This window comes from Lathamus discolor, chromosome 11 (assembly GCF_037157495.1).
Source record: "Lathamus discolor isolate bLatDis1 chromosome 11, bLatDis1.hap1, whole genome shotgun sequence".
Taxonomy (NCBI): Eukaryota; Metazoa; Chordata; class Aves; order Psittaciformes; family Psittacidae; genus Lathamus; species Lathamus discolor.
This window is the reverse complement of record NC_088894.1, coordinates 9,057,764-9,320,828: the sequence shown is the minus strand read 5'-3', so window position 1 is coordinate 9,320,828 and position 263,065 is coordinate 9,057,764. Positions and strand designations below refer to the sequence as shown.

The 263,065-nt window shown below is 42.4% G+C and overlaps 1 protein-coding gene and 1 long non-coding RNA gene across 3 annotated transcripts; both read right to left on the bottom strand.

The window, feature by feature from the left end:
* Positions 1-47,538: 47,538 nt before the first annotated feature.
* Positions 47,539-222,612, bottom strand: LOC136020456 (uncharacterized). 2 transcript variants are annotated; one of them, XR_010615337.1, is made up of 5 exons: positions 222,496-222,612; positions 134,300-134,371; positions 69,101-69,139; positions 51,425-51,488; positions 47,539-47,855 (listed from the first exon to the last, which is right to left on the bottom strand). It is a non-coding gene; the product is annotated as an uncharacterized LOC136020456 (long non-coding RNA). The 2 variants fall into 2 exon arrangements; XR_010615336.1 differs by lacking the exons at positions 47,539-47,855; positions 51,425-51,488 and adding an exon at positions 53,749-54,253.
* Positions 222,613-227,643: 5,031 nt separating this feature from the next.
* Positions 227,644-238,063, bottom strand: TFAP2C (transcription factor AP-2 gamma). The gene is made up of 7 exons (XM_065691672.1): positions 237,492-238,063; positions 235,717-236,193; positions 235,421-235,472; positions 233,683-233,905; positions 232,912-233,030; positions 231,347-231,488; positions 227,644-229,496 (listed from the first exon to the last, which is right to left on the bottom strand). Exons 1-7 carry the CDS (start codon positions 237,537-237,539, stop codon positions 229,211-229,213), a joined length of 1,347 nt encoding a protein of 448 aa, XP_065547744.1. The 5' UTR covers positions 237,540-238,063; the 3' UTR covers positions 227,644-229,210.
* Positions 238,064-263,065: the final 25,002 nt, after the last annotated feature.

The following is a 263,065-nucleotide window of genomic DNA, read 5'->3' as shown; positions in this document are numbered from 1 at the left end:
TCCACTCATTTCTGTACACAGTTCAGGTTGCAGATTGTGTGTGTATGATTAATAAAGACAAACATCCGTTTTGTGCTGGCTGCTATTGGCACCGTGGCACTGGGCTGGGCAGCAGCACTGCAAAAAGCAGTTTTGTTCCCATTATCACAGTGTTAGGCTGGGAACGGAGGTTAGGAGAAGGGTTTCCTGCTGGAACTAAGCAGCGAGAATTAAAGTAAGAGGTTGTCCTTTGATGGGGGATCTCTCTGAGGGGAAGGTACAAGTGTTGGAAACACTGAATTGACAAAAACCTCAACTATTTACTTAGGGCTGTTTTGGAGCTGAAGAAATTAGTAGGTGGCACAAATGTGTCCTTCAGACCATAGGAAAAACTTCCTCCTTTGAAAACATCTGAGTTATTTAAAGGCCATGTGCAGAATGTATGCATCCCTCTAAAGTCCATTTTCCAATGTAATTTCATTTTAAGCCCATGCAGTGTGCAGGCATTCAGAAATGCAGGCAAAAAGAGGTTTCATGAACTCCCCCAAGAACTGGCTATGCAAAAATCATAACATTCAAATGGAAACAGGCCAAAAGTATTTTGTGAATAGAGCATTAAGATATTTTCTTCTTGACATGAAAAATCTGTAGCAAAGCCCCACAGCTTGTCAGGAAAAATTGTATATGTGCGGACACACACACAAAAATGCATGAGAGAGTGACATGTAAAGTTTCTGACACACTATGAGACGGGATGGTGGACACTGAGGAATGCTTTGCGAATCCAAGAGTATTTCTCACCCAAGTCCAGCTTTTCTCCGGTATTGTTTTCAGTTACATTTTTTTCTCATTTCAAAACAAAAATACTCTAAGTGTGAAACATCTGAGTTTCAAAAATGGAGAAAACAACTTGAAAAAGAAGCAAAACAAAGTGTTTGGCAAAACCAGAAAGAAAGTGCAAAGGAGTGAGACTGTCACAGAAGCTGACATGGATACAACAGAGGACATGTAAGTGATGAGGCCATCTTGCACGACAGCCCTGTCCGTCCACTGGAAACCTGTGAGCTCCATCAGAACCCATCACCTTCTGGAGAACAGGGATCACCTGGAGGAGCTGTCTGGAGCAGAGAATTAATTTTGTGTGGAATAGAGGCAATGGGATTTAAGTTTTGGATCCCACTCTCATGGCTAGAGTGTTCGAGAGTGGTGACAGCTGAAGAGAATACAACAAATCTAAACCAGGTAACTACTATGGCAATACAGCCTGATTACAAGGAAAACAGGTCAACACTGGATTTCTCCTGAGTACAGGCAGGTAATACAGACTCTTTTCTGGTATTCTGGCAATCAAATGCATGCTCACAAGACCCACATTTCTAGAAAGTTCTTTCTGGGAGAAGTAGATCGTCTCCAGCAGTTTCTCTCTAAAGACCAGTGAAACTGCAATAACATCAAGGTTTGATAAAAGATACACCAGAAACATGAATCACAGGCATGTGCACGAGGGTCCTCCTGAAAATGTAGCTGACAACAAGGGAGAATGGGAAGGACAGCGCTGTGTGTCCTTGGCTCGCCACCAGCAGGACCCACTGCACACGCTAATACTCATTAGAGCGAGCAGAGCCTGCGGACATTACCCCAAGAGCCTTTGCTATTTGAAGGGAATTGAAAATAATTGAAAAGAAGACACTTGTCTGGAAAGTGTTCCTTGCCAGCTTCGCTTCCGATGTGAACGAGGCTCTGGGGAATACGTCACGCACATATGTCTCTGTCTTCCCAAGACCTCTTAACTTTTCAACCCACTGGTTACATCTATTCGCATTCGATAGCAGGGATTGTCAAGCACTGAATGAGGGGTGCTGTTGGTGAAACACCCCGGGATGCTCTGTGCTTGCTGGCCACTATCATCCTCATAGGAGTGCACCCTTAAGAACACTGCAGCCAGGCAGGTGCTGCTCAGAGCACACCTTGCTGGTGGACAAAAGCCCATGAGAGGCAAAGAGCCCTTAGCTCAGGGACTCACAGCCTCTACCCTACACAGAGGCAACATCTACAACTATGGGGTCTCTCTGCACCCCAGCTTTGGTGCTGCTGCAGTTCAGGCTATCCCAGGATTTTCACCAAAGCCACAGTTTCCTTCCTCTCCTGCTTACACAGCTGGTGAAATATCCAGAACCTGCCTTGCACATCCTCCTTGGCTTTTCTCCTCTTTTTCATTTGCATTAAAAACCAAAACAAAACCAAAAAACCCCCAAACAAAACCCTTTTCTGTCTTTCACAGCAAATGAAAACCAAAATAAACAGAGAAGCAACTGCCTGCCTTCCCTCCTCCCTCCCCAAACCCTCCAGGCAGCTTGGAGGTAGAATGCCCTTTCTAATTTCATTGACAGTGCTGTTGATATATAGGGTAATTTTATCTTAACAACCTGTAACAAAGGATAAGACAGTAGTCATCTTACATTCCAGACAGTAGGAGATGTTTACTCATTCTCCCAGCAGACTCTCTCATCATTCATCTAGACTTTATTAGGATGCCAGGAAATGGGAAACCTATAATTTAAGAAATGTATCACACAGGGAAACTTCTTCTGTTTGGTAAATAAAAGGTAGCTGAGGATCTGAGGTTAATTTGCTTTTTAAAAGATGTTCTCACCAGCTTTCTTATTCCTTCCCAAAACTTTATCTTGAGTTAAAAGTTTTACAGAGTATGATACTGAGCAAAAACATCACTGAACACCTCAAGAAGGACCAGGATGTGTCCTACTAAATCCAGGACTGAGCACACACACCTTTGCTCCAGGAGGCTACACAGCCAGTTTGCAGGCTGTGCTGGCAGCAGTGGCTGCAGCACACAGCAGCCTCCTGAGCACGAATGTGTCTATTGTGAGGGATTTTTTTGTCTTTAGAGGTACCACGTTGTCCAGGATCACAACGTGCTCTGAGCAACCTCTTTTCTTGGGGCTGAAAGGAGGGGAAGGGAGAAGAGAGCATGTATTTTGTGGCAAACATTCTTATGGGCTTTTGCTTCTGAAGCATTACACATGAGTGTGTATTCTTGTTTACATCGCTCAACATGAATGCCTGGCTTTGATTTGAGGACAAACTGCCCCATAAACTCATAAATGTCTGAATTTAACCTTCACCTTTCCCCCCTAACCTTCACTTTTGCTTTTCCCTTCATAATGGGTGACATTCTCTCGGCCAAATTTAATAAAATAGGTGCTACTGAGAGTGAGCTTGATTGTGAGCACAGTCTGAGGCAGGGAGGGATGATGTGTAATGCTGGTAAGTGCAGGGGAGAAAATTCCTTCTAACATCAGGTGCTAGGAAAGAATTTTTGCTGCATAAGAGCAAGCTTCTCAGAGGCCAGAAAACTATTAGCAAATGGATAAATCTGGCCACGGCTCTACCCATCAACCACAACTTGGCTTCTCCCCCTGACAAGTTAAACAAACACCCCAAATCATCAAAACCAAGTGCTTTAAGTGCCATTGCTTATGGATCACGGTTCCTGTCGCACCATCAGTCCGTACTGATTGCAGTGTTGTTTCAAGAGTTGATCAGCATGTCCCTAGGCACAGCATGCTCATCCTGAAAGGAAGCAGTCACCAATTTTGGATATCCATCAAAGGAACATTTTTCCTTTAAGTTGTGCTTCAGTCTCTCTACCCTCCAGTTGTCAGCCAGGAGCATGGCTTTCTCTGGCATACTTCTGACAGCTGCCACTGTTGTTGTGTGGGCTGCGTAGACTTCACTCATGCTTAGATTTGGCCATGTGGTTTTGAGGCTTCTCACCCTACAGCAGTCTCCCAAAGAGTGTGGTCTTTGTCATCTTCCAAGTAGCCATTTAAACGAGAGTTGAAGTCAAGGTTATGTGGTACCACAATCCTTTGAAGAGCTTCTTTGCATGCTATGTAAAGCAAACCCAAAAAGACCACTGATGTACTTACTAGTTCAAATTCATCTTTGCTGGGAACCCCACCTAATCCAGCAGAGTCATTAGAGGGGTGAATGTGGTCAGATCTGTGATTATTAAAGGATGGATAAAGATCTCTCACATTTGGACATATCTGATCACAAATGTTAGTTTGGCACAGGAGAAGAGAGGCTATTTTTTTCTCTTTGTATTTACACAAAAGGTCCATTTAGATATGGACTGCACCAATTGCAGCTTGCTGGAGGCAGTAATGGAGGGAGTGTATTTTTTCCCTGACAGGAAGTCTTGTTTTTGAATGCAGTCATCATAGGGTATAAAGAGCAGGAGGCAACTGAGAGGATAAAAGGCGTGACTCTAATGACAGAAAAATCTGTGAGCTCTAACTAATGCAACCTTCAAACTCAAATCGATGTCACCATGGTGACAAAGCCTCAGACTTCGTAAATTTTTTCCTCTTCTCATTTGTGGTGAGCTCTGGTACCCTGTTAAACACAGCCAGAGCCTTATAAAGAATCATTGGATGCATCTGATCAATTAGGAGATTTCCTTATAATAACACTCATTCGATATGGGGAGAAACCACAACTCAACTTGCCTTCCTGCCTCCAAACATTAAAGACGTGAATTTTGGAGTTAAAATTAGTTGCCTATATGAGCCTCACTTTCATAAGTGTGATTTCTAGCACAAGAATTCCAGTTGGGAAGCCTGTGGTAACCATGTTAGGTTAATAAACCCCACGATCCCATTTGTCTCAAAGCTGTGAATCCAAAGTCGGTGACTTAGACATGTGGCTGTAACTAGTGGTTGATTTAATACTGTTCCAGTGATGAACTGGAACTTAGACATGTGGCTGTAACTAGTGGTTGATTTAATACTGTTCCAGTGATGAACTGGAACTTGAGTAAGGTTGCTTGGGTTTGCATAGCCTCAAGCCATTATCCTTTTGAGACAGAGTCAGCTGGTGTACATACATGTCTGTGCACATACACATGAACTTACACCTCAGTTGAAGCACATCCCAGTCCTCCATAGCTATCGCCAGCTCAGGACTGTCTGGGACCAGTGTAAAACCTCCCAGCAGTTCATTTCCCTGCAAGCTGTTTATCCCTCCAAGCAGTCCTCTGGGTAGGAGCCTCCACAGGAGGACCCTGACACTGAAGCCCTACAAGTTCAGAAAGCAGCAGGAAGAAGCACCCTTCGCTCTAGTCTACTTTTTGGGTAACAGACCTTCTCGCCCAAAAGGACCTTTATCTGCACCAGCTTCAGCTGTACAGCTCCAGGAAACCGATGAGCTTCCACACAACTATAGCCAGTTCCCATTGATAACCACCACACACTGCACACTACATAGCTTAACACTTCCAGCCCTTCTCTAAATAGTAGCAGTGGTCACTACATCGTAAAAGAAAGTGCTGCTCACCAAGATTAAACATGTCTGTGTACATGTGTGCTGAAGTTACATCCAGACACTGGAAACTGGGTTTTGTACTAGAGGACAGCTGCCTTTATACCTCTCCCCTCCTCAGAGGGGAGTGCATGGAGCAGACCAGAGCAGAAAGGATTATGTCTGAGCAAAGCAAATCCCTTGCACTGAGCCATGGATCCACTGCAGAGCATCAGATGACTCAAGCAAGTGCTTCCCCATCCTTTCCCTTCCTCCAGAGCAGAGACAGGTGGGAATATCCTCTTCCCACTGCTCATACTGAATTCTAAATAGCCTACCAATGTGCAATAAGCAGGACCTGATGCCACAACAGCACAAATGTTTGTCCCTCTGGCCCTTATCAGTGTGATGCTCCCTCTTGCAGTTCCTCCACTGCTTGGCTGCTCTCCAGCCTGCGAGGTTTAACAACAGGATCATTTCAAACCGCACTGTCACTGCAAACAGCAGTGGATGAAAGCAGCATTTCAATATCTGGCCGGAAAGTTCTCTTTAAATGCATATGATGCCACCCAAACTTGAGATGCACAGCAGGTTCTTCTGTGAAATCTAACCAGGTTAGGGCCTGTGTCAACCAGATATGCCTCGCTCAGCATTTGCCAGCTACAAAAATGTCATGGGCCTGAATATTCTAAGATTTACTGCTGCAGAAACTCTCCAGTGTCACCTTTCTCCCATTTTATAGCTCAGCCATAATCTTAAATTCAGCTGAATACAAAGGGCTGCCTGTAGACAGCTAATCCTAAAGACAGAGCTTTGTGTGAAACTTGGAGGGAAATAAAGAAGGAAAAAGAAAGAAATCACTGAGAGGGATTGGCAGGAAGCACAAATATTTTTGGCTAATTTTTGCTGGTATTCTTCAGCCCTTGTTAAGAGCTGAGCTAGAAAGCTCCTCCTTTGCTCTGGCCCATTCTCACACCATGTACTCCCCAAAGCAGATAACAACAGATACCACAAACTCACACTGGGACAGGAAGTCCTGTGCTTCCCCAGCTGCAGGCACAGGAGGCCGATGGCTGGTGTCAGGATGGTTTTCCTTTCACACATGTAAGGATTATCCAGTGGATCAGTGGTGAAATCCAAGTTTGATAATGCTGCAGTAATGCAAACAATTACACAGCAAAACCAGCCTGTAACCCAAGTCCTAATTGCACTTAAAGACTTCTTGTTGTAGCCAGGGAGGTGCTAGGTTTGGATATACCCTGGTAAGCTCTGCAGTCCCGACTGTCCCAGATATCCTCATGTGCTGGGATCTGCTCCTGCTGAGCCATGATACCTCGGGGCTGGAGCAATGTAAGCCCAAGCTGCTCAGTGTTTTGCAGAGTTTCCAGCTGTGTTGGCCTTAGTTTATATGGGCTGGGATCCAACTCTTTCTCAGGCTGATATAGCCTAAGGTACATCAGGACTTTCCACCAGGGTCAGCTGAGTGACTCTGAGTACTGGGGCACCTTGAAACACATCTGCCATTATCCTTGCTGTGCCTTTGCTAAAGAGATAAAAACTGCCCTCAGGCACTGGTGTATTCCCACAGGTGCTGGGAGACAGGAGATGGGGGATAATTTTAACCTTAAACAATTTTGTAAGCACCTTTGCATTTCACACAGTACCAAAAGCTGTGTGGTCCCTGAATGTGGGGCTATCCTGTGCACATGAAGTCAGCGACCTTTGTTCCCTTGGGAGAAACCCACCTAACAAGGAGTATTTCCATAAGAGAGTGCACTCCATATTCTTCCTGGCTGCACAGAATTGCCTCCCAGCACTGCTGCCCACCTAGGAAATTAAAATGTGAAAGACCACAAAACCAAGCCAAAATAGTTGGAAGCTAAATAAATACATAAATAATAAATGGCACTTTTCTCTCCTATTATATTACTACAGTATGTGTATCTATAAAAAAGAATAGTTTTTCCTCTCAGGTAAGTTAAATAAAAATAAGTGGTAAATTAAATAATAAAAATTGGTGGGTTTTTTTTAGTTTGATTTAGTATTTTTTAGGGGGAATTATGAATGTCACCCATATTATAGATGCTGAGAGGAAAGCAGAATTGCCTTTGAGCTTTCTGGTTTTACCTCATAGTGTGTGTATGAGCTTTACACATAGAATCATAGAATGGTTAGGGTTGGAAAGGACCTTAAGATCATGCAGTTCCACCCCCTTGCCATGGGCAGGGACACCTCACACTAGACCATGTTGCCCAAAACAAAACAGAGACTTTCGAAACAAAAAAGAGACTTTCCAACAGAGCAGGAATCCTACATTTGCTAAGCATCAACACCCTCAGCCTCTGGGATCCTAGGGAAACTTACAGACATGGCTCAGGATGACTCCAGCCTCCTTCTGATGCTTACAACTCAGTTTTGCAATCACTATCCAGGATGGCTTGTGAAACTAAAGACCAGGGATGATCGAGCTTTTATTGGGAGACTTTCTACTTGCTGCAAACTGCAGGATGCTGTTTTACAGTCGGTGCCTCTTTGATATATGACACATGGTGCTGTGTGGCTGCTTACCTGCTAAAACTGTTTTCATTTGTCCTGTTTCTTTCTTGTCTGCATGTGGTCTGTGTCTATGTATACTTTGCTAATCTCTCGTGGCATTTTTTAAGTAGTCAAACTGCTCTTGTCTGTGCTATTTTTGGTACTCTGTGAATTATTGGTACCTTGCAATGAAAAGAATCCAAACTACAAATGAAAAAATACATCCCCTGCTTTTAGTTATAATCAACACTTTCAGCACAGAAAAATTACAAATAGTAATAAACAGAGAGCTCTTTATACATTATACAAGGTCGTTGTACGAAGCACTTCCAATTGACCCGATGAGAGAGTAAATGAGTGCTTTTTTACAATATTTATCTAAATGTATCAAAGTAACAGGCAAATCTGAGATTAAAACCTCTGAGGCAGAATCTGCAAATTGTATGATATTAAGTCAATAATAACAGCAGCATATTTCAACATCCTTCAACACAAAAAAGCTTAGCAGCCTGTGCTGAAGACAAGGAGTTAAGACACAGTACCAGATTCCCAGGAAACATGTACCTTACCCAGGAGTCAGCTGAGCTGCACTCATTTATATCCCATGAGAATCTGCTTCAATTAAAACACTTGGTCAATGTTATATTATATAGAGGAAACAGGAAAAGATGCTAAACGCTGTTTTTGTAATTTATCCATCACACTGTTTCCCCAGCGTGACTTTGCCTGGAGATGGGCAATGCTGCCTGCCTCCCTGGGGCCAGGAGAGAGGGAACAACAGCAGCAGCATGTGTGACTTGAGAAAAATCATGAATTGTTGAGTATGGCTTTAACTTCTAAAGGGAATCAACCTTACCTCCATGCAAGCAGCAACTTATACCATTTTATACACCTTGTAGACATCCCTGTCCAAGTAGGACCTGTCAGGACCGCTGATGAGCTCTACCACCATAGGATGGCTGCTCTGAGCAGCTCACAGCACAGACTGTCTCTGATGTGGACCAGATTACACCTAACTAAGCCCTAATACAGCACCACACTCAACTGTGGGGACTGAAGCTGCTGTGGTTTAGGGAGGAGCAGGGAGGTGGGGAAGGAGGAATGATAAATGGAGAGATTCAACTAGCAAATGCTGAAGCACCTGGATGGGAGTTAGGGCTCCCTCTGGCTGCTGATGAGCCATGTGTACGATGGGAACCAAATTAGGGAGACTGTGGGGACAGAAGGATTTAGTGGTAATTGCGGATATCTCTGGAGAACTTCCTCCTTCCCAATGAAAAAAAGAGAAAAAGAGAAAGAGGAAAAGAGAACTGCCTCTGGTGGAAAAACTGTACTGATGAAGATTTTTATGATATTAACAATGAAGCAAGAAGGGAGCTCACCAAGACCAGGACATGTGGTAGATGCGGATGTCCAGATTAGAGTGCGCACCTTGTGGGAGCAGCAGCTCCAGCCCCTACCTGCGCTAACGCCGGGGTGTGGAGATGCTGGTGGCAGTGGGGAAAGCACTGCAGAAATACCCACAGCAGTGCCAAAAACCCCACAGATCCCTGACTGGAGGCCCCAGCAACACCAAAGGCAGGAGAAGCAAAATGATTTCCTAATCCTGATTTTTCTGCAGCCTTTATTCACAGGAACAGGCTGGTGCCAAGCCCTGGCGCTGCATATCAGGGAAGGACTGGCATGGACATCTACTGTTGGAACAGGGAAAAGTGCTGTGGGTGCTCCCAGTCACCTCATGGCCCCGTGCATAATGTGGTGGCTCAGCAAAGCCTGAGCACTGCACAGCGAGACCCTGTGCCAGGGCTGCAGGGATGGACAGCTTACACCAGCGCCACTGGAAGAGCTCTGCTAAGCCCTGGCCTCAGGAAATACCGATTTCCAGGAATAAAAATCTCTTTTATCTCAAAGGCTGGTCCTTCCCGGTGGTTTAAACTGAGAGGACCACATAATCCTGTTTTTCTGTGGGGATGTTTGTAACCCGGGGACAATGCGTAATTCCACTGCAATCACTTCAAAATTCTTGGAGGAAAATCAAGCGATGCTGTTATTTGTTATTACCAACAGAAAAACTGGTAAGCAGCATCCCAGAGGGCTGAGTAAGAAGGGGAGGGTCACACTACCTCACACAGCTCCCACTCCCGGTCCTCCTTACGTCACCTTGTGTTTCAGAAAGTCAAGCAGGGATAAATGTTTGTATCTCCTGTTGTTGTGACCCAAGTATCTTCCCCAGGGTGCAAGTCTTTACCTCCCTTGAACTTTTCAAACCCAAAATTGCTTCTTCTGAATGCCAGAGCTAGACCTAAATATTAGAGACAGCATGGATGAACGTTTCACTATTGACTATGGAATCATTGTGGATGAAAGTAGTAAAAAGCTGCCTTTTCTGCAACTCACAGGTACAATCTCACTGTCAGTAATATCAACGGATGTTGTTCTGCTTAGGTAAAATCATTTCACCCATTAGGCTTAAGTGGTTTTTCACTGCCTTAACAAATTGAATTGAGCCAAACAGTTCTTACCTCCTGGACCTGTTACTGAAATGGAATGATATCACACCATTCGCAAAGTGAGGTCACAAGAGTTTTGTTATTGTACTTGCTGCTGTCAAAGCATAGCTGCAATAGAAACATTCCCTTCAGGCTCTTTGAGTTCAGCGAGCCTTGTCCTGAGGGATGCTACCTGCCTGTCCCTGTGCCACCCCACACATGGACCCTTTAGCCAGTGCTTGTCACTTGCCACTGAGATCTCCAAGAAGACAGCAGGTAAATCAGCTCCTGTGCCAGAGCCAGGAGCGTTGCTGACCCCTAAAGGAGACCCCCAACACCCTCCTCCTTCCCTGCGAAACTCTGAGAAGAGCAGAAAGCCTGGGGAGCTTTGTCCTCAATCCCCCCCACCCATCCTCAACTATGCTCCGGACACAGCCGTTTAGTTACCCATTCCTCCCGGACTTACTTGGAACCTCCTTGCGGGCTCGGCGATGGGCCTGCTGACCTCTGCCGGCAGAAAACCCCCTGCAACGCCTCATTAGAACGGAATAGCTGAGATAACGATAGCATCAGTCGTAGAATCATGGCACGGTACGAGGGAGATGGCTCAGAAATGGAGCAGGACAAGGGGGGTTTGCTTGGGTACTTGCTTTGTGGGAGCAGGTGGAAAGCCAGGAGCTGCTGGGGAAAACCAGTGAAAACACAAAAATGTCAAGAAGAGGTCTTATAGCAGGAGGGGCGAGAAAGGAGCTTGGCAGAGCTTAGAAATACGAGCAAATCAAGGCACCTCTCTGTTCCTGGTCCCATACTAACCTCTCCCACTGCCGTGCCCACTGCCTCTGCCCCATGACTCAGCCACACACGCTGCTCCCAGCAATACTGCTTAAAAACCAAACACAATCTGGATTCTCTTAAAAAGCGCTCACTGAGCTCCTTAGCTGGCATCAGAGCCAGGTCTGTTTGCACTAGCAGGGCTCAGTAAGTTATCCCACAACCATAAAGCTGCCCCAGGCCGTGGTGTGGAGCAAGGCCACTCATGGGAGACAAGGGACAGGCAGGTGCATGGCTGAGCATGAACAAGCTGTCTAGGGTCAGCCCTGCTCTTGGAAAACCAAACTTAGGAACTCACAAGGTGCAGACACTGACATTGGCCTCTGCAGATCCTCTGCATCAGGCCTGAGCGTATGATTTGATGCACAAGGCCAAAGCACCAGTTTCATAACATACCCACAGTGCCAGGGAAGAACCTGTGTAAGCGCTGCCAGACTGGCAGCTTTTAGCCAAGTGTGCTTGCTACTTTCCTTATGAGAACATTTTCCAGCTGGTCCACTTTGCCAGCCCGAGTTAACTTCTGTGACAGTTCTATACCGCACACAACACTGGAGTGGAAACTGTTACTGTGCTTCTAAACTGGATGGGAGGTGCATATGCAATTATATCACGTAGAAATGGTACATCAAACTTGGCATACAGCAGGTCTCCTGCATTAACAGAGGATAGCCAGAGCCAATTATGGAACCAATAACTTAGCTAGCCATACCATAAATGGTCCTGCTTTAAGTAAAAAAACACCCCATATTTAATCTTCTTTTATACAGATGAGGTATTTCTTCCCCTTTGCCATCCAACTCACAATATCTCGCGTCATTCAGGACATCAATCTGGTTCACAGGTCCTCTCATTTAGGCTGTTCGTCACTCCAGCTACCTTACGTTTTCACTTATACATCTATTTTTTTCTATTCAGAATATGCTGTCAGTGCTCTCCTCCCAGTTGAGAGAGTCACTGAGCCACTCCTGATCTGTGGCTTTGGCCTCTCTGGCATCATCCGCCTTCAAATAGGAGCCCACAAACCTTTCACCTCGTTGAAATGCAGTACCGAGGTAAATATTTGTCTATGCTTACTGTGCAAGATGTTCTAGATGCCAATTTTACTTTCTGATTGCATTGTTTCTGGTAAGAGAGAGAGTAGGAGGGCGAGGAGGGCTTGCTCTGGGGCTTCGCTGCTGTTTCTGGGGCTGCAGCATCTATCACACAGGGCCTGGGGGAAGCCAGTGTGGTCCGAGGAGGCAACGCAGGCACAGCGACAGCACTTTGCAAGGCCACTGCCCACCCAGTGGACATCTCCTTCGAGTCATCTGTATTTAATGCACTTAACAAAGGCTTAAACAACCGAGGTCGTTGTTTCAGAGGCTGTATGCAGTGCGTGCCATGGCACAGGGGAACTGGGCAGTGGAGGGAGGGCTCGGGCCAGCCAGGACTTCCCAGTGGCTGCGTGCAGGGGGAGCTCACGCTGCACTGTTCGCTCTTCCCTCCAGACCCACATGCTCGCTTCTCCGCTCGCTTCCCGGCATTCTGCATGGTTTTGCAATAGAGGTAGCGCGATCTATTGTGTAACAGTGCCCGGCTACTCGCGGAAACTGCAAAAGCTCGAGTAAATACTACGAACAAACACAGATCAGCCCGATCCGGGTACGGGCCAGGCCACCTCAAGCCCTGTGTTGTCAATTACTATTATTTTGGGATGAGCGACATCGAGCCCGAGACCCCTTTTGGTGTGCCCGCAGCAACTGGTGACGCGCAGCACTCAGTGAGGGGGACCTAGTGTGAGGATGTCGGCAGTGCAGCAGGGGCTCTTGCTGCAGCGCTTGGCTGTGACTTTCTCACACAGGCAGGCAGGGATTTCCTGCGAGTTCAGAGTCCATTGCATGATCTGCTTTTATCCTTTGCTCTTAGCTTCACGTTTTAGAATAAAATGAAAGTTCCGTTTCAAAGACAAGTAGCTCAAACCTTCTGTTGAGCACAAAAGAGTGTCTTCGCACTGACATGCCCACATGCCATCTGAGCATGATCATGAAAGGATCCTCTGCTAGGTTTTCTCTTCACCTGTTTTAACAGCAGTGACTGGTTAGCACGTTCTCAGGGAGAAATATGGCTTGCTCACACAGATATAGTTCCTTGGGGTTGGCAGATATAACAGATAAATACTGGACAGGACTCCTACAAGCTACTCCTGCATTAACAGAATAATAGCAGCAATGACCAGTTATCTCTCTCAATACGTTTTCAGATACATCCTGTAGAAGAGTAACTGCTACGGTGCTGATTTAGCATTTCTAAATTATTAACATTCCTATTTTAGCATCACAGAAGCTTAATTGCTGAGCAAGTATAAACAAGGAGTTCCAGTTCCAAAATTCTCTCATACACACAGGATTCTTCTTCATTTTTTTAATTATGTTTTATTGCTTTCATTTTGCAGATGGCAAAAACACAATGGCTCCCATTATGAAGTTATGCACTGTAGTTTACTTCATGGAACATCTTTATGAGATCTCTAGCAGATCTCTGATCTACTGCACGACAACACTTTATAAACCTCTGCTCTGTTTCGAGCATTTGCAGTATCTCACCGCAGCACAATGGGCTAACCTGTATTCAGGTCTGCTGCATCAAAAATGCCTTCACTTGCTCATTTCATGAGATTATCTCAGTTTCCCATCCTGGGCTGATCCAAACCCACCCCACCCAGTCCCAGCACACATGAAGATTATTCGAGGCCTGGAGCAGAAGGAGCTGAAGATGCACAGTGTGAGCTGTACTGACCATGCTCCATGCCTGCAGCACCGCGATACCAGCTTCATGGTGGGGACAAGTGCACAGGAAAGAGTCCTTGCACCCCGTTCTGCCCCACTGAAGCCATATCTCATCTCTCTCAGAAGCTGTTGGTTTCCTGCTGTGCTGAGTAGCAGGAGCTGAAAACAGGATCCTGTTTTCAAACCCAGCACAAGGCAGTTCCCATGGTCCACTGATTTACAGCTCTCCAGAGGTGTAAGCGACATGAAGCCGCATGAGGCAGCTGCTGTGTGTGCAAACCCCAGCTACCCCTGCCACCACTCAGCGTCGTGCTCTGGGTGACGGGGCCAGCCTGGCTGTTTTTCCCTGTAACCACATGCCTGGCAGGACAGAGAGAGGGGTCACATCTCAGCAGCAGCCATAGTGAAGCCTTCTGCACTGCGAAGGACCCTGCGTTGTCCCCACTGCACCCACCTGTGGACCATCTGTTTCTCCCCATCCCCCACAAATAAGGCGAAACCCACCACAAGGATCTTTGCTTTCAAACATGCCCAGTTTTCCCCCCAGTTCGTTCACATCCTTAGCTGAGCTTTTCCCCCACGTTTCCTAAGCTCAGCATAAGTTTGTGACGACAGGCTTCCCCTCTTCCTCTTATCCCAGTATCAGCCCTAATTGCTTCTGCTGCCTCTGCCACCCGTGCTGTACTTCTCCCTGTTTTCACACTATTCCAGTTGCCTGGAATAACCTTCTTATCGAAATGCAACAAGCTGTTTCCAGCTCCTTTACAAACCCTATGAATATCCACCTGTTCCCTAGACAGTAACCATATGCCTCTCTGTATTTTTTCTGGAGTGTGGGAGGCTGCTTTGCACTATTTGGGCAAGATCCAGCTCCTACTGAAATCAAGGAAAAACTTCCTATTGATTCCATAGCCCTTGTACCAAAGCCTCAGCCTGTAAATTTAATGGGATGCTTTCTGCATGTTTCAATTACTGCTGCACATCACACACATTTAGGACTCTACTGAATAGCCAGTAACGATTATCACTTAATTGCAATGATATAACACCAGCCAAAGAGATAAAGCTAGTATTGCCATCTCAGAAGGGCAGCAGAAAATCTCTGCATAAAGCCCCTTTATATGGCAGGATTTAAACACAGCGTGCAAGGAATTGTAGGCACCTAACGATACAGATTTCAGCTGGGGACAAATCCTCCCAAGTCCAGCTCTCCGCGGTGATTTGAGCACAGGAAGTCTCTCTGTATCAGAAGAAATCTGTCAACACTATTTGTGCAGAATCATAAACATAATAAATCTTGCCAACTCCTCTGTGAACTGGCTATTTATTGCACTCATCTCCAAGGCTTTTTGATACCAGAGCTGGAGGCTGCAAACATAAATACTGAAATGATGCATTGCATATGCTGTAGCTTAATTTACTACATTTGATTTGAGGCTTAATTTTGGATGACCCTCAGCTTCTAGCCAATGGGTCTCCCTGTGCAGCCTGAGAGATAACACAGTGATCCAACAAGCCACATGTCAGCCTCTATTCACCCATGTGAGTCAAAATGATGGTGTGTGCATGTGAGTACAGCTGGACTAAGTACTTCCCCACCCTGCACTGGACCAGCATGAAGAGCAACAGCAAAAAACCCAACAAAGAACCACGTCCGGGCAATTCATGTGAGCTGCCTGAGTGAGAAGATGGGCAAAACATGTCCCATCCTCATCATCTGTTATTGGTGGTGGCAGGAGACCTCACAATGTGGGAGTCTGTTTGCAATGCAAGAGCCATGGCGAGGACCTCACTTCAACCCCAGTATCAAGCCTGGCAGCTGCTTTGATGTACTAAGAACTAGATCCAGGTAAAATCTGTTTATTCACTCAAAATGCCATTTCTGCAATATCAAACAAAGAAATCTTTCCAAGGTGAGTGTCCCACAGCCAGGGAAATGATTCCCCTTCCCTGTACATCAGTGCTTAGAGCAGGACGTGAGGCTGGGGAAGATCCAGCCTCAGAGTGCCGGAGGGGATGTTGAAACCCATCTTTTACCATCTCCCCAAATTCAGTGACCACTTAAGGGGGAGGTTTAGGGGAACAGTTCCAACAGGAGCTGTTGGGACTTCTGGAAAAGGCACAAATAATCTTAAGAGAGAGCTCATTTCTAAGGTCCAGGGACTGTGTTTGTTTGTTCATTTGTTTTCAAAACAGCAGAGCAAAGATCGGAACTGAACACAGCTTTTCTGCATGTCTCTTACCTTGAACTTAGGAGTAGACAAGAACACATTGCATCTCCACCTGTGGGTTAGTGATCCCCAGCACTAGCATTGTATTTTTTGCTCCTTTTTTATTTGTACGAGATTCTGCATGAAAAACCTTGTCTCAAACAGTACAATTTCAGCAAGAACAGAAATGCTAACCTAGTTCCAGTGAGAAAATAAATGTACTCACTCTGGTTTTATCTGAAAAATCCTTTTTTCTCCTGCCTTTCCCCACAGTTTCTTATTGCTGCTCATAACCTGAATAAAATGAGTTGCAAAGCCTAGCTGATGTATAGAGAAGCAACCTCTCTGAGTGTGCTTCATGCAATGTACTGTCTCTGCCAGTGTATGCAGTGAGCTTTGGTCAAATGCACCAATTTTTGTAGCATATTCAGAAGTGAGATCCGTGCTGTGGGAGGTCAGGGTTCCTGATGCAGGGTTCCTGGTGCAGCCGTAGCTGCCATTCAAACACAAGACAGTATTACCATATATATTATAATGCCCATGGGAGCTCATAGGAAGGACTTTGTATGAAGTCATTTGCAAAGTACTGTGTCTACTTACATGACACATCCAACTGTAAGTTACACACCAGCTAAGGAAATTGGAGAAGTTGACACAAGTTGAACTTGTCCTTACATCCTGGGGATCCCGAAAAGCAATGGCCTGTTTGATAAACCTGAAAGAAGAACAGATAATTTAATCCGACAGCTTTTTTTGGGAATTGGTCTGCATACTTCTTGAAGTGAATTTAGTTTTCATGTGAAAAGCTGCTCTGCTTTTTGCTACTGCTGCCTGGAATCTTTCTTGCTTGAAATACAGGGAGGTATTTCAGCAAAACAGGAGGAGATTACCTGGGCAGGGCACGGGGCATTCATGCTGCCCAGCTTTTCCAAAAGTCACGCATGAGTCTGGGTGCTCAATCTGACACATCTGAAAGAGGCTGCACGTGCATAAGGTAGAGATAGGATGCACTGGTTCGGATAAGACACAAAGTGACTTGAACTTTCATTGCAACTGAAATCAAATCTGACATCACATTTAAACATTTAGTTAATTTATATGGGGAAAAAAATCTAAAACGGAAGTCCATGTTGCTGTAATCTTTTCCCCTAGGCATGAGGGAGAATCAAAACCTCCAAACCAAGCAGGCAGTGCTGAAGTTTAGCTGTATGATACTCAAACCTCCACCTCTACTAGTCAGGGATCTCTGCACTTGTATGCCTGAAAAGCATAGGCCAGTCAGGAGAAATGCCAGCTGGCCTGTACAGGGTGCACAACTGGCTTGTGCATCTGGGCTGAACAAATAATTATCAACTCGGCTTCTGCAGAGCATCCAAGGGAAATTAACTGCGCTAGAAAAATCAATGAGGCAGATTTGTATGCAGGGCTGAGATTTCCCCCACATCTGTCCTGCACCCCATCCCATTCAGAACATCAGTTCATTCAGTACATCAAGAATTGCCAGACTTTGCCAATTATTCATTTTATATACATATATCTGTATTAACATCCATGTATAAACCTCCCCTCTAGCTGTAATAAAGTGGTTAAGGAGAATGTAAACCATCACAGATACAACACGAGATTCACTATAAAATCTGAAAAAGGATGTATAGTACCTCAATATGTCTTTTATTAGGTTTCTAAAGTGAAAAATGGCATCCCTGTTGTTTCTAAAACAGAAAATAATAAGATATTTATCTTAGGTAATTGGTCCAACTGGTAACTTAAAATAGAGTTTAGTGAAGAATGGTTTACTTGTTTTCTCTGGCAATTTCCAAGTTACAAGAGCCCAGTCTCTATTTTACCTTTTTATAGAGCTATTAATTACTTTTTGATCTATATTAGATCTTCCTGAAAGTTCAAAATATTAGATCTAAACTAATGAGCCTCCCAAAGACTTTCTGTAATCAGCTCAATCCTGCCTGTGGTCACAGCAGAGGACTCGGAGCCAGGAATTCTAAAAGTCTTAATCAGAGCTCTGCCAGTAATTTGCTGAATTACAATTACTTTAAATCTTTCAAGTCGTGCTTACTTTTTGAGTCCCAACAGTATTGAGCAGCCTTATGGAAGACACTAAGGCTGAAACTGAGCCCTGTAGGAACAGGCACAGATTGTGCCACTTGACCTAACTGGGATCAGGATTTCACAGGCAGGATGGGATTGGAGGTGTTCTGCTCTCTGAACAGCACAGGTGTTCTCTGCTAGCTCCTTCAGCAGCACTGAGAGTGCTAGGGTACCAGGATGCTGAGCTGCATCTTCTTATCTCAGAAATGAACAGATTTCACCTTTGTAAAGCCGCTGAATTTATAAAGTACTGGAGGAGTTTGTCATTCCCTAAGACACAAAAAGACCACAAACTATTGACATTTTCACCATTTTTAAACATAAAAATTAATTAAGTACAAAAGGAGAAGGTTTCACAGACTGATTGCCCTTTTGGTCCCAGGTTTTCTCTCTAAACAAAGACTCTCTCGTTCAGTTGCATAAGTCACACCTTGATCCCTCCCCCTTTTAAAACTCTCACCTTTTAAAACTCTCACTAAACTCCTTCCCATTGTTGTTTCCATACTTTCCCCCCCCTACAAATACTCCTGACAGCCAAAGGGCTGTTCCTTGGCTCAGACCACATGAAAAAACATCAGCTCCAAGGAAGATTGTTACACAGAGGAATTGTCTTCCTCTGTCAGAAGACAGATGTGTAAGGACACATTCGCAATCAGGTATATGCCCACAGAGCACAGAAGAGATGCATCCTCCCTCTCCTGGACCAAAGGATATGCACAACATCTAAATCTCATGCCCTGAACTTGGGTTTAGGATTCATTTGGTGCCCCCAGGTAAGATGTTGATGTCACTTTGCCAACAAATCTAAAACTGAGCTCCCCTACAGACCTGTGCGTCACATCAAACCAGCAGATGAACACTTGAGATGGATTACGGATGAATACGCTGACAACTCTGCAGCTTTGTTTTGTACAGTTCTGTCGATTCCCAATGTCTGAGGACTGGTGGCAAAGAGAATGCATTTAACAAGAAGAAGAAGAAGAAGACATTAAACATCAAACAACCCTTTGCTTCTGACAATTAATTGAGAAGAAAACCTCATAATCAGTTGCAGATTTGTCTCTGTGTAGCTAGCGTGACTCCTCTCAATTATCACACTGTAGTCCAGAGCAAGGAGTTTGGTTCTCATTTTTGTGTTATTTCAGGATGGGGAGGCAGCGGACAGAGCTGAAAGGTTAAAGGTGGCAGGAGGAGGTTGCCAAGGGTGTCACCATCTCTGTGTTAGCCATAAATAATAGAAGCCAGTGTGGTCTTTGGTTTATAGACCAGCTTTAAACCCACACTGTATCTGGGGCTGTCAGTGAGGTGCTGGGAATGTGTGTACAGAAAGCTGCGCTGCCACAGGGCAGGTCTGCGCCTTCTCCAGACAGCGCTGGGGCTGTTGGTGGGAGAAGACATCTCCAGAACATTCCAGTAAGAAGAAGCTGCCCTGCTTTGCAGCCCCTAAAAAGTCCCAGTGCCAGTTAGTGTCCTTTGGTCTCTAATAGAAGAAAAAAGCCCTGTGTGAAAAATCGCAGCCATCTATTGACTGTGTTGCAATTGCAAGGTCCTCTCCCATGTCAGTGGGTAACTGCCCCTGCCCCCTGCCAGCCACACATTGCTGCTTTCCTACCCATCTGAGTTTGCAAAGGCTTATTTCCAAGGAAACTTGGATGATTTGGGGTGCTGTGGTTGGGTCAGTCATAACAAGTCTTGGAGGGATGTGCTCTCTGAGAGGGAGGCAGATTGGGGGCATACTCTTCTCCCCTGAGCATAGCCAGAATCACCTGTGGGGTGTTTCACCATTGCCCTCAGTTCAGTTGTGCCTTACACAGCACAACAGAGACACTAAAACCACAAAACGTTGCTGAAGTTCTGGCTTGTTGATTGCCCCATGCTAACAGCAAAACCCTGTTAACATTTCACAGCACTGACCGACCAAGCACAGCCCTACATCGGCCAGCCCTTATTGCTTTAAGACCATACTGTAAAAATGGATAAAACAGATCAGCTGGTCAGAGAAACTTAGACCTAACCTACACTTGCCCCTAGAGTGAAATAAAGGTGTCAGTGTTCCTGACCTTCCTCCCGTGTGAATTTGTTCCTTTATGTTCCAGAATTAATCGTGCTGAAAAAGGGGTCCCTGGTGCACACAGAAATTAATGGCACTGGAAATGATTCAGGAGAGCTCTGGAACTGGGCCGAGGAGCAGTGGGAAGCAGTGGGCTGAGCATTTCCAGGGCAGATTCTGAAGACACTTGGCTGGATCCCAAGTGACAAAGAAAAGGCAGATGTGCCCTGCCCTCCCTGACACCTTGGCACTTCCCTCAGTCTATAGGTTACATTTGCTATCACCTGAAAGCAAAAAAAAAAAAAAGCCTTAAAAGTAAGCATGCAAATGTGCTAATCAGCACATACATAAAAGCTAGTGTTTATATAAATGATACCACTCACTTCAGGCTGAATTTAATCATCAAAGGGGAAAAAGCACATTTTGTTTGGTCTTTTACTAGTCAAAAATGGCTGGTATTTAATAAGCCCTGGAGCCAGATCTCAGTAGGACAGGCTTTTTTATGGGCCAGAGGCACCTACCATACTGTCCCTTTCCACATACAGCCACTGACCTATGTCCAGCTGATTTGAATTTACTTCCTAGATCTGATGCTTCACCGAGTTAGATAAAAAACCCCCAACAAAACAAGGAGAGAAACATGGCATTTCTAGACCACAGTTCTTGGTGTCACTACACATTACTGATAATTTAGGAATGCTACAGAACATCTCAAGTTTAAAGTACTTTCATGGTTCCAATGGAGAGCTAAAACAGATGGGGTTTCAGCATGACCTTTCAACCTACCAGACACTGTTGACCCAGATTATAGTTCAACAAAGCAGCTCCTGGATTCATGTTACATTTTGGGAGAAACAACAGGGTTACAGTGAGAATGGATACGCTGCTCAGAGGCAGCGCTGGTGGCTGGCTCAGAGAGCCATGCAATGGGAACGGCATGGCAGTCCTACTCCCCGTGCAGGTCCCTTTATGCCAAAGTAGATGCTCAATGCTTGGAGAGAGCCTCTGCTATCTGTCTTAAAATGCTGGAAAAGAATCCAGGAATGGGAGGAAAAACAGATGGGAGGTTTCACTGGGAAGTAAAGGTCAAAAATCAATAAAAAGAGAGAAGCACTGCAGTTGAAAACCTGCTTTTCCCAAGTTCAGGCTTCCACATTAGAAAGCCAGAGCTAAAGACTTTCTGGTGATGTTCAGAAGAGGCCAGAGAGGTTTCACCACAGCGGTGGCTGCATTTCAGCAGTAGGTGAAGAGATTTCCATAGCCCACCCCAATCAATGTGCCCACCCAGGCTCCAAAACAGTAAGCCAGGCTTGTCTGTCTGAGCTGAACCAGTTGGGAACTGGAGAGGGACCAAGCACTGTGGTATCCTATTGAAACTGATGAAGTTACTGTCAATGTGCTGTTATTGCAGCCATTACAGTCTAAAAATACTGCTTGTATTTTTTTTTATTTATATACTTTTTAGCAAGCTTGTTGTTTTCAGGAGCTCTGCAAATATAAATAGTTCCATAAGTTCTAAGAGCAAGCTTGTGAAATAGTCTCACTAGAATACAAACCCACTTGAAAATAGTGTTTGTTACATTTCCTTATAAACTTAACAATAGAGTATGCAGACCATTTTGCCAAAACACTGCACTTATTTTACTTACAACGTATCTTACTGTAAGAAAACCTAGGAAAACGCCTCCATAATATCTACTTAGTTTTTCTCAATTCCAGATGGCAGCGAGAAATACGGATTCTCACAAAGCGTTTCCGAAATGCTATCGCCCTGCCAAAAGCCTCTTCAGTCTCTTTGCCCCCCATGATAAAATGTCCATGATCCAAACCTTAATTAGCTCTGCTTGTAACAACAAAATCAGAAAAACAACCCTTATGTCCTCAAAGTGGAGATCAGCTGCATGAGAAGGACCAGGCTCGTCTTAATCCCCAAAAGACTGACATGTGTCCTAATTGTGAAATCTGCACAGCGCTTTTCAAAGCAGTTTTCTGTAACTGCTGCCCACGTCTATTGCCTTTGCCCCATGAGCTGACAGCAGCCAGAGCCACTGGTGGGGGCAGCTCCTTACCCCTCCAGTCCAGCACAAAGCTGTCAGGGCAGAAGTGGGGAATTTCCTAATACATCATCCCAGGAGCACTTGATGCTGTACAGGTAGAAGCCTATCACCTGGTCACTGTTCTGTAACTGAAACAGGATGATGATGTGCTGGTAACTTGCCAAGATTCTGTGTTGCAACATCTTACAGATTATACCGTATGATAAAGGTGCTGTGTTTAATGAGTTTTGTCAACTCGGTTATCGTTCTCACATCGCACAAAGCAAGTTTTGGGCTAGCCTTCGCAGCTATGCAGCCCCTTTCATCCAAAACTTTCAAAGCGATTTGTCTGCATTAATCAAGTTTCAAAGCTGCCTTGTGGAATATCTGTTTAGGCTCCAAAAAAGCATTCGAAATGGCTGTAGTGATCCCAACCAAAGTTCTTTAGCAAAAGCACGTGCAGGTACTATAACTGGATATGGTAGGTGTGGATGGATTTTTCTTCACTGAATTTTGAACCTACATAAACTTTCAACATTCCCAATGTCTCCTATAGAGAATTTTATAGGCTAAATATGCCGTGTGTTAAGAAGAATCTCCTTTTCTTTACTCTGAATCTGCCTTCTGCTCATTTCGATACCCCCTTACTGCTTTCTTGGAAGAGGCATTCCCTGCTGACCTTCTCCATGCCAGCCAGGCTTTGGAGATGTCTTTTTTTCCATCCTTTCTCCTTAAAACAGAAAGACCAGACACACAGTGCTGTTTAAATCCCTGACTGCTGTGTAGGCACCAAACTGCCCCTGAAACCAAAGAACCTAAAAACTGCAGAACTGACTCAAAAGAGTCTGCCATCCAATACCCACAATGCCGTAATGCACTTGTCCCAGATTCCCCTTCCTTCAAACAGATACCTTCACAGAAATAAGATATTATACGGCAAAGCAATAAGCTATTGAGGTTGTGTGATATGAATTAATGAGTTTGATGCTAACTGCTAGATGTGTTGGTGCTCCAGGTTTAAGCTGCCCTGTTACCAAGGGACATGGAAGGATGGGGAGAGGCAGAGATTAGCATTCAAAAATAAAAGAGGCTGATAATTAGATGGCTATGAATATACACAGGTACTCTTTGCTCATCTTCTCACACCACTTATTTTCTGGTTTTAATTACTTTAAAAACTCTCATTTTAAAAGATCATTATTTCTTTAATCAATCGTCTTCTTGCACCCCAGATGCAGGTTTTATGTTACAGCAATGACTGCAAGTCCAAAGGAGACAGATTTTCTGTCCCCACCCATGAAGAACAGTTGATTCACTTAAAACCATGCCAAGGCCATATGCAAATCATCCTAATAGGAGCAGCTGCTGGCCTCACAGCCCAGGGGATAAACACAAGTTGTGTTCATGCTGCTGCCCCAACACACATCCTCAGAATCACTTTCAGGGGGGTGAAATCACAGGCTCTGTGAGCTTGCTGCAGCCGTGGCGGGTAATTGTAAAGGAGGTGTGTGCTGTGGATGCAGCTCAAGCTGCAGGAGTTAAGATGAAGCCTGCATAGGAAAATACTTAGGAAAATGTGTCTGGGCTCTCCTACAGCAAACTGGCATTGTCCTCGGGCAGCTGTGCCAGTCTGCAGCACATTAAGGATTGGCCCATGTTTTCTGTTGAGAAAACAACCTTCCATCTGGATTTCATCCTCTTAAGCCCCATGAGTGCATGTTATTTGTATATATTCTGTAAATGACAGAATGTTTAATACAGTTTCAGAATAAGCATGAAGCTCCAATGACAAATACGAATATATCAGGTAAAAATACGGTTTTCGATGAATTGAACTAATGAGTCCAGGAGCACTACTTGCCTGAAATAAGTAAATATATTGAAGAGGAGTAGGCTGCCTGTCTGTAGGTGATTTTTCACAGAAAGATAACTGACAAAGGAAGGAAAACTTGTTTTGAAGCCGGTCTACATCTGATCAGTGTTTAATCTGAAAAGAAGTATGAGAAAGAGGAGGGAGCATAGAGAAAGTAATTCTGATCTTCAGGGCTAGCTGCAGCCAAGACAACTGCTCAGGTTTGCAGCAGTGGAGCCACACACTCACCTACCCCAGCTGGTAGGTAGTGGTCTGCTCCTACAAGAGCTAGCTGCAGCACTTCTCCACGCTCTTTCCATCGCTGAAATGCTACAAAGGGGCTACAGATTCTGGCCTGAAGTCTCCATATTTGAGGCTGAATAAAACATTCCACTTTGGGTGCAATTTTTAATCCCCTCAAATGCTTGAGAAGAGAACAAACATTCCGTTGTTGGTTTTTTTTCTTTTTCCTCCTTAAAATTCCTGCCTTCGGCTCATTTTAGGAGTGTCTTCTGACCACCACACCAGCCTTCATCCAAGCCTCAGGGCTCTGAAGAGTTTTGCCCTATTTCAGACTTTGCAAGAAATGTTTTGCCAGACCTACATTCAACTTCAGAAGATGCAAACCATTTCTACTTCCAATTCAGTGGCCATCAATCAAAGAAATCCTTTTCCCACCTCAAGAAATTACATTGTTTAAATGGAAGAAAACTGGTTTTAATTAATAATGGAGTATGAAACATACATAATTTACAACAAGGAGCTTGGGGAAAAAAAATACTGCTGCTGTCAAAGTGTTTCAGCAAGATGATTGATGACATCAAAATATCAGTTGCAGCAACTTGGCTTGTTCTAGACTGCAACCAGGAAAAATAAAAAGGCTCCACCTACTCACCAGTGAAAAAAATGCATCTCCTGAGAGAGCTCCTTCAATTTGCAGTCCTTCTGGACTTTATGCAATATTTTGTGGCTTTTCCTAGCACTGTTTTTATGATGTTGTCCATGAGATCTCCATGTGACATCAATACCGGTGGGACAAAAAAAAAATGAAACTAAAAGAACTGGTTGGAGCACAGACATTCTGGAAAATCAAACCAAATGATAAATAAAAAATGCACTGGAAAAATATCATAATGGATCTCAATTAAGATCCTGCTTTTATTATAGCAAAGGCAAATCATTAACAGCTTATGTTCAAACTCCGATCAATATTTCCTTTTCAACCAGTCGAGGAGTGTAGCTAACAAAATACGCTGTGTGGCCATGCACAAGATAATCACCAACTTAACAGGACCTAAGTGCATCAGCATCTTTTAGCTCAATACCAACAAAAGTCCACCAAAAAATAGTCACATAATTCATCGTCTAAACATTAGCTCTTCCCTTAGCATGAATCAGAGGATCCTATAATTGCTCCCAAGCGGCAAAACCACAAGCATGGAAGTAAATGAACTACGATAAGGGTCTCTCATATTAAAGGAATCATAAAAGCCTGAACACAAAGCCTAGCAAGAAGTGCCCTTCTCCACATGGCACAGCTTTGAGCAGGCTGCATTCACCCCCCGGGTGCCGCCTGTGCTCTTCTACGTGCTGGAGTTCAGCCACTTCGTGACAATATTCCAGACATGAAATTAACACTTCTGAAAGCTTTTAGGGATCAAAGGTTGCCCCCTTCGCAAGTTTTTTCATACCGAGGACATGATGAAGTAGTCTGGCTCTAGTTGGGAAAATAGTTCAGATGACACTCAAAGGGGCTGTCATAAGAGGAGGCGGCTGGGAAACAGGGACCAAGGTTGGCATCAGCATCACAGATCGGTCTCCTTTGCCTTGCCCTGGGTACCCAAAAAATTGTTGCAGAATATGCCTCTGCCTTTCATCCTCAGGGTACGTGGTCTGCTAATGCACTTAGCGACCTCATGGATGGAGCTCCAAATGCAGGAGAAACTTTTATTTGTTCTGGAGTTAACTCAGACTGCAAACATTACATGAAATAATGAGAAACTTGTTGACTAGCTCATAGTCCTCCACCAGAAGTGAGCCAGAGAGTCCCGGCTCAGAGGCAATCAGCCTTCCCTGGGTGAACCAAAGGGCAGCATCCTCCCTGGGAGTGACAGAAAGTCAGCCTTTAAGCTGTGCAGACAGACAATGATTTTTTTATAGGTGACACATCCAGAGCTAATGGCAGTTTCTCAGTTCCTGTGACAAAATGGGACTGTTGCTGCCCTGTCTCTGCTGGTGATGGTGAAGATAGCTGTGCTGCCGCTGGCTGCAGCTGCTGGGAGTGTTGCATTTCTGTTCTCTTTGCCATGGGAATTAGGTACTCAGCACAGCATTTGCAAGACCCTAAATGACTTACCATCAAAGTTGTGTTTTCAGTGATTTTCAAGGTGTTTCAAGGACCCTTTTGACATCATGTGCCTAAACTCTTTAGGTGCTATCAAAAATGCTGCTTTCATCGGGGATGGCTGACTAAACAGAAGTCTCAACATCCATGTCATAAATATCTCGAGACAAGTCTGTTGATTCAGTGAAGTGTGTGGTTGGCTCCTATTGTAAATGCATTCACAGAAAACCTCACAGTGTGCTGCTGCTTGGGATTACTTGTGAGCAAAATAAATGACAAACATTTTGGGTTTTTTTTTTTTAAATAACATTTTCATACATTACAACGTGGCTTTTATTTTAATTTTACACCACATCGTTTAGGATGACATGAAGCAACATAATTTGTTAAGACAAGATATATAAAAATAAATAAATAAAAAGGGATTAAAAGGAAAGCCAGCTCTGGAAGTTTGTTGGCTGGAGAAGGCTATAATTTAAACCAGAAATGTCTGGATTAGATTATTCTGACAAGCTAAAAGAAGGCAGAATTTTGCTAAGCATTTACAAAGCAGAAACGAAATGGAGGGAAAGCAATGTCTTCAAACCGAGAGGGTAGCTCTCAAAACCATTTTTTCTGGATTTGAATCCAGATCTGATAATGGCTTGGTAGCTCTGAGCAAGCTATGAACCTTTACAGTTTCAGACTCACTGATGAGCTAGACCATGAACCAGCAGGATAACCATATCCCTCTGCAGGAGACTCAAATCATTAACCATCCAAGGGCAGGGGACGTGATGTTCACATTTAAGATGATCTTTCCACTGAATAAAATCTCAGACATTGACCACTTCTAGGAAATGTGAAAATCTTTAAACCCTACAAATCTCTCCACTGTAACATGCAAACCACAGCAGCGATGGGGCAGATATACTTCATAGGAAACACAAACCAGCATCTCTGAAGCCAGCCAATCAACCAGAAATCAAACTAACTCAAGCGGAGCTTTTAATTCTAGCAAAGTCAAACTTTTCCAACCAAGAGAAAGAGAGATCCAGCTTATCTGACAGCGCAGGGGGCAACTTATTTAAGAGAGTGCCACGTCCCAGCTGCTCAGCTGAAGGCTGCGGTCCAGAGGTTGAACTGGAGACCTCCACCCCACAGCTGAACTGGCTGAGATCTGTTTGGCAGAGTTGTAGGTTGGTGTCCCAACCACTTTTTCCTGAAGTTTTCCCAAATTTCAACATGATGGGTGGAAGTATCACTGGAACAGATATTTTACAGGCAGAATTTCCCACTGGAAACCTTTTTAAAAATGAAATTAATTATAATATGGGGTTTGTGGTGTACTTTGAAGAAAAACAGTGTTATTAAAACAATACTCCTCTAATACAAATAATTACTATAATAAAACTTAAAGGATTATATGATTATATTTATGTTATTGTATTACTTTATGTCTCAAAGGATCCTACACGTATTATAAAAAGTAAGTACTACAGAAGCACAATCATTTCTGGATATTAGCAGGCCTGCTAACCCTTTTGGGCTAGCTGTCAGAGAAAATAAAAATGACTTTCCAGAGCCCTAAAAGTTTAAAAGACCCAGTCTGTCAGAACGACACCCTTACATAGTGACACACTTATATAATCTGTGTTTACAGATAAATGGCAGCAGAATCCTGGCACTACTGGTTTAACTAGCTGTGCATAAATACAATCATGCCAAAAACCAGCCCTGTGCTGTGAACAGTCACAGGTCTAACCTCCCAAGCACCAATTTGCAAGATTCAGTCCTAACTGTCCTCCTAGTCAGGAGGTAGAGTCCCTGGTTGTTTATTCTCGGGCAATACCAAGAAGTCTCACTTGCTGAGATTTTCATGTCATGTGTTTGAAAGTCTTGGTATATTGAACATGAGACTCAGCTGACTGCTTGTTCCCTTTGGCTCAGGCAATGCCTCCTCACTTTACAGCTTGCTCACAGATAGATTTCAATTGGTAATATTCAAAATTTCCAAATGGAAAATAGCTTCTGGTATGTGAATATGGCCAAAACACAGGACAATTTTATTCACACCAGTTGTTGCCATGCAGCGTGAAATTACAGCTCGTATTACCCCATACCATGGCTTGCAGAAATTTGGACCAAAACTTGAAAATATTAATGTGTATGCAAATGCAGTCTTGCACATAAATCAAGCACACACACTTAATCTGTGCTTTGGCTTTATGAAATGATAGATCAAAGCAGAACAAATGAGGAGATGGAACCCAAATTAACACATTAACTGGAACAGAGCACGCTCAGATCCTGGAAACCACTCTCTGTCTGGGTGTCACATATCCAATTACATTCCTCGTAACTCAAATGACAGAATAGACTGAGAGAAGCTAGGATGCCTATTCCTACTCATCACCAGCTACTCATAGTAATTTTTTTTCAGAGTACTAGTAATTATCCTTAAAGGGAGAACAATTAAAATCCCGTGTAATTGGAAGTCTGGTTATGATTACGGATGAGTCAAACTGCTTTGGAAAACGAACACAGAACTGTTTGGAGCTCCATTGGTATTTTATTAATCATGTCATTAAAATGGGTACATAAAGTGGGTGCAGCTATACAGTGGGATTTTCAAAAGCTCTCAGCACTAGCCACACTGCTGCTGGTAAAGCTTGTAGGAATTTTAATCCTTGAGTGTAATAGGAACAGAGTTATGCCAGAACTGAGCATTTTTATAGCATCCAAACCTTATTGTTTGTAAGCAGCCAATTCTCTTGACATTTCTTTAATTCTTTCTGCTGATCCCATAATCCTAACATTATTTTCCCATTGGCAGTCCCAGGATGGGAGATGCTGCAAGGCCTTGAGTCCTGGGGATATGGGACAGAAAAGCTCTTCCCATCTTCCTCCCCTCGTGGATGAGACCCGATAGCAGCCGAGGCTTTGCATCATGGAGGGAGGACTTGGCCTAAGCCTCGATGATGAGCTTGTTGCCGGGGGTAGAGCGCACGAGACTTGGCCTTACAGAGCTTAAGAGTAATGGAGCAATTTGGAGCAGATGGTTAGCATCAGAGAGCTGTTTAAAGAAACAGCGTTAAGAGTAGAGAGCTGAAAAATAACATAACAGGAGATTTATTTGTGGTCTCTTGTTCAGGGCTGTCTAAGAAATACAAGCAGTGGTTGGTACTTTCAGTTCGTCACAGATAACATGGAACCTTGAGCCAAACAGATCTTGACTTTTTTGCTTTGCAAAACCACAGTCCAATCTGATAAGAGTAGGTCTAAGCAAAGCGTGACCCCCTCACACCATTCCTCTGATGTGGCTCCACCAGGCACCAAATCTCCAAATCGGTTTCTTAAGAAAAAGAGGGAATGTACCTCAAAAGGCAAAACTTTAGAGATAAACCCTTTCCAGTATTTTGCTTCTGAATCAATTTGCTAACATCGGAAGATTGGACTGGACCATGCTGGAAATATGGGCAATCATTCGTATAAATCGAAGATAAAGAACAAGCAGTGGGAACACAGACTTAGTAGTCTGCCCGTTTATATGGCCAACTCTAGATGCAAGTTCAACGTGCTTTAGCAAAGCAAACAATGCCAGCAGGCTAGGAAAGATACACTGTTAGCAAGATCTCCTAACAACACAGATAACTTGAAAACTATGACTTTAAAGTAAATTCTGTCGTTTGATTTTTGTGCTACAAAATCTTCATTCTAAGAACCTGCTTAATATGAATTATACGAGTCATACAAATGGTCTTAAAAAGGTATCAAGGGTTCTCAAACTCCAAAGACTACACTGAAAAGCTGTGCTAAACATTGAAAAGATTCACTGAATACGATGCTAAGATCTTAATTTTAATTTTGTAATTAAAAAAAAAATCTACTTATAATCCTCTTGAAAAGTGATCCCCTTGGAATGAATTGCCTTAATGCTTTACATCTGAAGGAAGCAAGGTAAGACAGTATTATACCGCATTTTCTTCTATCTGAGGGAAGCTGGAAATAATCTGGAGAAAAGATTATTTCCAACTTTCCAGCTCTTTTTCTATAATTAACAGGATGTAAGACATAACAAACAGAGGCTGAAGAAAACCACAAACTCTCCATATGGGGCTCAGTTCCTGTTTACTAGTATCCTGTTTACAGCATAGGCTTTGATGGTCAGATAATCAGGCCTCTCATGTTCCCAGAATGACCACACTTATTCTGTACTTATTTAAGGCTGGGAAGACTTTTTAATAAAAAAATATGTCGAGGAAACAAAGCAGAGAGAGATTATAACAATATGCATCACTACGGAAATACCAGACCCATTGTTACAGGATAGAAAATTACCAAATACTCATTTGTGTGAAAATAGAAGGACGATGCGAATTGCCAGTTCAAAGTGAAGCGAGGAACAAAGCCCTTTCCCTCCTGCCCTTGTTCGTGTCTGGGTCATCTAACTCATCAGGTGGAAGAAGGAGAAATACCCATTCCCAGGGCATCCATCCCTATGGTTCTGTTGTTGGCCAAGGGCTCCTCTCGGGGCAGGAGGCAGGCGCTGCTTTTCAACCTGCCCTCTGCAGCTCCAGGATGGGGCTGGGGAAGGAGGACAAGGGGGGTTAGGTGCAGGTTTGGCTGCTGCTTTGCTTGTGCTTTTCCTCTTTAACAGAGCATGTGCTGCTCTAGCACAGACTGGGGATGAACCTGAATGGCACTAGAATAGCAAAAATCAAACCGTTCTTAGACTTGGCAGAACCAATTCCTGCCTTGTGCCCAGCTCTGTTTAGGCTGAAATCTCTCTGCAGCACATTCAGGACCCTCCTGTTTCTGCTATTCCTGTATGTAGTGCTGCCTCCCCGGCAGCAATTGCTTCCTAACTACTAAGAATTTGATAGCAGTTTGTTGTGACAGTGCTGAAAACCCTGAACTGCACAGTGCCAGGGACAAACCTGTGCTGTGCTGCTCAAGGAGGACTCAGTCCTGCTAGGCTGGAGCAGGATCATGTGCCACTCTGGTCTGGGCAGGTGGACTGCATCATATGGCATGGGCCATATACATACCCCCTGTAGTGTTTCCCTTCCTCATGAGGTGTGTGTCTGGCATGAGAACATGCTTGGGTCCAAATGAGACTTATGGAGCGACTCCGAAACTGCCTTGGTACATCAGTCTGATGCACTGCCTCTACAACATGATTCATTTAATCCTCTTAGCAGAGCCTGAGAGACAAGGATTCAAACAAGCAGTTTCTAGGAGTAAGGAGCAATAAGGTAATTCTTATGATTACGAAATAATTAACTAGGGAAGTCAGAGAATAGGTGAACTGCTTATTAAAAAAATATTTTAATGACTAAAAAGTTGCTGTCTTTACCTCTCAGACAGTGGTGCTTTCTACCTTGAAGCTGCATCCAAACAACACCAGTGGAATTTCGCAGCAGCAATGGCAAAATCCCGTAAGCTGCTTTTGGGGTTTTTTTGTAGTCCCAAATAATAAAAACTTGGCAATATCAGCCACTTCTTGTGATAATCTTGTGCCCTCAGGCACAAAGAGTTGGAGAAGTTCCTTTCCAGTTTTTACCTGAACTGGAACCACCGCTCTACGGACGAGTTCTGAATTTGGGCAAACCACAGAAGCTTGGAGTCAGCATAGCAGTTTTGATATCTCTTGCTATGAGGTCATCTTCTGATAAATAGACAAAAAAGTATGTGTTTGTCTTTACAAACAGCTTCTTCCATTTTCTTTGTAATAGACAACTGCTAGAAATGTAATTCCATTTGGCACAAACCAGCTTTTAAATTCTTAACAAAAACATAATGTTGAACACCAATAATTTGTTAATTCTTTGCAACATTGCTGGTCACATACAAAGTGCACAGAATGTACAAAAGTGGGAATTTATTTTTTCTTTAGTTGAGAAGAGAGTTTAGGAAAGGAAAGGTCTGCTGTAGAAGAGCTTCACATTTTCATTTCTTCTTTAGAATGCCTGTCATAAGAGCAGTGATTTGGGGAAATTACACTTAATCAAGATTTTCTCATCAGTTTGTATGTGCTAAGAGAAGTTGCAAGTTTTTAAGTAAATAAAATTAAGAATGACTGCTAGATACTCACTGTGAAAACATATTGTATAACAGCTTTTATCTGCAAAAGGACTGAGGTTTTGTTATAAATAAACCTGCTGAAATTATGCATTACAAATAAATAAAGTTTTGTTTATTTAGATTTTTTGTTCTGGTAATATTTTCATGAGTAGCTTTTCATTTTTCTTTTGAATCTGTTCAGTGTTTGAAACGGTTTACATCCAAAACCACATTGCTACACCAGATTTACTGATGTCATACATTTGCTTTATACATTGAAAGTATACGAGGAGCTCATCAGCAAGTTTGTGGAGTTAAGCTATTCGCATCATTTGAGTCTTTGTCAGATATGGTACATCTCTGTCAGTATATGGTTCTGCCTGTATCAGCTAAAATCATGTAGTTTATAAGCTATCACGCTTCCTGCCTACTAGTAACACTGTTAGGACATTTCCCCAAAGAGCATCACTCATATCTGATGAAAGAAGACGAAAGTCCCTGTGACTCACATAGAAACACCTTAATTGGTGTAGTTTGAAAGGCATGCTAGCCAGGATATGCTTCCTAGGGGACATGTTCTCCTGGGAAAAGGTCAATGACTACAAATTTATTGGAAAAGATGGAAAATGGGTGGAAACTTTTTCAATGCTATTGTTTTGGTATGTAAATTATCTTAGCGCTGCTGAAGAGGGTAAGACTAAAACCTTCAAACATAGTTAATTAATAATCTTAATATGGTTTGCACCATAAATATACCTGGCCTTTAACAGAAGAACAAAGAGGTGTTTGGAGAGGCATCATGGGTGTGGGAGATTTTGATCTTGTTTAGCCTGAGGTTTATCTGAAGAACTCTCCTTGGCCAAGCTCTCCTCTCAATGTCTCCTGATTCATACCAGTGTAAATGAGGAGAGAATCTGGCCCAAAAATGTTATCAGGTTGTAATTATGATGATATTAAAACAGCCTATTTCACTCAGTAATTATACCATATAGATGGAAGTTTAACTCCATCCTTACTCTGAGATGTTCTGCTTTCTAGGTGATACCTGTGGCACATTCATATTCATTCTCAGTTCCTTATGGTGGCACCCAATATTCCTAACAACAAAGATGACTTTAAGTCATGTTATGGACGTCCCATTTGTAGCAGAGCCCCTGCAATAGGGACAAGGTATAACCCAGAAAAGTAATTTTTCAGTAATAGTTAATAAAGCTGGGTTTGAACCCATAACTGAGAGGCAGCAAGTTCCACAATCAAATAGCATTCCGAAGAGCCTTTCAGCCTTCAGGAAAATACTTTAATTCCATGCAATTCCTTCCTAACTGTGAGAAAGTCTCAACAATGTGTTGGTCAAACACTGGCATTGGTTCAGCTCAAGGTTTGTCTGATAAGTGAAATGCTCACAGATATAATTTTACTAACTTCTTGACTCAAGGGTGCTTGCTACCTTGTAGAAGGAGCTCAGTGCCATGTTCATTAGCCAGTTGCTGCTCACAGCGCCTTAATTAGGTGACCGTCATTCATCAGGGTAAAATGACTTACTTGACACTTCTGCAAGATAACAAGAGAACTAACGATAAAGCTGAATTCTGACTCCCTTGTCACAACCAGGCAAAGATCCTTCCTGCACCACAGACACACCACATCTGAAAAACCTGTTGTCATTAGAACAATGCTATGAGCTGTTGTGAAATACAGTTGATTTTGGAGTATTTTATTCTGGGGGCTGGAAGTATGCTAAACATCTCATTTATTTTTAAAGGACAAACGTTTTGACTTTGTTGAGCTGAATTCCATAGAATTCATCTTACAAGTTCAGTCATCTGCCAGCCAAAGGCCATGAGCCTTTCAGCAGAGAGTGAGGATTCATCATTGTTTTGTTATTATTGAACATCCTTTATGCTGATGATAAATCAGTTTAACAACATCTGTTACTGGAAGGCTCCAACAATCATGGTATTGCACAAACACATACACCACCCTCTGCCTCCCTTTCAGCTTAGTGTGTTATCTACAGCCTTGGACAATAAACTCCCCTTACCATGAGCTTCCAGGAAGTACAGAAGTCCTCAGTGTTCTGAGAGACCAAAAGACCAGCTCATCAGATCAGAAAGTCATAATGGAGCCATGATTTTCTCAGTAAAACTGCTCTCTCTCCAAGAAAATCCTTCTCATAGCGCCTTGAGAAGATTTCCTATTCTCTTCAGTTATCAGAGCAATAAATATTAAGTAGACTTGGTCAATACTTTTTAATGTGGTTTCTTTTTATTGTTGGAATATGCTGCTTTGCCCAAACAGATACAGTCAGGAGGGGTGGGTTGGCTTCAGTAGATTTTTTTTCATTTCAATTATTCTCCCAAAAACAATGGTTTTGAAATGGTCAAAGAAGCTTTCTTCGGCATTTTCAGAACTGGGAAAAAAATGTTTTTTGTTTGAAGCAGCTTTTTCAATTTCAAATATAAGTTGACTTACCATGAAAAAAAAATTCTGAACATGAGTGGTTTTCTGGTGTGGTATGGGAAAATATTTGAAATCTTAAAAGTTCTCAAGGTACAATGAGCCTATTTTCTGGTGAATTACAAGACTAGCTGTATACTGTATATACTCAGAGATCAGTTGATAGAACCATGTTTTACAGACTATAACACCAGAATAAAATCTAATCTACTTAACTATGAGAGATACTGAAAGTAATTGAATAAAAGTGAAATCAGTGCCAAAATGTCCACTGAGTTGAAAGGGGTAGGTCTGCACATATCACACCCAGTATATCCTCAGGAGCAGATCTTGCAAAGATCTACTGCCATGAATCTAATCTGATTCTACTCTTACTGTCATTTATGGCTCCTCCATTACAACTTGTCCCAGTCTTTATCTCTGAAAAGGCCAAAGATAAAAGCTCTAATTGTGTTAAATGATTTCCAAAGCATTGGGGTTAGAACTGGAAAATGAGACATTTTGATTGAGAGTGTGGTCAAGAACAAAAAGTAGGAAAAAGAAAAAACAAAAGGCCCACACCTCTCTCCTAAGTGAGTGTGTTTAAAACACAGAATCATAGAATAGGATGGGTTAGGAACTCTGACATCCCAGCCTCTGCTCATCCCCGATATATAAATGGCTCATTCAAGGAGTGCAAATATGCCTTTCTAGTAAAGTACTAACCCTGCTAGAAGATGGTTTACAAAAGTGGTCTGTCTTAAACCCTCTTTCACTCAAATGAGACTTCTCCAACACATGCAATCCTGCTTCATTGGTAGAAACTCTTAAACCATACATAATATCTCCTAGGTAACTGTAGTACTAGATGAGAGCTGTTTTATTAGTTTCCTAATTAAATTTCACAAACTTCATAGTAGTGACAGATTCTTGGTTATCTCTGCCGCAGAAATTCAGATGGGATGCCAGAGGGAAAGGATGGGGCTGTTCGTTTCATTGCATGCCAAGATTCTGTGCTACCGGTTACACTCGACAATCTCTATCTGAAGCAGTTAAGAGCTATAAAGAATTCATTAAAACGCCTGAGATTTATTAGAGGCACCTCAAGCTCATTAAGGATGCTGATGAAATGTGAAACCCTTAAATCCACACACCATCTAAGAAGTGCTCAACTGTAGCCTATTAAATTTTGGAAGACAGGGGAATTAATAGTCTTTTTTAGTTAAAAAAATAATCAATATAATGTTTTTAATTTCCATTATCATTGCTAAAAATGGTAACTTTCAGCTGCATATCCCCTCCCCCTCACCCCTTCCTTTCATGAAGAGCAAAATGACAGCAAAATTTGGGCGCTACAGAGAGAAGAGGGGAGGAAGATAAGAAATATAAGAATCTGATTTAAACTGTGGGAAAAGCAATAAAAACAGAAAGAGAGAATGAGAAGACTCAAATAGCAACTGTTGTGGAAAAACCAACAAACCCAACTTCCCCCTTGAGGTGAAATACTGGAATTACTAGAAGTAGTGAAAATGCCGGTTTTTCCCCTCATCCTCTGCACGGATTTCAACCATTTAAACATTTCCAATTACACTGAAAGCTCAGAGGCTTTGGGCTGAATCTTCTTTCTTTTTCTCCTCCTCCCAACTGATTTTTTTATTTTTCCCCCATGAAAAACAGGGAGTTTTTTGCACTTTCTGCAAAATTATTTTTGTTGCTAGAAAAACATTTACTTCTCAAAATATCAGATATAATTACCTGTCCAAAAGGAAAGAAAGGAAAGGAAGGAAAGGCTAAGAAAATATGGGAAATATGGAAAGACTTTACTTTAGTCTATCTCCAAACCGAAGCAGGCTCAGCTCATCCTTCCTGCACCTTGGTCAGCTCAGTCAATAACGGCAGATCAAGCCTTAAATGGCTTTTCAAAGGAGACAAAAAAAAAAAAAAAAAAAAAAAAAAAAAAAAGCCGTTTTCTTCTAAACCAAGTATGGGCTGAGTTTAGCACAACAATGACCTCCAGTCCAGCTTGGTGTGAGATATTTTCTACTGGGTCTTAAAAATGTAGCTTCACCTTAGATGTTCTTTCCTCTGTGTATAAAGACACAGATGCCAAAGGCACAGGGAGTTTCTGTGGCCAAATGAAGTTAATTTTGTGCACAAGGCACCCCCCCCAGGGAGGGATTATAGCCCAGATAGTAAGAGAGATTCCCTAACGAGTATGCATGTGAGAAAAGGCAGAGGCGCTTTGCAGCCTGTGGGTGACACACACACAGCCAAGCCTGTACGTGCAGCTCTGCTGCGCACCAGCAGGCGACACGAGCAGTCGCTGGAGATGTGAATGCAAATGACATTCACTTCTGTGAATACCAAATGTCTGTCTTTTCTCTATTCTGTATATCTCAGGATGCAAATACACCTGAGAAAATTAAACTTCACAACTAGATGGAGATTGAAATCTGAAGTTCCCACAGATTTAGAGCTGTCCTCATTCAGACCATACTAGAGATACACCCAGGCCATCCTGAAATACACCACGAACTTATGCTGTAATAGGAGACATTTCAACATAAACCTTACCAAACAAGTCAAGAGAATATCAGAATACATTACCTTATTTTCTCAGCTCCCCCTCCTTTTATGTTGAAATACATGCCTATTCCTCTAACTTTATGTAAATTCTACTTTTTTTTCTCATGAAGATTTCATAGTGAATAGCAAACACAACTAATATCTAAACCAGTGTCAGTAGAACAAATTACCTCCCTGGCCAACACCTAACACGTTAAAAGCCAATATAAGAGGTATTACTCCAGACTGTCAGCAACAGCCACAGTAGAGTTGTTTGTGTGATGCACACAGAGATGCTACATCATTGTTTGAGAGAAGGAGCCCCATCCATGTAACCTATAGAGCAAAAGTAGGGCTGACCCAATAAAGATCAACATCAAGACAAACCCAGAAAACATTTGTAGACAAAGATAAATTCATACTATGAAGTGGGAAAAATCTATGTCTGAGATGTCCCTCAGTAAGGCCACTGCAATCACACAGCACCAGTGAGACTGTGCACACACAGAATGATGTGAAGAGACAGTGCCAAATAAAAACAAGTGGGTTTTGGGGTTACCTGAGTTAGATAAAGCAGGAAAGCCTCACTTTGAACTTAAAACCTACCTAAAAATGGGATATAAATACTGAGTGGATTATTGTTTTCAGGTGCTGAGATTTATGTCCTGTCCCTCTCCATGCTTTCAGGGAAACTTAGTTGACCTGCCCTGTTTCCAGGCAATGCAGAGATTCCCTGGTGCCCGTCAGCAATGTTGTTTAAATGAGAGACTGAGCAGGAGCCAATCAATACCCAACATAGTAAATGCTGTGAATCACTCCACAGCTGATACAAACAACCTGCTGTCCAACTGGTATCAGAAACAGTACGTGGCCCCACAATCACATAACACAGAGTCACAGAGGTAGGTTACCCGAAGCTGTGGTACAGTCTGGATCCTGTATTTATTAGTGCAGATGCTAATAAATTCCTTAAAGAAACTGCTCCTGGAGCAAGGATTTAGGTAACAATTCACTGCAAAGGGGCCCTTTCCAACCATTATGCAGAAGTCAGTGACAAAAGTCAACCCAAAGAATACGAATTTTCTAACTCTGTGCTTAAACGGCAGCAGAACCTTGAGTCCTCGCACTGCAGTGTGGGTAGCTCAGATACATAGCAGTTTATGTGTTTTCTCATGCCTTTGTAAGTGTGTATGCCTTTCTTAGAAAGAGTGTGACAGAAAAGGTACTCCTTCATCTCCCCGTGTCTCACTGCTGAAGAAAAACTGTGGCAGTACATTAAAGACTAAGCTGGGTTGCACTGGGGACTCAGCAGCTCTTGAGCAATCAGGAAAACTGTTTGTGGTTTTATGCCTTCAAGTAATATCAGCACCCAAACTTTTATACACTTCTCTAAAAAGCAGAGGAACTTCTAACCTCTGTACTCGCTTCTTTTTGAGGTTCAAGATACTCATCCTCTGGGACCACCTGGGTAAAACTGCCTATGAGTTACAGCTGTGCTTCACTCACAAAAATAGACATCTGCCTTTGTCCTGCTTTTATGTTTAGCAATATTAGTAATTTAGGTGAAGACACTGTTATGCCAGCATGGATTAGTTACACAATCACCTCTTGCAGAGGGTGTGGGAAGCTTATTACATCCCTACAAGACAGAGCAAAAAGATAGAGAGTAGCCTTTTTTAATACAGAAGGCTCCCAAACAGTAGTGAATACAGACAGCTGTGGAGCCCACCAAGCAAGCAGGTGAAAATGTATTAATGTGAACATTTACTGTAACAAGTCTTTTTTTTTTTTGCCCTGGAGACATTTCTGCTCATTCAAAACGTGCAGCTATAAATCAAATTAGATCAAATACAACTGTCTGAAAGGAAGCCACACAACAATCAGTTTTGAATTTTCCCACCCCTCTCCCGTAAAAAGCCAGAACGGTATTACAGAAAGTTAATATGTACATCTAACCCATTATATCTGGCTTGAAACTGTATAAAATGACATCTGATAGCAGCTTGTATAGACAAGCTCTCATTAAATGTAATTACTCAACAAGGTCTATCCTAAATCAGTTAATGATCAGCAACAGACAAAAATTTACTAGTATTCCCTGACTTTGCATATTATGGGAATAGTTTTTCATATTAAAAAGTTCATATAGTTCCTACTTATGCTTTGATTTACTACTTATGAAGTGAATGTGGGATCTGATTACATTAATTGTGCATGTTGTCAGATTGTCACTTTTCTCCTTTTTAATTGCCTCCCGTCTCTTTCATTATCCCCGACAAGCCACATTTTCAGCCCAGCATCCAGTTCTGCATGCCTGGTTTTCCCATATGCAGTGCTACAAGACTGGTTACTCTCAGAGTTTCCACAAACTGCATGATCTCGTCGGGGAGGCTGGGACTCCAGCTGAAGACGTGTGCTCACTGCGAGCATACGCAACTGTTCGTGTTTCCTGCTGCAAAATTAGAAATTGCTGGCACACATAAAGGGCAGCATTTCTGATAATCTGTGCACGATTATCTATGTTACTAAAGACATTATAGATATCTATTGCATTGACTAGTTGATGGAATTAATTCCTCATACGTGGATTTCTCCCGCAGTGCCTCAGCTGTTCTAACTCAAAACAGTATAAAAATCTCAGAACTCTGTACAGTGATTCAATGGGTGGTTTTACATCCTCAGTGGATGCTTACAGCTGCTCTTTCCAAGCTGCAGCACATCTTTTCCCTACTCTGAGGAGCTCTGTGTGTGTTTTACTGTGAGCTTGCTCCTTCAACGGGCAGAGCTGAGCATCAACAGGCACGAGAAGACCTAGGGAAGCGTTTCACCCCCTGGTCTCCTCCCTTCCTCCTAACACCCTGAACTGAACCCCAAACTACACAGAAAGAGTTCCGCCAGTGACTGAATTTCACTCTAACTTACTCAACACGATCTTAGGTTTCTTGAGACCTCCTTAATTTCTACAAAACACTGTAATCTGCCTGGGAGTTAACGAAGGGGTTAATTAGTTAGGTAGTCCCCTTACACCCCCGCTGTATTCATTTGTTTTAGGTGAAGTTACACCTAGTTTTAAACTGCCACTGTAGGAGAGTCCCAACTTGTTTTGCTATCAGTTGGCTTTGATAATTTGCCAAGGAGCTAATCCTGCCTGACATGCAACTCGCAAGATACACCTCACCTGTGCTTTATCAAAGCAGTTAACCTCCGCTTTAAAAGCAGTAACTGTAATCCTGCCAATGGCTGCGGCAGCCGCCTGGAAAACACGTTTTGTAAACGATTCTGCATGTGGTTTTTCTTCCTTCAGGAGTTTTGTCTCTCACATTACAGCTCTTGCTGTGTTTATGGAGTCACCTTCTGTCCTAGAAATTTGCCATGTTGCGATGCAGGCTCCCGGCAGCTGCGGGACTTGGAAGGGAATAGTTCATTGCTAACACAAACACATTTGCTGACAGTGTAATTACTCCCTTCCCCAGATTTTTTCCTTGTTTTCTTAAATGCAGGACACCTACTGTCACAATAGCAATATATCACTAGCCTGTAGCACAGCTTTCTTTCCCCTGTAAAGTGTTAATGAAGTTCCTGTCCTTGTTCCTGCAGTAATTGTAAAAGCATGTTGTATAATATACTAGCCACACTTTATTAAAATACTGGCCACACTTTATTAAAACCTAACAATCTGATCCTGTGCTCCCCGCTAAGGAGAGAGCTAACTCTAATTTCATTTGGAGTTCATTTCATCATGCTCAGATCACACACTTGGTTTTAATTCTTCCAGGGCCTGATCTGAAGACAATGTGCCGAGTTGCAGCATTCAGCTGGTTCATATTTGACTGTGGCCACATTTGCATGACTTTGTCACTTGAGGCCTGATCCTGGAAGGTGCTCAGAGTGCACAGATCTTGCTGTGAGCCCTCTCATTCCCACTGGTGTCTAAGGGGAAACCGAGGCAGCTCCGAGCCTCTCTGGACGGGTGTACCCGGTGCATGCGAGTGGCTTTGGGGTGGGTTGGGGAGGTCCATGTGGACCCGCTCTGAGCTGTCTTGGGACATCAGTGACCCCCAGAGCTTGCAAGGCCCTGGCCACAGCGTGACTCAGCATGGCAGTGATTTGAAGGGGACAATGGACGGGGTGGTGGCAGCTAATTAGTTGGCAATTATTTTTGTTGAATTCTTCTTCCAAGGGACAAGGGAGGGGGGGTGGGACTCGAGTGTCTGCGTTTTTCTTTTCTTCATTTTTAATGATCTCAACATCTGAGTCTTGCATAGGCAGAGGTGGGATGAGGTGATGAAATCCAAGGGCCACTTGGGGTTGGTTTCGCTCCCATTGCAGGTGCCATGGTAGGATAGTGCACCAGCATCAGGAGCAGATGTATGTAGACTATTCATCCAGGGGTCTTGAATGAGGTTGATTCCATCATCGCCATTTTACCTGCAGGGAAACTGAGGCACATGCTGTCCTCTCTGGTGTTACAGACCTGGGGGTGACGGTTCCATAAGCAACCTGGGACTTATTTTGGGTGAGTCTCTATTCAGGGTAACTGCAGATCTAGTGTTCCCGGGATTACTGTTATCCATATAATTTCCTCTCTGTGAAAAGCATAACTTCTTCATTCTCTCTTATGTCTTTTTACCCATAAGCTCATCACAGAGTGTGGAAGCACATGTGTGTCTGTGTACAGAGAATACCTTACTATTTATAAGAAGATGCACCGTACTGTATTATTTCTGAGATGGGATAATGCTAGAGGTAACCAAGCCATCAAACTCTTACACAAGAAGGAGACTCTTGTTTGAAATACCAGTAGAAGAGAGCATGAGTGGAGGCTAAAGATGCAACATGCAGAATGAAATAGCGTGAACAGGAGAAGAAAAGGTCCATACAAAGCATGTGAGGCAGAACCCTTGGCCTCTCATCTGGAGGCACCACCTCTACAAATAATGCACAACATTCTCTTATGTCTTCTCTGATGACAACACTCTTTGATTTTCTGAAGAAAACATTATTGAAAAATATGTGGCTCTTTCTGCGTGTGATTAAACCATTAAAAGAATGGCCACAGTGTACAGAATCACTCAAAATGTCATGGCAGACGAGCACCCAAATACTTCTTTGGCAGAAAGTGATTAGCTCAGCTGGATTTCCTGGTTAAATACAAGGTTAGATAAATACTTGAATAAACTTCTTTCAGCAAGGACGGGATTAAGGAGAATATTTTATTCTTGTGCTGACAAAGTTTTGCTGGTTGCAGACTGATTGTATCTTTTAGATTATTATTTTCCATTTTCGGTGATTCACAAGGAGAGAGATTTCACCAATGTTTGTACTGCTCCAATCATCAGGAAGGGGATTCCAGTTGCCCCAACCCATGTTGGGAGGTGGTGGGTCAGGAGTGGTGTGGTTCAGGTATTCTCTGGCGCTGTTTTGGGGGCATGCCCACCAGGAGATCCATATTGGAGGGATGCCATGCTGTGGAGCAGGAAGCCAAACATCCCACCAATGGTGCTTCATATTGCCCAGGCCATGAGCAACCTCACTATTCTAATGACTTTCTTATTTTAACTCCTATCAGGGTAATGTTGTGGCACACAGCAGATACAAAAGGCTTTGGTGTCCACTGAAGCAGTATCATGCCTTCAGCCAGCAGTGGACTTGAGATGCATCCTGTATTAGTTACAAAGTATGGCTAGCATCTGATTTTAAATTAGGAGTCCTGCCATGGCTAAGAAAAGGCCAAAGGTTTTTTGTTCTTGCTTAGTGGAATGAGAAAGATTCGCCTAACACTTGCATTTTCCTGCACACCCCCTGCAAATATGACTGTAAGTACTTGTGTCAATACTTGTGCAGCAACTGTTTGGGGCCAGAGCTAACCCTGGCTTGTGAGGGAGGAAATGTTAATGTCAAGTAGGAATGAGTTCTAGGACTGTGTTTTGTGCTTAGATGTAAGAGAGAGAGACTGCTATGATTATGGAGAGCCCACAGGAAGTATTCCTTGGATTTGCATCTAGTTCAGCTACTTACCTAGGTGTGAAGAAGGTATAATGTAATTTACCTTTTAGTTTGTCTGGGAAAGTTTGTGTGGTTAATGAGCATTCACAAATGGCCACCACCATAAAAGAGCTCAATGCTACTTATCACCTTTCTCTAATTCCAACAGTCCTGACAGTGTGGGACATGAGACAGCTCCATATTTCTGCTCCTGTTCTTTTAATTAAAAGGTTAGGAATCTACAGTATGACCTTCAAATGAAAAAATACCATGAAATGAGAATGCTGGTAAGGCTGCAGGTCTGTTTAGATCTGTTCATAGAAAATCCTAGACTGGCACATTATCCTGGTTTACAGGACTAAAATTAGGAGGTATTGTAGCTTCAGCATGTAAGGATTTATTCGGTATTCAAGGCAGGGAAATGGCACAGAATGCAGCCTAGAATCTGAGTGTGAAATAAAGCAAAAACACTGCCATAAAAATAGAAGGCGCAATAGTCTTCCACATTGCATCTTTGGAAAAGATTAATTTGCTTGGCTGCTATTGTGAAAGCTCAGATACAGCACATGGCTCCAGCGCCAACTTCTGAACTCCATGGAGCCACAAAAGGGCTGGGTGGTGAATAACTTTGAACAGCAAAACATCAAACCAGCCTCAACTTGAATTGGAGAAACATCCTAAACCAAACCCAAACAATGCTGCTGAGTGAATGATTCAGGGGATTGGTACGACCCTCCGCGTTCTATGTAGAGCAACGGGAAGGCTGATAATAAAGCCCAGTAGAATTACCTCTTTCCAGGCCAGAGCAAAAAGACAAATGGAAAAGGAGACATATTTGTCCCTGGTTAGGCTTTATTAAAATCACCTTCTTTGAAGCAGGTATGCATTGCTCTCCCTATTTCCTGAATGAAAGTCTTGACCAGGATATTTAAGTTTCTGGCACACATTGTTATAATTGATTACTGCGTGGGAGAACTCACTTTGATGGCCTCTGTTCTCATAGTTCCTCAGCAATTTATGCACTGGCAGTGGTGCTGCATGGCTTTTCCTATGCATCAAAGTCATGCCAGCTACTGTGCATCGTCAAGGGGGGACTTAGTATCACAGAACCGTAGAACAGCTGCGGTTGGAAAGGACCTTAAGATCATCTAGCTCCTGCCATAGACAGGAACACCTCATGCTAGACCAGGTTGCTTGGCTTGACAGATGAAAATCCTCCAAAAGATGGAATCCTTGCAAAGCCCCAATTTCTATCTTCCATCCTGCTCTGAGAGTAAATCCACAGCAACTAGTTACACTGATATGATTATGTCGTTTCCATTTTAAATGAGCTGAGTCCCCCACCCTCACCTCCCATCCAGAGTGTATATCTGTATCTGTATTTCCTTTGTTTGGAAAGCAGAACGCATGGACATTCAAAAGTCAAGGTCTGGTGCAGAGTTGGGATCCAGCCATCCATAGCATACCAGTTAGACCAGACAGAAGAGGATCTCACCAGCCTGTGCCTGGCCATGACCGAAGGGTGTCCAGCAATTCTTCTGACCTGCTTTGGGCTGCCTGATAACCAAACTGCTGTGCTTGGTCTGTATCCAGCAGTGAGTTCAAAAAGTTTTTATGCTCCACCTGAGTCCCCTGAATCACTCACAGCCTGACAATGGGAGAACTCATGGAAGGGATGAAATGTCTTCCTTATATAAGATTCAGAAAGGTAAAGAACCTGACTCCTTTGCTTTCTGGGTCCATGCAGTAGCCAGCAGCCTGCAGATCCCAGGTGAAGGTAAATGCCTGGCTGGAAGAGTATTTACTTACATCTGCGCTACTGATATGGAACAACTTTTTTCATAAAGTGCCTTGGGATGTTAGATTAAATGGAATATGTTGTAAGAAAGCACAAATAGCCTTCACAACAGTGCTAATAATAGCAGTACCCGGAGACGCTGCTCCCATAAATAGAGACCAGCATGTGATAACTCCATGCATTTAAATCAGATCACCAGTATATTTTTGCCTTAAGCAAACATGATATAATGAATATTTTATCACTATAGGTGCTTGCAAGCATAGGTCATATGTAAGAGCGTTTAGGAAGACGTGCAGCATTTCCCCACTGTCAGGTACAACACATTGGATTACCAAGTCACCTGGAGGAAGGCAGAGAAAACAATTACCTCCTCCCTGTTTACTTAACTGGAAAAGATCTAATCTAGTCCTCCTGATTGTTACCACATTGTGAAGTTACGAAAGGTAATGAAATGGATCACTTGGGAAGTAACCTTGTACATTAGCCTTTTTTTAATCCCAGGTTAAAGAGAAGTCTGCTCTGGCTGATCACGAGATTCAGACCCAGAAGATCACTACTTACACCCTTGCTATTCTTACTCTTCTCTCCAGCCCTTTTTTCAACCTCTCTGGTCTGCCAGCTCCTTAGTGAAGTGTGGTGGGTACCTATGCTGCTTTAACTTGCAATGGTGCAGTACATACTTTTCTGTGTGAACACTATATAGTTCATTCAGAAACCAAAATTACAAGCTGCTGAACGAGGAAGGAACAGCAAATAGGATTTGATCCAAATGACAGACCTGGAAAGAGCACAGATGAGTGAGAAGAAGGCAGATTTGAATGCACCTTAATATCCCAAATTTTACTGACTATAGAAAAGGAAACAGATTTCGCAAAAAATAGTTGAAAATGGACTCAGATGCTTTTGGGCATTGACAGATCAGTTTGCTCTCCCAGAGTCCTTAATTTCCAGGTAAGCCATCCTGCCATCACACCACAGGGTTTCCCTGGGGGTACCAGTGCTGCAGGTAACATGCCAGTTGAGGAGACATTCTCCTCCTAGAAATTCTGTCAGGGTTTTCCTAGGTCTAGTAATGGCACACTTGGCAGGCAAGTGATGGAAAGAGCTATTTTGGCCTCAAAACTTCTCTAGGTTCTGCACTACTTCACAGTATTGCTATCTTCAGACCTTAAACTCTTCTTACTTTAAGGGTGACTACCACAGCACAATGGAGGAAGAAAGAAATAAGATTTATTTGACCAAGGTCTCAAGTTCTTTTGCATTAAGAAGTCCCAATCCATGTAAATACCATGGGTATTCTGTCTTCCCCACTGCCTTACTTTTCCTCTTTGCATAAAGTTTTTGCTTTCCTCATTTCCACATCTTCGTCTTTCTTTCACTCTTCTCTTTCCTATTCATGTTTCTCTTGGGGCTTTTCTTTCCATTGCCCGTCTGACCCCATTGCACTTCTGTCCTCCAACCCCACAACAACCCAAACTCTCAAAGAAGTCCTTAATCCTCTCCTAATCTGAGGCATACAATAATTAGCTGGAAATAATATTTTAGCTGCCGTGTTAGCACAGTAACAGGGAAATTTCCATCTCTGCTCTGCTGGGAGAGCAGCCACCAGCAGTATGGTCACTTTGGGAAAGGTCCAGATTTATGGATTAGCTGCTGCAATCCAGTGGGTAGATGAAAAACTCTGCTGGGAAGTGGGGAAACAAGAAGAAATCTACCTTCTTGGATGGGTTCAAGGTTCCTTTCTCCTTTTTGAGATCTCACCTCAGAGGAGAGCCTAGAGGTTGCTTTGCTTATTTCACATACTTTACCACTTGAAAGTTACGTGGTAGTGGGGCTCAGAAGTGGGTCAAGGGATCTCAGCTGGGATGGGAGGTGTGTGAGGAGATCACTGCTCCCAGGCACAGGTATTACAGAAGCTGGGTATCCCTGCAGAAACAGCTTGAGTTGAAACCACACCATCTGCACAGCTCAGTGACGCACTTCTTGGTCTTTTAGCTAACAGCAAGTGTGGAAGAGGCCAATTCACTCCATTCAAAACCACTTTCTCAGGAAGGGATGGGGAACTTTCACAGGGACCAAAGCTTTGACATCATTTAAACAGTGCATTTGCTTAAAAACAGAAACACAGTCTTTATGTTTGTATTCCCTTGTTAGAGTCTTTTTCTTAATGCTACATACTGACTCATTAACAAATTAACATGTTTTGATTCCACTGTGAAAGTCTTGAGATAATTATTACAGCTATGGTCCTGGGGCTGAAGAACTGTGGTTCTCAAAAGCTTTTATAGACTACAAATTGGATGCTTTTCATACAGGTTATCTAATTTTAATTACGATTTCCCCTCTGGCAAGTCTTTCTTTGCTTTGAAGTTGTTGGAGTTTTGTCATCCGTGGGGAGTGAGCAGTTTCAGATTATCATCATGTCAGATTTTATGTCCATAGAAACACTTTTTCAACAGCTCTTTTACGTGACACAGGCTTTCATCTATGGGAGTTTTATTGGTCTGAAAAGTAAGACAAGCAACTTAAGCATAAGTGATGTCCTACTTGCAATGTGAAAAAAAATAATCACTCTAAACATATACATTAGCCACTAAAATAAACAGCAATTACTGGCCTCACAGAGGCATTGCAGAATGTAAAAATATGACATTATTTTCAATGAACTATTTTGTTTTTTCAGTTAAGCCTTTGCCCTTTTCGACCAACATTTTTTGTGCCTGAGCCATAAACAGCTGGGAACAAGAGAAGGGGGCAGCAAAGGAGTACTGAAATGAACAGATCATGTCTTAGAAGGAGCTCCAATCCAGGTATAACTTTTGCCCACCAATTTGCATTCTCCAAGCCCTGACAAGACACCCCTGAGCATCAACATTAGTTTTGACCATCAGGCTGGTGCTGGGTGCATTTCACAAGAGTAATTGCATAACACTTAGCGTTCTGCTTTCATCAGGAACAGATATGGTTCCTCCCTCCACTGCATTAGATGCTTGCCGCCCATATATAACATGTAATCTCTTGCACTTTATTGCCAAGATGTTTGTTGATGTTTGTCAAAGCCAAGGAAAAGAAGGATTTAGTGCATAAGCAACTCCTTATGAAGGGCTGATTTGTTTGTGTTTCAAGCCTCAGGCACTATGTCCAAGGGACAAGATATTAAATTCATCAACTGCGTTTGTGTGAGTGATTTTTCTTGTCAGAAATGTTATTGAAGAAGCCATTTGGGTTTGCACAGCCAATAGCAGTGCTGACATTATAAGGTACTGCCTCACAAGTTCGATGGGCTGCTAACATGTTTACTCCTGTAATGCTCTCGCAGCTGAAGCCACAGTGAAACAACCAGCAAATCAAGGATCCTTAAACTCTTCTGAGTATTTAAACCTTTAGCTTGCATAGTTTCAAGGCACAATGAGATAGATACAAGAGCAAATAGCTAACGGAAACAAATGAACGAACACAAAGCTTGAGAGGTTTGCTAATGAACAAGAAAACAGCATGTATGGGGCAGTGGAAGACATATGAAGGTTTCTTCTCTCATCTTTGACATTCTTCAGCTAACAGACTAGAATCAGCCCAGGCAGAATCAAGAAGTGACTATGAGAAAAAAAGTACTGTAGGATCATTGCTTACATGCAAATATCAGTGCTACTGGAATAATTGTCTTCATGGGGATTTCTAATGATACAAGATTATATGAAAATTTCAGATTTTACTTCCCTTTCATTCCCCCCCCCCCCCCAACCCTTTCTTCATATAGGAGATCTTGGATCCTGTTCACAGGAGCTAAACCAAGCATTTTCAATTGAAGATCAGAGGAATTAGCTTGAGTTGATTGAAATCCCTTTTAAATTGCCACAGTCTCTTAACGAAACTCATATTCAGGTTGCAGCTTCTTCAACCATTTAAGGTTTTCAGGAAGAAACCCTGCATTTTTTTTCCCCACATGAACAGGATCTATGTTTTCCTGAAATGCTGCTCCATTGCACCCATTGTTCCCAGCTCTGTCCCTGACGGCTGACAGGGAAACAATGCAGGAGTTACTGCGAAGGAGCCCTGGTTTTGAAGACCAGATGGGGCTGCAGAAGCAGCTCTTTGTCCTTACAGAAGTGTGTGGAGTCTTAAAGGGAGCGGAGGAAAGAAGTCTGGGCTGGCCACAGTGACTCCAAACACATGGACACAGCTGCAGACATTGGTCAGAGGTCTGCTGCTCAAGCAGCAGCAGGAAACAACCAGCTCTAAGAGGAAACCAAATGCCAGCCCAGCTCCTGGGTTTGCCGACTCCCAAGCACTGCCGGCTTCAAGAGGCGCCAGTCAGCAGGGAACTCCCCGTGCGATCTGAGCTTCGGTTTTTATTACCCCAGCTATTAGGCAGCATTTAGCAACATGGATTTTACATCACTGACACATCAGGTCAGCAGATTCCAATTGTTTCACGACATTGCTAAAGCATTGTGAGCACACCGAGCATGTCACATGCACCCATAGACACCAGGCTTATGGTGCACAGCCTCCTGGCTCCGTCCTTTGCCATGAGAACCTCTGTGCTGATGGGTTTGTTGCTTGCAGCAGTGGCTGGGATGGTGGATCCCCAGCCAACTCCCCCTGCAGCAAGGGAACCACCAGAACCTTGGCCAAATACATATTCCTTGCTATGTCTGCTCATTGCTGTGTCAGCCACTGGTGTCCAAAAAAAGGGAAAAAACAGGGTTTTCCTCATAATTCCCCATAAAATGCCCCTGCAGTCAAGCTACCGAGAAATGAATGACCCTTTGGCACTTGGGTTGGCCAAAGTGTTCTCAAAATAACAAGATGTCACATCAATGAAAAAAAGGTTAAAAAGAAAAAGATGGAGGTGTCCTCTTTTGGTCCTTCTCATTTTGACACTATTTAGGTAACTGCTGACATCAAAAGAGCTATTCTGGATTTATTCCTATAGCTCAAATTACAATTGGCTTGTGATTTTTCATGATAAAGGAGGTCATACAGAAGAAAAAAGTCATCATGGCCACCAATGATTCAAGGGATTGCCTAATTTTCAGAAAGGCAAAGTGGAAGAATAAGTCTTGGGGCTGCAAACAGTCACTAGAAAAGCAGGTTGAGTTACTTCGGGCTGAATCTGCCTAAAAAGGTGTCAAATCTGTGAGAATTTGAGGTGGCCAACATGCTGTAATTCTTTGAAATAAATGTTACTTCCCTTTCACCAGCCGGTTCCAGTGTCATAAGAGCTGGTTTCCCTCTAAAAAGTGTCTGGGAGAAGGTCTGACAGTGCCTGATGTGCACTTCCAAAGGGAGATTAGCGCTTTCAAACATCAAAGTAGAGCTCACTGTTAAACTATGCAAGGATATCAAACTTTTCATAACAAGGATTTAAATGATATAGGCTCTTTGCAGGTTTGACCACACTGTCCTCCTTTTAACCCTTTCCTCTGACCAGGCTGTTCCAACCAGGAAGAAATCCATCTGATTTCAAGCTCCAGACAGCTCAAAAACTATTGTCTTTCTCCATCCCTCCCAAGGAAGATCCACAACCCTGTGTGAACACTCCTGGTCTTGTGGCCCCCAAAGGGAGGGCTGTGACAGACCCCCAGCTCTCCATTTCTGCTATTCTGGAGCTAGTCCCATCATTTTGCTTCTCCCTGAGGTAGGGACATGATGGTTTTCTAAGGAACATCCTCAGCCCTCAGCATGAGCTTCCTCACAGAGGCCTCCAACATATTTGCTGGTACTAAACATCCCTCATTATGAACCCCAATTAACCATGCACATGCCATGACCCACAGCTACATCAAAATCACACAGCAGTAAAAAAGTACCATCCTTCAACATCTATATCCAGACCAGTGTCCTCCTTTTTCTGTCCCTTGCACACTTACTGCCACTGAAGTAAAGAGGGGAAAAAATCCTGTAAAGTCAATCTTCACTGCGTTTGTTCATTAAAATATGGTCAGCCTACATGAGAGTTTTGTTTGGAACAAAGAGACTGTTAGAGAATTAGTCACAGCCTGGGAGGCAGGAGAGGGCATTGTTTTATGGAGACAAGAAAGTCTTTGGAGAGCAGATGATTCTAATTTACCTTCTTGACTTTATTCAGCCACTTTCAAATAGATTTTTCTTCATGTGGACTGCAATGTTTACAGCTGTAAAGAGAAGAAAGGTTCACTTTTAACCCTCAGAAAAGAGCAAGGCTAAGAAATAAATCCTAGATAATCCTGCTTCTTCCTTGATTAACAAAGATTTCAGCTCAGGTGACCATCTCCAGGGAGCACCAACGATCATTGCAAACACACTGTGAAGATCCAAGTGGGATGTTCTTGCACTCCTTGTACAATGAAAAAATATCTATTTCAAAATTGAAATTAAATTCTTCTTATTTAAGTATTTAATTGAATTATATTATTAAAAATTACTCAATTTAAAATGCTTATGTATGAAGATATCTCAATTTCCTTCCATTTTATATGCTTATGTTTTGTTCTCAGATACATAATTTTGGGGGAGACCACTTGAATTTTTCTATTTGGCTATTTGAAGGGGTTTGTTGGGGTTTTTTTAACACATCCCAGAAAAGTTTCAGGGTGAGTAAATCAGTTTTTTGATCAGTCCTAGCTAAAAAGCACTTCTGAGACATCTTCAGGATCAAATTTATGTCTTACAATGGAACTCTGAAAGGGGTAGTGGGAAAGAAAAAAGTCACCTAATTTATTCTTTTTCATTTATTAAAACTGTGATATGAAACATTCCTGTATTTACATATGTACATTTTTATTTAGTGTACATTCTCCTTAGTTTCTTTTGTTGGATTTTTTTCATCCTGCCTTGAAAGACAGTAACGACAGAGAAACCCACTGAACGGTGACCTCTCATAATCTCACTTGTTAACAGAGGAAAGCTGAGCAAGCAGAAGGAAAGGTGTTTTATTCTGCGTTTTCAAAGCTTTGTTTTGACAAACTCCTGCATAACCCAGATGCCTGAAGAAACGTTGGAATAAGAGAGATCTTTGCTGAAATGCAACAGTTACAATTAAATTATTCTTTGCTTACCAAAACATTTTATGCAGATCTGTAAGACCTTCCCAGAAATAAATCCCACACCTTTCATTTTCATAAGTTTTAAAATTAATGAATTAAGTAAATCTTTCTACTTTAGAAGTTCAGAGAAGGAAGAAAAGGCAAAAATCAATTTGTGAGGCGTGTTCCCCTTAATACACATGTAAATAGATTTCTCTCTTCCCCACAAAAAATACATCCCTCATGCAAACACTTATTTGGATTAGATCCGTTCTTCATCTATTTCCAATCACAAAAGGGGACTCCTCCCAATAGCGATCAAAGGCATGAACACAGCAACTATAACAATTGCTACCATGGAGAAACCATTTAATGAAAACATGTGAATATATTTTTAGAGTCTCATAATACAACTTCTCAACTGGAAATGAGGGAAAACAGCATCTCATGACCATGGGTTCGATCTAGCCAACCAAAAAATTCTCTGCAGAGCACAATTTGAGAACCATTGTGTCACATTTTAATCCATTAGAAACCAGTTAACCAAATGTAACAAATTAAGGCAAGTCAATTTAAAAGGGCAAAAATATCACTACTTGTTAGTGTATTGCTGATAGACTACTCAGTGATGAGCCAAATAAGCACATAGACAATCACCTTAGTTTCCAGTAATGTCATTCAAATTAGATTTTTCAGGGGATGTTGCAAACCAGTCTGGAATACTGGCTTGTGCTGCTTCTTTTGAAAGGACTGGAGGAACAGATGAATGCAGTTCATGGTATTTTCCTAAAAATTCAGGGAACAGACTGGTCAATCCCCACTTTTTCTGTCATTTGGAAATGAAGAACTACACATTTTTCTGAGTTTCCGCCTTTATACCTGTGATCCACCTCAGCTGTGCTTGAACCCTTCTTAATCAAATCTGACAGAAGGTCAGGTAAACAGCAATTTAAATTCCTTCAGTTTTCTGTGAAAACTGTTGGGCAGGAGCGGAAGAGAGGTCCCTGCAAACACCGGAACTCAACAAGAGGAAAAACTTCATCTGGAGCTTCCCCTTTTTAGATACCAAATTAAATCAACCACGAAAGATGCACCCAGAAAAAAATCCTTGTGAGTTCTGGCGCTCACGCAACATCTTGTGTTTTACTTCAGTTTCACCACAATCACAGCAGCTGGTATTTCTGCCTCAGCTACAGAGCTAATTACCTGGCGCTAGTGCCTTCATTAGGGGCTTCCAGGAGATACAGCCATGGAAGGCCAGAGCAGAGAACTGTTCTGCTGCCTTTGCTGGCTGGAACAGTTTGGCTTTTGGGGGTTTTGATAAAGAGCCTCAAAAATGCACCTTAAAATAATAAAAAAGAAGAAATAGGAAACTATGAACTTGATGCAAAAATCAGCAGTGTCAATATTAACTACACCAGGTTTGCTCCTGCTATGAGCTACCAATGGGACAAATGCTGTGGTTGTTCTCACAAATGAGCTCATTGGGCTCACATAGTGGTAAACTCAGCAACAAGATCTAGCTTGGGAATTATTTGAAACTGGTGTAATTGCTACTTCTGCGGTGTGATCCCGAACCCAAGCGTTTCATACGCACATTCATCCCAAAGAAAACATAACTGGAATTTTTACACTATATCAGCCATTTAAAAATCACAATGCCCTTCATTTAGAAGAATTTTAAATATGTGTATATATATGCATCATTGCAGGCCGCTTTTTGACCAATATTTAACAAGTAGTGGCTTGTCCTTTCCATAGTGTATGCGCTGGGTGACCTCCGATGTGCACATGCCGAGGAAGGCCCTTCTGACATCAAAACATTACTCAAGAAAATTCCTTTCAACAGCAGGTACTTTACTGACCTAGATTAAGTTGCTTGAGATGTCAAAGCCCTGAAAAAAAAAAAAAAAGAAGCTAAAATTGGCCTAAATGACTTCAGGCATAAAATCTGACCAAAGGAATTATGTCAGATGCTATAAACAGAGAGAAAAGTGTGTAGGAAATATGAGGGATCAAAGGGAAAATCAAGATGGTGTTTTTGTTTTCTACCAACTAAACTAGGTGCTCCTACATGTTCTGATGTGGAAGGAAGCAAGGGCTGCTGGCTGCCACACAGCTGACTGCAGAATGCTTTAAGAATGTTTTAAAAAGGAAAACCAAAATTGTGTTGACTGGAACACTCCATGTGACCCCCAAAGCCTCTCAATAACATGAATTACAAATTTACTCTGGCTTTTCAGGGCTTTTTGGAAGGAAGACTTTGGCCGGCAGGCTTTCTGTGCAGAAAGGCATGTGAGCAACTCCCAGGGAGGTGCCAGGATGGGGCTGACCTACCCCACAGCCCATGTGCTGCTAGGATAGGTGCTACCTTCCAAAATTCCCACAGGCGCAGCTCTTGCCTTCATCTGATGGGTAGGATGGGCAGAAGGATGAGTAAAGGGCAAATACTGAAAGAGAAACTGGTTAAATATCTCGTACTTCCAGTCTGAGTTTTGAGTTAAATCATACATTCATAACAATATTGTTTTTTATGGAAAATTTTCCTTACTGAAATCCATGCTGGTTTTTGACCTTAAAAACCTACATCTGACCAAGCACCAAAATAAATGGCCTGACTTTATAGGCGTTGAACAGCTGAAGTACATTAGCCTCTTCAAAGCAAACTGGAAATGCTCTTTGCTGGTTCACAAAAGCCTGTACTTCAGTGGTCAGGTGTCAAATCCAATCCCTTCAGTTATACAGGGAGGGACTTTCCTGTCCTGCAGATTCACATCGAAGCACTTGAGAAAGGTCACATTCACTCTGTCCTCACGTGGTCGGAGGGCTGCAGCAGTGCAGATGGATCTGGGGCCCCAGACCTGTCTCCAGACAGCTTTATTTTGAGACAGCCAGGACAAATGTGAAATAGCATTTGTGCTGGCACCTCTGCTGGGAATTCGGAGTGAAATCAAACAAATTGAAACAGGCCCAGATAACAAATGATATAGCTTTTAGAATATGCAAAAATATATTACTTTCTGATATGTAAAGTTCATTTTTTGGGTGTAATTTGCCAGCAGATCCACTATAGAGCTATGCCTGCAGTTTTCCCAAACGGGCATTTTAACACAGATTTGCCAGTTGAGCTTTTTAATTGGTTATTCATGATGAAAATGTTACACTGAGCTAAGAGTGTCCCACAAGATGGATATTTAGAAACCCAGTTATTTTTGTAATGGACATAAATAATCCACTCGACAGTACTCTGGAAAACTCTCCCAGCTTGGTTAGCTGGCTCTCCAAGTTTTGCCGCCACAGGATACAGAGACTGAACAGGAAAACAATGAAACTGTATATGCCTCAGAATAAAAGAAGCATCGTTCTTTCTAGAACACAAAACTCCAGAAATCTGTAGAAAACAACAGAAAAAAATCTAGCAGCATATAAAATCTAACAGCATGTACATAAACTACCATGTGAAACCAGGGCTCCTTGAGTTGCTCCAGACTGAATCTGAAGCTTGGGTTTCTCCTTTGTCAGTGGAAACCCTTTTGACCATGAGGCTCAGCTGTGAAGTTTCTGGGTAGAAATTAGTAACTATTAAAGCTCTGGTTGGTACGAAGCCTGTAAACACCTGCAGGAGAGGTGGAAGAGCTTTGAACCAGCCCAGTGCTGGCTGAATGCAAGGGCAATGCCAGGAGCACAAAGTAATAATGTGGTTCCCTCCAGCTCTCAGCACTTGCCTCTCAGCTTACTTCACATTGCCACCTTTAGAAAGTTTATTGTACAAAGGACAGAGCATGGGAGAATCTCTGCACTGCATTCTGGCTAACAATATGTGCAGATCTTTATGTGCCCCATTTTTTTCCAAGAAAACTCAAATACGAATGCAAGGAGCATCATACCCTGTTCTACGAATGCATAATCTATGGATGGTGGATTTAAAGTCCCCTGCACAGGTACAGTGATGGCAAAGCAGGGCTAATCGGAGCCAGCCTTTGGATCACCAAAATAACCATTACAGCAGCCACTCACAAACTTCAGCCCCAGGAGCATTAGGATTTCTGCTTTTCAGTTTCCAGTTGCTGAGCTCATTTCTGACTCTTGCACAGTCACAGTGCTGTTCCCATTAAAAAGAAAACAAATGGATTCACTTAAACTGAAACATAAAATCCATCCCTTGACATCGTTGCTTGTGCTGCCCTCTTTGACTGAATTATATCCCAGCCTTCTGACAGTCCTTAAGGAAGTACTTAAAGCCTGAGTCTGTGTAACACCCACTGTGAGGAAGGGGTCACCCAAACTCCTATCTCCTACTGCTCAATTTAGTTAAGAACAAAAAAGCCTGTGCTCATATTCCAACACATGTTTCTGCTTTTAGACCTCTGGGAACTTTCTGCATCATTTTCTTTAAACTGTTCTCAGAGCAAATGTCAGTGCATTCCAAGTCCAGAGAGGTCCTTATCACCATCACGGACCTGCATGATAGGGGAAAAGAGCCTGCAGTGCTGGGAGCGGGTGGCTGTGCAGGGCTGCCCCAGAGCCAGCATGCAGGGCCAGGGTTAATTACATCTGAAGCCTGGCTGGCTTTGTTCCTAGCTCCACTAGCACAATAGCAGTTTTAGAGAAAGGTAATAACTACCCAGGCAATGATGGCAGGACTGTGCCAAGTAGTTGCTCTGAGAAGATGCAAAGGGATGACCTGCAGCCCTGGCACGTGCCAGCAAACCAGCAGAGAAATCTCTCCCCAAGCCTTCGCTACAGGCATCCCACATCCTGCAGCACTGTTTTAGCTGTGCTATAATCACACCTTCATTTGCTGCTTTAGCACACTCAGCATCTAGACAAGACGAGAGCAAGTTTTCCCCTGCATAAATTTCAATACTTAGACGTGTGAATGTGTGTGAAATAGCAATTTATTTAGTTCTAGCCTTACAGAAAATATGACAGAAAAGAAAAAGTTGCTACCTGTTGTTGCTGCAGACCAATATGGCCTCATTTTTAAATAGCAGTTTTCTGTCTCTATGTATCTGCTGTCTGGAAATTGCCTCTGGGATAGGACAGTCTTTTGGTTGTATGTGCTGTCCTGCACTCACAAAACAATGTTTCTAAGTATTATAATAAATAAATCTTCCAGACTAATTAATTTGGAATCTAGATCCTTTCAGGAGCCAGAACATCATTGAGCTGATTTTACGTTGCTGATGAGTGGTACCAATGGGCAAGTTGCTTCAGACACTGCTATAGTCTGTTGCCACTGAAGCAGCCTTGGTATAATTTAGGGCTGCCTAAAGCCTCCATACTCAGTTTCCTTCCACTTCTGCCCCAAGCATGGACACTAGCACTTGTTTAAATGGACATGCAAGCATCAGCAGCAGCTTCTTCTGAAGCAGTAGCCAGTCCTTTTGGTGTCACTGGAATAGCATGAAGACAACATAAACAGGATAGGAAAATACTCTCTAGTATTCTGCATTATAAAGCTTCCATTAAAATTAATGAAAAGGAGATCTAAAAGTTCCAGAAGCAAATTGACACCTTGAAAATTTAAGATACCCAAAGCACAGGAGAAAACATTTTTTTTCAAAGGAGATTTAATGAACCCTGACAGTTATTTGTATGATGTTTGTTATGTGGCATCACTAAGATTTTTCTACTGATGAAGGTTAGATGAAAGTGTTTTGACAGCTTTCACTAGAGGGATGATATTTAATATAGAACAGTTTGCAAAACAGTATCAGGACCTGGGAATACCTTTTTGGTTAGTCATGGTGACCTCCAGCCCTGTGAAGGAAAAAACAAAAACCCAACCAACAACAGAAAACCTAACAAAAAACCCCATCCTGAATTCTGCAGTTTCTGGTTTTAGCAGCTCATCTCACAAACCAAAAATGACCTGAGACTTTTAAATAGCCCTTTTAGGCAAAATGGTGTCCAAGCACTAACTTTCATGGCTTACATGAACTCAGGTCTTGAAACTGAGAAAGCCTAGAAGGGAATCTGAGCAGGCTGGCTTTTCAGAGGAGAACAATTAGCAAAATCCACAAAGCTCTGACATTAGAATAGGCTCGAATCTGAAGTCTACATCCCACCTAGTGTCATCCCTACCCCTGCACAGCAAAGCAATGCAGAGCACAAGCAGTGTCACCTGAACTCCCAGCTACTGAGATTGGGGCTCTCCAAGCTCATTTGTTCTCCTCTCCCGGAGAGCTTCACCCTCCACTCCCAAGATGAAGAAACTCTAATAGTAATTGCATTGGAAGAAAGCAAAGTGAACATTAAAAAAGGATACAGAAGAACTGCACTACTGTTCTCTGGTCAAAACCTCCTGCAGATAAAGTTCTCCACTTATAAAGATTAATACTACAACATTCATGCTGCTTTCTACTAAGTGTGGGATTTTGCCTTCTCACTCAGAGGCAGCTTCTGTGGGTTTCTGAACAGTCTGAGTATTATTTTCCTTCTAGGAAGTCTGTTACTATATAAGAGAAATGCCTAACAACGCAAAAGTTATGGACATACAGCTTCTATTAACCCAAGTGGGAACATTTTGTCATGCAGGGAACACAGGGGTGTGTTTGTGTTTATGTGTGTTTGGAGGAATTCCATAGAACATAGTGGCACTTTCAAAACTGTTCTCTTTTGGATTTTTTCAACCCAAAATATCTACTTCATAAAATCGCTTTATAACAAACTCAAGATCTTTCACCCAAGTATGCAGCTAAACCTTTAAAAGAATTTTACATTTCCCCATGGAAAAAAAAAAAAAAACCCATCATATTTCCTGAAGAAAAATTGTGAAAGAAAGTTCTTAGAAGAATTAATTGTTAGCTGAAAGTACAGATTTCTGCCGACCAGAAACGTTTATGACAACCTGCACATGCTAGCTCAAATCTTCCATACAGCTCATTTTTGGTGCTTTCCAAAATCCAGCTGACATTCCTGGTTTCACCAGAAAAGGGGAAAAGGCTTTCTTTTACTTCTTTTCACCTGAAAAGGAGCAGGCTTTCTCCCACAGGGTGCACAGCCTTTGTGTATGAAAGGTTCCCACCTCAGTTCATGCTACTCCAAACTTTCTGGGGACAGAAGTGGAGCGGGGAGCTGAGCTCCTCATCTGGTCCCGACTGCTGTCAGCGCACTGGCACCCAGCACTGCTCTGCAGCCTTTGTGTGCTCTCCCAGATTTCATTCTTCACACACTCCAGCAACATTAAAGATGACAAGACATATGAAAAACAAAGTAAGAATAACAATAGCAATCAAACTTGTGAAAGATCAGGAGGCGACAGTTTCAGAAATATTAATAACTCTAGGCTTGTTTTATGTTATAGTTCAGCTCTATCTTATAGAATCTGGGAGAAAGGATTTGTTGGAAGAAGTAAAGGACTAACAACATTTAGAAAAAAATATATTTGTCATTGGGAGCTACTCTTCAACTTCAAAGTGTCTTTAGTCTCTTAAAAGGATTTACATTTGAGCTGAAGGGAATTTAGGTAATGGGCAGCTCTGAGAGACGTAGCCTCTAGCACAGTTTTCACATATCACACAGCTAAAGAAACAATTCCTATTGAGTTTCACATGATGATTTATCATCTCTGCAGTACCCAAGCTTCTCACTGGCTCTTTAACGTTCACTACACACTTTGTGAAACTATGTGGAAAATGATATAATTGACAAATGATTCCCCCGGTCCTGCCTGGAGATCACACTATGCATGTAGCCTCTTCCAAACCAAAATACAAATGAAGTAATTCCCAGTTTCCCATGAAGTTGCATCAATGATGTTAGTGACATTTTCCAAACATGGGAGTACAAACATGGGGCACATTGGACCACTGAGATTTTAGGACAGTCTATGTTCCAAGGAATGAGGGAAGGAAACCACCATTTTCCTAAATGGGATGCCTGAGTCAGAGTCCAGGCTTCTACCAACTAAACTACTTAGCATAAGGCTAAGATATTAAAGAGGATCTCAGACTAAAATGTGGAGTCGAACTTCTCCATACATTGGATAAAATCTGTATCATGACGCAGGTCCCCAGCCTCACATCCAGATTCCTCATCTTGGCTTGCAGTATACAAATTTTCAACCAGACTAAGCTCCCCCTAAACACTATAAAACCAAACAGTACTATATACCAAACCCAAGAATCTGCTTCTAGAAACACCCTCTTTAGGGTATTTTACTTCTGAATGGAGCATTTTTACCCAAATAGGGACAGAGGGCCCGAGTTTCATTTCAGACAGCGGCAGATGCTGACCCGTGTGAATTCAGGAATCTTCACTACTTCAAAGACTTCACTCCAGATTTACAATCCTGAATATAAAATTAGAATCATTGTGATTTGTGGCTAATCATTCCGCCTCTGAGTGCTTTTGTGGAATGATGTCGTTCTTCTGCCTCACAGAGTTTACACATCAGATAACAGGTGCTATAAAAATACATTTTAGAAGATTTACTGCTGTAATACACCGTTTTCTGCCAACTCTTCTCACCTGGCAGAACTTTCTTTTCAATCTAAGCAAAAGATTGCCCTGAGAGAAGTCTCTTTCCTTGAAGATGCTCACTGTCTTAGTTAAACATAAACCTGAAGACAGGTGTATAATGTTAGTCTTATCCCAGTCTTACTAGTCACTGGGATTTTCCTGCAGGAGCACAATGGGCTCTTTTAGCACCCATAAACTGCACTGTAGTAATGCCTGTGTGCCTGCTCCTGCCTCATGGCAATTTGGAGTGATTCTTATCTCCCACCCCTACTGTTGCCCACCTTTCGCATGGGAAGATCATAACTTAGTTTGGCTTTCCTTAGTATCTCAAGTGCCCGGGCACAATGGTTTTAAATGGTTTCCAAGCTCAAACGAAGGCTCGTTAATGCAAAGGAAGGTGAGAATAAAATATAAAGTAGACACATTTTTTCCTCATTTTTACTGGTTCCTCGGTCGTCCTGGCTAACTTCAGAGCTTTTCATGGTTCTGAGGAGGGACAGAAGCGTACTTTCCAGGGAATTCCAGATGCGATGAATTCTTAATAACAGAGCCAAACTGCAGCAGAAGTTACCAGCCCCCTGATTTCTCCTGAGGAAATACTAAAGGCAGCTTTTTCCCAGCTACTGTTTTCACTAGCACCCATCATTTCTTTTTTTGTGAGGCACTCTGAACACCACCACCACCCCCGGAGCTTTAATGTGACAGAAATGCTTAAGTGTCTGAATATTGTAGATTAATTCTTGTGGTTTAATACCAGATTAAAAATAAATGTGCTCTTTGTGGTGTGTGTGACAAAGGCTGGTTTGAGCCTTTCTCGACTCTTTTGTTTCTTGTTGCTTGCAGATAGCACTTAAGAAAACACATTCCCAGTGGCCCCATGGACTAAAATATCCTTTTGAAACTGAGGATTCCCCTCCCCCTTTTTACCCTGGGGCACATCTAAGTGATAATGTGAAATACCTGCACAGAAACTGGCATCCTTGCTCTCACTAAAATGCGTATTGCACCTGAGGGCAAAACAGAGGTGTGTGTGTAATGCAGAGCACTTTGGCACGGATTTGAGGTTTCAGACTCTCCACATCATGTGATGATAGCTATTGATTCATGCTAAGGGAAAATTAACTCTCTAAACTCCAGAATGACATCCCTCTGAGCACCATGATGCTAATTCCAGGTTTGGGAACAGAAGCAGATGGAGGGGATGCACAGAGAGTCTCCTGAGCTCATCTCCTGGCCAGCAGCAGACTGGAAAGTGGGAGAGGTCCTCTTTCCAACATCCTTGGAGATAGCGCTTAGCTTTCATCTGGGAGAGCCTAAAATACCATTGAATTTGCATCTGGACCTTGTTCTGTCAGTGTCAGGGTGCAAACAGGCTCAGCGCTCTGCCAGCAGTTAGAGACCAAGGAATGCATCGCCTCTGGGAGGCATTGCTGTGACGGCAAAACTGCTGGTGTGAACGTGGCTATTCTGAGGGGAAATAAACCTGTTTGGCAGGTTTTTCCTAGGCCTGAGCCTTCCACTGCACCAGGAGGGAGGGAGAAAGCCTTGTGCTGGCTGGGCATTCATGCCAGCCCTCACTGCAGAGGCTCCTGACGCAGGTTTGGGTTAGCTCTGATAAAGAATAAACCTGCATGGGATGAAAATTGAGAAAGGACAATAACGGGAGTCATGGGCAAGGTCTACCCTCTAAACCAGAGCTGCTGCTCCAGTTCCCTTACTCAAAATCTGGAAGGGCCTGACGGAAATAATCTTTGGGAGCTATGTAAAACTACCGCAACACAAGAAAGATTTCTGCTGCCTTTTAGCCTCCTTTTTATTTCGACTGCCAAAAACATCCCCCACTGGCTGTGATGAAAATGGAACCAGCAATGAATTCAGAGATGGGGCTGCATGTGTTACGCCCATCCTTTTGCACAGAAATCACTGTCTCTTTTAGGGACACTGATGTGCTAGGATTTCCAAGACTTTCCTGTAGCCATCTGAGCATAATCTGAATAAGAAAGAATTAAATGTCTGTGAAAGATAAGATCTTATTCCAAAGATCAGTGAAGCACAGTTTGTTAACTCCAATGGGTTTTGAATGACCTCTTTGTGGAAAGAGGTCTGAAGCCGGGGATCCCATGAAAATACCAAATCCAACAGGAGAAGGGGGATTTCAGAAGTAGTTGGATTCCCTGAAGCATTTCTTCATTTTCCCCGGTGGCCTAATTCAAAGAGACAGTAAGAGCAGTGCAATATCACGGCAAGTGAAAGACAGGCTTAATTTCACAAACCAGGAAGGGGTTGGGAGCAACATGAGGTAAAAGCTGGCTGAAGTGGGAAACCCATCTAGGGCAATCTGGCAGAAAGGCAGAACCTGAAAACAGATTTAACTTAAAGTTGTTCCTTCTCCTGCTTGCTTTCGCACTCTCTGTTTCCTGCTTAACCCTGACTGCAGAGAGAGAGCAATTTGCAGAATTTCTCTTTCCCTTGATTTCACCCAAAGACTTGGGAAGGCAGATGCCAGTCCTGGATGTCTATGCTAAAACTGGGGGATGTTTTATGGGAACGTTGCCCACAGTGATGCAGCGTTTTCTGTGAACAAAACACTAAGATGCATTTCCTTTTCTTTTACAACACAAGATTGCTTCAAATGCTGCTCAGATATTAGAATCTTCATAACTCAAGTCAGCTGGTCTTTTTTTTTCTTTAAGAAATTAGTTATAATTATGACAATATGCAGTATTGTGTCTCTGTGACTTTCATATCCAACTTCAGTGTTTCTAATGTAGCTCCGGAGTCATTCTTTCTCCCCACCCACCAAGAAGCAAAGGCAAAGATGATTTAGAAATCTTCAGGACTGTTTACATTTGGAATGTTCATGGGAAAACGGCTTTGAAATGAAAATACATTTTAACAAGAATGTTATTGTTTAGTTCTGTTCTGCTAAACATGACTTAAATACACTGAGTTTGTGTCTTTATTTATGGATTTGATTGGCAATTTAGGAAACTGCCATTGGTTATTTGAATAGGGTGTTTATTTAGTGTTACAGTTTTGGGTCAGCTCCCCTCAAAGGAAACTTCAAACATATAGAATGGCAAACTTGACAAATCATGTCAACACTTGGAATTGGACACTGCTTTCCATTAACTCTTAGGTAAACTAAATATATCTGCCAGGGACATTTTTTGTTAAGTGGTTATCAACATCTGTGCTCTACCAAGTAATTCTGATTGCTCTCCTTTCTGTCATTTTCATTAAAAAAAACCCAGTAAAATTAAGCTAGGAAAAAAAAAAAAAAAAACCAAACCAAAAAACAGAAGAAATGCACTCATTTGGAGGGCAGAAGATGCAAGGTCAGGTTTGAAAGGTATTTGCCCATGTAAATCCAACACAGTGAGAACAAGGAGGATAACTCTCTCCTGAATTTGAGTTCAGAGGGATTAAAGGACAGTTTCACCTAGTTTGTTGTAATCAGCCACAATCTGGCGTACACACCATTTACATACTTCTGCAAAATCTGCTGGCTGACTCGATTTAGCTTTCAAAATGTGTCCTTAACCTATCTGCCTGGCCTCACCCTGCTGTTGCATCATCATTGACTCCTCCGCTTGTACTGGAAAAGAAAATGATGGCTGTATTTTGTAGTCAGAGTGTGCCTTATGCCCTGAGAAGGTTCCTGAATGTCTCCCTGGGAACAGGGGGAGGAAAACACTTAATTCCTGAACCCTGAATGTGGGTTACACACCCGTGGTGTGAAAGAGATGCTGAGCTGCTGAGCCCTGCAACAGACATTTTGCACACACCTTGGCAGGATACCCAAGACTCTTGGGCAACCCAGAGTAAAGCAAGACTACTGAGGACTCTAGGGGCTTTCAGGGCTAAGCAGTAGTTGAAATGGAAAGATAATTTTGGTTATATACATATATATACACACCCCTGTACAGTCAAGTCAAGCAAGTCATTCATCTGACCAAGTGCAAATGTTTGTCTTAAGGTGAATAGCTCCCTACCTGCACTGAGTGATTGAGGTAGAGCTTAAAGCCCATCTGAATGTACCAACATCAAATGTATTTTCTAGATTTGGTTCCTGGTTATTGCACCAGCAGGAAAAGGCTGGCTGGTGAGTCTCTCAAAACTGATAGGAAGTATCTACGCTTACTAAGTCAAAGAGAGTCACTCCATTAATATAAATGGGCTCTGAACCAAGTCTTAAGTGATTTAACTGAACAGCACTGATCTTCAGATCAGATATGCTTGTTGAACTCAAAAGTTACAAAGCACTGTATTATACGGTTTATTTGACAATCACAATTCCTCTTCTCTCACACTTAACCTTGGGAGAACTTTTGAGAACTTTGGACATTTTGTTGGAGACCTTACTAACCTAAGTGTCCGACTTCTGGATCACACCATCTCAAAGTTAATCCCAGTTTATCTGGGAATCTCAGCTGGAGGTTTCCCAAGAGCCTCTTTGAAACCTCTGTGGTTTTCCAGCTCCATCTGACTCAGACAATCTTTCAAACTGCCTTTTACAGCATTTAGGTACTTTCCGCATATGGCCTTGAACCTGGAATTGTGTGAGGCTCAGACTCAGTAAAACATAAACTGAACTTTTATGAACCCTATAAACAGAGAACAAAATAAAGCATAAAATCTCTATTGGTTTGCAAATTGGCCTGGTTCTTTTATTTGTTTATTCATTCATTCATTACCCTTGCATTAAAACAACAAAAATGATTTTAAGTTCAGTAACTTCCTGAGAAATACGGAAAACCAAACCACTGGTTTGGTTTTGAACCTGACATTTAATTCTTAACATCCAGGACACACCACTGCAGACGTTATCAATATTGCTTAGTCAAGCCATATTCCTGTATTTTTCAAAAAGCTCTTTTCCACTGCTTTTGGCAGGGTTTCCATAAATGATCAGAATGATAATGCAGGCAAATTCTCTGCTGGAACTCAGTACCATGGACAAAACAATGGATTTTTAGGTTTTCATAGTGGTCTCTAGACACCTGCGGATATCTACTGTATTTGTAAATGGTATGTACATGCTATGACAAGCTCTACATACAGCTTCCACTTTTGCTCACCATTAGTAAGTCTATATGAACAATTGTCCATATGTAAACATTTTAAGCCTTTCTACAATAAAGTCTTTGAAAGTGCAGCAGATACTGTACTTTTCCCCCCTGAAATCTCCCTCTGCCAGCACAGCTGTCATCTCCAGATCTTCAGGTTTCATGAGGTTTGGATCAGGCCTCCCCCAAAGATTTTGCCTTTTTTCTAAACTTTCTACCCCTCACCTTATCATTAACCTTTTAAAGTCTGACCTCTACACACACAGTTTCTTCTGGTAGACAGTTTTCATTCCTTCATGTTGTTTATTTTTGCACAGAAACACATTCTACCATTCTACAGATAATTAACTTTTCCTTCTCTGTCTATACAAAGTGGGATGTAAAACTGCAAGGCAATGGCTCTGCCCTTCCCAAATTTTTTTCCCATAGAAAAACCCAAAAGGGCTCTCAATCCAAACAGCAGTGTGTCATTCACTGTCAGTACAAAGACATCCACATTCAAAATGAATTTGCAGGAAACAGGGCACTTGATATCCTGGCAAACATCCCCTGTTGAAGTTTAGCTGGAAGTTTCCAGCCCTTTCCAAGGATGAAACAGAATTCAAAATATCCAGTGCTTTTCACACGGATGTAAAGACAACCATTATGCAAACATTAAAAAGTCCCGAAAGGAATTGCCGGCAGTACTTAGAGAAGCTGATGATGTGTAGTAACTGTGGAGGCTTTTCCTTGCTCCCCAGTGGCTGGGTGAGCTCCTTACAGCACTGGGGGTTTCAGTGAGGAGTAGGATTGCACCAGAAATCACCTGCTTTATCTCTGGGAAAAGGACTTGGTGTGCCCAAAAGGAGAAAGAAAGCAGTCCCAAGGGTGCTACAGCACGCCTGTGCCTGCGGAGCTGCGTATTGCTCAGTTTTGTAGCCAAGGCCTTAGGGATCCATCTGAAAATCTTCCTTGATATTTAAAACAGCAGCAAACTAACCCTGAAATGTTGGTACAACTAGCTCTAATACATCGGAAACATTTCTCATGGACAGGTTATAAAGAACAGGAACATTTTGCAAACAAACTAATCATAGCACACGCAAAACATGTTTCAGCACAAAAACTGGGGGCACCAAACTCTGTAGCCATGAAATTCCATTTTGATTCAAAATGACATCTCCTAAAGAACGATCACAAGTGACCATAACAAACACAAGACAGTAAAATAAATAATGCTATTTCTAGGAAGGAATTTATAGTCCTGAAGTCATTTAAGAACAGAAAGGAGGTCAGGAAGAAGGATCACATTATAAAATGAAAGCTATTCTGACCTAATGAATAGCAAGGAGACATTTTGGCCACCTCCTAGGGAGCACTGATTATGGCCACTCAGCAACCTCTCTAGGTGGTGGTTAAAACATCTTGTTTCTATTCATTAGTTCAGCGGTGTATTCATTCCACAACAGAGGGAGTTTACAAACCCCTCCCTCCTCCCCTGCTGTACCCCTGGTTTGCAAATATATCGTCCACAAGCAAAAAATATCTGGAATTGCACATCAACATGCCTAAATCCTCATTTCTGCTTTCTTCCCAATTCCCCTTCCGTGATATTCTGTACTTATACGTAACACCCACTCTTCAGAAATTGCAACAAAGCCACTGTGTCTCAGAGGAGTGAGGTTAGAGACTGTTTCCCCAGTTGCAGGAGCAGAAAAGGAATGCGAGTGCAAAGCAGAGACACTCGGTGTGTTGGTGATGTGCCCTGCTTTAGCGCAGCAGTCAGGGCCTATAAGCACATCACTGGCAAGACTAAAGCAGGGTCATTGCGTGCACTTGGGGTGGCTGAGAAGCATTGCAGCCATGCAGGAGAATGATGTATTCCTTGGAAATTTTTATTCTGTGTCTGCTAAAGTCGTTATATGTCCATAGCAGGGAATGAATTGTACACATTCGTGCTAAGTCTTGTGATACAAAGGACATCCTCACCCACTGGTCTGCCCCTTCCAATCTCCTCAATCTCCTAACGCTTCTCACAGATTCATCCAGTGCATCCTAACAGTGCCCCTGCTCCCTTCACTTCTCTTCCAAATAAACCTCCCTGCCTTGATGGCTATAAATCTTTTCATTTCCAGCCCAGAAGTGTCCTGGCTAGCTCCTGCTCAGTAGCTCTTGCACCAAAATTTGTCATTTAGCTTAAATTTTATCTTCCCCAGTCAAACCAAGAGAGAACAACCCCATCTCTGTTGTGCATTCATATTGCTAAGACAAATAGCCCAAGCTCCTCAGGTCCCTCCTGCAAATAAAGGTTCTCACTTCCTATTAATAGCTCTGATCCAGTACAAATTCATCTTCCCTGAATCCAGAACATCAGAAAGGTACACATCGTTCACAGCTGACACAGAGAGGTGGCAGCCTCCACCCCTCCATCACGCACACCCCAGGACCCACCAGCTACAGGATTTCCCTGGGAAGAATGCAGACAGGCGCCAGGCAGCAGGGCTCTGCTGGGAGTTTCCCCAGCCCCTCGCTTGCATCTTTAGAGATGTTAAATGTGGCCTTTGAAAACCTGCCCTGCACAGGGTTATCTCCAGTTTCACAGAGATTCTGGGAACAGCATCGCTGCACCTTATTCTAGTCACACTGGTGAGTGCTGCGCTGTATAACAGCTGCTGTTGTAGATTCAGTGCAAACACAGGCAGATGTAGTATCTGTATGAAAACAAGAGTGTGTTCTAAACAGCACGTGTAACACCTCAAGTTTGTAGCTTAAATGGATGCAAAGAAGCAAGTATGTTATAAAGCCCACGTGCCTGAGACGTATCACCACTGAAAAAATACTGTTCCCTGACTGAAAGCAGAAGATTTCTCTCAAGCCAGCAGGAAGAAAAAAATCAGCCTCTGTGAGACCATTGCGAGCACATTTCCACAAGGTCAAGAGCCATTTCTGTCGGCAGTACCACCTGCCTGTCATGATAAATAATTTTTGTTCTGATTTGTGAAGTTTGCTGCCATGGGAATGAGCCCATTTGCTCCTTAATGTATGTAAGATGTGCAGCATGACACACAATCTGCAACAAACAGACATGGTCCAATAGCTTATACAGCTGTCCTCAATATTTCATTCCCTAGAGATGTCAGTTTTTCGAGTGCAAGGTTACCAACAGTATTGATCTCTGACCATTATGTTACTTTAAGTTCTAAGCACTAAAGAAACATTTGTACTTACACAGAGGGCTTCTCTCCAGCAGTAAGACCACGTCTGTCACTGAAAAGAAAAATGCAATCAATGTTCTTGCTTTTTAAAACAGATGCTCCAAAATCATGCAAATATTGTAAAATCTTGTTATTTCACACATCTGTATGGTCATGCAGATTCTTCAAACCAAGACTGTTTTACTTAATGAGTAATATCTGCCACAATACTTTTGTAAAGAAAATATTTCTAAGTATAAGGCTGTAGATCATGTGTTGGGGGAGCCAGGCGGGTTGTGGATTTGTCTGGGTACACCCAAAAGAGAGCATTATCACAGCCCTGGGGAGGCTGTTCAAGAGGTTTTGGTGAGTCCATAGTGCCAGCTCAGACTGCTCCCCTCATGCTGGTCACTGCTAAAATTGCAGGTAAGCACACCAGTAGGGCTGAATGTCTGTGAAATGTCAACATTAATGTGCAAAATCACCGTGTGAAAAACTATTTAGAAAACCCAGGCAAACAGCAACACACACTGTAAAATGTTGTGGTTTTATACCATTAAAAACACGTGGGCTGGATTAACAAATTATAGTCACTCTTATGGTTGTATAGGTGTTTTGTGAGTGGGTTTTAAGACATATTATCATACTGCTATAAAGAAGAAAAAAGAAATGCCACAGCTGCGCTCTGCCTTACAGCATCAATTCTGCACATGGAAATACGGCTGCTGTCTCGCTGGATAATACTGTGCCTAAAAAGACACCCGCATCAGGAATCCCTGAGACTCACCCAAGATTATGTACAAAGGTCCATCTGCTCCCATCTTAAACAAAGTTACTTACCACGAGGATGTTGGAGAAGGAAGGTTTGGGAAACCTAAGCAGAAATATCCCAAGTATTGCATCTGCTTGTGCAACCTGGTAACATTTTCCAAACGCAAATCCTCTTAACAACAGTCTCAGACAGTTTTTGAGGTTTGGGAACTGTGTTTGCCACTGTTCCCTGAAGATCAGCAACACCATCAAACAGGTGAAGCAATCCTCATTGTACGGGGTGACCAAAATGCATGGCTCAGCATGTTGTTAGTTTTTGGATCTGTGGCTTTCCCTGAAACGGGTTTACACAGGGAGATGTGGTGGTGTCTGACAGTGTGCAACTTGCCTGCCATACCCTGATGTCCCAGCACTGGGGTCTTCCAGGGCAGACAGATAAGCACATGCTGAGTGAGATGCTACAGCAGATGCTGGTTGACACCTGTTAAACTGTTCCCACTCACCGATTCCCTGATTCTCTCCATTCCAAAGACTTCTTAAAATTCTTATTGAAAACTCATTGCTGGCACATGATTTTCACTCTGGGGAAATCTGCATGATTTTATCAAGCCAATAATATTTTTGACACATGCAATAATTTTCTATTTGTGCCAACCTTTGTCCCAGCAACATCCCATAGTGCCTGTGCCTCCCTGCAGGTAGCACAAGCCATCACTCGAGCCATCCCATTTGAACACACCACCACTTGCTCACATTCTCCTCCTCCTTTCCCTCCCCCAGACATTCTTTGACATGATTAGTGGCTAAATCAGATTCTTTAATTGAAAGAAATATAACTGAACTTTCTTCGGTTGGGAATTTGCCAGAGGCCACATCATAAGCAATGTCAAAGAATATTGGAAATGATATAGACCTCTGACATTTGTGTTTAGCGATTCAGCATGCCCCAGGTGGTTTGTTTGGGATCGGAATTTGTCACTGCTGTGAGGAGATAGTCTTTGGTGGTTGGGGCTTAAGGATTGCTACAAAGAGATATAATAAGATATGTTTAAACAAGTCACTGGAATGCAATGCTTTAATCTCCTACAATGTTTTGCACAGCCATGTCCAGAAGGATTTCTTTATGAGAGACATTGAAGCATTGTCTTATTCTCTCTGAGATAGCAGCAATGAAAAAATACCCATTTTCTAGAGCACCTTGCAGCTCAGGTAGGAAATATTGAAATGTAACCAACTTATTTAGTATTCGCATCCTTCCTTTGTCTTTACATCACATCTTCTAAATACATAAACAATTGGCAGTTATTCACTGAACCTTCTGCCACAACTGTACAAAACCCAAATTATTTATGGGATCCCACGAGTGGGCTTCGCGTTGCACTTTTCAGATAAGATTTGCATCTTCTAATGTATTTGTCTTCTCAAAGAATCACTTGTCTGGAATGACACTTCAGAGGTCACCTAATCCATCCCTGTGCCCTGAGGATTCTCATGCACAGTACAGCCTTCTTGTAGCATCCGAACTCTGCAGTGTGTATTTCAAACTGAACTGCTTGAAGTTTAAACCAACCTTGTTTCATTTTCACTTTTACCTCTTTGATGTTTTCAGACTTCCCAGAAATATCCAATTCACATCCTCCAGAGTCTGCAAATAACTCATCTCTGATGCTCCTATGTCCATCCGCATAGAGAATCCCCTGCTGCCCAGAGACCCTGCCTATGGGAGAACCACCACATGCACCCAACACTTCAGGATTTGTAGTCACTGCACATATAAACCATGGCATTCGTTACACTTAGGATTACTGTAAAGCCAAGCACTTAACAAATGTAAAAATATAAAGTTCCTTCCATGTTGCATGAAACTCACTTCACAAATCCGTGCACATTTTGGACAGAAAATGTATTTCCCAATAGTCATGATTTTGAGAGCAACAATTTGCTATTCTTGTGCTTCTGTCTTTTGGGGCTTCTACTGTCAACTTCACAAGAATCATTGTTAATTGTTAAAATTTATTTCCAGCTATGTTTGACTTATTGTTGCATGTTGAATTGATTTATCGAGTTACTGCTTTCCCTTTGCATCTCAGGTTTTTGCTGACAGGCACAATGCTTCCATTTCCCCAAGAGAAATGGAGCTACTCTGAGGATACAAAAAGTCTTTTTCTACACAGCACCTAAGGACCACCAACTTCCAGGTACTGGGGAAACCCTCTGATGCATCTTATTCCCTCTATCGTGATGAAGAGGAATAAATCTTTGAGATAGAGATGTGAATACTCACAGTGGAAAACACCAGGATGCATACCCTCAACCAATGCACACATGCAAAGAAAAATAAATAAGGGGTTAAATATTTCGAAAGTTTTGCTAAAGTATTTGCAGTATTACCTTTTCTATCTGCATATGCATTTGCAAAATGGAGCAACAGGTGAGGCATGTCCTGAGCATGAGGTCAATACCTCCCCTTCCAACAGGCAGGTCTCACTGCCAGCAAGACAGCACTGTTTGTTCACAGCATCCTGGAGTTAGCCACCTCCATGTAAGTCTTCAGCATTTTGTCCCTGGCTGCCCTGAGCATGTGCCTATTTGTAGTTTTGCTGGGGGGTCACCTCCCACAAGTACCCGGTTTTTGTCAATCTTCAGGATTGTCATTGGATAAAGGTTTCAAATTCTAATCATTTGGGGTTGTACCTTGCTACAGCTGGGATTATTCTCTCTTGTGAATGCACTCTGGCTTGATTTGGCATAAACCACTTAAACTGCACTTAATCTGCCCTAAAATCATGATAGCAATCCTTAGAAAGAAGTGTTTTGGGGAGTCTTTTATGACATTTTGGTGGCTTTGTATATATGATATCTGCACTTGTATAAATCTTTTCCTTACCCCAGTCAAACCACTTGTGACTGAAATACAGAACTGAGCTATTACCAGTTTTCTTGCAGGCAACATCCCATAAAGTTTTAAAGACAAATTTAAACAGTTACAGATTTAAACACTGCAGATTACTCATGTAGTTGACACCTTTCACTTTCCATCAAACAAACATTCATTAAAGTACAAACAGTGGCAAAAAAGAGCACATTTTTTTCCCTGCCCTGATCAGACGGAGAGAGGATGGAGTAGATATGGGCTGCTCTAGGAAAACATCTGCAGAGACAAATTTCTTCAAAAGAACAATGAAAGATTATGGGGAGAGGGTAGGAGAGGATGTTGTAAGTCAACACAAAATGAAGAGCAGACCCCAGAAAAAAGGGTCACCCATTTTTCACATGCACTGCACTAGTAGGATTATGCACAGAGGTGGCTTTGACACACAGCTGGTGTGAGAAGCAACGGCAAACGGAGAGGGGCACCATTGTCATCAAGATCCTGGAATAACTGGGGAGTTCATGATACTGGATAAGGCCATAAGGAGAAAGGAATGAAGAACTAAGTTGTCCTGGCTACTTACAAGTCAAAACTTTGGCAGAGGCACACTGTGAATGCTCAGTCCTGGAGCACTGGCATCTGGGGGCTCCACAGAGCAGAAAGCTGGCATAGTCAGGAACAGGGCCCTAGAAACAGTTCATGTCCTGCAGTGCCACGCAGTATCCCAGCCTCCCTCTGTTAGCTTTAGACTCCTTTGTTGTCTTGTCTTATTACCCCTAACTCTAAAAATATCTAAAGATTAACATCTGCAATCGCAAGCAATAAATGCAAATAAAAGCATACAGCAGCCCTGAGCCCTGGCTGGTTTTGACTGCGGTCTTGCCCTTCCAAAGGATGACTACACATGTCGAGATGCCAGTCCCTTAAAACCGCAATGTCCCCAGGACCCCAGACCTCGATCTCTGCCCTTGTCCGCTGTTATACTCCTCACCCAGCAAACACGGCCTTATGGTGTGAGCCTTGCAGCGCCAAGTGCGGAGGACAGCTGGGTGACAAGGATAGCTGTGGACAGGGGCAGTGGCTGTGCCCAAGGGACGTCTCCATTTAAAAGACAAAAATCTACAGCTTATGCTTGAGATCACTACAGTGGCATCTGGTAAAATGCAGAGCCGTGTTGATGCTTGTTGTTTGTTTTGGTTTGAGCCCCCATACCTTGTTTCAATGATTAACAAATGTTGGACATGAATACACCCAGGTGGAAACAGCCAATAATGGCACTGTGTGCCAGTTTACAAAATAACAGCTGGGTTGGATCTCCTGCCAACATTCAGATTATTTTTAAGTAAAGGAAAGCATTTTACAAGTCTTCTTCAGACTGAAATACCCCTGGTACCATATAGAGTTGTTGAAATGCTTGTCCCGACTCTTCTGTTTAAATGGAAAACTGATTGTGGAGTTGGAAGCAGAAGTGAAAGCATGGCAATGAAAACTATCCCAGAGCAGGATGGGGCTGACCACAACCAGATAGCGAGAACATCCTACATCATAGCCGCAGCATCACTGCCACCCCTGCTCTCCTGTCCCAGTAAGGAGCTGGTCACTTGCAAGGACCTCCTGTACGAACTCAAGACATGGCTTTTCTCCTCCAGTGTGGCACCCATCGTAGTAGATTTGGGCTGTGCTTGGATACCTTCAGAGAAAATCCCAGAGGGAGTACTCACAGTGATGCTCCTCTATTTTGTGCAAAAAGGTGGCTCCACCACGGATGAAGAGTCTTTACAGAAGCCTGCGTGGGAAGCAAGTGGATTTGTTCATCCCTTAATGTGACCACAAAGCTGGAATTAGACTTGCAGCAAGCTCGTGAGAAACAAACTCAAGCCCTGCATCCCTGTCAGGCAGCATTTGACCTGTCAGGCAGCATTTGATTAGGAACACCTCAAAAAGGTGGCAAAGCCCCGTCGTGTTTCAGTCTCAGGTGATGCTCGGGGAAGTAGCACTCTGGACATCCTGGCTGGGCCATTGCAGCCTGCTTCCCCTTTCTTTTGCTCTTCATACACAGCATACCTACAACAGAAGTAGGTAGGTTGGGAGCATGTTCATTTTGTACATATTCACCCCATAATACACAGATCATTAACACAGATTTAGGTGCAAGATAAAGCTGGCAAAGAAACTCCTATTGTCTTTCATAGTTGTTCTTCTGTAGTTATTTAACCAATTATTTAGGTACAAATGCTGCTGCAGAGGCCTATAAAAGACTAGATGTTGGAAAACCCTGCTGGAATCATACCTGTTGAGCAGTCAAATGCTGTGAAGAGGAAGAGTCAGACCTGGCATTATCATAAGTAAATACATGAAAGGCCCCAGTAACGCAGCTTTAATTGTGTCTTGCTTCAGCACCAGGGGGAAATGCAGCAGATAAAAGTTAAGCCTCAGCATCACTCACACACACCACATCTGCAAGTTCTGAGCACTGCAAATACTAGAAGCGTATCTCTGCTGCTCTGAATAGACAGTAGAGAAACACCTAGCATTTGTCTTTACTTCTGCCTTGGGAACAGGAGATTTTGTTTGCCACAAGGCTGCATTTTATTTCAAAACCACCTGACAAACAGGATTGCTGCTGCATGCTATCAAAATGGGATGCAAAAGCAAGATCTTCAAAGTACAACTTAAATACCTTTAGTCTTGAAAGAGAATGGGAGGGAAACTAATTTAAGCATTTTGCTACTCATGAAGTGTTTAATTTCTGAAACAGAGTGCTTGGCATTATTATGGCCTATTGGAGGCCACAGCTCTTGGCTCCCTGCATGTCCCTCGAAGGGCACACTCTTCTCAGATTTCTGGTACTAACTTTTTGGAAGATGGCATTTGTTGCTCTGGATGCTTTGTGGAGCTATTGTAGCTGCAGGGGCAAGAGGCATTTTTTCCTTTGTTTGTAATGCTTCCACAATCCTAAATAAGCATTGTCTATAGCACTGTCTGTATTGCCATGTCTTGTTCCCACCCACTTACATGGCATAAGATCCTTCACTTCAGAGTAGTATCTTCAGCAGCCAAGAAACTTTAATCTTCATTTAAAATGAGGACCACAAATCGCAGTCTAAATTCAGACTAATCTCAGCAAGTATATGCTCCAGACCTGCTTTCTGTATAGACAATGGATAGTCTTTGCTAAATTATAGCAATAGGGCCTGATCCTGCAAGGTGCTGAAAGTCACAAAAGGCAGAGGGGGCTGAGGACTCTCAGCGGTCTTGGTACTTTGTGCTGTTCAGTTTCAGCAGAAAGAGAGTAGTAATGGACAAATTTAGCTTTGCCTTTACGAGTTTTATCTTGCCCCCTCCACTCCCTGCCCCTCTAAAAAGGCATCTCACCGGGCTGGCTATTTCTCCAGATCTTGTTTTAATTATTTAAGTTAAGCGAGAACAGTTTTTGTCATTCCTTTTTGTGGAACACTCTGTACTTGGGGGGCCTCAGCTGGATATCCTGGGTTATGCAACCAATGGTTAAAGCTATTGTTTTCAGAAAGAAATTGCATGAAGCTCATTAAATGCACTCTGATCAGGGGAGGCGGGACACATCTTTAAAACTGCATTTGGATCCAATCCTATTGTCCTAGATAGGGCTGCCTTCCCTCGTTCCTGATTTAGTCTTAAAGAAACTATTGTTTAGCCTTAATTAATTTCATATTGGGCTGTATTATCACATTGAAGCTGGCATTTGCTGGGAGATGCCTTCAGATGGAGAAGTGCTTTAAACCAGAAGAGGGCAGCAATTTCCCTGACAAGACTCAAAACGCAGTACTGTGGTTTATTTAAAACAGGTTTGACAAGGTCTGAACAATCCAAAGGGCACTAGACTCAGTGCAGTGCAAGCTAGAAATGGAAAAAGAAAAACATGCATGCAAGAAAAAGGTTTGTCATTCATTACCCAGCTATTCAAACCACAGGTGTATAAATACTTCAGGCTTTATTGGCCTCTTGACTTAGATAGTGTTGAGCATTTGTTATCAGTCTTAGACACTTTATAGCCACTACGACGGACTACAGCCTGCATTCATAAAGGAAGGAACAAGCATGTCACTCGTCTTTCTCTCTAACCCCCATGATTTATGTACATAAGCAGAATTGGTACTGGAAGTTCTTGTTCTTCAACACATCAAAGTGGACCAAAAACTAGCCTTCAGTCAGGAGCCATCCTACAAGCCAAACTAATTCCTGATGCAATTTTACTTCAGTTTTGCCTACTGTGAAACTCATGCAGAAAGGCCTGATGATGACAAAAGATTCTGCCCTTGCTCCTAACCTCTCTGCTTCAGTAATATTTACCTTCTCCATTAACAAGCACTATTAACGGCACAAGCCATTAACTAGCACTATTCTGAACTGATCGTTTAATGTTTTAACATGGAAGCAGGAGCAGAGTATTCCTGAAATTTCCTTGTAACCATACTGCCTTCCCATTGCTAAGTAAGGAAAGATAACCAAATAATCTACACTGTGTGGGACAGGTAATGCACAGCTGGTGACAGCAGACCAGGGCTCATCAAGGGGCAGCCTGAACTGCTGAGTGGTTTTAGAGGAGATCTCCATGGCACCGTGTTGCCTGTTGCTTTTGGCTGTCCAGAACTGGACCAACAGCCCCCAGGCTGGTCCCATCCAGGCTTCTCCATCCCCAGATCCCTCCCCAAAGGCACTGCAGGAAGAAGGACATCCCTCAGCTCCTTCCAAGGACATCTCATTTTCATGAGATGCCTGAAAGGAGGGAAATCAGTGGTAAGTGTGTGATGGCCACAACACACCAAAAAGTTGTAACAGCTACAGGGTGGCTGAGAACGTTTTGTGTGTTTTCTCCCAAATAGTTGGTTTTCTTGATTTTATTTTGTTTGGTTTCTTCATGCCTAGTTTTCTCCTCCAAGGAGCTGTTCAAGGACTTGGTTTACTGCAAAGAGCAGACAAGAAGTCCTGCTTTATCCAAGACAAAATGAAACCAAGCCCGGGGATACTTGAACTAACGCAGAAACATGCTGGAGGGTTCTTTGGAGAAAAGAGGGAATCCTGTCAGCTTTTTCTTGCCATACATTTTCCCTTCCAAAAAGCAAATGAAAGGCAACTGCCATGGCGAAACAGGGTGCGTGCTGCTAATGCCAGAGAGGCCAAAAAATCTTGAGGGTTTTTCACTCAGATGTGAGGCAGTTCCACGTTAGCACACAGGTACTGAGCAGCTTGTTCACTGCTCTGCCTACTTCTGCTTAAATAGATGCAGCAGATCCTTCTCTGGTGTAAACTGATGATGAAATCATTCCCTTGATAGCAGTGTCAATTTTTAATGCATTTTTGTTAAAATACTTTAAAGGTTTGGACACTGATTTTTCTTGTGTGAACAGAAACCAAAAAAGGCTGATAAACCCTAACAGCTCCAGGAAAAAAAATCAAAACAACTGGGTCTTATGGAAAGAGATTAATAACATCTTAAACAGGAATACTCTACCCGTTCTACAGAATGACCCATCCAACCATTTTTAATACGTCTTTATCTTCATTCATGGGGTTTAGCAAATAGTCTGAGAAACTGTCTTGGTATATATGGCATCTCAGTTCTAGCTATTTAGTATTAGTCACTTGCAATATAACTTTAGGCATGCTATTTTCTTATTAGGAACTGAACTGTTAAACAGGAATCCAGAAAAATAAGTTATCTGGAAGAAAGATTTGGGGTATAGAATTTGAACTGTAGGTTTTTCTAATGGCTATAAACACTCCTGTAAGAAATTGAAGATCCTTGTAACCTGCAAATTGTGGAATTACAAACCCATACAAACTGGTTTAGTATGTGAATAGCATTGCTATTCACAATACTGTTCACCACTACTTTCATTTTTAAATGCCACCTCTAATCATCTTTCTCCCATCATAACATTGCCCTGTCACCGCTTCCTTTCCCTTCCTCCAGGCAAACATTGATGTAGGAAATGCAGGAAAGATTTTGTGCTGAGAAACAGTTGGGCAATTTTCGAGGGGTTTTTAATGGCATCTTTTTTCCTCCTGATCCTTTGTTCTGCCTTTGACCTTTGCGATATCCTTCTCCATAGCTTTACTTCAGGGAAGTATTTAAAAAATTGAAGTTTAAAAGAAAAAGCTTCTTAAAGGCATATATATACATACTATGGGCTATCACTGCAGCTGAGGTTCTTGCCTCATAAGTTTCTAATGAAAACAGGTAACCAAATTCCCATGATAAACCCTGAGAACACCTGAAATGTTGCACATTTTAACAGCATGTTAAGAGTCAGCATTTAGTATTACAGGGGAAAAGTAAAGCAACGTAATTACTTCCTTCACACTTTTATCATCTGCAAGAGTAAAAACTAGCTTTCAGACAGATGCCCAACATGAACACTGGCTTCCAGGATGTTGGGGGTTTGCTGATTCTGATAGCAAGCCTGTCTGTGGAAGTCTTCAAAGAAAAGCAAGTTAACATTTCACCTCAGGAACAATAGGGAAAGAGCCATCTCTAGGTGAGGCAGTTGGTTTAATGACTTGTTTCTAAAGTTTGCTTATTTGGAGCTTTTATGATCTCTGTTACAATAACCCAAGTAGCACAAGAATTATGTTTATCAGCCAAAATCAGCTGCAGAGGTAGCAGTAAGGGAGAAATGGAGAAGATGATGTGCTTTGAACAGGTTGTTCACATCTGGTATGAGCCTTCCCAGAGTGCTTCCGTGGAGACTTGCCCTTTCTAGAACCGCTTCTAAAGCCATGTCTGTGGTTGGAGCCTCTCCATAGCCACTTCTAGAACCACTGCCATTAAAAAGATAAAGCAAATAGAGAAGCCAGAGAAGCTCGCATAACAGCATTATGGATTGGGAATAATCTTCAATGTTTTAGCCGTTACATTGGATGAGCAAATTAGTGGTTGCTCAAAAACACCCAACAAACCAAAAACCCCAACCAAACAACAACAACAAAAAAAAAAACCCCAACCATCCCTATCCCGTTTTCTTCTGACCTGGGAGCCAGGCAGCGGGTTCATAAGGATGTACGGACTCTGCGGATGGCACGTCGGGGCTCTGGGGTGAGCCCCGGCCACGGGCAGGACCCGGGGCACCCCGGAGCACCCTGGCCCCGCTCCCCCATCGGCTCCCAGCCTTTGAACGCACCACCACTACCTTGTAATTAACAGCAGCAGTCACTTCGGGTGCTCTTAAACAAATGAGGCCGGGAAGCAGGGGTGATGCCGAGGTGTTTGCCCTTGGGGGGAGAGGCGCGGGAGCTGCCAGGTAGCGGAGAGAGGCGGGCAGCTGCCGGGGAACACGGCCTGAAGCCGTCGCCCTGAGCCGGGCTGTAAAGCGGGACAGACTGAGCGGGAGCTGCCCCGAGCCGAGCGCACCGGCGCAGTGAGTCCCGGGGCCGGAGGGCTCCAGCGCTCGCCGGTCTGGTTTGCAGCCATGGTTCGCCTGCAGCGTTGTAGCCTGGGCGTAGGAGGAAGGACACCTTCCCCAGAGCGCCCGAGTTCAGCCCCTGAGCCCTTTCAGGCTGTTTTGCACCTATCAAATTTACCAGGCTTTTTGGCCGCAAAATCTGTGTGCAGAGACGGGGCTATTTCAGAAACAATGCTCACCAAAACACTGCAGCAATAGGCAGCCAAATAATCTTGATGAATTTTGTAGCTATAAGAAAGAAAAGCAGGAAAAAAAAAACCCAACCCTCCAGCCCCAAGCAGCAAAATCCAGGCTGTGCAGTTGCTGTGGAGCTTTTCTCCTCCCCCTCTCCCTGCCTGAAAAGAAGGAGAGAGAACATACATGGTGACATGAAACACTTCAGAGAAAAGCAAACAAATATTGGCTTCTCTGGAGAATCAGAAACATAATGATACTATAATGCTAGCAGTTTATTTTTCACTGCCTCGGGCTGCTTGGCAGAATGTCACAATAAAATCATCTAGGCATGAGAGATTAACTGATGTCTATTTTGCTATAAGGCTTCGCACTCTTCCCACTGAAGGACTTTTACACCTGCCGAGGAGCGGTGCTTCCCAATTGCCATCGAGCCGTGGCACCAAGAGGGAACCCCACAGCCTTTGATCAAGTTAGAGCACGCGGGTTCCTCAGCCAGCTCCTGGAACACCAGCTGGGCGGCCGAAACCAAGCGCCAAGCCCCAAGCTGAGCTCTAGCTCCAAAGATCTTCATCTACACCACCAGAGCAGCAAACAGAAACTCATGGTGGAGGGGCACACGAGGGCTTAAATCATGCCACAATCTGTGCACAGGCTCGTCGCATCCTTGGGCTGGGGAAAACTGTGTTGTGGTACAAGCCCTGGGCTTGGTTGAAAATTCCCCCTCTGAGCTGGGGTTTCACTTCATGCACTTCAAAGCAATGGAACGTGTCAGTTTGGGCATTGAGAACAGGTGGATCTGCTGTCAGCACAGCCACATGCCTCTACACAGCCCAAAATAACTGCTTAAATATGGTACTTTTCTCCCTAAGTATAAACAGGCAGCAGTGGCATTCCTGATAAATGATTTTTTGCCTCTGAATTGTTTCCTGATAGGCAAGCAAATGTACATTTGGTGTTGGTGAAACGCATTAACACTGGGAAGAACAAGGGAGACAAACAATATGAATAGATCCATCAATCAGGCATCCTGTCCCATCCCCCAGAGCTTTTACTTAACTTTAAAAGCAGTAGCACAGCCTGTGTCTGAAGCTCACTCTTGGCTTATTTCAAGACCAAGCATTGGAATTTTATTAGCCTATACCAAGAACTGTTTCTGTAAACTTTTCCCCAGAAGAACATTGAAACCATTTGCATCATTTTAACTCGCTGGCTGCAGAGCAGCATTTTAAAATCTACACTAAATTAAAAAATAATAATAATAAGGAAGAAGAGGAAAACCCACTACAAAACTGACTCACTGAAATAAGTTAACTTTCCCCCAGGCAAACGAGCACTTGCACCCGTTTCGGTGGCATCACTGCTTTTGCCACATCCCGAGATTTCGGTTTCTAAGATCACTAAAGCACTGGCATCACAGCTCAAAGCCCACAGCTGGAAGAGCCACATACTCAGATATTCACATGGAAATCTGGAAGAAATCATGCTCCCATTTAAACAAGAAAGATACTATTTATACCAGCCATTATTTAACAGCAGAAAAAAACACTTGTACAAAGTGGGAAAAAAACACGTTTCTCAAAGTCCCTGAAACTCATCAGGTCCCACTCGCTTCAGAGGGAAATCACAAGGATCTGTTCTGTTGCAAATGGTGGTCAGGACCTGCAGGAATCAGTGCCACGACTGAGCCAAACATCATCTGAAAAGCACATTAGGAGTAATATTTATGGACCAGAGTTTTCACAGGTTTTAAAATATTTTTGTTCTGGATGGCAGCTTCCGGGTGCTTTAAATACCTGTAACAAACATACTCCTCAACAGCACTCACTGGCACTAATCCCCACCATGCAGGCCCATATAGCCTGTGTCCCAGAGCATGGGAGCTGCTGTGCCACTCCACAGCCCTCCTGCTGCCCACAGCCCCACCTCAAGTAGAGCTGGGGCATCTGGAGTTCATATGACAGCACATCCTCACATAAACTGGGCTTGCACACAGGAATCGGGTTGAGAAGCTGTGATTTTACTCAGATATGAAGCACACTTTTGTCTCAGCCCATCTGACTACCGATGCCTTCTGCTCCTTCAACCCTCTCATGTATTACATACACTTCTTATATCTTGCCTTCTTGCCTGTGGGGCATGAACAGCGCTTTGCTCTTGCTTCACACAGCACCTAACACAGTGGTATAAATAACCAAAATGAATGAATCAGTGCCACAAACAGTCCCTGTCTGCAGGAATCTGCTGAATCAGCAATGCTTCCCAGGGGAGGTGCGTTGTGCAAAGGCTCCAGAAAATGTGGAGTGGCCAAGTGTGAGGATGCCCTTACAGATACTGCCACATAGATGTTTTGAGCTATGTTACTCAAGAGCTGACCTTGGGAAAGCAGTATCTTCCTGCTTCAGTGGATCTCCAGGGCTGTGGGCAATCTGCCTCCAGCCTGCCTTAAGAGCAGGGTCTGTGCCCACTGGGTTAGCCTGGGCAGTTCCCCTTGGATGAACCCAGCAGAGACAGAGATGTCGCTGGCACCAACACCGCAGGCTTTGATTTACCAGCCTGAGGCTGTACCCATTTGCAGTTGGGAGAGGCCTTCAGCTGAGATGTGGAAGGAGGGTTGAATTTACTCCTCTGTCCCCCAGCAAAGAGCTCTGTGTATCCTCTCTGCCACATCTGCCAGAAGTCAGTAAGTGCATGGACAGGACTGGTGTGCATGAGACACAGTAGGAGCTGAGAACCCAACTTGCTGCCTCAGGAAATCTGTGCCATCTCATACCTTCGTTATAGGTCAGCTGGGGGAAAAATAAAAAGTTAAAAGAAATTTACCAGTTCCACTGAAATTGGCTCAAGTTTTCCATAAGTACTTCCTTTCTTGGCTGTTCTTTATTTTATCCTGTGCACTACCAAACCTCTTCTCAAAACCCAGCAGTGATCCTGGGGCTGCCCTTGCAGTAGGTGTGTGCAGAGCCAGGGGAACCAGCCTGTCCCAATGACACAGGGAAGCTGAGGACTGGGCCCTGGAGAGCTCTCATTTCTGCTCTAACACAGGTTGTCCTGGGATACTAACAGCATTTCTAATGTATGCAAAAAAAAAAAAACAACTCCACAGGAGAAAACCAAGAGAAAAGCCCAGACACAGAACAGAGCCCAACGACAAGCTTATTTGTCTCTCTCTGCAATGCAAGCCTTCTTTAGGACAGGATCCCTAAGCCACGGCTTGTAAAAAGCTGTTTGTTTTGTACTGACCTTCTCCTTTTATGTAACATGATAGGCATGCTTCGCGGGTACTGAATGCAGCTAAACATATGTCGTCAGCTGTGCGTTGCTGCCCCTTCTATTAAAATGGATTTTGGTAGCATATGTGGGAATAGGCTTGCCACAGACACTCAAGGGAAATGAAGGAATACAGGGCAATTAGCAAGAGCAATCCCCAGACCTCTCCGCTAAGCCTCCATAGGAAGTACAAAGACTTATCTCATGGGCATGGAAACAATTAAGGTCAACAAGTAATCGTGGAAAAGGAAACTTTAAAAACAAGAACATGGTAAATGACCTAGTAAACACCACTTTTGCCCCCCTCACAGACTTAGGATGCATTTCATCTGGGGTTCATATGCACAATCTAGCCGGCTTTTGCCTCCCCAGCCCCCCTCACATAATGACTTCCCTTTGCAATTTCCTGGAGGAAGTTGCTGGAGTGATCTTTTAGTGATAAAAATAAGCCATAGTGATTCTTAATTTTCAGTCAAAGAATTCTCCTAATCTCCTAATTAAGGACCAAATGGCAGCAGTGTCCCTTAGAAAGCATCAATGGAACAAGCAGCCTTTGCAGAAGAAAGCAGTTGTTCTGGAAGAGAGAAGCATCTTATGGATCATTTGGCCAGATGGATAATATCCCGCATCTGATTCCTTTCCAGAGGTGCTTGCAGCGGTGCATGCAGAAATGTTGCACTTGATAAGAGAGCTCCTTCACAATTATTTTCTTTTTTACAGGTCATTAGAGAGTAGACACTGTTGCATCCTTTCTCACAACTTTAGAAGCAGTAATTGAATACTGACGTGTCAGCCGTAATTGGTAATCCATGCTCTGTCACTCATTTTCTCACTTCCCTCTCTAGCGGGCAGGAAAGAATTTCTGAGGGTTATGATGACACCAATGAGTTCTCCAGGGTTTTGTGTATTTGTTTTCATCAGTTATACTTAACATATGGTATTTGCATGTCCTCTTCATGAACACTTGAAAGCTGACCTGGAACGCAGCACCCAAGTGAGTGCTGCCAGCTTCTAGCTCCTGACTTACATATGTAACAAGCAGCATCATGTCAATCAAAAACACAGTTCTTTGCCCAGTCAATAAAGCTACAATCCAATGTGGGAGCCTCCCCCCGGCATGTACAGAGAAGGGAAAAGGGAGGTTTGGGAAAGCCACCAGTTGTCCCAGAAATGAAGCACGTATAAGTGACACACAAAACCTGTCTGAGTTCAACTACATGTGATGACAAAAGATCTTGTCTTTACGATTAGCCAGACACAGCTTTTTCAGTTCACTGCCTGTATTTGTACACTGGCCAGACCAATAGTGGGGTCTGCGTCTCGTTATATATTTTGTAGCTGAAGACAAAATAACAATTAATAACGAAGTCTGGAACCTGAGTCCCCGTGTGACAACAAGCCATGTTTATTTGCTCCTTTCTTTCTTTCATCATCTTCACAATTTTGTGCAAACCTTAATGCAGCAGTTTGAGCTGTGAGGAAAATGGAGATAAGATCATATTGAACTAGTGTAATCATTTTGCAGTATCAGGTAAAAACCCCTTTAACCCCAGATTTACTGGACTTGACTACTCTTAGTGCATCATCAGACTGAAAGAATGCAGCTAAGAAAAGGTAGGAAACTGGCTTTGTGCAAGTATCTTCTGCTTCTTTGTTTGCCTGCTTACCACATCATAATCTCATCCTAAAAATCCGTCCATTCAATGTCACAAATATATCTGAAGTCCTTGTCACTTGTTTCTACTGCAGGGTATTCACAAGATGCTTTTAGAGAAAGTACTCAAGCAGGAGGTAGCTGGAGGCTAAATCCGGCATACAGTGACTGTAACAAACTATGACATCTGTCACAGCTCCTCTTGGATAAAGCTTTAATGACTGCTCTGACCAGAGAAGACGACATCTGAAGTCAGTAACTGAATAATGCTAATGATACTTCATAAACAGCACAGTTCAAATATAATGATGCATTTCTCTGAAGAAAGACGCTGAGAGGGGTCTGACTGGCAGATATTTACCCCCTGTCCTTTTTTCTATCTATAAACATCCTTGTGAAGTGCTGAAGGCAGGGAGCTCTCTTTTTATGCATCCCAAACTGCAGCAGAGACCAGTGTCTGACAGAGGGAATACATGTGTCAAACATGTCAATACAGATGATACAATTTCATCTATGTATTTTTGGCATCAGTCTGTATCTATTAAATAATGGCACATGGGTATCATCTGGTTGCATGTGCAGTACCGCTTTGACCTCAGCAGCAATAATTCCCATTATTGCAAGTTTTTAAGTTCTCTGGGGCAAGGAATGTGCTTTCCTCTGCACTGGTATCAGTAATCAGTTGCATTTTTGGGATGTTGTGGATTACAGCAAAGGAAATCAGGTGTGCCAGGTGTAGAGCTCCACAGGCAGGTCAGGCCATCGCCGGTGAGCTAACAGCATGAAGAGGCAAGACACACAACAGAAATATCATCCCACACTTGGAGCTGATGTGTAGAGAGGTGACACATTTTGCCCAGGGTCACAGAGAGGGCTGTGTCAGAATGCAGACCCACATCCTCCAAGTCCTAGTCCAGTATCCCTGTTAGAAATTGTTTCTTAACTGCTATACTGAATATACTTGCAGTATTTTCTATGTGGCTTTGACTAATGTTGCTGCATCAGATGTGCCTGCAGCTGTTTAAGGAGCAAATGTTTGAACCACAAATTCAGTTTTTTTGAAGATGTGACTGCTAATAACGGTTCCTATGCTTTCCTAGTAACCATTCCCCATTAGCCACAGCAGAACCTCAGAACTGGCCGATGACTGACAACTGTTACACAGGGCAGTATCCCTGTGTCACTTATTCACAAAACCTGTCATCACTTCTTGTCAGTAATCTTGATCTAGTTATGATTTAATTTATGCCTTGTGTGTCATAAGCCACCACTTAATTTTTTTTCAAAGCAATCAAATGAACTCTTTTGTTGATCAGCCTCGTTTCTTTGACAGATGCTGAAATTAGACTATTTTGAGAGCAGCTCTTACCATTCTGGCAAGTAAGTAACATACCAGCGCCACTGCTAGCAGCTTTCAACTCCAGGACTCTCGATATAATAGGAGCAATACAAAATTCCCTACAGTAAGGAAAAGGAAGTCTGACAGCATACAATTCACGCCAACATTAAGCTAATGACAGGGAATTTGTGACAACACAAGATTGGATTTTGAGCTGTTGCTGAGCGTGCCAAGCTTTGCTTTAATTTAAGTGGATTCCTAATGCGAACTTTGCCCATGTGCTTTGGGCAAGATTCTCACCACACATCGTCTTCCCACAGTGACAGTCACTAATGTGTGCCCTGAAACACAGGTACGGAGCTTGACTCCTCACTATCAGCATCAAGACAAGGGAAGCGTGCTTCCTAAATGAAAAGGTCATTGCAAAATCTAAAGAGGGAATGTAGTATCGAGAAAGCCATTTTGTTGGAAGCTAATACTGGCTCCTCTTCCATCTGCAAGGCAACACTCCCACGAGGTGTATCTCAAGGCCTAGAACGCTTCCAAATTTTCAGCGTTTCACTAAAAAGGGCCACCTGGGGGGTAAAGGCTATTCATGTAACTTAGTTTTACTTGTTAATGACAAGAACTGTATTTTCGGACTGTTCTCCCATTATTCTTGAGTACTACAGCAATATCAGGAGCTTCTAACCCAGCAGGAAAACACACTGTCCAAGGCTTCCAAGGAGTGAAACCCCGATCAGTGAAACAAGACTGAGGGAAAATTTAAAGTAAAAGGAGCAAAGGCAGAGATTTTAAGAAGCCATCTGAGCTGCCCATTATCACACAGGAAAATACCAGCATTGCAGTGCAGTCTTTGGGAATCTCCCCTGGATTGCCACAGTCTTTCAGAGAAGGATCAAATGGCCCCCAGAGGTCCCTTCCAGCCTCAAATGTTCTGTGAGTCTGAGATCATTGGGTGACATTCATGCCAGCTCCCTCCCCTCATCTCTCGCAAGTCCATTCCATCAGGTCCCATGGACTTCTGTATACACAGCTTGTTTAAATGCTGCCTAACCTGATCCACCTCAATCAGGGGAAAGTCTTCCTTGTTCAGGAATTTCCCTGGTCCCAGGACCTGGGATTTCTGAAGGCAGGTCTTGCCAGTAAGCACAGAGCCAAGGAATTCATTGAGTTCCTTGGCATTTTTCATGTTTTTGTCACTAGGTCTCCTTCGCATCCCTCTCCAGATTCAACTCCAGAAGAGCTTTGGCTTTCCTGACTCCATCCCTGCATGCTGGGACAATGTCTTGGTTAGTCCTCCTGGGTCACCTGTTCCTGCTCCCACCTCTCATATGCTTCCAAAACCCAACAGAAGATTGCCATGCTATGAATACAGAAACAAACTGTATTCATTCGTCTGAATAAACTACTCTTGGCTTGGAATGCACCCCTTTGGTTACATGTATTCACAAACTGGTTTGTTTTTCAAATACCTGACCTAGTGCCAAAAGAAGCAACCCATAAAAGACACCATTTAAGGACTGTTCCAATTACATCTGGGAGTGCCATAAAGCCATCACAGCAACAGCTGATCAGATCCCAGATGAAATTCACAGCTACAGAGCCCTCAACAATTGCCCTCACAGAGTTCGTAGCCCCACACACTTCAAGTCAAATGTGGAGGGAACAAATACATCAACTGAGTCATCCTCCTGCCAATAATTTCCTGTAACTTGTGTCATTTGAAAAGCAGCTCCAAATTAAATCTGAGCTGATACCTCAGCACCGATTCTTACAAAACATGAACAACAGAAATTCAGCTCTGAATCTGGATGTGAACAGCCCATTTGGGCAGCCTCCCTGGAACAGGACAAGCACCTCAAGCTTTCAAACGCAGGTGCATCAGCTGTTTTGTACAACATCAGAAAGCCAGAACCCAAGGCATACTATTTTCAAATCACTGTAGGCTCAAAGAGCAGCAAGAGGAAATGGCGCAATTAGTCCTTTTCATATAACACTCAAAACAATGAGAGGTTCCTCTCCACTAGACCCAAGACAGGCAAAATAGTAGGCATATGCCTGGGACAGTACATGAAAGATCAGGCCCTCTGCTAGGTAAGAAGGATGTAAAAGCCATCTTCTTTCTCAGCTGTCATTCTCCCTTGGTATTAGCATTGCCGATCTGTATTCCATTTCAGCATCATTCTGTGCAAACTTATATTAATTTTATAACCACAAGCACAGATTTAGATTTCTGTAATGACTGACCAGTAAATAGCAAAGGCTATGTTGTGAGTTTTAATTTGTTCTAGTAAGACTTAGACAAAAACAAACTAGAACTTTTCTTGTGATTTTACATTCACCAGAATCTTTTGTAAGGGGGGGGGGGGGAAAGCCTAATTTCAAACAGTCATGGTAAACTCGCACAGATTAAAGTGTGCATAAATATTTGTAATCAGAACTTCTCCATGCTGAACATAAACCAATAACAACATGATGATTACACACATAAGCACACACATACGCACACATATATACTGTGACCACATTTATCCCTTTTGCTAAACTACTTCCTTGTAGGGTGAAAGGTCAGACTAATCAGACATAAATTAACTACAGCTGGAAAAAAAAACTTTAGAAAGAAAATGCTTAAAATAATTGCACTGCTTTTTATAACCACATGATTGCTTCTTTCAAAGCTCACCAGTTGGCATGCATGCAAATGCAGCAGAGCTAACAGTTAACGAAAGGGAGAATTAGAGAGGAAGTATTCGCTCAGTTAATCCAAATACATGTATGTACATACATGGAGACAACAAATGTTCCTGGTTTGTTTAGTAAATAATCATGTCTAGATAGCCATGGGATACCTTCACCCATGTTAAAAAGAAAGCAACAGGCTGCTTTTTGTGCAGAAAAAATTAGAGGTTTTAAGTAAAATAATTTCCAGCACCACCCACTTGAACAACAATATTGTCATGGGTTCGTTTTACCACTCCAAATGGCAATGCAAGTTTTTGCCTGTTTGGAAATGTAATGTCGAAGCAACTTCTTGGTTTAATTTAAGCAAGCAAAAGCTGCCAACTGTTTTTGCTTTCCAGCCAAGAAGAATTTATCTTACACATTTATTAAGCCACCATCTAGTTAATTACAATCATTTTGCAAATAGTGTAATAGAATGAAGACAGCCATCGAGCACTGTTAGGCTAAAACTGATAAGAGACACAAATGAGCCAGGCCTCAAAGCGGTGCAAAGTCACTGTCACTCCACTGGTATCAGTGGAAATACCCAAGTTTACATCAGCTAAAGAAACAAACCACCTGCATTTTGCCTGCCAGAGACTCAGTTACAAATATTAAGTGTGTTTTCTCCAGCCAGACCTGCCTCATCCAAACTCCTATCCATCTTCCAAACTGGTGTTCTCCCTTAAAGCAGCTGCTCTTGGTGGTGTCTTACTTCTCCGTGGTTATTTGGGTAGAGAAGGAGAAATAAATCATGGGAAATAGAGCACAGTGGATAGAACCTCATTCATGGAGCACAAGTGTATGAAGAAAAGCTTGATTGACGAACACTTTTATTGTGCTTGGGTAAAACCTCCATGCCCAAAGCTTTGAATCTTAAAATAGTATGGAAGTTGGTGTGTGGTTTTCTGGGGGTTGGTTTGTTTGTTTGGTTGATTTTTTAAGCAGACTGATAAGAAAAAGCTAAGACATTTTTCTCTGGGGGAGGATACCTGATTCTATTGAGCAGATAATACCCTATTTCTCATTCTCCAGGTGACACTGCAATCATACTAAATTGATAAGATCAAGAATTATTCCCTCCATATTCTAATAGAAGAAAATAAGGAGGCCAAATTCTGGTCTTACATGTAACTATAAAGAAAGTTACTCCAAACCTTCAGCGAAGCAAAAACACTGACGGAGCAAACTCTGGCTCTCTGTCAATTTTCTGAAGGCTACTTTACATATAAAAAGTTACACTGGATTAACAAAATTATGTGGTTTTAAAATAGATAATTAAAGCAATACAGCTGTATGTGAAAGTACCCTTGAAATAAACTTAACTTAGTTTATAGGAGTTTAGCTGCACTGGTTAATTTACAACGCAGCTGTAAATTGCAGTGAAAACGGTTGGCAGCAGCAGTCTTCAACATTCTTACTTATATCAGCACAATGGTTTACGTGAGCTTAGTTTAAAAAGAGCCTTAAACCACATCAATATCCATGCTGAGTCAAGCTCTTGCATCCTCCTCTCCCTGTTTTGTTAGTTTTTTTAGCCCAATTGTAAAAACATATAGCATAATTTGGTAAATACAGGTCTATCATAAGAGAACAGCCAAAGCTAGGACATTTGTACACTGGCTGAAATGAAAATATTCTTTCCCTTGTCTGCTCTGACATTCAAACACAAATAAAAGGGGATGTTAATGCAGAATCTTTGCTCCTTGCATCATCTGAATGAGAGAGAAGCTACAGCTCTGCTTTTCTCTGTTTATTTCAGACAAAACCCATTTAATGAATTAAAGGGATTTGGGTCTGTCCAAGGATCCATCAGGGAAGTTAAGTCTTATTTTTATCCCAAAGAGTTATACAACTGTCACTTGCCTTACTTCATTGTATGTTTTTTTTCCTCTGCCCATGACAGAAAACCCCTCATGGGAGCTGACCATACACGTGCATCTCCTTGGGAGAACGGAACCATTGTAGCCATCCTCCCACAGCATTTACCCCACAGACTCTAGGGGTAGAGCACACTGCATATCAGCAAAACACTTAAGCAGGTGCCCAACTTTAATTACCTGCTTACAATCTACATGCCTGAGAGGTTTATGACCCACTTATAATGCCTTCTGTTGTAAATCCTAATCTTTGACTTTTCCAAAAGAAGGGAAACTGGAAGAGCAGAGACAAGCCTTTGCTCTCAGATGGAAATCAACAGCATCAGAAATGGAGAGCAGCTGCTGTGAGACTCAGAAGAGCCAAAGAATCAATTTTCAGCTGTTGCTTGCTGAGAAGCAGCTCTGGGCTGAGGTGCAGCTCATTGCCTGTTGCACTGCCAGGTGCACTGCACTGAGGCATCCTGGCACATGCGCTGCTGCACAGCAGCTTGCTCAGTGGAGGTGGCTCAGTCATGTGTCCTCTATCGTCTTGCCCTGCTCTCCCAAGATGAATATATGGACATAACATGAAAAAGAGCAGAATTCACAGACATGACATGTTATTTTAAATCTTTCTGGGTTTTTTTCCCCTTCCCTTTTCATTCAAGGAAGCGTTCGGATTCCCGAGCTGCTGTTTACACCAATGTTAGAATGCTGCCTATTGTAAATTTCAAATTAGGTCGCAAAGACATTTCAACAACTAGTAAAACTACTGGTTCATCTGAAATTACATTTTCAGGATTCAGAACAAGTTACCTCATCACCATAAATGACCCCATTGTCCAAAACACAATAAGGAATGTCTTAGAAAGAGACAAAGATGACATTATTTTCCTTGGTCTCTATTAATAGAGATTCCCCCAAACAGAAGAATCATTTGAGTGGAGATATATTCGGAGGCAGATAATGAATAGGTCCTTCTAGTTATTCACAAGACTACACTGTTGAGAAAGTTACAGTTATTTAGGTTCTTTTTTATTTTAACTGCACACTCTTGAATGACAGCACATGCAATTTGTTGTTTGCTTTCAGAAAATAAACTTCATTGTACAAAGAATCTCTTTCCATCATTTTTTAATGTGACCAATTATTAGCAAAGTGTTGAGGTATCTCAAATATGAGCAGGATCCCTCATGCAATAAAGAAGAAATTCTATCTGCTAACACCATTAAGTCATCTGAATATTCAGCTGCGTCTGATCTTCACCTCATATGGAAGTAACCTTCCTGCAAAGGGAATTTCTGCAGACAGATTCGGGCAACATCAAGCTAATATCACATCTGCAGCCCTAGGACAGAAAACAAAAGGATTTAAAGCTACTCACAAACTTGAACAAGAAGAGAGCGTTGCTGTCACTGCTGGCAACAGCTACCTGACTGCTGGGTAAACTGAAGGGTAGAGCAGGCAAGGGAAAGCGAGAGGTAAAAGTGCTATGAAAGGCTGTGGAGAGATGGTGCTTGAGAAGGAAACAACATTTTGTAGCAGAGAAGACATAAACACCTCTAGATCTCTGCATCCAACAGGGATTAAGAATATTTTCTTTTTAATTAATTATTTGATATGTCCTGTAGTGGGAGGTTTTGGAAAGCAAGGCATCTAAAATGTGTGTGTTCTCTGCACCTACTGAGAAGATGCTGTACTGGCAAAAGATGGAGAAGTAATATAGACACGAAAGAGGAGTCAAAGCTTCCGTTGGTCCCCAGCTGTTATTAACAGTTATTAAATTGGGTACCTTTTAAGTGTGCCGAGGATGGGCCAGAGTAAGTAGAGGCAACACAGTCTCATGGCTTAGAGCTGCGTGTGGCCAAGCTTTCTGGTTTTGCAAAAGGCAAATGAACCCACCAGAAGCGCCCTGATGAACACTTCAAACATCCAGTTTAACCTGTTTATGGCTGGCCTGGATATTCCCAAACTGCCCAGCTGCACTGCTGCTACCAACCCGCTCCCTTGGGAGCGACTCTATGCAGCCAGTGCTTATTGGAGGTCAGCAGCAGAGCCTGCAGGTTCATGGCTCTGAGCAGATGCTGTTTTTCCTGACCTGTAGTGAAATTCCTGTGCAAGTGTTTTAAAGCCCAAGATGACACCGAGAACACAATGTCCTGACTTTCGGGGCCCTCCTGGAGCGTGGCTGTGACAGCCTAGTGCTTGCAGCCCAGACCAACCCAGTTCTCTCAGCACAGACCCTTGTTTCTCTCAAAACAGAGAAGAAAGCTGCCAAAGTTTCTGGGAGAACCAGTCAAGACCCATCTCAGTAGCTTGCAGCTAACGGGTACTGTAAAGTACCTGTGCCAAATGTGCTTCAGCTTTACTATCTTACCTTTTTACACAGCATTTTTCTTTTTATAATGATGTTCCCATTATCTCACAGCCCTATCTTCCCATCCCATAGCTATAGGCCATTAACCTTGTTTATATAAAAAATTAATTACAATTGAAAAGGTAGAATAATAAAGGAGAAAATTGTGTTTTTTGGCAGCCCTACTTACCTTATTTATATTGGCATTTTGAGACTCCATCGTAATGTAAGATGCACCCTCAACTTGCATAATATATCCTGCTTTCCCCCAGCAGTAGCTCAGTGATACAGCTTGTCCATCTAAAATCCTGCCATTTTCTGCTTCTTCTACCTACTCTTGTCAGAGGGACATGCAATATCCCAGCTTTCCATCATCACAGCAAGAAAAGAAAATAAAGAATTCAGAAGAACACAAAAACAACTCTGTGGACCAAATCGCTGTCAAATCTAAGAGATGCAGTAAACGATTTGAATTGGCATAATTACTGGCAGCTCCAAGATGTGTGTGAATTGGGTTTGCAAAGGAATTGTTGTTAGTCCCCGGGTTTTCTCTTTTGCTTGCTGAAAACTCACATGCTATTGGCTGGAAATACTTGTACTACCTCTTTATCCTGTAATGCTATGGACTTTTCTTGGGAAAAGGCTTGTTCCGAAGCATTCTACTACCAAGTATGGAGATTGACACCACTTTTCTTCTGGCAGTTACAGAAGATTCTCCAATCTTATTCTTAAATTCCTATTATTAGAAAATATGTAAATAAAACAGTCCAGGTGTTAAGAATAGGCAGAAATATTGTGAGAGGGAAGTTTTAATAATCTGTCTCAAAGCTCTTTTTTTAAATGAGGTTTCCAGAAAATTACCTATAAAGTCCATGGCTCCACCTGGCTAACAGTTACCCACATCATCTTTTTTGGGGAAAGGAAGAAAAAAGCCAAGAGCCATGAACTTATGACTTACAGGGGAGGAGTGAGTCAGTGAAAAGAGTGCTGAGGCTGCACTGCTGCTGACGTTATAACACGGGCATACACTCAATCATATTTTCATATAATAATCTGGGTGTGCTTATACCTTCCCACCTGCAAACGCTGTCACCAGGCAATGCAAGACATTAATTTGAAACATGACATCTCTGCTGATGTGTTCAGTGCATATTGTGAATAAAAGTATCTGTGTACACAGACTGGCTTTTCAATTTGCTCATGAACTACTTGATAAACCACAGAACTGAAAATAAGACAAATAAGATGCCTTGCAAATACTTCCATCTGCCTGTTAAGGCTCGATTAACATTCCCACAGATGCAGTAGGGAAAAAAATCCAGTTTTAAAAGTAAATAGGTCAAACAAATTACATATGGAATCTGGAACTGTTAAAGCAAGACAAGTACATGCCTTGATTAATAAGTAATTACCCGTACAGCAGCAATGTCTTCATTTCTGGCCACTACATTTTTGTTAGTAATTTAAATTACGTCTGTAAAACATGGAGGGGTTAAAATTACAATCTTTGCCATTATCCCAGTGCCTAGTTATTGGATGTCTCTCAAGGCACGTTTTCTTAGGCAAATGGAATTGCATGGGTTGCATGCTGTGCACTGCAAATGTATTTTGCAACTTTAGTCTCAGTAATGAAATTGTTACAGAGGATGCTGCTCTTCTACACCCCAGACTTTACGCAGCTTTTGCTACACCCTGATAACACTTAAAGCATTTTTTACCCTATAATAATGAAGAAAAATAGGAGAGGTTGATTCAAATTCCTAACATCCAAGAAAAGACAATGAGTCTGGATTTTTCCAAGCAGTCTACATGAAAGTAATCTAGTGGGCTAATTCTTGGGATGGGTAAAGCTGGCATGCAATACTTTATCAGATTATACTAGTCTCAGCACTCATCTCCAAGAGACTAGTAGCTCAGATTATGAGCTCTGGTTAGCAGTCCCAGCCAGTTTAACACTGTTCTGTTTCAGGATGGTGGCGATCCCTTAGGCTCAGAGGAAGAAGGACATACCCTTAGTTAGTTTGGATTTCCCTGAAGTCCAGGTGTTTGATAACTCCTGCCTCAGTTACTCATCGTCCTCCTGTGCTCTGTTGGATTTTGTGCAATTAAATCACACCTGGAGGTTCATCAGGATAGATGTGCTAAAAATCTGGCTCTGTGGCATGCTGCTTTTTGCAGATTAAACCTCTATGACTTCCCACTGTCCCATATTACATTTATCTTGTGCTGCATTAACCTCACCAAATAAGGTTCATATCAGAGACCTTGGGATTGTACATGTACAAAGCTGACACTTTGGCATAGATCTGTCAACTCTGGACATCCCATGTCCTGCTGCCTTCCTCTGAGGTATGTGTGACAGGCACAGAAGCAGCAGAGCTCTCATCACTGAGTTTAACATCACAGCAGAGAGCCCACATCTTCCCTGAGTAAAGAAACAAAACAGGAGGAATGAGGAAAAAAGGGGTGAAAACCGTCCATTACGGATCATTTTCCATTTTCCCTAACCCACCTAAAGCCTGGCAAAACAAATACCTTCGAAAGCCTTCACATCGCAGACGCAGTAACTTTCTAAAAACACAATTAGCTGTTTCTGAAAGAGTTTTGGGCTGCTCTGCTCTAAGCTGCAGCGTCAAAGCCTCCTCCAGGGCAGGGGAGAAGCCCCACACTGGCAACACTTTCAGAGTAGAAAGTGTTTAAAAGTAGGACTTCAGAACTAAATAAAACTCTTTTGACAATAATGAAAGTAATAATGAACTTTCTTTTTGTGTCAGTTTTGCTCTGTTAGTTACTTGATAATGCGATGCACTATAAATGGCTTGAAAGAAGATTCCTTGTCAGTCTGTGGTGCCTGGGGGTAATTCGAGCTGCTCAGCCCTCACAAGTAATTAAAGATAATCAGTGAAAAATGTGAGGGTCTGTTGTACTCCGCATTCCAAACCCCACCTACAACAGGAACAGTGCACTAAATGATTATTTAAATTGAATCTTTTTCCAGAGTGATCGGTGGGGGACAGGACTCGAAGTTTTTTGTTCGCTGGTGCTCCTGTGCTCCCAAAAACCAAGAAACAGTCAAAAAACAGTTCCAAGAGGATCGATACTGACCAAAACATGCTTGAAACTCTGAACTGGCTTTGGTGGCTTACTTCCTTTAATAGAGTTCTATCAGCAGTGTTTACCTTCAGGTATATTAAATGACAGAGCCAACCAGCTACATCTCCTGAAATAGGATTAGTTTACCACAGAATATTCATAGGAACAAATAACAGCTTCAACAAATAATGGAATAATAATTCTAACAACAGTATCTATACCAGGGAAGGTTTCCCAGGTACTTAGTGGACAACAACTCCCACTGAAACCTTATTTATCATGAGGAACAGCAAGAGTTACAGGCCAGTGAATGACTTTGAAAAATCAAGCCACTTATTCAGGTGCAGACTCAGCAAGGGAACTGCTGAGTGTTGAGCAATTTGGGAAATCTGGTTGAGACTTTCATTTCTAGCACTCTTTGAACTCACTGGCAGAAGTCCTGCTCGCTGTGCTCTGGGAAACCTGGAGCTGCCAGCTCCAGCCATGCAAAGGACTGCCTCCCATCAAGGTGTGAGATGCCTTGCATTGTGCTGGCTGGAAGGGTGGCAGCAATAAACATGAAGCACCAGAAGCAGGGGGTGATTTTGGATGGGTTTGTTGTGCTGCTCTCCCACTTACAGATGCACTGGACCATGTAACAACAGAAAGCAAAGCTGGTCTGAGACAGGCAGTGGAAGCTGCAGCAAGGCACATCCTCCAACCAGCAAGAAAGGGTCCTGTAAACCTGCACTTATTCCTTGCCTTACACTGAGCAGCCTCTGTTTCCCTTGCACTTACTGCGTGTCAGAAAATCCTATTTGACCTACTCAGGGGTCTGTTTCCAAAGGACAAAACCCCCATTGACTCTGTGGGGGCAGAAGAGGCCCAAGGAAGACCAAAGAGTTGTGTGAAGCAGAAGTTAAATCTGGGGGATTCGCTGACTCCTGAGCACTGTGAATGTGTGAGTGGACAGCATGAAATGCTGAGCCTCCTGCCCCTTCCCTGTCTAGAAAGTTCACCACTGCTGGCTGAGTTTGCATCTGGAAAATGTGCCAGTGAAACCAAGCCGTTTAAGATGCTTGGCACTGCTAAGAAAAGCGCATGGTTACTGACTTCCAGTGCAGTGATCAAGCCCTGGGCAAATTTGGATGCTTGCTGCCAAGTTTATAAGATTTAACCAAAGAATCGAAAGAGAGGAGCCAAAGGTTTATGGCAAGTAACCCATAGCACACTGAAAGATACTTTATCAAATGTTTCCAGCCTTCTCCAGTTTGTGGACCTCAAGCAATTTTCTAAACTGTTAGAAAGACCTAGCAGATAGACCCAGGTATGGAAAAATTACAGTTCCTGACAATAGGCTTTGCTTTTAGTAGGTGCTTTTTTGTGGATTCCTTTGAAGTAGCCAAGAAAACCACATCACTACCTCCATGATTCCACAGGCAACAGAAGATCATCAACTTCCAATCTATTTTGTCAAGTAATTGTACGTGTTTGTTTCTCCCACACTCCGCTGATGTGAAGTTTAACACTCAAATATTACCAGTTAAATACAAAACAAAACTGTTGATGCGTTATTTCACAATAAGTAATATAAAACCATGAATAATGGGTTCCAAATGATGTAAACATGTGTTTAGAGTACTGCTTAGAGCACTGATGCTGACCTAGATTTGACCTTCCCAACTATCCACAATCTATTCCTTCTTTAAAAACAAAAAATGTTGCCTAAAGGAAAGATTGTGTTGTCTTCACAAATGATGAGTGTGGATTCCATGTGACCGCAAATAACAGAATAGTGCACAGGTCATAATTGAAATGACCTTATAAAATATCCCATGGAAAAATATTTTCCAACAGACTAGATTCCACTGAATTTCATGTAGACCACACACTTTAATCCTGATCCTACTGAAGTCATTGAGAGTTTTTCCATTGACTTCTATGTGTCCATGGTTTGGCCTTCATTAACCATGCATAGAGCATATCATAAAAACAAACATCAAAAGTTGTTTTGTAGTTCCCTAAAAAGCACGCCCATAGGGAGTGCTGGGGTAAAATGCACAAATCATTTTTGGAGTGAGTTTGTAAAGAGTATTATCCCACTTAAAAAGAAAAATTAAGCCTGAGAAATATAATTTAAGCCATATGGACGCACAAAGCATGTAATTAATAAGGAAATGATGCCGATTGTTAATATAGACATCTGAAATCTCGTTATGTCAGGATTGTGCCAGCCTGGATTCAAGCGAGGAGCATATAGCATTACGCAATCAATATAACGTTATTAACAGGACATTTCTAACGAATTTCATAGAGACAATGTCACATCTTTTTAGCCCGAAAAAAAGTAGTATGTCTACACAAGACGCAATTATTGTAATTCAGACTTCTAATGATCTATATAAAGACAAGAATGGGCTGTTTATTATCATCTAAATCGGGGTGTGAACCAGCCCAGTGAGACCTCAAAAGCTACTGCCACAGCACCCTACACAGAGCCAGAAACACGCAGACACGCGAGATCCTGATGGGAAATTAAGGTCGTTAGAGGCAGGTAGCTAAAATCCACACTGTTCATGTTCTTAAAAGTGAAATCTCCCTCTGCATTGTCCGGACGCAGGCGCGGCTGGGAGCACGCATGCTGGTGCGCAGGGCAATTAAACGGCCCGTCCTTGAAAGTCCTGCAAATAGATGTTGCATCTGTCTAACTCGGCATCAGCACAGAGAGTGACTCAAGTCCTGCCAAATCGAGTGTGACCTTCAATCTGCCACTCTCATGGTGAAAGGCAGGGAAGTAAATTACTTGGCCTTCTCTTTCTATTGAGGGTGAATACAAACGGGTCGCGGGGACCTGCCGCCGGCCTCGCGGGCTCCATCCCCAGTGGCACCCCACAGTTTACACAACCCGGGCTGAATGCCATAAAAGAGGGGCTCCATTCACCGGGGGCCCGCATGCAAAAGAGACGCCCATTAGATCATAGTAATTATTCCATTTACATCACACAGTGCCACAGTGGGACGTGAAGGACTCATCAAACACTTCTCTTCGCCCAGGCCCCGGCTGCTAATGAGGCCCATGGCGGCATTGTGCCTCCCATTTACTCATGGCCGTGCCTGCCTGCCAACAACAGCTCAGCCCTCCAGACAGGCTGCCCCTTTCAGAGCCATTTATTCCGCGCCCAACCTCTGACCTCAAGGGTTATGACATCAGCAGCCCTGATTTGTGATCATTTTTATTGGCGGACATTCAACTCTTGTTTCCTGTGTTTAACTCTGCCTCCCTTTTTTTAGCTAAACTTATTGGTTCTAATAGGCATCTGCCAAAAGACTATAAAGTAAGCCAGAGCTTTCACAAAGAGGCTTCTGATCTTGCTATAAAAAGCCCCACAGCTACTATTTATGCCAATAATAACGAGTAATTCATTATCTAGGTGCACAAAATCTGTTAACCACTAAAATGTTGAACAATTTGGAGCAGATGTCCAACAATTTTATGAGTTTTAATTAAAATGTTCTATGTATTTTCATCAATACACCTGGGTTTTTAAATTTACAAAGATGTTACATGGGCGCACAACAGTATTTTGCAAATTGAATTTTTTTCAGAGGGGGATTAGGAGGGGATGATTTGGGCTAATCAGATGCTGATTTGTGGCAAATTTTTTCCCCATTAAGGTGTTGATGCAAAATCAAAGAGGAATTAGAGCTGAGATTTAAAAAGACAGCGCTTTCTTGGGACAAAGCAGAGATATTTCAGGAGTCACTGAACTTCAGTTTGTCTACTTGAAATAGAGAAGGAGAATTTGCATTTTGAAGCAGAGTCATTAATTTTAAAGCTAGTGTTCTAAATGGAAATTAAATATCTTCAGAGAACAGGTTCTCAAAACACATGTTTTTCATAATGCAGTTTGTTTAAGCACAGTGATTTCCATATAGCAGAAACAGAGGCATAATAACACACAGCATTTACTTTATCACGAATGCAAATAATCGTTTTCCAAAAATTTGACATTATAAATCACTCTGCAAACACATAATCACAAGTTTGCATGATTTATGTTTTTAAGCATTTGTTAAAAAAAAATTTAAATACCTAGGAAGCTGATACTGAATAAAATATAAAATATTTTATCTATGCTCTTTCATTTGGGTAATGGGAAGCATTTGGCCTGAAGTTAAAAGCTAACTAATTTTTAAAAAGGATGGGTTTACCTCAATTATAATCATAAACAAATTAACAAAAAAGAGGATCCTGTTCAGCTAATTTCAAACTGTTACAGTCACAGATGATGATTGCAGGAAGTGGTTAAGTAATAGGAGAATTTTTATTGTAATAGTGAAGACTTAGTATAACCAGCCATGCACAGATAATCTTTCCAGTGCTGCCCTTTCGGGGCTACTATGGATATATAAAGGAACAGATTTGGAGCTGTCACTATGCAATGTATCTCTAGTGGAATCCGAGGATTTACATTTGTTTCCCAGATAAGATTCTCATCCAGTTTCTCTTTGTAGTCAAGTAAGTCATTTTACTCATTACTTTCTAATCTTAATTTCATCATCCTCACCAGTATTAGCTTTATTTACATAGCTTATTTTTTGACAAAAGCCAGCCTACTATACTTTATGTAGTAATGCTTTATGATCACACTCACTTCCCTAAATTGTATGCAATTCACATAGTTTTGTACACAAAATAGGGAAATGCATGAGCACTCCTAAATGACCACGCATAGATATTCATGCAAGCGACAACCTATTTCACATGCAGATGGCCAGAAGTTTCCCTCTTTAAAAAGCAGGACACCCCCCACCCCCTACAACTCTTCAGAAAGAAAAAGAAAGAGGGAAAAAAAGGGAAAAGAAAAATGAAAACAAAGAGAACACCCTGCGTTGGATGCATAGCAGAGCTCCTGCGGCACCAGTGCTCTGCGCTGATCTGTACAACTTTGTGAATTTGGACCTATTTACATCCTAGATTACGCAAGATTAAAAGAAATTAAAAACTCCACATTGCTAATCAGCTGGGTGCTCTCCTTCCCGTGCAGAATGGCTTCCTTATAAATGCCTGCATACAAGGACATTGCGGTTGGTGGACACTAAGGGAGTGAGGGGAGTGGGTCTGTGGACTAAGTGGTCTTTGAAAGTTAACTAGAGAAAGCAAGCTGCTTGGCTTGCTTGCTTTATTGCGGTATGCACTTCTGCTTAGGGTTTCACCTCAAACTGAAGAGGCTGTGATCAGCTGTCAGTATATTGTTGTTGAGATTAATTTTATGAGGGGAAAAAAAAATGGTCCTCTACCACATCCTTCAGCAAGACATTCCACTCTCATCTATTTCACAGTCAGGACTTTTTCCCCAGGTATTAAACCTCTTTTTTTGTTTGTTTTTCTTAAGCACACAGATTGCACAGCTGGATCCAGGAATCACTTCCTGCAGTTCTTTTGTTTCCATAGAACAAAATTCTTGATAATGCAGCAAGCAATATCCAATTGATTATGCATTAAAAGCATCAACATTATAAAGCTTTACTCTTTCTTCCTAGGAAAACAGAAAACCTTTCTGTGTGCCTATGCCTATGTGCAGGTGTACGGATGCCATCCCCAATCACCATACATACATTATACGTACACCAAATCACCATACGTATTTCCTCCCATGACCAAACTGCAGACACCAATGTGCTGCTTTGAGAAGACAGAAAAACTCAGGCACAGTTCGGTGGCCTGCTCTTAGCTCTAAGTACACTAAAAACCAGAATTACACAGGAAAAGTAATACCGTCACCCCTGTGAGATTCAACAGGACCATGGAACAGCTGAGTTTGGAAGTGATCTCTGGATTTCATCAGGTTCAACCTCTGTGTCTTATGCCCAGGGCCTTTTTCAGTGGAGCTCTGAGTATCTCCGGGGATGGGGATCTCACCACCTCTCTGGTCCTTAGCTTGACCTCCTCTATTGAAGAATTTATTCTTTTAACCTAGCTAGGGTTTCCCATGCTGCTTCATGCTGCCACCCCATCCATTCCTCTGCCCCATCTAGGAAGGGGCTTGCTCCATCTCCTCTCTAACCAGCCATCAGGAATCTGAGGACAGCAAAGATCCTTTTTTCCTGCCTTCAGCCTTCTCTTGGTGAGGCTGAGCAGACCCAGTTGTCCCAGGTTCTCCCTGAATATCCTGTGCCTGACAACTCCAAGTCCATCGGCTGGTCTTGCTCTGGTTTGCCTATGTCTCTCTCGCAGGGGGGAGCCCTGAACTGGGCATAACACATCAGACTTGGCCTCACCACTGCTGAATAGAGGGGAAAAATATCACTTTCCTGTAGCTATTGTATTCATCAAGCCTATCACCCAGCCTTCCAATATTACTGTCCAATTATACATAACCCTTCCATCAGGTAATGCGTTAGTCATGCTCGTGCAGCTCTCCTGAGAACAAGGAAAGGATAGGAGTCAGCAGTGTAGTTTACCTTGCAAAACCTGATGTTGGAGTCTACTTGGGAATGTATCCAGGCTGTCCTTTTTAGATCCCTCCATGAGATCATGAGATGTTGGCTGCAGAAAAGCCACTTATACCTGGTTTAGTCTGCAACAAAAGACAGAGGCTCAGAGATCACTCTACCTGCAGAGAGAACAATTGGGAGCAGGAATCACCAGAGCACAAATACAGGACCTCACTTCACCCAGTTTTAATCTAAATCCATACTTATAAGCCTAACATTGAGCACAGAACGTGGTTGCAGTCTGCAAACAAGTTGTGCACTGCTCTGCTGAAGGATGTTAATGCTCATCACCATTCAGAGCACTCAGACTAGGGAAAGCTTAATTAAAAACATCTGACAGGCCATGATTATGTTCATACATAATCACCAGGATGCCTATACCTGTTATGCCAGATCTTCATACTGTAAATAGCTATAGGAAACCTCAAGAGGTTTCTTCAGAACACATATTTCACCATATTTTTATAGCATTTGCAATTTTAAAATCAGAAATTGACGTCTATTTTAAATAGGAAATACTAATAACAGGCCTGCTTGTTTTTTCCCTGCATTAAGAGCAGAATTTATTTTCAAGCACTGCTGCACACTTCCCAGAGCAGCTACTAATCTGCTAATCTGTCTTTTGTAGATGTGTTCAAATCCTTATGGTCAACTTCCTCATGCACCTATTGGGTTGAGTGTTACAGTGGAATAATTCGGGAAACATCAGGCATAACTCCAAGAGGAAACAATGCAAACAGACAGAAAAGAAACTAGTTTTGCAGTTAGGGGATAGGCTGAGGGCCTGGAACCTTTGGACTCTTTTGGGACGCAGGGTGAGCCTGATCGTCTGCTCGGCTCTGATACCTCTGTGTTTGCCCTCTTCCCCCCAGCTGGTCCTGACTGCATCTTTTAGCTGTTCAGTGTCTGCATTTGTGGTGATTAGTATAGGACTGTCAGTCCTGAACTACCAATCCAATCCAATGGCTCAACCCTAAGAACTTTGCCCAGCAGAAGGTGCAATGCTCCTGCAAGCTTGTAGCAAAACAGCCTCCAGATGGGAATCTGTTAAACACTAAGTGTGTTCCTGGACTGCAAGGTCCTGGATGCCCAGTCTCTTACTCACAGAAGCACTGACTAAAAGAAAGGATGGAGTCTGGACAAAGACAAACCACAGGCAAATGCTGAATCTTGCTCTGATTACAAGGTGTGTCACACACTCCTTGGGCTTGCAAACACTGCTGCAGAAGAAAGATCCCTGAGCAGTCCCTACAAGGTCTTTGGAAGCACCGGGAGCTTTAAAGCCAGCATCTGTTGGTTTAAAAACCAAACAACCCACACTTTACATCCACAGACCCTTCACACAAATCCAGTGGGTACGCAAGCATGCATGACCCATGCTCACGGTCTGCACCACGACATGGCACGGGTGACTCCACTCAGTTTGATTGATTTTATTAGGCTTGGTGACCTAATAAAAGGCAGAACAACAGTTTAATGTTGCAACTTTCCCTTCCCAAACTGGTCTTTTTTAAATAGGTCCTTCCTATGATACCTGACACTAGACTTGGCTTCTGATTTCAGGTTATTACAACAAAGTTTTGCTGGTTACAAAACAGAAAGTAAAATTTCACAATATCTCGGTGGTGTGGAAAAGCAAATATTGATATTCATCCCAACAAGTCAAGCTTTTGGTATTTCTAGAGAGCGGAAAAGTTGCAATGCCCCTTTGTAAGGAACACCACAAAGTAGATGCTCTTTGCCTGTATCACCAGGGCCAGTTTCAGGAGCATCTCTCTGCGGTTAAGTTCACACTATCTAGGTGTTTATACCAAAGTTAGACTGAAACATCTCTTTTAACTCATCTCATCCTTTAACCCTGACCTAACAGCAAGAGCACCAGACTAAATCTTGGAAACACTGGCATTCATTCACACTTGGCTCACATCTTTCAGGTAACTTTGGACAAGTTATTATATTGAATTAAGTAAGTCCTTACAACTTCAAATTTTATTTTAAATATTTTTTTTGTTAATCTGATGCTACACTGCTCATAGGTGCACCCTTTCACATACAAGATAAATGAGCAGATCTAGTTTAAAGGCAGTATGACAGTGTTTTTACAGGAGATCAGCTGTAGCAAGCTCATGCAATAACTATTTATACAAGATCTTGTGTTCACATTGTAGGGAGTTCAAGAAGTGAATGCAGGAGATGTGAAGCAGCATCAAAGAACAGTTAAGTTAAATGCCATAATAGACTTTTGATATTCCTATTTCTTTTCTCTGGTCCATCATTTCATCCAGCTATCCTTTCAAACCATATTTTAATCACCAGCATGACAAAAACGTAATACAGGGAATCAAATTAAATATTTCAAAATAACACACACAGAAGGGTTCTCATTTAGTTTCAGATGAGATTTTCCAAATAAAAGAAGAAAATCTTGAGTTAATGACCCAGCGTCTTGTTCAATGAATGATTGCAAGAGTGAATGTTTTCAGCCCAGGGCTATCCATACTGCCTGACCAAGAAGCTTTGGAAAACTTGACAGTACTATAATCTGATGAGAGTTTGTCAAAATCTCTCACTGGAATATTTTCAGTACAAAAAGTACCTTTTCAAATGAAATTTCCATTTCTCCCCTAAAATCACAGAAGCTGCATTTTTATTTAAAGTTGTGTGAAAACCTCAAACACTGAAGTCTGGAAAACCAGAAGTGTGGTGTGTGATTTGTCCTCCCCCATCCCTCTGCTGAAAAGCTCTTAGAGAGAGTTTTGCCTTGGAGTTACAAAACATGCAAACACAGTTTTGACTCTCTTCCATCAGGGAAAATACATTCAAACAAAGCATTATTTTTTTCATTTTCCTTTGACATTCAAACAGAAGATATGACTGATTCCAAACAGTTCTACTTCTGGCAAATTGTCGTTCTCTAATCTAATCACAGAAATTATATATGTAAAAAGGGGACCTGTATCATACAGCAGCACTTGGCTGATGCTGTAACTTTTGGAAGTTGCCGACTGAAAACAAACCAGCTCTTTCCTGGCATCGGCATTTAACAAATGTTGAAGTCCCAGTTTTGTAACTGTCCACAATCTCTGCTAGTAAGAATTAATGAAATACCTGGGAATAGTAGTCAGAAGGGGAATTAAGTTCCCAGCACATACCAGCAGTGACTATCGCCACACCCTTTTCTTGACAATTGCTAAACCTCAAAAGCCAACAGCAGAAAATTTGTCATTCGCGTTTCTTAACATGCAACAAAACAAAGGAAACAATCAAACCAGAAAAAAAAGTTGTGGGATTCAGGCAGTAAGTTACATGTGTTCAGAGGGAAAAGCTATAATAGAGCAACCTAATGCCATAGAAACTTGTCTTGATTGCATAATATTTATTCTTTCTGGCAAAAGCTGAAACTACTCCATGCATAGAAAGTGAATTTACTGAAAGGAGAAGCGAGGCAGTTTGGTGTTTGAGGTGCCATAAACTGTCCTTCCTGGCTGAAGATTGAGGATTAAGCAAATTAAAGTTCAGTCTCTCCTAACACAGTCACACATTTTGTCAGTCAACTTTTAAAATCTTTCTATTGCAGACCATTTCCCCAAAATATGTGGAGTCAAAATACATTTAGGACAAAACGCTGAAAAAACAACACTCACTATATCACAATATAATAATAATAGTCACTAACATCTGCTAAATGTTAGTGTCACTACACTATTCTGTTTTGTGAAGGTTTCATTTAGATTGAAGAATAACAATCACTTTATACTGGCTCTCCTAAGGGTGAAAGTGTAAGTAAGGTATGCTGTTTGGAGAAGATTGCTGAGATAGGGCTTGCAGATGTGCTGCACTGAAGGACGGTGAAATGTATTTTCAGAGAAATGACTGAACATGGGAACCATGAGCCTCAGAGGACACTTTAATTGTTTTATTATAAAGGAGGTCTTATAGAAGAAACGTAAGGTCTGAGACAGGATTTGAAGGAAACAGCACAGTACAAATGAAAGGGTTAAGCCTAGCATCAGCTGCAAGAGGGTTATTGTTATTAACAACATTCACAACCATTCACCCTAGCTGATCAGCTATGGCAATGGGTGGCTTGTGAGCCTTCTGTCTTGCCCTCTGCCAGTCTACTCTATCCCATGGCATAAGGCTGCATATAAGGCTCAGAGCAGACAACCATCTCCAAGCAGTGTAGTCCCAGACCCCCCTATACTTCTGCTCCTGGAGGCAGTTTCATGGAGGGGGGGAATTGCCACTCATTAAATGAGATAACAGGAAAGAATAGCTGAGCTTCCAGGTACGGACTCCTAAACTAGCCTTGGAAGCTTTCCATTTGTAACAATACTTTCAATTTGGGGATCCCAAAGTTTGGACACGAATTAAGAAAAGCACTGTCAGGTGCCAAAAAAGCAAAGATTTTCCCCACAAGGATCATCTTTAAATATTCAGAGGTTTTTGTGATGAAGTTGCACAACATTTCACAAGAATGTTACTTTGGTTTGTCATTTTTAAGAAGTCATTCTCTAAACCTAAATTAATTCCTCATCATGACCTAGCATCAGCTGTCAAAAAGGTACTTATAAATATGTATATAAGTTTTCTTCCTCTTTTTTTTTTTTTTTTTTTTAACAGTAAGAAGGTATCAATGCTACAACTAATTGGGCTAATTTGCATCAAAGACTATACATAATTAATTTGTTTGTTAAAAGCTTTCAGCATTTCTTACAGGAAGTGCAAGAGATCATTGATGAAGTTTGAAGAAGTAATTAGTAATAACAGATGTCAATGCACATAATTGTAAAATGACACCAGAAAAGGTACTGGGAGAGTCTAATTTCATAACAGTTAAGATTTGATAGAAACCTCTGCTTAATGATATTTATAGACAACTATGAGCATTTCTTCTTTCTTCATTCCAAAGAGAAAGCTCACTTTCACTATGAAACAAGAGCCTGTACTTCTATTTCTGTTTAATATAATCATGAGAGTAAATTTGGCTGCACTCAAACATGACCTAGTCACAGATGCAGCCACTCATTCTTGGAAGAGAAAATGTAGAACCACAGCAATTCATATGGTCACTAGGCCCTGTGACGAACAGACAGGAGCAATACATACACCTCAGAAGAGCGAAGATGGAACCATAACACTGCTGTGGTATATTCCAAAACAAATGACTCACATGAGTCTTGAAGGCTGGTTGAAGCTACAGTGATGATGGGGAGAGGTGTTGCCTCTCTCCCACCGGAGGACTGTGATTAGATGCTACATTGAACTTTGCTGGTGGGGAGACGAGTCTCTTCAGCTCCCCTCTCAGTTCACACATCGATGCTGTAAATTCTGGGTGTGAACAGCTCTCAGGATTGTGTTAGGGAAATAACAGAAGTGCTCTTTCGGTTGGGTTCATGCAAGTTCATTGCTGGATATTCTTGCACAGGGCCCCCCTCTGAATGTACCACTTAAGCTGTGGCGTTTGCCCTGACTCAGGTCTTTAAATAAAATTGAAGAAAGAATAGCAGATCTCCTAGTTACTCTCAGCACTGTTGTGCAATTGGCCCAAATGCACCATCCTAAGGAAACCTTTTACTGAAACTACTCCTCCTTTCAGCAAATCTCAGGCCAGCTATTTTTGTGTGGCTTTCAAGCATTTCTATAAACACTTTATGGCCCTAGAAGGAATGTGTTCCGGCTCTGGATGAACATGTCTCCACACACACCTTCTACATTTGGGACCAAGGGATGCTTACAGGGGACTCTTCAATGTGCTATGGCATATAGCTGCCCAGCTTCTCCTAATGTCTTCAAATTATATGGTCTCAATTGTGCTATAACACATGCAGACAAAAATGCCAAGAGTGTATCTTATTTTAGCCATCATTTTATTGCTATCTGTGAGTTTCCACAACATCTACTGATGTTCTAAAATTGATTTCTGAAAGGTAGAAACTGCTAACCAAACTTGCCTCAAAGGAATCCCTCCCTTTCGAGGAGCAAATTGCAGTTACACAAGATGCAAATGAAGTGACCAAGATGCTTATTCAGGAACCTCTGGCATGGAGGATAATTATGACCTGTGAAAAGCTCTTTTGGAATCCTATACATTAGGATTATCCTACATGAAAGAAGAGTTTTCCAGTATGAAAAAGGACAGGTGTGTCCACATCACAACGGAGGTGCCACCTTCATTGTCTGAGAGACAGTTTCAGCACAACCCACTTATTACTGTTTCCTCTTGTATCCACTCTTAACAAGATTAAAGTTTTCTGTTCAATAAGCACCTACTCTTCTTCACCGGCCACATTGTATTAGCATGGTTGGCATTCCACCAAGGTTTAGCAACTCTTTCTAAATAGGTTTTAATAAAGGACTTTGCAAGGATCATATAACTAGACAGAAAGAGTGCAGATAATCAAATTACTGGCTTTCAGCACATACTTAGCCTTCCTTGCATCTAGCCAAACAAGATTTCACATCAAATGCAGGAAAAATCAATGCAAATAAGATGCTAATGATTATTAATAGATTCTCACTTTTATGAGAGGATGCCTTATGACAGGTACCCAGCATTTGCTCAAGTGATTTGTCACCTCATTCTGCAACAAATTTGAGCTGACAGGATTCATGTTTAAAGTATTTCTGGAGGTATTTCAGATTAATTACTCCTTGCAGCACCTCTGAGCTTATAGACTAATATAATAATGGTACTCGCCTAAGGTCACCCATCAGTCCGTCTACACCAAGATGTGTGTTACAAGAGTGAGTCCCATCTAAGACCAAGCCAATGCGCCACCCATTCTGAACATTCCCAGGTTTCCCCTGGGCTGAGTTTTACCTATGGTTCTTGGTCAGCACCTTCACGTGAGCCTCCATTCTCACTCATTGTCTTGGGGGGACCAGACACAGCTGGAGCTCGCCACATTCGCTAGCAGATAGCCTGAGCTCAGGTTTCCTTGGCAGGCTGCATTTGAGTGGAGGCTGTCTGGCTACCAGCCAACAGCATGGACAGACAGCATCTAGCCTCTCCAGTTTACTGTATGGCCAAGATCATTCTCTTCCTCCTCATGGCACTGTAGCCCTAATGTAGAAAACCCAGTAACAAAATGAGATTAAAAGTAAGGCTTCCCAGTCCCACTCTTCTTTCTCAACCCCTGTAACATATTTCATCTTTCTCATTGTTCATCCTTGACTGTACATGTTTGTGGGATCCCATTTATGGCTGAGGCAGCTGGCAGGGTAGTTCCAGAGGAGATGATGCCAGGTCTGCCTGGGCTATGCATCAGTAAGCATTTGTTTTATGCCTAGACCTGCCAAAAGCCCAACATCAGGGTTTCACTGCACTCTCCCAGCATAGCAATGGTTAGATTCCTTTTATCTCTGATGTTAATTTTCATGGATCCTTGCCAGTTTCTTTATGTACTGCAGAGTTCCCCACTTCATTCGAAGAGAGCTGTATTCTTCGCTTCCTTATTCCCTCAAATACATTTTCCCAAAAAAAACCAGCTCTAAAAAGGTCAGGTTTTCTTGGACTTGGTGCTGGGAGCCATGACTTCTGATAGCCCCTAAGCTGCATGGACACCAGGAAGGTCTTTACAATTGGAAGTTTTAATAAAGACAGACCTGAGCCAGGAGCTTGAATCAGACCATTACTAGCTTTGGAGTTTACAGACTCAGAATTAATATATATAATTAATTCATGTAAATATTTACATTGGCTATCTGCACCCCCAGTTTTATCAAGTAATTGATAAAGGCTCATATGTAAGTGGATGTCACCATTCACAAACAAGATAGAGAAGACTAGAGTACACTGTCCACAGCAGGATCACCAGCAGCACTGACACACTAACAAGAGCTAGATCCATGTCAAGGCTGAGACAGACTACCAACAGAGGAGAGCAAGGCTGAAGACATACCATCCGCTCCAAAGCCTCACTGTATGTCTGTAGGGCAGCTCACTTGTACCAAATCAATTCACTAAGTTTCCCCTCTCGAATGGAACCCACCTACTGTGGATAAGGTTGACAGTGTCATTCCCAGAGATTGGTGCAGGCAAGGAGGGAGAAGGGGGTTGCAAGGTAGTACGAATGCACAGATTGAGCTCTTTGTGAAGAAGGCAGAATTCCATTGCAAAGCTTGTACCTGTTATTAATCTCTGTGTAAAATCAAGCCCACTGGGTTCTGATGCACCAAACCTGCCCATGCTTTCTGGTTACCTCTAACATGACCTTATACCCCAACTGGTAGGCTGGGTTTTGCACTTCAGCACTTTTCCAGAGCTCCAGTCACAGCTCAGGACCCCACTGTGTGAGGCAATGTTCACCCAGCAGTACAGCTCCCTCCCCAGAACATTTGCAACACCTAAAACTTAGATGCACCCAAGCAGCCTATTAAATTCTAGAATCCTACACATACTCTGCTATTCAAATGAAACAACCAGAGCATTTTTTATATACAACTTGCCTGCTGGCAACTACGCTTTATGACAAGACCTTGTATGCAAGCATAATAAAAAACATTAATGATAGACAAGACAGCACAGTTCAGTGGATTTCAATAAAGAGTCTGAAAACAGAAATCCTCGAAGCCACACCTCATACAATAACTATAACCACCTTCTCCATTAAACTCACATGGAGCAAAAGGCTACAGCTACCAGAGGCCAACACTGCAGAGGGTTGATACTCATGCCAGTGGCTGCCCACTTCCGCCTGCAGCATCACCCTCCTGGTGGAGGCTCACCCCCCAGAAGGGGACATCAAAGACTTGGCCATCATCATCATTAGGGAGATATTGTTAATGAGATGTTGAATTCCCTGGGAGAGGAAAAGAACACCTTAGGTAAACATAAAACCTCACCTGCTTTTAAATGTTTTCCCTGCACTTTTAGGTCTCTTCTAGTCTAACGAGAAAAGCAGCTCTTCACTTTTATCAGTTTTCTCTCCAGTTCTCATGCGCGAGCCCTGGTGATACAGTATTTGGATACTACCGGTGAAGGCTTACCAGCTTAAAATCACCATGGCTGCTGACACTTTTCAGTGCCTAGAAATCCTTCTAGAGATGTGCAAGTTTGCTGAGGGAGGGATCAAGTTTAAGCTCTTCAAATTGCCTTAGTGTAATCCTCTTCATTTGCCTTCACTAGCAAACTTCAGCCCCCGCTGAGCCTGGTTTGAGAGAATTAAGATTTAATCCAGACATCTTTTTTTACCTGCCAGGCTTGCAAAGACAATTCCTGATTGACTGAGAGATGCTGTGGTGCCTTTGATATTTAATCACTATTTTATAATGGCTGGACTCCTCTGGCTGTCTGAGAAATGGGTGACAGTGGAGTGTACTAGCATCTTGCAGCGTGTCAATTTTGTATCTATAAAAATATATTTTATACATTTAAAACTTTAAGAGTGTCAGGGTACAAAATTTTGTAAAGCAAATGTAGATGGTGTGGGTGCTTGCAGTGGTCCTGGCCCTCACTGGAGGTGCCCAGGGTACCAGCAGTGGCCATGTTGTATGTGAGCAGTAGCAAGCTGCTCTGCTACTCCATAGTCACTTCAGACACTGGGGCTGTTCTGCAGATTTGGTCTTATAAGGACCAGAGGCAAAGCAGCCTGGGCCATTCTTTGCTGGAAAACTCTATCAAAATCCGTCCCCAGGGTCTCTCTGGCGTGAACAACTTCAGCATCCTGCAGCAGGGCTGTTTCTGGCACTTCTTGCAGTGCTTTGCATTGGGAATTCACTTTTAATGCTTGATCATTTGGTTTAAATCAGCTGCAATTTAGCTAATAAATGTTTTCATTTAACTGACACTTGTTTTGCCAAAAGGTATTCAGTAGATTCTTAAAACTGGTTTGTTGGTGTACTGCATGCAATCAAACAAACTCTGCAGGACCCTTAATTTACTGCAGAGTAAATCTCCACCTGATACAAAGCACCTCTGACAGAGTCTTCTGTCATCTTTCTCTATCAATCTGATTTTACCTACTCTATTTTCACAACTATCTTTATGATAGAATTTGGTATTTGCTTATAGACCTAAAGAAACATTTTCTTATGGACAGCTTATGCCCTGAAAAACATAGCTAACTAGTTGTCAGGGAAAAAATACAGTATTTTCTATTCATGAGAAACATTTCATTCAGAGGTTTGAAATGTTTTGACTTTTCCAAATGATGTTTCAGTTTAAAATTAAGCCAAATGTAAAGATTGTAATTAAGATTGAAAACAATAATGCAACAGTGTTTTTAATTCAGGTTAAACAAAGTTTTTCATCCATTGCAACACACCATCTTTTCTTTCCTTATTTTTTTCTTTTCTATTTGTCTTTCAGGCTTTTTGGCGTTGTTACAATGGGAAAAGCACTGCTAAGTAAAACATTTGGGAGGGAAACACAAGAAAAAAGAAAAGTAATTTCAGACCAACCCATTTTCTTCCCAGTTTTTCCTTCAGTTCAGAAAAGTATTTACATGCACAGCTGTAACTGGAATTTGAGACTGTTTTATCTAAATATTGCAGATGTCTTTAAGCACAATCAAATTCATCAAGGCTTGTCTTTTTGCAGCACAGAGGTAGTCTAAGAAATAATATAGGGACCAAATCACCTTGAGCTGTAGGTTCTCCAAAAAGCATAAAAAGGTATTACATCATTTAAGGTAAGAAATATGTAAACTACTGAGGAGAAATAGGATTCAGACCCAGTGTTCTCATTTCTTGCTTTTGATTCCTGCTGTTATCGTTACAATAATGAAATATTTTAACCTGAGGTTTCTCACCCAATAGGACTCAATTAAAGGCTTTTTAAATTACATAGAAGTTAAATACACCTCTTTCAGCTGTTTTTTTTTTTTCTTTCTTTCATCTCTTTGCATGTAACCTTTCACAATTGCTTTGCAGACTCATTCTGTTAAAACATAGGAAAATGCAGCCCATCTAATTTAGTCAAATCACAATTGTATGCAGCTTGCATGGACCAGTGGCTGAATTTAACACACCATTTGGAAAGTATGGCAGTGTCATTCCTGATTTGCTTCAATACCTCAGAAGCAATATTCCATTATGAAAGGGAATATTGCTATTTTGGTTTTGGGTATAGATGATTTCCTGCTACATTATCAATCTTATTTGAATTCTGTTTAAATGTATTGTTGCCTATACATATTATAGAAGATTGATATTCAAACACTATTGTGGAGCTGGGAGCACAAACAGGCATCAGATTGAAAAGCAAACTTTATTTCAGACGTTTCTTTGCCAGAGACCCTCTGTTGTAGTAATCCTGGTTGTATCAATTGCCTGTCTTGTCTGTAATTGCACCCTAACTTCAACAGTGCTTGATCCTACATAACTTACAGGGACATGTGTGATGACCTGAACCAGGAAATAAGGAATTCGTTTGCCTGCAGGAAATCTCCCAGTTTCCAAGAGCCAAAGGATGACACAGGGATTTATATCTCTTGGTTCTCTTCAGTTTTGCAGCAGTTACTGCTATGAACCTGGAAGGCTTGCTCTGTATCTGAATGTCCTGGGTTGACTTCTTTTTCTCTTTCTTTCATTTTTAGTGTAGTTTATGTTCTCCTTTCCATGGTCTTTTCTGGCCTAAGCTGTTTTGAAGAAAACTGTAACTACTTTTTTTCTGCCTACTTTTTATGTCGTCAAACGTCTTTTTCACAAAATAGCTCAGCCTAATTTTTTGAGCAATGGGAAATATCCAGCTGGTTTAAAGACTGAGCCTCCTTGCTCAACTCTTACTTTCAAACTTGGTGGAGTTAGGACTTCCTTTTTTATTATCTTTTGTTTTTCTAACAGTGACAAAAGGTGTCTTGACAGCAACATTTTCTACTCTCCACACACTGTAAACACTTTCACACTAATCCTAAGCACCATGGAAATATCAGAATATTCGTTGTCAAAAGTACTACTCTCTTTGTATCTTGTTTCAGACCTGTAACAGCTGCCTAGGAAAAGTCCTTGGATAGGGCAGGCAGACAGTGATGCTTCTCCCAGCATCTCCTCTCAACCAAAAACATGTAGTGTTTCAATTACACAAGGAAAAGCAGAATAAAATATCAGATATATTTACAAATCTTCCATTTCACCAGTTTCACTAGACCTCACAAAGCCTGTGCTCACATGACACAAATGATTTTGGTATTCACTAAAATACGACTGAAGTATCCACAATACAGTATCCCAAGCCCATGTATGATATTTCTTGCCTTTCTTCCAAACATTGTGCTTGGTGGTAACTCCCTGTGGTCTTCTGCTGTGTTTTCCTTTTGAATTTTTGGAAGTGAAGGAATGAGATCTGCTGCATGTCAGCATGCATCAGGCTTTTTAGCATAGATCTCTTAGTGCTGAGAGAACAGCATCTGGATGTCTGACTCCAAACACAGGAGAACGACAGTTAATTTTTCTAATGATACACCAAACTACCAGGAATGTTTCTGACATTTTCCTTTTAATTCCCTTCCCCAAAAATCTACAAATCAAACCAACAAAGAGCTGCAGGACTAACAAACACTAGGTTCTCTCTTCCTTGGAAATAGTCTGAATTTGCAGTAGGAAGTTGTTTCTTACTGCAGACATTGTTAGACTATCATCTATCAAACCTAACCACTAAGTCCCTGGAAGCAAAGACCATTAAGTCCCAATAAAAAAATATATTCAAGATTCTCCTTCTCCCCTCAGATTATTGTTATAGCTTGCTGAAAAGACACACACAGGTATTTTTCTAATGGATGGTTGACTGAAAAAAAGCCCAGTTCAAAATAACTTTGCTGCTATTAAAATTACTCATCTTTTGTATAAAACAAGATTTATTTTGCCACAAAACTTGGCATCATTTGTTACAGATGAAACACTCACAAACTGCACAATTCTTGAAAGATTCTGTTGAGATCTATATACCACCATTCCTAAACCAATTTAAACAAACAGAAACCATTCCATGATGTCAATACACGTTGGATCAGATCCTATTAGAGTTATTTCTACACGCTGATTCGTTGCTTTTCTACTTTGAACACATTACCTGAAGACTTGGCCACATTGCAGTGTTGTTGTTAGGCACAAGTTTCTACTACTAACACTAAGCTGGAAAAAATAAAAAAAGATCAAAGAAAGTTTCAACAGTGAAATTAAGGCACGTGAAGCTGAAATCCGCCTTTCTTGCAATGCTTAACTCTTTTGGTTGCAAGCTTTCACTCCTTAAAAGGAAACACCAGGGGAGATAGAAACATGGTCAAAAAAATGCGTGACAGCTTTTCGGTCACTTACTCAGCACCCTCCAAGCACAACCCTTTGCAGTTCCCGACTTTCATTTTTGCAGCACCTTTCTGAGGCAGGTAAGTTGCTACTTTCTTTTAAACAATAGAAGGGAAGTCAAGCCATAAACCCTACACCTAAACAGAATGAATGAGCAAGATCTGATATAATGGTTGTTTAATAACAGCTAGTGCAAAAAGTATAGGCAGAAGGTACTCTCATCATTGTTCTTTGTAACAAGTCCACCTTTCAGCCCCATGTCATCTATAGGTATACAGGCTTATGGACTTTATTTTCTAAATCCCCAAACAGGCTATTTTCTTTTCGTAAAAGAGCATAGTCTCAAGTATGGTCCATCAAGACCCCTGAACCAGTCTCTTGGGCTCTGCACAAGTGATGCTTACCTGAATAACCATGCAGCTGCCTCCCATACAGCAACAGCAAGTCCAATCTAAAAGAGTTGTATTTTCTTTCTAACTGCCCTGAGCAAAAGAACTTTCCCCTCTCTCCGTACTTGTCTAGCATCATCATGGCAATATAGTAAATTCAACTGCCTGGCCCTCTCTGTGCCTAAAAGGCATGAAGGACACGGAGGAACTGTGGGGTCTATCACATGTAAAATTTCTTTTGCAGCACATAAGAATCAGACATAATCTCTTGTGACATGACATCAAGAAACAGTTTTGTTTCTTTCTTTACCCCAAGCTAAATGAAGGGTTTATATTCTGCTTGTGGTTAATGCCTATGTTCATAACCATGTATCTTTCTAAGCATCTCTGCTGTATCCTGCATCACTGCCTTTATGGCTGTGCAGCCCAGAACCCACTGATAACTTGGTTTTCAGAGGTGTACCTGTAAGGATTCTTTTACTTTCCAGTAATTTCACTATTATTCCCTTTATCACACAATTTTGGCAGCTTCACAGTGCATTTCCTGAGGCTGAAGGAGCAGAGCAGCAACCTCAGCAGAGAGGGTGCCACAGCCATGCACAGCATCAAGCTGTGGTGAGCCCAAAGGTGGCAGATGGCCATTTCCACCACTCCTCAGCAACACTTGTCATTGGGACTGCTGAGCTGCCCTAAACCCCCACAACAAAATTGCTCTTTGTTTCCCTCCACCATCCATCAGAGTCTCCTCGTTGGAGGAGCAGCTTTGGAAAAGATAAAACAATAAATGGGAGCAGCAGGCAATACTTTGTTTCAGTGGTTTCATCATTCCAATGTGGTCTTTTTCTTGCCAGACTGGGTTTTTCACACCTTGGCCTTTGTGCTGCTAGGCATTTGTGTAATGGTGGGAAAGACTCTGCCATTCCCATCACAGCAGGAGATGTCCACCACACACATTCCCCACCACAGACAGAGTAGGTGAATCTCAATTCTTTTGTAAAGGTAAACTTGCAGGTAGGTGTTTGTTGTTTATCTTTTCAAACCATGTGTGCAGCATGGGGTTAGTGCATTTCTCAGCAGGTGACTATTATTAGAATGCAAAGGGAAAACTAGTAGGACCTCATTTTTTTTGGACAACTATTTCTTGCAGAAATTGGTGCATTAACATTCAAAACAACATCCAATGAAAGGAGAAAATTTTACAAATAGGGCCTTTCAGTCAAAAGTTCCACCTTTGTGAATAAACACAGTCCCAGACACGAGGAAAACCTGGAGTGCCGTCAGGGCAGGGAGCAACCCAACAGAGGAGCCAACTGGAGGCTATTGCTTGGAAAAGTGGCCAAAAAGAGAAACTTTTCAAACTTTTGAATAAAAGGCAAAGTTTCCTTTAGCAAATACGAAGAGATTTTAAAATAATACTTAAAAATATAGTTACTCTAAGTTTATACTTAAGAGTCTTATTCCTCATCAGCAGATGGCAACAAGCACTTTACATCCAAAACCTTGTGTGACTAATTGAGGATACCCACTTCAAAATTACAGCAACAAGCACACATAACATTTATTTCTATAAATAAACATTAAATATGTCTATCTATAAATATGTGTTTAAACACACATTTATTTTTATAAAACCTTCCTAGCCAGGAACAGTATTGGTATCATCCTCATTAGCCCATTCTTCTAAACCAGAGTTCTCCCACCTTTTGAAGACAACTGTTTGTTTCTATTTTCCCCTATTGTTCCCAATAAGACCACTGTTTTTTGCAGTACACTGTCAAGTACAGCTCACCTTTCCTGTCCTCTTTCTGCATACCCCAAAGGACAAAAACACGTACAAATGCTGCATAAATGTTCTCTAGCCTCAGCATAGTCGGACAGGTATGATGTCATTTTTCTATCTTCTTAATATTGAAGCCCTTTTTATTTTCTCATGAGCTAAGTGGATTTGTACGGTACATTCATCCACACAGAAATTCATACCAAGAGCTGTGTGTTTGTATTAATCAAAAACATGTGGCAACACGCTTACGTGTAGATAAACAGCATGGGTAATTGAGAGAAATGTTCTGCTCAGCGTTTTGCTTGTTCTGGTGTGTCTGTTGCGTTGCTTTACATTTAATAAAGAAAATGAAACAGAAAAAAAGTCATGTTTTTATAATTCACTGCTGAAAAAGTTACAAATTTTTAAAATGCATTTTCTGGTCCCTACCCTGAGCAATAACTATAAAACACTAAGTTATTTGCTGTAGACAGACACCAGATTTTCTTTCATATGCCAAAATCTTTAAGCTATATTACTCTGAAATTGGAATTGATGGAGGACATCTGATGTAAAAGATTCTTTTCTTTAAGTTTAATATGTCACATCACATGATCTTGTCAGGTGGGATCATGTCAATTATATTTATGCCATAATGTGAATCAGCCATGTACAAGTCGACTGTACTAACACAGAGAAAGGAGATAGATTTTTGTTTTTGCGGTATCTTAGCAGTCTTTCCCCTTTTCTTACCTTCTTTTTAAAGAAGAAAAAAATCTGACTTACAAGAAGCAGCTAAATCCCAGACAACTTTCTACCAAGCCCAAATTCCTGATCCTAGTTTTGTGTGGGTGGATCAGAGCACCAATAATAGGAAAGCCATGAGATGAAAGTGAGCTCTCCTTCCATTTACTTTGGGTTCAGCTGCAGCTATAGCATTTTTCATCTACAAAATTCAGACCTTGGTTTGCAGAGACTTTTTCTGACTAATTTTCCCTCTTTGTTACATCACTGAAACACGAGAGGAACAGTATCTGAGATCATCATTCACCTGAAGATGAGGAAAAATATATCAATGAACTGGAAATACCCAGGACCTTTCACAGCCTCCCTGACATCTGACAAGCCTCCTGTCAGCCCAAACCACCATGACGGGTGGCAGAGGAAACCTGCCTGGCAGCAGCAGTGCCTGCTATGCACTGGGGAAGGGCATAGGACCAGATTCTGCTTCCACTTACAACTCCCTTGCTCTGCTGAGTGGTTCAGCAATGAAATTTAGCCACATAAAACCAACCGACTCAGAGATACAAGTGTATGTATGGCACTAGTGACACCCAAAACCTGAAATCCTACTTGGCTTTTCAATGCTATTCGCTAAGAGGGGTGGAAATGTGAGAAGGAAAAGTCCCCAAAATTGAATATGCTACAAAATAATGAATTTTTGTTCATTGTGCAAAAATATTTTTTTTTTTTTTGTTCTTCAGGAAAGAAAGTATACCTGATGATGCAGGTCTGGTGTTGAACCAGGAAATACAACTGGGCAGAGGTTTCTGCCAAGAACATGTTCTAGCAAAGCTACAAGACTAAGGTCCTATGCCCTTTCCATCACACTATGGTTTTCACTTGTTCTGGTGAGACTGACCACAGCTATCCCTTTCGTCCATGGTGCTTTTCACAAGAGCTACCTTTTCACAATGAACTCAGACAAACAGAAAATCATGTGCTGAGGAAAACCAAATGCATAAACTTGGGTTCAAAATCCAGCTTGACCATTTGAGCCCACAACTCAAAGACCAAGCTCGGTTACTAGGTATGAAGTGCAAAAGAACCAGATGCCTGTATCGTTTGTGGCTCTGGGTTAGCATAATTTATCCTGAACTGTGAAGCTCATTTAAAATACACAAAAGCAGCTTTGCCAGTTCTCATTTAATCCCACACAGAAAGTTGCCTTAATTTGCAGTCAGTGGGGAAGTTGGCTGTTACACCTGTGCCACGGCAGCCTGCGTGCGAGTTGTACTTTACTACCCTGGTGTGTCTGAAGGGATGCTTCTGTGGGAATAAAGCTGCACACTAAAAATAGAACAGGGGTTAAAAAAAAAGTTGCTTCTAAATTTTGCATCCAGTTTTCATGCGAACTGAGTGCAGCCCAGAAACGTAACCTCAGACGGCCAATGCAGCTCATCCCTGCTGCAAACAGAGCTGGCGCACAAGTATAGCCTTTCTGGCCGCAAAACAGTGAAGGGTCTCCACCTCCAGCTCAGTACTGCCTCTGCAAGCAGGGCAAGAGAAAATATAGGAGTAAAGTCAAACGCAGGCATATTTAGACTGTCCATTAAGCATCATCTCATGAATTGTTAAATTAATACTATCAGAAGTATTAACTCCACCTTAACAGTAACTAATGCATTATCTCATTCTGGGTTTCAGCAGATATAGGAGAAGGATGATGTTCTTCAGAAGCTAGGAAGCTTTCAAGCCTCAAGAGAAAACATTTCCATCTGGGAGAAGGAACTACTTGCAGGTAGCTAATCTAGTCCCCAGAGGAAAGTAAAACAGAAAAAGGTAAAGTTGTGATATGATTCATTTGGCTTTCAGAGTTGCAGCAGAAGTGCTCTAATAGATGCCTGCTATTATCTATTAATTTGTGCTTTTACGTTCAATAACAACCTGATTCCCAGACCATTAATGGTAAGAAATAGGTCTTGCACATAGAAGACACACCATCTCTTTCCCACTCTTAATTATTGAAGGAAGATGCTTTTACAACTGCATAAATGGACAAAATCTGCAGCAAGCTTCCCCATAGATCCGTGAAAACAAGGTGCTACTGAGCACAAATAAGATATTCCAACTGACAGAGAAAGATATGTTACATTAGTTTATATTTCTGGAGATGATCTAAGCCCTTAGTTATCTGTTACATCAAATGTCTCAGTTTTCCTTCTGTAATCTAATATCCACCTTCAAGTTTGCCCTACATTTAAAATTTATACAGGTTTTTTCAGATGCTGCCATTTTGCCTCAGGCTTTTTAGGTGTTAAGCTCCAGTAATAATCTACACTGTTTCTTTAAGAAAGTTCATCCATTCACTTTAATTACATTTTCAGCCCTGGTTATTGTCCCCGTGCCTGCAAAGAATGTTTCCAGCCATAAAAAACCATTATCTGCCACAATTATGGATAACCAGAGCGTGGCCAGAGGGCAGAAATGCCATGGTGAAAGATTGTACCGCAATTCAGCACAGAATTTATAACTTTCCTCAGGGCTAACTGTCAGCCTGATCACAATGCCTGACAAAAAGATCTAGTAAAGCAAATGCAGATGCTTCTTCTTGCCTGCATGGTTGCTCTTTTTAGTTGTTTTTTTTTCTTTTTGAGGTGCAGTTTGTTATAACACATTAAATTGCAGCCACTCTAGATGCAACGCTACAGAAAAGACACCATGCCTGATTCAGTTTGTAGGAGCACAGATTTAGATCATACAAATCCAGCACCATGGCTGTAAACACACATTGTTCTCTGTGCAACCAGTGCATCTCAAAGGTACACAGAAAATACTACTGTTTATTTGCTCTGGTCGCAGGAGCTGCAGGCTCAGTTTCCGCTGTGTCGTGTTCTCTTTGCTTGTTACTGATGCCAGATGGAGACAGAGATGACCCATGTTACTGCTCTTGCAACATTAGATCTTTCCATCTCTAATTCTTGTGGTTATTAACATGCAGAGGAATGCTAAACTGGAAGAAATATTAACTTCTTGACACAGTAGTCAAGTATTTCTAATTATTTCTCTCATTCCATCTGGACATTTTTGTCCTAATGGAACAGAGGCTTGTCCTATGCTTCCTGATGTGCAGGATTTCAACAGAAGAGGGCAAGAAGATCATGAGCCCCATCAAGATATTTGTTGATGAGAATAATAATATAAATCCTTCTGTAACATTTTTCCAGCCAGAAGTCTCAAAGCACAATACAAACATGACTCAGAAAACTGAGCAGATAGGATTGATTCTTGGGTGATGTTCCTGGCATCCCTGATGCCTATGCAACCCCCAGCACAGCAGCAGGAGCTGCTGTCCCCACCCATGTGCATGGCAGCCGTATTTTTGGACCCTTGTGAAAGGACAATGCAGGTTGAAGTTCTTCCCCTCAACATGCTCCAGGCTTGCTTTAGCCTGTGCCTGGGTGCTGGTCTCCATTCCCACAGAGCAGATGATCCCCAAAGTCGGGCTTTGTGCCTGATCTCAAACAGACCTTAGCATAGAGGTGATAACAGCAAGACCAGGATCTCTCATCCTTTGCTTTCAACAGAGGATGTTGCTTTTCTCAGTAAGGAGGCAGCTGCTCAAATGCAAACGCAGAATAAAGACCTGGAAAAGATATTTGATTTCTACCCCAATCTGTCCCTGGGATTACAAAAAATGCTGTGCTTCTAAATGGGATAATAATGCCCACAGGCATCTTCTTGCACCGTTAGGCATTAAAGTGCTTTTAAAAGCTTGGCTCCAGTGCCCACAGATCAGACTGAGAGCATTCATAGCAGTTTCAGTATAGATCAGCCCAGTTTCTCCTCCTTTCAGTTGTAATTACAGGAATCCAAAATATGGAAAAGATAAAGGTTAGAAATTTCAGATAAGATGACAGAGCTGGTTTTTTCTTGGTTCTGGGCAATGCAGTGAGATGGTGCAGCAGGTCGGTTTTGCCTAGCAAAAACCCTTTGACTTTCGTTCTAAGCTCTCTGGGCTTCATTCTCGAGTCTGACCAGTTCCAACTCTGATGCAGCAGAGCTCTTTGCAAAGGGAGTATTTCTCACAGTCTCTGAGATGGCAAATCTTCCACAGTTCCCACCACCCTAACCCCGCTCTGGCATGAATAGGTCATAAGATTTGGCACCTCTGAGTCAGCTTCAAATTCAGTTTCTATCCTAAACAAAATCCAAGGCAGAACTCCACCTCTTGGCATCTCTTCAATAAAACATCATTCTACCTGAACCTCAGAAAAGATAAACTATTAAAGTAATAAGAGGATAATTTAACCTCTTTAATCAGATAATCCTCCAGCACATTGGACATTTATTTGCACGGTATATTCTACAGTAATGAGTTTGCAGCTCAGATTTAAACAATTCCCCACCCTCAGAAAAAAGCTGAAGGAAGTGGTTGAGACATTCCATATCTCAGGTGCCATTATGTGAATGTGAAAACAAATGAGTTTAATTGGGGAGAAATTCATCCCAGACAGAGGGCTTGCCCAAGGCCCTTGTCTGAGAAACCCCACTTAACTCTGCTCTAGTGCAGAACAGCTACACAGGCACTAGATGCCAATTAAACCCTACTTATCTTTTTAATGAAGGGCTGAATCTGAAAATGAATTATTGTTTTGATGTGTAAATGATGTCGGTTTGGTAAGGCAGTGAAAGTATTCTATCTGGGGGGACAAGCAAAACTAAAGTGATCAAGTGGTTGCATGAACATACATGTGAATGCTACTGAGATTTCTATGGCTCTCCAGCAAGGAGGAAAATTCTCCACAGTACTCAGATTAAAACTGCATATTCAGCAACTTGAATCACTCTGTGTCTTTGTGCCAGTTTCAGCCAAGCATTCCTTTCAGAGACCAAAACAAACAGAAATACTTCCCTGAAAACTAGAACTTCATTTCAGTGTTTGCTAAAATAATTTCTTTTCTAAGCAGTTGTTCATTCTCATACTTCCCTCAATTCCATATATGTAAGTGTCGAATGTTCAAAAATAAAGGAACTGTTTTATCTTGGGCCAAGCCAAATGTTTCTTTTAACTTATCCATAACTTTTCAACTGATGAAAATATTTAGAATTTTTATTTTTTGTTTATTTACCAGGATTTTTTTCCAAAATTTAAAATTGGCCAGGACAAACAAAGCCACCGATTAATACAGGTCAATGTATGGTCCAACACCAAGCAATTAATTAAAAAAAAATCATTGTAATCTCATTTAAAGTTCAGTTTAGGGAATAATTGTCATGATTTCTTAGTTTTTGGTAAGCTGCATCTTTACCTTAAGTAGTGTACGTCTTCCATGTGGCTCCAGTCATGAACAGTGCTTTTTGAAAGACAATGTCTCTGACAGGGATCTTTGGAAAAGGAAGCAGTACTCTTGCTATGAAACAAAAGTGAAATATGGTGCTTCCTCCTCACTCAAGTGCCAAAGACCTGTGAGCTAGCTTAGATCCCACCAACAAGATCGCTAAAGTTCATCAAGTTTTCAGACTCCTACCATTGCATCCATGAACGGGTGAATAGTGAAAACCGGTGTGCAAGACTATAAAACTCTACAGATGAGCTCTCCCAGCCAGTGATTTTAGCTTGTGGCCTAAAGCCTAAAGGAGTGCAGGCACTGAGACAGCTGACTTTAAAAAAGTAAGCCTATAAAGAGAAAGCTTAAATACCCATGGGAAGAGGCTGAAAATCACCAGACCAGAGGAAAAAGCATTCAAAACTGTGGATGATTTTTATGATTTTTACAGTTTTGAACTTCTCCTTAACAATGCTAAATAGTAGGACATGTCTATTTGAAAACAGTAATGCAGATATTGTTTCAATGTGCACAGAACTTCATTTTAGTAAGTAGAACTGATGAATTAATTGTCAGACACATAGATATCTCACTTGCAAGACTGTCATCTTCCTAGGACAGATTGCATGATACAGTTAAACTTCAGAGAATAGCTAAAATGATCTACAGTAACCAGTATTTAATGGACAGAGAAGTCATGGTCATTGGCAACAAAGGGTGGAGGGACTTGCTGGTCTTTCTCATCTATGAAATATGCTAGTTTTCTGAGATATAAACAAATGCCATGATTAAGGTGTGAATAATATACATTAATCTATACCAATAAGCCTCTGTTTTTTGAAAAATCACTGAGATGTCTTTGGAAAGCCACACTCTTGCACTGCACTGGTCACATAGGTTTGGGGTCTACAGCTAGATATGTTAAATCCCAATTTATAGTTTAAAAAAGACAAAATGCCATCCTACTGCTAACTTAAATCATCCTCATTTCTGCTCCACCTTCATTACACAAAATTCCCTTTGCATGATTGCAAGATCAAATCCTTCATCCCAGGCTGTAATTACAGAGCAGTTGGGGAATAGGTGCCGTCTTCCCTTTCCAGGGTCATATAAGTAGTTAGTCAATCATACTATTAAGACATTTTCAGTTTTAATAAATGAAGGTGGTGTTCATCTCATGGCTGAGAATGGATATTTTCATGGAAATAAATATCTGATGCATATCTTCACAGCATCTCCTTAAGAAAACCATTATCACTTCAAAATAGTTCCTCCCAGCAAAAAGTGCGATTATGTCATTCTTGTCCAAGCCAAGTAATGATGAGATGATAGGCTGTGTTTATGTTTTTGTCATGTTTCAGACCCAAAGAATCAGCCACAGAAAGCTGATGAAACTTGAATACAGTTGCAGACCAGAGAGAGTCAGTGTTTCAGACACCTGCAGTAGTGCTAACGTCCCTCACAAGCTCCTTTCAAGCTGATTCACAAATTAAAACCAGGTTTTGAACATGCACTTAGTCAGAGCTTGTTCCACAAGTAGGTCCACTGAACAAGGGGCTAAGAGAATCCAATTCTGTGCTTAGATGCTGAAAACCATCTACTTAATGGCAGCAATTACCACTGATCCATCGTGTTAGCTTCTTAACATTTAATATCTTACTCCCTAAGATATGAAAATAAGTTATTTTAAGCTCCTAAAATAGATTTGAAGAGTCCCCTAAAAATTCTCAGGACCAGTCTCATTCAAAGGTGAGTGGGATTACGCCCAGAAGTTACTCAGATGCTTTTAAAAATTCCTATTTAATTTTACAATGCGCAGCCCTGAAGTAAATCTCTATTCAGTACTTCTTGTAATCAAGCTTAAGAAATTGACTTTGGAGCCAACACACATCTTTGTACCTGTATTTTCTGCTGGCTGGTTTTCCTGCTGTAGCACAATGCCATGGTGCTTCATTCACAACCATACCCAAAATATTAACCCAAGACCCAAACTGCTATTCTGATCTGGGTCTACAGAGTGCTCTGAAAAGAGTCTGTGTTGTAATGGGCACACACAAGGTCAACTGTGCTTAAGAATATTGTCTTTGGTAAATAAAATGGTTTAAAAACTTGACAATTTGCTATAGATTTTGCAAAATATTTTTCTTTGGAAGCACTAAACTGCCAAAACAAACCTTCGTTACCACGTGCTGCAGAGGTTAAGCCTGATGTCAAAATGAACTCCATAGATGTCTTGGGAAATAATGTCTCTTAATACTCTAGTTAAGCACCATTTGTTGACTTAGAAATATAACGATTGGAATGCGTATTTCATATTTAGCATTTGCAGTGCACAGGAATGCACATTTTACAGTTTTTTATTAGTGCGAACATTTAGAAACCAAGCAGAAGACTAATTTATTATTACTGTTCCTACTAATAAGTATTTTTATTATTGATGTACACAAAGTTCCCCATCAGGATAGTGACCCTGTAACATTAACTTTTAAATAATGCATAAATTGGCAAATTTCAATTTATGGTAATTGTTTCTCATAAACCTAGGTAATTAAATGCTGCTTCTGCAGTTGCATATACAAAACTATAGGGTGGACCTTCCTCCTGCAGCACTGCAGCCATGCAGCTCCCTGAGAGTGAGCTGAGGTGCAGAGATTAAGCTATTGTCAGGATGGAGGATCACATTTGTGAGTTGCTATTATTATATTATTATTTTAATATTTGATTACACTTGACACTGTGGTACTCTGGCAAATATTACTCATTAGAAAAAGTAATACTAAGGTTTTCTTTTTTCTCCTGCACTACTCTGCAATAATCCCAATGCATGTCTTGCGATGGGACTGCTCCTGATTTGCACTAGCAGAAGGAGCATAAGCCTACAAGTTTCAGAGGGTATTTGACTCATCAATTAGAAGGCCAACTCAGGGTCATATCCACTGGCCACACCACCTTTCACCAGCTCAGCACAAGGCTGGTAACCCCCTTAAGCATGATGTTAGTACCTGGTTTCTTTTCCTGTTCCTAAGTAAATCCCTTCCTTACCAAAAGGCACTGACACTTAAGCCCTAGCATTTCCAGTGAAAATCAAGAGAATAACCTCGATGGAAAATTCCCCTAGCAGGCTCTGGGGAAGGAAAACATAAAAATCTCTAATTACCAAACACTGTGAGAGTTTAATTGTGAGCCCTCCCGAGCCCCTTGCTGGCTGCACTGGGGAGCGAACATTTGCTTCTACAAACCCCATCTGCCAGCAGCGGGGGCTGGGGCTGCTCACACCCTGCTGTTGCAGACAGCAAGGAAACCATCCAGTGTCCCAAAAAAATTAATGAATTATTCTCCTCCTCCCAACAGACTCAATGCTGGAGCCAGGAGCCGTAATCGCACTCTTGCAGCCTCTGAGTCACTGTCAGACAGAGCCCAGCACAGAGCAGCCTGCACAGTCAGCAGAGGCGGTATGTGCATTGTGTAGTTCAGTCAAACCAGTTTAAAAACAAACTCATCTTCCCTTGGCCCCTCACAGGCCCCTCTCAGCACACACAAGTGCTGCAGCCTCCCACCATACACGCGGCTTTGTTGGAAGAGAGCGGCTGTCTGGCATGAAAGAGCCTTTGCCCAGGTGAACCAAAGCTGAGGTTTTCAGAGAAGCCTGCAGGAGTCAAGCGTTCAAAACCCATTAAAATTCAATGGGAGAGGAGCACTTGTGCTCTTGGGTGCCTTTGAAAATCCCATCCTCTGTCTCGAGGTTAAATCAAGATGAGGACAGGAGCTTTCACCTTGCTGTGTTTTCTAAGGACAAATGTAGAGTCCGCAACTGCAAAGACAGGCATTGCAAGACCCTTCTGCTCATTGCCATAACCACAGATAACTTCCATGCTTTCCCAAAGCTCCTGTGAGTTTCCTCCATATACCAGAGTTATTGGGCAGCTGGAGTGGATAAATGGTCACTGTCATGAAGTAGCGATGTTGTGGAGAACATAAATACCTTTTTCATTTCTTCTTCAAACATTCATGTCATATCTAGCTGCACAGAAATGGTAATTTTCCATAATGAACCATTTGCCATCTCTCTCTGACAAAAAAAATGATTGGCAAAACAAATTAGTTTCCCTTTCCCCCCATTATGGCATTTGGATTGAAGTGTCAGAGAAGTTCTGGGAGGTATTAAAGATCTGTAAGTAAATTCTGACTATTTTAATATTCAAAATTCAAACCATGTTGATTACCTACAAGAGGCTCCATAGCTTGTTTCTGCTGCTTGGCTGAAGTGAAATGCTAGGAATAGTTTTCCAGTAAGTGTATGTACTCAACATTTCTATGCATATTTACTGATATTTGCTCACTATCATTGTTTTAAGTGAATGTTTCCACCACAAGCTTCAACTGTATGTTTGATCAAGAAAGTAAAAATTCCAAACACCCCAACAAATTAACATGATTGTAAACATTATCATGATTAAAAACATGAGAGCATCTTGGGGGAACTTAAATTTGCTCTAATTTTAACTCACTTAAAATTGTTGCTAAACCATGTATTGTCATTCACACCCTTATTCTTCCAGTGGAAATAAAAGTGCATTTTTATTTTATATAACAATACAATAAAAAGAGGCTAATTTCTAGCTTTTAAAGTTGGTAAAACATTTCAAGGGTTGATTTTTGTCTAATATTTCAACAAGCAAAGGACTAAAATGCAAAAATTATTTGTATTTAATCATTGTGCTCTATGAATGTTCTTCAAAATGAGTGATTTTTCCATATTTGTTTAACATAAATCAAAAAGCATTTAAAAAGTAATGTTTCATCAGATCATGCTGACAGTGTTTGTATTGTTTGCATTGATTCAGTAGAACAAAATAGCATTGTTGAAGAGACAGACTGATGCTTACTAATTCCCACTTTCCAAACTATAAGCAGCAATAACCCTTGAAAATTTCTAAGAGATCATCCTGAAAAGAGTGAAGATAAACATACATCACTTCCCTTCATACACCACTTCCCTTCATACTCTAATAGGAACATTACTAGAGTAGGGTGTCTTAGAGTAATGCATTCGACCCCAGGATAACACAACAGCACTGTGAACTGCTAGTCCTCAATATCACTGTATATGTAAAATAAGATTTTCAGACATTTTCCTTGGAAATAATAGCAGCCACTGAATAGAAGTTGCAGATGTGCAAAACTTGGTCATGTTTTTGTGCCTGACACAGCTAAGTAGTATGACTGTGAAAAGAGGTCCTAGAATCCAAGTTCCCCAGCCCTATTGCCCCTTACTCACATTCAAACTACCACAAATACTATGCTGAAATATCACTGTTAACCTGACCCCAAGGCAACCGCTTTTCCAACTGATCCTGGGGCAGTTATTGCAGCCAGTCAAGCAGTATCTGTCAATTTTCAGTACATGTCATTTCCCAGTAAACCTTTCCATGTTGTGTGATGAGCACCAGTGGTGCAGTGCTGGTATTTAGAAACACTGATTTGTCTTCAGTCTTGCTGCAATAGACCTGTGAGTTGGTGCTTTGGGGGCTAGAGGAGAAAAAGGAACCTTGCCAGAATAAGAGCTAGCTTTATCCTGCAGGAAAGGCTCCTCTGTAATCCACAAAGAACAAGACACCAAAGACACTACAGCCAGCATTACAATGGTAAGACCCAGCTTCAGGAAGGCTACAGGATATGACACAATGGCCAGTCACCCTAACTTGGCCAGCCACCATAACATGACCCGTGAGAATCAATAGAACTTGAGGTGCTGAGGATCTAGGCAGCAGGACACGTCTACCCTGCACACTTCAAATTAACAGATACATAAAAGCAGCCTTGCTACACTAGCACTGGGACTATTTTTCCAGTTGTGAACTCCAATGCTTAGTTCTAATGCGGGTATCTGCTGCTCTACAACAGCAGCCATCTCTAGTCTTTCTGTACACTAGGCTCCTGTGGTACAAATGGAGATGAATGATATATTCCTGGGGTTTAAGGTCATTGTGAAAATGGAAATCATTATACACAGTGGGGACTACTTGAACACCTATGCTGAGACAGAAGCCAGAAGAGCAAGGGAGGTGGGATTTCAGACCAAACAGCCTCTTTGCACCAGCTCCCAGCATTGCATCAGTAAACTGTGCACCTCAAGAGCATTTCAGGGAGATCCAGGAGGGACTGTGCCTACTTGCACAGGGAATTCAAACAGCTTATTACCAAAGCCATTTTCTTATTTTATTATTACTTTCTTCAAACAAAGCTAATAAATCAAATCACCCAAGATGCACATTATGCAAAGCTTAATTAGATTTGGCACAGAACTCGCTAGGAGTAGCACCCATCTGACTTTAGATCAGAGAACTCCGGTTTGATGGGTGGAACCAAATCGCCCACTTTGGAGTTGCTAAATCTACTTTTAAATGCAGTGTGTTTGCATTTTTTCACTCTGGGACCTGGAGGAGGTTAGCTTTGTTTGACTTTTGGGCAATGGGAGCAGTAGAGGAGAATTCAGAAATAGAAGGATACACGTTTATAAAGAACATAAATCTCTTATTCTTCAGGCACAGAAGATTCGCAAAGAGTTGGCAGCAACTATTTCATAGAGCTGCTTTTCACAAAGCTACTGGGAGCTTGTAGAGCTTCCTCGACTACCTGCTTTTCTAATACATTCTGGGGTATTTTCAATAAACGTATAAAACTCATGCAAAAATACTGTTTTAACAGCATATTATTTGGCAGAGCAACCTTCACTGCTATTGCCTCTCTAGATTTTATTGTCAATCTCTTGCTTTTCTTAAGCCCACAGCTCCTCAAGAAACAAGATCCATTTTAAAAAATATAGCTGAAATTTTTCACAATACATTTATAACCCTAACAGAGAGCATTAAGAGAAAAAAAAACAAACTTTATTCAAGAAAAGGTGCATAAAAAGATTTTCAAAAAGTAAAAATGCTTCCCCCCACTTTGTCCCTTTTCTGCTGAGAGGGAACAAGGACCAGAGGGGGTGTAGGAAAAACTTGCACAAAAGAATAGCACCTCTGCATCCTGCTCCTGAACCCCTGCAGCAATCTCCCAGTTCCCTAATCCCCCTTTCATGGAATGACATGAGGGAAGCAGAGGGGAACGGAAGAAGCTGGTTGCAGACATGTGCATGTAAGTACAGCAGAGTTGTACTGGAAGTCCTGTGCTCCAGATAACACAACAAACCACAGACTAGGCAACAATGCAGAGAACATGATCTTTTCTGCACTATGGATGCCTTGTGACTGAGCTGTGTCTCAGCTGTCCAGGGTCTACTTGCAAAGAAGGAAATGGGTGTCAGCCCGCCACTGCTATGACACACCAGAAAAGACAATGCTCCCTGTTAAAACAACAACAGAGCTGGTTGGATGCACCGGGTCTGATCACACAGAGCCAATGCACTGCACATGCTGATTGAAAGGCGTACAGGTTGAAGCCTACCTTCTCTCCCTGCCGGCTCCCACGCACTGTGTTCTGCATTGCCATACCTTCACCATGGCTGCAGCAGCGTAGTGCAGGAGCACTGGCATGGACCACTGTCGGGCCTGCATTGCACTGGAGAGACATCTACTGAGCTTCATGCTCATCCAAACCCTGGCACAGCATAGACCGCAAGGCTTGCATGCCCAAATGACACCAACCAACACAAGGCAAACTTTAAACCACAAGTGCCTGCAATGGGAAACTCACATGCAGTCTTCAATCACAATTCAGAAAAAAAATATTCAGCAAACCTTTTAATGCTGTAAGTATTTAATCGAGAAAATCAATTGTCAATTCTAGTCAATCGACATTTAAAAAAAAAACCTCAAACATGTATACAGTTTCAAATTCATTCTTTAGAATGACACACACATTCAGGATCTGCCTTTAAAAAATGCCGGACACCACTGTTGAAGCCTGAGTTTTGTAATCTAAACATCTACATTTTTCTATCTGCTAGATGAGAGCCTCACATTTGCCTTATTCACAAATATAGAAATGGGCAGAAATAATTAAATAAAGGCAGTCTGGTTCATGCTCCACTGCACCATGTATGAGAAGTTGTGGCTGACAATGACATTGAAAACCAGTTGTCAGTCTAATGTAATCAGAGAGACAATTGGCTCTGCTGGCAAGAACTGAATTAGTGTTTTCTGTCTGAATCAGTGTCATCTTCTAGGGAGCAGTGAAGCTTATGCAATGATCACAAAACTCCCCAGAAGCTGTTTGTTACTGAAATATGGTGGTGCTTTGGTGCTGTGTAACCTCATTCTGTAATGCAATATACCTCATGGTCATGCTGCTGTTCTCATGTTTCTTGCAATGATACAATTCAATGACCAGATACTATATCAAACTAGACAACCATAACATTAAAACTTTAAAATCTCTCTTCGAGAGCTAACACAGTTTATTCGCAAATGCATTCTCTGCTCTCTTGCACGCCGTGCACATATGCAGAGCACGAAATCAGGGCAGAGAGTCCAGGCCTAGATATCGCCTCAAATGCTTGTACTTTGAGAAAGGCAGAAGGGTGAACAGTGTTAGTCCTCATTTTCCTAATGAGGACAGTGAATAAAATTCAAACCAAGGTCAGATACGAAAAAATCCCGCTTTTCAAGTAGGACCCATTGCTGATGCACCCCTGTATTTTGCCATGGGAAACTGAGAGTCTGTCTTAAAATAGTCACGTGCTTTGTTGATGCTGACAGCACCTTGCAGCTTCATCTTTATTTTGTTTCAGTGAACACTAGCATGAGCTGGTGCGGAGTGCTGGAATATGCTGTGTACTGGTTTTGTTTCTTCATTTCTAAGTTTTCACTGTGGTAGAAGCTTGCTCTGCATCTGCTGCCTCTTACCTGCAAAGCCACCTCACTAGCCCCTCATGGGAGATGTGAACAAGTTTGCAGGGGACTCCTTTCACATGTTCTGAGAGTGTGGAAGGACATACAGGTACAGAGCAGAAAGGCTACCTCAGAAAAGCCACTTATTTTCAAAGAAATATTACTTCAGCACAAGGAACTACCAAGATCTTTACATTAACACACAGGAATATTATCTTAACCATTGTTTCTATAACAAACAACTGGCTCTCAGAAGTTTCTGCTTCCTGCTCTATTTAATAATTATCTTGCATTCAGTGATATTGAGCAACACAAAATTCAAATATTAATCAAAGCAATAAAAGCAGATGGGTTTTATGTTATTCCAGTTTTACACATATTTTTTTCTTTTTCATCTGTAACATCTGTTTCTTTAAAGAGCTATCGGTATAATGGGAGGATACTGTCTTTGGATTGATATACGTCTGTAATTAGCAAGCTGATGGTCCTCCTCAGGCCAAGGAGACATGAGATGATCTGTCACTTAAAGGCAGGCCACCAAAATAGATACCCTCTTTTTATAATTAATGTTCCACGTTACATATTCATTAAGACTTACATAAATTATTTCCTTGTTCAAGGTTCAACTTTTCTGTCCTTGTTCAGACAAAGCTCTCATTGAATCAGAATGTGTTTACTCAACAGGATATGGACACACTTTCAATCTGTTGTACCGCCATTAGTCTTTGTAAGCCTCTAGTCTTGCTCAGTCAGAACAAGGGACTAGTCAAATCCTGAAGCCCTTCATATGTGATTCCCTCTTAATTTCTACTAAAACCACCTCAAAAAAAACCCAACCCGAAATAGAAAAAAAAAACCCAAACAAAACCCAAAACTGAAACAAAACCATTCAAATACAAGACTTTTGCAAAAACAACAGGAGACTCACAGGAATAGGAAGCGTTGGTATACCACATCTGCCACACCAGTGCTTCAGACCAGGCCTCCACAGAGCTCCCTGCTGAAAGACAGAACAAGTGAGATGAAGAGAGAAGAGGAATGGTTTATGCCTTACACCTACTGTTTGTCAAGCCAAAGCCCCAAACAGGAAATGTTTCACTAGCAAAGTTTTGTAACAATGTGCGTTTTTCATATGTAGAGGGTGAATTTTGTAGGTTACTTCAATAACCATTTTGATTTACTGAAACAAGGCAAAGAAGAAAAACACCCAGTAGGGGCAAGGCAGATGACCACATCCCTTTGGCACACACCTTCCTGTCCAGCTCTGCCCTCTGAAGGCATGTACGCTCTCCAGTAGTGCTTATTTATATGTCACATTACAGTGATGAATGTTACTATTGCTCTCCAAAACATATGCTCGAAGTTTATTATGGCACTAAATATGGGCTGGGTAAGAATCTGGATTGTTTAAGTGTCAAACAGTGACAACATGTGTACAATACAACACAGACATCAAGGGAGAACCAGCTCAGCTAATATGTGGTATTCATATAAGCCTTTAAGAACAAAGACCACCCATAAAGCAAAGCCAAAGCTGCTGCAAGAATAGGTGGTACTGCTTCCGTCATTGCATACTGTGTGCCAATTGGTTTCCTAATTAGATTTGCAAGCTAATAAAAGGCATAAAATACAATAAAAGAACAATATGTCATAACTTCTCCTATGGCAGACCTTGCAGTAAATTCAGCAGATTTCTGACCATGGCAGGTACCCAGTGCATGTTTGTTTTTCTTATAGCTAGGTTTGGTTTCTTTCTATTTTGCATGGCCTGTACCTTCTTTCATGAGAGTGAATACTTCCTTAACTAGGATGATCCTGAGCACAACAGTTATTGACTAAATAACAGTCAGCATAAATAACTCTCATACTTCTCAGCATCTTCCTTTAGATGACGGTGTTTTGTTCCATTTCAAATTCTGTTAAAACATACAGTAAAATGGTAGTACAAAACAACCTAACCATTAAAAAAATAATTAAATCACAAGGAAAACATTCTAAAGTCCATCTCCTTAAACACTTGGGTTAGACAACTTGGATACAGCAGCACCACATGAGAACTGCTGGAGCTCTAGTCTCGTACCACAGGACTGAAGGGTTCAACCAGAACTGGAGCACTGCTCAACAGCACTTCAGAAGGATTGAAAGAAGAAAAAGAGTGAAAACAGAAAGTGACAAAAAAAGGACAGGAGGAAAGAATAGACTGAAGAGGGAAAACATGGTGGGGATGGGGAGGGAAGTGAAATTTAGATTAAAATCTAGTGCACCTTCATCACATTTGTATACAAGTGAGTTGTAAAAGAATTTCTTCCCTTGATATATCAAACCCTTAATAGACAACTTTCCTTTCTCAGCAACAGTTAATTAATAGAAAGACCAAATGAAACAGCGAGCCGAAAGAGAAAACTGCAGTGCCATAGTGACAACTTTTGCTCATATGAAATCATATTTAAATCTGAAAAAAAATCACTGTCCAGACTGTGGTCTGCAATGCAAGGGTCTCAGCATGTGACAGCAATTCCGATAAGACCTTAGACTTTCAAACAACACAGTGAAAGTCCAAAAAGATGCTACCACACCTTAGCATGCAATCTCCAGTGCAAACTGGAGAAAGCTATTCTAAGAACGTGAGTGGTACTACCTACACCACAAATTCAACAGCAATAGTAGCAATCCCCACACACTTACACCAACTGCACAGCAGGTTGGACCCTGATAATAAGCCAAAACCTGGAACCTCTACTATGATTGCAGTCGCAAAGGGTTTCATTGCTGGTACCAGCTCATATTCAGATGGTCCCTTTGCCCAACACAGCCTTACTCCCCAGCCTTTTGGAGCATGGTATAAAATCTTTTCCTCAGGCTCTCTCAGAGGAGGTGGGTTGAGTGAGGTTTGGGTGCTGGAAAGAAAGATGTATTGGCTCAAAGTTAAATAGCTTTTTGTATGCACAACCTGAGGCACAAACAAGTCAGGATTTGCGCACTGGACCTTTGCATACACAATCTGTGTACTTTGAAAAAATCGTTCATTAGTCCTTCTATTGCATGGGTGTGAAAACACTGGGTCAGCTCCTTTATATTTTAAACAGCATAGAAATGAGTGTGAAATTAGGAAATCCACAAACATCTTTCTACAGCCCATGGACTATCTGAAGAGGCAGTCCTGGCCCTGACCAAGGAATGGACAAATGAAACTGTGTCATGGAGAAAACACGCTGGATGACCAAAATGTTCTGTACAATCCATGGATATCAGGGTTCATATCAACAGCTCATGTCTGGCCCAAGCAGACTTCAGTGGCACTAGAGCTAGAACAAAGATTCAAGCAAAGAGCAGCAGTGACGGTATAGGGACAATATGGCACATGGGTCTTGATGAGCTGTTTCCATTTTTCTTTGTTTCCATTGTTTGGAAAGAGTTTTTCAAAGGGGAGGACCCCAGCTAACAGGCCTTTTGGAAGAAAAGCACTTTCAGAAGTGACTTAAAAGAAAAGAGGGTGGGGGAAATCTGATTTAATAAATGATATATAGGAGTATAATTATATGGTTTTAAACACAGTTCCAGTTCACTTGTCTCAGCAAGAAATGCTGGTGTGCAAAAGAAATCATTTATATTGCTTACTACGGTTTTTCAATCTTGGCAAGCACTTTTTCCATTCTAAGATGTGGGAACACCCACATCAGTAATTATATACGTTAGCAAAAATACAAGATAACTTGTATTCTGGATAGGGGGGTTTCCCCCATTTCTCAGTGAACTCCTAGGGCAGTAAAAGGAAAAACTGCTATTCTATAAGCTTCAAAACTGTAAAAAATTATTACTGAGGTAATATTATTACGAGGTTGTCTCTACATAATGAGCCATAGAACCATTATCCAAACATTTATCATACATTACACTTCAGTGACAAAAATAACAATTTAGCATTTTTCCATTCTGGATACGTTATTCCGTGTGAAGAGGGTAAATAGTCCACATAGTGCAAAACAGCAGAACCAGCGGTGAGATTTTACACATTTGTAAGCACAGGTTATTTGGTAGGGCACATTCACGTATGCATACCAGTAAAACCCAGTCCTAAAACATGAAAGCTAGAATTTCTGCACCTGAAACACTTGCTGAGATCTTCCTAGGGGCAGGAGTTATGGTGGAGATGTTGAGGGAGACAGAGCTGCAGATTCCCACTGGTGGCCGTGGGATGAGGCTGTTCACGTGCTCCAGCCACAACCTGAACCACTTGTGAACTACACGAGTCTCCTGAACCACAGCTTGGCTATCCTCAAAACACAGCTTTACAAAATCCAATTGGAACCCGGTAACGTCCACTGAAAATGCCCTGAAAAGTCCCAAATTATTTGCACAAAATTTAGCTCCATTAATTTTCTTGTTCTCATAGTGGCTAAAAGAGACTTGAATATACAGGCTTTAATTTTACAGATGTGTACATCTTAAGATGCATAGGAGAGAAATGTATGTAAGGGAACCATTCACTTCCATAATCTTACTATATGCATTAATATTTGCAGGACAGACCTGTGGGATAGTCAGAATCTTTTACCTGACCTGACACATGACAGAGTGTACGTTTTCTCTCTATGCACGGATTTTTCCCAATGTGTGTCTGGATATAAAGATATGATAATTTCTGGTTTTATTTTGTTTTCATTTCTTTTGTGGTTGCACAGCTCTCACATCTCAATAAAGATTTAATTACATAATGCATTAAAAGAGAATTGGGTTAGCTTTCTGTATGGTTTCTTAAATATTCTTTTCATTAATGCAGATCATCAAAAGCAGCAGTGATAAATAATGGTTCACAAACAAAATTATAATCTATCCCTTTTTTGTGTATTTTGGCCTTAAAGAGCCATCACACTAATTGAGCAATACAGAAATTGGAAAATCATGATTTTGTGACCCTGGATACCCCCAGCTTGCTACTTGCCACTAGGTCTCTGAAGCTAATTTGCATTCTATTTAAAAACTGTATAGATTTTTGAGAGATAAATGAAATAATCTTCTTCTGGGGTTTCTTTCATGTCAGGGTAAGCAAACGTGTCCTAAGACCCAATATTTTGTTGCACAAAAGAGTTTCTTAGCAAGCAGAATTATGGTTTTAGCCTGGATTCCCTTTTTCCTGAAAATATAAAAAAAAGTCCTGGTTACCTTTTCTATTAATAAGTTGACTAACCTAGTTGGATAAATTAATAAAGAAGAGATAACTGAGCTAATCATACTTAATGTAACAGCAGACTGCTAAGAAATTAGTCTAAGAATTTCTCGTCATGTTATAGGCTAATGCAAATAGACGTAATGTGCTAAAGGCCCACATTTTGAAATCCCAGGTTTCCAGAGCTCACTTCAACGCTACAGGGGAGATTCCCACTAACTGCTGGCATGAGAAGGGCCAAATGATGGGGCTGAATGAGAGTTAGAGGCAAAGCTGACAGGAAGAGACTCTCCGAAGTTTCCATGGGCTTTATACCAAGTCGAGGCTTTTAAACTTAAAGAAAAGATCAAGCCACACCAATCCTCAATTTTAATATCCTAAGACAAAATAAAAAATTACCTTGCATAATTCTTTGATTCTAAAATTTTTACCTTCTCATTCCCAATCCCTATCATCCATGTCATCTGTATCTAACATTGGTGTTGTCACCTTGAAGTCATCATCTTTAACTGGAGCTGAATGATTATATCAGATGTTTGAGAGCACTGCATGCTCTACAGTAGTTCTGCATTTGTTTAAACTGTATGGGCACAACAGGCACAGAAAAAACAGCTTAGTGGGTTACATGCCAGCTTTTTTAATATCTTCAATGGCATAGCTAGATAGATAATCTAAAATTTGGATTATTATAATGCAACATTTTTAAGTAGCTCTTAAAACAAAACGCACTTCTCCCTCGCTACCCGCCCCCCACCAAGAAAACCCAGATGCACGCGGAAAGACTGTCATGCTGTCATGTCCAAAGCAGATCTGCCAATGTTCTGACAATGTTTGCACTTGCTTGTCAAAATGGTCACTTCAGCTGAGCATCATTTACACTTTGGCTTACAAATTAGTCATGTAAATTACCTATAAATTTAACATGAAAAATAATCTATCTACTTTTAAAGTTACATATAAAAATATACACACTTTCTATATATATTATAAAATGTGGCATCTAATGACAACATTATGAACACTTCCTGGCTGGAGCAAAATGTTGCAGATGGACTGTACAGAAGCATATGGCTCCTTGCCCATACACTTGGGTTTCACTCTCTCCTGTGCCACCAGCCCACTGTCCAAGCTTGAAGAAAGTCACCTCTTTTGTTCCTCACTTTCTCAAACTGCAAAGTGGACAAGACTGGATGAATTAGCCCTTGTTTTATCTGGCAAATGTAGAGAATATTTTCTGTTTGAAAGCCATTTCACAAGCTGTTTTAGTAAGTGATCTGCTCTCTGAAACTGCTTAGAAAGCCATTTTCAGGAAGAGTGAGAATCTGTGAGGTTTTTACCAACTGGTCTGTTGGTTCACGTGGCCTGTTTTTGGGAACAGTGTTGGTTACACAATGTGCTGCATGATGCTGCTCATGTACAGGGGCTGGATTAATGCTTTTTCTGTTTATATGAATGTCTTTAATTGTTCAGCAGATTTTAAAGATAACTAACCATATTGTTATTAAAAAAAACCAGCGCTGAGAATGCTTCATCATGGGTTTCTTTCCCTCATTTACAGAGAGTTCAGTTGTATTTGTATGCAAAGACAAGTAGGACTAGTTGCAATAGGAAGAGAAGAAAGTCTGCAGTGGAGAGAGGATCTTGCAACCAGGATTGCTCTGTCCTAAATGGAGACATGCATCACAACAGCAAGTGCTTATGCAGGAGGGAACTGTAAAGCTTCTTGAGCTCTCACGGTGTAGCTGTATATGGAATAAATAAAACTGTTCAGGGTGTTGAAAGGAGATGGGCCTTGATATAATAGTATCCTGGGTCTTTCAGAAACTAGCAATGAGGAACACCTCTTAAAATTGGGATAAATAGTGATATTCTGTACTTAGGACGAAAAACCTCTGTTAGTGGCTTTGTTCTCACCTCTTCCTTTCCTCTCCAACATCTTGGATACCAAGACCAAAACAGCAATGATTGTTCTAACATGTCAAGGAAACACCCTCTTGAACATTTATTCTAAATTGCTTTAACTTACTCTTTTTATCCTCTGATTTTCTAATCCAAACTTCCTTGGTTAACATCTGTTAATAAAAGAGCTTTGACTGTTAATGAAAATGGCCAGTGGCTGACCGCTCATAAAATGCACACACAAAAACTTTGCTATATTTAGTCGTGCCTATAACTGGGCACAGGCATACTACCTCACAGTACATGCCAACATTCCACTAATTGCTAATAGGGTAGGAGATCCCAGAATTAACAAGAATGGTTAATGACCAGAGTAGTAATATTGTGTTTCACAGCACCGCTGACTACTGCAATCATCTGCTGAGCCTCAAACTGTTCTTGTCCAGTTAAGTATTTTCCAAGGTATCATGACCCTGAAAAGATGGTGAGACACCAGATGCATGAACTTGCTTTCTCTGTCAAATGGACACTGCTGCTAGCTGGAGCCATTATTACTCAAAGGAGCTGCAGCAACAGTTTTTTGTCCCTTCAGTGAAGTCTTTATGGAAATCTCCCTCCAACAATTAAACATGACGTAAATGGAAAGATACTATTATAGCAGCAGATACTACCGTTTTTATAGCTCTGAATATTGAAAATCTCAATCCATTTCAGCTGCCAATTGCATGGCAGAAAAATATTATCAGTTTTTTCATCCTATTAAGTGTTCATTGTATTTCTCAATTTCCACACAAGAATCACAAAGAGAGAGACAAATGTTTATGCATCCTACTTCACAAATCATCATGTCGATATTATCCCTAACTTACAAATTAAGAAACAAAATACTGGATGTATATAGTGATATAGCCAGAAGTGTTTCAAATGGCAAGACCCTTCTCTAAAAGTGTCAACATGTGGATTTAGCAGCTGACCAGCCCATGAAGGAGTAGGAAAGCTAAGTCAAGCCATGGCTCGTATCTCAGGATGATGATGTGTATACCAAAGAGCCAAAAAGATTGACTTCCATTTCACATTCGTGTATGTCCTATGCCCTAAAAATTCTATGTGTGCATAAATCTACACAGTAAACAGAAGAGAAATCTGAGCCAAAGAGCATATCCTAGAAACACCTAGCACACTGTCAGCCTACATAACTGTGCTGCTTGAAGGAAGGCAAAATTCCAGAGGGTCAAATAGCTGGCATGTAGGTTGCAGCTTGTCTCTTGAGTCACAACTTAATCACATGATAAGAAATCAATGTGGTACATGAGCAAGGTGAATTTAGCCTGATAGTGGCCTGTTTTCCAATATGCATCCCTACAGAAAAAGAAGCGAATCCCCGAAGAATTTGCAGAGAGTTGGAAACAGAGGAAGACAGCTCAAGTGATCCACACTTATGCTTATTATTAGAACTGAGAGAAAGCTGTAAATTAGTCTGTGAATATTCTGTTTCACTGCATTCAAGTTGCTTTCCAACCTAATTCTTCAAGTAAATTCCTACACATCAATCTCTGTGCAAATACCAGAGCAAAAAACCTGCATGTCACTACAGACTTTGGTATGTTGCTTGATGAGGACGTGGGAAAACAACAGGATTTGAGATTGTTGTAAGGACATAAATTTTGACTAGAAATAATGCAGTTCTAAAGTAGTATAGTTAAAAAATTCAGTATAAAATGTTTTAAAGTGTAAAAAAAGTGAATTTTAAATTCACAAATATTTTTAGTGTTTGCACCAACCTTTCCCCAAACCCATTTTCCAAACAGGAAAAAGAAGCACATCATGTGACTTAGACACCCATTAACAAAGAGCTTAAATTTTAAACACTGGAAACCCACAAAATACTGCTGGCAACCAATCTACTGACAAAGAATGAATCAGGAAATCAGTTCAAATAACGAATACATTGAGAACATCATAATAAAGTCAATCATGATTCATACACAGGAAAGAGACACCATTCATTCACTATTATCCAGTGAATAAATCATTGAATTCCTCCTTATCTGAATATGTTTCTCTAACAAAACTGTATCTTATAATAGCTTTCTAATTTAGCATTTTCTTAGAGTAAGGAAGAGGGAGAACCTACGTGAAACATGCAAAGAGTCAGTCTTTCTAAGACCCAGATTTAGAAGTGCCTCTTGGCCACCTTCCTGATGGAAATCAACTCATAATATATTCTAGGTTGTGGACACATCCTACCAGGCAGCCCAGCAATCTATGTGGGACTCCACTACCAACAAATGCAGGATTTGGAGCTTTGTCAAATACATATTTCACCTGGGGTGAAATCCTGTCCACAGAAAAAGAAGTTTTGCATTTAGCTTCAACAAACCCAGATTACAGTTTGTCTTGCTGGCAATCAAGGGACAGGCAGTAAAAGCACGTTTTCCCTGTAGGTGCTCCTTTGTATTCTTCAACCACTTTCATCCACTCCCGTGTGCTTCCAAATCTTAAGCCAGACAGCTAGTTTGCATATGTTTTTGAGATACTAATTAAACACGTACAAACAAAGAAAAACCTTGAAGCAAAAGAGAAAACACAAAGAAATTAAGGAACAAGTCTTCAGAAGTCTCAGGTAAGCCAGTCAATTGGGTTTTCCCCCCAGATTCCCCTACTACCTTGACTTCCCCAATCCACACACTCCACTAATTCCAACAGTGAATCTATATATTCACAATCGAGTGAAATAACTTATAGACATTAAACACAAAGCTACATGAGCATAACTACACACAAGCACATGCTTGTTTTAAAGAGGGAATCTGATCCACCTTGAGAAATGTGTACAACACACTCCGTTAATCTTCTGGTTGCTTGAATTCTGCTGTCCACAACAATGCAGTAGTTCTAACAAAACTACACACGCACACACACAAAAAAAAAAAAAAAAAAAAAAAGAAATTGAAAACAAAGAAGGGAAAAAAGGAAAAAAAAAAAAAAAGGAAAAACCCAAACCCAACATTTAAAGTATTACAGTAGTAAAAATAAATCAGGAGATTCTATACGACTTCTAACACAGGGATAACAGTAAGGTAAAAGTCTGGAAAAACAAGATGCTTTTGGTCAAAATTTGAAATCACAGCAGCAAAACTGGAATTTTAGATGGTCAATTCAGGATTATTCCTTCTCTAGCTCCACATTTCAGTGCAATAACTGGGTTGTACTTCTCCACCAAGGCGGCCAGAAAAATCTCAAACTGTACCCTCCAAATAATAACACAATCAAGAAATTTTTTTATGTTTTGCCACAAAAGCTCAAGGTTTCCTCAGGTCTACCCAGGGAAAAGATTATTTGGGGTTCAAATAATACCTGACAAGTAATAATGGCTTATCTCAACACAGTTTTGCTCCTGGGAAAACGGCAAGAGGTGATCAACTTCTGCTCTCATTTTCTGTGTTTGTTTCCTATGAAAGATTTTTTTCTTTCACAATGAAATGCAGATAAGAAGTTCACCTCAACAAGATAAAGAGTGAGATGGGTGCAATTAACTCTCTGGAGTAATTTGTTTTCTACAAGACCCATGACTTCAATAACATAACATCTAAAATGCTTGAGGTATCAAAAAACTGGAAACAAAACTAATAGGAGCAAGATGAAATGTCAGCAGATGGATTAACATCATCGAGAATGTGCCAGATTCTTAAGGCTATATTAAGCAACGTTTTTTTTCCAAAGCAAATTTTATGATAATTTTAGTAACTTCACTGGGGAACTTGATTTCCTTTTTAACATTAATTTCCTATTTCCCTGTTCTTCCTCATTACTACTGCAGGGAAGGGGGCTTTTCCCAAACTGCTGTCAGTGCTCCAGTGTCTCAGCTGTGTTAAGGACTCCTCACCTTGAAGGCTAACGTGAAAAGTTCTCCGTTGTTATTACAAATGATCGCGATGTCAGATAATCACCATTCCAACATGATGCCCTCTTGAGTTTTTTGTTTTTCATTTGCACATTTTTCCCCCCAAAATTGTGGCTCTCTTCTAGCTGATTTGTCTATGCTTGTCAGCCATCACCTATTTGCTAGCTGTCCAGGGGTCTGAATACAACACACCCTCAGGGGATGACTATATATAAAATATGTGAAACTCAACAGACAGCTGATTTAATATGACCTTATCAGCTTATGGCACAATGTCTCCTACCATTTTTCTCTGAAAAACTTGAGGCGCTTTTGGCAGAAAGCAACAGATACACACATATTATATATGCATATGATAATATTACACATATTACCATATTTAGCTCCATTCCCAGAAATTTATAAAGACTGATGCAGTCCTTCCTATAATTTTTTTTTCTTTGTTTTCAAGAACATTGAAAAAAATGGCACATCATTGTCTAAATGCCTAACTTTCCTGTTAAGAAAACAAGAGCTTCATGGGGCAGTTTGGTTGTTTACATAAGAACTCTTTCATTTGTTTTGGGGGCTTTTATTTTCCAATGACCCTTGATAAGACCAACACAAGCCAGAAGAAAGAACAGAAATTCCTAGGAATGGGAGGACTCAGCCAATTGAGCTGATGATGGAAACTGCAGTCATGTATAGTATAAATGCACAAGGGAAACAACCTGCGAAGCTTATTATATAGGATACCTGGCCAGCTGCTGACCTTTTACAAACACAGTATTTCTAGACATAGCAGCAGGGTAGATACACAGCCTGTTATCTTTCATGTCTCTGCTTTATCTTTTCCAAGGCAAAAGCAAGTTGGAAAATGTAACCCTGACATAGCCATCCTGCTTGTTCCTGGCACCAGCCCAGCCATTGGTGGCCTGCAGTCTTCTCATCCCCTGATGCAGTCATAACAACTCCATTTGCAATAAGCACAAAACAGATTGGTAAGTGAATCTAAACGTGTGCCGCTGATCCCTGTGGCCTTCTCCACCACTGTGGTCTGGATTTTCAATTAATTCCTACTAAGGCAACCAGTTCCCTTTAGAAAATGCTTTTGATTCTGTGTAAGTTTGTTCTAATTAGCACCGAATAACGAAAGTATTACAGCAGCACCTATTCTACCAGCATTTTTAACAAGCTGTCAGAGAAAGAATAGTGTGAATAACAGCTGAGTTTAATACGTTATTTTGCCTTTTTATTATTACTATTTTTGTGTTGTGTTGCTTTTTATATTTCTGGGTGACCAAAGCAACCAATTTTGGGGTCAACTGAACACACACGAATTCATATAGTTCCTTCACACAAAGAGTTTAGTCTCAATAAAAAATACACCCATGAAGAAATCTCCACAAATGACTCAGGGATGTGTCATCCGACACATTTATTGCTCAGGGTCCCTGCCAAAGCCCTTCAATATATAATTATCTCAGCTGTGCAACAACCCTTATTTCTACGCATTTAAATTCTTCAGATTTCTCCAGGAGAATTTTAATGGAAATCTTTTCAACATCAAAATGATATTATGTTATTTGGTGTCTGTCTTCATCAGAGCTCTGATCTGCACATTATAAAAAAGACAACTTACTCTAAGCACTGATGAAAAATACCTGAGAACTTTGGGGATGTGTGATCAATTCCATGTTCCTGCAAGACCTGAAAGCTCCTGTAGACTCCAGCAGGAGCAAAGCGTGAAAAAGGCATCTGCAATTATTCTTGCATACCACACTTTTAACTAAAGGAGATGAGAAGAAATCACTGACTGCTTCTTGTTGTAAATAACACCAATCCTGACTGAAGAAGTTCCCAATCCTTAAATCACTGAGATGGAACAGTATTGTTAAGTGTTTGCCCCATCTATGTAATCTTTCCTGCACGTCCATTTGCCCATTCTGAATGAGAATGATGAGTCATTCTTCAGCTCAAAGAGGTGCCTCACGCTACTTCTACACAATGGTGCTCTCTTTTTCCATGAAAAGCAATAGAATGTGTCCAACCTTTTTTGAACATATTCAGACAACCAGGCAAGAACACTGCAGATGTTTCCTCAGCCTAGGCCAAATCTTCAGATGTTAAGAACGGGAGTAATTCCCTTGAAGTCATAGAAGTTCTTCCAATTTCTGCCACCTGAGAATGTTGCCTACTGTTCAAACCCGATTCACCTACCCACTCCAAACATTTACATAGAAAACAGGTTTAGGGAAGGAGAGATTGACAGCATCATTCCTGATATTCTGCTTGTGGGCTGGACAGCAATTTATCTTGTCTCTGATCAAACCTACCAGCTATGACCAAAGTTTCACAACTACAGGAGGCTTTGTGTTGCAACTTGAAACAAAAAAATGTGGCATCATACATTACGGCTTAAGTGTTCGATGCATACAGATCTGTTCTTGTATGCTAACAGAACATTCAGTGTAGGATTTCTGTTGTTGTTGAAGAGATGTAGCTCTAGTCTTTGAAGTTTAAGACTAGTTGTAAATTCCTTGAAGTCAGCCCTATTTCCTTTTATATTAGCATGTTAACAAGCTTTGGAAGACTGACAGACCTTACAGGAAGACACAGCTGGGTGCTCCTCTAGTCTGGGCTTAATGAAAACCAGAACATGAAGGCTGAACTCTGTGGCTTGTCTGCTGTTTACAGACTCGGCAGGAAGAATCCACTGCCCTAGTGATGAAGGCATAATGTCCTCATCAAATACTGATACTTTCTGTACTACCAAGGAAAACAGTTGGGATTAATTAAGAAAGGAAATGCCACAATATTTTAAATTACTTCTGTAGTTTAAACCTTTGTACCAGATGAAGTTTAACAATAAATAAATAAAAATAATAAAAAAAAAATAATAAAAAAAAACCAACCCACCCTGTGAAATACTGTGCAAGATGGGATTTTGCAAACAGGGGCTGATTAAAGGGTGAGGACCTAACTGTGAATGTGATCCAGATTTAGACTGAAAGAGATTACCTTTAAACTCCTCCAGTGTGGAGAGCTCCATGTTACTGTGGGCTAAGTGAGTATGTGAAGGATAAGGAAGAGCAAAACATTATGCCCCTAAAATTCAGAATCAGTAACGATGTATAGGGCAATCCCAAAAACACATTGGGAATCAGTGCTTATCAGGATAACTGTGATTTCAAAAGAATTTTCAAGGAATGCCTATCACACAGACAATGTCTTCAAAGGACAATGCCCAAAGAGAAGATTTTGTACCCCATCTCCAGAGAACCAAGCCAACAATAAAGAAGAGCAGGCAAAGGCAGCTTTGACTAGCACTTTGATCCTCTGGTGCTGGATCGCTCAAGCATCAGTGATGCTCCTTCACACGTCTTCACATTAAAGAAACTCTTCAGCTCTGCACTGGCCCAGGACAGCCGTTAGATATATCTCACCTCAATCACCTCTACTGCACCTGCCTCGTGCCTCCATGCCCCTATTTAATATGCACAGGAGTATAACACAAGCCTTCCAGAGGAGTTTTGTGGTCCTCTTTTCATAGATTCATATCACAGAATCATAGAATGGTTTGGATCGGAAGGTACCTTAAAGATCATCTAGTTTCAAACCTCTTGCCATGGGGAGGACACCTTCCATTTGGCCACACTGCAGTACTTGATTTGGAAGCATCTTCACCTTCCTGGGAGTCCCTTATGCTACTCTGGCCCTTTTACACTGCATATGCTGAGAAGCAAGTCTTTCCTCTCATTTCTGCTTGTCCAAGCCCTAATGGTTGGAAATAAAGTTTCAGAAAGCTGAAAGGGAGATCAAACTCAGTTTCTGCATTCAAGAGTTCTCATATCTCTGGAGAACATAGAGGAATATCGTTTCAACACTGAATTTTAACAGTGGATTTTCCTATTTACATACACTTTGATTTAGTGAAATGTATGCTCCAAAACACTTGTACTACATGTCCAATTTCCACATTTATAAAAGACAAATATGTGTCTAAATCAAATAACTACAAGCACAACTGGCCAATCCTAGTCAGTGATGAACAGTTTCTGTGACAGCTGCATTTTTGCCACCTATGTATAGTGCTTATGAAGGTCAATATTCAAGTGCTTGGAAAGAAAGAACATTCACAGATAGAACAAAAACTACTTTTGCGTTACAATTCTACATCTTTTTTAACAAAACATGGTTAGTAAAGGCCAAGACAAATCTACTTTCTCAGAGCAGTGTTTTCAAGTCAATCAGGCAGAGATTTGCTTTTGCTGTTATTACAGCAACATCATTAAAAATCTTAATATTGACAGCAAAGGTAACCTTTAAATGCTGTCCAATCTCAACAACCATATGTTGCATTTTCATACATGCTTAGAGCTTTTTGCTGGATGCCAGATTTCCATGTGCACCTGGTTATGCAACCAAAATATCCAGCCAGAAATGTAAATAAAACAAAGTCTGAACCTCATTTAAGTCCTATCATTGAACATTCAAAGTTTAAGTTCAGAATCTCTTTTGATGAACACTTAAAATGAATCATTTCTTGTGCAATGAAGACAGATTGATCTGCAACAGAAAGGAAGGGGGAGTTTAGTGAATCCATGAAAGAACTTCTTTCGGCAATTTTGTGGCCTACAGACAGTAAGGTTGTATAGGAGCTTGAATCCAGGGTCAGGTGTATTATTGTTCCAGGTTTTATTAAAGCTTAGTGATATTTGGCGGTTGTTGGTTTGGGGGTTCTGATTTTTTCGTGCTTTTTTCTCTCTCTTTCTGAAAACTCTTTAGTTATAACTTTCCTGCTGCTGTTGTTCAGTTTCTGGACAGCCAGGCTGAGTAGCTGAGATCTGTGTGGCTCCTCAGCCACCTTCTGGCAATTGTAGCTGCTCGTGCCAGCCTGATCATACACACTAGTGACAAATGAAACCACAGACAGCAGCAGCAAAGGTATCCTTCTTTCAGATTTTCTCTCTTCTGCTTTTGATTCACATTTTTGGTCTTGAAATTAAAATAGTCTAAACATGATATTGCTCCTCAGGGAAAGGCAAACAGCCTGGTGGGTATTTCTCCCAGGCCCCACTGAGGAAAAATTGGTGAGTGACTGGCATCAGAGCGCGTCTAGATCTTTTGCACACTTAGGACCAATGAGTTGCATTTATTAATAGGCAAAACCCCAACACAGTCAGTGCAGGACAGAGATGGCAAGGTATTACAGATCAAAACCACAAACACTTACTTGAAAGCAACAAGATCAGAATTCTTTACTGTGCACAAGCAAACTGGTGGATCTACCAGGAGCAATAATGCTTCCCGTGCCAAGGGGTTTTAAACTAATGATTACAAAATGCAAACGTAAGACATTCAGAAAGTCTTACTCCTGTTTCATTATAGACCATAAATACTTTGTGTATCTGAGTTTGCCTCAGTTTCTCTGGACTAACTCAGTGCAGTTCCTGAATAGGCACAGAACATGTCAGTTATAAAAAGAAAACACAACCCAATAATTCTGGATCAGGACAGAAGCCAAACCTTTCAGTTCGATAAATTAAAAACATGCTTTTATGTGCCTCGTGCACTGTTTATTCTCATGGGTCAGTTGGTGATGATAACATCCACATTAAAGATCTTCCTCTGACTTTATTAATGTATCCTGTATCTTTCACTTAGCTGGTGTAACCAGTCCCTAGGAGTTTATACAACACTCCATTAGTGCATATTCACCTGAGACAGCAGTGTTCTACCAGATCTGAAATGTTACTCTGGATCCATTTTTCTTCTACAGTTTTACTTCCCAATTACAATTGTAAGTCAGCCTGTTAAAAAGATATGCAGTTTCATCAAATATGCTCAATCAGTGGGATTATCTTCCTACTTTTGTTCTTAACATTTCATCTTAAATCTGTGCTTCTGACTCAGAATTCATAAAATAGGAACAGGTCTATAAATAACATAAAGAAAGTTTTGACTAATACAGATTGAATGTGCTCCTCTCATAATCTCCATATAACCTCCATAATGTCAAGCCCCTGAGTGGTTTTGTTGATTATGTACAGCATCCTGACATGCAAACTCACAATTTAGCCTGAAGTCATTTGCAATTAATTAATTAATCCCAACAGAAATTATCAAAACTCATTCACCGGGCATTGCACAGCCAGCAGCGGAGACTTCTTAACCATGGAGAAGAACTCTTCAAGCAGAAACAAAGCCATATGCGGAAAACAAAATGTAAATTTTAGAACAAAGAAAGCTTCCTGTTCAAGCACGGATGCACAGTGAGCTGCCCAAGGGTTGCATAAGGTCCTCCAAGACCTACTTTGATGCCCATCACACTTCCCTCAGGGCTCTGTGAGTTGGGTCTGACCTCCGACATGGATTACTGTAACATGTCAACTTGCCACTGTAACATCACCTTGAGAAGATGCCTCAAAATACTGGGGAGGTATCCCAGATGCTTGTTGTGGCTTTTTCTCTTAAATGTACAAGAATTACATGTTCGTTTTGCAAGACAAATAGAAATGGAAATGCATTTCAGGAGCTGTTTGATGAAAATCCTTAACTTGGAGGTGTATTTTTAAAATTGGACAAACCTTTATTAAACTCACAGAGGGCATTTGCACTAACATGCATTCTCCAACCCAGTTATAGTGTATCTCCAGCCACTCTGATAAGAGCTGAAACTGATTACAGGTGATTGTGTAAACCTGACATTTCTGCTGGAAGTTACATGTTTGAGTAATCATCTGCTTACAGTAAATTGGCTGGTGGAATAAGATACCAATTAATGCTGGGCTGGGGGAGGCAGAAGGACGGAATCCAGTGGAAAATACAACCATACAGTTGCTTACAGACAGTGGACAAGATTGGAAATTAACTTTTAATCCTTTGTTACACCATCTACAGAAAGTAAGCGCAGTTATGATGGATAGCTCCACTGCGGCGTCAGAGACAGCACCCTACTGCAGTGCATAAGATCCCTTTTACAAAAAACAGATTAAGCTCATTCCTGTTGTGCCATCAATCCTATCTTAGATGACTTCAAACACTTTTGGAAACTGCTGTGTTAAGAGATCCTAGTAAGAATGAAAATGAAAAAGTGAATTCAAGAGCAACCTCCTATTCACGTTGCTGATGCGTAGTGCTTCAACAATGCTGGACTAGTTCAGTGCAGTTTCTGAATAGAGCTAGTTGATAAAAAAGCTTTTATCAGACAAAGCATGTAAGTTACATAATAATCTAGAAACAGGAAAGAAAAAGAAAAAACAACAGCAACAGAACTAGAAATAAGGGATGTCTCGGGGTAAAGCCTCAATGTAGTTAATCAAAAGATTTTGTTTTAATGGAGTGAGAATTTCTTGTTTCTCTGTCTTCCGCTTACCATAGATTTATACATACTTTTTCTGAGGAAAAAGCTACTTTAAAACTAAAAACATTTCACGGGGTTTGGTTTTTGTTTGCCTGTGGGTTGTTTTTCTTTGGGGGGGGGGGGCGGATTGGTTTTCTTGTTGTTTTTTTTTTTTTAATAAAACATCATCAAAATCCTCACCATGCTGTAAGGGGAAAAAAAAAAAAAAAGGAAAAAGATGCCTGGACTTTCCCAAGATTTGGTTAAAACCACATTTTTATGCAAAAAATTCTTTTGACAACAGTTTCCCTTCGTCCAGTTTGGTTTCTTTCGTTGTCTGCCAAATCCACAACAGGAAATTTTTTTTTTTAATTATTTTTTTTTCTTTCTCTGATTTTTCCCACCCCCATCCTCACCCTTTAGAGGAGCTCCTATTTTTGCTCACTGATGAGACTGCATACACAACTCTGAGCCACCTCACTGACCATCCGCTCTGCTGGGCCAGCTCGTCATTTCTGGATCTTTCCTTCCCTAAAATGCTCTGGGATGAATTATGTTTCTTCCAGGTCCAGTACAACTCTAAAACTTAGCTGCTGGAGTGGTATGAGTGTGGCAGACATAAATAAGGACTTCCTAAGTAGATTTGCTGTGTGCAAAATTTCTAGGTATTTAGTAACTCCTGTCACCCATGTACAATCCAAGCGCTTGAGTCAGACACATGGGGAGTGACAGTGCTGTGTCTGAGAGGTACCAGACATCTACGTATTTGAAATATAGCACATGCACACAGAAGAAAGGAACATTAATACTAATAATCTGACCCAATCCAACATATATCCCTCCTTTCCCTTTGAAACTGTTTACAACGCTAGCTGTTAACCTACTCATTTTACTATGGAAAACTATACAAGTTTCTTCCTAGACTTTTTACTTAATGATTAGAGAACATTAAATCTACCTCTAGATCTTCTCCAGAATTTTAACTTTAAGCTCTTCACAGCATATTTTATTAATAGCTTTTTCAGTGGGGTACCGATCTCCTTTCACATATGCAGGAGCTATCATAATATGATCAATAGTCAAGACTATTTCTATCCAGACTCTTTAAATACACCAAATTCCACCAGAGATTAAATTCGTGATTATTTCATTCCTAATAATGGCTTTGAGAGGCTTCTCTTATAACTTTTACATTAACTTCCTTCTTCAGGTGTTAGCCACTTTATTGAATTGATTAAAATAACTTCCTGGTTATGTGACTCATATACTATAGTGCATTAAATTTTAAGTTAATTTCTGGTGGTTAAGGCTTCCTCTGCATCTCACATGGTACTTCCCCAGTTACCTAAATCACTTTTCAAGCAGTATGTATATAATAAGCAGTAAAGGAATAGAAGATTGGACAACTGCGCACAGCACAAGGAATAATTTGCTGAGTTTTGTTTACATTGGATGTTGAGTACCCATTGTAAAAATTAAAGGGAGGAGGTTTAACACCCCTGAGTCTGCTGGCCATTTGCACATCCGCACTTCCTGCTCTGTTTGCTAACCAAACACAAACCAGTTATCCATTTGCATTTTTATTTCTCCTAAACAGGCTGGTGTTTAGGACAGAAGAATCTAAATGTGTGCAAGATTAAAAAAAAAAAAAAAGCATGAATGGCATAAATCTGTCCACAGCAGCTCCTTAGGAATTGTCGTGGTTTAAACAAAAGTCAGCCATAAATCACGCAATCGCTCTCTCATTCCCCCCCTTCTTGCCCTCCCCCTACTCCTGGAGCGACGGAGAGGAGAATCGAAAAGAATGCAACTCCCATGGGTTGAGATAAGAACAGTTTAGTAACTAAGGTATAACACAAATCACTGCTGCTGCCACCAATAATAATAATGATAAAGGAAATAACAAGAGGAAAGAATACAACACCTCAACACCAGCCAACCGATAACTCGCCCAACACCACCTGACCGAGCACTGACCGATACCTCGCTCAACCCTGCAGTCCTAGCACTTCAGGGTAACTCTCCGTTACATCCTGGGCATGACGTGCTGTGGTATGGAATACCTGTTTGGTCAGTTTGGATTAGGTGCCCTGTCTCTGCTTCCTCCCAGCTCTCCCTCCTCCCTGGCAGAGCATGATGCTCAGAAAGTCCTTGGTCAGACTAAAACATTTGTGTTATCAGCTCTGTTCCCAGGCCGAAAGCCAAAACACAGCGCTGCACCAGCTACTAAGGAGGAGAAAAATGACTGCTACTGCTGAACCCAGGACAGAAATACACATGGATAATGCAGTAAGGCAGGCTACAAAATCCAGACCATGGTGTGCAGGTGTCCATCACAAACAGGCATTAATTAGCATTAAGCAGACTTTCACACTGAGCAGACGAGAAAGAGACTCCGCAGTTCCCAATGCTTTTATGACAATGACCCTTAAAAGACACCTTCTTTTAAAAGAAGGCTTGAGAGGGTTTTGCCCTGCCAGCTCAGTTCTGAGAAGGGGAAGATTTTCTCTTTTTCCTCTTTTAAAATACTACAAAGATCAACTTTCCTCTTCTCCATTCTGATGGGTACCTCAGAGGCACCTGATAGGTGAAAAACCTTGCCATGCTTCCCAGAACCATGGCTAGCTGGTAGCAGTGGATAAAGGTTAAATGTGCATGGAAACCAATGCAGTTCAGGGGACTGAAAATGTCCACTGTTTCTCAAAGCTCCTTCCTTTCTCCCCCATTATCATCTCACTGATCTTTGCAAGACTCCAGATGCTTCAAAACTAAATGAGATTTGACTGTGTACATTATAAAACAAACCACTTGAAAAAAGAAGCCTGGTTGTGCTTCACGAGTGCTGGCACTGCAGAGCTGCTCTGCCTGGGCCCACTGCCCAGCTGAGCCATACCCACTCCCATCAATTACCATCAACACATCCCTTATAGCATTTGACAAAGCACCTTAACTGCAGACTTGTTACTACCACAGACACTGTTTCCAGCGTATTTCCCCGATACAGATGGATATCCATTATCCCACAGCAAGAATTCAGGGCCGAATGCTCTCTGGGCAAAGCCCCACACAGGTGTCCATACCTGTAACTACATAAAGCAAAAAACGACAACAACCCTTGCAAACTTGCCCATGAATCAAAGACACGACATCAAGCCAATGAGTGCACATGTTGAAAACTGAGCAACTACCTTTTTTGCACTTAGTGACACAGAGAAAACATTGTCTCTCCTGCAGCCCCAAGAAAGGAAGTACTAAAAGATCATTCTTAAGTATCATAACAATTTTCACACAGCAGCTTCTGTGAAAAGGGGTTCCAGTTATTTAATCGTATGAATGCAAGCAATCCCACAATGAATCAATTATATGATTTCAAAAAACTGAAACAAGAGGCACAATTCAGGATGAAGACAGACTGCAATTTACCTCCCCAATCCAGTAGCTAGAGGCTTCAAAGAGAAAGTACAGCTGAGAAGAAAGGCAAACACAGTGGAACAAATTATCCACCTAAATGATGTAAAGGGACTGGAATCTGACCACAACTGCTAGATTTAGATTTCTTATAATATACAGGAAAGTGTAAAATCTGGTGTGACATGTTTGGTAAACTGAAGGCACAGGACTCCCTCCCCACCCTCAAAACATAGATCTCTTTACAGAGGTTGTATGAGTCAGAGTGGGCAAAGGAAGAGAGTCAGAGGTCTGCTATTCCAAATCGACATGTCTCTAATTTATTTAAGACCATAACCAATTTGGGATAGCTACACCAGCCCATCCCCAAATTTTAAGGCATCTGTTCTGTTCCTCTTATCTGTTGTAATCTGTTTCAAGTCCAATCATCTGTGTTTGAATAAAATGCTTCTTTCAAAACGACATTCTCTCCACCAACAGAAGAAATTATTTCACCAAGTAATACCTCTTCCCTCAAGGCTAACTGCCCTGTTACTCGATGCTTTACCTCTAAGGTGAACTTGACTGGCTTCACTTCCAGTCTTTTGTTCTTCCTATGTCTTTTGTCACTAGATTAGAGACACATATTCCATACTTTGCCCTGAAGGCACTTAACATATGGTAGCCAGGTCACCCTTCTTTCTGAAAAGTTTAACAGATTGAGCCTTTTAGTTTTCACAGTAAGGAGCACATCACTAGCATAAATCCTCTGCAGGCCACTATCTCCCCACCTTCCCATCAGCTCCCTTTTCAGGCAGGTTTCCATATTTCCAGCATAGAGTCATAATTTCCAGCTCATGTTTCTCTCCTTTCCTTGGAGGCTATTTGCCTACATGACGGCCACATTCAATTCAAACGCTGTATTCAGATAGGAAGAAAGGAAAGATGAGTTAATTGATTATGATAATAACTGGGGAAAAGAAGATTCAAAGAATTGCTTGTCTGTAAAACTGTTTTCTTCTAAATTTATAAGGCAGCGGTCAGAGCCAAGAGAGCTGTTCCTCTTTATGGGGTACGTGCAAGCACTGAATGGCTCTTTCCTGTGCCTTTATTTTACTAAACTTGTCACACCAGATTTTACACTTCCTTCTAAATTATGAGTAAAAAGAACCTTTTGTTTGTCATTTTTCCACTTTGATGGATATGGATCATAATCAAACAGTGCAGCCAAGTTCCCATCTCCTGCTCACAACAAGCTCAGCTCCTGGAGAGGTGGAAATGCCCCTCACCGGTAGCTCAGGGCACCTGCATTTCCCATGCCTGCTGGGTATCACACCCTGTGCTGCTCATCTCCCTTCCCACTGCCACTGCTAAATCATTCGCCAATGCCTGGGGGAAGAAAACAGTTCAGTGATAAATGTGGGTCACTCCTAGATCTCAGCTGTATCTCTGCAAACAGAAGACACCTGGTATCGGTTACCTTCTCCTTTCTACTTTCTCTATATTTCAGACAGCATGCCACACAAGAATAGATGCTTTTTCTCTTCCACAAGCCACCTGTTACCTGTCAGCACTGCCTGTAACATACAGAGCCTTTATTTGTATTACTTCACCCCTCTGGCATGCACCTTCCTCTTCATGAGCACTTTATATCGTCACCGGTAATTGCATGCTTGCAATGGCAGCGCGAGGAACATTGGTCACCAGCAGCATACTCCTTTTCCTACCTCAAGGCATGGAAAGCTGGTGGGTGGTTTAAACAAGCAGGGAAGGAAATAATGCTGTGAGCATTGCTTGGTCTAAGTTCCTGTCCTGAAGGCTTGTTCTATTATTCACAGAGCAGCAGCAAATAAATCAGGAAAACCGAGCAATAACCTCCCACCTCAGTCACACAAAGAAACAGACTCCTTTGTCCCTTTAGTATAATTAGCATCCCCAATTTTATGACTGAAGGGGACAGGTACGGGCTGCATAACCTAAACAGTAAGAGAAATGAAACAAACAGCATCACAGTGAATTGGGCACCTATGAGAGAGGACCACAGGAGCACGGTCAGAAAAACAAGGCAGTTTTAACAGTGATGTCTCTGATGCAGACGCAAGACTTGCACAGGGCTTTTAGCTCTAAAGACAATCAGCACGAAATGCACTGCAGAGTATGGCTGCCCTCATAGCTGCTCCCCGGATGGTGCTTGCTCATGTAAAGAGCTCTCATGTATATGTATTACCCACCTGCATGCACAAACATGGATTTCTATGTGTGGAGAGGACCAGAGCAGAGGGTGACCTGCCCAGGCAAGGCTGCAGCAATCCCAGCCCCTCCGCCAGCAGCTTGTCCCAGCACAGTCCCTGCACATCCCCTCTGCTCTGCCCACACAGCCTCCCGGTTCTGGCTCACCACCTTATTCTCCACGTGTGTCCCCTGAGTGCAGGAGCCCCTTGGCACTGGGTTTCAGGGGGTCCAGCAGACCTTGTTCCTGGGATGGGGCTAGTGACAGCTCAGAGAAGGGGGCTGCATGCACAGGGCAGGAGGATCAGGCAAGGGGTGACACCAGGACCAGGAGGTCTTGTCCCCTCCTGCATCACACCATGACTGAGCATGGTCACCTTGTGACAGGAACAGCTGCCAAACCCAAAGCAAGGAACTGCATCTTTATCGCTGATCCCAGGGGTCATTGGGCAGCGCTGCACTGTCATGCTGGGGAACAACCCCTCTAACAAGAAGCATTTTTCAGTAATACTGGAGAAACCTTGCTGATCTCTTTCAACTCAAATATCCACACCTCGCAAGCAAAGTGCTTTGGAAACCACATTAAAGCAGGCAGGGACTATGGTAAAAAATTTTTCTTTTCCCTTTCCTTTCTCTCTTTAAGCTTGTCCTGACGGTTTTCATTTGCTGCAATGCAGTAAAGTTCTGGTGATCTTTTGGACAGGCAACACACTGTGCAAGTCCTCAGCAATGTAAAAGTATAAAATCAGTTTACTAGAAACTACTGTAGAATTACTGAGTTGAAGAAAATGTAAATAAATGTGATTTTACTGTGACTTCTCAGGGAACCACAAGAAGATTCCTCAAATAACTTTCATTTGTCATTGAAAATATGCTGTTTAAATAATTTTCTGAAGTATTTCTTATTTTGTGTGTGTGTGCTTCAGAAGAGTGGCAACTTTAACACGCTAATAAATCTTAATGCAAGACACAGTTTCCAACATAATTGTAATAGCTGCAGGCTAGATTACAGGTGTCTTTTTAGACACTTTAGCTCGTTGTATTTACATCTTGCTGCATCAATTGTATGGCTATTGTAAACTTTATATTATGCAAGGTGTGTAATTACACAGTGTTTCAAACTCCCATCGTGGGTGCACACCTGGCCTGCTTCTAACAAGCACATTCCTTCTCAAAATGACTATGCAATTAGAAAATTCCACTTCTTGGACACAGCAATGTGCTCAGCACACGTATATTTTGCTATGAAACGCGTTACCATTTCTCTGACAGGGTCACTAGACACGCTGTGAGCTGCTCATTGTTTTTAATCCTAACATGACCTTTATACTAAATACAAAAAACAACCTTGAGATTGAAAAGCGTGGCATGATGTCATGAGCACAGAGAATGATTTCAATGAACCCAGCACTGTTTGATCAGGGACCAGTCCTCCCAAGGTGCTGAGTCCTCATTTCCTGCAGGTCCCAAACTGTAGTTTGTAGTGCCTGAAAACTAGTTGTCCCAATTAAAATTGGAAAATGAGGCGTTTAAAATCTGCAGCCACTTAGAGAACACTCACTTTGGGAGTTTCCTTCTTAAGATGCTTTATCCAACTGGTGTGTCCTATATAGAAAAAGCACCAAAGCTTTATTTCCTTACATACACACACACACACAGAACCCCACTGACTGCCAAAAGTGCAGACCAGTAGAAACACAGTAATTATTTTATCATTGATGTACTCAACTAGGACTGATTATGGATCTGTATGAGCAAGACCTCTGCAGTACCCCCTCCCACCCTGGACAAACAGGGTTATATGATAGTTAAAGTGTTAATCGACATTTGCTGCAAACAGGGAACATGCTCTGTGTTCCTTCTTTGCTAGAAGGGAGAGGACTAGGAAACAGGGAAATTCGCAGGAAGGTTTCAGGATGGGGAATTGTTAGAAGTGCCAGCTCTTTTCACACATATTGTTGAGGACAGAAGGGAGATAATTGTAAATCATTATGGAAGAAAAAGAAAGCACCAGATCCCGAGCCCACAGAAATCCTTTGAAGAAAAAAAACCAAAACAACCAGATGCGTAGATGCTTTCCCACACTCCTTTCATTGGAATTTTAGATTCGTCTTATGGGATCTGTAAAATAGCAGTTACCAGATTAAACCCCAACTTCTCAGCTAAGCAATGCAACCTCATGAATTCCAGTGAATAAAGGGGACAGATTTATACCCGGATATTTTAATTCTTAAACAGTCAACATAACAGTCAGAGAGCTACTTGGTTACTTACACAAAGGGAAGGCTGTAATTGTAACATCTTTGCTCTAAGGTGAATAATTAAGTAGATTCCACTGACAAAAGGATGAGAAGACTGTGCCTTGGGACATTTAGTCGGTAGAACTGAGCAACAGGCTACAGGGAAGAAAACAAGGCTGTATTTAAACACAAACCTATTGACTAGATTATTTTCAACACAGAGGTAAATTTTGATTCCTAAAAATGTGCATGGAATTCTGAGTAATCCTGGGGCAATTTAACAGAAAGAGGCAGAATGACAGGATTCAAGGTCACAGATGCTTTTGTTACAACTTTTTTATGCCAGGATACCCTTTTATTCACCCATCAGTCCTCTTTCCCCTGGACCCTCAATTTCTTCACAACAAAAAACAGTGCTAAAAGAGATAAAAAGTTATCCTAATCTTTATTTAATGAAGTTCTTCAATAAAGCTCAACTGCATTCATGAATACCTTTTGCAGATTTGGCCCCTCCCCTTGTGTTTGAAACAGCAAGAAGCACACCACATACCTGCATTCAGAACTATTTTTGTTCATTCTAACAGAGAATTTAAGTATTCAGAAATCTAACTGTAAAGAACTGTTGCAAGAAAAATGAAGAACTACTGTATAGTTACTGGGTGATCCAACCAAAAGCCAGAACTTAAAGGAACTGACCAGGTCTGTAGCATTTAGCTAAGGTTAGAAATCATCTTTCAGAGGGGACTTTTAACCCATACTCCATTCTGTTGGTGCAGATAGACCAGCAGTAAGAGCACAAATGATTTGCCCTTCCCCGAAAGAAGTGAAAAAAGTTTATATAACCACTGCATTTATCCCCAGCCTAAGGTTGGAATCAACCCTTCTCCTCTCACAAACAGGGGCGAGATTCCCCCCTGTACATCCTCGCTCTTCTACCTGCAGGCTTGGTGTCACCCTGTGATAGCATCTCAGGCAGTCCATTTGAGGTTGCAGTGATGAACAGTAACTAAGCAGTGATACAGCACCATGATGCAAAAAAACCCAACACTACTATCAAAAATCAGCCCCAGGTTGTTTGATGTCTCAGCAAATCCAGCGAACAGAGAAGCAGATTTCTAGCTGCTAAAGCCTATTGCAGAGCAGCTGGAAATGGTGCACACTGAGCACTCACTCTGGAAACCCGGGCATTCTGCACTCAAAAAAATCTTTTTAAGCCAATATGATATCTGTCTTGTCTTTTCTTTCTCTCGTCTAGAAGAGGGACAAGAGGTAGCTTTTTGGATCAGAGTCAGCAAACAGCCCTAATGAGGCCTGGGTGGCAGATCAGGTCAGCACACAAATGCAAACACCCTAGAAAAGGATTAATAAATAAACTCAGAAGATCCAGACAGCATAGGATCCTGGGGACATGAAAGGCGGTAAGTCAATAGGAGGACTGGATTGGCTGGCCCAACTAGTTTTCCATCCAGCAGGACTATCTTCTTTAAAGAATGATTTTTAAGCTTTTCCGTCTCCTATTAATCTGTTTGACATGACCTTATCAGGACTCTGCTAGTTATGTTCTGCTTTCCTTATGTAGTTGTTTTCAACAAAGTGAAACTGCATATAGTTGTCTCCTTCTGTTATGCATTCACTTCTGCAGTGCTGAAACATTAAAACAATTTGAAAGATATGACAACGAAGTTGCTCAGTACAGTGAGCATGTGGATTGATAGGTTTTGATTTTTTTCTTTCGAGAACAAGACTTGTCAGTGCTCAACTAGAAAAGCTGCCAAATACATCATCATCTCCCATTCACTATGACCCAGGTGCTGTCAGCCCAAACTGACTGTTTTCAGTTAAAAGAAAAAAAAAATGCATTGGGTGAGTTCAAAACGTATCCCAAGAGGTGCCAATTAGGAAGCATTTTAAGTGCAAATTCTAATGTTAATTTTCTGAGTTCATTTGCTCTGAGTCCATTACTAAATCTTCAGTTTAAAATGCACTTTATAGCCTAATTTTGTACTACACAATAATGTTTGCTTCCCTCTCAACATACTCTTATAGTTGCACATAGGACTAACACATGCATTTAAATATTTGATTCACTGCCATTAACAAGAGAAGAAAAACTTAATGACAGATGATATGATACGCTGTGCACAGAATGCCTTCATGCTATTCACAGCACATTATTATCAACATACCTCTTCCCATCATGTGCATTTTTTAGGGAACTAAAACAAACAATGCCACTGAACTCAGAAAAGATTTGGTAGTAAAAGGATTAAAGTCTATGGATCATATAGATGCTGTGGAGTGATCAGTTTTGTTCAAATCTGACCTGTTGGTTTTGTTCCTGATTTTTTTGCAGTAAACATCTTTATACTGAAATGTGGGAGCTTACTACTTTAAAATGAGGAGTGAAATATATAAAACATCTAAAACATGCTTTTATATGTTTTCATATCAAAACCAGTTACTTAGATCTCTAATCTAACCACTGGAGTCATCAGCATAGCAACAATGCATTTAAACTTGGGAGAAATCCAAACGGAACAGTTGAAAATTTCCTGTAAATCCAAATGTACGTTAAAATATACTATTGCTAATGCAAGGCAGGGATTAGTTGAGAGGACGTCAATATCCCATTATCAGCTAGAGATAAAAAAACCCCAACCTATCTTCCCCAGTGTAATGCTTCACACATTTTGAATGCTTTTGTGCCCTTTCCACTCAGCAAAACACATCCAATCAACAGACCATTCAAGAGGCCCAACATGACAGGGTGCAGTACGGTCACTCCTGCTCAGTGGTAAGGAGCTGCTGCTTTTGTACCTTTCTGCATTCCCAGTCTCCCCTTTCATGGGAAGAATGACTCCAGCCTGGAGCTGCCACCACTGTTGGTGGATGTCCTGTGCATGGAGCAATGGAACCCAACCTATAAATGATCCTGAAAGTGGTGTTGATATTAGGAGTGAGCATACACCTTACCAGCAAGAACATCAACTGACCTAAAGACGCTACCCCTTTTTCATGGATTTTGGAGCCAGAGTTTCAAAAGCTTTAATTCAGTTGACTCAGGCTTCAATACATTTTCTATTAGATGCCTTACTTTGGCTAAAATACCATGAGAAAAAACTAGGGTTTGATACCTGAGTTGGATGCCTAAGTCCAGTCAGGGAAACAAGGTTTATATTTGATGGCAACAGGATTATTCACATGCTTAAAAATAAGCATATGCATAAATGACTGCAGCTTTGAACTTTGTTGATATTGAAAATAGAACAGTTGATTGCTTGCACAGGGATCCAGGGTGTCCCAGTCCTCTCCTCATCAGTAACACAAGAAGCGAGGGAGAGAATATCTCCCTTAAAAAAATCAGCTCAGAAAACTCATAGTCCAATTAAAGGAACATCCTCTTCTCCATTGCCATTTTATTGTACAATTATTCACCACATCCATCATCTTTGAACGATCAAACAACTTGTTCAGCTTGCTTTGACAGGCAAGACAGGGTTACAGGGGTGGTGTAATTCTTGGTCTCCAATTGCTCTTCCTGATGTTTTAGATTAGAAGATGCCTAACCTGGTGACTGAGCTTGCTGAGGACATGCCATGCCGAGTCCCTGGAAACTGGAGCTGGCAGTGCCTGCTTGCTGCCGGGTGCAGCATCGCCCACCGCAGCTGCGCCAGCCCTGGGGAGCAGATGAGCTGCGGCCAGGGCTAAGGCAGAGCAGGAAACCAGCCAAAGGAATGAGAAACCTCCACACAACAGAATTAAAGTGTAGTTACTGCCACGGTATAGACTGGACCAAACTTGAACCGCTTAAAGCCCTGTGTCCTTGGGTATCTCCACATGTACATATTGCTTCCCATTAGGAGCTAATATGGCCAAAGACAGGTAAATTAATTCATTTTCCAGCATCTGCGTGCACCCTGTACAAGCAGAATTTCCCAGCCAATGTAAGACCATTTGGTCAAATGGCATTTGCAATTTGCTTCTATATTTAGGACCCTTGCCTGAAAAATTCCACAGATATTTAACAAGGTCAGTGGGTAAATTTGGGCGAGTGATATGCAATTTCTGCTACATCAAGATAAACTACTTTAATTCATCAAGTTTGTATTTCTTTTATATCTTAAAATACAAAACCACATAATCATAGCATCATAGAATAGTTAGGGTTGGAAAGGACCTTAAGATCATCTACAGAGAAATACTTTGTGGATCTAATTCCCACTGCAGCTTTCTATTAGCAAATCATGTCTTTTTCCACCTTTTGGAAGAGGATATGGCAAGATCAAGTTTGATCAAGAGTTTGAATATATAAAAGCTAAAAAGCCCTGAAAGTTTCTTCCAATAGAAATACATATTTATTAATTCAGTTTCTACTTTTTTATTTATTTCTTCTTTTTCAAAGAAACAACATTTCACAAAGAGAAAGCAAAGATAACCAACCAGGCAGAGAAATAGCAAAGCATTATAAAGATAATTGTTTTGGTCTAAACCTACAGCTTGATTCTGATGAAAGACTGAAGTCTTATTGCATGCAAGTTCCTAAAGTAGCAGTTCAATTTTAATAGTCCAAACATCCCTAATTTTTTATTTCCTCGAATAAACTGTTTCTTGGTAGATACTGTTCCCGTAACAATCAGCATCACTTTGCATAAGTATATTTACATTTTTCTCTCAGAAGTACAAGGCACTGTACAAAGTGCAATGCAAGATATGGTATTATAAAGAAATACAGGTTTTTTGAGTCCTTTGAAAATGTATTGGGTTTAAAGTGTTTTCTTCTGTTAAAGTGTTTTTTCTCCTAAAAGTTAAAACCGAGGCTCAGAAGGGTCAAATCTTTCTCTTGTTTTTAAAGGTGGCAGCTCCTGACAGGAGCACTCATATTCAGGAGTCCTATTCAGAGGGTCTTCAGGCATGGTACCCATTCTGCCTTGTCACTGATGCAGGCTCAGGGCACGCTACCAAATTCCAGACCCGCAGATTGATTGCTAAACAGCAGCTTTCTTCGGCACAGTCCCGTGAAGCCAGTTGAGAGAGAAAATGTGTGTTTAAAAGTTAATTCAGCACAACCCCCTGCTGTGGGGTGGTGAGTAACGCATTGGGACGTAGAACGTGTAACGTTCCCAAGCACCAAGCAATGGAAAAGTGTCCTGAATTCAAAGTGCTCTATCTCAGAGCTCTATCTCCACATGAGCTCTAGCCTGCAGAAACAGAATTCACTGTTCCATGGACAGGTTCCAGAAGCTGTTTCCGTATGCAGTGCATGCCAAAACTGGGCCTAGTCGGCTGTTATTAAAATGTTGCTGTCAAGCTATTAAATGCTTGAAAAGCAGAGAATTAAAAGACGCTTTATGCATGTACTCCCTACAGTGTTTCTAATCATGCCATTGATGTCTAGAGATCCAGTTCCCTTCAAAATATAGTTACAGTTTGTGTTTATAACTCATTTCTTTTAAAGGCTGCCACCAAACAACCAATCTCATTCCTCAGTCTAATCTGCAGTTTGAAGAGGAATGAGATTGAGCTCCAAGATTGCAAAGTATTCTTCAAAGGCTCTGCTAAAAGCAGGTGCTTTAGGGAACTAGTCCTCCCAGAAAGAGGGTGCTCTAAAAGCATCTATTCCTCTCATTGGACCAGTTTGCACTGGGGAGTAAGACCAAGAGCCTGCAAGAAACTTCTTCACCTGCACTGCCCTCAGTTCTGCATCATTTCCTTAAATTCCCAGGATGTGTTTGGCCAGTTTACCATCAAACAGCTATCTAGCAACACCTAAGCTACTGACATGAATGACTGGAAGCCCAAAACTTACTGTATCTAAAAGTCTGTCAATTATCTGTCTCTTCATCTAGATGAGGAACTACAGACACATCTGCATAAAAACACATACAGGATGAGCAACCTAACAACTTCAAGAGTAAAGCCACAGAAAGGCAAAAATCTAAAGATTCCAAGAAGAGGGACCCCTTAGCATGTCAAAAGCATCAGAGAAGTAAGCACAGTTGAAGCTGCGCACTCTTGAGTCTCTCGGAAGTGATAGGAGCAGTTGTCAGGATCAGTCCCACATGGGATCAGTGCTGGCTGCGTCACGTTCTGCTCTGCCTTGTAGACAGAAGAAAAGCAACTCAGACGCAAGCAGCCAAACACACAAGATGGAAGTGGAAAAACAGTCATCCTGTAATTGACCGCTCACTAATGCAGTCTATTAATTTATGGCTGCAGAAAAAACAGCTAATTTGTGGGTAATGTCGTTTAAAAGATAAACAATCTAGACTGAATCAGACATAATAATCCCGCCATGCCTTCGCTCTGCAGAGAATTCAGCATTTTCAGGAAAAAGTGAATAATCCTTAAGCATCCAATATTCCCAATGACCTGAGTTAGGGCTGAGGTCTCTGATTTATGTAATCTGGACCAAATAACATGAAGTGTATTAAAATTTGCAGGGCTTCAGAAACACAGTGACATTCTTCACTGTCTGGGATGCAAGAGGCTAGAAGTTATAGGCAGATTCTTAGGAAGGTACAGCAACAGGCACACTTTCATTACTGAGGACTTAACCCAGATCAGCAAGAACTCCATTCAAGCACAGACTATTGCTGAGGGTGAATTTTAAGCCTGTCCTTGTCTAATCCTTATATGAAGAAGGAGTCACTGGTAGGACGCTAAGTACTCTGTTGTTCTTTTATAACATCTGTGGGAGCATCCTTGAGAGGAAATCTCAAGATGACAAAGAAGACTTTATTTAATACTCCTAATTCACAACTATTTTGTTCAAGTGTTTGATACGAGATCCAAAGGGTTTGATATCTGGAAAACCTTGCATGTAATACCCTCTTGACAGATCATTACACGAGTCTAATTGAATTTAGATCTTGAGATACGCCGTTCAGAACTTGTTTGCGTTTCACTAGAAATGAGATGATCATCAGTTACCTTTGCATAGAAATTATGATGCATATTTTCCTGGACATGAAACACAAATACCAAAATATTCAGGTATTTGTGTCCTTTATTTGCATACGTTTCTACATAGAGGTAGCAACTAAAGTAATTACTGTAACAGGCAATTATGTGCTCATATGTAATTTGCAAGAGAGGAGAAAAAACTCCTACAGTTTACTCATTCTGTAGATATTTGGGGCAACAAAGCAAACAACAAACAGCTAGAGGAAGCCCTGCATGTTTGCCTAAGATGTCTTCCTGCCAAATAGTTCATTTCGAGAAGAGGCAGAAAAAACCAACCTCCACTACTTTCTCATGAGCAATTTCCCCTTTTTCCAGAAAATTATTTGCCTCTGTTACTAGATTCTAAATAGATAAATAACAAAAATAAACAAATGTAAGAAGGCAAAACTTCGCTATTTTTAAGACCTTCTGTTACAAATGAATCAACAGCTTCTTGAAAAAGCTCTCTAATTATTGCAATTTTTGCTTAGTGCAAGAAACATGCTTGTATAATTGATTCAAATGGAAACTTTCTTTTTTGCTCAATAGGAAATATTTCTTCTATTTATGCCTGTTATTTAACAAAGAAAATAGTTTTTCTGAAATGAACATCAAAAACTAACTTAAAAAAGACAACTTTTGGTATTAATCAACTCCTTCCCTTATTTTGGAGGATAAATTACCGAATCTATAGTAATTCATGCTAATGTCTTATTTCCTTAAAATTTCAGTATTTAGACGTTTACTGAGGAAAAAAAAAAATACAAACATCCAGTTCCTTTTCCAAAGCTTCATCTGTGGCTAAGTAATTACTGAAACGTCTTGCCCCTCTGCTAGTCTCTAGTAGATCACTGCAGCCTGCCTTCATTGCAAGAGTTTATAATCAATGGGATATCTGAGATTTGGATCCAGTGTGTGGATATTACAAAATACATCACAAGTCTTGGTTTTCATAAGCTGAAGAAAGAGCTGCTTTGCTAGTCCTACAAGTCCTCTTTGAGCTCCACCAAAATATGAATTAACCCCTGGGAAGTTAAGACAATGCAGGTTTCTGGTATCTGGCTGTGACGTGATTGGAATTGGCTCAACAACAACATGACAAACATAACCCTTCCTATCCTCCCCTTCCCAGCCTCCCACCTTCCTTGACACATTAAGTGAATTTCACCTCCTCAAGTTCTTCATCTATTGTAGAGAAAATCCTCTTGTAACTCATTTTGCCACTAAACTCATTCTGTTCTAGGATTCACCTTTTGCATGAAAAAAAGGATTGTGTTTATTTTTCTTCCAAAACAGGTAGAACAATCCTTTTTTACCTTTGTTGTGAAAGCACCTTCTAACATACATTCCCTAAAGGAGCACACACTGCTAGTATTTAGGAAACACTACAGCTTCCTGGGCCACTAAAGAACTTAAATCAGTTCTTCTCCCTGTGTTAACCATGTTGGAAGAGAATCCTATAGTAAAACTGTGCTGAGAACTCGGGTACATAAATACATACAGTAGATTCATGTTTGAGCCTTTGGGCATTTTAAGTAGTAACTTGGATTTGAGTGAGTGCCCCTTCCATCCCCTGCTGTGCTTCCCAGTGCTGTACCCAAGCACTGCTCTCACAGTGCTTTCCCAGAAGGGTAGGACAGGGACTGCCTACTCCCCTCCCTTCTCACAGGTGACAATCCAGAGCAGCAGACTGCTCACCTGTACCGCAGTACATGAACTATGTCTTCACTGTTTATGCTAAATTCCAGACATGTTTATTCTTTAATCGCAAGGCTGGGTAACAACAAATGCAGAAGAGTCTCCATAATTACTTGACAGGATAGGACCATCACCACACAGAGCTTTTCACACCTGCTTCCCTCTATTTTTTGGAGGAATAATAATCAAGCTAGAAGAACACGGCATTGCTCTACCATCTTAGCAATTTCCTTGCATCTCAGACTACACTTGATCTTTTCCTTCCCATGTAATTGACATTTCTCTCTGTTCATTTTCTCTCTGTTCATTTCCATGCTAATCAGATGATAAACCCGTCAAATTTAAAGGAAATACTACAGCTTCTGAGTTGCTCCCCAGAGAAATACCAGAAACACCTTTCTCAGATATGACTCTTCTATGATACACCTTTGCATAACACACGCAAAAATTCCAGGGTTGTTCTGTTAGTGGTTCTTGTTTGCTTGTTTGTAAAGATCTTCCTCAGTTTAAAGCACCACAGACAACAACAGCTTGTCACATGAATGTACCATGAAGCAAAACTCCTACATGGGATTTTCAGCATTGCCAGACTTGCTTTGGGACCTTCATCACATATTTAGCCACGCTGTGCCTCATTTTATTGAGCTCTTGCAAGCAGAATGAAAGGCGTAATCACAGAGACTTCAAGTCGCTTCCGGGCTCAGGCAAAATATTTGTCTGTGTTCAGTTTCAAGCAGCATTTTTTGGCAGAGTTTAAAAATACAGAATTGAAAATTCTGTATGTTGATATAGAATGTATAATTATTTGTTTTTAATAAGTACACACGTGCCTATGTGTTCAGAGCTCCAGGTAGGAGAATTGTAAGCAAATGGAAATAAATGTAAAACAATTGCACATAGCGTTCATAAAGCTGTAGAAATCTGTGAAGCTGATTTCTAGGTCCTAAAATACCATACCCCGTTCTACAGTAAAGTTTCTTTCTTTCCAAATACCTGCTCCGCAGCACCTTGTCATCTGGGACACTGCTGCTTCATGAAGGAGGTTTTCAGGCAATAGATGGTTGGACCAGTTGCTGCAAATTGGCTCTGCAGAAGTGCTTGGGAATGAAAGCACCCAGCACCTTGCAGCTTGGAGACCAGGGAGGGAAACAGAGCCTGTACTGATGCTAGCAGAAAGGACAAACTTAGGACCGTGTCCTGTCTGGGTTTTGACTAGAACACACAGATTTAAAGACTATTTTCTTTTGACATATCCCCCATCAGTGCTTAGTTTGTTGCCACACATTGCACTGACCTGTGAAGTCAAGGCTTGACCTTTTTTATTGAGTCCAAGTGAGAAAGCAGATGAGATACTGGGACAGAGGCACACTTTTAGCCTCAGAGGCTGGCAAGGGAGGCAGAAGTGCTGCGCCTGAAATCTGTGCTGGGCTGTTACCAAGACATCACTTATTCCACAGCCATCCACAGACTGTCAAATCATTTCAGTACTAGAAATAAAGGGTGGTCTGACATGTAAGTCATTAATAAATAAATAAATAAATAAATAAATCACTACTCCTAAGCCTCACAAGAAAAGAATGCATTAGAAAGTCAGATTTTTTCAAGAAGAAAGTCAAGTCCAAACGCTAGTTAGGCCTGTCTGCAGATGTGATTGTGCATGTAAAAATATACACAGAGACTTCTTTAAACATGAAGCCAATGCTATGAAGAACTAGATGTAATTTTCCAAACAAAACTGCTATGGTCCCAAGCTTAAGCATTTAGATAACTACATGGCATGCTTGGAAGATAGAGAGATGTTAGGCAAAATATTTTTGTAAAGGATTTCACCATTCCACACCCAGAAAGGGAGCACTGTAACATGCAAGGAAGAGGGGAACATGTTTGAAAAAATCACCCCACAATTACAACCAAAGCTTTATACTGGTGTCAATGCTCTTAATTTACTCTCTGAACTGAAAGCTATCAAGGGGAGAAAATTTAGGGCCTTTTGGAGCCCCAGACAATTTAAGTCTGACTGTGGGAGGAACAGAAGTTATCAATCAAACCCTTTTCAAACTAACACACTTTTTCTACCAAAAATGTTTAAATGTTTTTTCAGCAAATTTCTCAGGAAAAAAAAAAGAATACAAGACAGACCTTTCCATCGTCAATGTTTGCTGTAAATTTACCCAATCCCACAGAATTATACAAAATGAAACACACTAAATTAGCCTTTTTTCCATTTGTGTTTTGTCACATATATGTTTAGACATAGTTTCTCAACGGCTCATCTGTGTCAAATGATCTTAAAGTTGCTGTAAGTTTCCCTCACAAAACAAATATTTCCAGACTGCTGAAAATAGATTTTAGATCAAAACCCAAATCTTAATCCTCTAGAATTCCTAAATTTCTCTTGTGTGATCACCTGTGCTCACCTGGAAACCTTCGTACAGAGGGGCTGTGTGTGGCAAAAGGAAAGAAATAAAATAACTGGCGTCTGAGGCATTTGCCTTTAACAGGGCTTTGGGCTCCTGTTTTCCTTCCAAAGTACAAGCATAATGCCCCAAAGTCTGCAAAAGGCTAACACAAGCATTCTGCTTCGGATTATGACTGACTGTTAGGGACCTGCACAATGACAAAAATCATCAAGCCAGTCAAGGCAATTGTGGTGAAAGATTACAGGGAAGGAACAGAAGCATGCTTGGAGTGCTGAGGAACCCCAGAGTCATGCTGCTCTCCTCAAACCAGAATGGGCAAATCCTTCCCCAGCAGCCACATCATATTCTCTGCAAACTCTGGTAAAGAATTAAATGTTTAAGCACTCTCACAAAACCACCGTATCTGCATCTGAATCACTCTGTGCGGAAGATCGCAATGTTTGGAGTTCTTAATGAAGCCTTGCTTGGCAAAGTTACAAAATCACTTTTAAAAATCTACTTATTTCTCCACCATCAATGCTCCTTTATATGCACGATGACAAAACTGAATCCAGTTTAAAATGCACCTGTCAGAGCTGTCAGCCATCAGTAGAGCCCTTTTGTTGTTTGGTTATGCTGCGAGGCTACTCCAGCATGTTTTCACTAAGAGGAGGAGGTGTCATCTGAATATAGCAAAACAAAACTGCGTGACTCACTCAGCAGAATCAGACGTTACAGCTTGGAGGAAGATGCACAGCCTGTCTGAGGCTGCAGACTCCCCCAGACTGAGACTTTCTGCTTGTACAGCACCCAGCTCCCATCACAGAGCTGATCCCACTGCAGCAAGATAACGAGGTGATGAGAACAGCCCTCAGCGAACAGCAGTTCAGAGCCCTGTGAATCAGCACTTGCTCCATGCATCGCTACAACAGTCACAATTAACACCCAGCTCGTACAACAGAGGCAGCAAAACAATATTGGAGTTAATACAGTGTGGCAAATAAAGGAATATGTAATTTCTATAGCACAAATTGGGAAGAAAGTAACACCTTTGGATACGTACACCAAAACTAAAGCTATTCAGGCATCCACCTATTTTTTCTTGCTTATTAATTTTTGACACTGAATCCAGGCATTTTGTACCCTGTGGCACCTCCTGGAAGTTTAAACAGTTGAACTAATGAGATCTGTGAAAGCACTCCCTTCTTTGAGAGAGGAAATGATTTTTAGTCAAACAGTCGAATGTTTTCCCTACCATCTGCACAACCTTTTGTTAAAACACCTTCTATACTAAGACACCTGATTAAACAGATGGGGAGAGAAAAAAAGCCTTTGTTAAAGTTTTGGCGTTCCATTTCTTCAATTAGATCCTTCCAATAAGTTTTCAGCAAAACCAGAATGTTCCATATATTTTTAATCATAAAACTTTTGCCAAGAAGGGGTAAAAGGAAGTAATTCACAGTGCCCTGTATCTTTATAGGTCTGAAAATACATTACTGCAAGTCGTAGAATGGTTTGGGTTGGAAGGGACCTTAAAGCTCATTTATATCCAACTCCCTGCCACAAACCTTCCACTAAACTAGGTTGCTCCAAGCCTGGGGGGCTTTACTGGGCTCAAGCAGACATAGCTGGATCATGGTGAGCTTCTCATCAACCAGCACCCCCAAGTCCTTCTCCTCAGGGCTGCTCTCAATCCAGTCTCTGCCCAGCCTGTGCTTGTGCTTGGGATTGCCCTGAAGCACAAGCAGGACCTTGCACTTGGCCTTGTTGAACTTCATGAGGTTCACAGAGACCCACTTCTCAAGCTTGTCAAGGTGCCCCTGGATGGCACCCCTTCCCTCCAATGTGTCAACCACACCACACAGCTTGGTGCCATCAGCAGCCTCTCCCCTCCACTGGTCAGTTGCAATCTACAGCAGCAGCACCTTGACTTTGAAGCACCCCAAAGTAAATACGGTAAAGGTAGACCGAAGTACAAGAGAAGCATCAGAGGTGTACCACCTACACCAGTACTTATCCCTAAAAGCCTGGGCAAGCAGCTGTTATTTTAAATATTCAGTACAGATGTCAATTCCAGCCAGATAAAGACCACATTTTGATGTTGCTTTGTTGAGCCAACACAGAAAATGCAAATTAAAATGCACAATTTCTTGATAGTCTCTATTAAGTGCTCAAAATTCAGTTAATCTACTAATTCATGATGTTGCAAAGGAGCATTTGTTCATAACTAAATGCATGAAATTGAATGCTGGTGATTTCCTCACTGTAATCAGGTTAGGTGTATGCAGAGGAAAAAAGATTCAGCTACCCTCTTTCGCTCACCCTGGAAATGATTAACACATCTAAGAAAATACATAAACCTCAATTGTCTGCTAAGAAATTGATTGCCAACTAGATTGGCACAACTCATAATTCCCGTAACGGGATGGGCAGCCGTATCAGTCAGTATTGGCAAGTAAGGACTGATGCCCCAGATGGCTGGCAGCATTTAAACAAGATGGGACCTAGATCAGATGCCAGCAAAGCAGAGAGCAAATCAAAATCATATCACTGAAATGCTTAATTTCTCCAAACAATTATGCTTTTCAACATTAAACCAACAGGACTGTAAAACCAGGAACCCCTGAACTCTAGTAGGGTTGGAAAGGAAACCCCATGGGTGACAGCCTCCTCGTCCTGGCAGCATGGAGCTCATTCCCCATGGCTCCTTCCCCTCGGCATGCTCCCTTATCTATAGTGGGACACCGAGACATTTATGGGGGAAAATCTTGGCAGATGCAAGAGCCAAATGCCAGAAGTCTGGATGCTTTTTGTCATCAGTGCTGCCAGCAGTGGCATCTGCCTGCATTGCTGGCTCCTTGCTCGGCCATCACAGGGGGAGTTCTCATTCTTTGCCTGGCCAACACTCTACTGAGCTGCTGTGGGTCTGGTGGGTCATGCCACCTCTGAACAGCGACCAGAATTCTTTTAGCTCTACTAACCCTTTCATTCTCAAAGGGGGATAAGACAAAGACAGGATTTTCTCCAAACAGACTTTCCATAACCTTTGTGCTCTGCCTAGCACCCAACATAGCCAAAGCTCACTCTCAGCATGCATGTGTTGAGGCGGGACAGTTTAGCATAAAGTTTTCCTAATTAAATTCACTCTGGCTTCAGGTTGGACAGGAATGCAAAGATTGTTGCATGTCAGGATGGAGACACCTTGCTAGCAGCCAGGGCAGATAGGCACAGGGCTACATTTTCTGTCATATTTACCTCTGCCTACACATCATACACAAGCCAGGTCTACAGCTAGGTGTTTGCATGGCTAACTATAAGCCTTATATACATTTACATATTCATTTATGCTTCCAGTTTTTTGTATATTCACATGGTGCTACATGTTTTCTAGAACTTATGGTTCCTGACTGTAAGGTATTTGGGATCTCACTGTTAAATCCAAAGAGACTCATTAACATTTCAGAACAAGACACCTCATTGAAAACAGCACACAATTGTAAAAAGTCTTGAAATCTGCACTTTTTCTTCCCTCCACCCCCAATGGAACACGTAACATGTTATAAAGTCTGAACTGCTCGTCCTCATGACATGTTGTAGTTCAGTAAGAGTTATTGGGATTCACTCCAACATGCAGACAGCAAAGCTAGCTATTCACATTGGTCGCTGTAGCTTTGAAATGTGTTAGTGCTATAAAAGCCTGTTTTGGCTTCTGTGACATGAAGAAACTTATCCACAGGAAATAAATGCAGCTCTTGCCACACTTCCATACTACTTTTATTTCTGCAGATTTTAAGGTCTTACAGTTCTTCATTGGCTTGGTAGCTCAGTAATCTCAGAAGTGTCCCTGTTGAACCGTCTACACTGTTAGGGCATCTTCAAAAGCAAATGTAAGGGATAATGCTTAAATTGCAGGAAGCACAGAAAGGCTTGTACTTCAGCGCACGTAGATTCATGTGTGGGAATGATTATCCTCAACTTTTCAGCTCTTTGATGCATTGTGTGAAAGATACCCACAAATCTTAACCAAAAATTTCCTACATTAAAAGCACAGCCAAGCAGAGGAGCCTGGTCTTCTGTCTGTGGAGTTTTGCCTGAATATATCCCCATGTGAATACACTGCTTTGAATGATGTAACATGAAAGGATCGCCTGCATTGTGCAGAAATTTTCTGTTTCCCATTACTCATACTTGTAAATATATCTGTTTTACAGCTCCCTAAGAAATGAACAAGTCTTAGCATCAGAAATATTCCTAACACATTTTTAGGCAAAACAAAACCAGCTAGCCATTCCACAGTATTAAGTAATTGTTTTGTGTTTTGTAAAGGCTCACATTCCTATATAACATTTGGATCCATTTATGCTATTGCTTAGATTCCCCACACAAGTACAATTAGGTCTTTTCCCACTCTGACAAGAGGTTTTCCTTGGAAGCACCATAAACTGTGCTGCTGACAGCATACAGTAGTGGAAAGAGAGACAAGCGAGTGCTTCAGACGTTGGAAGAGAGGGGTATGCCAGCATTCACAACATGAGACTCCTGCTTAGCAAATGATCCCTACCCCAGCCACGGTATGGAAAACCTGCAATCTCTTTACATCTTTCACAAATTATAAAAGATAAATTAATATTACTATTTTTTTTAAGAAGAATAAAGCACTTGGATCAAGGTGTAACTTAGTTCTTAGATCTTAGTTCTTGATCTGACTGAGAGATGACTGTAGGACCCCTACTCTGATCACAGCTCAGGACCACCTGAGGATGTCAAAAAATATGGTGATTTTTACATGCCTTTTTTGTGTTTACTAAGGTACTACATACATTTTTAACAGTAAGAAAGCTACAGTAGTCACAGAAACTGTGTTGTCTTGGACCTGATCTATTTCAAATATAGCTTTTCAAGAGGATTATAAGGAAGGAGTTATAATAGCAAATCTTCAAATTACTATAGACTAAGCAATCCTTCCTAAAAGGCTTCCTTTGGGTCCTTCTGCTGAAAGCAACAGGATTCCAGACAGCTTCAGCTATCTGGTATCCTGCAGACCTCCCACCTCCTTTTTTCCTCTCAGAGCTGGCATGAACTGGCACAAAGGAAAGATGCTGATGAAGATATTCCCCAACAATGTCCCTTAGACACACACTCAGGGCCCAGAATGCAACTGCAGTCATCAATCTGGAAAAATCTAACCACAAGGCAGCAATTTCTACACATGACAAAAGATTTCAACACAAAGACGAATCTATAACCTCCTCCTCTCCTTTGTGATGGATCTGTATTGAAATCTCTGTATGTGATGCCAGACTCCCTTGTATAAACATGGCATTTCACTTGCACCCTGCAGTACCTCACCTGCACAGGATTGTTTGTTTTTTTATCCATAGAAAAGAGTGAAGGCTGAACCCTTATCGTTCTGTACACTGTTTATCTCACAAAGGTTTATTCCCCTCAGCAACTGGGCAAAAGCTTCCTACTTTTGATCAATAAAGCAGTATCCGCTTTTTCCTGCCTGGGAGAGATGGCTGGCTTTGAGCAGTTCCTGGTTTCTCCTGCACCAACTTATCTTTTTGTTGTCTCTTGGGGTTCAGACTTAAAGTTATTTGTAATGAATCCTGGTAAATGGCTCTAGCTCCTTGTGGTGAGATAACTCAAGAAGGGAAGCACAGTTGAAGTTTCACTGGAAAGCATGATACCTGTATTACTGCCCTATCCCATCTTACATCAATCAAAAGAAAATTCCCCTTCGTTCCCACACTTTATAAGCAGAGACAATGTGCTTTTGTGTATAATACAGCTTCCTAGGCTTCATCAATCAAAGGAGGAGAAGAAAAAGGAGTCCTAAACTCCACAAGGCTGCCTCAAGGGGTACCCCACCTCCAGCAGTTATCACCCATGCCACAAACATCTCTCTGCAGAGACCTCGATACTGCAAGGCTGAAGGGAACAGGGAATACCGGGTGAAACTAGGGCGTGCTGGACTTGTGCTCATCTCCAGCAGCAGCACAGCCTGGGAGCTGCTCCCAGGGAGCCTTAGCGTGGATACGCCTCTCCCGGCACACATCGCCTGTGCAGATGGATCATTCATTCTCTACACATGACTCACTGCAAGACCTGTGCTGAGCATCTGCCACCTCTGCCAGTAGATTGAAGAAGGTGGAGGCAGACTGTAACCCACCAAGAGGCCTTCCAGGGAAAAAGCTGAACATATGGACTCTTGTAGCTACCAGGGTGGTCTGCCCTTTCACCAGAAATGAAAAGCTGCACATCTCACAGCACAATCTCATTTGTTTATAACCTGCAAAGCTAGAACATATCATAGAAACAGGGTTAAAATAAACCTTTTTTATTAAGCTAAATAAGCCTCATTTTCATCATATATAGTATTGAAAAAGTAAAGCTACATAAAGGACTAAGAAAAGGAAAAACATCTTGAGAAACCAAGAACACCACACTTCTGACTTTCAAAGATGGTAATGCAGCTTCTCCTGTTAATGCAGTTTAAAAGGACACACTCTGCTTGGTTTCTAGGACCAAGTCACAGAGCCTTTGATACATTTAGGTCTCAATAGCATCCAAATCAATGAAGCCCAAACTCTGGAATAAAACAAAAAGATGTGTCATTTCTCCTGCTACCCTCGGTACTTGGCACACGGTCTCTTACATTGTTCTGTTGAATTTGATCAGTTATGTACTTTCTGAAAAGTTTTGCTTGTAGCTACTTTTCAGTAGCAGTGGTTTATCATGAAACGTTGCTTACAACAGGGGCTGACAACTGTTTGGAAGTTGGTTTGATCTATTTTCTATAGCAGTTGTGTGTTCATTTTAAATAGAAGCAGTAAGATTGTTATAACCGGAACATCCACAGTAAAAGGGGGTCACACTAAACATGCCAGACCTGTCTGGGCAGGTCTAATTTAAACACCAGCCTTTTAAGAACGGGACTGTCTTTGAATGAGATTTCTTTGTACTTCTGAAGACAGCACACACCCTTTTCCTGCTGCTTGATTAAACAGCACTTGCCCAATGAATAGATCTTGATCAGGAATAGAAAATGCATGGAGCTGTCCTGGGGAAAATGTGCTCGATCCTTTCCCAGACTCACCTGTGGGAAGACATGTTCAGTTATATTGAACACAGACCTTTCAGATCAGTCCTGTCACATATGGACCTCTCCGCTGCCCAATGTCTGTGCCTTTAAAGTATTTATTTTACCTGTTTGAACGTAATAAAGCATTAATGGTAGAAGAAGCCTCTCACAGGAAAGCTGTACTTGTAGATTTGGTTTTGCTCTGTGTCTGTTCTGAAAGGCAAACATAAACCAAGACATGTACCATTTCATGAGAAGCATGAAGCATTTCATGCAGCCTAAGATCCACTATTACAATCACGGCAGAAGTCCTGAAGTGCATCTATCACTACTCTTGCAGAAGTGGATCCTCCCTCACTAAAAATAACCATCTTTGCTGAGTGAATAATCATCCTTCATCTTGTTCCCACTCACCCATAAGAACACAAGCCAAAGAGAGCAAGGCATGTGAGTGCTAAGGAGGAGCTGGTTTCCATATGCAAGGTGAATATTAAAAGTTTACACTACTCTGCTTCAATAATTTTTTTTCCTATATCAGAAACTTCAGAAATACTGATTTCTCTAGTGAACTGGTTGCAAATGCACTAAATTAATGTGCAGAAAGCATGAACGCCATAGTATAAATACATTCTCATCACATTTTGAGGTAGGGTTCTTTAAAATAACTTTAAAATAACAAATTATAACTGAAAACTCAGTTCCCTCAAAAGCAAGAATGTTTGCTGCCTAGGACACATAACCTGGATTAACTCTGCTCTCTGTGCCAGTTTTCCTGAATTACCTTATGCAAATCACCTAGCTCCAGTAGGAATCAGTGTGAGCTGGAACTCCGCATCAGGTATCTCAGCTCCCTGCAATTTCAAGGCTTAGCTGCTTCAGCATGTTTGAAAGTTTCATGCCTCTGCTCCATTGCTCTAAAATGGAACAAAGAGCATTTCTCTGCTTCCAAGTAATACTAGGATTAACGCATCACAGGTTGTAAAACACTTTAACACAGCAGTTGTGCATGTGCCTGTGCATACTGTATGTGGACAGTACCTAGGTCAGGCTGGCCCCCATCTCCAGGGTGACTCATTTGCAGGAGAAGGTGCTTGCATTCACTTGGAAGGACAACAAGGAGTGACTCAATGGATCAAAGCAACTTATCAGTACTGAAATCAGCACCCAATGTGAAATTCTGAACTCCCTTCTGCCAGTCCATTTACATATTAGAGGTTTATATGGCCAGTATTAGCTGAAACAAGACCCACTTGACACGCAGAATTGTCAATTATGCACTTATGAGATTTCTGCAGTTGCTCTGGTAAACGTTCTACAAGATGGAAGTCATTTTTACAGCTGATTTCTTCTTCACTTCGATAGTGCATTTGTCCTCCTACTTTTAGAAGGCCTAACCTTGGGAGCATGGCAGGCACTTTGTCACCATTCTCTCTCCATCCAAGCACTCAGCTCTCTAAAGTAGAGGACAGAAAGGTTGACCACGCTGCAAGGATTTTTAACTCATCCTCAGAAGTTTGTATCCTGCTCTATAAGCAGCTTCCTGCCTCTTTGGATGTCAAATAGGGATCGTCCTGCAAAAGAATTCGTTACAGCACTTTATCCAGCGAGGCCCTTGTCTCCTGGTGCTTAGACAAACACTTTTTGGTTTATGTAAATAGTTGGCGGATCAGGTTTCCCCCGCTGCCACACCCAGCCTGAATCACCCACAGAAACCAAGAGTCAACTTCTATGCATCGCTTTTTTACCAAAGTACACAAGGGTTGCTACGCTACCCTGGTCCCACCAGCAAACAGATTTTTCTCTCTGGAAGAAGTATTTCTGCATATCAGCCCCCTGCATAATGCTTGTTAAAGTTTGATCTGATCGAGAGGAGGAGCATCGGGTGCTCAAAGTGAGCCTTTGCTTCTGGGCTTCATGGTGCTGCTCCTCTAAAGGAGCCAAGCTCCTGCCTCCAAGCGTTTGCCCATTAGTTGGGCTTGCTTTTCTAGAAAGAACGATACAAGACAAGGCCAAATAGATCAGTTGTAATTAGAGCAAAAAACTACAGAACAAAAAGCAGCCCTATGACCCATCTCTATCTATGCTTACTCCACTGCAAGCCTCCCAACACCACTATTAGCAGTACAATACAGCCCAACATGCATGGTGCTCGACCGCAGCTCTGCCCTGTCTGCTTCCCTCCTCCAGGAGCCAAGAGACCCGTCCTTATCTCTGTTTGAAGCTAGAGGAAAACTCCCTCCTGAAGCTGATGGTCACTGTGGCAGCCCTGGTGGGGCAAGCACAAAAACACAGCAAGGCTTGGGAAGAGATGCAGCTTGTGCCCTGGGAAATTCAGAAACCATTTCTAAAGCAAACCGTTGTTTTCAGGCTCAAAGGAGAAACAAGGGGGAGAGATGTTTTTTTGACGTTTCTTTTAGCATTATGATGCCTCAAAAACCCTCAGTTTGCTCATTAGCCTCTGTGCACTCAGACTTCCATGCTATTACTTTTAGCTGCTAGGAAGCAAATCCAGACCGAGACTAGACAAGTGTTCCCAGTGATCACTATTCTCTGGCCCAGCTCATCTGGACCCTTGCCCACATCCCAACCATACCCTTAATCCTACCCCCAGCCCAACCTCTGCTTCACAGCTGCTGCAGGAATTCAAAAGGACTCTGAAAAACAAAGCACCAAGGTCTGAATTCTCTATGGAAACCTGAATGTAATCCCCATTACGTCAGCAATTTACCTTAATGTTTCCAGCCATCACATACAAAACACTTGAAGAACCAAACCCAACTCCCAGTTTCATTGATGAAAAGGAGGGGAATCTGACCTGGTAGGGTTATTCATACTTATTAGCCATTAGAAATAAAGTGATGCACGTGAATTACTTTGTAAGGGTTTGATTTATTGCAGGTGAACAATTCTATTGTGGAGCTAGCTTACTTCATAGCATAGTGTATATACTGAAATCTTTACTGTTTGTTTAAGTTCTTTATAGAAATTCTTACACAGTTTCAAATAGTTGTGGTTAAACATTTGTAAATAGATATGCATTTCCAGCTATGTTCCTATATCTTTTCCACTGCTCTTCAAATGTTTTATGTGACCTTTATGCCTCATTTTTAATTTTTTGACATGAAATATAGTTATATGAATTTGTGTCTGAATTTTTTCTTTCACTCATTTTGTTGTTACATTTGACACTGTCATAACGTTCACAAGCAATGTGGAGCATAAAATGTGCTGTGTGGGTCATAAATCACTGCAATATGTATTCTAGTCGTTGTTGAAAGTGCAAGCCCAGCTCTTTCTCCAAGATTTCTAGGTGAGATCTTACCACGATTATGCTTTCAAACACTCTGATAAGCAGAAAACATTTCTAAATATCAACAAATTGAAAAAAAAAAAAAAAGGAAGTAGTAAACCAGAGTGTTTGGTCAGTATCTTTTCTTAGTGTCAAGTACCCCATTCGTTGAAGAGTTTAGGTTTCCATTGCACAAAGCAGCAGTTATGACAGAAACATCCAGGAAGTATTTTATTTATTTGGGTGTTTCTTTTTTGCTGACTACCTCAGTTCTAGTGAAATATGCTTAAGACAAAGACAGCTACAGGTGGCACCTAAATACGCTTGCCGAATGTTTTTGAAATGGACAACATATCTTGGGAAGCAGCAGCATGGTGAAACATCATACGCATTTTAAAGCCAGGTGAGATCCGCACTTCAGGATAAGTGAAAGACTGTGCTAGTGAGCAAGTCCTCCAGCTCTCACCCTCTTCAAAGAAATAAGCATGGACTCCTTAAAAAAAGACGAGGAAGAAAAAAACATGCCTGGGTAGATCCTAACTACAAAGCTGGTGGTGATCCTTACCTTGCCTAGAATCACCTAGACTTTGGGGTATGCTTTGCGGCTTTTTGGGTAGCAGAAAGTCGACCTTCTCTCCAAAGGTCTTTCCTGATTGCAGGTTGAGAAATCAGAAAAGTAATCAGCAAAACAGTGAGAAAAGGGAAGGGTGCATGAGGGGAAGAGGAGTTACCCAAAGAGAAGTGTTCAAGGGGCCCAGGCAATTGCACATAGCTGCTGGGCAGCTCGTGAGGCTGCTGGTGTGGTGCATGCTATGGCAGTTGGCATAGGCTGTAAGCTAACTGATGTGATACATAAATCCACAGCAAAACTGATTGCACACGCCCAGCTGAAAAATGTAAGTAAACAATAATTCCTGTCCTTTTTATATCTATTACTACAAGCTCAAGCATGCTTTAATCCTTCATTTTATTTGATATCATTTACCTTATCCAACATATATAAAAGGATATGTTCTCCTCCTTAGACTGCATTCAACTTTCTATGAAACTAGCTTTAAGGAGTAGACCAATATTTGTATAGCAGATAATACCTAAAAGGACACTCCCCTGTCTAGATAGGCTGAGAAAATTCCCATTTTAGTCCTTCAGTGTAGAATAAAACATTGTATGCTTAGAGACGCACAGTCTGGCTTCAGCCATGTATTTGATATTCTTTGCATGTGTCCCTTGCGTCTGAAAACTAAGGACTATATGCCAAAAGTCATTCACTTTTCAGATGTGACATGTCTAGAAACGCCCCCATCTTTGAACAAAAACAATCAGGAGTATGGCACTCTTGTAGAGCTTTCAAACAGTTGTAAGAAATACAGGGTTATAAAGTCCCCTATACTTCAAACAAGAATAGAGGGACTGACAGGGAACAGAAAAGAGGTGGAAAACAGGAAAACCAGTTAAACAAATGAGTGTGGAGAGCTGGGTTCTGTGCCTGACTCCACCCTAGATGCTTTGTTGGGCCTTTGGCAACTTACTTATCATTTCTGTCTGTTTCCTTAATGCTTCTAAGGAAAACTTAACAGATAAAATTATGAGCTTGGAGAAACTGGAGACCAGCACCAAGTGTAGCAAAAGCACCTTCTCTTGGGAGAAAGAGAAGTGGAGAATGGAATGAAGGGACCAACATTTAATGAAGTTTCGGCTCTCGCTCCTAGCATTTGACAGTGCTCCTTTACCACAAAGTCATCAAAAGAAGCCTATACTGCTTTGCCTCTAAGGGCCTTATTTTATCTTCTCACCTGCTCTTCTACGAGTACGACTTCTAGTCTTATGAGCTTGCATAATCATGCATAATCGCAATCAAAGTGTGACACACTGCTGAACCAGCACGTTTGCCTCTATTCAGTTATCGCTGTATTATCTCAACATGTCCCTCATTTTCTGCTTTTACTTCCTGCAGGCTGAGTTGAGAGTGTGGACTGCATGTGTTTTAGATGAATATCCCTCTACTTACTATCTGAATATTGTTATTCTAGAGAACTTCATGCTGCCTTTCAAGGTTCATCTCTGATTGTGATCTTTGTTAGCAATAGTGCTATATATATTCAAATAAGACTTGTGTGTATAGCTATTGGATGCACTGCAGATGTTTTAAGTACTTAAGCCCTTTAATAGATTTAATAGATTTATACTTCATAAATATTTCCATGCCCTAAAATAAATCCATCATATCTGGTTTCTTTCATCACAACAGTATTCAAATTGCTGAAATAGTCACAGTTGCTTACTTTTTCTCTCCGATCTTATAAAAACACAAATACTTGTATACACCAGAAAAAGAAGAGTTGCTTGTGGAATGGAAGAAGATTGTAAGCTTCAACCCAGTGTACTTTAAGATGATCTAAAATTCCAATGCAAATGACATTACAAATATTTCCATTTTAATGAAAGAATCTGTCTCTATGAATACTGTTGTGCTCATGATCGGAAAGCTATGTTGCCTTCCGAGCAGATATAGTTGAGAAATAAGAATTAAGGTTAAATATTTCTGCAAAGGATGTAGTACTCTGCTTGATTCAATTGCAGGAGGTATTGCTCTAACTTCTCAGCATCCATTTGGCCAATAGTCCTAATCCCATGGTTAAGCAGAATTTCTAACATCTTTACAGTGTTTCTGATAGGAGCATTGGAAAGTCATTTGGGGAAAAAAGACAAAAAGTCCTAATTCATTTTAAAATGAATTACATAAAATGTACATGGTGCAGTATCCTCAAGATCAGAGGGCTGAACACAATGATCCATGATGCCCCCATGTCCAATTTGACCAAATGGATACTGTCTTGTTACTAATTGGTCTGACTTTAAAGTCCTGACACTGCAGGGGCAATTAGAGCTAAAGAACTGTATTATCAGAAACACAAAGATGTAGCCAGATTCTCTTTCTTCACTGAAGCTATGCTTCCTGTACCAGTCTCTGACTTCCCAGTATTGTCTAACTCCTTGTTCTCCTATTTATGCTGAGTAGTGAAGCACAGATGGCAATAAATAATAGAAATGACAACTAATGAAAAGCAGGAATACCTAATACCTGATAGTTCAGCCTGAAATGCTTAGCAAAGCTGCCTTCAGATGATTTATACCCAACATTTCCTGAGGTATCCCTGAGAACTTGGTTCTGCCCAAGGAAAGTATGTGAGGGAGAAAGAAAGAAATATCTTTTTGAAGACAAGAAACCAACAATTACAAATTAAGTTTCGATACATGGACTGAGAGAAATCACAGCTGTTAAAACTGGTACCACAACCCTGCATTTTTTCTAACTATATGGAGTGAAAAGAATATCTTTTACTAGCATTAGCAGTGATTTCTAAAACCCTGGTGTGCAGGCAGGCATCACAACCATTGTTGCATAAATGGGCCCTTTTTTCCCCCCATGACCTGCACTGGAGCTAGGCACAGACATCAAGACTCTTAGTCCCTGTTCATGTTCCGAGCACAGGGCACCTCACCCAATTTTAAGAGCCTTTCCACACAACTTCCTGGCCTTAGTATAGGTGAGATAAAGGTATTTTCTACATAAATTCTTGTAATTATTATATTGACACGGAGTAAAAAGTCTATTCGGTTGGAAAGTCCAGCATTTAAACTGGACAAAGTATAGGCACAGGCACCGGAACCTCATTGTGTTAGTCCCATCAGTAGGGAGAGCAAACAATTTGCTATGAGAGCATTTTATGCTGTCTAACAATGTTTGTATGTGTCTGCATATATAAAAAAAAAAACCACTTCATACTGCTGCTGAATGACTTTTTTCTCCCTCCCTATTTGGATCAGTTCCAAAGCCAGGATTATAACTGCTCTTTGCTAAGTAACAAATATTAACTATTGCTACTTCATCAAAATCTTGCACCAATGCATTTAACCAGTTTATCAGCCAGGAAGATGATATTTTCATGTTTGCTAGCCTGGAGCTTCACTAAAATTAAGATCAACTGAGTACAGCTATAACAATTATCAATTTTCATTCTTGAATAACAGCTTGAAATTGCCTTCAGGAAAAAGGAGGGTCCTTTGCTTTGGATGAAAAAAATTCAGATATAAAATTAACGACTTTTTCTTCCTCAGGCTAAACATGTGGTTAAACTCACTGAAATTATTCAACAACTTTGCAGGTTGCATCCCTATTTGCTTTAGCTTTTAGGTTGATAAATGAATAAGTAAAAAAACCCTGTCAGGTACAATAAATTGCAGTAGCAGCCGGCACTTTTATCTATCCTGTACTAAATCACTTCCTACAGCCAGCTGAAACTGTACCGAGAGAGGGAAATTTGAAGTACTTCTGAAGAAATGCCTTCAGAACTGCTGAGGCCAGTGTCACCTGCTGGATATAATGCATTTTAAATCCAGACTTAAGTACGCTATTAGTCACAGTGGAAAATCCTCTTTAACAAAGCAGTTTAATATCAATTGAGGTATTTTACTTAAGCAATACGACAAAGGTGGTATTATTGTAATATCCATTGCTGAATACTTGGTGATCACAGAAACTGACAGTTTTGATCATGTGAAGTTACTGGCAAACTCAGAGGTGGGCAAAGCTACAAGCTTCTGGGCTCTGTCCCTTTCCATGGGCCTGACACAAACACCATGAAGATCTGGTGGCTCCAACCGACAGCAAACTTCTGGCTGCGTATTTTCCTGATTCCTCAAGCAAACGGAACAAAGCTTTTACGTACTCTTTTTAAGAGAGCTCTCAAAGGCAAAGAAAATTGGCTACATAAGCAGTCAAAACATATTATAAATGACAAAATATATTAATAATAATAATAAATAATAGAATCGTACTTCTCCACCTCCTTCCTTCTACCTATTTGTCTATAGAAAAATGCCAGATGATTGACTGGTTTATTTATTTGGATGCAAAATGAGATTTCTTATGTCATTGAAGGAAATAACACTGTTTGAGTTGTTTTAATTTATTTTTCCCTTTGATGATTTTTCCACTGAACATATACTTACTATTTTCTTAATAGGACCTACCAACCACAGTGAAGCAAACACATGCAACCCAGTCCTGAAGTAATGTCATCTCTGGATTGCTTAAAGCTGTACAAAGATTAAAGCACTCTAGTTCTACCTTGCCCAATCTGCGAGATTGCAAACTCCTACTTTAAGGCACGTGTGGTGCTGCATCGCATGAACTGTGTATCCCAGGAAAAGGTCAAAGGGGCTGTGGATATCTTGTTGAGCAACATTTTCTATGACTGAGACAAATGTAGTAACAGATCAAAAGAGTAGGTTGAGTAAAAGATCAGCTTGCTATCAATTTGAAGACACAAGAAAGACAAAACGATTTCATCATGAAAAATTAACCCACATAGATAAGAGATAGATGGTGAAACTTTTGAGATATGTTGATAAAAATACTTCATCAAAGTGGTAAATTGCCTATAAAATTAAACCTCTTGGTGAATTTAGGCAACTTTTGTCTTTTAGTGCAGGCAATTCTACAGTAAAGTGTACAATTTATAATTTCCACACCTAAACTTTTACAGCATTGCCTAACATTTTCTTTCTGAAGTTTATTTTAATTGTGTTTGAATCAGTTGAAATCAAAATAATTTCTTAAAGCATTTTAATTATGTCAAAATAAGTGCTTTTGGGGGAGATGTGGGATGGGGGTGGGTGTTAAACTAATAACATTTCACATTTTCTATTTTTCCCCCAAATTGAAAAAGAGAAAAGAAAAAAACCAAAAGCAAACCAGAACCACCACCTAATTTAATCATCCTCCACAGTCTTGCACATTACAGTGATGCACAGACATGCAGGCAGGCACAAGCATTGCTATTTTACATCTGTGCCCGCAGAAGAGAGCACCATGCACCTCTAAAGAGCATACAGGAAAGCAGAAAGCTTTCCCACAGGTTGGGGTGCACCATGCCAGCGACTGCATAAATCTGTGCCCTGAGTTTTCAGCTTACTTGGTTGAAAAATAAGACACAGTGCATTTCAGAAATGGGAGACAACTGAAATGCAAAAATTCCAATTCTTTCTGATACTAAGTTCTGGATACAGACAGCAACCCAAGGAGATGTCTAGATCTACAAAGCTAACTATTTATCTTGGCAGCTACGCCCCAGCTAGTGCTCAATGGCAGAGAGCAGTTTCCTTCCCAACAATATGCCAAATGCACTTCTTGCTGATTAAGCTGCATGGGTGAGAATAATTCCACTGCGCTTGACTAGAAGAATGAGCGGCACCTTCAGGAAGGTTATTCACAAGGGGAGCTGTTAAGCTGTAGCCCAGCAGGGCTTCCCCCCCTACTCCACTTTCTCAAGAGTACAGGGCAGCAATTAGAGCCACCGCCAACAGCTGCTCCCGTCCCATTGAGAAGCCACCATCCTGCTGAGGCTCTGAAACGCAGCTCTCGATTGCAATTAACACACCGCTAACAGCTTTCTTCCAGATCAACAAGCTAGGACCAAGCTCAGAAAAAGACATTGGCCAGGTTCATTTTCACAATCACAAAGTTCCAGTAAGCCAAAACAATAATGTACTTGGCAAAGAATAGCTTGGGAATCTCTCTTTAAGGACAGGGATACCACCAGTGTCCCCACTAGTAGTTCACTATTGTTTATATGTGGTGATGACAGTAAGAAACTACCTGAATAAAACTGGAAGTTTTTACAAGTGTTACAGTATACCTGACACAACAATAAGATGTTTAGATACTAAATAATCCATGATTCATTCTTTGCTGGGGCAAAGTTGCCTTATTCTGCATACATCATAGTAAGAGGAAATGTGTACCTGTTGATCAATTTATTTAAGTCTCCAATCTCCAATTTTAGAAGGAATCAGTCAACTGAATGCTTAGTGAACACCTTGACTACAGGAGATGAGGGCATAACAACTACAACACAGTCTACAAAGGAAACCCTTTCCATGACAGTAATTTCCCAGGAACTTTCAAGCATTGATTTTGTCCTCAAGACTTCTGCGTCTGGAAATACAGACATGCTCAAGATTTGCAGATTAGTGTAAACAGTGTATGAAATCAAGCACAGCATGATTCAGGCCCCTCTAGCTACCTACAAATGCAGAGGAAGTTCAGGATAACTAGCACGTAATTGTGGAGTTGGGGGAGCCAGCGCAACATTTGAGTTTTCCCTTGGTTCAGATTTCCCTGCATATAGAAAGAGTGGGTGGATATGGCAAGACATACAGTATTTATATATCAGCTGATGTCACATCTGAATGCAATTCTAGATTTACTATTACAACTCTTCCTTCATCTAGGCAATAACTACCTGCCTGCTAAAAGGCATCAGATTCTTTTATTGTTACAATGAAACCGGACCTGGTACCCTGGGGCAACTGATTTCAATCTCCAAGTTCATATGGGTTTTCTTGCTGACAAGACTGGTTTGAAGGAAAGCCAAAATGCCAGCGGCAGTTGCCCTTGCTAGGAAGAACCTTGAAAGACGTTACGATGATTGTTAATAGAGTACGCACACACATACACACAATTTTCTATAATAAGCTGGTGGATTATAACTGGTTCCCCCAGTGCTACACTTGGAATGGATGTGAGGAGGATATAGGAGGCAGTTTGTGTCCTGTTGTGGAGGAGACAAGAAATCTTGAGTTTGCAAGAAGCCAAAGGGTATCCCAAGTATCGCACTGCACTGACAACTGGCTGTGCCTCAAATGCAGGAGGCACCTACTGATCATCTACACATGCAAATACCAGATTTTCATGTGGTCTAAGGGTTCCTTTACACAAAAGCAATAGTAATTTCATGCATTTCGCTGGTGCATGTGCCATTGCCTGACCAGTCTTTTGAATATTAAGCCTGATGCTTTAGGGGTAGAAAGCCTGCAGAAAAGCCACCCATCTTAAAGAGACTGAAGATCTGGAAACTGTCTTATTCAAGAACATTAGGAAATATCAGAGCAGTGGTATGTTGCACTGCTGATGTTCCTATAGTTGTTTCCACATACACTGTCATGTGATGCACCGCAACACAAACACCTAACTCTGCTTGGGCATGGTTATAAGTTTTCCAGACAACATGTATGATCCTACAGGAGCATCTCGCTTAGCTTACTGCCTCTGCTTTCACTGCATTTAATGGAACTGTGCACTCGATGGGTCTCTGCAGTTTTCGTAAAGAAACTGCATACCCTGCTTACCATAAATGAAGCTTATATTTGAGTTCTGGTTTCTCTTAAAGGAGGATTACAGGTTTATTTCTTGCATTTACAGCACTCTCTAGGCAGAGGTTTAAGACACTAGGTTTGTCTATGCTAAGCGGTTGCTCTGAATAATTGCACCAAACAGTTCCAGTTTTTCTGGACCTGCTGCATTTTTCTACATTTTGCAAACACTTTAGGAAAAAAAAAAAAAGGGAAAAAGAAAAGCAACGACAGTTACTGAAACCCTTAGCAGCTTGAGGAGCACGAGGCAAGGCCCCTTGTGTCTGTATGATTGCCTCTGCTCACCCTAAAACACTTCCTGGGTGTCCCCTTCTGCTGGGTTCAGGGACTCACACTGATGCAACCTCCTTGGCCACCCAAAGCAGTTACAGTGCTCAGCTGAACATAACAGTTTCAACCATTTTGACTCCAGGACGAAACCACCCTTTATGAAAACTCCAGCTAATGCGACGTGTGGGTTTTCATTCACAACTTCTGCTCCGCTGGTGCACACATGCATGTGCAGACTAGCTCTGCACCAGGCAGAGGGGCTCTGCCCAAACTAGCAATGGGAGGCAGCAGACCGGCAGGCTGCAGAGTGCTTGTAGCTCTCCGTGGCCCCTAGCCAACCCTGCAGCATTGCATGCAGGGCACACTGCATGGGAAGAGGAGGCTGAGCTCCACACACAAGCACCCACCTGGGCAAGGGGAAACCTGCGACGACAATGTCACTATCAGTAATGGAACCAGCATTAACAAAGGTTCCAACGGCAGCTTTTCCTGTGAAAGCAAAGGGCTGCAATGATCTTTCCCAGCCAAATGGTCCCAAGAGCACTCCAGCAATGTATTGAGAAGTTGCTATTCACCAGTCTGTTAACTGGATAAGAAATCTTGGTCCAAAGGTAGCCACATACTGACAAGCAGTATGCAGACAAGCATATTCCTTGGAAGTCTCCATACCCACTTCCAGAGCTCAGTTGAAGAGCCTGTTTATTATTATTCTCTTTTCCTGTAAAACAGACTATCATTTTTGACATTGATATTTGAATCTACAAGAGCTCATCACTTGACCAAAATATTAAATTAGGAGTGCATGATGTAAAAGAAGGGACCAGATCAAAAGACAGATCATCCTAACCCCTGATTTACCATATCTGGAGAAAAATTATGTGATCATTCCACAGCTATGGCTCTTGGTTCTTGCTTTTAACTCATAACCAAGTATATTTAGTTTCTCCAGCATTATAAAACCACCGCAAAATTGATGTCTGACAAGTGTTAGCAGTGCACCTAACAGACGTGGACTGCTTGTCACTTCTGTCTTCTGTTTTATTCTAACATTTCCTAGGCAGAAAATATTAAGAGCCTTCCAGAAACTGTCTGCGTAAGATGCAGACCCCAGACATGAGACAACATACCCACCAACAGCAGGCAATATGAGAGAAGGGCAACAATCACAAGCACACCCTGCACATTAGGGGTTTTTTGTGTTTCTGGATGATGAGCTTTAATGTTTTGGCTGAATACTGTTTCTTAAGCAGCCTTAGTTTCTTTAGCAATCTCAGAAAAACAAATCTAGCTCTTGTGCGTAGTCTTACTAGAATTCATTCATCTTTTCCACTCTATTGTTCCAGAAACAAGACCCAAAAAAAGCAATTTGTTAGATTCAGAGATTTAACACGGTCTATTCCAGCCCAGCACTCAGTTTTCTCCCTGGTAACCACATTTTTGCAAATAGCTTCCTTACAGCTCCCAGCCTCTAGAATATCTGCGCATCAAAACAGTGCGAACCAGGGGTTTAGTCCTCCTAGCTCACCACAGAGCAATTTGCACATTTCACTATGAGGATCTGGGAGGCGAAAAGAGCTGCTAAACAATGTGGAGTTCTGACAGCAAAGACAACTTCTGTTACCAGAGGATGGAACCCTGCTCCATCCCTGGCAGTGTTGAAGTCCAGGTTGGACAGAGCCTTGGGCGACATGGTCTTGGGTGAGACATCCCTGCTCATGACAGGGGGGTTGGAACTGGATGATCTTAAGGTCCTTCCCAACCCAAACCATTGTATAATTCTGTGATATGTAAATAGTCTGTTAATAGAAAGCAACAGATAGCTCTTAACAACAGCATAAACACAACAAGTTTTATTTGATCTGATATAAGGTGGTTGATGAAGCCATTTGTTTACAAGTGTATTTTTAAGTAAGATCATCCCCAGTGCCCAGAGCATTGTCTGGGTGCTCTTTTATTACAGTTTGTGAAACTCAAAGTAAAAAACTAGGAGGCAAGTTGATCGTTCTTTGGAGCTCTGCTTGTGTAACAATAGGGCTCTGCTTGCATCACCAAGTATTCAAAACAGAGAGAATCAAAATAAACTTTTACAGCTATGAATTTGCAGTTTTACTTATACACACACAAAGATGATACAGCTCACTTGTGCTTTTACTACTGCTGTTTGCATAACTGATGGTAAAGTGGCAAATAGGCAACTATGAAGATGCACTAGACACACACATTTTGAAGCAGTCTCACACTGTTACACCCACTTTTCTCTCTAGTCATTAAGACCGTGCCAAATAAAGTCACCATTTTATATGTCCTGGCAACTCTAGATGGCCTTACTTATTTCTCTCACTGGAACTGGATCACAAATAAGCAGTAAATTTGTAACAGAGCATCTTAAAAGAGGTGGAAGAACCTTCTAAAAGAGGTGGAAGAACATCAGTGGGTTTAAAGCCTTCTTTCTCACAGCAATCCAAAGCCATGTGGAATTGATTTACAATTCTGACCTGTAAATTCCTCCCTCATTTCTTCGATCCCTTGCTGTGTCTGTGAGAGTCATGCAGAAGCACAGCCTCCTGCATCGCGGCATGCTGGCCCCACATGCACAGTCATTCTTTCCACTGACAGTTGTCACTACCACACACGCTCAGACACTGCCCCAGGGCACAGTATAACTATCTTGCTTCTAACAGACGCAGCCAGAGCAGACACAAAACAACTTGTGTACCCCCCAATACAAATATGACATACACCCACAACAGTGGGTGGAGAAAGAGGATGGAGAGCTAGTCTGGAATGCACTGGCATTCAGATATTGGTATATATGCTTCTCAGAAGATTAAAACAGAGGTGAAATACAACTATAGTATAGGCAGACTTGCAAAAATATCCTTCCTTCCCTACCATGTGCAACTTTTTAATCGAAACACCACTAAGAGCATATACGTGCTGACAGTGTAAGCATCCAACTCACAAACTCCATTACTGAAGCTACCATACACAGTCAGCTTTGCAAGATAAGACTTTGCATGCACTGAAGACAGTTGTGCAAACAAACGAGGGCATCGAGTCACCGCAGCCGGAGGGGACACAGTCACAGCAGCCTCAGACTCAGGACTTCAGCTCCTGAGTTTTGCTGGCGTCTCAAGCAGGTTTGGCAACACCACTCTGCTTCCTCCCGCAGTGGCACTGTGGGTGCCTGGGCAGCACAACAAAGCTCCCTCCCCGCCTCTACCAACTTGTTCACAGTTTGTTAAATAGTCTGGGGTAACTAAAAAAAAAAAAAAAAAGACCCAAAATCTTAGGGAACATAGTACTCTAAAATCTCACTTGATTTTCTGTTAAGCAGCTACTGTGAAGATATGTCAGCCAAGAGTTCGGTCTTCCCAGCACCTTTCAAATGATTTCCTCTTCAAAATACTTGCTTTGATCTAAAATTCTTCAATTAATGAAGACTTGCAGAAAGAAAAGGGAAACCTGTAACTTTCCAATGTGGAGAGGAACCAAACCAGGAGGTATCCTCATTTTTCTCTAAGGAAAAGATTGCAGCAGGAGTACATTTGTGCTGCAGCATGGTCAACTGGCGAAATAAGCTCTCCCAGGTATAAAGCAGCACATTTAGAAGATAAAGATTTGTTCAAATAAATTCATTCCTTTCTTCACATATCTACAGGTTAAATAAAACAAACAAAAAACACCAAAAAACCACCAAACCAAAAAACCCAAACAACACAATAAACATTTTTATCCTCTTCTTAAGATGGTGGAAATTTAAAATTAAGAGGAGGAAATATTCATCCTCTTAAAATGAAGCTAAAAGCAGGATAGGAGCCCAACCAGCAGCAATGCACATGAATATGAACTCCAGCCCATTCCAAATATCCTAACCTTAGTACTGCAAACTCTTGTTCTTCACTGCCTTCAAAGAAAGACCAGGCCATGGCTTCAGCCACTCTTCCCACCTACTGCTCTCCCCTTACTCCACTTTTCTGGAGATCGTCCTTCAGAGTGGAGGACACATCTTAGAGATGTGGAGCCATCTTTCCCCCATTTCAGCCTTGCCCTTTGCGTAGACAACACCAAAACAACCACATGCACCACCCCGTGCTCTGCTCCTTCAGCACTCTCTGTCCTTGGCGCAGTGACATTGACAGCTGTATTTCAGATGCCAGCGGGGACGGATGGTCTCTTACAGCAAGACAAATCGGAAGTGGCATGTAGAGGATGATTGACACCACATGTAAGTTCTTATTCTGTCAAAGCTTCATAATGTTGTTAGTTGTCAAACCCAACCACCCTGCCATGGCTTTGCTGCAATCCCACATGATGCCCAATGTCTACAGGCTTTTCATCTGCTCGCAACAATGTTCGCAAATCCCATTCTCAGGATTGTACGTATACCTTCTGCATAGCCTAAAGTCATGCAGTCTTGTGAAAGTTCATTTGCTTTGTAGAGGATGCCGCAAAACCATTTTTGCTTGCTAGGCTTGTAAGAGAAGAAGTTCTTTTGAACTGAGGGTTAGTTTTTAAATAAATAAATAAAGCAAATCTAGGGCTAAACCAGCTCATGCGTTACCAGACTCTGCATTTAATGGGCAAGACTGGGGTAATCCAATTTGGAATTCTCCCTTTGCAGTATTCAGGAAATTCACCTCCAAGTTTAGCCAATACAGAAACGGTCAGACCTGTTCAGCTGAAGATCACAACAGTCCTGTATCCTGACACCCGTGCAGCCTAACTCAGGCTACAGGCAGAAAGTCACCTTGCAATACTTGGGTACAAAATTACTTCCCCACAATAGGAAAAAAAAATAATCCACTTTCATCAGTGAAGGAAACGAGCCAAGTTCCCTTCTTCAGTTATATGCTTAATGTTTTCTTTGCTGGAATCAAAATGCATATCTAGTAGGCTGTCACTCAAAAGTGACTCTTCTGTACAGGAGCATGAACTGAGCCATGCCTGTTCTGTGCTTACTGCACTGTAAATGTTGTGTAAACACCAAGCAGGATGTCTTTATGTATGGATTAGGAGGACTGCACAAGTTTAAGGTACTATGCTGTTCAGGAGAACTCATCAAGGTGCAGGGCAAGCTGCATGTGGTACTGCCTTGCCAGTGTCTGCTAAACTGCAAGTAATTGAGTACTATCATGGAGTTGCAGCATTGCCCCACACCCCATCCACAACTGCACCTATCTAGCTTCCAGTGCGGCAGCAAAAAAACCAAACCAACCTGGAACACCACATTAGGTGGGTTGGAGGAATGTGCTTTGACTGATGGAGCAGTTCCTGAAGAATCCCAGGGTATTTAGCCGATAATTCAAACATGAGTAGCATTTTCTGCCTTTCGAGAAGTCAATCACTACATCCTGACAATTCAACTCAGGCGAGTGTAAGCAGTTCAAATACAGTCCACATTTTTCCCTGCAGGAAGGCCAGGCAGGACTCCTGCTGGGTCGAGTGAGTTCATCTTCCTCTCTGCTGGTACCACTCACAGGGCACAGGCAAAACTACGGGGGTCTCTTTCTCTGAGACTCCAAAACACTCTGTTACAAAGGTTTACTTTTTCAATTAATTATAGTCATTCTATTAAGAAGCATCAGAAGAACAAAAATAACAAAGTGAACACAGAAGTCTTATCATTAGCGAAGGATTTAATTAGAAGAACACCTACAAGTTAGGACAAGAACTACACCTTGCTCTGTGTTCGCAGCACAGCTTGTGCTTCCTCAGTACTACCACAGTGTAAATGTTTAGTTATTTAGTGAAAGAGGAAAAATGCATATATATCATAGAATCATAGAATAAGGTTGGAAAGGACCTTAAGATCATCTGGTTCCAACCCCCCTGCCATGGGTAAGGACACCTCACACTAAACCCTGTCACCCAAGGCTCTAAATATGTTCTACATATATTCTACAGTAGCACAATCTGGACTCCAGAAGCTTGGACACACTTGGATTAACACATTTTTGAATTTCAAGAAGCTTAAGTGAAGAAATTCAGCCCCCACCACCACTTAAAAACTGTTATTTTCACCGCATGGGACCTCACTACTCAGCACATAGGGCAGACAGTGATTGTGGAACAGGAATCCTCTCTATCCCTGGAAAGCCCTAAACCTTATTTACCACCTGTCTTTAAAACAAATAATATTAGTAAAACAAACTTCGACAAATTCATCCCAGTGATTCAAGCCTGACAAAATTATGAGCCATTGAGTTTTTGGCCAGAAATTCTTTCATAACCTTCACACAGTGTCATCAGATCACCAGATTAACTGGGCCAAGAAACTTGCCTTATAAACATGTCTCTCTATTAGGCAAACCAGATATCACAAAATTATCTATTAATAACAGATTTGATTTATCACTTGCACCGATGTGACACTAAAAATTGTGGGGCTTTACCAGTAACTTTTCACAGTGCATCCATGTGGCAAGTTTTGGTGGATGAGTTGCCCAGAGAAACTGTGAATGCTCCATCCCTGGCGGTGTTCAAGGCCAGGTTGGACAGAGCCTTGGGTGAGATGGTTCAGTGTGAGGTGTCCCTGCCCGTGGCAGGGAGTTGGAACTGGATGATCTTAAGGTCCTTTCCAACCCTAACTACGGGTTCTATGGGTTCTGTAATGAAACTAGGCTGGAAATGAAACTCAAAACCGGAAATTATCCCTAACATTGAACAGTCTAAATTATTTGGCACCACCACCCCACCTAGAAGTTACAAAGGCATCAACAACTCTTACACAAGCTTCTCCATAGGACCTTTCTGTAACTGAGGAGATGACTGAGTTTAGCTATTTCAGGATCAAATTCAATTGTACTAGTCAATGTCACAACACTTAGCAGCCCTTTACCCTACCTGTCTGCAGTTCTCCAAGCACTGAAGAATAATATCTGGATGAATTTCATGATACCCAGGACCATGGAAAAGGTAATCAGAGTTTCCATATAGCTGACTCATCAGCAACAGCAGACAGCATGATTCAGTCAAACCTTTATTTCCCTTGACCTGAGAATTTACTCTTACCAGCGCCTGTTAGCCGCAGCCCCTATTGCTAATGCTCTAGGCTAACAGGACCTGCATGTCTAATGAGGACAGATTCCCTCAAAGAAGCATCTAATTGGGCACTGCATGCCAATCACAGAAACATCTGTATGTGGCCCATATGAGTTTTAAGGACTTATATTGTCCCTGTTGGTGTTGTATATGTGATACGTTTCAACACCCCTGTGCAAGCATAAATGAGGCTAAGGAGGACAAAGGACCAGGGGACGAGCTATTCCCATCAGGCATCAAACTTCAGCAACATCATAGAAACAGTTGGTGCAGAGAGAGGGTCCCCAGGAATGTAACTTTAGCACTTAGCTTGGATATCTAAGGGACATGACATGAATAGCCCCACTTGCAAGCACAGTGCTCCAGGACACCCAGCTTGCGTGGGGCAGGGCACGAAAACAAATCCCAATTTCTCCATGCTCCCAATTAGCATCTTCCTTGATGGATGGGCCTTCCCTCACCAAACTGTTGTCAGGGAATGTTTTTACTTGCTTAGGAGGGATGGATTTCAAGAGCCGTAGCTCACTGTAGTGTTTTCTTCCCTTCTCCCCACCCAGTGAGCAATGCTGTCCTGAGCTACAGCAAAAACTTGCTGCTGGATTTGTTTGAGCAGAAAAATAATCCTTTCTTTCAACAAGGGTCAGGAGAGATTTTAAGATGTCTCTTTTAACTTTCCACTGAATTTTTTTTTTCTGGACAAAAAAAGGTAACATTTTTTCCTATTGTAACTATGAGCATCCTTTCTTCAGTTTTAGGAGAGGGGAAATGGTGATGTGTTACACTTTTAAAACCAGAATAGAACCAGGGACAATTACAGAATTTGCTGTTGCACCATGATAGAATTTCATCAGTCAGAAATACAGAATACAGCGAGATCCTTTTTGTCAATGTTTTCAGAAAAATAAATTAATACGTTAAGAAATCTCCCCTGAAGTACCTGTCAGGGGTAAAATCAGACCGTGTTCAGTCCTTTCTTGCCTCTCCATATAGAGGGCCAAGCCCAAGATTCGCTGAACACTGAGACTCCACTGACTGCAGTGCAGATGGATTCAGACTCTCCATTCCCAAGACTTCAACAATTGTCTTTTCTCTCCTAGCAAAGTACCATTGATATGTCTTTTCCTGCTATCTGTGCATTTCCCCTTGGATCCTTACAAGTGAGCTACAGGAAGCAGCAGCATCTGCAAGGAAGGGAAATCCTAAATAGCTCATTCTCATACACCAGGTCAGGATCTCTCTTCTCTTGGCCTATTGGACAGCTTCAGGTGAAATTTCCAGCCAAATTCAACAAAGTAAAATACAACTTTTTTTTACTATGCTGCCCTCCATTTATGGGAATTTTAAGAATTTGCTGGTAAATCCAACTCTTAAGGGTTGTTAGTGATGACTAACCACTAACAGACATGTAGTCACAGCTGCTCAGATATTTATTTCTTGTTTAAACCCAACTCTGAATAACTTAAGCACCTTAATAGAAGTAGAATAATAAATACAGTCCAAATATAGGCAGCGATCCAACACAACCATCACAGCTCTCTCTTAAATCCCCCATCTTTCAACAGTGCTCACTGCAATAGCTCTTACTATTGTATAACAAGAATGCAACAGAAAAGCAGACTAGGAAGGACCAGCATAGTTACCATATTTACTGCTTTCACCTAGTTCTTTATTTTTTTAAAACTGAGCACATTCTGGTTTGCCACAGATTCTTTCCCCATACAAAGCAATAACCTCCCTCTGCTCTAACAGACTTGGGTGGAGATAAATGAAAAACATGCACGAGTTTGATTTGGATCAAATAGGATGGGGGGGGGGGGGGAATTTCCTGATGATCTGGGCTTAGGTTTTCATCTCGCTTTGAAAAGGAGAATCCCAACCATGAGTGCATTTACTCCAATTTGGACATACTGTCCAAAGCTTCCCAAGTGAGACAGAGCCTGGGCAACATGTGCCCTGTGAACAAAAGGCCTTGAAGCCAAGTACTCACCTAAGGAACAGCTAGTGCAGGTACTTGGGCTTCCTATTCCCAAAGGAATTGCAAGTGGGTAAGAAATATTTATCAGCTGTTAAAAAAACAGCTTTGGTTTAATTGGCAGGGGGATAGCTTCATTGATGACAACCCTGAGTATCAAAAATAGATCTTGGTTGTACATTCTGAAGATCCCATGAATTACCCATAGGGAGATGAAAACAAGGAGGAATTATTTTCAAGCTACATTTGGGGGTTTCTTATAGGCTTTTTAGTTTGTTTTTCTTTTCCCTGCAACTACGACATTTATAAACTCTTTTTGAATTCAGAACTTTAAGATAATCATGTGACTATACCTTTACAAAGATGAAAATCTACAAGGCACCATTCTACCAGTAAAAACCAAGCAAGTCAGACTAATGATGTGGCATCAAGTTTATTTTGCTTAGATTGAGTTTGTAAAGAATGAACAGAAACTGAATTGTCTTAATAGCAACACATACGTAGCAATTCAAATAGATACCACTGCTTTGAGTTTCCTTTCACAAGGGTGTGGATTCTCAAAATGCAGAGCACCACTTAAGTAATATTTGCAAAAATAAGAAAAAGGAGAAAAAAGGGGGGGGGGGGAAAGGTGTGTACATGCCACTATACACACAGAGATATGTAGCTATACGTATCAGCTCTGACTTCATTTAGAAGTTAGGTATAAACTAAGTATCTGTCTTCTATTGTTTTCCCACTCTTCAGTTTACTTTGATAGACAAAACCCTTCATTCTTGACCTGGCCTCTGCTGTAAAGGTTGGCTCTCTCTTCACTCAGACATACGGTGAAGGTAAATCCTGCTGTTGCAGTCCATCAAATAAGTTTCTGTCTCCTCTAACCTGTAATTGAGGTTGTAACAGATGGCTTTGCATTTTGCAAGACCAAAGGTTGTGCAACAGCAGCAGCTTTATTTAAAGGGGAAGACTTATCAGAGCACAGAGTACGGTAGGAGTTTGTGGAAGATAAAAAAGAATTTCTCACTTTGAAGGAGGACTCAGACTTAAAGCTCATCTGCCTGTGTCTTCTTGTTAGTGCTTTTAGTGGAAATAAAACCTCCATGCATCCCTATGTGGTTAAGGATTTCCATGTCCTACTGTAATCTCGCCAACATCTCTGTTAACAGTTCCACAGGCTTTATTGTATTGAGGTCAGGTGGAAGGGCTGTACAACCACCCAAAGGTGAGGACTGCTCTGATAATCTCAAACCTTTACCAGGAGAAGCAACATTTTTGTGGGTGATGCTCCTGGCTTGTCATGCAGATTCTTTGTGCAGGACCACAAAAGCAGGAGCAGAATACTTAGTGGTAAAGCCACAGGAGGGCTCAGCAAGACAGCCTCCAGCAAGCACCACCCAGTCTGGCACAAAACCCCATCTCTGGGTCACAGAGCTCTTCCAAATCCACAGCAACCTGTGCTTTACAGAGGGATCTCAGCTGTCAGCAGGCTCAAGCCCAGCTATGCTGGGATCACACCCAAGAATTTGTTTGGGGACAGCTTCCTGAACCAGTTACTTGCCAGGGTTTTGTTTGGTAACAAGGATGGGGAAGAGTCCCTTATGGCCCTAAGAGAGGTTATTTCAGTGCTGCACCTGGGCACGTCTCAGAGCAGCTCTTCTGTATTGCTCACCCAGAGCGTTTCTCCCTGCTTTACATAGCTCCTTCTTTTTAAGCCTGTTAAGTGAGTCCAGCCCCCCAGGCAGAAGGGTGGTACCTTCCAACTTTCTGGCTTTCCATGGTCTGCTTATCAGATCTAATGAAGACATTTATGGGTTGATGGTCTGACAGATGCTCAATTTTCTGACTGGATGAGGAAGTCAAACTGTTATATAAGAAGCCAATAAGTACCACTCATTCCTAAAACAATAAAACACTGCCGCGTTTCCAAGCTCATTGGCACAACTGAGCAAGTTTGCTGGGAGTGTATTTAATCAAATCTAATCTTTAGTTAGGGGCTTCTGTAGCACCCTGCACTATACTATCTGAGGATCTAGAACAGTAATGATTGCTATTATAAAGCACTGTTTTCCACAGCTGTATCCAGGATCAAAACATATTGCTAACACAGCAAAACATTCTTGGAGACATTTGCACCTTTCTCCGTTTGCATGCATGGTGCGGGTTAGCACAGAGGTTTGCTGACAAGTTAAAGTTCGAAAGGTTGCTCCTCTCCTTTACTCAGAACACTTCTGTATTCTTAAAAGTCCTGAAAATAGTTGAACATTTCCTTATTAAAGAGAAAAGCCATCGCCTAATAAGGTTTCTCAGCACCGGCTGTCCCAGGTGTTTACTAAAGGCACCACTTTGCCATCCACCGTACATTAAATTCAGGAGTGCTGTGTGCTGAAGCACTAAGGCTTGATGGGGCACGTTTTATGTGTTCATTACAGTGTGCCTCTGGAGTATTGCAAGGCATGAGACCAAAGGCTATGTCCCATTGGCTGCCTGAGTCATTTATTAATGGCCCCATTAAACACCCCCTCAAGCTTTCGATTGCAGTTATCCAGTTTTCTTTTAAAGGATGTTTTCCTTTTGACATACGCCTCCACAGCTGAAGCGCGTCCTTAGGGAGTCACAGCGAGGCACTCGGGTCTGGTGCCTGAAAACCTTGGTGCGGAGGTGTCCCAGCTCCACTGCGGGCTGGAGCCCTCCTGCCATCTGCACCCCCGCCTTCAATCCCGCTGTGCACTAGCCACCAGAGGGGGACAGAGGCTCACCCTGCCCTGCATAAACACAGCCTGTGGGTCAGGCGGGGGACAGCAACGCCACCATCCCAGAGCTCCGAAATCTCTCTCTGCAAAGACCAAGGATCCTCCTTTCCTCTTGCTTAGCATCAGCGTTCATAATGCCCTGCACAGCAGGAACATAGCATTAGTATTAATCGCTCTGAGTAAATAGGATGCCCAGTTCAGGGGTAATTCACCTTTCTCACTGCCATGAAACAGTGATATATCAACAACAAGCCATACAAACTCCATCTGGTTGACCTTTAAGGGCCACCTTCCCCTCCAAAAGATTTCCATCCTCTCTGCCACTGGATTAACTGCATTCAACAGACAAGAATTAATAGCAATACTGAACTTTGTGCTACCACAGGAGAAAAAGAACACTACTCGTGTGACAGAATAAAGGGAAAACTTATAGACCCCTAAGTCACTCCCCTATTGTTTACCCTGTTGCTGCTGTACTAGGAAATGTCAAGCTGCATCTTTAAGAGTGGACCTGTCTCTGCAGCAAAAGCACAGAAAGCTGGCAGTTGAGAGAGCAGAGCGGATGACAGATCTTGGCAGCGGTTTCAGCTGTCTTGTTGGGTTTTTCAGATTAATCAGCCCCTTTGGAACACTGAACAGATCATCAGGACAATCCCTCAATCCAACATCTTTTGCAGTGGAAAAAAAGTCATAAACTGGGACAGCAGCATAACAGAGGCAGCTTTCTGAAAGGGATTCGGTCTTGGCTCTGAGAAAGGTCCTTATCAAGACAGTGTCTAAAGCCAATGGCATGTCTGCACCATCATCCCTCTGCATGTGCTCACACCAGAAAGTCATGAACTAAAAAGAAGCTTCCTTCCATGCCCCCCAATGCCACCATTTCAACCTTTTGTTAAATACATCGTGTTCTTGTCAGATGCCAAAAACATTGAGTGGTTTATTTCAAGGAAATCTTCCTTCCCCCATATCTAAGACCAAGTGTACACGTACAGCACATTTTGTTTAAAACATTCAGTTTTACTTTATATAGGAGACAAATAATCAAGAACCTTGTATTTCCTTAAAAGTCTGTCCTCAGCAGTAAGCTTCCAGAGTCTTAGTTTTCCCCCATGAATTCTGAAATCAATATCCTCACATGCTGAAATCACCCCTGCCAAAACAATTGGCTACAGTTATGAGTTACTTTCCCCTGTTCCACATTTTTACTTCTTCAGCGCTCCTGTTGGTGTTTAAACACAGATTTCAAGCTCTCCTCAAAAAGCATCTGCATTTCAAACAAGGAGAGTATATTGGCCTTGGTCCTACTCTTTACCCTTGCAAGCAGTCCTTTGCACCTGCACAAGTATCTACCAGTATCAGTGGGTGCTAAGGTCTGCCTTTTGTAACCTCGATGTGGAACAGGGTCTACATTTTATAGATCAGAAAAAATAAATGCCATTAACAATCACATAAACTATTTATTAGATCATGCAATGAGTATTTTCTTACTGCTCTTGCCAGAAATGAGAAGCAGCTCAACACAACCCACCAGTGTGCATTTGTAGCCCAAAAAATCAACCGTACCTTGGGCTGCATCCTCATAGCATGAGCAGCAGGTCATGGAGGGGATTCTCCCCTCTGCTCTGCGGAGACCCCCTCCGCAGTCCTGATCCACCTCTGGGGAAACAGCGCAAGAGGGACGTGGAGCTGTTGGAGCAAGGCCGGAGGAGGCCACAGAGATGCCACGAGGGCTGGAGCAGCTCTGCTCTGGAGCCAGGCTGAGAGAGCTGGGCTGGGGCAGCCTGGAGGAGAGAAGGCTCCTGAAGGGGAGAACTGAGAGCAGCTCCAGTGCCTAAAGGGGCTGCAGGAAACCTGGAGAGGGGCTTGGGCCAAGGGCCTGTAGGGACAGGCCAAGGGGAATGGCTTTAACCTGCCCGAGGGGAGACTGAGCTGAGCTCTTAGGCAGAAGCTCTTCCCTGTGAGGGTGCTGAGGCGCTGGCACAGGGTGCCCAGAGAAGCTGTGGCTGCCCCATCCCTGGCAGTGCTCAAGGCCAGGTTGGACACAGGGGCTTGGAGCAAGCTGCTCCAGTGGAAGGGGTCCCTGCCCGTGGCAGGGGCTTGGAGCCGGATGAGCTTCAAGGTTCCTTACAACTCAAACCATTCTATGATTCTATGAATCACAGTAGTATAACATCTGTAGTATAACAGCAGCAGAGTTCATTACATGAATTTAACCACTTGATAATCTGGTATAGCTCCTTATAGCACGTCATAGTGTTGGCCCACATTATTTGAAATTTAGGCAAAAAATAACAAGCAACTTTGCAAAGGAGTTTCACCCTTCATTACACAACAACCTAACAATTAGCTCTTATGCAAGTTTCTGCTCACCATGAAGCGTGCGCTGCTCTCAATTTGCCTAAGATAGCAAGCATGCAGGAGCACAAACTGAAATTACATTAATACATTGTGCTCTTTACCTAATCACCATTGCTTTCAACGAGGATTTTGTATCACAAAACTCCTGCACATCTGAAGACAACACTTCACTTTACACCTGGCATCTCTCTGTGGCTTTCGCTTCCACATCACACCAAGCAGTTTAATGTTCAGAGTGGAGATAACTAAGTTTGAGCCGTGACACCTCCATCCAACAGGCTCTGCATGTGCCCTGCACAACTGCTCACTGCATCCCTGGGATACAGACACTTGGGGTCAAATCCCAAGCCGTTCCCAAACCACAATGGCATGTCACCTATAGAGCTGATTACCCCTAAAAATGGATCCACAAGCACAAGTGAATATTCAAGCTCCTTCACTGGAAAAAAGGGTTTATTTCCAGTAGGAATTGCAAGAGCTAACTTAAGGAATGAAGCAGATGAACCCAATGAACCAGCCCAATGAACCAGAACTACCAAAATGCCCTTTTTTGCTTCATCAGACTCCTGTGGCATGTCTAGAACTTCATTGTTCACACAAGTCCCAGACGTGCCCTTCATCAGGTACCCCAGTCCCTGCCCAGCACAGTAGCTCACAGCAGTGGGCTAAGCCACATAGGTGCTATTCCTACACTAGTACAGTTCTGCCACCTCCATCTAACTGATATAAGCTTGGCCTGCATGCAGCTCCCCTGCTAAACCACAGTGGTAGCTTAGCTCCTGCTTTTGCCCCATGCAATGTCCTGTCACCCACCTGCAGTCTGTGATGAGCTGTGGCCATCACCAGGGATCTAGGTGGCTCAAATAAGACATGCCAGGGTTGCAAAACATTCCCAGGGAGATGTCCTTATCACAAGCAGTTTTTACAGCAATAGCCCTGAGAAATCCCATCAGAGAAGAAGAGATGACTCAGTCTCGTACAGACACTTTACACATCCAGACATTCTTGCATATGAGAATCTACTGGATATAAAAAATGACCTCTGACTTTTTGTGCCTCTCCTCTACACTGTCACAAACAAGAATATCATTTCAAGAGATGCTGTCAGCTTATATTTAGCCCAGTTTTCTATTTCGTTTAAAAATAAGTCTTCTGTAAAGCGTGAGATGACTAGAATTAAGAAAACTATTCTTTAAAACAAAACAAAAATTTGTGCTGTTGCCTTTCAAACCTTTACCCTGTAGCACTGAAAACTTGGAATTGTCCTCAAATGAATATGAGACATGATATTTATTATCCAAGCTTAAAATAGCACAGAACAAACAGAACACAAATCATAGCAAGTAAAAATTAATTTAAAAATTCAGTTTAATAATCTAACAGTTCAGGGGCAATATGTGGTTTATATTGGCAGTGGCCTTTTAATCTTGCAAATCATATAATTAAGAAAACTTAATTAGTAAAAGCAGCGTTTGAATATTAGAGCTGTGAAAATCTCTCAGAAAAAATGGCAAGTATTGGCTTGAACTTTCTGTAAAGCCTCAGTTCTGTGTCTGCACTTCTAGTAATGGAAATAAAAGGCAGGAATGAGTAAATGGCAGAAGTACTCAGGAAACTGCAAAGCTGGAATATTCACAAACGCCAGCACTGTAACTGTTTGCACAATCTGAGGCATAGCCTGGCAAAGAGAAGCGGCAGCGCAGCGCGTCCTGCTTCACTACTGAACCTTCCCATCACAGCCAGGCCAGCACTGAGAATGGAAGATCCCTTGTGTGAGCACAGGCCTCCTCACCACCCATCTCAAAGCATGCAAACTACTCAGCCAGAAAGAAATGACATAAAGGCAGCACCTGATTAAGACGAGTTGTGTGTGTGTCTATTTGGAGAAAGCCCTAACTTGTTTCGTGCACCTGAAGGAGAACAACGAGGTTGGGGGAAAGGCTTCTGGCAATCTTGGAAATCCAAGCTGGCTTCAAGCTTCAGCCCTTCATTTGAGTTAAAAGGCACCAATGCACCATCACGTCTCAGGAGAGATTCTCACAAGCTGCAAGTCCTCAGAGCTAAGACATTCATCTCCAGCCCAGCCAGCTTTTCAAAGCACAAACCCTATTAAACTCACATTTCCTTTCTTGGCCAGGTAGACAAGAAGAATCATGGAAATTCCAGAGACTTTGTGCATGCAAATGATACAGTGACTGAAATAATGTCACCCACAGGCAATATTCACACTCTCCTTGCAGCTTTAGACAGAAGGGGGAAAAAAACACCAAATAAAAAACATCATAATGCTGTTAAGCATCAAAACATTCTCATCTGTAAAATCCCAGGGAGACATTTCTCTGCCTCAGAAAACCAGAAGTCTGGTTCATTTACTCCTAGGCCACTTTAATATTGCAGAAAAGTTACAGTTTGCAGCAAAGCATCTTTAACAGACAGAGGGCTTGACTGCATTTGAAGCTTCTTTCGCAGTATCTGCTCAAGAGAGCTTTTATTGTTGCTGCTCTGCTTTGGGACATGTACTGTGTTTTTCTAAAAAGATGATTTATCATTGCCTTAAAAAAGAAATCAAGAATCTTTGTTACTGTTCTTAAATCGATCCAATTGCTTTGTTTCTGGGGCCAATTCAGTGACTTTCATTTGCTCTATGGACGATTTCCAGTATCAGAATGAAGTTAGGAACTCAAAGCAGATCCAAATTTTCCCCAAACAACCCCAGGACCTTTGAGTGCTTCAAGTCTCTCTTCTGCCCTTCAAGCTGCTTCCTAATTAACTTGCACAGATCAAGGGCCCTCAGAACCCATATGGAATTCAGGGCTTCACCCTGCATCTATCCTTCCTCATCCAAGTTCTTTTTTACGCTGCACCTTTGGAAGGAAATCAGCAGCAATTACAATAAAATGTGGGGGGTAGGGAGAAGGCTGTGTCAATAAAAATTGACATGGAATAGCGTTCTTCGAGCCCCTATTTTTGTTCTTGTGAAGCTGAGGTTATTCCAATCAAATGTAATAGAGACAGACTTCTGCTGCTGTATATCATACCACGGGGTTCTTAACTGTACAGAAATCAAGAGAATGCTATGTAGCATTAGATGTATTTACTGTACTAAATTTGTTTACTGTACAAAATGCATGGCATTTTGAATATATATATATGTTATGTACTATAACAGTGGTGGGATGTTCATGTATTGGTGATTAAAGCAGCACAGAGAAGCCCTTAGCTTTGCTACTCACTCAGGCTCCCCACCCCTTCACAGTGTGGACGTGTGTCAGGGCTTTCCCATATATCCTAAACCCTTCCTACATAAGGAACTAAGGGGCAGCAGTTAATCTGTACATCAAATGTGCCTTTTCAACAAGTCCTCTCTTTGGACTCGTTATCTGAAGAGCGTGGCTGTGCTTGGCAGTTGACATCCGGCCTGAAATAATGACATATTAAAGGTTTTAATCTCCTATAATTGGGAAAGGTTTCCAAAGAAAACAAGGGTGTACAGATAAGCACCGCCCCATCTTGAATGTGTATTACCCAGATGTCACCAAGTTAATCCATGTGAGCCACTCCGTTCTGCAGCCAGAAAGCAGGGCAAGGTGCCTGCTTCTCAGACAGACCCTGCTCTGTCTATGCAGACATCTGTGCTAAGAGTTCATCCTGTTCATTTACTCTTTTTCTCTTCCTACAAATGCACTGCATTTTACAAAAGCAAACAAAACAAAGAAGATTTAGGGAGCTTTCAGTCATTGCACATACGAAAATGCCCCACTGTTAGCTAAGTATGAACATCAGGTATATGCACACATCCAGCAAGATTTAATTGTGGATTTACTGTCTCAGCTGCAAAACTATCAACATGCAAGGGAGCACCAAAGAAAGGAGAAACAAGGATCTGGTCCTTATTTGTACCTGTCAGAGGACTCAAGGAAGGAGGCTGACCAACCAAGAAAATTAACGTTTGTTTCTGACAGGGATCTATGCAAAGCAACAGGGTTTTAATTTAGGGCTCTTTTCATCAGAATGATAACAGCTGTCATCTACTGTGTGAGTGCAGTAATTACTGAATCTCCTATGTGGAAAATGAATACCTGATGTTTCATTTACACAATAATATCTCAATCTCCAGTGACATTCCCACGGAATGACTAACACATACCCCACCTCTAAATTCCTGCAATTCTACAGCCAGCTGTCCCCAAACCCTCAATGGTTTTCATGGTTCTTCCAACAAAGAGCAGAAGTGCTTGTGATATTTATGACCCTGAAATTTCAAAATCCAGCCTGATTCATCCTATTCTTTCACAAGCCACTTGAAATAAATCAAGTTTATTAAGCAGAGTGAGTATCCTGTCTCACCTGCAATTTTAACCTCTTATTTTTAGTCTTTACCACACAGGGCGAGAAGATTTTTGCTCCATTCACCATTACCACACCAGCACAAGAAAATAAATAGGAAGCCACAAACTCAGGATTCAGACATATTTTTGTTTTGATTTAAATGGAAACATTTGTGTATATTTATCAATCAAATTATAACTGACCTGAAAACAGAGCTTGGTTGTAGATCTGATTGCCCCAAAGACAAGGAACTTCTCTTACTTTTGTTTTCCTTTTTAAAATAATCAGTTCTGATCTGGTTTCTTAATAGAAACAAAATTGGATTTTGAAAGCTAAGCAGCCTGACAAGAGAATGCAATGATTTTGCTTACTAATAGAACAGTCTCACTGGTGTCATTATGGGAATGAAAGTAATTAAAAAAAAAGTATTTCCATCAAAACACACGTAATTGCACAGCAGAGATCAGTTTAAAAGTATATGTTTCCTGAGTATTAAAACAAGTGAAGTAAAATTACATGTTTTGCAGAACTGCTTGTACCAGCCTGGGCTGTATTATGAGGCAGGGGGCCAAGAGCTAAGTGCTTCCAACAACCAAAAAGTACCAGTAATTCCTGTAGAGCCCCACACCTCAGAGAGCAAAATGATTTCAGGGTTTTGTGCTGTTTTTTCATCAATTGAAGAGGATGTGGAAAATGACTTTGGATTAGATAAATCGCTTGGAAACCTGTTTCAATCAATCATTTCCCCCTTTCTAGCCATGCCCTGAAGATGTTTTGCCTACAACTGGTTTGCATTCAAATGAGTAAGCATGTATCTCTTTTGCATACACTACCATGCAGCAGCATGCTTCAGTTTGACAAAAGGTGCCTATCACTCCAAACTGCCTTCATACAACTGCCTTACTGCTTAAAACTATCATGGAGCAGTTCCTAATTCTAGATTTTCATCAATTGTCAGCACACAAGTAAGGAAGTGGGAGCCTAAATGATCTTTATTGGATAAAATCGAATGAGTTTTATGTTAGGCAGCAAATAAATATGAAGTGCCTAATTTATCTAAATATTTTAAGGTTTGTGCTTAAATCCTGTTAATTCCCATTTTCAGCCATTTCTCAACTGTCTTGATTAATGTACAGTTTGGATTCCAGAGAAGCAAAGGAATTAGGGTGTTCAAATCCTTCAGAAATCAAATGAAGCCTGAATGTACAGAGAAAAGAGTTTCTATGAGGAACAGCCAAAACTCAGCGTGAATGAGGTGTTTGAAACGGAGATTGCTAGAAACAGGTTTTCTATTTGCAAAATAAAGTCACATTTGAGTGATGCCCAGACAATATGGTTCTTTTCTATACCAGCATAAATCAAGATTTTTTTTCTTCTCTCCTTCAGGACAGTATGCTCTGCAAAATGCTTTTTATTTCACCAAGAGGTAGTTTCCTGGAGAAGATGAAGGGGAACTGCCAAAGAATTTCTTGACCATGTTTCATTTCAAGCAAAATGCTTCTGTAGAAGAAAAACTTGTGATCTGGGACAGGAAAATTAAGCTGACAGGCTTGCTTGGAATAAGGCTTTTCAGTAACTGAAGTTACAGCCTTCTAAAATTACTTATTCTAACTCGTGGTGCAGAAGTGCTTACAGCAGTCATTAAAAAAATATATAACCACAAAATCCGAACAACAGGGCTGGGAGGGATGTCAAGCCATCTTCCAGCTATTCCCTTTCCATTCCAGACTGATGTTTGGCTAATGTCTCCCTCAGCTGAAACTCACAATCTATTACAAATATCCTCGTACTGCTAAAGCTGTTTTTCTGATGTCTAGCTTTATATTAAAAAAATTACTTCTTGTGGATGAATGGATACAAACAAATTCTCTTCCTTCTTTTTGAGGGTTTGTAATGCTCGTTTGCAAGCAAAGCAACCCCAACTTCAATCTTTTTTTGTAAAGTCTTCTTCCCAAATTTCCTTTTTTTTTTTTCCCTTTCCTCTCCAGACACTTTTCATCTGGTCCATATCTTTCCAAAAACCCTGTGCCAAAATCTGGATAGAGTCTACCTGCTAGAGACCTTCACCAGTACCAAGAAGAGTCAAAGATTATCTCTGATCTCTTCTGCCTGGTTTAGTCCATTTGTAGTGTTTAACTTTTTTCTTTTGCTAACAGCATAGTGTCAATTCATATTCAGCAGGTGGAAGTACAGCCATTGCATCCCTTTGTCAGAACGTAGACACAGACAGGTTTTCCTGCTGGGATCCCTTAAGAACAAGATGTGTACTTTAGAGAGCATTGTCTCCAAAAATGGAGCTGTAAATCTGAATGGAAGGTGAATATCTTTACTAATAAAGATAAAACGGTGCATCTGCACTTCGAAGATGATTTCCAAGAGTTCTGTAGAGATGCATTTTGTTTGTTCTAAATATAGCACATAACTATTAACTTTTTGCTTATTACCTAGTAGTTACTCACTTTAACTTGAGTAAAACACATGACCAGAGTGTTACCAAGTCATCAGTAACTGATCATTGATTTAAGTCTGCATTTGGGGCCCAAACTCAAAAACCCCAAAGAAACAAATAACAAACAAGAACAGTAATACAAGTAGGATATGATTTTCTAGATTAATTTTCAATGTTACAGACAATATCTTTGCTATTACAAAATAGTGATTTAAGCAACTAAACTAATTTTAGATCACCATCTACATGTAAATTTGCCTCTGAAAGCACACCTTAAGCACCAGTCATCCTTCAGTTTGGAGACTCAAAGAACTATTTCATCAGCAAATGGTTTTGTTAGGAGCACCACTGAGTAATTGCAGGGCCTTTATGATGATGCACTGTGATACTTGTATCTTGTCATGCAATTTATTGTCACACCTAGGTGGTCTTTGAGATGAACATCTCAAAAGCAGAACTTCTGGCCAACAATGTCAATTCTTTCTCTTCACTTGAGATGTAAGATTAGGAAGACAGATGATAAAGAGCGCAGAGTAAGCAGAACAAATAAGCACGTTTGTCAGCTGCATGAGGAGCTGTACACTTCGCTTACTGACTGTTTTGAAATCCAAGACACAAGGTGTCCTGTGTGCTGCTGCGCTGTCCATGCTATGCATCTCCAAAGCCCAGAGTTGAGTTTAAACAAGAATAAAAAATGTCTGAAGAGGTCATATATGCAAACATTAACAGCAACTAGCAAATGTTTTAAACAGAGTTATTCCCTTGGTTCTTCTAAACAGGAATTTTCCTCAATGCAGATTCCTCAAGTTTAGCAAATGACAAAGCCCTGCTTCGATACCTGTCCTCCCACACTACAGTCACCGCACGCGAGGGAGATTCCCATCTCCTGCTGCCAAATCCAGCCCTGCCAATGTACCTACAAGCAAAAAATTTCAAAATAAAATACCAGGTATGACAGGCTGGTTCCTTTGCTCAGGAAGTGTCAATTTTCCGATTAGACGTACAGCTGAGGAATGATCCCACCTGCAAAGGGAAGGCAATTGCTCAACTGAGAACGCACTGTGGCAATTTCTGCATAATTAGCAGAATACATTTAGTCTTAACCTTCTTCTGATGAATTCAGTCACACCTGTTTATGTGAAATCAATTAAGAGACCTTAATCTTCTTAGACAGTTTCCAGCACTCCATCCGCAGGTTCAGGCCTGTTTCTTGTATTGCGAAGTTTAAATTATATTAAAAAAGAAACAATTATCCTATAAACATTAAGACCTAAATTAAGCCTTAATAATTAAAACCAGTTACACTTTTAGTCTGCAGCCTTTTGGTGGACAGACATATATCAAACAGTGCTGTCCATTTTGACTCTGATGAGCAGAGGGCTGAGTAGAATAACCTCAAAGCAAGGTCAGCATGAACATGTCTGTGTGCCTGCCCCGTGCAGGCATGTGCCAGAGCACATATTCCTGTGCCTGGGTTTGCTGAGGACTTGTGGAGTGATGTAAGCATAGTCTAGTAATGGGGTCATCCAAGGAAAGGAAGCCCAGACTGCCTCCCCACAGCATCCACAATCCCCCTTCTTACAGAAGAACGTTTTGGAAAGGACTTAATTTCATTTTACTCTAGTCATGTCCCTAAAAACAGACATTGACAGCAAGCCAGACGAATCACTCTTCTGAAGTGGCTGTATTTCTTCACTTTGAATGGAGCCTGCATAAGTAGCTCAGGTTGGATATCTAGAATTTGATGAGACAAATCCCACCATTAGTAGGATGTACAAACAGCACCACCATCTAGTGAAAGACCAAGGTGTATGAATCCATGCTCACCTGTGAAGTCAGAAGCTACCAGATTAGCTGAAGCTAAAAAAAGAATAATGTTGCTAGTCTCCATTGGGCATAGTTTGTGGTTTACAGCATAAAGAGTCCTGGCAGTGTTTTATGCCAAAGGAGAATTTAAATCTCGCATCTGTGTTTGCTTCTTAAAGCAACTATGCTGGCAAGTGAGTCATCCTAAGAAACCTTAAATTACTTTTCATCTTACATCTAACATTATGAAAAGCATTGAATTAGTGTCCAGAAATAGTTCAAGGTGAAACAGAAGCATACTTCTTAGGACACTCACAAGACTATCTACTGGGACATACATGAAAGGTGCTTGGAGTACCTTGAAGATTTTGGAGCCAAACCTCTGTTTAACCTACAGAGCTGCACAAGGCCATTTTGAGGTGAAAAACAATGAAAGTCAACAGCTTTACCTAAGTAAAGCCTGCCATTTAGTATGTGCCTTGCCAAAACTGATCCACTCCGTTAAGCCTCCTTGGAAGACGAGACCCTGCTCAGTGTAAATAAGGAGTTTCTCTTGCAGTAGCATACCTGCTATCTTTCAAGCCATGTTCTTTACACTGTAAACACTCTAGTACACTGTACTAGAAGGTGGTTGAAAAAAAGAGGGAAGAAAATAAAAGGAAAAAAAAAAATAGGGGTAAATTCCTTCCCCCCCCCAACCTCTAGTAAGAGAGAATATCAAGTAGCAGCTAAAATCTGATTGAGATCAACTTTTGTTTTATAAACTTTGGGTTTCATTCTAATTGTTAGGGAGACACATAATAACTGGCTTTAACATAATTTTCTTTGGACTATCTCCCCAAAGCCACAATTAATGTAAATACCAGTGTCTTGTTAGTAATTTCCTTTCATTGGTAAATGCTGAAACGCAATGATCCGACCACAAATCACAAAGCAAATAAGCTTGCAGCATTGTTCAAGCTACATTGTTATTACGCAGTTTGTACACCAGTGTTGATAAGGGAGATTTCTGTGAACAGCGGAATTCTTTAACTACTTGGAAGAGTTTCATTACACGAGACACAAGCAGCTGTTGCTCCCTTCCAAGCAATGGAGATAGCAGCTTCTAGGGGCACTTACACATAAACTGGCTTAAAGGGGTAAAAGCGGAGTCAGGTGTCAAGAGATACCTGGTGTAGATGTGGGGTCAGAGACCAGACTACAGTCCCTCTTCTCTGATCACAAACCTGAAGGGATTTACTCTCTTGCACTTTCTTCGGTTGCTTTTGAGGGGCCTCTAGTGATGGACAACACACAGCAGCAGCAGGAGATGACTACCAGCCTCCCTGTCTCTCCTGTGTGCTAGGAGACTGATGGTGGAGGAGAAAGGACCTCCAGCAGGCACCAGTCTTAGTCTCTCTAGTTTTGCTATCACTACACATCTCATATTTTAGCATTCACTTGTTGGTATGCAAGAATACAGGTATTATAATGCCCTGTTTTCACTTTATAACAGGATATATGTTTAGCAGCCAAAAATACACAAACAAAAGACTGAACATCCAAATAACTGAAGTAGATTTCAGTCTCCTATCAGCCAAGATCCCTCTTTGCCAAATCATCTCTTCTCTGCCAAACAGTCACAGACAGAGATGCTACTAAAATATGCAACAGTAGAAGATGCTTTCCAGGGAAAAACTAAAATCTTTTACTGAAATACAATTGGCGCACACACAGCAAAACAAAATCTGACTCCATGACCAGACTACCACACTTGGTGTGGCAAGACCATTTGCTGCCATACACACCAGGGACATGTTATCAATATGTCTTGCCTTCATACAACTGCAGTCAATATCACCCTGACCAAATAGAAATCCTTGATTTTAATTCAACACTCTATAAAGGGAATGGTGCCACCCCTGTTCTTCCATGATGCTCTACCCATTAGTCTTACAAGAGTGGCCACAGAGCTGTCACTCTGACAGGGCAGAACTGTCGTTCTCCTGACAGGGTCTCAGAAATCTTTTCCCAGGCAGGAAAGTCTGTCCCTCATAGCTGTGAGAAAGAATATGGAGGGATAATCAAATTAATCCCTTAGCCTTTCTAAGCAACCTAAGTAACATCCTTCCATATCTGAGCATCTTTCAGCTCAGAGTCTACCACTCTTCAGAGTAAGCATGATACCATGCTTTCAAGCATAACGGTATATGCCAAAACTAAACTCCTTGTGGCCATGCAAGACACTTGGACACAAGGAAGCAAGGTGCACGTTTGCACTGTAGGCTGCACTTCTCCTCCAAGATACTTTCTGGACTGTCTAGCATTGATGTCTGCATGGGTTAACGTAATCTGCTGGTGGAAGGGAAACTTGCTCCCCATACCCCAAAGTGCAGAGCTAGGTTATTCTGCCGAATAAGCTCAGGTATCTCTGTGCTACACTACAGTCTGCGGTGTAGGCATTCATCACATCTTCTCAGGTCAGAGATTAGTGCCTAATCCCTCTGCCATGTTTCCCAGTAGGAACTTCACAGTACTAGGGCTTTGCTCATCTCTACAGCTGATGGTTTTGCAAGGCCCAAACTACTTTGCAAGGATTGCAAAACATGTTTGAACTTCTACATTTTCCCAGCCACAAAGGGCTGCTCAGCCCCTCCTCCAGTATGTTGGCATGAGAGCTGGAAAATAAACCAAAATTCCCCCAGAAAAAACCCATGCCATCTTGGAAATCAATAATGTCTCAAAAAACGATCAGATACATGTAGATGTAGACACATAGGTCATGAGTTTATCATCCCTGTATGTTCTGACATTCTTTTTTCCCCTGTCATTTTTCCTCTAGGCTATTTCTATATTCTAACTCCTGCTCCAATTTCTAATCTGGGTTTTCGTTATGCTCCTGGTGTAAGAGCCGCACATCTTTTTCCATCTTGTTCTTGCCATGTAGTTAGAAGTGCCTATAGATGATTCGCAAAGGCTTGTGACCTTGCTGCAGTACATTTCCCAACATTAAGCTCCTCCAGCTCCCTGTTGATCCAAATCACTCTGAATTTTATTACCCTCCTTTGTATTGCCTGACTCCCTTACCCTGTAGTTTATGCTTAGTCCAACCTTTGCATTTCCATCAGAAGATACATTAGGTTAAAGCCTTTTAGAGCTGCTGATACAAGAGAAACCCCTAAGAAATCCTGAAGGGTGGAACTGGGGATACAAACAGCACAGGAGCAATAAGCTTGTTCCCTAGCAAGCATGATCGAAATGATGGATCTTGCCAGAAGTGTCAGTTGCCCAATTTTTGTTCTTACCGAAGCTATAGGGTTTCCTTCACACCCTTTAATTACTCAAACCTTACTTAAGGAACGTGGTTCAAACAAATAAACATAAAAAAAAAGTTACAACAACGTAGCATGATCTTGACATACAAGATGTCAGAACCATTATAAACCCCTTTATTGCAGAATGATGTCTTTTGTGCTTAGAGGCATGCTTGCTATTCATAGATCTACTGCTCAGCTGTTCCAGTTTTTAGTTCTGCATAAATGCCCACTCATTATGTCCAGAGGGTTTTGCCTGTAGCTTTGTGTTTATAGCCTTGAGGCAAATGTCTTGATGGCTTAGGGAACTCGTAGGGAATGACCAAATAACATCGGATTTTCCACAGCAACGAAGCCATTATGGGACACATTTCTATGTAACAGCACCCTTCAGTGTGCAATCATTATAACTAAGGATTTAACCAGGCTCTGAGGACATAACAAAATCACTTTGAAGCCAAAAATCCACAGTGAAATCTTAAGCATTAGATTTCTGAAATGCTTCTCAGAATTGCTTGAGTCAGGCAGCTTTGTCAGTTACAGTAAAACCAAGCAAAGGGGAAGGAGTTTGATGCACATTTTAAGAATTAATCCAACTATTCAGACCGGTGCATGCAGAGCAGGGGGTGCAGTGTACATTCACTGCACATAGTTTTTTACAGTTGCACATGGAGCCATCACAAGCACACAAAGTCCTAGTTAACATCTATATTTTTAAGCTCTGACTTTTAGCTATTGCTAAAGCTTTCAAGTATGTTGCTCACAAATTTGAGGAAAATCTGCAGCTAGGCTGTAGGAGATTACAATGAGCCTTCATAATCCTCACAGCCCAGGGAATCCAGAGCCTGAAACCCAGCCCATCCGTTTCAGCTGCAATACTCCCCACTGACTGAAGAGTTGACCTGGGGAGCTCCTGCTGTATTACTGGTCTGTGCAGATCAGGTTTACAACAGAAAAGAAAGTTTGTGATTTAAAAAAGTAAAATAAAATAAAATAAAATAAAATCAAGGCTATAGCATAAGCCTTGGGTGAAAAGAGTGCGTGCAAGTGTAGTGGGTTAACTCCGGACTACAGCCAGCCAGCCACCCAGCTGCTGTTTCACCCCTCGCAACAAGAGAGAAATAAGGTGAAAAAGTTAATGGTTCAAGATAAAAACTAGGGAGAGTCCATACCAGTAACTGTCATGAGCAAAGCCCATACCAGTAACTGTCATGAGCAAAGCCAGACTTGATTTGGGGAAAACTAATTTAATGTATTGCCAATCCAAATAGATTTGGATGGTAAGAAACAAAGGCAAAATTAAAACACCACCTCATTCACCTCTTCTTTTCAGGCTCAATCTCACTCCTTCACCTCCTACCCATCACCCTGAGATGCAGGGAGGGCATGAGGAACAAGAATCCTCCCCCTCACATATTTCAGAGTGCTAGAATGATTTGGGTTGGAAGGGACTTTAAAGCTCATCCAGCTCCAACCCCTGCCATGGGCAGGGACCCCTTCCACTGGAGCAGCTTGCTCCAAGCCCTGTCCAACCTGGCCTTGAACACTGCCAGGGATGGGGCAGCCACAGCTTCTCTGGGCACCCTGTGCCAGGTTTCTTGTAGCCCCTTCAGGCACTGGAGCTGCTCTAAGGTCTCCCTTTAAGGAGCCTTCTCTTCTCCAGGCTGAACCAGCTCAGCTCTCAGCCTGGCTCCAGAGCAGACCTGCTCTTGCCTGAGTGTCCTGCTTCATCCCAAGTCCTTCATGGGCCACAGGAGATCTTGACTCCAGCACCTTGGGCACATGCTTGGCAATGGCAGGGCTGTTTCTCACACTGTTTCCCCTCACTCCCAGTAGCATTTTGCTCTTTCTTATACCTGTTTTCAGTGACAGACTCAGCTGTGCCTGCAGGGGTGCCATTAAGGAACCAGCATGGGGCCACTACACAGCTCTCCTCAGGCAAGCAGCCTCACCACCAGCACCCAGGCATGGACACCCCATACAGCAAGTGCAATACAGGCTTTGAGAAGCCACACAAGAAGCTTTAATCTCTCCAATGAGAGAATCTCAGACTGAAAGGGAAATTATAACTGAATCTATCGGAACTTGCTCCCTACTTGCTTTGAAGACCAGACTGCACCTACATGGCTGTATATCCATGTAGGCTTGCAACAAGAGAGTTCCCACACACACACCCATCCCGACAGCCCTCAATGCTGAGAGCTGGAAGAGGAGCTCATGCGGAAGGAACGTCTGTTTTCATGGGGAATGTGTGGAAATAATCAGATGTGGGGCATTCTGTGCCAGGCAGCCCCCGCCCCTGGACCACAGACCCCAAGCAGAGCTGCCGTTAATGAGCTCCCGGTCATGGCACATGAGAAACTGCACCGGTGCTTCGAGGAGAGGAGGCAGGACACCTGCCTGCTGCACATATGGCTGTGTTCTCCCAACAAAGGCAGGGAACAACATTCTGCCAAGGACAGAGTGTGGAGGGATGTGGTTCAGAGGGCACAGTGCCCTGGTTTCACCATTACTGGGAGAGCAAGAACAAGACACAGGCTTCCTACTGGTTCTTTCTATGCTTTAACACAAAGCACCCCAAGAATGGCAGAATTCTACCCAGCACACAACTCTGAGAGTGAGAAGCCGTCCTGTGGCAAAACTGCTGAGATGCTAAGGGTTGCACAAGGGCTGCATTGAAGAGGCAGGAAGTTGAAGCATGGATCAGAAATGCATGACTGCATAGAAAAGACAAAGGTGTACCAAGACAAGTGACCCTCTTGTATCATAAGGTGATGCAGTCCAGCACTGGAATGCAATCAAAAAGGGGCTCCCAGTCACATCCCTCCCCAGTTTGTAACCCTTGAACATGAGCGTTACTGCATTTTGACATGACTCAGAACAGCTCACAACAGAGCAGGGATTAATCTGACTGCACATCTCACCCCAGATACAGCACAATTTTTGCATCTCCAGGAAGGCTGGATTCATAGCAGCAGCCAGCAACATCACTGTCACAATAAGTTAGTGCTTCTAAGAGAAGTAACAGGAAGAATAACCTCTATATTACAGAGGCTTACAAAATGGTTCAACCCAGGCAGTATTCTAGCCCAGCAGTGACTCACCAGAAATGCTCACATGCTCCTTGTGCTGGAAAACACTGTGGAAGTCTCCCCTTGGCAAGCCCTTGCAACAGTCCCACTGCAGCCAGGCTGCCATCGGCACAGCCTGGAAGAGCAGTTGTGTATTTTACCCTCAGCTTCTTTCCTCCTCAGGGATGCAATTTCCTACTTGCCTGGTGGCTCTGGATATTAACCCTGATGGGATAAAGAGGCTGGGCCTCGGGGTGGGAGTTAGGTACATATCTTCGAGGAGGGTGTACATTCTTTGACACCTTTCCCTTCTACTGTAAAGGTCAGCCAGCACATGCCAGAGGGAACACTCACCTTTTGTAGTAATTAAAACAAAAAGAGGAGACAAAGAAGTTTAGCACTTCCCATGATTTGCCCAGTTCAGGTTCCATAAGTTTTCAGGTTTCTTCCTCAGACACAAGAACCTTCTTTCCTTCAAACTTTTCTTTTTTATAAGCTTGAAACCACAACTTTTTTTGTCTACAAAGTACTTGGGACACAGTCCCAGAGCTGCCTATATATGATGGTTTTTCAAGCCTCAGAAATCAATGCAGGACACAAAAATCAACAGAGGAGATTTTCAACAGCCAGACATCAAATCACCAGCTCCAGGAATCAGCTCTCACACCCAGCAGCAACAGCACAGACTGGCTTGCTTGACTTGTTATTGTAATGTGGCTCATTAAGGTCCCGAGAGAGGACATTCCACAGCATCCCAGCTCCAGCACATCATGTAGTAACCATTTGCACCTGGGTGGAAGGTGTGCTAACACCCTTAAACACACACTGATCCAGGCCATATTTAGGGAACTGTATGTAGGAGCAACATGAAAAGTCAGCTTTTCTTGTATCATCCTGCTAACAGCAGTAGAGTCACACAAGCCCATCCTGGACCTGTACAGGGACATACTTCAAAAGACAGGTAAATAAAACCTAGGGCAGAATGGGAGGTAAGAAGCAGAAAAACATATATACAGAGTGTTGCAAGTTAAATGAGCCATATTAGCACAGACATGGAGCTACTCCTCCATGCAATCCTCTCGTTCAATATGCATATTTTCTTTTTTCCCATTTCCAAGTTAATACCCTGGTACGTGGCAGGAGATTTCCCTCTCCCTCTCTGACTTGTAATTTTGAGTCTTATTTCACAAGATGCGAAAGGGGAGAGGAGAAGAGAGAGAGAAATTAGATAGATAGATAGATAGATAGATAGATAGATAGATAGATAGATAGATAAAAAGTGGATTTTTTCTTCCACCAGATACAAGCCTCGTTCCTTGTACAATCACTTTACAGTATTCACGCTAACAGTACAGATTTCCTGTCCATGGCACTTTGACCTCAAGACCACAGCGCAGGCCCATTCACACCCTTCACAGCTCTCCTATGGCAAGCAGCTGCTGCTTTGTCTTCTTGATCTGCAAAGTGCTTGGGTATTTCATTGCTATTTATTTCGGTAACAGTTAGGGGCCCTAAATATGTGCTCAACCTGACCATAGATACTTCGGATGTAGTTCACTGTAACAAGACAACAGAAGTTTATATCTCCTGCATCCAGAGCAAGCAGCCTTTCCCTCTGCACAGAGATACGAATACACCCATGTACATGGGCATAGCCACAGACACCATTGCCAAGTCCTAGGGAAACCCAAAGACCACAACTTTGGGAGTCCTGCAGGGAGTGGTTGAGCAAGGGATTAGTAAACCAAACCCTGCTAAAACAAAGCCTCTCGGGAAACCCAATACTGCCTCTCATTCAAGTCTCTTCATCACCTTCAAGGACAGAGCTGTGCTGGAAGCAGTTTGGTTGGTTCAGTTAAACCAGCTATTAAAATCACAGCCAGTTCCTTAAGCAACAGCTGAAAACAACTTCCAGCCAGCTCTGCTGCCCAGCCTGGACATGCCATTCCGGGGAGGGAGCTGAGCATCTGCCCTACCACAGCCTGGGAGCCCCCCTATCCCTAAGTTTCACAGTTTAAGGGGAGCAGATGATTGAATGTCCAACTCCACATTTACAACCAGCCAGAAAGGACATGTCTTGCCTTCCACCCTTTCCAAAGTGGCAAATTGCTCTACTTTCTTTGGATGCAGCAGCTGTAGCTAAGGATGTCCACAGCCACAGCTGCACTCTGGGATATTTATCAGACTTTCACAAGCACCAACCAGCATTTCCTAATGCATCACAGCAGAGACGATGTCCAAGACTTGCAGTTCCCTGTTTTTTATCCCTCCCCCCCCCCCCCCCCCGCATATTTTTCCACTAAAAAACTTGTGTTGGATTAGCTCTTATGGGCCACAGTAAGGCCAGTGCAGGAGACATGTACAGCTGGGCAACAAGTCATCAGCAGACTGATCCATGCAGTGGCCTTTGCACAAAACCACTCCCTCCCAGTGAGCCAGCACTGGCCAGTAAGGTGCTGCTGGAGATCATACGCCATTTACTGACCTCTGCGTTAGCATCCGAGTCACCCACTGTAATTAAACAAAGTAAGAACGCCTTGGGTTTGTGACTCGACAAGCTTTGGCAACCCTCTCCAAGCCACAGCCCTGCTGAGGAAGGAGGGTTTTCTCCTGTGTGTGGCACCCAACAGGTTTGAAGAAACAGCTTCTTCAAAAGGGACGAGTTTCCCCATCACTGGTCCAATGCTCACTTTCTGTTTATGGTCCTACCTCTGGGTTGTTTTCCCCAAGTACACAATGACAGAGTTGCAAATTTGACGTGAAATCATTTCAAACCCAATTACTGACACAATCATTTTGGGAACCATAGGTTTCTGATATGGCATTTCTGTGGAGCTCTTTCACCTATTTTTTTCCCCTTTAAAAAAAAAAAAAAGAAAAGAAAGAAAAGTTTCTTCAGTTTTAATCTTGTAAAACACATTATGCAAATGTATGGGGTTTATGTAAGATGATGGCCTGCGGCCATATCACCCCTGGCCCCGGCTGTGATCTCCTTAGATCTCCCAGCCCCAACAGGCTGGGGCCTGCTGCACTGGCTGTGAGACCTCTGGAGCGAGCCAGGAGCTGCCAGAGCCGGGCACTGATTCAGTAGGTGGCCCCCACTGCTGTGAGTCAGCACCCATGAGCGCTGGGCATGACCCACCCTCCTCTCAGGGCCCCATGCGCTCGGGGTTCAGAGCATCTCTGCATCCGGCGTTGCCTGCACATAGTGGCTCAAAGGGCAAGGTGCTTCCAAAGGGAGTGAAAACATCGGTGTTTCCAAGAGAGCGGCAAAGGAGAACATCAACCCTGACCAACCCAGATGGCTGCTATTTGAAGCGATGCAAACACCTGATCATAGAGGAAAGTAGAAAGTAGAGCTTCCCCCCCACCCCACATCTTGAGTTACCTGGGAAAAATTAATGGAAAGGAAATCCTGTAATTGACTTAACACATTTCTCTCACTCTTTTAGCTAGCACCTAGCGACTCATTCTCATTTTCCCTTTCTGATGCAATTCACTGCCTTGAATACCTCACAGCAAATACAAAAAAAGGATTGATCTTAGCTACACTTCTGTTGCTTTTCAACACCACAATTACAGAAGACCTCAAGAGTACCAGGCAGAGATCATTTTTACTTCAAACGTTAACGAAGATCACTGATGACTCTGAATCCTTCCCCCAGTCTAGTAGTTTTTCTGGAGTGAATCCCTAGAAACACTCTCCACAGGGAAGCTAATAGGAGTTCCTCACAACAGCCTTACCAGGATCTTATCAACTTTTTATCTTCCACCAAACAAAGCCACTAAGTACAAGCTTTTATTTACCAAACAATACAAAGATTCCTTACCATTGGAACTAGAAAACAGTACTTGAGACTCTTAAGGGGTGACCCTACTCTTTACATAGAAGCATGCATAATGTTTCTCCTCCTTTAACATTTTCACAACGATCTCATCCGCATGCAGATGTACCCTGTCTGCAGTCACTGTACACACCGTTATCAGGAAGAAGAAACCTTACCTTTGCTGAAGAGATGGTGCTGGCAAGTCCTAGGGAAGGAGCCACAGCCCAGAACTGCTCAGAAAGAAGTGATTCAAACCTCTGTCTGCTGCACTGCTGAAGCCAATCAGCCCAAACCCCAGCTGATCCCCCTCACTTCATCAAATGAGCTCATAGACTAATTCTTAAATGTGCTTCAGCTGTGGCTTCTAGGAACTTGTGTGTGGTGTCTGGAAAAGAGGAACCTCTGCAGTAAGGCAAAAATGGTAGCTCTAAGTAATTCCTCTGTTCACATTACATCTTTGTCTGAGTCACATTAACTGGTTACAGCCTAGTAAAAAGCTATAAATTTTTGACTTAATAAGACCTCAACTGTGAAAGAGCTTTTTCATCTTATGAGGAGAGGGCCAGAATCCATCTGCACTGATGTTTCCAATACTGTCCCCACTGGGGTTTCTTCTTTGAGGTCACAAAGAATCAGAGCCTTGTCTAATGTGCTTCTGAATATAGAAAATAGCCAGATTTGGGCTTAAATGCCAAAGGTTACTCAGCTTTGGTTTGAAGAACCCCCTGCTAAGAGGTTTGGTGGTGGTTGCTTTTTAGGACATGTGAGGATAGATGTCTAAATACTGGACAGTGGCTTCTGGCAGTTTAGGACCTTTGCTAGGTCTTACTGACACATTGAGCCATCCAGCTTCCTTTGCACCTACATGCACCTTGATATTAGAATGGTTTCCTGGCATCTCCAGCTCTGAACATCCTCCAGCTTCTCTTGTGTTTTCTCTGGGTTTCACCACACCTTAGCCTTAAATACGGAGCACCATTTTGGGGTAATTAGAGATTCTTAATTAATTAGAGTTATAGATTTAAGGATTCAAATCTTGACAAATGAGCTCAGGTAAATTTTGCTGCAAGAGCTGAAGAAAATTACTGGTCCCAGGTACGTGCCCTACCCCTCTCCTGGAGGTTAATTACTGTTTCTCTTGCAGAGCCAAAAACACATGTGCTTCCATCCCAGCTGCTCCAGCTCGTAGTCCAGCACTCAGCTCAGCTTCAGTATCATCCTTACAGACTGCACCACATGGCTACAGGTCCTTTCCTTCAGCCCTTGTAGCTTCCTCAGGTCTGTGGTCTTTCAGCAATACGCAGAGGTGCAACAGCCTGACACAACCTAAAGGGCATCTTACTACCTTACAAAGGCAAAAAGTAATGCATTACACTCAACATGCCCCCAAATCTGCACTGCTCGTGTGGTTTGAGATTTGTCTTTCTCTAAGGAGCTGATGTGGTGCAAAAGGGGAACAGGATGAGGTTCTGACTCCCACATGGGCACAGTCTTGCAAGAGAGCTGCAGTCAAACTCTATGCTTCAGCATCTATGTTTTATAACAAGGGAGCTGGCATCATTTTAGACCACTTTCTGTTATTACTGAAGAACTCTTTCAATTAACTAGAAATGATTTTTAATTGCAGTGATCAGCTGAAGAGCACTACCTTTCAGATCCCCTTAAACTACTTTTCCCTTGTTTTATGCTGATTCACCTTGGAAATATAAACACTAAAACTCACCTAAAAGATTACTTCTGTTGTTTTGTCTGTGGTTCAGAGTGAAATTTCTGCTATATTCATGAATAAACATCTGGGTTTTGTGGCAGAGAGAGCAAGTGACTGTATGGTTACAGATTTTCAATTTTAAATTATGGGTAAAACTGTAGATTAACTGGAATATTCAGGGAACACGTAGTATTTTTACTTCACGGAACAGTAGTAGCCTGTGAGCAAAGCCTTCACAAGAACCAGTTAAAAAGGGCTGTTCAGCCAAAAGAGAGGAAAAATGGAATAGTTATAGCCAGCCATTACACAACAATGGCACATGTAAACCAGCTGGAACATCCTTGTAAGACATTAGAGAATATCCAATGAAAGCAAAATGGCATCTGAAACCAGGAAAGCTTATATAACCCTGAGAAAGTGAAAATGAAAGAGCAAATAATACAGAACAGAATATAACAATTTGTTAGAAATACGGTTTCAGTGCAGGCCCTGTGTGATTTGGACAGAGCTGGTCATCCATGAGCTACTTAGATACTGTGATGTTAGGCAACAGGCAGAAGCAATAGCCAGGCACTGTAGAAGCATTATGACAGACCGCAACGGGTTTGGAAAACACAGATTTTGAAGGACATGGTTATCTCTGGCTGTGAGATAGCAACCCTGGGGTTGAAACCATTCTCAGTTGGATGGTTCCATATGCATCCTATGGCTCACCACCACCAGATCTGGGTCGCCATCCCAGCAGAACCCCAGTGCTCAGCAAAACAGGCTCTACGTTCCCCATGCAAATCTGCAAACGTCAATGAACAGAAGCATATTACACTTCAAAACTTACTTTCTGTGAGAGGGAAGCATCTTTGTCCCTAACATTGTGTTCTAACCTCATTGATCTTAAGGTCTTTTCCAACCCTAACTATTCTACTATTCTATGTTCTTTTAGTGAAATAACAGTTTCAGGACAAAATCTTAACAGCACCCTATTTCTTTTTTTCCTTGATAAATAATGAAGCTCTCATTGCAGAACATGTTCCAGAATGGAGCCCAAGCCCATGGCCAGGGCCAAGGCTGCACACTGTTAGGCTAAAATAACTACAAGGATACACTTAAATCTCTCATATGGGGAAAAAAAAAAAAATAGAGAAGTGACACAACTACAAGCACAGCAGCCTACCACAGCGAGCTTGACCCTTTTCAAGATGCATTGCTGGGTTTATTCGTATTGCAAAAGTCTGAGGGAGCAGAGGAACAGATACCAGTCAGGCTGCAGCCAAGAGGCAGGGGGAGATGAGCTGTTTGTAAATAACAATGAAATGAGCAAAAAGGAAAGCAAAGAGAGTCGAAGATGAAGTTCACTCACATCAGTTATTAAGAAGCTCATTCATTTTCCTCGTTTTCGTATATATTACTAGTTTTGCATCATTTTTTCTCTCTGAAGCTGCGAACACTGGGAAAAAACTATTTTTAAACTGAAAGCAATGCTGCTGTGAAGTCAGATGGTTGCATGAGCCAGGGTCTTGAATAATCATCAGCTTTGTCATTAATTATTTGTACCTATCGGGCTGCCTGTCAGGTGATAGGATTCCAAAGGCCATGCCCTTAGCTGCCATGGGTGGAAGGAAGCATCGTTCCTGCCTGCTATGATTCCAGCAGTGCCAGGGGCAGACCCTGGCATCCTCCGATGGCCAGGTAAGAGATGGTCAACACATTTTCTTCTTCCATTTTTATACCGAGTGACATGAATTCAGCTGTTTTGTGCTCATGTATCAAACAACATCTTTACAGAAGGGCAATACAAATATGGCCCATTTCAAATGCAGAATTTTTACTTTTAAATCCTAATAGCTTAAAGTAATTCTCTGTCATATAAAGACCATACCCATTACTTTTCTGGGAGAGGGGAAAAGGACAAGATTGGACAATCATGTGGATATTCCCCTTTTAAAGGAAATTAGAAATGGAACTTCAGGAGTCTGACTTTAGACCTTTCAGCCAGCCCAGGAATAGCCTATGTAAAAGCAGTAAAAAAAATGAAAATTAGAGCATCAGGAAAAAGCAAACTGTGTGTTCTGATAACTTTGTGCATTTTAGATTTCCCATGAAGTTACTAACCTAGCAATGCTTTCTTTAAGATTAATAATCTCAGATGCCAGACAAGTTCAGGTCAGAGTTTTACTGTTCTCTTCAGTGAATGGAGCAGAAGACATTGGTCTTGTTTCATATTAACAGAAGACATTGGTCTTGTTTCATATTACTGACACAGCTTACAAGGTAGTTGAGCCTCAAAATAACGTACCATCTAAAATATACAGTAGAGGAAAAGCATTAAGGTAATGGAAACTCAACATTTCTAATGTTCCAAACATATAAATAGAACCTGAGTCAGTACATTAGACAATTGACTGGCTTTGCTTGAATGCACGCAGGAATAAATGGAAACATCCTTATTTCCTATCCCAAGGGGCAATTATTTCAGAGCCTGGTTTTTATGCGTTAATAAAAAGCAAGATTCCATTGTCTGGTAGCTGAAATATCTTACTGTATATGCTGTATAAGCAGCACAGCAGCAGAAACAGGAAAACAGCACCAACAAAAAACAGAGCTCTAGCATCATATTCTCTAAACAAGCTCTTCCCATACCTAGCATATTTATACATATATGCTATATGTATATATTTACATATATAGAGTATATATACATAATCAATAAAAACATATCAACAGAACCATGTAATTCATATATTTCAGAAGTTCTGTTAGACATCACATGTCCTGGCTAAGCTCGTGTCTACAGATGGTCCAAAGTGCGTATTTCTCAAATGCTACAGTGAGCTTAACAAATGCAAAGACTGGAATTTCACACCTCTTTAGGAGAGAAGGGGACCGGATTGCAGCTCAAAAAAACCCTAGCTTTCTCCCTTCTCACCACCGATACATTCGTTCATTTCTTTGAGCTTCCCTTTCTTCCCCTTGCACACCTTCAGTAGTTCGCCTTTATCCTTTAAAGGAAAAAAGAACATGAAAAGAATTTATAAACCAAGTCCTCAGAAATCGCACATATTGCCTCTTCTCCACGTCTGCAAAAGAAACGCACTGCCACAACCTGAACCAAATTCTTACTCGCAGTTATTGTCCAGCATCACCATTCCTAATGTTTGTCCTAACTACACACCTGACAGATCTGGTACTCAAATGCCAAGAACAAGCTGAAGCCCAGGTTCATGGTCTTGCCTTTTTAGAAAGCACCGGAAAAAAAAAAGAAGCAGCCCACCTTTTCCCCATAGGAGGGTTTGTTTGGCTATTTTACATCTAAGGCATTAAATGCCACCAAAAGCCTCAAATCCTGCCTCCCCACTACCACACAGAGCACACTGGGGACTTTCTACAAAATGCTGTAAACTTCCTCAAATCAGCAAAATTGGGCTGAAACCAGATGAGAGACCCATCAGATCTCACACCCCAGGACTTTGCAAATGTTTGTCATAGGAGACAATAAATTCAGATTCATCAGAAAACAAAGCTGGCGAGATCAATCTTGCAGTTTGTGTTTAAGCTGCTTGTTTAAATAGGCAGCCTGCATGATAGTGACATCTTAAGAAAAAAGATTCTTGGAGATACATGTTTAATTGAAACCATCAGTTTTACTGGCAAACAGCTCCATATTTCTGTTCTGTTAATCTGAACAAAGTGCTGCAATTATGATTCAATACACAATGTCCTCTAGTGCTGCTCGCCCCACACTCCTGAAGTATAGGAAGGGAAGAAAAGTGGTTCCAGTTAACAAAACATTCCATGCTTCTATCCAGAATACTTTTATTATATGGTTATCATATACATCAGAATTATATAGGGAACATTTACAAATGTAAAGAGAGTTCAGAACCTCCATTATTCACATACACACTAACTCACACACTCATTTTGCATGTCTAGTCAGTTACCAGGTGAATGATGCACAAAATTTTTGCTTTGTGAGCATACACCTCAGATTAAATCTAATCTTCAGTGGCAAGAATTGAGATATTAAAAAGTCTTAAATACCCTGTATAACATACCTGTGCATAAACCTAAAGATATGTTTAGCTTACCCATTACCTTTGAAATACTTACCAAAATTAACATTTGAAACCCATTTATAAAAACAAAAAAAGTATTAAAAAGTTCACCATTATTTACAAATCCGATTAAATTACACATAAATAAATATTTACATTCAACACACTGCTCCCCTTAATACACATAAAGCCTCCCTGGAAATAGGTTTTTGGCCTTAATAGGCAAAAAAAGAAAATATTCAAAAAAGAGTTATGTGCCTATTCTTTCAAGCTCGCCCCAATTTAAAAACAATATAAATATGTCAATAAAGCTGCAATATCCTCAGACACAGAATTTCCTAAAAGCAGTTTCATTCTGAGCTATTCCTCGTTTAAAAAACAGAATAAAATCAAGATAAGGTTCACTGCAGCCAACATTGCTGCAGCAATGAAGCCTGAATATTCCCATTAAAAAAATCAGCATGTCAAATGCCGCCAGATAACTTTTAAGTTGAGCAGGATTTTAGTACTCTCCTATGGTAACGTGAAAATAAAGAGGAAAAAAACCAAAAATTAAACAAAACAAAAACCCCCACAGAATAATCTTACTATTTTCAGGTGTTTATAAAAAATTTTAATGTACATAAATCTATATATCATTGTTTAATACTGCTTTATTGTTACTGTTGCATTTAGAGAGAATAAAACCCTGAAATTGTATCAGATAACAAATAGGCTTCCATCTAAAATCTGCGTCTTAAAAACTATACATGAAGCTGGTCACCACTAGATACTCAGATGTGGAAAAGAAATCTAAATATATCTCTTTGTATATTTCCATCAAAACCCCTTTATAGCACCACTTTTACAGCAAAGGATTTCAAGACACTTGTACCAAGTACTTATCTTCCGGTAATTGCTTCCAGAGGTAAGGGATACTGCAGCTTTTAGAAAGACTTGTGTCATGGATCCAGGAGGAGTGATGATCCTGAATAAGATGTAATTTTTTTCCACCCTTTTTCCCTCTTTTCTTTAAGAAAAAAAAACATAATAAAAAAAAAAAATCAAAAAACCGTATTTCTACGTTCCCCCTGGCAAGAAGATCCCAGTCTGTGCTTAGGAGGAAGAGTTTAAAGTCTGGTTTCCCTCCTTTTACTTCCTGTGCTTATCCATTTTATCAATGGTTTTGTTGGTTTCTGCAGGGCTCTGGTCGCCAGCGTTCATGTATGTTTTGTCTGCTATTTTTAATGCTTCATTTAGGTAGTTCTGGACGGATGTCATGGCAGCACAGATGGCAGCGCTCCCAAAGCCATGCGTGATCAGGCTAAAATGAGTCAAACAGCCCTGGATGCCAGGGTCCAAGATGGGACTAGGTCTCGTGTTTCCAAGAGGAGTTCTGTCCTGAGTGAGGAGGTCTGTGAATTCCTTACAGATCTGCCTGCAAGACACAAAGTGATCACACTTTACACCACGGTGAGAATTTATGCAAAGGCAAATAAATAAAGAAAACCAACAGAAAAGCCATATCAAGTATTTGGCAGTTCTGTGGAATTAAAGAGGTTTGAGAAATTCATCACTCCATCAGCAGCAGTGTCTAAAATTAAAGCCTATTTATTAACACCAGTTCCTGATGAACCTGCTGTTATATTTATGTCACTAAACCCCCCCAGACTCCGCAAAATGATCTCTCCACCTCTGGTGTCTGGCTGGCTCTGTGTCATTTGCTCTAGATTTCAAGGGGGGAGTGGGAATTTAGGACTAGTTTCTATGAGAACATCCACAGCTGCAGTTAAATGATTTAGAAAGACTAAAGCAGCTCAATAGAATGTTCAAGTCAGTTATGCACATTATACATATACACCCTCTTTAAGAGAGACCTGGGCCCTGATCCTGCAAACACTAACACATATGCCTGGCAAAACATGAATGGTTAATAATGCTCAAGCATATGTTGTTTGCTGCTTGCAAATCTGTCCCCTTGATGAGATTTCACAGGAGCTGAGCAATCTTAACAGAATCACTTTATCAGAATTTGTCAATCACAAACGTCTTCCAGAGAGATTCTTGTTATTAGTGCCAATAACAAAACCAATAACGAAAATACTGGGAGCAGAAGGAGCAGGGCTCAGTAAAAAGCAAGATGTTCAAGCTATACAAAAGAGAGATGCTATGTAACTGAATTTCTGATAAATATTCCTTTATATAGAATATATCTTGTAAAATAAGGTCTCTTTCAGGAAGGCTGAATTAGTTCAACAACAGGAGGAGTGTGTTCTTCGTGCCTTATCGAAGCCCAAAGTCAGGGCAATTCAACAGTTTAGACAGGCTTTTCTCAGATCCTTTCGCAGAGTGAGAGTGCTTTCAAGAGCGAGGAATCACATTGACCCCAGAACAGACAACACCTCAGACCAGAAAGGATTGTGAACTGAAGGCTTTGTTAAACCTCGGCCTGGGAAGGCAGCAAGCACTCCAGCTACTGGTTTAAGACAAGCATAACTCAACACAGATATTTCCTACCAAAGACCTGTCCAGTGCATGGTTTATTTAGTTACAACTGCATAACAGAACAGCCATAACAGATCTTCTCTCCCTTAGCCTTTCCTCTTCATCAAGGCTTGTAGAAGGAATTTAGCTAAGCACAATGACTTTTCGCATCTACCAGAGGTTGGCTTTCACTGAACTATAAAGAACTTCAGCCAAACTTCCCCAAAAAGGGACTACCCGCAACTCTTAAGTGCCAATGAGAGAAACTTGTGTGCCGATGCTGCCAGAAGCAGTTGTGAGGACATAGGTCCTGAGCTTCCATTGCATCCAGCATGCCCACCAGTAACTCTCCTTGGAGGTGCCCCTCTGGGCTGCATGTACACAGAGAGGGGGGTGAACCAGCTCCTGTTCCCAGTCCTGACACTGCCTCACTTTTCCAGGCTGCACCTCTCTCCAGGCCCTCCACCCTGGGACACTTAGGGACAGTTTTTCCTTAAAGATATAGCTAAAGATTTTTTCCTTAAGCATATAGGACTTTTTCCTTGTGTTTTTGCTACTGTTAAAATAAATGAAAAGGCAGAACTAGTCCAAACTGCTTTAGAGTAATCATCCAGGGTTTTTACTATTATTACTGGTTCAGATAAAATAAGTTGTCATAGTTGAATTCAAACCAAAGACAAATAAAACACATTCCCAGATTAAAGTTACACATGAAAATGGACTATATTCCTCCAGCCATAGGTACTCATGATCATACAAAAGCATCTTTAAAAAGAAGATAAAAGGTCCAAGCCCCAAACTTACTTTGCAGCAAGAAGCATATTCTTCCTGTTTGCCATTTCATTACGGCCCATGTGTGGTCTAGTTAGATATTCGGCCACTGCTTTGGAAGGAAACTCTGTCTCACATACATAACCAAAGTCACGAGCAAGATGTACAGCTTCACCTGGTGTGGGCAAAAGGGCATGCTTATTAAGTTTAGCAGCATCTATTTGTTATAATGAGATCAATGGAGCTAAGGGAAGTGCTGTGAATTTGAGGTATACTCCCGATTTGGAAAGGGACACTGCTGTTACCACCATACCACTCCTTACTATTTTCTAATTGATAGATCAGTCTTTCTTTGTAAATTTGCATCAAGGAAAAATATCTATATGGTGACCACTACAACAACAACAAAAATATTATCATTCTCTTGCCTCTCTAACTAGAAAGCAAAACTCCCACCTCTCTCCAGACCAACCGTGCAGCAAAGACTAGAAGTCAGGCTAGATCACATAGCCCACCGAGATTTAAAAAACCTGGCAACTATATTCCATTGACATAATAAAAGGTTTACCAGTTTAGAATCTTTTCTAAACCCTGATAAGCATTTTCATATAGAATATGAATTGAAACTGGTGCAACTAGAGCACTTTTTTTTTTTTTCCATTAAGACAGTGTGATCAGGCTTAAAAGAATAGATTGGCATGACCAGTGCATTACCTGTAAGGTACGTGTGTACACATGCACACGCATAAGCTCTCTTAAGCCCAACTTCCAAAGTTTTTAAATGGAAGCTGCTATATTATCTTAGCTAAAGTAGAAGTGAAATAGCAGTAAGGTATTAGATCATTATTCAACTTTCCAGTTGCTGCTTCCATTCCTATTAAATTGTACCACTACCAGGAGCTGCTTTAAACAGAAACACAAAACAACCACACACATACATATACAGCCTTCAAGTCAGCTTAGCTGATAGAGGGTTCATATAACTTGTTACAGATTAAAGGGGCTCCAGTTTCTTATCAGGAAGTCAGAAGCTATAAATCTCACTTTATATGCTTGTTTATTAGAAAAGCTGCTGAGGACACCTCTGAGGTAGGGCCGGGTGCTAGAGTCAGCTGCCCAGACTTTTACAGTTTCTCAGTAAGGAACTAAACCCACTAATGTGATGAGTTTAACCCCTTTTGCCTGTGCCTGCCCACAAAACCTGAAACAACATACCCCCTCCCCCCCCACCTCAAGAAACACTGACTGGACAAAGATGCATTTTGAATGTCTTGGCATGTAGGAGTTACTGCATCCTTGCCAGCATCCCTGCGATGCAGCCATGAGGAAGAGGAGCATCAGCTGGGTTTGTGGAGGTAGGGCTCTGAGGCCAAGGGCATAGCAACCGAATTTGAAAGGAGAAAAAGGGGAGAGGAACCTTGCAAAGGCAATACCAGCTGTTAGTTGCTGCAGAATCCCCATCGTACTCACTTTAAAACAAACAAAACCCTCTCTATTTATTATGTTCATCAACTTTCTAGCCTTTCCATGCTTTGCCTAGAAGATGAAAGCTATACACAAGGGAAAAAGTTTATTTTAAAGACACATTCAAGACTGACCTTCCACCAAAGATGTCAATAGTGTCACATTTGCAGCTTTCCTTCTACCAGCAGGAAGATTCAAGCCAATTTTATCCAGTTTTTCCCTTAATGATCTGCCACCATTCTTAGATTTAGCTCTGTAATTAAAGAGAGGAAAAAAAAAAAGTCCTTACTTATCTTCAGGGAACACTTCTTTTTAAAGATGAGAAATTCCAGTTACTGACATTCAATAGGGTTCTACTTGGGAGGGAATAAAGACCATGCTCTTTTCAAGTGACCTAGTTTTTAAATGCCCTACGACAAACCAGCCAGGATGAAATATAGCAGAAGTCAAAATCAAAATGCTTCTAACTGCACCAAGGCAAACAGCTGTAGAATGATTACAAGCCAAATTAAGTCTATGCAGAAAAGGACATACAAAGTGTCCTTGTAACGATTAATCAAGACCAGGAGATTTAATCCAAAAATCATTCCATGGGGAATGAGTTTGTCACAGGAATAAGAAAGCTCCATGAGCCATTTTTGAGACAAAATTCAACTTCAAACAGAACAAGAATTGCTGTCAGAGCTGTTAATAGCACTTCTCGAGAAGTAGCAGAAGTGCAAAGAAGTTTTATTTCCAAAGCCCATTAGGATTCAGTGTTGCTGGGCTTCTTAAAAATCAGAAATTCGCTACAAGGCTTTCTGAGCTCCTCGTTATGCTAATCCGGCTGCTCGCACAAGCACAAGGAAAATCACAGACAATAGACAGGATGGGGATGGCTGGGAGGGGAGCGGGAGCCTACCTACCTTCGGAGTACTCCTCCCAGCAAAGAGGCATTGAGGCACTCGGGGGGTGAGAGCCGCCTCTGCACCTCTGCTACTGTCACTTTGTATTTCGATGTGGAGCTCAGGAGGGAAAGTCTGCCCGGAACCGAACAAAATACTTCATTGGGGTTTATGACCACTCCAATTAGTCCATCCTTTTGGCAGGGAAGACTCAGAGCACTGTTTTTCGTTAAGGAAATGGGACCTGTGGGACGAGGAGGAAAAACAGGTATTTTATAAAAGGGAGAAATAGGAAGAGGAAAGTGAATTTCCTTTCCACAAAAAAAGACCAGAAGAGAGATTTCGTTTTATGCTAAATGCTCACACCACTGCCTCCCCCCCCCCCCCCCCCCATCCTCAGCATTTATCTGCAGCACAGGGCTCAGCTGCGACCAGAAGGTCCCCACAACTAATCCCAAGCAGCCGTATTTTGCCACACTAAATTTCAAGGAGCTGCCGAATGCAACTAAGAACACGTTTAAATAACGCACAAACCCCCATGTCTCTGGAGCAGCACGCTGCAAGTTAGCAAATCCATGCTCATAGAAAGCCCGATTCAACTACAGACTCCAAATCAGCATCCTTCACTGCTGCCAGAAACCCTTCTGAGCTGGAGCAGGGAGAAGCCTCCCAACTCCTGCTGGGCTTCACCTTCCACCACGCACACGCAGATGTAAGAAACTGCCTTTGGAATTTAATCCAAACACATTCGTAACAGACACACGGCGGAGAGAGGGATAGAGCATAGAGGAGAACTGAAAGTAAAACGTTGCTCCTTAACGGCTTCAGCCTTTAAGTAAACAGGGACCAAAAAGGCTTGGCAAGATGCGAGCCACACATCCAGCTTTTCCATCCCGGGTGTATTCACCCGTTAACCTGGCGGCAGCACCGATCAGAAAGGGTTAAAGAGCCGAGGTCGGCCCTGCTCCCCGGAGGGGGAAAGATTTTTCAGTGGTGCATCTGACAACGAAATTATTCTCCCATGAGCTAAAGGCAGCAATCAGCGCTCTGACAAACACTTCTGCTTTTCCTCAGCCAGGTTTTTGTTTGAAGTCTTCACAGGAAACTTCCACCGATTTATTTATTTTTTTTAAGCACAAATTTGTTTAAAAACAAAAGCAGGGAAGGAAAAAAAAAAAAGAGAACAAGAAAAACACTAAATGGCTGTAAATGGAGTCAATGCGTCTTTCTCCTTCCTTAAAACCTCAGCTACAAAGCAGTTTCGATTAAGGTAAAGCCGAGGAGGCTTATGCCAGCGATCTCGTTGCCTTCTTCAGTCTTGTGAAGAAGTTGAAGGAAAAAAAATAACAAAAGAAAAACAAAACCAAAAAAAAAGCCGTCTTCGACTGCTGCAACAAAAAAGCCCAACCAAAACCAAAACAACTCGAAAGTCAGCCCCGTGTCCCTTTACACATGTACTCCAAGGCAGCATTACATTTGATCCAAGGTCCTGGTTTCGATTAAGGCCGCACACAAGGGCAGGGGCTATTCCGAGGGGGAAGACAGGGGTCCCCCTGCCCAGGGTTTGTCCCCACCGGCGCTTCCCCCGGATGGCGTTAGAAAAATCCAGCGACTGCTAGAGCGCAATAAAAACTTCTCCTCCCTCCCGATCCGAAAGGATTTGTCTTTTGGAAGATAATAAGGCGTCAATTCACCGGTGCGTCATTAAACTTTTTAACTATTGACAAGGGAAAGTAAACTGCAGTGCCACCTTACTGACCTTTTCTAATGACTGTCTGGTCATGCATTAGTAAGTGTTGATCTTCCACGTTCTGGAAAGAGAAAGGGGAGAAAGTTTCGCACCTTGAACAGCTGAGAGGAAAGGAGACGGGGGCTTTCGGGGAACACCCCCATCCCTCGCGTCCCCATTTTCAGAGCAGACGAGGAGAAAAGGCGGGTTTCGCTCCTAGGACGGGGATAGGGTGCAGAAGAGGACGGTGCCCGGCTCCGCCGCAGGGCGTCCGGGATGCCGGCAGCGCCTGTCCCGCGGGGTGGAGGGGGATACAGAACCCTTACCTGCACCTCCTCCATCTGGTGAGCCATGTCGTGCAGGCCCAGGTTATCGGCCAGCGCGGAGGCATCCAGCCCGTGCCCGTGGGGCAGGAGCAGCTCGGAGCGGCGGTACGTTTCCCTGCGGGCGCCGGCGGAGCCGCTCTCCAGCGCCGAGAGGTGCGGGACGAGGCCGGGGCGGCCGTGGGGGGCGAGGCCGGGCGGGTCCTGGCTCTGACGGCTGGGCCAGGGGCTTTGCTGCTGGCTGGGGGGCGGCGGCGGCGGCTGGTGCAGTGGGTTGATGGAGAAAGGGTCCCCGAGGTGAGAGTAAGGGTCGCTGGACTGGGAGTAAGGCAGCGGCTGGTACGGCGGGGGGAAGTAAGGGGGCTGGAAGTCGGAGGCGCCCGAGTGGGAGAGCGGCGGAGCCGGGCTGTACAGGTGTTGGCTGACTGCAGAGAGGTGCGGGAGCCGCGGGTTCCCGTTGCTGCTCCCATCGTGCCGGTCCTGGAAAGCACAGAGGGGTGGGGGAGAGCGGAGCCGGCCGTCAGCTGGGGGGGGCTGACGGGCAACGGCCCGGATCCGCGGGGAGGCACTTGCCGGTCCAGGGGAAGGAGAGGAGAGAAGCGAAGAGCAGCCCGGTTCCTGCCCAGGAGCCTTCTCTTTTTAAGGCACATCGCGAAATAAATCAGCCCCGCTCCCAGGAAGAGATTACAAACCAGTTCTGTGTGCTATCCTCACCGCGGCTACAGCAGCCTAACCCTCACGCTTGTGCAAGTCATCGGGAGGATCATTAAAATAAGACAAATTCAAATCAGAGACGCTGCCCGATTTCCCCGCCAGTCTGCCCCGGCTGGGGAGGAGACTCCGGGGCCGGGACCTGCGGACCCGCCGCCCTTGGGGAGAAGGCCCCAGTACCGTGTCCCCCCTCCGCTCGCCCGAGGCCCCGGGAGCCGCTCAGAAAAGGCAGCAGGAGGGGAAGACAGCGTCCCCTTCCAGCCGTCCCGTCTCCGCTTCTCCCCCGATTCCAAATCTCAGCAGTTAGGAGCTGAAATGTCTACACTGAACTGATCCAGGGATTTAGCAGCTTCTGGCTTCACGGTCATTAAAATAACAGGGCTAGTTAATAAGAGGTGAATGGGGTCCCAATGGAGCGTGAAGCGGGGACTGCAGCTAATCTGCAGGAGCCAAGCAGGCGGACCAGGACCACGGCCGCTTTCGAAGAGATCAAAACCCGGGCGGGGAGCGCCTCACTGGGGTGGGAAACGCTCCCGCGGAGGGGAGCGTGGGAAGGAAGGACGGCGCCGGGCTCAGCCCCGCCGCAGCGGCTGCCTGCGGGCCGGCTGTCCCGCACTCGCCCATCCGGACCGGGCCGCCGGGCTGAGGAGTTTGGGGGTCTTGGTCCCGCGCTCCACCAGCACGCTTGGGGGCTGCCGGCACCGGTACCCCTGCCGCTGCCTCCTGCCCCTCCGCTTGTGCCTCCAGACCGCTCAAAGGGACACCCCGAGCCCGGAAGGCGCAGCTCCGCCGGGCGGGTGGGGGATGCGGGAGGGGAGCTCCCTTCTGTCAGGCGGGGCTTTCACCCGGTTTTGTTTCAGAGTTCAAAAATTAGAGAAGTAGGATTCGCCTCTCCAAAGGAAAACATGGAAACGCAAACCGGGAGTCCTCGGGAAGGGTCAAACCCCGCTCGGCGGGACGGCGGGATAGCCGGGGCAGAAGGGGATAGAGGGTGGGGGGCGGCGGAGCCCAGCGCTGCCCCAGGCCGGACCCCCCTCCTTAGTGCCGCCCCTCCCCACGGTTCTCACCTCGCAGTCCTCTTCATACTTGACGTTATCTGCTAGCTTCCACAACATGGCGTCCAGCGTCCAAACCAGGTGTGTGGTGCCGAAAACAGACGAGAGCTCAGCCCCCCCCCACGGGCAGTAAATCCACGTCGGCGCTGGGGAAGAGGAGCTGCCCCCCGGACGGAGCTCAGTTGGCAGGCATGAAGGCAGATGACGGACTAAAACTCCGCGCTTATGGTCACTCGGGTTTTTTTCCCTGCCCAGACGCCCTTAATGGCAATAGGATTATCATAACTCCTCCCCAGGGATGGCTCGGGAGCCGCGGCCGCCAGCCATTCACGAGAGAGCGCGCAGCCTCAAGCCACTCCTTCCGCGTTGCTCTCCGCGCCCGCGGAGGAGTTGAGGAGGCAGCGCGGAGTCGGAACCGAACACCCTTCAGTGCCCCCGAGCGCTCCTTGCGCAGCCCTGACCTGCGAAGAAGGGGTCACGCGTGGACACCCCCTAACACCCCACTGCAAAGAGGCTGCCCCCCAAAGTCCACCACGTGTTGGATTAGTTGGGGGGGGTTACTTTCACCTCCACGCATGGAAGGACTTTGCCGAGGTCGGCGTGGGGGGGCGCAACTCCCAAGCTCCCCCCGCTCGGCGGCTTCTGCGCGAAATAAACTCCCCAAAAGTCCTTGCAAAAGCGAAAAGGTCCGAGCGCCAGCCTGAGCCCAATCTGCATAATTGCCCAGAGTTTGAATTACTGATTACAACTTGTGAGCTACCGATGTTTAAGGTATAATTTACTTAATTATCCGACAAGATTATTGCAGTTGTGCTGGATCCCTGGTAGGTAAAGCAGCACTGATTCAGCGTCCTCGATTCGGGGCTGCGCGAATGGTGCCACCGGTTCCTCGCATCTTTATTATTTTTATGTTTCTCCTAACGAAAATGGTGCCCGTCTAATCTTTTCGCTCTCACTCGGGGCTGGGGAAGCAGGTGGGAGGTGAGACAGACGTTTTCGGACGCCGGGAGCTCACTTTCATTTAAGCTTTGAAAATACTTCCCTGCCAAATTGCTACCTTTCTGCAGCCATTTGATCTGTGCAGTTATGGTGTCAGACAAAATGAACATCGTTTTCAACAGCAACGACTTCTCCCAGTGTTTTAAGGTGCATCCGGATCGCTGCTCATTTACATGAGAGGAGCAAGTGGTTGTTTTTTTATGACAGGGACAAAAGCTGACCCGGGGAAGGGGCTGGCCGCGGAGATCTGGGCTATCAGCGCCGGGACCAGCCGCCCCAAAGCTGTTATTAAAGGCCGTAGATAGACCCACGTCTTGGTGTTTGAACCTGTTCACATTTCCCCTTTATTTCCCTAAAGATCAGGGAACTAAAAAAAATAAAGTAGAAAAATGACAATAAAAAAAACCCCACAGGAATAATAATTAAAAAAAAAACCCAAACAAAAAAAAACCGCAAAAAAAAAAAAAATTAAAAGAAACACTATCTAAAAGCCAAAAAAAAAGCCACCACCCCCAAACCCCTCCATCCAACTAAATGAATGATCTAAAACTAAACCCGAGGAGGACGGGGGTGCTGGGGTAGCTGTTGGAGGTGCTATCTGCCTTATCTAGCACGCAGGTGCTGATTTGCAGCAGCTGCATTAAGCCCATCATCATCATCAGGGACTCCGCATTATCATTTTTGGCGGAGTCTCTATTTATTCCCCCCCACACACAACGATGGTGTTTTTCTTCCAGGGATGTTTCTTTGAAATGCAGTTCGTGACGATTATTAGCGAGTGTGCTTGCGCTGCTCCTGGCGTCATTAAGACTGGGAATCTAAATAATAAAAGACAGGGGGAGCTTAAAGTTCATTTGTATTAAAGGGACAAGATGGATTTAGAAAGAAACGAGGAAGGGAACCGTCGAGCTTCCCAGAGTTGAGATCAGCTCCTCTTCCTCCCTAAGAGTCCCCGTATTGTAGCGACGTTGGTCATTTTTGTCAGAACCTCAGAAAGCAAGTTTTCTTTCTGCTCAGAAATGTCACCCAAAGAGGGGACCGCGATTTTCTCACTCTTTAGAATTGTCAAGGTCTGAAACACCTTCGGTGGCCAGAATCACGGAGATGAATCCACTGTCTTATTATTTGCTGTGTATATGTAAATAATATTTATAAATAAAGGCGTGGAAGATGATGAGGGATTTACAAAAAATGGTCTAAACAAGGCGACCAAAACAAGCACTTGGCTTCCTAGAAAACAACCCGAGAAAGCAGAGGAGACTCTAAACACGGCAAGTTCGAGACAAACTTTCCCCTGCATCCACTTGCTCCTCGGTCTCCGCTCGCGGCAGCGGCAGCTGCCGGGGATCGGCACAGGGCTCGGGGCTCTGCAGGGAGCAGAGAGCAGGGCACGGGCAGGCCCTGGCTCTGCCCGCCGCCTCCCGCGGGGTGCCTGGCCGGGAGCAGCGTCCTCCGCGGCCGGCCCCTCCGCGCAGGTAATGCCGCCCCAGGGCCGAGCGCGGCGCCTGCCGCGGGTGCTCCCGAGGGATGCGCTGGTGAAATAAACGGCGGCAGCGGGGCAGCTCAGCGGCGTGTCCTGCAGGGGGAACGGGGGTTGGCGTCAGCGCCTTTGGAGCCGCTCTCTCGACGAAGAGCGGCTTCCGCCCCCCCCTCTCCCCGTTTACGCGCAAGCCAGCGGAGCAGCGGGCTGACCGGGGCCACCGGCAAAGCTCGCCGGCGGCCGTGCCCACCCTCCCCCTGGAGCCCTCCTTTTCCAGGGGCCTGAAAGGCACCGACTGCCGGGGCTGCTGCAGGGACCAGGCACTTCTCTGGGTGCCTGCTCCCTCAGGGACCACGGGTCAGGGCTCTTCAGGAACCGAGCAGTCGGGGAGGCAGCTCCTGGCAGGTGGCAGCTTTATTTACTTTTTAAACAAATAAACACACAAAAATGGTGCCCTCACTTTGGGGACACCCCCTGTTTCCCACAGGAGGGGGTTTGTTGCTTCCCGGGGGCTCAGTTCCCCGCACACCCCTCTTTTTACGAGGACGCAGGTTTCCATGAGGGCCCACAAAGCCCCCCGAGGTGTGAGCACGCTCTCCGGAGGGAGCCACTGCCGAGCCTCTGTCACATCCAGTATTTTTCCTATTTGGCAGCAATTAAAAGAGAGCGTGGGGATGCTAATTAGTCACATCCCTCTTCCTCTAAAAATTATTTAAACATACACATATCTTGTATCCTTAATGAGATTCCAGCAACCTGTCCGGGTTGTCGCCTCTGCTCCTCCAGCGCTGTACAAAGGGAGCTGCTGCCCCGCGGCCCCGGCAGAGTTTCCGTGTAACTTCCACGCCGAGCCCGCGGGGCGGAAAGCTGGGTGCTGTGTGTGTGTGTCCCGGCACGGAGCCCGCAGCGCAGAGGGACAGAACACACCCCCCGCTTTACCCCCATAGCCGGGGTCCTCCATGGCTGCCTCCACGGCGGGGCCGCGGATACCTGAGCGCGGAGCTGCGCACTGCATACGCACCCTCTTCCCCCCCTCCCCGGTTTATGCCCCCAGCGCCTGCCACCTCCCGGGCTCCCCAGCCCCGGAGCTCCCCCCGCCGGGTTCCTTCCTCGGCGGCTGCCTCGCACGGTCCCTCCCCGCTGCTGGACGGCTCCGATCTGCCCGCGGCGAAGCTGGGATACTTTAAGGAGGTTTTTGCCGCAGATCCGCCGTTTCCCCTCCCTTTACGGCGCCCCGGGGGATGAATGTGTGTGTGCTCGTGCTTCCCCGTGGCTGCTCGCACAGGGAGCATCCCTGACCTACGGAACCTCTTCCCCGCCTTCCCCAGCCCCTGGAGGGCAGCGGCCGATCCGGCGCCGCTGTCTCAACCGCTTCTGCAGCGGCCCCGTCTGCCTCCACCTTCCCGAAGCTCCCTCAGCCCCGTCGGGCCCCATGGGCACCCACACCGGTGTCACACCGGTACTTGCGGTGCGGTGGGGGAGCCAGAAGCTGAAGGTGCCGGCCCCAGCCGTCGCTCTCCCGCAGCTCGTTAGAGAAGATCTTCGGGAGAGCGGAGGGGGTGCACCGTTGAGGGCCCATCACCTGCCCAGCTCTTGCCTCAGGTTCCAGCCCCTGCTTCTGCAGCAGCCGAGAAGAAAGTGTGCCCACAGCGCGGCTAGTTTTCTCCCAGCCTATTAATTTGCTTAATAAACACGATTCCAGCTAAGTGTTCTTCCTGCTCCTTCCCAGCGGAGCTGGAGGAATAGAGTCCCCCGGCCAGAGCACACCGTGAGCCCGCAGCAGGAGAATGTGTTTAGCAATTCGCGACTGAAGTGACAGACTGACGCTCTCGGCCCTGGGTCAGGTGCTGGATGTGGCAGAGGTTCAGCAGTGATGTGCAGCTGCCTCGGGCTCCTGCAGAGGAGTTCCTCTGGCTTTTGCACTGCAGTTCCGTCAGTCTGGATGGTTTGCGGCAGGAGATGGATACCTGGGAAGCAGGAAGCTCACAGGCTGCCTGCAGCCATGGCATGGGCCAGGAGAGAGCAAGACACAAATTCCCAGCCTGTCCCTGTCCCTGGGGCACAAGATGACCACCACTGTGTTTACCTCGATCTTCTCATTCATAAAGCAGGGTTAATGATCCTAGTGCTGGCCAGAGCTGGATTCCTATGAGCTGGGACCAAGGGAGAAGTGGGAGCTGTGGTCCCCAAGGCCCTTGAATCTCTGCCCAGTGACCTTGAGGTACCTCCTTGGGGCTCTGACACTTGCCTGCAGAGGTGTGATCACTCGCTTCAGGAGACATGCTCTGATTATTTTTTGTTCCCTACATTTTATATCAATTAGGAGTAGCAGTGCCAAGATCTTCATTGCTGTCAGCCATTGTGTTGCTCCGAAGGATGTCCTTGCTGGACTGTGTGATTGAGCTCAGCTCGCTAGTGCAGGAAGCAGACTACACGTCAGAAAAAAACCCCAAGATCGAAAACCAGAAACAGTCAAAACACCACAACGTTAAATGTGAAATCAGGATTCATAAATTTAGTTAGGCTCTTTTCTGGAAGCAGAAAGATAAACAGACTCTTGGCACAACATGCATAATTCATACTTTATAAAATAAAGCCTTGGTGGATCGTACATTCCTACAGCTAATTGCTTACACTACAATAAGAAAAAAAAAAAAAGCCCCAGTACCACGAAAAGAAAGAATCCCATAGCCTAAACCAGCACAAAAGCAAGTATTTAAAAACCAGGCACAGAAACGAGCTGAAAGAACATTGCTCAGCCCCATTCAAGCTATAGCTAATATAAATCCTTCAATATGAGCCTCTCACTCCTGCCCTTTTAGAAACAGGAGTGGACACTGTCATTGAGCTGTACTTGCACTGTGAAAACATCTGCCATGAGATAGTCTGTATTCTCTCTTCTGCTTTCAGAGTATACACAGCCTACACGATACCTCAAATGATGCACCATGTTTTGAGAAAACAAGTGCTGGGGCCCAGCAGTGATGGTCTGGGGAAGGTTTTGGGCAGAGGTGGGCACCAGGTTGTTTTCTCCGAACCAAGGTACAAAAGGTCTTTTCCATCCCCAGCTTCAAGGGGTCCTGCAGCTTGTGCACCTTCAGGGAATCAATCAAGTGTGTCAAGCGTGTTTTTAAAATAGCCCCTTCTCCATGTAGCCACACACATAAACACAGACATGCACAAGTTGAAAATCCTAATAGATAAATAACCTAAATACTTTCAAAGATGATTTTGAGCGCAATATAAAGGAGCTCAGCAGAGACGCAGACAGTACCTGTGCAGTAGGAAAGGGATTTAGAGAACAGGCAGATGCCTTCTTTCTAGTTACCTTTCACTCTTCATTCATCTTAAAGGGGTGATGAAATCAGTAAACTGACCTCAGTGTCAGGGAAATGGGTCATGTGAGTTGAAGCTGAAGATTTTCCCTGTAGGCAATGTAAAGAAGTAAAGAAAACAAATTCAGTTACTCTTACTTCCATAGCCCAGGTTCTTTAAGATTCCTAATCCCTCTAAACAGCCAACCTTCCCTGGAGCCCTCCATCAGAGCTGGGCTGGAGAAAATCTGAACTGTGTCAGATACGGGGGAAAACCTTGGAAGGACAAAGAGACAACCACAGAACTCTCAATCTCTTTGGCCTTTTAATCACTTTGCAGCAAAGCAGAACACAAGGACACTCTCCTCTTCCATGTCCCCTTTAACAGATTACCACAGGTGTTTGCATACTTGCAATGCATTGGAAAATACAGAGGGTTTTCCTTTTGCGGTGTTTCTCCATTGCTGATACCCCAGTGAGTTGCAGCTCTATTAGATGGCAGGATGAAGCAGAGCTGTACAGGGAGAAAGAATGAACGGCTGGCAAAAACTACATCAGTCAAAACTCTACCCCTAATGCACCCTGTCATTTCTAATCACACTAATAAGGCACCAGTGAAAGGCTGTCAGCATTATGAAATATCAGGTGCTAGAAAATACCTCCAAATTCTTCCAAACCTGCTCCAAGCTGCACTCTCAAGGACTTGATGTTGCAGGTGTATGTGTAGAGACAGGAGTCCAGGGTGATGCTGCGTGGTTCCTGTAGCAAATATATGCCGGCTCTGGATATTTTTTAAATAGATCTGTTTTCTTTTTCCATGCAAAATGATTTGCAAAGCTTCATGCAGCACTGCTGCAGCAAAGGCACAAAGGAGATACTCTGAGGTGAAAGAATGCATGCCACTTAGAAAGCTCTTATCTGTGTCCAGCTGATCGCATGCAGGTAAGATAGAAGGACACAGACTTGGGATGTCCAGATGATTCTTCTTGTATTAAAAACCTGCAACTCTTTGCTATTTAGTGATAAAATAGAGGCAATAAGATTCGGAGTGCTTCAGTTCAAATCTAACTTGAGGCAGCATTTCAGGCATCTTCATTTGAGGGCTTCCAACATTTTCTCTGTCATCCCTTTCCCCTCTGCCTGCACACATGCACCCATGCTCCAAGATTTCCCATCGTTGCTGTTGTTAATGGAGTTTTGCTCAGGAATATCACTGTGAACAGGCAGCTGCGGCTCTCCATGCCTGATCCCCAGCTTGCTCGTTGCCTGTGCTACATTTCTACCCACTGGAGTAGTGAAAAATGCCCAGTACATATTGGTCCAGAAAAGTTCAAGTGCCATAACAAAGGTATTTGCTAGATTTCTAACCTCTAACATAGTTGCTTCGGAAAAGAGCCAAGTGTTCCCATCCCATGCAATTTAGGAGCCACAGTTCAGACACCGCCAGGCAACACAGTCCAAGCTCCTACTACTAGTACAAAAATCCACCACAGGGAAGCACAAAGCCAGTACAAATTCATGCTACCAATGAAAATGTATTAAGAAAGAGGCTGACATTCATTTGGCAGCAGCAGTTTCTTGCTGCATAAGATGTATTTTCCCACACCATTGCAGCCAGATCTGGTCCATTACCCTGCCAGCAGAACAAATTCACAAGAACCCCAAAGCTGACCCTATCCATGGGCTTTGACTGACTCAGCAGACAGGCAGCTCTGGGTCCACACCTGGCACTGCTAGATGAGCTGGTGGTCCGGAGAGCTGAGCTGAGTGACTGGGAGCGCGGCCTTGGGCAGCAACCAGGGGAAGCCTGCGAGGGGATGTGAGAAGAGCTGCTCCATCCCTCTGAGACACAGGATGTTTTGCCTGGGGGAGATGTTGGGCAAGGGTCTGTCAAGGAGCAAGAAGGACCTTGGAGGGCAGGGAAGGCAGTTTTTACAGCTGAGAGCTGTATCAGTGCAAGATGGATGGCTGCCTTTGCCAACCAGCTGTGATGCTGAGAGGAGAGGAATGAAGCTACCACTTCCTTGTACTGTGCTGCATTAGAACTGAAAACAATCACATCAGCGAAACAAAACCAGCTCAGCTGAACAGATGCAAATCCAGCAGCAGACACAGGCACAAATCAGGTCAAGCTGCACCCATGCAAATTATGGGTTACCCCAGATCATACCATGTCCACACCAGAGGGTGTGTGCTGGTGCGCTGCCAGAATGACCTGAACTCCAGTCTGGGTCCGGGCTGTCAGGCAATGCTTGCCCTGGGGGCAGCCTGGCAAACAGCCCCATTCAAGCACGGCCAGGTGCTTGACAAGTCCCCTCACTTAGTGCCAGATGCACCTCTCCTTGGAGCCTCTGCCCATAGAGCTACACAGCAAAGGTGCAGAGAGAAGATGAACTAGCCCGAGGGGAATTTTGCCAGTATAGCTAAACCGATAAAGCACTCCTCTTGTGTAAACACGGAATACACCAGCTAAAGTGCTCTTCTGTCAGCATAGCTTATCCCAGCATAGTTTTGCCAAAGGAATCCTCGCTTGTGTTTCAGTGAGACTGTAAATCTGTTGTAGCGTGGTTAGGAGCCACTCAAACCAACATCACTGCAAACAGCACAAATCTCTTCATCCTCACCAGTTCAAATTTGGTCCCAGGTTTCCAAGTCACAGTGGTGTTTTCCACCGCAGTGGCCAGCAAAATATGGCCATGAGGCCAGGGTCCTCCAGAGCCCCCAGTGCCCTGGGAGCACTCAGGCTCCTTGTCCATGCACAGGGCACCAGTTGCCACTTGGGCTTGTGGCTTCTTCCAGCAAAGTAAGCCAAACCTCACCAAGCCTGCAGTGCCTTCTGGAGCCCAGACCTGGCCCTGCTTAATAACTGTGGTGTGTAAATAATGACAGGGAGGCTTTGCAATGAATGGGAGGGAGGGATGAGTTCACACTTCTGCTGCCACAGCTGCTGGCCAGTGGTGAGACTGGGTGAAAGAGCCCCAGTTATTGACTTGTCTAGTCATATATATACATATAAAGCTGCACTAACTGGGGAGGGGAAGGGTTTGCGTACTTGCTGTCTCAGCTTCTCTGAAGACCATGTTGTGCCCACAAGCCTGGTCAGTAGCAAGAACCATGTCTGCACACACGCAGAGGAGAATTTACCTCTTCAGCAGCCTCAGACTAGCCAAACACCATGCTCTGCTGGTCTTCTCCAGCTCTGCACTACCTATGCTGGTTGGCAGCATGCAATCTTCCTCTTCCAAACATTGGGGATGCGGTGTGTCTTTGTTTATAGCGCGGAAGCAGGAAACACGGAAATGTAAAGCATATCTACAAGCTACAAACACCTCCAGCTCACCCTGCCCCTGCCCCAAGCTGGCCAGATGTGATCTGGAAGCTCCAGGAGCCCTTGCAGCACTCAACATACCAATTCCCTACCGGAGCAAGCACGCTGGCTCCGGCAGAGCAATGACTGGCGGCCTCCCAAAGCCACTGACACATCGAGCTGGTTCAGAGCAGGCACAGGGAAAGCTCCGGTCGCTCCAGACATACCCCAAGGGTCTTGCTCAGCACAGGAAGGCTGTGATGGCAAAGAGGCGATGCTGGCTCTGCTGAGACCTGGGCTGTGGCCACAGCCTTATCTCATTCCCTGGACACAGAAAGTCCCTGTGCCACCCTGTTTGAGTTCTGTAAATGGATTGTGGCACATGGCTCCCCACACACACACCTCGCTGGCGGGACCGGACCATGCCTGAGACCTTTAGGCTCCAGTCTCAGGACTGCCTACGTGAAGCATGCAATTGATGCTCCTTGTAATTTTACCAGAGCTGGTGCCATTGCAAATGCCATTCTTATCTACCTAAGTACAGATCCTCTCCTGAATTGTTAACAATGTCATGTAGCAATTTGTTACATAAGCTCATTAAGATTTTTAATGTATCTATGTTAATAGGGACGTAAATATGGAAATCTTAATTTCAAACCTGCTTCTGAAAGCATTAGCTAGGAGACTAGTCTGAGAAAAAGCAAACATGACCCAGGAATACGCAGGGACCTATGCAGGGTTTAGGTATCATTGTGATGAGCAGAGCAGGAATGAGACTGTCAGGATGCGCGAGTTACACTCCTCACTCATCAGCTCTGTGACCCTCTAGAAGTACAATCTCAACAGAAGAACTTCAGTTACTTTGCACATTTCTTCCTATCCTTAGCTATGCTACAGCAGCAGGCTACTTTTGTTTCTATTACTGGTTTTCTCTTATTGCAGGTGGATGACTAACAAAAATGAAAGGACTCTGGTTCTCCAGAGGAACCAGTGACATTGACTGCAGCCCAGCTACCCCCAGTAAACAAACAGAAATAGCAAAATGCACCAAAAAAGTGTTCAGCTGCATTTCACCCACATTAATTTTCAGCATCATTTATAGTAGTAAATACTTTTTCAGGTATATTCACATTTGGATTGACCTTTTTAGTTTGATGGTTTAACATGAGAGAAGATTTACACAGCTTGTGATCCTTCCCCAGAAAGAATGGGCCAGTTACTGAGCTCTCAGGCCAGGTTCATCTACTCTGGTTCCTCCACAATAACTTCACCAGGAGCAGCTGTGTAAGCTGTATTCATTACACAGGCACATGAGGTAGGTTTATACTGCTATTGATACATCACCACAACACTTTTGGTGCCTGCAGATGGAAGTTAACATCAAATTACCATGCTATGAAGTTGGTTGCTTCACATTAATTCTCTGTGTAAGGCTATGCTGCCAGAAGATGCCAAATCCAGTCTGAAGCCATCTGGGTGCCAAATGAGCAATTCCATGTCCCCATTGGAGGAAATTTCATCTGTTGGTTCAATTCTATTACATTCTTCAAGGGGTGAATCAGTTGGGGTAATGGTGAAGTGCATACTAGAGCAGTACGAAGCATTGTGCTGGTGTAAATGCTACACCATGTGCTTCATCACACAGAGATAAACATGTCCTTGCACTTCTGATGCACCTCAGATGTGTGATGCTGGACACTGCTGTAGTATCTGGATTCACTTACAGTGCATGTGGTCCCAGGCTGCTGTTCTGTTGGTTCTGCTGCACCAACCCAGCTCACCAATGCCAAAGGTGGTGGTGAGCATTTCCCTTTCATCTCTTCCAGCTCTTCCCTTTTGTGCTCCTGGCACTTGCTGGACCCATGCAGGCATTGTTTCTGTCATGTGAATTTTTTGCCAGGTTAGTGACTTAAAGTGGCCCATGGAGGACTCCCATGGGCATGGCAGCTCCAGCCTTCAAATGTTCTTATTCCACAGCAGTTCCTACAGTGCTTTTCCACATCAGCCACCCAGGACATTAAAATGCACTTTCCTCTCCCATCACCTTCGTTAGAGAAGGAGGCTGTTTCTAAACCTAAGCTTTTTAAAGAAACATTTCAACATGCCACAAACACTGTAAAGTCCCTTGAATAGGGAGCGTCCCTCACTACGTATGTATGTGTACATACAGACATGTATAGATTTATATAGATAAGGCACACCATTGGTGGCAGATGAGGGTGGGTGAAGGACTGGGGGTTGCTCCTGCTCTGACAACCCCTGTGTCTGCCAGACCAAAAAGGCACCCTGGCTTAGCCCAGCCTGATGTTGATTCAAGCCAAGGCTTCATTGTCTGCGATCAGAACGGTAACAGAGAAGGAATGGGCTGGTTTGGGCACATTTCACCATTCTCAGCTTTCATAAGCTCTTACTGACACTGTGGCATTGGTTGGAAATAGCTGACCTTAAATCCACCCATTTCTAGCCATTGTACTCGTGAAAAACTTTCTTGGTGTGATACTGGAGGTACTACTCCCGAGCCTGGAGCAGCAGAGCCCAGGCACGCACTCACCTCTGCATCTCACTGCCGGGCTTTCACATGCAGATGCTGCCAAGTGCTCTGCAGCCCCCATCCCTCAAAATAGCCATCTATTGTCATTGACAGAGATTGTGAAATACTGCGAGTTGATAATTAGGCAATAATGACCAATGGGAAGGGTATTTCCTGGTTGTTAACTGGAGACTCCTGACCTGGAGGTCAGTATCAGTCACCCAGGAATTATTAAAACATGGAGAAGAAGGAGAGGCGCAGACCAAGAGAAGAGCGAACCCATCAGCTTTTAAGGTGGCCAGCGCTTCTCCATTGCACAACACAGCAGGGAAAGGTACCTGTCTCCCATCTGCAGCCGGCTTTAGCTCCCAATGCTGCTTTGCTCCACTCTCCCAGGTACTTCCATTTCCCAACTAATCCTGTGATCATGAAGAAATGGGACATTAAATATTCAAGGATTATCTTCTTTTATCTATTATTTTTTTTTAATACGGCTGAAATGTGAAGGTGCAATTAGCAATAAACTGGGCACCTGCTGGGCCTGTGTGTACTAAATCCTTCCCCACTTGTAAAGGGAAGATTTACATCTACTTTTCTGGTTTAAAATTTGGCCCTTTCTCCCATTTAACCCTTGTGCTTGCTCTGCTCTCCCTCACAGGTGACTGCATTTCAGTACAATGGCTTTTCCAGGTTAATTAAACTAATGTGAATTACTGTATTTCCTAAGGGGTGACTGTATGAAATACTGTGTTTGTGTTTCTACAGAGAGAAGCACCCAAGTGCAAACTGGCTCTGGTTAGAGGGCTGCCAGCAACACATTCACCTCTCCAGCATGGCTATGGGCCAGAACTTGCAGGCCATGTCTGAAGGACAAGTAGCAACAAAAATTAACATCCCCATGCCCTACTTACCCACATGGAATCTGTCAAATGAACACCACTCCAAGCATACTTAGGAGCGAATGAAGGGAGCAAAGAACCAGTCAAGATGACATGGCGTGGGAATCCCCCTTTTCCCTTGCAGGGAAGAGGATGCTGCCACTTGTGTGGTGGCCCAGTCACTTGACTCAAAGGTCACCAGCTCATACAACAGAAAAAGGCTGGGGGGCTCTGCTTCCCTCCTGCAAATCTTGCATGTGTGTCTTCAAACTTCTCTGGGTAAAACTTCTTATGATCCTACCTTGGTAAGCACAGACAAAATAAATGAGAAGTTTATGAGAATGTATGAAATTCATTGAATCATAGAATAGTTATGGTTGGAAAGGACCTTAAGATCATCCAGTTCCAACCCCCCTGCCATGGGCAGGGACACCTCACACTAAACCCTGCCACCCAAGGCTCTATTCAACCTGGCCTTGAACACCGCCAGGGATGGAGCATTCACAGCTTCCCTGGGCAACCCATTCCAGTGCCTCACCACCCTTACAGTAAAGAACTTCTTCCTTATATCCAACGAAACTTCCCCTGTTGAAGGCAGAGCGCTGGCTGCTGCAGCTGTCTGCCCACATCTACAGCTGTCCAGAAATGTTTGCCAATTCCTGAGGACCTCCCTGGGTGATCACTCTGAGATGTCTGCAGATTAGCAGTAGTAAATGGTCATACACAAGCTATTAAGGACTAAATAAGATGTTTTAAATGCACATCCTTAACCCACTGTAGCTTTCATGCTCATGCTTAGATTTTGGCTAAAGAAACAGTAGTAAGATAATATAGAGGAAATTGCCATGTTCAGAGCACTGAATGTTCAGGGTGTAAATATAAACAGCTAAAACCTTGGCCCAAAGTTTGCAGTCTTTTTTATTGACCCATTCTTGGCAGACCTGCAAATAGGCAAGTCTTACTGCTTGTAAACAGGTGGAGTTGAGCAGAAACTCCATCCTTAGCTGCGAGATTATAACAACCCATGGATCCTGCAGCACTGTCAGCTTTGGCCTGTGGCCCTACCTGCAGTATTCCTGAACTTTACCCATGCTCCCAAACCAAGCTATGATCTCGGTCAAAGCAAGAGATATGAGCACAGGAAAGTTTCACCTCCATCACAAAGCAATTGGGTTATTACCTGTAACCGCAGCTGCTCTCATCAATGTCTCCCATCAACCAGCAGCCAAAATAATACTGAAAAATTAACCCGTTCAAGCAAACCTAGTTTGTTTTTGTTTTTTTAACCTAGTATTCCCTATTCCTTCTCGCCTGAGGGATGCTCTGAACAGCCCTGTTTAATATGCACCGTATCCAAATGATCTGTCAGATCATCTCACCTGGATGCAGGTGTGAGTCAGGGTGTTCCTCTCCTTTCCTGTCCAGCTTTGTCTCCCATTCCCAGAAAAAGCAGGTAAGTCCTGTTATCCTGTCTGGAGAATGCTGATTGTTTACTGTGATTTTTCAAGCCAATCATGATACGCTGGTCCCAGAAGTACTGAATATGAGTGGCTTTTCTGGAACACCACTTGGGGATCAAAATTCACTCACTTCTTTTCCCCAGGTGATATTATTCCCTCGGGTGGGTATGTTAAACCAGCAACACCAGCAGGAGAATTAAAGGACCTGTTATACTCTGGCGCAAGGAGGTTTTCCCATTCTTCATGGGGAGCACAAAGCCCTTGAAACTTATTAGGAGTCATACCAAGCAGGATTTATATGCAGCCGAGATTGATGAGCTATGTTATGTTACCTTTAACAAAATATCACAAAGCGATCCACACCCAGCACAAATCAGGGAATAAAGGCTTTTAACAGACAGTTGCTGTTTGTGAATTCTTTAGAAAATATTCCATCCTGTCTCTCCAAAAGGTTGGCGAGGAATTTACAAACGGCCTAATCCCCCTCTAATCCTTTAAAATGCCGAGCTGTGATCGCACAGGCTGTTTTGTGATTATGTGTCTTCAAGGGCTTGTTTAGATACTTATTAAGAGATACCAACTCGGTTTTGTCATAGAAAGACAAAATTGCTTGATATGTTTTTGTTGCACTTTACATTCTCCTGAAAAGAAGCATCAGGTCCGCTTGGAAAGGCAAATCCTCCCCATCCTGCCTCATGGCACTGCCACAGCTTTCAGGGACAGCCAGGAGCTCTTCTCCACAGAGGAGGCCACCACGTACTTGAGGTCTGTTGAAGATGCAAGCAGAAAAATGCTCCTCTCCTTGCTCCCTGCCACAGCTGCTTCTCCTTTGAGTGTGGGGATAGCAATGGCCCATCTGAGTTTTCAGAACCTTTTAGGACCTACATAGAAGAAGCTCTACAGAAAGCACAGGGTATTATTACACTGTTTGGTGGTGCCCTTAGCAAGCACTAGTGGAGACTATGCCTGTTTTAAGTTGTGAGTGATATTTCTATGTGCACAGATAACCAGGGCAGAGCCAGCTTTTAACTGCTCATATGTTTTTAATTAGAGCTGCATTTTTAATCCTTTTAATTTGTATCTCTTTCTTAAGAACCTCAGCTTGGCAAAGGTTGAAAAGGAATAAGTTTCATTTGAATATTGGGTAAAACTTGGTAACAGCAGAGCAGATTGTTTAGCAGAGAGGTTACAGCATGTTCCTTAAAGACTATGGGTAACAGTTTGGCTCTGTTAAACTCTGGAGCTAGCTAAGCCTGGGTTTTCATCCTTTGCAAATAATTTCAGAGAAGCTTAATAAAAAGCACACTTGGAACTCAATAATCCAAACTTGCTATGGGAAATTGAAACAAATCAATGAGGTGTTACTTACCTGCAATCTCAAGGCAAGTAAAATCATAGCAACACTGATTAGTTTTTACAGCACAGTTCTGAAATCTAGCTGCAATAGTGTTATGTATTGTTGTTTAACTTTTGTTGCCCGAAAGGAGAAAAAGTCATTGCGGACTATTGCAGTCCCTGCTGATGAAAGAAAACATCCTCAGAGGTTAAAAAAGAAACCCTAAAGGAATGCTCCAAGCTGAATTAGTGAAAATAGTTTCAGTAATCTCCAAATCTTGAACCCAGTGCTTATAGAGAGGAATGAATCTATTTCACAAGCACTTGCTGGTTTGTTTCAGATAAATTTGAAGATTCATTTCAGAAAAAAACCCCAAAACCCTGCCATTAAATACAAGATAACTTTGAAAGATAAAAATCAGCGAGTTTTAGTTCTAACAGCCACCATGAATTTTGCCCAACACACTGGTAGACCTCAGCGCCTGCTGATATCATAGGAAGACAGACCAGACTCCTCAGCCATGTGGCCGCGGTTTGGAAGGAACAAGGCAAAGGGATCACGTCAAACACAGTGATTTTCAAAGTCAAGATTTTCTTGATGGTTTTGCTGGGCCATCAAAAACCACATTCTGGTGTTAAAAATGACCACACTGAAGAGCTGTCTGCACCCCCCAGATGACAACTGCTCAAACTCCATTTAGAATACACAAATAGGCATTTGCTGGTTTTAGTGTGTCTACTATTGGAGGTCAGTCCTCAGCATCTTTAGTTTTGGTGATCACACCTTCCAGAGGATGCTGGGCATCACCATGTAGTCAAAATTCATTTTTCTTCATTACCATGCTCAGGTCATGTAGAAACAGCCCATGAACCCCAGAGGCTGCTGGAGCTGGCTGGAAGGCAGCAGTGTAGAGTCAAAAAGGCCAAGTGTAAAAGCAATGGCTTAATTTGCGCTCTGGCAAATCACAGCATCCTTATCCTCAGGACAACTCACACCACCAGCAGCAATGCAAGCTTCCACATAACCTCATTTTTCATTTCTGAAGATGCGCAGTTCATGGACAACCCTCTGTCCAAGCTGCCGCACCGAGGTTGTTCCTTCACTTCTGATATGATTCAGTATGAATGCTTGTGTCAGATGCAGAAGGCTCACTACTACTTTCAGGCAGCATTCCTTCCCCGAGAGTGCCGATGCCTGTACTTACATTAACTATGAAGGCATGTCTCTGCATGAAACCTGTTGCAGCTGTTGCATATCTGCATGAAGTGATCTTCAACAGTCATTGTGCGAGCAGCATGTCTGCACAACTTTGATTCTCTCTGACTACTCCAATTTTGTCTCGGATTGTTGTGGCCACAGAGCACTGGGATGTTTTGAAACCAATAATCAGTGCTCTGGTCAAACTGCTTGCTCAACATTGCTCCACGTCTGTGCTGTCCGTGTTTGATGGGGTATTTCATGCTGGGTATTATATGATACTTCCCAGAAGGCATCAGAGCTCTCAGACAAAATTATATAGTTTTCATAATTCCTTTTGTTCATCCCATCACGCAGTTGTTTTCATATACACCATTTTCTGACATTGTGGAAGAACAAAGATAATCCTTGTGATCATGAAATGCCGCCATCCTAGAAAAGCACACAAAGCTTACCACATCAGCGGAGGGTTGCAATGGCTTATTGCAGAGGGATATAGGGCAGAGTACTGCAAATACACTACTTCCACTTCTACTAAGAAAGAGCTAACCAGTGTGATACTGAGAGTTCAGCTGTCGAGGGGTACTCTTTACCAAAGAGATGATAAACCTCAGAGGGGGATTCTAACAATAAGACATACTGCTACAACACAGATAGGGGCTGGGCCAATGAATACGCTGTTTTAGGAGGTAGTGTTTTAGGTGGTGTGATCCCATCCTATTTCCATGTGTCAGGGTGCAAAATAGGATGTGACAGACACAGCACCATCAAAACGACACATTTGCACGTGCAGGGGGTCAGAGTTGCTTTCCGCCTTTCTAAGTACAGGCAGTGGTAGTTTGATCCTTCTGGAGTCAAACACAAAGGATTTCATTATTCTGGCTGTTTGGCAGCGGAGAAGTGGTCCAACTCTGGCACAGCTCCACTGATAAGCCTGTTCCCAAGAGCAGTATCTGGTGCAAAGGAATAGCTCCAGAGAGCCAGCAAAGCAGCCAGAGCAAACATGGGAAGAGATCCACCAGTGCTCCTCATCTCATACTCCTACTTTACTGATGAATCACCAAAACTGAAGCCCATTTCCAAAGCAGACTGACAATGTACTCAAATACAAGAGGGTTCACATCAAGCGCTGCTTCCAGACACAAAGGTCTTCAGTGTGAGTGAGCACAAAACAACCTACAGTGATGGGAATGGGAGCTAATCCCCCCTGACTGTGAGAGGCATGGGCTGTCCCAGCAAAAGCACAACCCTGCTCTCAGTGACACCATGACTTCCACCAGGCTGGCAAGCTGCTGGAGCATGCTGCCCTTCCAGCACTGCCCTGTGCCTCCCCATAGCTGTTTGCTCAGGCCCCTAACACCAAAAGAAGACAGAAGCAACGTTTACCAGCCTGTACCGTGACCAGCTGTAGCCCACAACATGAAGGACCATGATAAAAGCAGAGCAAGTGCCTCCCTAATACCCTACTCCCTGCAATGTGCCTGCAGTGTATGGCTCTGAAGCCATACACTGATGCCAACCAACAGCTTGAGTAGGATGTCAACCTAGCAAAGCAAGCCAGATCATTGTGCCATCTCCTCAAAAAATCCTTCTCTGCCTTTGATATGTTAATCCAGCATAAGGCAAATTCTCCCATTAGAATATAGTCCATTCTGGTCTCTATGCAATCTGCATTATCCAGTTCAAAGTTAAATTAAAAATCCCAACCTGTGTGAATGTTGCAATCACATTATGAAATCTGTAAATCTATTTTTAATGTCTTAATGCTGCTCTAGCTGAACAAGGCAAAGAGACTGCAGCATTGCATTTGCTTTGCACTTTTTTAGATTCTCATGCACTAGTTAAATATTCACTCTGTGGTGGTTGCATTTCCAGTACTGCAAGACCCTAAAATAGAAGGCAAGTTTTCCTTTCCCTCTTTTGTGTTTAGAATTCCAACTAGAGGCAACTTGACTTGGAGATCTCTCCAAATCAAATGTGGAGTGCTAAACATCCCAAGGAGAGCTGCTGAAAACGTTTCAATGTAATACAGATGCCAGAAAATAGGATTGAAATCCCAAACACACAGCTATTGGCAGTGGGTTTAGGGGGTGATGGAGCCAAATATTTTATTTCATTTCAAATTTAAGATATATTAAATGTTAATTCTGTGAGTAGCTTGTTTTTAAGAACAAGAGTATTTGAACATAGCTCGAACAACTCAAGTGATGGGCACAACTCAACTATCCCAAAACAACGTTTTACAGAACATTACTTCAGGGAGTAGTTTGCACTTTTCTTCCTCATCTGAAATGGCAGCAAGCTCTGAAGCACTGGAATTTTCTGTGGAACAAAACCTCTATTTTCTGACCAAGTCTCTTTGAAAAAAAATCAATGTATTAAACAGTCAAATCCTGTTGTTGTCATCCTATTAAAGGACAGGCACTGCCTCTGCACTGGCTTCTCCCTTTTTGCACTCCATCTCTATATTAGCATTAGTATTTCTCCATTCACAAGTATGATGTGGTCCCTGATATTAAGCACATACAAACTATATACGTACAAAGAAGAGGGAAAGGACAATAGAGATCACAGATTTATTCCGTGATCACAGGATCTTCATGGCAGGCACTAGATCAAAATTCTGTGCTATCCAGACCATGTGTGGCAGTTATTGCTGCACGGACGCCTGTGTGATGCTATAACATCATTTACTCAGTGTTACATGGAGTTACAGCAAATCAGTGTTTCTGTAAGTAACAGAAGGGAAAGCTTTAGTGCTACTGCTATCACAGAATCACAGATGGGTTTTGTGTTAGAAGGGACCTTAAAGCTCTTCCAGTTCCAACCCCCTGCCAGGGGAAGGACACCTTCCACTAGAGCAGGTTGCTCCAAGCCCCTGTGTCCAACCTGGCCTTGAGCACTGCCAGGGATGGGGCAGCCACAGCTTCTCTGGGCACCCTGTGCCAGCGCCTCAGCACCCTCACAGGGAAGAGCTTCTGCCTAAGAGCTCATCTCAGTCTCCCTTCTGTCAGGTTAAAGCCATTCCTCTTGTCCTGTCCCTACAGGTCCTTGTCCAAAGCCCCTCTCCAGGTTTCTTGTAGCCCCTTTAGGCAGTGGAGCTGCTCTAAGGTCTCCTGGAGTCTTCTGCTCTCCAGGCTGAACCAGCCCAGCTCTCTCAGCCTGGTTCCAGAGAAGAGCTGCTCCAGCCCTCGGATCTTACCTAATAGCATTTATTAAGCTTGAAAAGCGGAGATGAATTACAGCACAGTGAAGGAGTCTGAGAAATTTTGGGCAGCAGAGAAAGGGAGCAGGAAGTTTTAGAAGGGAAGAAGCTCAGTTCAGGCTTTGCGAGGGTGTCTCCAGGCCAGGGCCGCATCCCCGCTGCTCCCGGCCGTTCCCTGACCTGGACTTCGGGTGCCACCGCATGGATAACGCGGCCAAGTGCAGCTCTTTTTCGATCCCTGCCCGCAAAGCCAAAAGCGGGCGGAGGGAGGGAGTAAAAACCCAACCAAGTGTGAAGGAATAGATCCAGTTCTGCGACACAACTTCCTGCGGCTGCACTCGGCGACTCCCACTTAGCTCCCGGGATGCTTTTACAGCACCCGGGATGCTGCAGATGCACTCCTGCCTGCTCACTGCTTCGGAGGCTGCATTCACCAGGAGCGCACCCTCACAAGTACTTGTGCTCAGGCAGCCGGTGCGTGTGTGACACTAAATCTTCACCCATTCGGTCAAATTCCAGCTCTTCCCTGCGGTTTTGTGAGCCTATCGCCCCTGCCCGGCACATTTGGCAGCAGCCAGTCCGACGGGGATGTTTGAGACTGCTTAATGATTCCTTTAAGAACAGAAACATGCAAACCAAACGAGCTATGAGTAGCTTAAATCTCAATGGGGAAGTAAATGGCTACAGCTTAAGAGATCCAACCAGCCCAGCATGCCCGCTGCTGACCACAACTCAAATGCTAGCAGATTCTGTTTCACTGAATTAAACAAGAGTCCTTGTTCAAATATTAGGAAAGCCAAGAAAAAACGTTCTTGGAGAAACAAATCCTGCTGTGCTGGATCAGCTCCATGGACTAACTAATCTGGGATTCTGTCCTAGGAATCACCAGCACCAAATATCTCTGGAAACATGCAAGGTACAGATACCTCATCTCCAACCATAGGGATGTCAAGGGTCAAGGGAAACATTCGCAATAAATATAGAACTAGTTAGTCTGAGGTGCCTACCATGAAAAAATAGTTTGACTTCATAAGCTTGGACAGATAATGCAGTCTTGATGACTGAATTTTCATCTTTGTTAGTGTAATTTACCCGTCTCAGTCAGATCCCAGCAGGGAAGGGGAGGGCCAGCTTCAAAGGACAGTGATGGGCTTACTAAAAATATATATAATCACATTAGGAATACCACTTTCTCCCAAGTAACATACAATGCAAATCCTGACTGGCAGCTGCTGCTTGAACAGCCAGGATGGGAGCTAGGACATGGCATTTGGCACTGGATGGGGAGGGGAATTGATGGGGGTGAGAAAAGCATATGCAGGTATCCCCACTGACCTGGCCAGTGCTAATAATCATTGCCATTCATAAGCATAAGAGGAGTCAAGTATTCCCACCCCCACCACCCCACCATTTAAAAAGTATCTGACCTAATTATTACTATCCCTGTTGTGTAAATTCAGCACTTTGTCAGTCTGAATAAATGTACATTAGCCTTAACATGAGTTAAACAAGTTTAAACAATGAAGGAAGCTCTGTAAAGCTCCCTTGCTTTTTAACTTATTTGACACCACACTAAAGAGCCCATTTAGACTAAAGAGTTCAGCACATTTTGGGATCCATTAAATACCCAGGTTGAGACTAGATATTCCCTTTTTCTTTTTTTAATTTGTCCTGCCTTGTTGCTAAAGTCAGCATAATTGAGCAATAAGCTGCTTTGCATTTCTTTAGCTTTGTAGGCAAGTTGGAGAAAGCTACACCCATCCCATTCCACACAGCCCTTTCCATGCTAATACAGACATCCCCACTTATCACTGCAAAGTGGATACTCAGTGATTCCTCAGAATTACTTTTAATTAAAAAAGAGGAAACTCATGGCATAAAAATGTGACATCCATTAAGAAAACTTACACTGTCAAATTGTTTCTATTTTAGGCTAACAACATCTTCCCAGAGTCAAGTCAGCCTTTGAGAAAAGCATTCCTTGTCTCCTATTTACAAATTACACTGCACCCTGATAGGGACACCTTCCATCCTCCAGACGTAATAATTAAGTCTTAAGAGATCCGCATACAGTGGGGAGATAACTAACATGGGAGAAGGGAGAGAAAGATCAGGAGAGAAAGGTCTACCCGAGGTCATGAAAAGAAGAAGGGAAGCACCTTCTTACCAGTATCATGAAAGAGAGACTGAACATCTTGAACAAGCTGCCCAGAGAAGCTGTGGCTGCCCCATCCCTGGCAGTGTTCAAGGCCAGGCTGGATGGGGCTTGGAGCAACCTGCCCTAGTGGAAGGTGTCCCTGCCCGTGGCAGGGGATTGGAACTGGATGAGCTTTAAGGTCCTTTCCAACCCAAACCAGTCTAGGATTCTATGATATGTTCTCCACTGCGGATACAACTCTGCTCTTTAAAAACTGCCACATAGGAAGGAAAATAAATAAACACAGTGACAAGCTATGAGCCTACCCTGACTCAAACTGCCACCAAATTCAGGACACAGCCTGGAAGATGGGGAATGTTAAGCTGGGTGAGGCAGCCTGTCTGGCTGCATAACAGCAGCAAATTAGCCCCAGAGAGCAAACAGGGCTGCAAAACCAGAGCGTCCATCACCCAGATCATTCCCTGTTCCCTGCTCTCCTGAACATCATCAAGCAAAGCCCTGTCTGATTTCTGTAGGCAGAGGATAAGGGGTGGCAAATGAGAATGAACAAAGGGAAAACCAGGTGGAAGAAGCAACAGTGCAGCCTGACAGACAAATGCTCTACAAGGGGAAGGGGCTGGTTTTCACCAACTCACACCCTTAACTTTTGAGAAAACCTCTTGGAGATATCACAAGTACCATGCAAGGGTTGAGTTCTGCTGGATGGGTTACAAAGAGCTGGTAGGGCAACATTTAAAAATGAGAATTTCATTTTCCTCAATGTCATAACGAAATCAGCTCTTCCCCCAGAAAAGATCTGGTCAATCTGCAAAATGAATTCTGTCACTGACCTGTAAGAGATAGTTTAATCCACATGAAGTTAAATGCTTGACAAAACCACAGCTATGAAATTGTTAGCAGTACCTCCACAGTAACTGGGCAGTTGGATGGATATTTAGACATTTAGATTTAAATTCTGGCTTACAGGCAGAATTCCCATCAGTTGCAGATGGATTAGGATTCCATCCCTCTTGCTCATTTTGAAAGTTGGTAAAGTTTAAAATACAGAAAAAAAAACCCAACTCAATTATAACTTCTAGCTGTCAGGAAGGAATTATATCAGTTCCATCTTACAGAAGGAAATCTGTGCTGTCTAGCAGTAATCAGTTCCATATTTGTGAAGCCTTCCAACAAAACACTTTTTGTGTATGATTTGTATTCATTTTGGACACACTGATTTCAGACCCTCTGTGGATTGTGATGTATAAACAGCCCTTTTATTTTTAAATGCAACTAAGAAACTATTTGGCAGGGTCACTGCAGTTCTGAATCTGGAGCAAAGTATACCAACTGCAACTGGCGTCTGGGCTGCGAAGCAAGCAAGACGGGACACTCAAAGACAATTGTGTTCGCTCAGTTCAGCTAAGAATAGGACATTAATAAGAAATATTTTAGTGTTTTAAAGGGAATGTTAAGCTTTTTTTGGGTCAATTTCACAGGCATGTGATGATCTCATGACATGGACCTTGGAGACTGAAGCAGAGAGGTTCCGAGTCCAATAAAATCTCCCAATCATCTGAGCAAACGGCATGCATTTTCCCACTGTATGCCTCCCAAACTTTATTCCCATTAGAGAGAAGATAGTTCTATCATTACTTCTAAAACAAAATATAATCAAGGGAAATAAAATTTTGCATATACTTACAGAACAAACTCTGTCCTTTGAAGCTCAATATTCACTAACTACAGTTTTATCCTCAGGATGTCACAATTTCAGTCTTTCCAGAAAAGATACCCCATGTTGCTCTTCTTCAAAAGTCTTCCCGATGGCTGTTGGGGTACTCCATTTTGTCTGAAGGATTTTAGTCTCATTTTCTGGAGATTCAGGGTTGCTACACCCTCAGCTGTACCAGCAATGTTATAAAACATGGCTTAATTTCAACTAGTATTCTCAGAGATGTAGCACCCTTGAAGACACTCTGGTTTTAGAGGTCTTGTGGAAATAAATGGCTGGAGAGACAAGGCCTTCAACAGCAGTGTCCTTAAAGAGGGACAGGCTGCAGAGCTCAGCGCTACCCACCAGCAGGCTGATCAGCACATACCTCCAGCCTAACTGCCAGTAAAAACACACTGGGCAGAGCTGGCGGTACTAGAATACGGTGATGTCAGGAGATGTGCAAAAACTGGAGGCTAGGGAGTGAAGGAGGAAAGTCACCTTCTACTGCAGCATGCAGGAGCCAGGGAAGAGGAATCTGTCCCAAACCCACTTTTGTCAGCTCAAGAGTGTTCAGCATGCAAGGTTTAGTGCTTACTGTCCTCTGCGAAGGCAAAAAAGCCATCGCACCAGCACCTCCATTCCTCTTTGCAGGTCAGCCCATGGTGCAGGAGAGCACAAGGTGGTTTGTCAAGCTGCGGGAGGGGACTGAGGCTGTTCCACCATGCCTGAGGCTACAGGTGCTGTGATGGATCGCTGGGGACAAGGAGAAAGGTTTTGGATACCCCATGGAACAGCAAGACCCTCACATCCAATTTGGTGTGAGTAGGGAACAAAACTGTAACACTGAACATGGATAGCAGGCTGACCTTGCTAAGTGTGAATGTGTGAACACCCTCACATTGTCAGATTGAAAGGTACTGAAATCAGAAAGACTGAATGCTCAGCAGGTGTGCAGGACAACAGGAAGCTCACAGGACTGTAACAGCATATATGGCTGCACAGTATACACCCAGCACTTGATTACTGGGCTATGTGAAGGAAGTTGTCCAATTTCATTCCAGTTCCCAGTGGGCAGGTTCCACATCTCACACACACACACACACACACACACACAGATCCCCCTATTATACAACTGACACTAATTGGATCCTTTTTAAGCTCTTCAGAAGGGAGGCCAAGGCTTGAACATCATGGAAACAGAATTAACTGTTCTGCGAACTCCCAGAACAAAGACACATGGATGCAATGCTGTGGGAGACTAATGTGGCATCTCAGAAAATATAGGTTTTAGATTCTAAGACTTCTGCAGTCTTCAACTTTCACCAACATTCAAATTCACCTATATTAAAAGAAAATTAAATTGCCCTCCCCCACAAAAAGCAAACCACAACAAAGCAAACATCCTGCAGCAAACTATTTGCTTGAATCTATTAAAACTTGCCAAGTCAACGTTCCAGTCTCAACTGCCTGGCTGAGCCTGCCAACAACAGAAGTGTCAGTTTTTTGCTCCTCTATTTTACATTAACAAAAGTCAATTGTGGCAATGAATTGCATTACATGCCAACAATATATCACATTCCTTCACAGCTGGTTTTTGTAAAGGGAAGGAAAAGACCTCAGTAGTCACTGACACCACTTCCATAAACCATAAACACTTTAAGAACTCTATCTGCAAATTCAGGATGAAAAAACTCTCAAACAAAATCCTGTCCAAGTGGCAGAGCACAGACTACCAATTCCAGATAATAAACTCAAGTGTGTATGAGCAATCCATACATTAACCAAATTATGGTAGTCATGAACTTATTTTAATAGATGAGCTAGACAGATTGAAAGAAAGAAGTCACTATTATTTCCTGCCCCAACGAGCAGGAAAGCCTGTTCCCAAGTCGGCAGGCTGGACTTTGCCTAACCCATTATCAAGAAAAGGGAAACAAAACTGCATATTACATTGTGTTGTATTCTTTAACAAAGTAATAGCTTGATCACAAGAATTAAGTTAATTCCTCTTAGGATTTACAACTGA

Bases quoted from the DNA above. Each gene is read 5' to 3' on its own strand.
- TFAP2C (XM_065691672.1), bottom strand. From the start codon at position 237,539: ATGTTGTGGAAGCTAGCAGATAACGTCAAGTATGAAGAGGACTGCGAG. The intron at 235,473-235,716 runs GTAAGGGTTCTG...TTCTCTTTCCAG, and splicing joins ACCAGATGGAGGAGGTGCAG to AACGTGGAAGATCAACACTT. The intron at 229,497-231,346 runs GTAAGTTTGGGG...TGTGTCTTGCAG, and splicing joins AATATGCTTCTTGCTGCAAA to GCAGATCTGTAAGGAATTCA.